At 41.5% G+C, this 288358-nt stretch overlaps 9 protein-coding genes and 1 pseudogene across 34 annotated transcripts; 7 read left to right on the plus strand and 3 right to left on the minus strand.

Moving 5' to 3' along the window:
• The first annotated feature begins 4692 nt into the window (after positions 1 to 4692).
• On the plus strand, positions 4693 to 154854 carry ank3b (ankyrin 3b). 21 transcript variants are annotated; one of them, XM_070545746.1, is made up of 53 exons: positions 4693 to 4958; positions 41631 to 41732; positions 43125 to 43223; positions 50035 to 50133; positions 55235 to 55333; positions 63039 to 63224; positions 64041 to 64064; positions 65496 to 65594; positions 67037 to 67135; positions 67523 to 67621; positions 67709 to 67906; positions 68602 to 68700; positions 69696 to 69794; positions 71358 to 71456; positions 73757 to 73954; positions 76370 to 76468; positions 76580 to 76678; positions 78403 to 78600; positions 78895 to 78993; positions 79211 to 79309; positions 79398 to 79496; positions 79581 to 79676; positions 83018 to 83090; positions 83498 to 83557; positions 87213 to 87248; positions 91451 to 91574; positions 95356 to 95367; positions 99315 to 99402; positions 100152 to 100196; positions 103081 to 103184; positions 103858 to 103890; positions 104634 to 104858; positions 106594 to 106692; positions 113051 to 113205; positions 114008 to 114219; positions 114316 to 114523; positions 117946 to 118042; positions 118123 to 118351; positions 118846 to 118971; positions 121770 to 121892; positions 122412 to 122438; positions 122972 to 123053; positions 124227 to 131906; positions 136112 to 136186; positions 138087 to 138218; positions 138570 to 138713; positions 143638 to 144286; positions 144374 to 144542; positions 144724 to 144807; positions 147487 to 147570; positions 147688 to 147924; positions 148762 to 148821; positions 154700 to 154854. In XM_070545746.1, exons 1-52 carry the CDS (start codon positions 4836 to 4838, stop codon positions 148807 to 148809), a joined length of 13971 nt encoding a protein of 4656 aa, XP_070401847.1. In that variant the 5' UTR covers positions 4693 to 4835; the 3' UTR covers positions 148810 to 148821; positions 154700 to 154854. The 21 variants fall into 21 exon arrangements, with proteins under 21 accessions (XP_070401847.1, XP_070401853.1, XP_070401848.1 ...); XM_070545752.1 differs by lacking the exons at positions 95356 to 95367; positions 147688 to 147924 and having other exon boundaries at positions 99300 to 99402; XM_070545747.1 differs by lacking the exons at positions 95356 to 95367; positions 106594 to 106692 and having other exon boundaries at positions 99300 to 99402.
• On the minus strand, positions 26602 to 27988 carry LOC107387639 (microfibril-associated glycoprotein 4-like; annotated as a pseudogene).
• An 8382-nt stretch (positions 154855 to 163236) lies between the features above and the next one.
• Positions 163237 to 166144, minus strand: g6pc1a.2 (glucose-6-phosphatase catalytic subunit 1a, tandem duplicate 2). Its single transcript, XM_015962681.3, has 5 exons — positions 165818 to 166144; positions 165621 to 165730; positions 164610 to 164715; positions 164186 to 164301; positions 163237 to 164114 (listed from the first exon to the last, which is right to left on the minus strand). The coding sequence occupies exons 1-5, from the start codon at positions 166048 to 166050 to the stop codon at positions 163612 to 163614; spliced, it is 1068 nt and encodes a 355-aa protein (XP_015818167.3). The 5' UTR covers positions 166051 to 166144; the 3' UTR covers positions 163237 to 163611.
• A 754-nt stretch (positions 166145 to 166898) lies between these two features.
• On the plus strand, positions 166899 to 169182 carry g6pc1a.1 (glucose-6-phosphatase catalytic subunit 1a, tandem duplicate 1). Its single transcript, XM_015962680.3, has 5 exons — positions 166899 to 167241; positions 167332 to 167441; positions 168159 to 168264; positions 168355 to 168470; positions 168542 to 169182. Exons 1-5 carry the CDS (start codon positions 167024 to 167026, stop codon positions 169048 to 169050), a joined length of 1059 nt encoding a protein of 352 aa, XP_015818166.3. The 5' UTR covers positions 166899 to 167023; the 3' UTR covers positions 169051 to 169182.
• An 8618-nt stretch (positions 169183 to 177800) lies between these two features.
• Positions 177801 to 183299, minus strand: psme3 (proteasome activator subunit 3). The gene is made up of 10 exons (XM_015962679.3): positions 183128 to 183299; positions 181275 to 181307; positions 181109 to 181171; positions 180483 to 180587; positions 180353 to 180401; positions 180153 to 180271; positions 179296 to 179432; positions 179136 to 179190; positions 178250 to 178336; positions 177801 to 178175 (listed from the first exon to the last, which is right to left on the minus strand). The coding sequence occupies exons 1-10, from the start codon at positions 183167 to 183169 to the stop codon at positions 178095 to 178097; spliced, it is 771 nt and encodes a 256-aa protein (XP_015818165.1). The 5' UTR covers positions 183170 to 183299; the 3' UTR covers positions 177801 to 178094.
• A 9-nt stretch (positions 183300 to 183308) lies between these two features.
• On the plus strand, positions 183309 to 200150 carry nbr1a (NBR1 autophagy cargo receptor a). Of its 4 annotated transcripts, none has more exons than XM_054749367.2 (22): positions 183309 to 183541; positions 183866 to 183928; positions 184417 to 184435; positions 184516 to 184538; positions 184711 to 184893; positions 185050 to 185127; positions 185598 to 185821; positions 185934 to 186053; positions 186298 to 186597; positions 186953 to 187112; positions 187487 to 187735; positions 189324 to 189443; positions 190082 to 190157; positions 190895 to 191008; positions 193284 to 193457; positions 193528 to 193698; positions 193780 to 193928; positions 194501 to 194928; positions 195026 to 195111; positions 195409 to 195496; positions 195671 to 195770; positions 199734 to 200150. In XM_054749367.2, the coding sequence occupies exons 1-22, from the start codon at positions 183440 to 183442 to the stop codon at positions 199920 to 199922; spliced, it is 3216 nt and encodes a 1071-aa protein (XP_054605342.1). In that variant the 5' UTR covers positions 183309 to 183439; the 3' UTR covers positions 199923 to 200150. The 4 variants fall into 4 exon arrangements, with proteins under 4 accessions (XP_054605342.1, XP_015818160.1, XP_015818164.1 ...); XM_015962674.3 differs by having other exon boundaries at positions 183310 to 183541; positions 193281 to 193457; XM_015962678.3 differs by lacking the exon at positions 186298 to 186597 and having other exon boundaries at positions 183310 to 183541; positions 193281 to 193457.
• A 1717-nt stretch (positions 200151 to 201867) lies between these two features.
• Positions 201868 to 204249, plus strand: LOC107387629 (tubulin alpha chain). The gene is made up of 4 exons (XM_015962672.3): positions 201868 to 202017; positions 202585 to 202807; positions 202883 to 203031; positions 203113 to 204249. Exons 1-4 carry the CDS (start codon positions 201883 to 201885, stop codon positions 204091 to 204093), a joined length of 1488 nt encoding a protein of 495 aa, XP_015818158.3. The 5' UTR covers positions 201868 to 201882; the 3' UTR covers positions 204094 to 204249.
• Positions 204250 to 206915: 2666 nt separating this feature from the next.
• tmem106a (transmembrane protein 106A) lies at positions 206916 to 217982 on the plus strand. Its single transcript, XM_015962673.3, has 8 exons — positions 206916 to 207051; positions 209403 to 209577; positions 209776 to 209839; positions 209935 to 210088; positions 212052 to 212192; positions 212267 to 212310; positions 212394 to 212447; positions 217543 to 217982. The coding sequence occupies exons 2-8, from the start codon at positions 209439 to 209441 to the stop codon at positions 217649 to 217651; spliced, it is 705 nt and encodes a 234-aa protein (XP_015818159.3). The 5' UTR covers positions 206916 to 207051; positions 209403 to 209438; the 3' UTR covers positions 217652 to 217982.
• Positions 217983 to 220449: 2467 nt separating this feature from the next.
• On the plus strand, positions 220450 to 222661 carry arl4d (ADP-ribosylation factor-like 4D). Of its 3 annotated transcripts, none has more exons than XM_015962671.3 (2): positions 220450 to 220550; positions 221308 to 222661. In XM_015962671.3, the coding sequence occupies exon 2, from the start codon at positions 221377 to 221379 to the stop codon at positions 221980 to 221982; it is 606 nt and encodes a 201-aa protein (XP_015818157.3). In that variant the 5' UTR covers positions 220450 to 220550; positions 221308 to 221376; the 3' UTR covers positions 221983 to 222661. The 3 variants fall into 3 exon arrangements, with proteins under 3 accessions (XP_015818157.3, XP_015818156.3, XP_015818155.3); XM_015962670.3 differs by having other exon boundaries at positions 220467 to 220581; XM_015962669.3 differs by lacking the exon at positions 220450 to 220550 and adding an exon at positions 220570 to 220730.
• A 43534-nt stretch (positions 222662 to 266195) lies between these two features.
• Positions 266196 to 285657, plus strand: dusp3a (dual specificity phosphatase 3a). The gene is made up of 3 exons (XM_015962668.3): positions 266196 to 266503; positions 279334 to 279566; positions 285234 to 285657. Exons 1-3 carry the CDS (start codon positions 266325 to 266327, stop codon positions 285461 to 285463), a joined length of 642 nt encoding a protein of 213 aa, XP_015818154.3. The 5' UTR covers positions 266196 to 266324; the 3' UTR covers positions 285464 to 285657.
• The last annotated feature ends 2701 nt before the right edge of the window (positions 285658 to 288358 follow it).

A 288358-nucleotide genomic window follows, 5' to 3' on the forward strand; every position in this document is an offset into this window, starting at 1 on the left:
GCTGTGAAGACGTAGTTCTCTGGTTTGTTTACTATGGCCCAAGCCTCGTACATAGCAGTCTTGTGTCCTTGTCTTTGGCTAGGAAGGACTTCTGCCTTCAAGACGCAAAACTCAGAGTCTATGTCGTGATATTTTACTTTCTGTACGTGGCCACAGACAACATAGTTGTATGCATCTAACGATTTGTATGCCCGTAGCTTCTCATGTGTGTACTTACTGGGCCTCTCCACTAAAAACGTATATATATCGGGCCACTGGATATCTGGCCACGCACCTACATCTTCCACCCATTCCGTAATGCCACAGGGATCCGGGAGTCTGTTCCCATTCGTTAAAGTGAGTTTAATAATATAACATTCAAAATTTGCCGGTGATAACCCCGCAGCGTAACTTGATAAAGCCTGACACAACGCCATTCTCTGTTGCCAAGCTGCGCGCGCATTCTCGCTGACGTCATATTGTTTACAAACAGTAAAAGGGTCTATAAGAGAAAATCCACGGAGTGGCACAGCATTGCTGAAGCCGTCAATGTTGAGTTCTTCAGATTTCAGACATCTGTGGCGGGTAAAAAAAAATGGTCCAATTGGGATTTGATCCCCAGACTCCCAGGTGAAAGTCACTCACGCTAACCAGTCAGCCAAACAGGGATCTCCGTTGTCCAAGCAGCCAGGGCGCATGATTAATCGGGTCACAGTGATAGGACACACACTGTCACAGAAGCATGACATTCTGTCTCAATCTGTCCCCCTGCTGTTATTCTGCGCTTCAGGCTGTGTGTGTGTTTGTACGTGTGTGTGTGTGTGTGTTTGTGTGTGTGTGTGTGTGTGTGTGTGCGCGCGCGCGCGCGTGTGTGGGGGGCAGTCTTGTTCTGTGTGAAAACGAAGCAGTACAAGTGATAATGCTGCAGGATTTCATGATTTTATCCTTCTCAGCAGCAGCACTGCAGGTGCTCTCCATTTCCAAAATGTGCGTAAGCCAGGTCCTTAGTCAACTTAATGTTGCACACATTTTTCCACGAAGTTTTCTTTCATAAATCCCAAAGTTTGCGTGGAAAGTTGCTTACACAGTTTTCCGACCCCGTTTTGTGCATAAGCAAGCTTTTTAAATGAGACCCCAGGTCTCTGCTTTTTGCAGCTGATATGTTCTTGTTGGCTTCATCGGACAGTGATCTCCAGCTTTTGCTGGAGCAGTTCGCAGCTGAGAGTGTGAAGCAGCTGGGATGAGAATCAGCTCCTCCAAATCTGAAACCATGATCTTAATCAGACATGGGTAGAATGCCTTCTCCAGGTCAGGGACGAGATCCTGCCTCAAGTGGAGGAGTTTAAGTATCTCTGTGTCTTGTTCACGAGTGAGGGAAAGATGGAGCATGAGATTGATAGGCAAACTGGTGCTGCTGCATCTGCATTGATGCTGGTGTTGTATCGATCTGTCGTGGTGAAGAGAGAGCTGAGCCGGAAGGCAAAGCTCTCGATCTACATTCCAACCCTCACCTATGGTCACAAGCGTTGTGAAGTGACCGAAAGACTGAGATCATGGATACAAGCGGCCGAAATGAGTTTTCTACACAGGGTGTCTGGGCTATCTCTTAGAGATTGGGTGAGAAGCTCGGTCATCTGGGAGGGGTTTGGAGTAGATCCGCTGCTCCTCCACGTTGAGAGGAGCCAGTTGAGGTGGCTTGGGCATCTGGTCAGGATGCTTCCTGGACGCCTCCCTGGTGAGGTTTTCCGAGCACGTACAACTGGGAGGAGGCCTAAAAGAAGACCCAGGGCACGCTGGAGGGACTATGTCTCTCGGCTTGCCAGGAAACGCCTTGGGATTCCTTCGGAAGAGCTGGCCCAAGTAACTAGGGTGAGGGAAGTCTGGGCGTCTCGGCTTAGGCTGCTGCCCCTTCGACCAGACTCTGAATAAGCAGCTGAAAAGGGATGGATGGATGGATGTTGCATTGTAGTAAATCGATGACAAGAAGACATCCATGAGCCTTTCTGAGTTATTTTTAAAACTTTGAGAATATTTGGCGTTTTCCAGGATTATTATTCTTCTTATTCAAAGCTTTTTTTTTTTTTTTTAGCTGTAATCAAGTTTAAATAACAATTCCAGAGCAAGCTATGAATGTACAGTGGGGCAAAAAAGTATTTAGTCAGCCACCGATTGTGCAAGTTCTCCCACTTAAAATCATGACAGAGGTCAGTAATTTTCATCATATGTACACTTCAATTGTGAGAGACAGAATGTGAAAAAAAAATCCATGAATTCACATGGCAGGATTTTTAAAGAATTTATTTGTAAACATCATATATATTTGTCTTGTACCACATAATTTTTAATCTGAAGCTACATATTTAGCATATTCAGGGCAGAGTATTGTTCCTGTTAGTGTTTAGTGTGAGATGATAGTAAATATTCCCTTTCTTTCTCCAACAACTTTACCTGATAGTAAGCTAACTTTAGGCAAACCAGCAGCACAACAAATATTTTCAAATAAGACCCACAAACCCGAGTCAACACCAGTCTCATCAAAGCTGGGATTCTGTCGCCGTACTTTTTGTCTAAAAAACGTCCTTATGTCCATCTTCACTCATGCGTTTCAGCCACAGACTGCTGAGGAAGCCGGCTGCTGAAGGGCTTCTTCTTCAGTGGTGGAGGCTCAGGCAGGCTGTATACAAACTACAGCCAGCTGCTCCCTCTCTGTTGGACTTTGGTACTGCATGTTACTTCCACGTTTTAGATCCGGGGCTTTTCATAAAACATCCGGGGCTTGAGCCCAAGTAGCCGGGCCTAACCCCGCCCCTGGGTTGAGCTACCTTCTGGGCTGTAACACTTTTAACGTGAGGTCGAGGCTGAGGCCTTCCCTGGAGCAAGTATGAGGGTAAACCGCTAGCACTAGCGCTGGTGGCTCTTCTGCTACCTGTCAATTAAATGGACACTACACTAATTACTCACCATTTCTAGCTTTAATTACATCTAAACGGGTACGTTTAAAAATAAATCACCCCCACAGAGTTGGCATGACATTAAGCTCGACCTACTAAACCTAAAAGGTTTTTGAACCAGGCTGTAAACATGTTTATTTCTGCTGTGAAGTTGGCATTTTTAACATGGGAGTCAACGGGAACTTGCTCCTTTCTGGAGCCAGCCCCTAGTGGATAAGGAAAGAACTGCAGTTTTTGTCATTTCCTCATTGGCTTCAGTTTTGGCAGGCAGAGATTGCCCCTTGGAATAAACATAGCCCAACCAGCTTCAGTACAAGAGTTGATTAATCTGTAAAGTTAAAATCTCAGGTGCATTATAATCATTTTGTTAGGAATCAACTGTACTTTCCATTTAACTGATTTAATGTATTTTTTTTTACAAATGTGTGTAACATAAAACATAAAATCTCAGTATTTTCCAAAGACAATCTTGCGTTCAAAAACTACAACCCATTAACAAAAATGATCCAATTGTCAACATGACTGGTTTAATCGGTGATCAGCTAATCTGAAAAATTAAAACACTAATTAATCTTTTACTTTATTTTGGTCTGTGTACCAAACTACTGTGAAACTTCTGACATGTTTCTCAGTCTGTGAACTCAACATTGCTCAACTCTTGTAGCAATGATGCAAAAGATTGTACTTCCATTCAGGAGTTTTGAAAAAAGTCTTCTAATAAATATTCCATTGCGATCCACTAATATTTACGATCATTACATCTGATCAGTCATCAGTATGGCTACAACTTTGTCTCATAATTAAATTGTTATAATAACTAACACCATCAATATAAACAACAACCCAGCAATAATTTTATATGATTTGTCCAGAACCCTTTGTTTCTGTGCTGATTTATATTTATATTTTTTCTGCTTATCTCTTTGGCCTAGCTGATCAGTGGGTAGAAAATGTAATAGCTAATTGAGCTAAATCTGTGGTTTGGACAAAACCAGTAGGACACAGTGGGATGAGGCTGAGCAGTACGTTTCCTAACAGGAGCATCACGGCTGCACATGCAGAGCGTGCTGAGACACACCGGACCCCCACCGTGTGCTTGTCCTGTATCCACCCCGTGTGAGGTCTCATCCTTCTATTCTTCCATCTTTATCTCCCAGCTAAAGCCAGCTGGAGCAAAGCAGAGATATTCATCCATTCCTCCTCCCTGTTTTTTTATTCCTGCTGTCCCAGCTGCTCTCTCTACCTCTCTCTGCCCCCTCCTTCCTCCTCCTCTTTTCCCCTCCTCCTCCTTTTATCTCAACCTCCTTTCCACTGTCATATCCCTGCCGTTCACGTGTCCCGGCAAGACATTGTTAACTGAGCCTGAGCATTAGTGCCTTCACAGAGGATGGCTCGGGTGCTCAGGTGCAGGTCGAAGACCCGGGGAACCAGTCGAATAAGCAGCAGGACCAGTTTGTTTACCCAGGCAGCAGAGAGCTTCATTGGGGTAGGGGCTGGAGCTTGAGCCCCCTCTTGGATCTACAACCCTGGATGTCTGTTAGTGCACCTGTAAATATTTTATACACGATTCTGTTACAAGAGGACTACTTCACTTTTATTTTGGAGCTGCTTTCTCAGTGTGGGATTTTGAGGAGGTGAAGCAGGAGTATGTTGTGTCTCTGTGTCCTCGTTCTGTCCCAGACTGGATCATAGCATCAGCTCAGCGCGGACAGCTGCAGATGAAGACAAGGAACATAAGGAGGGAAACCTATTTAAAAAACAAAGAAGAAAGGAGACAGTTTCTCTCCCTCTCACACACTTGTGACAGATCCTGCTCAGACAAAAGCTAAAGAAGACACTTTGGATCTGCACTCCGTCCCTCCTTTCTGACTTCCCACCTGTGTGGATTAATTGTTCTGGAGAAGCATGGCGCATGCCGCCTCGCAGCTGAAGAAAAAGGCGGATGAGAATCTCGCTGCAGAGGATGAGAAAGAGAAGGAGAAGGAGAGAAAGAGGGCGAGGAAGCGATCGCGGGAAGTGAAGAAAAAGGTAGAGAAATGAGGAGTTTGGAAAGGGGAAAAGAGAAAAAGTGACTGAAATACGAAGTAAAGAGATGTTTTGGTCTAGTGAGAGCTTCTCTTTTGTCGTGATGCAGCCTCATCTTTTACTCATCTTACATGCACAAGAGGGGGGGGGGTGTCCCAATGGGAATACTGGGGTGGGGGTGCGCGAAGGGTGGGTAAAAAAAGACAGAAAGATGGATGAGCGGGGAGCATGCTCATGGAGATAAAGAAGGAAAAATCAGGAATGAGCCACAGAGAACAGACTGGCGTTTTCAGCAGCAGTTATAAAACACCATCTGATGCGAAAAACCTTCTAGAAACACATTAATAAATTAGAAAAGGAGGAATGATGCTGCTAATTAAGGCTTCATTCATCCCAGGTCGTCTCAGACTTTTCCTCATTTCTTCTTTTGAGTCGTGTTCCTGTATGATGCAGTTGTGCATGATGTAGTGGGAAAGCTGAGCGTCAGCGCTCACGCCTTGCGGTTAGGTGTTGGCCACTCATGCCCAGACGGACGTCTGTGAGCAAGGATGGAGTTTAGACTTGATCTTTGATGCTCAATTGTCTACATGGCCATCAGTACATCTGACGTGAAGTCAGTAAAACCATCGCTGCAACGTTTGGCAGAGCTCAGGTTTAAATTAGTGACGGTTTCTTTTTGAATAACTTGACTTTTGTTTGTGTGAGTGAGTGGCTATTTACACAGCGTGTGTGTGTGTGTGTGTGTTTGCATGCTGAGATTTGGACCCATTTGTGCTGGGTGGCCGGCCCAAGACCATCATTTGTCTGTAGCCACCTGTTCTGATGAGCTGACCTCAGTAGCATCAAGGTTAAACCGGAGAGAGGGGAGGTTTATGTTTATGTTTATTTATTTAGCAGATGTTTTTATCCAAAGCGACTTACAATTTACAACCTATAGGACATGTTGTGATCTGTGGGGGAAACCGGAGTACCCGGAGGAGACCCACGCATGCATGGGGAGAACACGCAACTCCACGCTGAAAGGCCGCAGCCGAGCTGAGTTTCGAACCTGCAACCTTCGTGCTGCAAGGCAACAGTGCTAACCACTGCGCCACCATGCAGTATGTCTATGTCTTGTTAGCATAGGGAGTCAAAGTCGTGATGCAGCAGTGTTTTTATTTTCATCATTATTTGAGAAGATATTTTAACAATTATAAATATTAAGGATTGTTTAGGAAATGAGTAGCAGAGTCATCAGGGTCGCATCACACCTAAATATTCTTCACTTCCTCGATCTCTGGAGCTCAGTGTGACAGGATGTAGTTCAGGTCCAGGTATTTAGGCTTGTCAGGACCTTCCGTTTGTGATGATGAAAGCACATAAACTTAAACACGTTTGATCACAGTTTGGCGTTTTCACATTCAGGACAACAGGTGAGGCATGTGTTGTTTAGTAAAAAGCTGCTGTAGGTGAGTGACATCAGCAGTTTCCTGGTTTTTGTAGCGTAACATTGTAGCTCAGGTTTCAGCTATCCTTGGTTCAGTCAAGGTAAATCTATATCACTGTCTGCTCTGGGCCACTTCTTGGCACCGAGGTGCAAAAAATATCCTCTTCCTGCTCGGATCATTCCTCCTCAATTATGTTGTCTTTTCTTTACCTCACCTCGCCTTCACTCCCACACCTTCAGTCGTGTTTTTTTTCTGCCCAGCTCAATGTCAATTAAATAGATACAAGCTACAAATGTTCCTGCTTTGTTTCCAAAAGAGCTGAAATCACTTGAGATTTGTTTCTGCAAGAGTAATTTCTCTCACATAGGCACACAAATATACCAAGCATTTTGGGGAAGGGTTTAGGTGTTGGGGTGTTTTATTTTTTATCAAGAAAAATTGTTTTATTACTCGATGAGTTTATTCCAGTTATTTATTTAATTAGGATGTTTATGTCAGTATAAGAGGTTTTAAAAGTGGATTTTAATGTGTAAGTATTTTAAAAAGAAAAACTTAGAACGTTACTTATTTAGTGTTTTCTGTTCACTAGACAGAGGAACTGTTTCATATTTTTTCTAACATGACCCATTACAAGGTTACTTAAATGTCACTCAGGACCAAGCCCTATACACAGAATATTGCATTTGTAACTTTAGCCTAGCGGGCTGCCCTGTTGGGACTTAAAAATGCTGCTGACATACCTGACGCTGCAGTCTGGTTCCAGCATGTTTCCTGCATGTGTTAGATCACAAACACAGATGATTTGTTTAATTTTGTGATGACTCACTCCTTTAGAAACTAATGAACGCAGTGGAAAATGTTCAGCTATCAGATTAAGGTATTTAAAAAGACAAATGCACAGTGAGGAGATAGGGCTTGCTTTCAATTTGACCACAGGCAATTAATAACGGACACTAGGGTCCTAAAAGCAAGCAAAACTGCTAAGTGTGCCTTTAACACATATCTGCCAATGAAATGTTAGAGAGATGTATGAAAAGTCATTTTATTCTATTAGTTTTTCATTCAGTTAATTAATTACCTGGCTAGGGCTAATTAGCAAAATTGTTAAACATTTAAAGACAAGTACACTGTTAGGCAGCATTCAGAAATGCTGGATTCATGTTTATGTTTATGTATTTAGCAGACGCTTTTGTCCAAAGCGACTTACAAGTGATGATCGGCATGTTGCCCTTGAGGCTAACAACAACAATAACAACAACTTGACTTCAATAATGGAGAGGAGGGAACAACGGAGTGGACGGTAGAGGGGGGGGGACGGGTGCAGGGAGGGTGCTAGTTTAGAAGATGCTCTCTGAAGAGCAGGGTCTTCAGGAGTTTCTTGAAAATAGAAAAGGAAGCCGCAGTTCTGGTAGTGCTTGGAAGGTCATTCCACATTTGTGGAACGATGCATGAGAAGAGTCTGGATTGTCCCGAGCGTGGTGTAGGCGCTGCTAGCCCACGATCCTGTGATGACCGGAGTGGCCGGGCCGAGACGTAAGCCTTTGCAAGAGGATTCAGGTAGATGGGAGCCGTACCATCTCAGACTTTGTATGCTAGTGTTAGCAATTTGAATTTGATGCATGCATCTAGCGGTAGCCAGTGGAGCTCAATGAGCAGAGGGGTGACGTGTGCTCTTTTTGGCTGATTGAAGACCAGATGCCGCCGCTGCGTTCTGGACCATTTGAAGAGGTCTCACAGTACAGCCTGGAAGACCAGTTAGAAGGGCATTGCAGTAATCGAGGCGGGAGATGACAGTAGATTGCACCAGGAGCTAGGTGGCATGTTGTGTTAGGTACGGTCTGATTTTTCGTATGTTGTATAGCGCAAAGCGGCATGAACGAGCAACAGAGGCAACATGATCTTTAAAGGTCAGGTGTTCATCAATCACAACACCCAGATTTCGAACTGCCTTTGAAGGAGCCAGAGATAGGAAGTCATTTTGGATTGAGATATTGTGCTGTATGGATGGTTTTGCTGGGATGACAAGTAGTTCAGTTTTAGAGAGGTTGAGTTGGAGATGGTGGAATTTCATCCATTTTGATATGTCAGAGAGACAGTTTGATATTAGTGCAGAGACAGTGTGGTCGTCCGGTGGAAATGACAGATAGAGCTGGGTGTCATCTGCATAGCAGTGGTAGGAGAAGCCATGTGATCGAATGATCTCACCGAGTGAGGTGTTGTATATGGCAAAGAGAAGAGGCCCTGGAAGAGGTCATGTGAAGCTTATAATGTTTAGGTGGGATGTTTCCCCTATCTGCTAACTGAATTGTTATGAAAAAAAGCGTACAATTAAATGAGCTTTCGTTTTTGTTTTGTTTTTGTTTTTTGTTTGTGTTTGCAGTCTTTAGAGGATGGCGTAAAACTACAGACCTTGGCTTGTTCTCTGTTGCTAGCATAAAAATTATAACAGCCTACCATTGAAAATTGCTTGACATGTTTATGTTTATGTTATGTTTATGTATTTAGCAGACGCTTTTGTCCAAAGCGACTTACAAGTGATAATCGGCATTTTGCCCTTGAGGCTAACAACAACAATAACAACAACAACTTGACATCAGTCATGGAGAGGAGGGAACAAGGAGTAGACAGTAGAGAGGGGGGACGGGTGCAGACAAGGTGCTAGTTAAGAAGATGCTCTCTGAAGAGCAGGGTCTTCAGGAGTTTCTTGAAAATAGAAAAGGAAGCCGCAGTTCTGGTAGTGTTAGGAAGGTCATTCCACATTTGTGGAACGATGCATGAGAAAAATCTGGATTGTCCTGAGCGTGGTGTAGGCACTGCTAGCCGACAATCCTGTGATGACCGGAGCGGCCGGGCCGAGACGTAAGCCTTTGCAAGAGGATTCAGGTAGATGGGAGCCGTACCATCTCGGACTTTGTATGCTAGTGTTAGCAATTTGAATTTGATGCGTGCTGCTAGCGGTAGCCAGTGGAGCTCAATGAACAGAGGGGTGACGTGTGCTCTTTTAGGCTGATTGAAGACCAGATGCCGCTGCTGCGTTCTGGACCATTTGAAGAGGTTTCACAGTACAGCCTGGAAGACCAGTTAGAAGAGCATTGCAGTAGTCGAGGCGGGAGATGACAGTAGATTGCACCAGGAGCTGGGTGGCATGTTGTGTTAGGTATGGTCTGATCTTTCGTATGTTGTACAGCGCAAAGCGGCATGAACGAGCAACAGAGGCAACATGATCTTTAAAGGCCAGGTGTTCATCAATCACAACACCCAGATTTCGAACTGCCTTTGAAGGAGCCAGAGATAGGAAGTCATTCTGGATTGAGATATTGTGCTGTATGGATGGTTTTGCTGGGATGACAAGTAGTTCAGTTTTAGAGAGGTTGAGTTGGAGATGGTGGGATTTCATCCATTTTGAGATGTCAGAGAGACAGTTTGTCACGAACTCCTCCAGCTGACTGCATTCCATTCATTCCTGCCACTAACGTGGCGACTGACGTCATCACGCCGACACTACTTAAGGAAGTGCCGGCGTTTCATTCATTGCTCAGTCATCGTTCTCACCAGACTTTGTATCGAGTCTCCAGGCTTACCAGCCCTCAAAACCTTCCAAACTACACCTTCAGGAGATAACCACGCCGGTTATCTCCGTCTCTCCGCGTCTGGGCAACCGAACCCTCAGTCACGATTCTGATCTGCCAACGAACCTGACACAGTTAGATATTCGTGCTGATGACATATATGCCAACAAGATTCCTACCAGGGGGCATCCTTTGTATTTGGTTGTCATTTGCAAGTTTTACATTATGACCAATAAATAGTCATTTTTTTGTTTGGATTTAAGTGAAAATTTCAGCCATCTTGCTAAAAAGGTTACTGTCTTTCCTGTTTTCTGTATGAATACATTTACAGTGACTCTAAAAAAAGTTGTTTTCTGTTGTTTACGTCAGAAAGTGTCATTTTATTTTCAGATATGAGATCATCCCTTTTAAAAGTAACCCTAAACAGTTTCCTATTCCTCTACCCTACTGGTTGAAATTGGAATTACAACAGTCATAGACAACCCAGCAGCAGCCTGCTGTAGCTACCGCTAACAATGAGCTAACGCTAACGATGAGCTAACGCTACCATGAGCCAACTAATACAGAACATAAAACACTAAGTAAAAAGATCTGCATTGTTGGACAAAAATATTACTTATAATTTCAGTAGCAACAAAGCCAGGTCAGTTTCACTTCAGCAGTATGTGAGCCTTTAACTTGGATAAAAAGGATTAATCTTCTTCACCAATGCTGTGAACAGGATTTTTAGTTGTTAGAGGAAACAGGAAAACATGAGCAGTTGCCATTAAAGCTAATAGCTTTGTGCTCCAAACAGATAGAGTTAAATTGAACTTGAAGCCTTCCGACGCTTTTAGGCTGTGCATCATCTCCAGCAGCTCTGACAGGAAGGCACTCTTTTTGGATTGGCTGCCTGCTTCATAGAGCTTCTAGCTTACTTTGGGCAGGCTGATTGATTTTATTTAGAGGCTAATTAGATGTTGTTGTGTAAGTGACTTTATGTATGGATTGTAATCAGAGTTTGATTTCCTGACCAGGGTTGAAATTTCATAATAGGATTAAAAAAACACAAGAGAGCATTCTTGGGTTGTTTATTTATTTGGCTCAACAAAATGATCCCCATTTTATGAGACTATGCTCATAGTTCAAATGTATTCAGGTATTGGACATATTTTTACATTTTTGAAATTTCTATTTAGTTTTTAATGTTTTTAGGGGGTCCTGAATCTTAGATCAATTATTAAATTAGAACAAACAGGAGGTCATTTTGCCCAAATCTGCAGTAAAATATAAACATTTAGAATAAGTTTTATCTAAAAACCTGAAAACGTACAAACTATGTTTGATTTGTCTCAATTGACTTTAATTCTGTTGACAAATGAGGCCATCTTGTTGTGCCACTGTATTCTTCTTACACCATTTCTGCAATTTTTTATTTTTTTTTAGAAAACCTACAATTTGAATTTGTGCAGCACACACCTGCCATGGCCCAAAATCTGCTGAAACACCATTAACTCTGTTGCTGTCTCCGAATGAGAGGCTCCCCCTCCGAGGGTTGACTGAAATGTCATTTACTCCAGAGTGAGATGAGAGATGTACACCATGGTGGGAGGGAGATGGCAATGCTGCTGCTTCTGGGGGTTATTTTGGGGATGTACTCACTCTTTATCTGTTCTCTCCTCCTTTTCCTCAAGCGTCTATCGATGCCCCCCCCCCCCCCCAGGCTGCCGGCTGGCAGAAGGCTGTATTGTTCTGCCACATTTCTGCTTCTGGGCCTTTGGGGTGGGTGGAGGTGGTTGGAGCACCATCCACACAGATAATTTAAAAAGCTCCCCTGTGACCAGGCATTGTACCATATTAATCCCTAGACACTTATTCTGGCCCAGGATCATATGTGAAGCTTTCTCATTTTCTCCACTACCAGTGTCCCCCCACCTCTTTGTCTTTGTTTAATCCTGATATGTGATGGCGCTCTGTCTAATACCTCAAAATTTGACACAAGATATTTTTGCTTGGATACTTTCTTACACTTAATCTATTTCATGAATATTTTACATATATCTGTGTTGAAAGTCCACTGCTCGCTGGTTCTGAACACAGACAGAACTTCTGGGTCTTGATCATTATTGTAAGGGATTGTTACATCAATAAATAAACATTTGCATGAAGGAAGTATACTTTTCTCTTTCTATAGGCTGTAAGAGTGTTAGAAACATGAAAATATCATGTTACGGCACATTCATCTATGTGATTATTCCTAATTTTAAATTGTAATCAACTGACAGTGCAAATATAGATATGTACTCTATAAAGTGATTACAGCAGGAGGATCAGGGCATTTTACTTCATGTTGTTGTTCTATTTTACATTCTGTGCTAATTGCATCCCAGAAATGTTCACGAATGCTACTAAATACTACTCAACCACAAATTAAAACAGCATAACATTTCTGAATTTCTTGCAGTTTTTAGGTGTTTAAATAATTATTTCAGAAACACTCACGACACTCTTAAACATCCTGTTCAAAACTAATATCTTACAATCAGGATGGCGAGTGTTTCATGAAATGCACCGGAGGTCAGAAGCCGGTGATTCCTTCCTGCCCCAGTTTGGATAAAAGCAGACGGTCAGGAAGGGCATCTGAGTAAAAACTAAGCAGAATCAAATACACAAATCACAGACAAAATGGATGATGATAGATGGGTTGAGGAATGAGGACATAAGAGGGACAGCTCATGTTAGATGTTCTGGAGATCAGATCAGAGGACAGCGTGAGAAGGATGGTGAGGGTGTAGTCACCAGGCAGAAGGCTAAGAGGAAGACCAAAACAGTTAATGAGGACAAGAAGTTAGTTGGTGTGAGGGTAGAGGATGCAGAAGACTGGACTAAACAGAGACCGATGAATCGCTATGGCAATGCCTGAAGGGACAAGCAAAAGGAGATGAATGATGTGTTACATGTGTTATCTTCTGAAAGCAAATATTTAGCTTTGCTTCATGTCCTCTAAGAGAAAACATCTTAATTCAGATAGATGCTGTTGCTACATCACTAGTTTCATGTTGGGGTTGTGGGCTGGTTGTGCTGTGGCTAATATTAGAGCTGATTATGTGGTGATGGTGAGATCAATTTAGGCTGCCTCTATTCTTGTTTAAGGCCATTTTTGAGTTATAGCATAAATCAGCGCTTGTTGCAATGACATAACGGAGTACGGTTCTGTTCCAAACACCGTCCCCACCCTCCCGTACTCAATAGAACAGACTTTCTGCTGTACTTGCCAAGTACCCAATGTACTTGTGTACTTGTCAAGTACTTGCCAGCATCAAGCAAAAGCAATATTATCAGCTATTACATGAAATAATACATTTTAAAGGCTGTGAAAGTGTCAACTGTATTTATATTGGTGTGATTTTTGGATTTGTTATTTTTTTCTACCAAATTCCTAAAGCAGAAACAAATTTTCTCTTCTGGTGTCAGTACAAGTTTAGAGTTCCGCCCCTTCCATGTAAACTGGTCCTTTTTCTTATAAAGTAAAAAACACATCTAAGATACTGTTTAGTCTTTCTCCTGCTGCTCCATGTTCAAATATATAAATATATATATATATATATATATATATATATATATATATACATTTTTTTATGAAGTATCCTGGCTTCACGTGTCAGTACCAGAAGACAGAGCCCCTTGAGAATGGGAGAAGGGGCTTCTCGTTGCCCCTCTGGGACAGAGCCAGCTGGGCATATCATGGACTCCTCGTATCATGGACCCCTGGAAACAGTGGAACCTGATCTGCCTCTCTCAACTGTCTGTAGAGGATTCTGAAGACGTCTGGATATTTGTGGTGTTGGTGTCAGGTTTCATGCTGTTTGGCCTGAGCGGTTACCTGGCTTACCGGAAAATGAATGAGCTTTCGAGGAATATTGGCTCAATCCCAGAGCTCAGGGATGGATTACACCATGCTGTGAATGCACAAACTCATATAACTGTCGAGATGAGTCATAAGCTTGGAACTTTGGCTGAGATTCAGACTGGCACAGAAGGTTGATGCCATCGAGGATAGAGTTGACGGATCAGCACGGATTGGGATACATTAATCTATGCCATTATTGGATCAAGAGGGGTTGGAGATCAACAGAACTTTAAGACAGAGAGAAAATTATCTCTGTCTGGCCCCAAAACAAGTTCTTATCTGAATCTGGTGCCTGTGAGGCTGAAGAGATTACTCCCCCTCAGAAGAAATGTGAAATGCTGTCGTCGCCATGGCAACTCTGTCTCCCCATCCCAGCCTGGGCGGGACTGCGACCGGTGAAGGCCGTTGAATCGTTTCCAGGAGTCACTGTGCTCTCTAACCCAAATACCTTCTTCCCCTGTCCAAACGGAGGTGACGAGCGCTGCTTATCGTGGCTGCATGCACTGATGTGAGGATAGTCCCCAACCCTGCCTCCGCACCTAGTGGACACTTATGTTGTGTAATGTCTGAAGTCTGTTGCATTTCTGTCTGAGGTTTTTTTTGCATAGCAAAGCTGCCCCCCCCCCCTGTGGAGGCTAACTCTGAAGTGCCTTTTTGTTCCTCCACCTAACCCAATCCTCATGTAAACCCTCTGATCTCTATTAAGGTAGCGCGACTCGGGTTACGAATGACCACAGTCACCAATTCTTGTCATGTGTCTTTGCCTATGTATGTATGTCTGATCTCAGGATTGTGTACTGAAACTCTAATTTCCCTCTGGGATTAATAAAGTATCTTTGGATTGAATTGCTTTATCTTCATTAAAACTTGACCTTGCAGAAGCTTAAGCTCCAGATGTCAACAACATCTGACTGCCCTGTGCAATGACATTTGGGTCCCAAACTAGCAGAGCAGGTTCCTATTTCAACTTTTACCACATGCATCAGAATCTGATGAAATGTAATGAGTTTCTATTTCTTTTATGCATTGGTTTTCTTGAATTTTGCATGCAGGCAAAGAGCTTTTAGATTTCTGCTCTGTTTGCGCAGAAAAGTAAGTAACCAACCTGAGAAGAGAATTATAAAAAGACTTTGTTACTGGGTGGGGGAGTAAAGACAGCTGGAGCTTAGGGTGAATTGCAGGGAGGAGGTAGGGTCGGAGGAGTTAACGTAAGGTCTTCTGAAGAAAGCCGTTCATCAGATGGGAAAGCTCAGAGTAACAGAGGAGGATGCAGGGTTAGAGGATTGGTGCAGAGCCTGCCAAGGGCTGTGATTGGTGGACAGAGACGATGAGGAGGGGTTGATGCGGGGGAGAGGTAACGCTTTTTCAACACGCTGCAAAAAAGAGATTAAAGCCAAATAAAGCATGAAATCAAATTAAAATAAAAAGGAGTTTCAGCTAAAGCAGGAAGATTCAGCAGAGTGATTGATGAAGGGGAGCTGAGTGGTGGCAGAGAAAAATGTGGAGACTTGAGAATGGATGACAGAGAGGATGAGGATGTTAGTTTTATCCTTCTTACCACCGCCGTCCTGCAGCCTTATTCACTCTTCTCTCCTCCGCAGTGGAAGATCGACACTCAGAACTGGGACAGTTCATTCATTTATGCAGCACACACACACACACTAGGCATTTTTTTACTTCACACAACACTCCTGTGCTTTTGATTTTCACACACCAATTAGCGTTCAGCACATAAACATCGCAATATAGTGAACAGAATCAGTCTGACGAACACTCGCTACAGATGTTGTCTAGTTCCTTAAAGAGAATATGAATGTTTAATTCACATGAAACAAACTGCTCCATGTTTTACCTTAATGGCTCAAAAATCAACAGTGATTCATTCCTTTTGAGACTTCAAAGAAAAAAGATGATATAACCCCTTGATTCACTAGTACCCCAAACCATTACCAGTTGGAGATGGAGATCATCTGAGTTTACCTGCATCACGGTAAATGGTTCTATCACAATCACATCAGAACAAGGACAACTGGCTATGCAGATCATCGGTGTGGCAAACCAAACGTATGTTCTATGTTGTACTATAGAAGTACCTCAAATGAAGGTGTAAATCTGTGATTCCCAAACTTTTCTGCTTTATGCATTAATGGCAAGAACTTGTGGCCCAAATATGACTGGAACACATTAAAGACAAAGCAAACAGCTACTTATAAACTACATTTTTGATGGCTTATTTTAGCTTCTAACAACTATAGTGAAATTATAGAATTGAGAAATAGTTATTGGGGTCTGGACCCCAAATTTGGGAACCACGGTGTAAATGGAGTGTCGTTATTCAGAATGAAAATAGGGGCTGATATGCTGGAAAACTTTGTGATCACTTTGTTCAAGATCTGTTGATCCTTTCTGTTTTTACTTGTGTACGTTTATCATCATGGAGTGTAATTGATCGCGGTAGCTCCCCTCTTCTTTGTTTACACGTGACTCTTAACTCGTTTAAAACAATAGTTGGGCAAGAGGAACATTGTGATTTAATGAAGGATATTGGCCTCCAACAGTGAATAAATTGAGGTTTTCAAACCAGGAAATACTCTGAGGTGGTATTTTTGGACACCTTAAAGCCAGAAGAGGTTGGATGTGACATGAATTTTGTGTGTGTGTGTGTGTGTGTGTGTGTGTGTGTGTGTGTGTGTGTGTGTGTGTGTGTGTGTGTGTGTGTGTGTGTGTGTGTGTGTCTGACTGTAATTCTCATATAAAGTGGCCTTTTTGAATTTGAGAAGAAGACCTCTCTGGATCAGACAGACTCCGTCACTCAGCTTCGATGAGTTTTTGTATCCCAAGAAATCCAGAATTGTCAAGTTTGTCTGTTTTAAATTGGTTTACTTTTATATTTTGACCAAAAGCAAACCGTTTTAACAATGTTTAAAGGGATATTGCACCCAAAATTACAATTTTGCCTGCTGACATATTTCCCAGAGTTGGAAAAGTGGGAAACAACTATTTTTAACCAGCCCAGTCATTCTCCTGACCCAGCTGTACTCCTTTAGCTTAGCATAAAACAAAGTAAGTGATTGTATCCAACTAGCATTGTGAGTAAAAACATCTTTAAAATCACTCCGTAGTGATCCATATTCTGATTGTTGACCTAAATAATCAGACTAACTGCAAGTGAAAATAATTAGTAACATAAAGGAATCACAGGCACTGTTTAGACTTGGGACTACTTTATGACAAAGCACAGCCTTACACCTTTCAGCAGAGGCTTACAGCTGTCTGGTTGATCTATGTTCCTACCCTCACTTATAGTCACAATCTTTGGGTAGTGACCGAAGGATTGAGATCACGGATACAAGCGGCCAAAATGAGTTTTCTCCTCATGAGTGGCTGGGCTCTCCCTTGGAGATAGGGTAAGAAGCTCGGTCATCCGGGAGGGGCTTGGTGTAGATCCGCTGCTCCTCCACATCAAGAGGAGCCAGTTGAGGTGGCTCGGGCATCTGGTCCGGATGCCTCCTGGATGCCTCCCTAGTGAGGTTTTCCGGGCGCGTCCAACCGGGAGGGGGCCTAAAGGATGACCAAGGACACGTTGGAGGGACTATGTCTCTCACCTGGCCAGGTAATGCCTTAGGATTCCCCCGGAAGAGCTGGCCCAAGTGGCTGGGGAGAGGGATGTCTGGGCCTCTTGTTCGAGGCTGCTGCCCTCGTGACCCGACTCCAGGATGGATGGATGTATGGATGGATGATGTAGAACACTCCATTGGGTGTAATTAATAAAATGACAATAAAGTATCACTTGGTTGGATTTTCTTTGCTAGCATACACAAACCAGCAGATTAAAAACATCTGTGGGTGTCTTATAAAAGCTGTAAGCTTTGCAAAATCCTCCTTACTAGGATCATTCCTTACATAAAGCATGTCTCTTATCAGAGACATAAACAATAGCAACAAAAGAAGGTTTAAACAATGTAGAAGAAGTACGTTATCTGAGGTTTGTGAAGAATTTAAAATATTTTTCAGTGATTTATTTCAAGATGAATAAAAAAGAGCCAAAGGCCATCAAATTACCCACAATCCTTGTGTATTGGTTATGTTTTATCCTCCATTCTGCATAAAAGTGTTTCAGTTTTGTTTATTTATTTTTTTTTTCATTTTATTAGATAAAAAACTATAAGGAGATTTTTGAGTATCAGATCGGTCCATCATTGATTAGGTTGGTGACTCAGATAAAACATTTTGGTGAATCTCTAATGATTGGTCATATATTAGGGCTGGGCAATAAATTGAAAATGGATCGTTATCGAAATATCTGACTCTTATCGAGATATTTTTTCCCACCTCAGTAAATTTGATAATAAAAACAATGAAAAGGTGTGTGTAGGTTGGCAACATTCATGTCCCTTTAAGAAGCTGTACCACCTTGAGTCATGTAAAAATGTGACTCAAAGTAATACATGTTACTGCCCCATCTAGTGGGCAACTTTTGTTTCTGCACAAACCTGTAGTTATCGTTCATTTATCATTATCGAGGTGAAAACCTCAATAGAGCTCCGGGAGTTGACGTCACTTCTCCCGGCATGCAACAGTTCAAATCGAAACGGCGCCATATTGGCATGCAGAAGCCGGCAGCTGGACTATTTGTTATTGTCAGAAAACTCAATCAAACGGGAAATATGGTAGATTCCTGTTGTGCCCCAGGATGCAGAACAGACACGGACGACATAAGGAATGAGCCATCTACAGGATTCCCCAGATCCGGAGCGCCGCAAACGTTGGATCATTGTAATAAAACGCACTAGTGACCGGGATAAATGAAGCTGTGGGATCCCGAGAGTAAAGGTTTTCGCTTATGCAGCGACCGCTTCATATCAGGTACTTAAACCAACGTTTCCTCAACTGTGTGTGGTGTTTATTTTAAATGCTTTTATTATGATTCTTAGTGGGCTTCCTAAACTTATTTTGGCGTGGCTTTTTCTGTCTTATTACTCATAGCAACAAGTAAACATCACGTAAAACGTTTCCTCGTGAGTTCTGCGTGCTGCCGTTTCCGTGTCTTATGATCACAGCAATTAACCGGCTAAGCTGTGTTTCATTTTTAAGCAATGGTTGATCAATTGTCAGATCACACATAAAATAGACTTTGGATTGCTGTTATCTGTCTCACCGAGACTACTTACGTGTAAATCTGTTATTTGTCCGTCCATCCATCCATTTTCATCCGCGTATCCGGAGTCGGGTTGCGGGGGCAGTAGCGTGACTTCCCTCTCCCCAGCCGCCGGAGCCAGCTCCTCCGGGTAAATCCCAAGGGGTTCCCCGGTCAGGTCCGGTGTTGTGCCGGTAAGAAGCCCGCTCCGACAGCTTCTGGCGTCGGAGCGGGCAGTAGAGTCGAGAGTCCCAGACCTTCTCCCCAGCTCCTCCGGCCGGGGGAATCCTAAGGGGTTCCCCCGGCCAGGTCCGGTGTTGTGCCGCTCCGACAGCTTCTGGCGTTTTAAAAAAGTATCCCAGGGGTACGGTAAGGGTTGGAGATGTTTAGTCTATTTAATTTCTGACTATATAAAACGATTTCTTCTGTTTTAAAGTGTGAAGTAAACTCCGACGAAGTAAAATCCAAGCTGATCCCGTTCATGTTCATGGTTACATCCGTGTTTGTTTACCTTTTTTGCATGCCAAAATGGCGTCCACTAACTGAGAGTCACGTGGGGTCCGGAGCTCTATATATGGTGATATTGATTTTAGACCATATTGCATCAAATACATATATATATACATATATATATATATATAGAGAGAGAGAGAGAGAGAGAGAGACAGAGAGAGAGAGAGAGAGAGAGACAGAGAGAGAGAGAGAGAGAGAGAGAGAGAGAGAGAGAGAGAGAGAGAGAGAGAGAGAGAGAGAGAGAGAGAGAGAGAGAGAGATATTATGTGTGTGTTTAAGTTTATTTAGAAATGTGGTTATTAAAAAATCTGTTTATTATGGTCCAGTTGTAGCTATGTTTATGTTTTTACCCAAAGTTTACCTACAGGTACCTAACATGCATGTTTTTGGTGTGTAACAGGAGTACCCTGAGAAAACCCATGCATCGTATGTGAGGAGAACATACTAACTCCACTCAAAAATCTGTGTCAGTGAAAACACTTCCAACATTTGAATTCTCAGACACTTGAGTCATTTTTAGATTTATTTTTATTTTATTTGACACTTTCTTGGGTGTTTCTAAACAATTTAGGGCCGTGTTAGGCTTAAAGAATAATTAACAATCAGAGATACTAAAATGAGATCCCCTGCTCAGCGTTTGTGCCCAGTGGCGGCCCGAGGCCAGACAGTCAGCAGATAGTGGCGAGAGCCATGCTGATGTTGTACATACAGCTAAAGTGCTCTTATTGATTCACCAGACAATTCCTTAATTAGCTTTGGACTCCAAGAACTAAAGCCTTTTCTCATGCAGAGAAAGAAGTAACACTAGGAAATGACTACAATATCTAATGTGGTCAAGTGAGAACGGTTTTGAGCTTCATTACTTAAAATATTTTATTGTAAGGTCTCGTCTCGTCGTCTTCCACCTATCCGGGTTGCGGGGGCAGCATCCCAACTAGGGAGTTCCAGGCTGTCCTCTCCCGTCCACCTCCATCAGCTCCTCTGGCAGAACCCGAAGGCGTTCCTGGACCAGATTGGAGATGTACTTTCTCCAAAGTGTCCTGGGTCGACCTGAGAACCTCCTGCTGGCAGGACATGCCTGAAACACCTCCCTGGTGAGGCGTCTAGTTGGCATCCTAACAAGATGCCCAAACCACCTCAACTGACTCCTCTCGATATGGAGGAGCAGCGGCTATACTCTGAGTCTTTCCCTAATGTTCAAGCTCCTTACCCTATCCTTAAGGCTGAGCCCAGCCACCCCGCGTAGAAAACTCAATTCGGCCGCTTGTATCTGCAATCTCATTCTTTCAGTCATTACCCAAAGCTCATGACCATAGGTGAGGACTGGGCAGTAGATTGACTGGTAAATCGAGAGCCTGGCTTTCTGGCTCAGCTCCTTCTTCACCACAACAGACCGGATCAGTGTCCGCATCACCGCAGACGCTGACCCAATCCGCCTGTCGATCTCTTTATTGTTAGGTAAGAAATTAAACATGCAACCAAAATATTGTATTGACCCGAATATAAGACGAGGTTTTTTCATTGAAAAAAATTTAAAATTGTGGGGAAGTCTAATAATTGGGGTCTTAGCATGGGGGGTCATTACACACCAGTAACAGCAGGGGGCGCCAGGCTGTATGTTCTCAACAGGAGAAAAAAATGGAGATGAGAGGTCTGGAGCAGAGTGGACCGAAAGTGGGGCAAGTTAACAAGCTATAAGGCAGAGTTATGCAAATGTTAAGATGACGATGGTCAATTCAGCAGAGGCGTCAAACATTGCATGCATTGGATGGCAGTGAGGATGATGTTCTGGGAGGAGTCGGCAGGTGTAGCGATCTGATGGTACACCCCGCAGCAGAGGGCGTCTGAATAAAAGCCTCATTTGACTTTTGATTTCACATGTCAGCAAAGTTCTGATAGTTTGCAATAAAATAGTATTTTTGCTCAGTATTTGTTCTCAAAATTTCAATAAAAATAGTTTATTTAAAAAGTGATTTTTCTTGTCTTTTCCTGAAGATTAGTCTTATAACCTGGGTCGTCCTGTATTCGGGTCAATACGGTAATCATCTGGTAATCGGAATCAGTCATCTTCCATCTCAGGAACATTGCTAAGCTGAGTCCCATTCTGTCCTGCACTGAACTTGAGACTGTTATCAACCGTTAGCAACTCTCTTTTCACGTGTCTGAGCAGAACCTTCCTGAACCGTCTACAGGTGGTTCAGAATGCTGTTTCTACCAGTTCTGTCTTTTTGGGATCCTGGGATCACCTGTTTAATTTTTGTGTTCACATTTTTTATTCATATCTATTTTTCTTTTTATGATTTTTAAATACTTTTTATTAATATTTTGTTCTTATAAAGCACCTCATGATTTTTATCATAAGACGACGAGCTATAAAATATGTTTCTTCTTCAAAAATCTTTTTTGTGTGCGTGTGATTTTGCCATCAGTAAGGATAAAATCCTACATTTTTCTGTCTGTGATCTCACCATCACTAAGTGCTAATTCACGCCAAGGGGGCACCCCACGAATCCAGAACTGCTCCCAACACTGTGCCAAAAAGTGTAGTTATGTCTTTTTCTGCTAGGGGCTGGCACCAGAAGTGAGCAAATCTCACTGACTCCCATTTAAAAAATATCAACTTCACAGCAGAAATAAACATGTTTACAGCCTGGTTCAAAAAACACTTTTTAGGTTTGATCGATCTAGTTTACAGTCATGACAACTCTGAGGGGGGTGATCTTGAAATTATGAATAATTAGATTTGATAGACAGGCAGCATGAGCATCAGAGCTAGCGCTAGCGGCTAGCTCTGGGGAGGGCCTCAGCCTGTGACTAATGTTAATATAGTCAATGCTTGGTCACAGATGGGTTGAAATATAATGTGTTGGTTGGGCGGGCTGGGTACTGAAATGCTATCCATTTTTGGGCGCTTATCTGGGGTCAGGTTGTGGGGGCAGCAGCCTAAGCAGGGAGACCCAGACTTACCTCTCCCCAGCCACTTGGGCCAGCTCCTCTGGGGGAATCCAAAGGCATTCCCTGGCCAGCCAAGAGACTTATGGGCCATTCCCATCTGTACCTGGTCGGCCCGGGCCGGGTAGCCCCAGTCGGCCCCAGCCTGGCCCGGTTGATTCCACACATCCTTGCCTTAAGCCCATGTGGGCTGATTCTACCCACCAATCAGAGGCTTGCTCTAATGGAAGGTGTGAATTTGCTGTCAGCAGTGGGTGTGTTGGCCCTGGTCGGCCTGAAGCAGACCCCCTCGAGAAGAGGGCTGAGAATGAGCCTTGGTTGGCCCGGAAAAATACCAGGCCACCCAGATATGTAAACAACCTACGCTACCCGGCCCGGGCCGACCCGGTACAAATGGGAATGGCCCAATAGTCCCTCTAGCATGTCCTGGGTCTTCATTTAGATCGACCGGTAAATTGAGAGATTGCCTTCTGGCTCAGCTCTCTTTAGGATTTAGATGAGCTGATTCTCATCCTAGCTGCCCCAGCTGCCCATCACACTCGGCTGCAGACCGCTCCAGTGAGAGTCGGAGATCACGTTCTGATGAAGCCAACAAGGCCACATCATCAACAAAAAGCAGAGATCCGATCCTCAGGCCACCAAAACGAATCCCCTGAACACCTTGGCTGTGCCTAGAAATCCTGTCCATAAGAGTTATGAACAGAATCGGTGACAAAGGGCAGCCTCACTGGAAATGAGCCCGCCTTACTGCCGGCAATGTGGACTAAGCTCTGACACTGGTCATACAGTACATGGGACCTAACAGCCTGTATCAGAGGGCCTGCTACCCCATAATCTCGGAGTACCCCCCCCCCCCCCCCCCCCCCACACACACACACACACACACACACAGGCCTTCCAAGGGACGCAGTCAAACACCGTCTCCAGATCTACAAAACACATGTAGGTTGGTTGGGCAAATGCCCACACGCACCCTCCAGGACCCTCCTAATGGTATAGAGCTAGTCCAGTGTTCCACGGCCAGAACAAAAACATTTCTCCTCCTGAATCTGAGGTTGGACAATCCAATGGACCCTCCTCTCCAGAAACCCTGAGTAGACCTTTCCAAGGACGCTCAGGAGTGTGATCCCCCACCCTGCGGCCCCCCGTTTTAAATAGGGGGACCACCACCCCGGTCTGTCAATCCAGTGGAACTACCTCTAATGTCCACTGGATTGCAGAGAGAATACTCTGAATCTAGGTAAGCTGATCGAGGCCAGCTAGCAGAGGCTTCAGGGCTTCAGTAGTCTACCGCGGTCAAAGATCCATGAGGTCACCATTGCAGAGAGGTTTGCTAAGTTTTAATAACGTGCCTCGCCCTCTAACAGCAGCGGCCATGCAATCAGAGACCCCCGTATCTGCCATCTCATCCTTGCAGAGGCAGCTCAGAAAGGCAGGCACCAGACCTCTCCCGTCTCTCAGCCAGGAACAGCTGCTACACACAGTCAGCCACAAGCTACCATCTTCCGAGGGTTCTGAGATGTGCGTCTGCCTGGCTCCCATGCTAGGCTGTAGTTGTGCTGGTTGTCACTGCAAACTTTCTTGAACCTTAGCCAAAAATGTTTTACTTATTTTATTATTGGTTTGTAATTTATGCTGATTTATCCTCACCACAACCCACCCAAAGTCTCATATTTGTCCAACTCATGCAAACTAAATAAAAGCGAATTCCCAACACATTTGCTATGTGCCTCATGCCTTTATTCATGGAGAAAATGTAACTTGGAAGCGTAAGGAACTCTTCCTTGAAGAAATGAAAAAGTTTTACAAACATTTTGGGACGTTTTTGGAAGCTCATAGTTTGTCACCGTAATTCACAACCCAGTGAGATAGCCTTAGATTCATCATGCCACAACACCCGAGGAAGTACTTCAGTGTTTTGTGTTGGTTTCATTTGACTTGTTTGCAGCAGCAAATCAAAGTCTTGATGTCTGGTTACATCTTTAATGATGGATGATCAGATGTTTGTCCTATTAACTGTTGTCTCCCCTGATTTTCCTCCAGAGTCACAGAGAAGCTGACGTTCATTTATTTAATGTCCAGAGGATAAAAGCAGAATGTCCTATGACATTTTTGCAACTTGCAGACTTTTGATTCTTACCAAAAATCTGCAAAATTTATGAACAATCAGATGTGATTTTATTCTGATAGTCAAATGTTTACAGTTTATCATAGTTCTGTGGCCTTCTGCGGTGTCCAAGTGTAGCCTCATAAGGAGCTGTAGGGTCTCTAAACTCAAGTTGGTATTGGCTCAAACACCCAAAAACAATGAAGATGCATGAAAGCATTTTTATAGCATGCATGTTGTTCTTCACTCTATGCTCTTCTCTGTCTGTGCCCTGCATGTTGTGCATGCTTTTGCATCAGGGCAGATGGTAATTTATTCATGACCAGTGCTCTGTCTCTGTCAGAGAGGATCAGCAGGAAATGGTTTTACATTAGCTGGTTTTCATTTTACCCTGTTGTTTTTGCTGCGACACAATCTCAACACAGACAGGTCTGAAGTTTTGTGTTTTGGAAAAGCGTTTGCCTGCAGGTCTGAGCTCTGTCAAAAGGTGTTTGTGTCTAATTTAAATGCACTGCATGCTCTCATATGGATGTGCACTCCCATCAGACTGTGATCCAGCAGCAGAGCAACGTCATCTGCTTCCACACAGAGAGGAAGGAGCAGTTAGCCAATTGTGCTGAAGTCTCCCGTCTGTAGTTTGAACATCCTCTTAAAAAAAGATAAAAAGACCCTAAAAATACGGCCAACTGCTTTGTTGAGAGTATGCTGGAAATAAACCTGGCAGATCACAGATCAGGAGACTTGTTTGTTTGATGAAAGGAGAAAAGAGTGACAGGAAACGGGTCAATGAAGAGTTCGCTCGTGCTGTTTTTATCCCCCTCCATCTGTAACTCAAGTGCTGTGAGAACACAGAGACTGCGGTAGCCAAGCAGCCAATCAGAGTGCAGGAGTCAGCAGCGAATCAGAGGCAGCACAGCATACACACACACGCACAATAAAACTCACTTCATTTATCTATTCATTTTGTGTTGATTTCATAATAAATAACAACCTTTTCAGGGTTCTTTTCATAAGGTTCCTGCTCTTGTATAACCTGCCTTGTTTTACAGTATAACTCACATTATTGTTTATACTCTAAGAAGTCATGCAATGCTGTTTTATCCATCCACACAAGATTCTGATACATCTTAGGATTTTACATGATCACCGGCTGAGCTGGAGCTTCTCTTTACTGCAGCTCGTGTAGTACTGCAGAACAGCCAGCAGGGGGCTTTCATCTCCTTCAGACACCATCGAGCACCAAAAATGGATCATTAATCTCTGGATGTGCTGATGTAGGGGGGCATCTGTGATGTTGGACCAGACTTCCTTCCCATAAAGAGGGAACTCCTCTGCTTCTCCCTCTTAGATGACACACATAACCAGTCAGCTGTTAAACCACTAAAATAATTAACACCTGGGGCCATTTTAATTTGTGGGAAATATTTTTGTTAAGTTACAACAAAATAAAATTACAAGACAAGATTTTCTAGAATTTGATTAATTTTTTGATGGATTCACAGTTTTAGCAAAAACTTATGAGCTATGCCTGCCAGGACATTTTTAAACTACGTAGCGTGCTTCAGATTTGTATGTAATTAACATTGGGTATTGTGGAGACCTCTGACCTGTGCATATTTTTAATGTGACATGAATCTGTTTAAATAGTTAGAAAATCAATCTGATCAAATTAAATGTTTATTTATTAAAACATGTTTTTATTTATTTTTTTCTCAAAACAAAATTTTATATTTTTATAACCGCTGTGTTATATCCATGTGCCATGCTGCAACGTCTTAAAGCTGTGCTTTGTCGTAATGTAGTCCCAAGTCTAAATTCTTCGTGTTACTTCTTACTTTTTATTTCAACACTTTGGTACTGATTGAATGTCCGACGTGTTTTCGTAAACACTGGATTTTTGCATTTGTAAAAAATAATAAATGTACAGTAATTATTTTATAAATCTAGATTTTATTGCATAGCAAAACTATTGTACTTTTATTTATGCAGTTGTCTTTTAAATTTGTCTGACATGTCTGAGTTCATGCATTGCCTCGTGTTTTCTGCTAAGACGTGCTTTATTTGATTTGTTCCTTTGATATCCTTTTAATTTGTTCGTGTTACTTTGTTGCATTGAGTCTAAAGAAATATTTGCAGTGACGAAAAGTGAAATGCAACTTTTCTGTCCAGTCATCCATCTATATGAACAAATAGACAAATTATAAAAGATTTGATATTTGAGAAAATTAAATAAATAAATCATCTTTAAGCAGTGATGGGTCTAATCTTCATTATCATGGTTTTTAGAGAGTATTCCAAAGTGTTTACACCAGCTGCACGTGGTGAAGGACCCCAGGTGTAGATGCCATTTGGGTTGGCTCCAAAGCACGCTGTGTGCCAGAAAGCTCCGAAGGCCAGCCTGGTGCAGTTTGAGGAGTGTGTGTCTAGTCGAAAACATAAATCACTAACATTTTTTTAAGCTGTTTTACTTTCAGCTGAAATAAAAATAGATTTTAAGCCAAAATTAAGTAGATGCCACACCTGCTGCTCCCCTGGTGAAACTCCCCAGGTTCAGCTTGTATCCTTCAGACTCAGGCCCAACGGAGAAGGCGGAGTAACTGGCAAAGACCTTCTGACCCTCAAGTCCTCCATGTCCACCCTCAGTTCATAGCTCTTGGCCTGAGTCATCAGAGGCCTAAAATGGTCATAAACATGAAAAACCCAGATAGGGATTTCTGAACTCTGGATGTGCTAGAAACAATAACTTGAGTAATTAAAACTGGGCAACAGGAGCAGACTAAATTGAATAATTATGAAAAATACAAATTTGTATTGAGTACAAAGAACCGACAGAACAAGAATACCATCACTAATTTAAACCTCTTCTATTATCAAACTTTCATTTATGTATATTCGTTAAAAGTAGAAAAAGACTAATTTGTTGTTTTTAAACACAAAGCTGTCTTTATACCGAGCCAGTACTCTCCAGCAGCGCTCCCAAATCCTGTTTTGTAATGATCCCATTTCATGAAGAAGTTGACTGTGCCATCTTTTCTCCTCTGAATCACCTGTTTTCAGATCAGGTTAAAGGAAAAACATGCTTAAATGATGACGATCTTCAGCCTGAGTACATTTTTATTATAAAACACCTATTAACATCACTGCAAGTGCATAAGGGAGGAAATGAGGCCAGAACTGATATTTGGCAAGAAGAAATGCTGAGTCGTTGTTCGTTCACAGTGAACCTTGTTCCTTTATCCTCACCGTCCATTTCTCTGCAGAACGTCATCCTGGCTCATGTCACAGTAAACCTGCACAGGGGAGGTGGGTCCAGCCGGGTAGATGGTGTAGACTCCATCCAGGCCCCACCCAGTTCTGTAGACGTCACTGCAGTCCATTGGCTGAGGCGATACGCAGCCATGGGCAGGAGAACTGCTAGAACAGCTCTGAGCTGCAGCATGAAGAGTTACAGTGAGGTCATATGGTGGCCACACATGCTTTTTTAAACACTAAAATGTTTCATAACAAAATAAACCAAGAATGTGTTTTTATTTTAATTCTGTTAAGAACACTGCAGAGAGCTTTTTAAAGAAAATGAAAATAAAATAAAACGAGCTACTGACTGATGCACGCCCTCATAAAAGCTGTTAAGTTTGACAAAATAGTAAAGGTGAAAAATATTATTGCAAGCAAAAATATGGCTTAGCTACAAAATCAGTTTACATTGTTTTCTGTGTAGCTGGGATGTGGGTGCAGCAAACACATTAAGATTTTTTTAACAAATTGTATATTTCTGAAACCGAGGTGAACCAATTCTGTTTTTATGGTGTTCACTGATTTTCTATTTTTGTACAATTGTAACCTGCAGATATGGATGTTGAAAATCTCTCTTTAAACAGAGGCAATTCAGGAAGCTATTGGCAGAGAGATTTTTCTGGACAAACACACTTTAAAACAGCTTAAGAATCCATTTAAAATTAATAATTTGACTGTTTCTTTGCTTTTTTGTGAGCCATGACTACATTTTAGCATTATTTAGACTAGACTAGATAAGTCCGGGGTGAAAAGCTCCTTACTGGGATTCGTTCAAGCTGTGTCTACCTACCATTTCTTATCAGTCTGGTATTCTTAAAGACAAGTTTGTGTAACTTTCCTGAAATAAAAGCAAAGACAAGATTTGTGTGTTTTTTCAGTAAATAACAGTGAGTGTAGTATAAACTGACTCGGTATTTCTCTACTCACCTGTCTGGAACGAGCTGATTTTGAGATGTTTCCACCATTAGCAGATTCTGTTATATGACTGCTCCTGCAGCTCTTTTCCCAAAAGACCAGCAGGTTATTGTCTCCCTGTTTCATAACATGTTGTGTTTGGAAATCAGATACACAGGATATGTAACATTATTCCTTCTTGTTTGGTTTTGTGTAATCGGAAGGTAAACTTTGCATCTGGCAAACAAAACAAAATGACTGAGGCTAAACAGGGTTTATTTAGATTCCTGTCATCCAACTTTAAACCAGTGATTTACTGCATCCAGACTGTTTAATGCATTGGTTGGTTTCTGTAGTCACATCTAGGAAGCACTGTCTTAAATGGTGGTGTGATAATTGACTTAAGACAGTTGATAAATATATGTAGAGCGTAAGTTCAATCTGTGTGTTTTTTGTTTTCTTGAACTACTGGAAATGCAGGATAGGAGGATCTGGATTGAGGAACTGTGGTTTAAACGTCAACTTTTTCTCTTTTTTAATACATTTGCTATGGTCTCTAGTAGGAAGGAATGCCTTGTAAGTCACGCTCTGGGGGAGGGGGGGGGGGGGGGGGCTCCGGTGCGTCTGAGGAGGTAGAATTCAGCTGGAAAACAAAGTAGCATCAGACAGCAGGATTTAGAGTCTTATTTTCTGATATTGGGACATCTCACCTCTGATTGGATAACAGCAGCATGACTCGATGATTATGTTTGCTCTGCAATGTTGATGTTTTATCTCCAAAAATTAAACAAGCCTGAAGGAGCTCTGCTGAGTGGTGGAGTTTCTAATGCTAATGGTTAGCTTCTGCTAGTCAAGACATTCTCTGCTGTTTCCTGGACACTTAAATCAACAACAGCCTTCCCTGTCATGAATCAAGATGGGTGAATCCATAAATGTGAAAGTGTGATGTCATGCTGTCAGGCTTTTCAAATCCTAGATTTTCATCATCTATTTTCTATCAGAAGCTAAATCAGCAGATAGGTGTAGGAGACTATTTCAATGTTCAGCCTGCATGAAAAACTCAGAATGACTGATTATAATCAGAAATAAAAAATCATTTTAAATGTTTTTTTTTTTGTGAAGTTAACTTTTAAGTGTAAGCGTCACATACAACAGTTCAAAGTAAGTTGTTTTCCACATTGCCTGGCCTTGGGAAGCTGAAGAGATAACATGGAGACCTCGCCACTGGGCCTTGGGTAAGGGAGCTTATTTCCTCCCAGGTAGTGAAGACTTTGATCCAGCCTCAGTAACAGGCTTTAGTATGATAAGCTACAGGTCACAAGATAAAAATATTAATACTAAAGGGTCTGGGAAGTTACTACCCTGGTGTGTGTGTGTGTGTGTGTGTGTGTGTGTGTGTGTGTGTGTGTGTGTGTGTGTGTGTGTGTGTGTGTGTGTGTGTGTGTGTGTGTGTGTGTGTGTGTGTGTGTGTGTGTGTGCGTGTGTGTGGAGGCCTTGCTTGTTATAAATAAATAAGAGGAATTTGAATTTGCCTAAGAGACCCTAACTCCCCTAATTCACTGTAGTTTGTGAGACAGAATGCTTGAGATGTGATCAGCAGAACCCTATTATCTACACCAGTGGTCCTAAATTATAATGGTCTGCGGGGCCACTAACAAAAAAGACCCGGAAGCAAGACGGCCGGACGGGGGGGTGGGGGGGGGGGGGGGGGGTGACTTGAGTTTCCCTCACCATGTGACCCTCATGTCCATGCTGTCTCTGGGGGAGCAGATAGGAAACAAGTTCTCCTGTAACTTAAAATGAACCAAAGCTTCCTCCCCATTTCCCTGTAAGCTGAATTTAACATCAGTTTATCATCATGAAACAAAAGAATAAAGTGGAACAAGAACTTCTATCTTCTATTTCTCTCTCCTTTTAACTTCTCCGTGTCCCTAAATAAAAGAGACAGATGATTACGCTTCATCCGCCGTCATTGACCCCGCTCCCTCCCCAAGACCGGATCTCCCGACATCACAACACTCGGTCTGACTGAGCGCTTCCAGGAGAAATAATAATGAAATTATGAAAACAATAATGCGCGTTTGAAGGAGCGTCCTCCGATTCTCTCTCTCTCTCTCTCTCTCTCTCTCTCTCTCTCTCTCTCTTTCTCTCTCGCTCTCTGATTGAGCGAGCGGAGCGCGCCGCGTGACAACCCGCTCAATTAACATAATTCACGGCCCAAATCCAACAGAACCGATCGGGCTGATTCAGTTCGGGTTCGGTCTCAGGCAGTGGCGGTGCCAGGAGGGCGCTATAGCTACCCCTGGATAGCCCCATAGCGCACCCAAGTAAATATTAGATTTTTTTTTTTACAATTTAATTTTAATTTAACGTGTGGATGTGATAATATTTAACATACAAAACAAAAATTATCAGTAAATTATCATATAGATAGTGAAAACTTTAACCAAAACAGGAAATTGATGTTAACCTTTGACCTCATTTTCCACCTGCGAACGAGTGAAAGGTAGAGCTAGTGGTAAAATGGATCGGTTTTTGTTGCCCAAATTTCCACAGGTTCAGTCAGAAATGAATGAATCTTTGGAAGTGATCTCAGACCCACAAAAACCTACAGATCTGGATGAAGAGTCAGCCCTCAACCGCCGCAGCAGTTGAGGGTTTTGCCGCTGGAAATGCTAACACTAACGTTAGCTAAACTTGCAACACTATAGAAGGTTTTCTGTGTGGCTGTATGTGTTTATGATTTAATGGAAAAGTCAGCGATTGGTCATGTGTTTATGATGTATATTAATGATTGTTTCAGGTGTTGTTGAGGTTTTGTGCACGCATGTATCTGCTAGTGTTGAAGGTGTTTTAGAGAACAATAGGTATGCATGACCACTTCCTTCATAGTACCCTCAATACCCTCAATAAAAAGACTAGCGTCTTCATAGCACCTGCAGAAAAAAAATTCTGGAGCCGCCACTGGTCTCAGGTTACAACTCCAGCGCTCAGCCTTGCTGTACCACATAAAGGCGAACCAAAGTTTCCTACCCGGTAAATGTGGAGAACACCTGCTTTGATAGGTCTGGATGTTACGCTGGTGCCACCATTAAAATAACTAAACTACATTCCACTATAATTGATTATGGTACTCTTCTATGATGCAGAATTGTTTATGCCCGCATCTCGATGCATTGATTATTTGATTATTTTCCTCAGCTCTATCTATCCTACACCTCCCGGTCGGGGGTTGGGGTACATGGTAAATGGTAAATGACTTGTATTTGATATAGCGCCTTCTAGAGTCCTGGAACCCCTCAAGGCGCTTTACAACACAATCAGTCATTCACCCATTCACACACACATTCACACATTGGTGAGGATGAGCTACGATGTAGCCACAGCTGCCTTGGGGGCGCACTGACAGAGGCGAGGCTGCTGAGCACAGGCGCCACTAGTCCCTCCGACCACCACCAGCAGGCAACGTGGGTTAAGTGTCTTGCTCAAGGACACAACGACAGTGACAGACTGAGCGGGGCTCGAACCCTGCAACCTTCCGATTACGGGGCGAGCACTTAACTCCTGTGTCACCGTCGCCCGGTGGGTGGTGCGCGTGGGGTTTGGGGGCCACAAAGAGAGGACCCACGGGCCGCCATTTGAGTATCGCTGATCAACACTGTAATTGATGGAACCATGAATTCTGCTGTCTAGGAGATTATCTTAAACAGCAAATGTCTGACCTTTGACCTTCAACAGATCATTCATGCTGGAAAGCCAGCTTTTTTAAGAGAAGTAGGTCTTAGTGCTGTGATATACTTGCTGTTTAACGATGCATACACATGTTTAAAATGGCTGCCACACTTGCGTCTATTTGAAGCGTTGTTTGTGAGCTTCCCCTTGAAGTTAATGCGATGGATCCGAACACTGCAGTATACAAGTAACCAGTCAGTGGAGTTGACAAAGCGAGTGAGACACACTCAGAACCTCTGGTTTAGAGGAATTTCACACCATCTACGATACTGCTGCTGTGATCTCAAAATAAACCAGTTACTGAGCTCTTTTATTGACACCATGTTTGTTTTGGTTGTACCCACATACTCACTGGCTGTTTCTCAATATGCATACTAGTCCAAACTTGTGTACTCACGTCCTTGTGAAACATCATCAGCGATAGCCCAGGGACTGTTCAAATCCTTCACACAATAATGGCAAGTTCGCTCAAAGTTCCCGGATGTGCTCTTGCTCCGCCCATTGTATCAAGGATGCATCACTGCATTCTTCTGCGGAATTTCCCATAATGCATTGTGTCGCAAACTGTTAAACTCTGAACATCAGAGGAGAAAGCTAATAACTGTAATGGCTTTTTGCCAGGACACAGCAGAGTACGGTTCTGTTCCAAATGCCGTCCTCGTCCTCCCGTACTCGGTAGAACAGACTTTCAGGTGTCCTTAACAAGAACACAGGGGTTGACTGGCCTATCAGAGATTTTGGCACTGTCCCAACAGGCTGCTTAGCCAAGAGGACCACTTGGCCAGCTTGCGCCGACCCAAGTTGTGAAGCGCGTTCCATCCGCGAGCTGCATCACCAAGCGGAAAGTAAATACGGCGGCATTCACCTGTCACCGACAGAGCACGAAGTCACACGAGTGACTTCGTCAGTAAACACAACAACAAGCAGGAGAAAATTACAACATGGCTCCAAAAGGTTTGTGTTTTATGTTCTGTCCGTTTTATAATCGCCAATACGGACCTGATAAACAAAGGAGACCGCTAGCTAGGTGATAACTTCTCACGGGGCCGCACAGTTAGTAACTTTTTTTAAAGTAAAGCAACTGGAAGGCAGTACGTTTCTTTATTCTGAAAATCTCGGGAGCTTCGCTCCGTTTCCGCATCCGATTTCCTGTCTTTCCTTCCCCAAAAATGTCGAACTTGACCCATTTCAGAAGCGTCGCGCGTAGAAAATAGAACCGGCGCGTAAGGGCCGCGACATGCTGCTCCTGAGACGCGGCCAACTTGCGCTGCTGACGGCTCCGGTGGAAAATGTTCTGTTGACCACAGCGGTTCCTATCAGCAGCTATGACGTGCTGCTGCAGTAACGTGCTGCTGACGGCTCGGTGGAAAGAAGGGGTAAGAATTAATTGTTGGAGTCAACACGGTCTGTCTTTTAGCTAAATATCTAATAAATCTGTAGGTTTTTTTTTTACTCACAGAAAGTCATGGCATCACACACTCAGAGTGCTAACAGACCGCACAAGAACTTGTGATGTTGTTTGAGAAAGTAAAACTTTTTTCACATCTTAACCTTTGATGCATATAGTCAGAGGAGTAAATACCCCAGTCTTCATTTGGAATGTTAGAAAGTCTTAAACCACATAAACTCAAAACTAAACTAGTTGTCCGAACCTGCTGTTTTGAGACTATCTTTGCAGCTTTTCTTCTACACTCTGGACTTTCTCACTGGTAGCCAGGTATTATTAGCTGTGACATAATGCCCCTATCCCCCCCCCCCCCCCCCCCCATCCTACCCCCCACCCCCACCCCCACCCCTGTCCCTCCCTCCCTGGCTTCCAGGCCAGGGCTAGCTGCCACAGCAATTGAGTGCTCAGGTTTCACACATTCAGCTGCGTGCTGAGAAACATGGCAGTGGAGGAGGCAGCAGAATATTTGGCAGAAGTAAGTCCTTGCTGTACTTTACTGTAAAGTCACTGGCTGCTCTGTTTCCTGTTGCTTGGCTATGATAAGTAGGATTCAGGTAGGATTCGAGTGATGTCTCTGCTGGAACTGGTATGAAAATCAGGATGCTGTTATAGATCTAGAGCTGTGGATGGGACGGGTAGCTGTGACAATTCTGCTGCACCACTCTGCTGCAGTGCGTGCATGTGGATGTCTGCGTAGCTCAGTCTCTGTTTACTTCTCACTGATTGCACCTTATTAAATCTCAGCTACTTATGTGATCATACAGTTTCCTGCAGATGCGGCTCCATGGTGCATGCTGATGTGAACCCGACCTTGGACCGTGGCACAAGTGCTGTGTGTTTGTGGAAAAGGAGACAAAAAAAGAGCAGAGAGAAATGATGAAACTTAAAATATTTGGAAAAGAAAGAGCTGGAGCTGAATTCAGAAATATATGATTGGGCGGTGTTGTCATTAACTGAGAGGGCAGAAGGCTTCCTGAAGCTGGTGATATTTGATATGCACTATGCAGTAAAGGATTTTCAGTACAGCTTTGTTCCATTGTAATTCAGAAAAATCTTAACGACGCTAAAAGAAAAGCAACAAAATTAGACATTTTTCCCACATGTATCAATACTGTGGGTAAATCAAACAAAGGTGATGTAAATGATATTTTAAATGTTTATTTCATACTGAAACATGTTTGTGTTGCTGGGTAAAAGCTCCTGTGCTGTTCTAACTGTAAGAGGCTGGAGTGCTCTGGAGAAAGAGCATTCTTTGCATATCTCGGATGGATAAATAAAGCCAAACAGGAATGCCACTTGGCCACTGCTGAAAAATTATCCCCTCTGATGTCACCTAAAGTCATCAACAAGCTCAGGGGTCACAGCATTGTACACATTTATTTAAAGCTGAAATATGATTTACTGATATGATGAACTGAAGAACATTGTGTTATTTTGTAAACACGCTGCCAAATGATGAAGTTTGGGCCTTAGGGAATTGGGTTGTAGCTGCTTGGTCTCTTTATGTTAAGCCATTTTTTCAAGATCAATTAATAAGCAAGTGAGGTAAATACACTGATTTACACAAAATGGGGAACATTTCAGTTGTCCACAACATTTAATTATTTGTGTTTCAACATGTCAAAAATACCTTACGAGTTGTAGAAGTGTGTGTTTGAAGCAATACTTGTATTTCGAGATTTGGTTGGATCTAAAATAAATCATCCTTTTATATTCGATACATTTAGGACTTCATTCTAAGGAAGTTAATAATATAGATTAAATGTAAAAGACATAAAGTTACCATAATAATGAAACAACTATTTCAACATTTTTTGTTTCATTTAAAGTAAAGGAAATGATTTGCATAACATTTTTTTTATTTGTTTCACAAAATGTTTCCTTTGGTGCATCAAAAAAATTGATGCTTGTTTTCCGAAATGCATCAAACCAAAACAACCACTTTAAGCTGATGCTCCTGAATGTTTTTTGTAACATCGTGTGAAAAGTCAGACAAATGTAGGAGGAGTCTGTGATGGGTGGAAAACTAAACGAAGAATCCCTTTTGTTCCAAGTGCAACAACATTTTGGATAGAATGAGAATAAACTGCAAGCAAACAGGGACACAATCAGACTACATAAGACCTTAAAAAACAGTGCACAACAATGGCCCGAGTGTCACAAGAATGTGGGAGTTTACGTGCAGTTTTTACAAACAGAAGCTTTGTAAATAACCATCTGGTCTGGTTCCAACTGTAGATTTCTTTATTTCAGTTTTTGTCAAATTTCTGTAGCAATTTTGTGACATCTGCTGTAAACTTTTATTTAATTTTGTATTTGTCGTTTGGTAGAGTGACGTATAAACAGCCCATATTAAACACGTTTAAAGTGTTAAAAGGCAGCCTCAGGCTTGTTTCCCTGCCGTGCCCACCATCTTATTTAAACAAAGTGGGTTTTTTCTGAACGTATGGGCTTCATTCTTTTATGAGTTGGAGTTGGAAATCAAACAAATTGCTGCTGCGTTGGGACGCACTCTGAGAAGGGTGTATTTGCTTGCATGATCCATTTATCCCATTCACTTTCATTTTTAAAATAACAATAAGCCTTCAATAATACCATTAAATTTCCATCCATCCATTCATCAGTTGCGGGGTACTGGCCTATCTCCAGCATTCTTTGGCCATGCAGGAGGATACACCCTGGACACGTTGGCAGTCCATCGCAGGGCAACAGAGACTCACAGGGCATACAACAATGCACACACACTTACACCTAAGTACAATTTTTTGGATAGCCCAGTTAATGTGACAGTCATATTTTTGGACTGTGGGATGAAGCCGGGAACCCACGCATGCACAAGGAGAACATGCAAACTCCATTCGAACCCAGGACCTTCTTGCTGCAAGGCAACAGCAATAACCATTTCACCACTGTGCAGCCTCATTAAAGTTCCATTCATTTTAATTTATATTTAGTCCAAACAAGCTGAACAGAGTGCCCCAGTAACATAAACCAGGGATTCCCTAATTGTGGTGAGCGCACCCCTGGGGGTACACGAGCTGCCGCTAGGGGGTGCACAAGATGAAAAGTGTAATGGCTGCGGGAGCTTGGAGCAAGTCTGTCACATGTCATAGACACAATCCAGTGAAACTGCGGCCATTGGGTGCTGAAGAGCATGCTGGAGTGATTGATTTAAGAAATTTGGCTGAAATAGCACCTAACGAGAAGCCCTGACAAAAGCATGCTCTGCTCAGCCTTTCACGGAGCTGCGCCGCAGTGATTCCGACAGAGCGGCAACTCCTCTGCACCGTCCATGGTCGGCGCCAGGCGGTAGCTAGGGATTGCCAAAGCAACCCCAAAATTGGGCCGAGCAACGGCTTAGCAACCCCAACTCTTGAACGCACCCTCACCACCACCACCCCACGTGCGCACCGTGATGACATGCGCTGGCCTGGAGAGTAGCATGACCAGGCTCAGTCTCGCATATAAGACAGTCTCCTGTTTTGTGTTTAAATCTTCCATAAACTGAGTGGAGAAAGCCGGAGCTGACATCAAACCAGGAGGCCGTACATGTCCACTTTTCACTCTCTGTCTGGGTTGTCCGGGGGGGGGGGGGTGCCGTTGTACTTTTTGTCTAAAAAACGTCCTTATGTCCATCTTCACTCATGCGTTTCAGGCAGAGACTGTAGAAGAAGCTGGCTGCTGAAGGGCTTCTTCTTCAGTGGTGGAGGCTCAGGCAGGCTGTATACAAACTACTGCCAGCTGCTCCCTCTCTGTTGGACTGTGGTACTGCATGTTACTTCCACGTTTTAGATCTGGGGCTTTTCATAAAACATTCGGGGCTTGAGCCCAAGTAGCTGGGCCTAACGCCGCCCCTGCTTGTATTCATGATAATGTCCAGTTTTTCATCCAGAAACAGGGATCAAATTATGGGGGAGCGTTGGTGCGCTCCAGGCAGCTGCGTTCTGCGCACGGCACATTCTCAAAGTGACGCAACCAAAAAACTGTAAATAACACACGACCATTCATGTCCGTTTATATCCTCTGGTACAGTCTTTTAATCGTGCCTGACGCACTCGCTCATCATGTGCTGCGCTGATTTCACCTCACTGATGCAGCATCGACTCTGCGCTCCGCTTTGCGGTCAGAAGATCTCTTTGATCTGCTCAAAAGTAACTGATGAGGTAAAAAAGTAAGAATCCAGGCAACAATTTTTATGGAGAGTTTAGAGGAGATGCAGGAAGATGAGAGACAGACAGGACAGGAAAAAAGTTAAATAAAAACAAGAAAACAAAGAAAATTATAAAATGTAGGTAGATTTATCTCCACTAAACCTTTTGATCTGTATAAAACAATAAGTTATACACATGTAATATTTATACATGTGATACAATTCAGATCACCTTCAAAACTCTGTCACACACCCAGGGCCGTTTCAAGGCATTTTGGGGGCCAAGGCCAAACAGAATCCCCCTCACCCCTATAACTGGGCTCCCCCACAAGCCTCTGTGTAAAGCCTGATTCATGCTTCTCCGTCTGCATCAGTGCGGAGACACGCAACGCCATTGTCCGTCCTTGTGGGCCTGCTGGAGAGCCCCACAAGGACGTACGGAGTCGAGCTCTCTTTTCTAAAAATCCGTCCGTTGAGACGGAGAACGCAAGCTTGTGATTGGTCAGGGCACCGCTGTCGTCTACACCGCCGCCATTGTGTCCTCAAAAACAAAAAGAGAGCCAAGAATAACTAGCGGCAGACACGGAGAAGCTTGAAGAATACCTTGCGAAAAAACTCTAAAATATGAAAATTTAATTCCCCCGTGACTGGACGAGTGAAAAGATACGCAGCAAGCATTTTATTTGTGGACGGAAATGATGAGAAACGTGGGTTTAGAGGTGGCGAGCGCATGAAGAGGTGGAGGAGAATGAGAGACAAATTTTTCCGTGTTAAAAAGTCTCTTGTATACAAAAAAAAAAAACACAATATAAACACACTATCTTGGACCAGACACATGACAGGATACCACAGAACAGCGCTACGCCCTCTGTTGCCCTGGCGGGGGATTGCTTTGCAACCCTCCCCAGGAGACGGAGAAGTATGAGGGCAAAATGTCTCCGTCCATGTGTGCGTGTCTCTCCCTGTTGGAGCTGATGGGGAAGCATGAATCAGGCTTAATTCATACCCTGTCCAGGAGTATTAAGTATACATTGTTTGTAAAAACACCTCAGAGATTACGGACATGTTCTGATATTTTCAGATGAAAAACAAAATTGTCGGACACGCTGTCTCATCTGCTTCTTTTCTAAACTCACAAAAATATGCCACAAAACCAATTGAAAGCCACTTTTTGTGAATTCTCTTAACGTTTCCATGAAGTCCGTGACAAACGTTCTTTTTCATTGATCCCATCGACTAATCTCACAGCTGAAACAACGCATTCTTTATAATCTGAAGCTTTAACAACGCTGTAAAACACAAGGTAATAATTTATTATTAATACTACGTTGTTGCAGCACTGAAGCAGCAGAAAAATTAGATTTTGCAATAAATATGCAAAACATTTACATATGAATTGTTTTTGAGACGTTTTGTTGGCAGAATCTGATATTAATGTTAGCTACAAGCTAGGTGTTCTGATAGAACACCGGGAAAAATGGTTCCCAATGTGGTTTGTGTGTGTTGTCATGTAACAGTGATGATGAAAGGCAGGATCAAAATGTCACCTTTTTCTGTACTTCATTTTGTTGCCCTGGAATTTCATGTTGTGCCATATTTAGGGAGTTTGGGACTCCTCCCCCATTTTTCTTGTTCCCCATATATCAAACAAAACACAACATCAAGGCCTTCACATCATAGCCGAGTACCTGTTAATCTAGTCAACCTGTTTTTTTTATTTTGTTCAAACTTTCATAATTTAGCAAAACCATAGAGTAGAAATAGGAGCTGCTCAAAATATAGCATTTGTCTAGCATTTGCTGAAGTAATACAAATCCTCTGCCTCCTCTCATTCAGGACATTATTTACTCATTTAGGAGTTAGGCCTATTATGGTGAAATCTTGATAGAGTAATGCTCTAATGGAATATCACAAGAGCTTGTTCAATCTGCATGACTCTCCGCTTCTGCTGCTATATGTGACCGAGGTTAAACCTTTTTATGTTTACCCAAAATGTTGACGGTAGTAGCAGAGAGTAAGTTGTAGATACAGTTTTTTCTGAAAGTTTCATTAACATTTATGCAGTGATTCATGATCTATTTAGCTTTTACATTCACTAAAACACAGACAGGCAAAAACCCACTAACATTACTCCTTATTTGCAAAGGCAGCAATACTTTTATAATAGTGATGCAATTATTAATACTTGGTTGTGCTTTTACAGGATTCTAACACACTTGTGATTCAGACATCATGGTCACAGTCTGATGTCCAATAAGCTCTGTTATTTTTCTGTCCTACAGAAAATATGTTGGCACCAACGACACACGTTGTGTTTGTGCGATGATGAACCAAGATAAGATCCTTTCTCTGGGTAGGAAATGAGCTCAGCGGGCAGCTTTAGTCCATAAGCTATCCATAGTGATAGAGATTACTGCACAATGAGCATGAAAGCGCTGTCTGTGACATAAGGTGCTTCATCGAATCACACAAAGGAAGGTATTAGTCTCAGTCACATCTTGTTTTAAAAGTATGAAATTCTCCTAATTTAATAATCTTTTGCTTTTTCAGAATAACTTTCATGATTTACAAGCAGGAATTAAATAGCCATCAGAAGTGTGTTTTTTTCAATGGGATCATTTAGTCTCAACTAGAAAAGATGTATGAATAAACATTAAATTAAACCCAAATCATAGAGAAACAAAGTTTCTTGTTGGAAAGTTCTGAAGCTTAAAGAGCAAGTAACGCCTAAATTAACTTTTTTTTTGCTGATAACCTGTATAGATGAGTGTCTAATGGTGCTGTACACATGTGTAATCATTAGTGTGGCAGTTTAGTGCAACGTACTCTAAATTTAATATTTCAGCCCAAAACCATAATTATATCTCCATCTGCAGGTTAAAACTCTGCTCCGCATTCATGTAGAACCAGCTGTGGTTGATGGCTAAGCTGAAAAGCATGATGTCAACAAAGTACTACATGGCTGCACAAAACTATTTGAACGGTTTTGTACTTTTTAAAATAAGTTTTGAACGTTGAATGTTCTTTAAATGGCATTCCATCCATTTTTGAAGTATTTACAGATATACTGTCACACTTCTGTCATGTGAAGAAACATGGTGCAAATATTGTTCTCAGATCCAGTAAATCCTCTGGTTTTGGGATTGTTCTTGGCTCGATGTTGCTGTGGCATGTTTTGTTCCTGTCATTTAGCCTTAAAGCTACACTATAAACCATTTGGCTCAAGTCCATCTTCTATCATACCTCAAAGGGTTTACTGACCAAAACTTTCTGTACTTCTAAAGTGTAGGCGTTAAAGAGATAGAGTGAGCTTATCTCAAAAAGCAGGTGTATGAAGAAGCTCTAACTCATTTTTAATAGTTGTGGCCGAAACATTTGATGGTTTTAAGAAGTTCAGTGGCTCAGAAGTTGTTTTGTTATAATTTCACTGTTTCCCTGCCCAAGTGAATAACACCTTTTTAGAATTTTTTTGTCTTACAGAAAATCAGTTATACTCCACATGTTTGCACAGCTGTTTAACTAATAAAGTTAACGTGGTCTTCCTCTGTTTCTGTCCTTCTGCAGACAGATGTGAACGCATGTTATCTGCGTGCTGCTCGGGCTGGAAATCTAGAGAAAGCTTTGGAATACTTGAAGAATGGAGTTGACATCAATATTTGCAATCAGGTAATTTAATAATTTAATAAAATAATTCAGACCCCCCTTTTCTATTTACTGAGATGGTGTTGTGTTAAATTAGTTTGCTGTTCTATGACATTAAAGATGCTCTGCTCGAGATTTTTGATTACTCACACACACACACACACACACACACACACACACACACACACACACACACACACACATATATATATATATATATATATATATATATATATATATATATATATATATATATATAGATAGGGGTGTAACGTTTTGGTTTGGTCCACCTGCGTACCGTTTCAGTTTATTTTTTCTGTTAAATAATGAATTTTTCTTTGTGTGATTAAAGTGCAGCAGATAAAAGTTCCTAGGCGAGTTTCCGTACGGATGCTGTATAGCACGCGCCCAATCTCCTTTTAACAAATGTGATCTGCAAATTCTGATCAACACCTTTCAGAGTGGATCAAACCAGCTGGCCGTCGCTGCTACTGTGGAGCCTGTAGAGACACTGAACGGAGCATTGCGTCACCCCTCCCTCCCTTCTCTCAGACTGACAGCATGCAGCAGCAAAAATTTAAACAAAAACGTCTGCTGAACTTTTCCCCTGTGACAAATGGTGTAAAGTTTTTCTCCTACAATGAAAAATACGACGCGGAGGAAGCTAATTATTTAATACGAGTTTTAACCCTCCCACTACACTAATGGGTGTGACCCAGCGAGGAAAGTTGACCATTTAGCAGAGTTGATGGTTTATACCTTGGGTCCATGTGGCAGGGGTGAGGAGTGAGCACCACCTCATCCCTGCCACATGGACCTCAAGGGATAAACCATCAATCCTGCTCAATGGTCATCTTTCCTCACGGGGTAGGGGGAGGGTTAAAGAAGAAACTCTGAGCGATGTGAGGTGAGTTTTTAAGGCCCGCTGCAGAAACAAAAACAGGGAGCATCAACAGTCAAACACAACACTTGTCTGTAGGAGCGTGACACTCATAGCTGCGCAAGTAACCTGTGAAATAATTAAAGACATCATGTTAGATCAGCAGCCTGCGATGACACCTGGTTCTTCTCATTATAGGAGCCGCTTTAGATATTAAATAAATAAATGTAATAATAATATACTGAAAATTAATCGAACACAGCCCTCGTACCGTTACCCCCCCCCCCCCCCCCCCCCCCCCCAGTAAATTAACTCCATTCTATTTCCCCTTTCAAGTCCAACAAAAATTATAAAACAGAATAAATCCAGTAGGGCAAACACTTTTCACAACACTGTAGATGTGAGTGTTCTGGTTATTTGTTTGTATTAATATCAAATTGACTCACAACAAACTCTTAATTAGCTACAATATTCCATAGAATGCACGAACAGCCTTATTTTTCTTCACTTGTCTCATGCTCTTGACTTTTTCCCAGAATGGTCTCAATGCTCTCCATCTGGCTTCGAAAGAGGGACATGTTGAGGTGGTGGCTGAGCTCATCAAGCATGGCGCCAATGTGGATGCAGCCACTAAGGTGTGTATGGCCCCAGTAGTCACATAAACACACAATCAGTCACACTCTGTGGGTTCATAGATTCCCATCCACAGTCTGCTGAATTTGCACCTTCCCAAAGTCACATTGCTTAAACAGCAGGTTGAGGAAATGAATGATGACATGATGAGGATGAGATCTGATCTAGTTACAGTCTGTCTTTGAGTGTGTGTGGTCGTATGTCACCACTTGAATGTTGCTGGAAATTGTTAGATGGTAAATTGCTCGCAGGATGTAATAATAATGTGATAAATTGCAGTGCATTAATCCAACATGAGGAAAATTAATTAAATCTTGCAAGTCAGCAGATGTTCTAGTCACATTAAGATGCCATGTGAGATAGAAGGATCACACAGCTGCAGAGGTTTAGATCTCACATTTTAACAATAAAGATATTTTATGTCCTAAAATGCAAAGAAATTTGTAATAAAATGCTAATTTGGCTGTAGGTATAGGGATACACACACTCACTCACTCTCTCTCTCTGTCTATATACACGTATGTATATGTGTATATATATATATATAAAGGAAGGAGAGCAGCAATGACTTCAACCAAAAGTTTCCTGTAGTTGCAGACCAGACCTGCACAACGGTCAGGAGTAATCAGAATTTAACTAAATACGTATGTTTCTGCTGCCCACCATTTTAAAAAAGTTTTTATCCCCATAGTTTTTTTAACACTGCAACAGGTGAATTAACCTAAAAGATGACGTTTTTTTAATTAAATTTGGGATAACATATTTAATAACTAAAATGTATTTTTCTAAAACTTTTGTGTTTGTAAAATGTAAGTTAAATGTTTTGGTTACGTACTGTTATTTTAATAAAAACGAATAAAGGTGCAATGCAGTATCGCCACAGGCTAAATTCTCCCAGAGTTACCACAAGGACCAATTTGGTTTGCCACCCCAAAAATGTATTTGGCCCCATCTGGCCACCCCTATCAAAAATTTCTGGAGGCGCCCCTGCCGCTCCAGAGGGTGCATTTTCCTCTGTTTAAGCCTTTGCACATTATGCTTTGGATCGTTGTTCTGTTGCATCACCCAGCTTCTGTTGAGTTTCAGCTGGTGGATAGATGGCTTTAAGTTATCCTGAAAAATGTCTTCATAAACTTGAGAATTTATTTTTCCTTTGATGATAGAAATCCGTCCTGGCCCTGGCGCAGCAAAGCAGCCCCAAAACATGCCCCCACCACCGTTTCTGTAAAAGTTGTACCTAAGCTTAAGTGTGTGAAAATCTCAGAAGAAATATTTGAATTTCATACTTTAAGGAGGAACTGCACACCATCAGAAAATGTCACCCCACACCTAGTCAAGATTTGAATGCTATGAGAGTGGCGTGGCCAAGTGTGGGGAGTTTCCATCCCGGGAGGGAGGGGCCGTGGGAGGAGACTGTACTGATGATGTAAAATTGTGCCACCCTCAGTCAATCACAAATTTAAAATGCAGTAGCCACAGTTCAACCCACAGGGGGCAGCACTAAAACATTTTTAGACCTAGATTCTAGGTTTAATCAAGTTTTTATAAACATTTTTAAAAAATGCACAGAAACAGAAAGGTCGCATTTGTAAAGCCCCAACTATACAGTTTGTAAGCAAAAAAACAAAAGTTATTTTGGGCTTTAGTTGCTCTTTAATGAATATGTGCATGTGAAATGGAGCCAAGTCGGGTTGGGTGTCCTTTCAGATTTTAACGGTCATCAAATTTTCTGAAAGATCCCAAGTCGAACTTAAAACCTAACCTGTTATTTTAGAAAAATGATGAAAGATATCACAAAGCTGAGCCACACTGTAACAACTGTTTGTCTTGTGGCTGCTTTAACCTTTAAATGAAGTATCTAGGTTAAAGCTTGTCTAAGTAGTTAAAGTTCAAATAGCTGAAAGGATTCTGTGAAAAAGTGAAAGATCTGAAGGATTTGCCGTGTATTTCAATAGGCCAAAAACTCATGGAAAAAGCTGAATATATAAAAAAATATTAAACGTATCAATACCAAAAGTTATATATATTATTTGTTTTTTTTTATTTATGTTTTTCCCCCGTGTCCTGTCTGGCTGCGAAACAAACAGAATTAATGTCTGAATGCTGGTGACAAGCCTTACAGATTTACCCCTTCTTTCCACCGGAGCCGTCTACAGCACGTTACTGCAGCAGCACATCATAGCTGCTGATAGGAACCGCTGTGGTCAACAGAACCTTTTCCACTGGAGCCGTCAGCAGCGTGAGTCGGCCGCGTCTCAGGAGCAGCATGTCGTGGCCCTTACGCACCGGTTCTATTTTCTACTCGCAACGCCTCTGAAACGGGTCAAGTTCAACATTTTTGGGGAAGGAAAGACAGGAAATCGGACGCGGAAATGGAGCGAAGCTCCCGAGATCTTCAGAATAAAGAAACGTACTGCCTTCCAGTTGCTTTACTTAAAAAAAAGTTACTAACTGTGTGGCCCCGTGAGAAGTTATCACCTAGCTAGCAGTCTCCTTTGTTTTTCAGGTCCGTATTGGCGATTATAAAACAGACAGAACATAAAACACAAACCTTTTGGAGCCATGTTGTAGTTTTCTCCTGCTTGTTGTTGTGTTTACTGACGAAGTCACGCGTGTGACTTCGTGCTCTGTCGGTGACAGCTGCTCCCCTGCTGCTTCGCGTCTCGTGGGGAGGGCCAAACAGCAGCTTACGCGAGCAAGACGTGCTGCTGCAGTAACGTGCTGCTGACGGCTCCTGTGGAAAGAAGGGGTTACTCTCCGGTGGAGCATCAAAGCCTCTGCTTTAAAGTCACGCCTGATACTTAAAACTTTATTGTTTTTTTTTTTAATGCTTTATGATTCCAACCAGATACAGAGACAGATGTGAAAGAGAAAGGAAGAAAGGGGCGGGGGGGGGGGGGGGGGGGGGGGGGGGGGGTTGGGACAAAAATAAACAATCAATGATGAACAAGAGTCTGCTTCTAGACCTGCAGAAAGAGAAAAACAAACAAAAAAATGGGGACACACAACAATACAACAGGAGCAAGCTATCACTGCGTCAACCTGATGAGGAAATATAAAATCAACATTGTTTTACTGAACAATCACATGATAATAAATCACAGTGCATTTAGTGCCAACCACAGCCTTAAGACATGTGTTGAATGTGCCCAAGTCCATACTTATGAGAGCACCATGTGAGCACCTGTGTGTGTACACGAGCTTGCATATGTAAGGTTCCTCTATAGGAGCGTCCAATAGAGAGTGTGAGGGGCCACTGATCTGCCCCCCAAAGATGTGTAGGAGATGGAGGGAGCTCCAAGCCCCAGAGATCCAGGAGCTGCCCCAGAGCACAGGGACCCCAGGGAGACTGTAACCCGAAAAGTCCCTGCCCCTTTCGAGAGGCGCAGAGGACTGCCCAGGGGGGTCACAACCAGTAGCCGGCAGAGTCCTGGGAGATATCAGCGGCAAGCTCACAGGCCCGCCCGCAGCCTCCCACCCCAAAACCAGCCGAGCCCAGAACCCAGCGACCCGGGACCCAGGGGCGACCACCCCCGCCGGGGACCCAGCAGAACCCAGGGACCCAGATCCCACCAGGCAGCCGCTGGGATTGATCAGGCAGACGCCAGAAATCTTAAACCCCTTGACCAGGGAGCCGCAAACACTCAGGCAGACCAAGGCACCACACTCCACACCAGGTGTGGCGGGGGGGGGGGGGGGGGGGGGGGGGTTAGGCGAAGATGTGTAATAGCTCAAGAAGTCCCAGGAGAGGGAAGGAGTCCAAGACCCCACCTGACATATACAGCCATACACAGACACAGTCACACACTCCCTCCCTCATGCTCACACATACACATACAACCTAAGACTTACAAAAATGAATGCTAGACACCCACTCAAGCTCCCCATACACACCCAACAGTAATTTAGAGAATGAGCTGAACGTTTTGATACAAAATTTGTTGAAATGACTGAAAAGAAGAAGTAGTCCAATAAACATATAGAATCTGAAACAGGATCACTAAAGTTTCAATGCTGTAAACAGCATTGAAAAAAAAGGGTAGTATCCGTACATGTCGGCATTAAGTGCTCAGATGTACTAGTGGATGTTGTAGTGTGTGGATGTTGTAGTGTTGGCTACAGTGGAGAAAAAGCTGTTCTTGAAAGGTGATGTTTTTAATGCTATTGCTCTGTATCGCCTCAGAGAAGGAAGCAGCTGAAAGATAGTAAATGCAGGATGGGATGCTTCAGTAGAAATCCTGCGAGCTCTGCGTAATGCCCTACTGCAGTGGTGTGTCCTAGAGCGATTGTAGCAGTGCGCTGATAATAACTTCCGCTCTATTTGGGTGGTATTAGTTTAGGCAGACTATGATTGTCTAATGTTGTGACTTAGATGAAGATCAGATCACATTATATATCCAGTTTGTGCAGAAATCCATATAACTCCTGCAGCTGTAAGTTTTAGTTCATCACCCGTAACAAGAACAGGATCTTAAGGCCCATCCTAATGTGTCTACATGTGAAGGTTTTGCACATACTGTATTAAACTCAACATGGAGAACATGATTTTATGGTAATAGTGTGTGAAACCTACAAACATTCCCATGTGAACCCCTTGGGGAAAACATGTAGACCACACATGAAACACATTTTGGTAGCAGGTACCATACCATACCATACCACCTTGGTTTATATAGCACTTTAAAAGCACAGCCATACGGCTGACCAAAGTGCTGAACAGCCACTCAATAATAGAGATAAAAAAACATAAAACAGTACTATAAAATACAGCCAACAATAAAAGACAAGCCGACAAAAACGTACCAATAAAACAAATGAAACCTTACAATGGACGATAAAATAAGAGTAGTAAAAGCCAAACTAACAGCTAACTGTTAAAAGCAAGGGGTAAAATAGTGTGTCTTTAGTCTAGACTTAAAATCTGACAAGGTGGATGCCAGTTGAACTGTGACTGGAAGTTCGTTTCACAGTTTAGGACCGGCAACAGAGAAAGCTCTTAGTCCACATGATTTGTAACACGCTTTCGGGACCTCGAGGAGCAACAGGCTGGAGGACCTGAGTGTGCGACCGGGAGTATAAATTGAAAGAAGATCAGATAAGTACATGGGGGTAAGACCATGGAGGGATTTGAAAACAAAAAGTAGCAGTTTATATTGGACCCTGAAAGTGATGGGCAACCAATGAAGGGATTTGAGAACTGGTGTTATATGCTGGCACCTGTCAGTACGTGTTAGGAATCTAGCAGCTGCGTTTTGAACGAGCTGAAGTCGGACAAGGGTTAACTTATTGACACCCAGCAAAACTGCATTTGAGTAGTCGAGCCTAGATGTGGTGAAGGCATGAACAACTGATTCCAAATTTTTTCTAGATAAAACAGCTCTTAATTTGGACAGATGGCGGAGTTGGAAAAAACTAGATTTTACAGTGGCATTGACCTGGGCGTCCATCCTTTTAGATGAATCCATCTTCACACCCAGGTTTGTCACAACGGTTTTTAGATTTCGCGAAACAGATGAAAGATCTGGGGTTTGGAATGAGCTAGATCTGACCGGATTAAACAGGATCAGTTCAGTCTTGGAATCATTGAGATGCAGAAAATCTGTGGCCAGCAAACATTTCACATCACGTAGGCAGTCTAGAAGAGGCTGGATGGATTGCTGGAGTTTCACCGACTTTTAAATCTGACAGTCGTCAGCATATAAGTGATACTGAACAGAGGTACCACATGCGTAAACATGTCAACCCATGTTCTGTACATGGGATCTCATGTTATGAAGAGCATATTCAAGATGGGATTTTTCTGTAAGTTTACAAATGATGTGTTTGCATTGTAGCTGAAGTCTGTGAATGTTTGTGGTCTCATTTACATTTGTTTTATGCAGAGGGTAAATGACAGCTAAAGTAATCTAAACCTACATTTTCTTCTACATCGTCAGTGTAAGAACAAATCAGTATTCACACATGTTGGCCTCCTGTTATGGTATCCAGTTGGTCTCAGCTGCATAGTGTGTGCGCCAACATGCTAACAGCTGCAGCCTGCTGCAATAGACACACCAACACCTCAACAGGTGCATCAATAGAACGATCATGTGTCTTTGGATGTTGATTTTGTATTGGTAAATACAATAAATAAATACTCAGCTCTGCTGGACTAGAACATTTATTCCATGTGTATTGTAAAGTGCAGTGCCACTAATGGGACACCGTAATAAAACAAGATAATTTGCTTAAGACAGTATGTGCTGCACATAAGAAACTATGGAGCAGCCAAGGAGACTCTGGGGAATAAAAAGTGTGTCAAAGTTGTATCAGAATGGAATAGTGCCAGCAGTCTTACTGTTTTACTATTATTCCCAATTTAGCTACTCCTGATTTTCATGTTATTTTCATTATGACAGAGAAGGCATGGTATTTTTTTACTTATCTTAATATTAAAGTAATAGTAGTAGAAGGTAATATTTGATATTTTTCCCTTCAAACATTCCCAAATGTTTTAATATTTTAGCATAGTTTTTTTAATCGTCACTACCTTTAGCGAATACTTTGATAGAGACAAAAATATATTGTAACAAGTGGCTGACCTGCCAGTTTGAGGCTGAAAATAAACTATTTGAATAACATCAAATTTGAGTTCAACTTTGAAAACATTGACATAAACACCTCTGTTTTTACTCAAGCATCTTTTTTACAACTGGTAGCAAACCCTAGAGAGCTAAAATCTTTGTCACAGACAAACTATTTCACAACAGCAGATTTAATGAAAAGATATTTTAAAATATATAAAGTTCCTTTTATTTTTTTGTCATCAAACAGAAAGGAAACACTGCCCTCCACATCGCCTCCCTCGCCGGGCAGACAGATGTGGTGAAAGAGCTTGTCACAAACGGTGCAAACGTCAACGCACAATCTCAGGTAGGACACACACACACACACACACACACACTTGTATTTAAATGTTTTTGTGGACCCCATTGACTTCCAGTACTAAGTATAAGGGTGCTTAGCATTGTGTGGACCAACAAAATGTCCCCACAATGTGGACATGTCCACATGTTACAGGTTAAAGTAAACATGTTTCAACTTGAACATATAGACACACACACACACATTTTGCACAAATGTTGTACATTAATCTGCATGGATGCACAGATTGTGTGTGTGTGTGTGTGTGTGTGTGTGTGTGTGTGTGTGTGTGTGTGTGTGTGTGTGTGTGTGTGTGTGTGTGTGCGTGTGCGTTTAACTTTCAACCTGAAGTGAGTGGACATTTCCATATTGTGGGACATTTTGCTGGTCCACACAATGACAAAATACCCTAAAACATACAGGGAGTGCAGAATTATTAGGCAAGTTGTATTTTTGAGGAATAATTTTATTATTGAACAACAACCATCTTCTCAATGAACCCAAAAAGCTCATTAATATCAAAGCTGAATGTTTTTGGAAGTAGTTTTTAGTTTGTTTTTAGTTTTAGCTATTTTAGGGGATATCTGTGTGTGCAGGTGACTATTACTGTGTATAATTATTTGGCAACTTAACAAAGAACAAATATATACCCATTTCAATTATTTATTTTTACCAGTGAAACCAATATAACATCTCCACATTCCCAAGTATACATTTCTGACATTCAAAAACAATACAAAAACAAATCAGCGACCAATATAGCCACCTTTCTTTGCAAGGACACTCAAAAGCCTGCCATCCATGGATTCTGTCAGTGTTTTGATCTGTTCACCATCAACATTGCGTGCAGCAGCAACCACAGCCTCCCAGACACTGTTCAGAGAGGTGTACCGTTTTCCCTCCTTGTAAATCTCACATTTGATGATGGACCACAGGTTCTCAATGGGGTTCAGATCAGGTGAACAAGGTGGCCATGTCATTAGTTTTTCTTCTTTTATACCCCTTCTTGCCAGCCACGCTGTGGAGTACTTGGACGCATGTGATGGAGCATTGTCCTGCATGAAAATCATGTTTTTCTTGAAGGATGCAGACTTCTTCCTGTACCACTGCTTGAAGAAGGTGTCTTCCAGAAACTGGCAGTAGGACTGGGAGTTGAGCTTGACTCCATCCTCAACCCGAAAAGGCTCCACAAGCTCATCTTTGATGATACCAGCCCAAACTAGTACTCCACCTCCACCTTGCTGGCATCTGAGTCAGACTGGAGCTCTCTGCCCTTTACCAATCCAGCCACGGGCCCATCCATCTGGCCCATCAAGACTCACTCTCATTTCATCAGTCCATAAAACCTTAGAAAAATCAGTCTTGAGATTTCTTGGCCCAGTCTTGACGTTTCAGCTTGTGTGTCTTGTTCAGTGGTGGTCGTCTTTCAGCCTTTCTTACCTTGGCCATGTCTCTGAGTATTGCACACCTTGTGCTTTTGGGCACTCCAGTGATGTTGCAGCTCTGAAATATGGCCAAACTGGTGGCAAGTGGCATCTTGGCAGCTGCACGCTTGACTTTTCTCAGTTCATGGGCAGTTATTTTGCGTCTTGGTTTGTCCACACGCTTCTTGCGGCCCTGTTGACTATTTTGAATGAAACGCTTGATTGTTCGATGATCACGCTTCAGAAGCTTTGCAATTTTAAGACTGCTGCATCCCTCTGCAAGATATCTCACTATTTTTGACCTTTCTGAGCCTGTCAAGTCCTTCTTTTGACCCATTTTGCCAAAGTAAAGGAAGTTGCCTAATAAGTATGCACACCTGATATAGGGTGTTGATGTCATTAGACCACACCCCTTCTCATTACAGAGATGCACATCACCTAGTATGCTTAATTGGTAGTAGGCTTTCGAGTCTATACAGCTTGGAGTAAGACAACATGCATGAAGAGGATGATGTGGACAAAATACTCATTTGCCTAATAATTCTGCACTCCCTTTAGTTTAGAGGTATTGTATTAATGAACTTGGTTTAGATTAGGATTAGGAATAGATCAGCATTGGTTAGGGTTAGGGTATAGGTTAGGCTTCCTGTTTCAAACCATCCCTGATTTCACAGCTAGCTTTTAAGTGACTTGTGCTTTAGTAGTGATAAAACTGAAGTGGTGCACATTCAGATCAGGAAAATTGTATTCACTTCAAATGTCTTATAAAGAGAAATAAGTACTTGGTACAAACACTTTATCAGATTAATGTAAAATCAAAGATACTCAGACTTGGTTTAATGCACTTATTGACTCTCTGGACTGCCTGCAATGATCTAATGCAAGCAGATATATTGAATGGATCACCTGATTCATCACCTGATCTGCCTTTAAAATCAGTATGACTAACATCTGTTGTGTTTTAGTGCAGTAGCATGTAGGACAGGAAGCAATGTGATTGGCTGTGAGAAATTTTAATAAACCTCTTTTTTCCCCTTTGAATTAAAAAAAGGCTTGATTTTATGGTTAGATTCAAGCCAATTCAATAAGGTGTTATGTAAATGTACTTTCTTCAGCATACAGATCATTTGAAAATGACAGGTTGACATCCTTTCTTTTCTATTTTAAGATTACATTTCAGATTGATTATCACAGTTCATTTTATGTTAAAAAATAAAAATAAAAACTAAAACGTGTGAAACAAAAAAGTCTGGACTTCCATCCAAAGGATCACATGGAAGGTGGTCTCCAAGTGATTAAATCTACAAGAGTTGAATGGAAAAGTCACAATAAAGGAAATGAAGGCAAAATTCAAAAACTAGTCAACGGTATATTTCATAGGGTTAAATCTAAACAAAGATGGAAGACAATGTCAAGGGTTGTTTTCTATAGTTTATAATTCTGAGTGAAAATGTAACATTTTAAGAAAAAATCAGTTTTGATTCTCGGCACAATTATTCAAGCCAGTTTTAGTCAAACAGCATCCAGCTAATAAGCAATTTCTAGAGCCATCATAATTAAAGGTCACCTTCATTGGAAATAAAATTATTTATGATTATTTCTGATTTTTATCGGTCAAAGAGTTTTTCATGCAGGCTGAAGATGAAAATAGCCTCCTGCACCTATCTCCTGCATTAGCTTCTGATAGAAAATAGATGGTAAAACTCTAGAATGTGAAAATCCTCACAGATCTATGTCACACTGTCACGTGACTCATCCATCTTGACTCACGGCGGGGAAGGCTGTTGTTGGTTTAGCGTCCAGGAAACAGCAGAGTGTGTCTCAGCTAGCAGAGGCTAACCGTTAGTATTAGCAACTCCACCACATGGCAGAACTCCTCAAGGTCAAGGTCAAGGTAACTTTATTAGTACCCAAAGGTAAATTTGATTTGCCATGTGACATGAGAATTAGCGCCCAGTTACACACACACTCACAAAATATACACACATCCATAAAAATACAAAAAGTATAAAAACAATACATGAATAAATAGAGATAAAATCAAGTAAGGTAGCCACGCCAGACTCATTTCTTATTGAGAATTGTTACTGCCTCAGGAATAAAGCTCCTTTTATACCTCTTGGTCCTGCACTTAGGCACAATAAATCTCCGTCCTGATGGCAGGAGGGCAAACTGGGCATGCAGTGGGTGGCCCGTGTCCCTAACAATAGCGTTGGCAATTCAGTCTACCTGCCCACTGTACAGTTGTGCCACACTTTTCACTTGTTTTCCAAGCAGGCGACCCAACCACTTTACTATCCTGTTCAGTGTTTCCTTTTGTTTAAGATTTGCCTGTCCAAACCATGAGGCTAAGGAAAAGGATAAAACACTTTCAATAAAAGAACAATAAAACATGGACATTATAGTCCTGTCCACATGGAATGAGGCCAGTTTTCTAAGGCAGTACAAACGCTGCTGGCCTTTCTTACCCACAGCATCACAGTTTTCCTCAAAATTCAGTTCCCTATCCATAATTGTCCCCAGATATTTATATGATTTCACCTGCTCAATAGTTTGACCTTTAATTATGGAAAGATCATGCTGTTGTTGAGGCTTCCTTCTAAAATCAAAGATCATATCTTTTGTTTTAATTACATTAAGTTGTAGATATGATTCATCACACCAAGAGATAAAATCATCAAGAACAGGTCCATGGCTGTATTCCCCTTCTCTCAGGAGACTGACAACTACAGAATCATCAGCATATTTAATAATTGTCCTTCTCTCATGTTTGCTTTGGCACATGTTGGTGTATAAAATATACAACAACAGGGAAAAAACACAGCCCTGAGGAGATCCGGTAGACACAGTTCTCGTATCCGACAGGGTACTATTCACTCTGACCTTTTGTGTTCTGTTGATCATAAAAATCTAGTTTCCACCCAAGCATGCTTTTACTCAGGTGAAACTGTTCCTCTAGCCTATCAACCAAAACATGAGGCTGGATTGTATTGAAAGCGGACGAAAAGTCCACAAAGAGGAGTCGAGCATGAGTTCCTATAGGTCCAGATGATGAAAAAGCATATCTACCAGAGTGACCATTGCATCCTTATGTTAGGCTCCAGACTCCTCCGTGTTTGTGGAGATAAAACAGCAATGTTGCAAGTCAGAGGTAGAGTCATATTGCTGTTAGAAAAACAGAAGAGAGATGTCCAAATATCAGGATATAAGACTCCAAATCCTGCCGTCTGATGATGCTTTCTCCTCTAGCTGACTTCTACGTCCTCAAACAGGCGCACCAGAGCATTATTTTGCTAGAGAACAACTTACAAGGCATTCATTCCTTCTAGAGACCACTGCAGATGTATTGTAAATATGAGTGAAGTTGACTCTTAAGGCTCCAAAATGAGCCAATCACAAATCTGGAAATGTTTTTTTTAGACTCGGTTCATAAATTTGTTAAAAATGGGTGGAGATATTTTGAAAGCTGCATGCTCAGGGTTTATGAGTTAGCTGAGATTAGAGTACAACCCTTTTTTATTTTGCCCACCGATACACAGTATATTCTACGTTAAATGACTCTATTTTCCTTGCAGTTTATTTGATGTTCAGGTGTGTAGAATAAAGCAGAAATGTGATGTTTATTTCAAGAAGGTTTACATCAGAGTTCTCTAAAACACATCTTCTTGTTATTCTCTTTTTTCTAGAATGGCTTCACCCCGCTGTACATGGCGGCGCAGGAGAACCACTTGGACGTGGTGCAGTTTTTACTCGATAATGGCTCCAGTCAGAGCATCGCCACTGAGGTACAAACACGCACGAGCAGACAAATGGTTCCGTTTCTGTAATATGTGTTTGTACTTCCAACCTCATTACATTTCCTAACAGCTGCTTGTTGTGTCAGCTCTCTGTGATTATGCAGAAACATTATGGCCAAGAGTGCCTCTGTCTCACATAGCAGCCTGTCACCATTAAGGGTTAAAACTGTAATTATTTTCTTCAGATTAGTCTGTTTCTGGGAGAGAGTGAAGGAGATAGTCAGCTCTGGATGGTGTGTTCATTCAGAGTGACCTTGGCTCTGCAGCTGCCAACAGGGAGGGACCTGTGACGTCATATGAGTCTGGTGTGTGTGTGTGTGTGTGTGTGTGTCATCTGCAGCACGACAGATGGAAAACTGCCAACTTTACATGCTCAAAATACACGAAACACACTTTTATTATGGCTATACCTATTGGTTCATGTTTATTTTACACACCATTCTTGATTTAGCAGGTGTTGGTGATGAATTAGAGACACTACATAGCTAGAAATGCACAACATTTCCCTGGAAATGTCACAGAATTGGTGGGCTATGTTTTATTTAAGATCAGGTCACATGGGGCTTATGATGTCACAAGAAAAAAATCACAACATTTGCAAATAAATATTCATTTCAAATTGGCCAGTCTCTTCAATATGTGTGTTTGTTTGCAAATTTAAACACTGATCCCTTCCAATGTTGTAAAATACTGTTTGCAATTTGTCAACAAAAGTTGCAACTCAGTGAGATACTGTTGTCACGGTAACCGGTGTAGCGGTAAACCCCGGTAAAAAAGTTGACAATAATAATAACCATCTTGTTTTAAAAATATATATATTATCTCGGTGGATTACCATGGCTGTGGTGTAGGTGCGGTGACCCTTACCAGCCACCGTATCATCTGCTGAAGTTGTCGGCGGCACATGCCCGCTTTGTTGTTTACAACCAAAACTTTCTTGAAGCTAAAGCTGAAATAATGGTCAAAGGAGGAGACGGCAGCGTTCAGGACATTTTTTATCCCTCAAAGAAGACAAAGTGGGAAGTATGGGCATCTTTTGGATATTTGAAGAATGTCGAGGGACAGTTGATAGAAGACGGCTATCCTGTTTGCAGCACGTGCAGAAAAAGTGTCTGTGAAAGGCAGCAACGCTTCAAATCTCATGACACATCTGCGTGACCATCACCCACAACTCTACAGTCAACGCAAGGCAAGCTAACATTAGTGTTTTAGCTAAAATGCGTGATCCGAGGATTTGGGTTGAGGGAGAATGCAACGAGCCGCCACATAAAGCAGCCGCAGCGCCGCTACCTGCATATAAATCGTGTCGCGGACACCCCCATGTTGAAATGATGCTATGCATTACGGGGCTCCCAGAGGCAGATAAGAGTTGGTCTCTCTCCGAGAATAATTATAAATTTATGACATTTTCCCAAATCTGCAAAGCTCACTGGAAGGACACAAACCGAGGACAATATTTTCCTGATATAGGGTTTATTACTCAAGTAAGGGTAAAAAAAGTATCTGATTAGAAGGCTACTTGAGTACTGAGTGTCATCTGATCTAATATTTTTAAATGATGAAATAAGAAGTTATGGGCAAATATTGGTATTGTAAAGACTAAAGGGGAAAAATGTAAACAAATAAACAACATAATTACAAAATAACACATTTTAGACACAACTGAGAACAATATTTCCTGACATACAGGGTTTATTTAATTGTGTGAAAATGTAGCACGTTTAAAAAAAATACAGCGATAATACCGAAAACCGTGATAATTTTGGTCACAATAACCGTGAGGTTAAATTTTCACACCGTGACAACCCTGTAGCTTACCCATCGTCTTTAATCTAACATTTATTTTACTTTTGTGAGGTATATACATTTAAATCCTGATACTTATGTTTGAATAAAATGCTTTAATTTTTCTATTAAAGGACAAATATGCCACATTTTCAAAACACAAGCATTCATAGATGAAGAATTAAAGGGGAAAGTAGCAAATATTTAAAACACGCTTTGATTGGAAGTAAGAAGGAAAAAGCTTTTATTTTGAAAGAAATTGTCATAATTTCTCTCATAGATGAGCTTACAGTCTTTCTAAAGCATTTTTTGAAAGTGGAGTGAATTCTTGACCCCCTGAAGAACTATTTTCAGAGTTGAGTTGATATGCATTTGGTGCTCTTCAGTGTTTGTGATGCAAGAACAGAACAAAGGAGCTCCCAGACACTTCACAGGAGCTTTAATATAAAAATAACACACAGTTTGCTTCAGTCTTTCCAATAGAACTTTAGCTTTTTTTTTAAATGTATAATGGAGCTTTTATTTCGTTTTGTGGCTACCTTTTGCTCATAAAATAATTGCTGTCACAATTCGTTTGAATCTGTTGTTGTACTCTGCTCTTTGGTTTCCCATTTGGATTTGCTTGTGTCCCTGTTTGGAAACCTGTGTTGTGTTTTTAGAGCCTTGTCCTTGACATTTTCAAACAGCTGCATCTCACCTCATGCCTTCCCTCCTTTTTCTTTCCATCATTCCCTTTTTTGTCTGCATCTGTCTCCTCGTCTGCCTGTTTTCCACCACAGTTCTCCGTTCTCCTTCTTTCACCTTCCCTGCAGTTCCCACCTCTGGGACATAAATTGAATAATTCATGTAGGGAAACATATATCCATGCTGGAAGCATCTCTATGTCTTTAATAATTCAGGTATCACCAGTTTTACAGGGCTTAGTGCAGAAACAATCTAAAGCGTTTTTTTTGTATTGCATTTCATTTGTTCATTACATGTATTTGATCTAATTTAGCTGACTAACTGCTCATCTTGACTTGAGGATGAACATGGAATCATCTTGTTAAAGCTGTATGGTTGCAGTCCAGTAGGAGAAAATGTGCTGCATCACTGCAAGTTTGTAAGGATTAAAAAGTGTTCTGTTGTTCAGTTGTTTGTTTCTTGTTGTATTTTTAGGGCGTCAAGCTGCCTTCATGTTTTTTTTATGAATTCTTAATGAAGCAGATGAAACAGGAGAGCTTTTATCCAGGGTGTCTCTCCTCGTTTCTGATCTTTAAAAGGAGAAACGTATGCATCTGAATAAGTTTGTGTTCATTTGGGCGTGACCCTGTGTGTGTGCGTGTGTGCGTGTGTGTGGAGGTGACATTATGTGCAACCCAAGAGCTCCTAGAAGTCCTTTCTGTGCGGGGGGGGGGGGGGTTGAGTTAGTGTTATCCAGATGGTTGTTGCACAGCTGTGCATGCAAACGTGTGTTGTTTTCTTTTCCATGCCAAGGATTCAGGCTGCTGTTGCCTTTTCATTTATCAAACTGCCGCAGAGAATCGTCATGCATCGATGTACGTGTCTGTGTCTTGCGTAATGCCCATCAGCAGCTAAATTTCTTTTTGATTGGACCTAGAGTCACACACTAAACTACCGTTAAACCATACAATACCAACTTTATTTATAAAGCACATTTAAAAAACGGCATGGCAGCCGACCAAAGTGCTATACAGAATAAAAAGTAAAAACACAATATAAAACAATACACGGTCAACAATAAAATGCACAACAAGGCAGATAAGCACGGTCAATAAAAGACACATGGTAAAATCATAAAAGTCAGGGATTTAAAAATGCCTGGTCGTAAAAGTGAGCCTTAAGTAACAACTTGAACCGGAGGAGTTCATTTGTGTTGTGTGTTCTCTAAAGAAGGAGCATCTGTAAATAATGTGGTGGTGTTTAAAAAATCACTCTGCAGTTCTTAATATGAGAACAGAATACCAACATATTCTGGAGGCACCGCCCTTTTGCTGACCCTCAGCTACTTAACTTGCAGACAGCAAAGGCATGTGTCTGATTGATAAGATGGGCCATTACTCAGCAAGGCAACAGCTGTAGATAAAGAGAGCGAGAGAGAGAGAGAGAGAGAGAGAGAGAGAGAGAGAGAGAGCAGTTTGTCACTTTAAAGGGTTGTGATTTTCTTTGGTATTGCATCTGTTTCATCCAGACAGAAAAGTTTCAAATCCAATCAGGAGTGAACCAGGGGATGTCTCTGTGCAGCACCAATGCAGAAAAATTGAGCGCTTGTGGAAGAAACCCTGTCTCCACGTCGATCTGCTGCACCTAAAGGATCTTCTGACATCTTTTAACTCTGCAGTCAGAGACGCTAGGGTTTCCTGTTTTTCCAACCTGGTGTCCCAGAGCAAAGGGAACCCTAAGGTGCTGTTTAACACCATCAGCAGCATCGTCTCTCCTGCCTCTCCTACAGCCTCCATCCACTCTGTTACAGACTGAGAACTTTCTGTCTTTCTTTGTGGACAAAGTCAATAAGGTCAGGTCTAGCATCTCTCCTTCAGCCTTATCGCTGCCTCTCCTGACTCCAACCAGGCCCATCATCCTAGATAGCTTTGCTCCTGTTTCTTTGCCTGAGTTAACCAAACTAGTTAACTCTATGAAGACCTCTGCATGCCCCCTCGACATCTTACCCTCATCTTTGTTTAAAAGTGCTTTTCTGTCCATCGGTCCCAGCGTGCTCTCCATTATTAATGCTTCTCTGGTTTCTGGCCAGGTCCCTGCTTACTTTAAGAATGCTGTAATCCACCCGCTTCTTAAAAAATCGAGTCTTGACCTCTCTCTCCATAGCAGCTTCAGACCCATCTCTAAACTTCTGTTCATCTCCAAGATCTTGGAAAAGGTTGTGGCTAAACAACTCACAGCTGCTCTTGATGAACATAACATCTATGATAGCTTCCAGTCAGGTTTTCGTAGAGCTCATTCTACTGAAACAGCTCTTCTTAGGATCTCTAATGACCTTCTGACTCACAGTGATGCAGGGGACTGTTCTGTTCTGGTCCTGCTGGACCTGACTGCAGCCTTTGACACTGTTGACCATCACCTGCTACTGGAGAGACTGATAGACTGGGTAGGCCTATCAGGAACTGCTCTGGAGTGGTTCTCCTCTTATCTTTCTGAGCGCTCCTTTTCTGTGGCCATCTCCAAGTTTAGGTCCTCCACCACCTCCCTTACCCATGGTGTCCCACAAGGTTCTGTGCTGGGGCCTCTGCTCTACCTCCTCTATTTGCTTCCTCTTCAGCACATCCTGAGCTCCTTCAAAGGAATCTCCTACCATCTTTATGCAGATGACATCCAACTGTACATCTCCTTTAAGCCCCATGAGATGTCTAAGCTGCAGCTGTTACACACCTGCTTAGACTCTATTAAAACTTGGATGGCTGGGAGCTTTCTTCAGCTGAATGAAGATGAGACTGAGATCCTCATCTGTGCCCCAGACAAGCTGGTTCCCAAAGTCAGAGACTCTCTTGGTCAGCTTGCTTCTCACACCAAACCCTCTGTCTGGAATCTTGGCGTGACCTTTGACCCAGCTCTCACCCTGGATTCTCATGTCAGTTCTCTTGTTCGCTCTTCCTTCTTCCATCTCAGGAACATTGCTAGGCTGAGTCCCATTCTGTCCCGCTCTGAACTTGAGACAGTTATCCACACCTTCATCTCCTCACACTTAGACTACTGTAACTCTCTTTTCACGTGTCTGAGCAAAACCTCCCTGAACCGTCTACAGGTGGTTCAGAATGCCTGTGCTCGGCTTCTGACCAAGTCCTCCAAACACACCCACATCACCCCGCTTCTCCTCCAGCTTCACTGGCTGCCAGTCAACTTCAGGGTTCATTTCAAGATTCTGGTTCTGGTCTATAGGGCCTTACATGAACAAGCACCATCTTACATTGGTGATCTTCTTAGTCCCTACACCCCCAGCAGGTCACTGAGGTCCAGAGATCAAAGCCTACTGGTTGTGCAGCGCACCAGGCTAAAGACCAAAGGTGACAGATCATTTGCTGCTGTGGCCCCCAGACTCTGGAACTCTCTCCCCCTGCGCCTGAGATTGGTGGACTCAGTGGTCTCCTTTAAAAAGCAGCTGAAGACTCACTTGTTCAAAGTGGCTTTTGTATGACCTTCTTCACCACTCTCTCTTTATTCTGCTCTCCCCACCTATTCCACCTTCCTCGGGATCCACTGATTTCCCTCTTTCCTACTCACTCACTCTCTCTCTTTCTTAACATTTTTAATCACAATTCTCTATTTTTTTTGCTCATTTTAAATACATGTTTAACCATTTTCTAAATTAGTTTTTATGTTTTTACTTTTTTTGTTTTTGTGAAGCGCCTCGTGATTTTTACATTGCGAGGCGCTATAGAAATGATATTTTCTTCTTCTTCTGTGATTCAAGCACTGCCGGGCCAGACTCTGGGGTTTTCTAATCCGATCATCCCCGATGGTGATGGAACTTTCCCGTGGGGCGCCGGCTTAGCAATCCGGTGTTTGGGTGTGATGACCGCACCCCAAAGCCCTTGGTTGTAGCAATCTTCGTCACTTGTTGACTGGTGTTCTGACAGGCGGGAAAAGGACCCAGATTTCTGTCTGACCCAGTTGTTGTACTCTGAGACTGTAGATGAGACTGCTTTTCTTGTGAAGCCAGCTATTTCCATCAGCTGACTCTTGTCAAGCCCTGCAGCCGCTCTCCATGGCAACAGAGTCCTGTTTCATGCTCAGCCATCGGTCCCAGAGTAAAACCACACACTTCCTGTCTTTATCCTCACTTCAACATCAACAGCCAAATCACAGTTACAGATTAATACACTCGTAGGATCTTGGTACAATATGTATAAACACTCAGGGTTACTTCATAACATTTTCAATATCAATACATTTGTTACTTCACACACATAAAGTATTAACGACTCGTTCATTTTCTCTTACACACACTAATTTCACTTCTCCTTTTCCATCAAGTCACCGTTAGGCAGCCTTGCAGCCATTTCCTGTAGCCATCTCCAAAACCTTTGCCCTAGCAAACATGGTCATATGATTCTGAATCAACACTTTTAAAACGCTAGCAGAACATCTTTATTCAAACCAAATTATTTAGATCTTTGCTTAGTTATGATCAACGTTACATTCCTCTCCTGTTTTTAACGATTCACGGTTACCCCACACCAGTCATGAGACTGTGTGTGTGTGTGTGTGTGTGTGTGTGTGTGTGTGTGTGTGTGTGTGTGTGTGTGTGTGTGTGTGTGTGTGTGTGTGTGTGTGTGTGTGTGTGTGGCTACACCTTGCCAATCTTTCAGCAGAGGTTTCTCTCTTCAGCGACAGAGAAGTTGTGACTCATTTTGACCCATAAGAACTTTATACCAGCACCGCCTGCCTGCAATCAGATTAAATCACTAGAGATTAGTCTTTCATAATTTCTTTTGTGAATCACACTTGATGTATACTCGTCACACCTAAATCACTTTGATAAAAATATATTCATAAAGTCACAAACACATTATCCAGCACAATACACACAAAGCGATTACTGATGAGCTGCTCATGAAGGGGATAAGGGCAAGACAGACTTCAGATTTCACGACAGTTTGTACAGCACAAGTGATAAAGCTTAACAAGATGAAAAATGTGTCAATTTGCATTATTATTTTATTCATAATATACAGTAATATATAATTTATAACAAGGAGATGTGAGGATATAATTTAGTTGACTTTGATAGCATTTCCAAATACTGGTTTAATTATGCACTTAAATGTATTTCACAAACACCTAATAAGCCATTTTTGCTCAAAATTAAAAAAAGGTTGTTTTTTCTTTTAGATAAAATGTTGGATCTAAATTGAGGGGAAGGCCATCCATGATGCTCTTTGTTGATTTACAGGATGGTTTTACTCCTCTGGCGGTGGCGCTACAGCAGGGCCATGATCAGGTGGTTTCCCTACTTCTGGAAAACGATACCAAGGGAAAGGTTCGCCTCCCAGCACTGCACATCGCTGCACGGAAGGATGACACCAAGGCCGCTGCCCTCCTCCTCCAGAATGACCACAACGCAGACGTAGAGTCAAAGGTAGGACGTTCTGCCTCCACCAGGAGTACAGTTCCATTCGTGACTGAGATGTCAGAGAAGCTGTTTTGTTTTTGGTTTCAGATCTAACATCCTTTTTCTTTTTAAAATGTATCCATCCTTAAATGATTTCAGCAAATGGGCTTACATTAGTGACTTGTGAGCATATGCAGATATTAAAATATCTAGTTGATTATTGTCTAAAAGTGGTCCCTTGTCTCTTTGTGTCATAGAAAATGTAAATGAAACAGCTATTTACTTATTCTCTCTTGAATCTTTGATAACTGATTTGTTTTCCAGAGGTTGAGAATGGATTATTTTCCTTGTTTTCTTTAGTTTAGAAACTCTAACTTTGATCTATTTCTGACTGAAAGTACAGCATCTGCTCCATGCTAACTCTTAAAGAATGCTCCAGCGTAAACATAAGTATCATCAGCGTACAGTCATAGTTTATTTATCGTTTCTTGTAACTTTTTTAGTTGACAATTTTTTTGAAATCATGAACACAACAGACAAAATTTCACCAAACATTTAAATATTTATTAAAAGGCAATTATTTTAATCAAACTAAAATACAAATGCAGGTATGTTGTTATGGGTTGTGTGAACATCTGTGTTGTTTCCTTTGAGTTCTTTTCATTATCTTTGACCTCATTGTCACATATTCATTAGGCAGCTTGGTGCAGCCATGTTGGTGTTGCTGTAGTTCCTGTTGTGGTGCACTAATCGCCCCATTCTCTCCTCCTCTGCAACCTTTCCTCCCTTGACTTGTTCCGCCTTTTTTACCCCTCGACCCGCTCCCTCCCTTACCCCTCCTAGATGATGGTGAATAGGACAACAGAGGTACATCTTCTCCTCTACTTTTCTTCCTTTCCTTTCCTCTTTTCTGTTCCTACTGTCCACTCATGGTCATCACTGCAAAGCTTTCTGTCTGCTAGCATGAACGCTAAATGCTAGCATGAATGCTTTTGCGTCTCACCTGAATGCCAATTTCCAAGCCTGCATCACCCTTGGATGTTGCTTTGTGTGAATGCACTGGCTTGCTACTGAAATAGTTTAAATTTTAGTTATGGGTCCTTTTTTGGGCTCCACCTTTGTGCATCAGCTGAAGGCTTCTGGGGGAGCCCATTGCTATTTTGGGGGAGCTGGGCTCCCCCTAGCTCCCCTGTAATTCAAACCCAGGTGTCTGTTTTGTGATCATACATGAGTTTGAGACAGTTAGTTTAAAACAATGTCCTTGCTTAACCCACTGTTTGTTTTAATACAGGTACATGAAAAATTGTTGAATATCTGTCATAAAAGTTGAAACGATCTTGGTAAATGAAATTGTTTCCTTGTGGATCAATGCTTTTAAAACCATGCTGGTTCAGTGAAACACTTGGATGTCCTGGGCTGGAGACCTGCCCAGGGTGTCCCTCGCTTCTTGCCCGATGATTGCTGGAGTTAGACACCAGCTTCTTGTTCATCATACTAACGAATGACTGAATGAATTTGGTGTCCAAAAGGTGTCACCTTGACTCTTGTGCTTGTTTCTTTTTATTCAAAACAGCTTTATTAACAGCCACATTGGTCTTTTATACAGATGCATGTTGAGCTGCACATGACAGCCTGTCAAAGTTAAACGGTCAAGAAAATCCCAAATGATCCACAGTAAAAGCATTGTCACCGAGCTGTGTGTAGTCTTGTGGTTTAAATTAGTTCTATTAATTTTTCAAAATGGGCCTTTATCTAATTATTTGTTTAATGGTGTCATCGTTACTCCACATGCGTGCTCCACAAACAAGACACATGTCTGCTGAATTCCCCATCTACAGAACACCTATATCCATGTATTGTCATTAATTCACTTGTAGTTTACAAAAAGTTTGTTCTGGACCTTCTAAAAGGGTAAAATAACACAATAAGCAAAGATTTGATGAAATTCTTGGAAAACAGTGTAATTTAAATACGTAGTAGAGAAAAACTATTTTGCACATAGATGAACAATGTTCTATAATATTCTTATGTTTTGATTATTTTATGTAGGACCAGCTTAGCTAAATGATTATAATTCCTGTTATAAAAGTGTAATTTAACTGTTTATTTATTTATTTTTGTCAAGTTTTGGTGACATGTCTGACTTCTGCTCACTCTGCTTCTGGCAAGCTACTGTTCTATGTTATGTCTCATCATGCTTTGCTCAGCTCATAATGAGGTTTTCTTCTTTATCTTATCCTTTTTTGAAAAGTTATGTCCTTCCTTCCTTCCTGTGTGTGTCCGTCTTGTCCATCTCAGAGCGGCTTCACTCCTCTCCATATTGCGGCTCACTACGGCAACATCAACGTAGCGACACTGCTGCTTAACCGAGGGGCAGCTGTGGACTTTAAGGCGAGGGTAGGTACTTTGCTTGCTGTGCTGCTCTGTCGTTTTCCACCACTCGTGTCTTTCTGTTGCTGAAAACTGCAGGAAAAAAAGCTGGATCTGCAGGGTGGAATCTGCATGTTTGGGTGATTTTTCACTGTGAAGGTGTTTGTTTTCTTCTGCATGTAGGGATTACTCATACCTGCTGATAATAAAACCTGTTTCATGCTGAGCAAAGTTCCAAAAACGGATCCTGGAGGATTGTGTGTCCACATATTTGTTCCATGCTACGCATTTGTGTCTTAGACCAGAATTTTTTTACCACGTTTTTTATTGTTGTAATTCTAAACGTTGTAGTCTATCTATAAATAGTGACAAAGCATTGAAGTTATAGCCTACTTTTAATGATGAAAAGTGAACAAATGGTGGGTTTACCATTTACAAATAGAGACGCTCATCACCTTTAGCTTGTTTTCATAAATCATTTACAAAACTAAGACAACAGAAGCAGTTTACCAGAAAACCAGCAATGATGCAACTGATGATGCACTTCCAGAGGGGGATTTTGAGCCATTTTCCTTTAACAATAGACTTGTTCAAGATGAGCAGCGCCTCGCCTGGAAAACAGACGAGAGCAGACGGACGCAGCAGGGGAGTGGCTGAAAGACGGCGTTAAGTCAGACAGATTTCCCTGCATGTGTAGCTCGCAGGTGACGATGGATGAAGATATCGCGTTAGAGTTCATACTTGTTTAATTATTTATTTTAATTCTGGTGCCTGTTAGCAACCGAAACACATCCTCACGTGCTTGTGGATTTAATATAATGCATATGGAGACCTGACTGTAATAATAAGTAAAGGTTATCAGCTGTAGCTTTAGTGTGTTCATGGGAAACGTGACTAAAGAACACAAAACACATTTCACCTTATGGCCCATATAGTTGACATCTACAGCGTTACATGATTTAAAGAATACATGTGACCAACTAACATTTTATATTCTACCACTGGATGTTTGGATCAGAAAGTGAACCAATCAGATCTTAGATCAGGTGAGAGCCTGGCGTTTCCCGCCATGCCCTAGGTTTAGCAGCCGGTGGAGAGCAACTGCAGCGCCTTGCTCCAACATCTGCGGCCGCCTTGATCTCACGAGGATATCGTTGCCTACATTTGCATGACGTCAGAGCAAGACGACGTCAAGTCGGACACAAATCTAACCGGCAAGCACTGCGCGCCGATCACCGGTCATCTACTCTGCGCAGAACTGGCTCATCTCGAACAAGGCTATTGTCAAAAACAGTTCATTGTTTTCCTCTTTTACCTTCAGTTTTTTTTTTTACTTTTATCATTTATCAAGACAGTATGTCACCTAGACACAGTCTTCACAGTTTTGTGTATCTGATTAGATGATAAAAGTTGTAAGTTTTCCTACTTTGTGCAGCTGAGTGAACCAGTGTTGCTTCTTTTCTCTGCAGAATGACATAACACCTCTGCACGTAGCATCCAAACGAGGAAACACCAACATGGTGAGACTGCTGCTGGAGCGAGGAGCCAAAATAGATGCTCGGACCAAGGTACAAACACATGCTCATACCAGTCATATTAATCCATGTTTTAATGCTCCTTAGATCCTTAGGGAAGAAAATCATGGACGGTCCTTGTCAAATTGTTGTAAATCATATTATGGGCTTCAACCATCGATGTATATGTTCAACATGATGTGGAGACTGATAGTGTTTGGAATTTTATCTTAGGGTTAGTTAATATTAAACATCCCTAACTTTTATTTAATGCGACATAAATCAGTTCTGTTTGAAGTATTTTCCTTAATGACACTTAGTAAAAGATTTTCATAACTTCCAAATCCTCCTCCAGTTGTGAGTTGATAAACTGCTGAGTTCCTGGGTGGTTTAATTTGTTTTTTGTGTTTAAGTCGGAACATTAGCTGGTTCTTTTCACAGGATGGCCTAACTCCGCTCCACTGTGGAGCTAGAAGTGGCCATGAGCAGGTGGTGGAGATGTTACTGAACAGAGGAGCTCCAATACTGTCAAAAACCAAGGTGCACCTTCTGCCTTAATTCTTCTTTATTTTTTAACAAACTGCAGCTAAATTAAACACATTCTTTTACTCGTTATTTTCTGTCCAGAATGGATTATCTCCTCTTCACATGGCAACACAAGGCGACCACCTGAACTGTGTCCAGCTGCTGCTGCACCATGAGGTGCCCGTGGACGACGTGACCAATGACTACCTGACGGCGCTGCATGTGGCCGCCCACTGTGGTCACTACAAAGTGGCAAAGGTCATTTTGGACAAGAAGGCCAATCCCAACGCTAAGGCGCTGGTGAGAACAAAGACATCCTACAGTAAAAACATGCTGCTGTAGACTCCTGAGTTACTTTTCATGCTGGAAAAGATGGATGACATTGCAAGAAGATATTTTTTTATCCCTACTTCTAATTTATGGAACTGTAGAGTAAAAGGTACATAAGGCAAAAGATCCAAACGTTGAGAAAGAGAGGATAACTGAAAAAGAAGAGACAGGACATTGTGGGGAGTAAAAGGAAGAAAACAGAATAAAGAGAAACTTTATACCTCCAGCCAGTGTTCTGACGTAAGGCTGGGATCTGTGCTCTATAATTGGAAAAGTCTGGGTGTGGTTGGAGCACTGGGACTTTATAGCTGGAGAGAATAAGAAGGGAAAAGGGTCGGAAAATGAAGTCATACAACTGAGGCAGAAACCTCAAACTAAAAGAAGGAGGGATGACTGGAGGAAGGGGAGAGGCGAGGGGAGTGTGTGCAAGTTGGCAGGAGGATTAAGTTGTAAGAAAACATCTATATGAGTGCAGAGTAGCTTTTATAGCTCAGAGTGAACTTGATTACTCCCTCAGCTGTCGGAGAGGCAGAGGAGGGAAGAAGAGAAAAAGTTTCTCTTTGTTCTCTACTTCCTGTCTGATGCTCCAAATTATTTATCAGGACGTACAAAGCCACACGTGGTTTTCGTTTTTATCATACTTATTTTTGTTTTTCACATCTTAGAATGGTTTCACTCCCCTGCACATTGCCTGTAAGAAGAACAGACACAAAGTGATGGAGCTACTTCTGAAGCACGGGGCATCTATACAGGCGGTCACAGAGGTAAGGGTGTGTGTGTGTGTGTGTGTGTGTGTGTGTGTGTGTGTGTGTGTGTGTGTGTGTGTGTGTGTGTGTGTGTGTGTGTGTGTGTGTGTGTGTGTGTGCGTGTGTGCGTGTGTGCGTGCGTGCGTGCCAGTTCCTGGTTAATACCCTGCATCTATGACTCAGCAAACAACACATTGCAACAGAATACTCCATCAGAGTGTCTCTGATGCAGAAATGATAAAAGAACGAACGGCTGAAGTGATGGAAAGCATGTTTAAAAGCAAACAAAGAAGAGGAAACAACAGCTCTAATTAATCAAATCCCTCTCTCTGACTCTACAGCTGCAAGACCAACACAAATACTTGCCGGTGGTCTGACTAAACAGCTTTATGGCAGAATAATAAATGCAGAATGCCTTTCCTTATCTGTGGATGAATTTATTACAGGGTTTTATTTGTAGATTTATTTAAATGTTCATTTGAATTTATTACTAAATGGAAATTGCATGTTATGCTTGTTGCTGCTTTGATTGAAGAAGACAAGTTATGTTCAAGCTAATTTTATTAGGGCACGTTGACTCATTGAACATTTTTTATTGTTGCCCTTTGAGACTTGTATCTGAGTACCCCGATCTAGAAAAGCAGGCAACGTGTCAAGTTTTAATCAGTGCCTAGCATTCAGTGAGGGTATGTATCAGTTTAGGTCACAACGCATTATAGTCTATTTCTACTATTGTAGTATAAACTACTTTTATTGGATCACATGGTGAGTGGCCTATACCAAAACGTATATATGAAGCTACTAAGTGGTATTATCTGTTATAGTTCTTGAGCGTTTGACATTCAAATGCTGTTCACAGCTTGTTTTTCTGTGGAAATCTCGTAGTTTATTGAGTAAATTTTACTGTAGACAGCTGACCAATAATATAATTTTAGTGTCTGTGTGTGCCGATTAAAACAAGAAGGTTTTCAAACATTTATCTTCTCGTTATGCTTGTGTGCTTAACTCGTCAGTCTGGCCTGACGCCGATCCATGTGGCTGCGTTTATGGGGCATGAAAACATCGTCCACCAGCTGATCAACCACGGAGCTTCACCAAACACAAGCAATGTGGTGAGAGGTTCTTGTTTATTCTACTTTGTTGTTCTGCATCTGGTGTCCTTCCTCCAAAGCCATTCCCTCTGAAAAAGAGAGGAGAAAAAAAACTGTAACAACAAGATGGTTTTTGTGCCAGCTCAAACCTAGCTTTCTATTTCCTCTAAACCTTTTCAATAACTTAAAGCTGCAATCTGCATTTGTCCCCCTTTCAGGAATGATGATATATTTTTTAGAAATCCTTGAAATGATTGTCTTATCATGTACTGTGATATAATTTAGGCAATAATTATATATATATATATATATATATATATATATATATATATATATATATATATATATATATATATATATATAATTTTTTTTGCTAAGCCCCCCCTCCGTCTCGTAGAGCCTCACACAATTTAACCTGAGCACCATTCAGCTTTAGCCAATAGCATTAGACATCAGCTTACACACAGATGCCAATCACAGAGCGTGGATGCGCGTTTGAGGACGTACCTAGAAGAACTCATACATGAATAAGCAACAAAACATGAAAATAATAACTGTAAAACGTGTTTTTACTCTGTTTGCCGGCTAGAGGTGCAAGTTCACAAACAAGAGGCGTTGCTCTTGGTCATAAATACAGAAGTGAAAACGTCTTGAAGGTATTCGTCAGCCACTAAATGATGACATCAGATAAAAATTACTCCAGATTGTAGCTTTAATTAGAATAATTTAGACAACAGTAACAAAAACAATGTAAAATTTAAACTCCACAAGGTTCTGTTTATTCTGTCTTCTGTATATTCTGTCTGGATGTCCAGTAAGAGGAAGGTCGCAGGTTCGATCCCAGCTCTGACCAGAGAATGCTGCTGTTGTGTCCTTGGGCAAGACACTTAACCCGCCTTGCCTGCTGGTGGTCCGAGGGATCGGTGGCACCAGTGTACGGCAGACAGCCTCTGTCAGTGCACCCCAGGACAGCTGTGGCTGCATCGTAGCTCATCCCCACCAGCATGTGAATGTGTGTGTGAATGGGTGAATGACTGATTGTATGAAGCACCTTGGGGGTTGTAGTACCCTAAGAAGCCACTATACAAATTTTTGAAACACTGATGTAATTAATTCATCTTTCCCAGAATTGTGGTCATTTGTGCTGACAGCAGAGAGACTGTTTAAAACGAAACTCCATTGGTGGAATAAACCTTTAAAGAACTGCTTTGGAGCGCCAGCGTCTTTTACTAACTGCTTTAACGCCTGAAGACTGAGAGGAAGATGTATAAACTTCAGAAAAGAAGGAGAAGTGATGGGAAAGAGTACGGCACAGTCAGCTCATGAACCCTAACTATTTGGTCGCCCACGCTGTGTTTGCGGCCAGGTTACTGTGGAAACGGGAAATTATGGGGCATCTCTGTAGTGTGTGGAAAGTAAAGGGGTTCAGTCCACTCTCCTTCTGGTTGGAATTTCAGCTAAGAGAGAATCTGAGTGTTTGCCCAGAACTTTGATTTACAGTTTATGTTTCGTGTGTGTGTGTGTGTGTGCATGTGTGTGTGTGTGTGTGTGTGTGTGTGTGTGTGTGTGTGTGTGTGTGTTTAGAGGGGAGAGACAGCACTCCACATGGCAGCAAGAGCTGGACAGTCAGATGTGGTCCAATATTTGGTTCAGAACGGAGCACGAGTTGATGCCAAGGCCAAGGTAGGCTGCTGCTGTAAACTATAACTTCACTCATTCTGTGTGTGTGTGTGTGTGTGTGTGTGTGTGTGTGTGTGTGTGTGTGTGTGTGTGTGTGTGTGTGTGTGTGTGTGTCAGTCAATACATCAAAGTGGGGACCAAATCAAAAATTTTTTACCTGCTAACTGAGGACATTGTTAGCAAAGTGAGGACATTTTGCTGGTCCTCACTTTGGGACAGTAGTTGCATAGCTCTACTCGTGTTTTAGAGGTATGGTGTGAATTACGTTTTAGTTAAGGTTAGGGTTAGGAGTAGACTGGTTATGGGTAGAGTTAGGGTTAGGCACAATCCAGTCACTAAAATGAATGGAAGTTAATGACGGTCTTCACAATGAATGACTAGAGTGTGTGTGTGTGCGTTTGTGTTTGTGTGTGTTGTTCCTTTGAGCATTTCTTACTGAAATGCAGAAACATTCCTCATATTTTTTTGTTAATTAAATACAGTGTAGATAGCTGATTCCTCTATATGAAAACATATGGTGCTCATTAACAGATTTAATTCTGTTTTTGTTTTGTTTAGAAGGCATGTTTGTTGTTTTCTAAGCAGCTCAGCCTAGGGCTGAACGATCTATTGTTTTTGGACCGAAATTGCGATTTCAAACAGCACGATCACGTGACCGTCAAAACTGCCGTTTTAGCGGTTTAGACTGATCCAGGATCAGTTATGGAACTTTTTTTTTTTTTTACATCCGGGTTTTTCCCCCTGTGTTATGGCGGCGACAAAGGCCAGCGCGGGGGAGGGGGGTGGGGTGTACCGTCCAGAGCCGAGCCCAACACCACATCTGACAGAGCTGCATGTTCAGGTTATTTTCCCTGTTTTATGTTCCCACACACAGCGCTGCTAGAGCCCATAATAGTGGCACTGTAGGTGAACCTGGGACAGAGAGAGAGAATGTAGTTGAGTAAGGGAGAGACAGACACCTCCCACATCGGAGCAGGTTCAGGCTGATTTCTAAAGCTTGGTTTATGCTTCATCAGCGCGAGTGCGGAGTCGCGCACTTTAGTAGACCTGAAAGCTCAACTTCTCTTTTAAAAATGGTTTGAATGTTTCTGATGGCACATGTTAGTTTAAACAAGCTAAGGTGTCAGAATGCGTGCGTCTCTCTCATGGAACCAACGTTTTAGTGAGGAAAAACTATCAGACGGCTTCGAAAAACGTGCAGCCAGCCTGCCTTGGTAATGCAGGGAAAACTGTGTGCATTTTTCAATTCAATTCAATTTTATTTATATAGCGCCAAATCACGACAAGACTCTGTTTATGACTGGAGTTACCTAAACCTTGATTTAGTGTTCATGGCTTCAGTAGCATTGATTATGATCAGTTACTTCTATATGAGGATGCTAAATTAACTGCATATTTGAAGAATCTAGTTCTTTACTAGTTATGAATTCAGTTCAATTCAATTTGTTATTTAACACATTTAAAAGCTATTTCTACCTACAGATTTCCTCCATGCATTTTTTTAGTAGAACGTGTTTTTAGAAAGCTCCTCTCTACATAAAAATCACAAGCACAAGTTGCTTCACAAACACATAAAAAAAATTTAAAATAGATAATAATGGGAGAAAATATTCATAGCTTTAACTGTTTTTATTGTATGAATAAATAGTAAATATAAATGTGAATGATTTGTTGTACTAGAATCTAGACCATCTTTTCACTTAATCTACAGGATGGCTTGGCAGGCTAGTGTTGGACCTTTGTTTGCAGAAAATCAAGAATTGAACCGAAATCGCAATTTCTGCTAGAAAAATTGTAATTCAATCTTTTCCTAAAATCGTTCAGCCCTAGTTCAGCCTTTATCAGATTCATTGAAGAACTGATTTGCACAGCCTTTACATTCACAACAAGACATTTAACATAATGGGGAATAAACAAAGAAGTCTGAGTAATTTCATATTACCAAAGAATTGTTGCACAAAGGTAAATTAACATATTTTGGCCCAAACTAACCTCGGCCGTGTGTAAACAATGTCACTGGACAGTTTTTCAAACGTGTAGATGTTTTGAGTTTTACATTGATTGCTGCTTTGTTGTTCACGCAGTGAATTATTTTCCATTCACTTCACAAATTTGATGCCTTTATTACTGCCAGATGTGTAAGCAAACCCAAAACACCAGAAACCGTGCTTAAGCATTAGACTTTTGCTTTTTTGCCCCTCACAATGATAGTCGATGTTGCTTTATGCCAAAATCGGAATGTGTTGTCTTTGCATCTTCAAAATAATGCCCTTGCTTGTTTTTATTACATTGTTTTTCATCAGGATGACCAGACGCCACTGCATATCTCAAGTCGTCTTGGCAAACACGACATAGTGCAGCAGTTGCTAGCAAATGGAGCATGCCCAGATGCCATGACCAACTCTGGATACACACCTTTACACCTGGCAGCCAGAGAAGGCCACAGAGACATTGCAGCAGCTTTGCTGGATCGAGGGGCCTGTCTGGGTGCTACCACAAAGGTGTGTGCCTCACATACATACAGATAGTGTTGGTCCAAGTACAAAAGCTGTTGTAGTTAGAATGTTGATGCAAATTTTGGACCTGTTCCAGACAGATGTTTAGGGAATTCCAAAGATTGACTAAGAATGGAAGAGTTGGGTCATCAAGTTTAGACAAAATCAGAGTCAAAACACTTGATAGAAGAGTTGTTAGTCCTGCTTTGGCACAGTTTCCTGATTTATTTATTTATTTTTGAGAAAAGTCTGTTGTGACTGTATGGATGCATGTTATGGTGAGATTTATAATACTTTATTGAGATAAAGATAATAACATCACCCTTTTTGAAAGTGTGTTCAAAATAATGTTATGAAACACTATTATGCACATGGTGTAGAGAGCTCATTGAAAAAGCTTTAGCTTGGAGGAATGGATTTGTGAGGTGAGGGCAAAATTCTGTTGCTCTGGAGCATTTCCATGTGTCCAAAAATACCTAAACCTGAGTAATGTTTATAATAAGTGTGCAGTTTTTAAATGTGTTCAGAATGTGAGTAGTTTCCACAGCAAAATGACACTGTTAAAGGTGGAATATGGAACATGAGCACTAAAGCGGCATCTAGTGTGTGGAGGTTGTAGTTACAACAATAGAGCAAGGTTCACTGCCGATAGGTGAATTTTTTTATTTGGGTCCATCTGTTGTAGGCTTCATCTAAAGTCACTCTGGTTTTAGATCTTTTATAATCGCTCCTCTTCTGAGAATGATAACGACATCTTCTGGGCTCAGAAGCAGCTGCTGGACTTACAGAGTCCGTTTTCCACAGGGCCAGCCTCGCTGTGCTGAGCGGACAGTTTGGCAACCTGAAATGATGCCCTCTAGTGGCTGGTGGATGTAAACATAAACTCAGTGTCGTACACATCAAAGTAAATATTTGATCATTTTATAATTAAATATAGCTTTTAACTATTTTATAGTTAAATATAACTTTTAAAGCAAATACCTTCATTCTGCATACCACTGAATGCCATGTGGAGATATCATTTAAAAATATAGCTTTTTATTCAATTGTTTCATATTCAACCTTTAATACAAGTGTGTGCTAAATTAATTAAAATCACTAAATTTAGTCAGTTTCTTTACTTTTTAAAGTGGCTTAATCCTATTTGTGTTGATAAGTGATTTTGACACAATTTAATAAATCAAATCTAATTTAATTTGCAAACTAAGTATATTTTCAGTAGACATCATCAGTTGAACAATAACAGTAACTGTGTAGCCTCTTTTAGTTTGCATGCACACACTGATTTTGTCCCACATTAACACTGCAGTTGTGGTGTTACTTCACTGCAAAAGAATCAGCTCTTGTTTCTCCACCCTGAACATTTTATCATTTGTAATCAGTGACTAAAATAATGTTGTAGAAGACTGATTTGACACATATTTCTGTTGTATCATCATTTGAAGAATACATTAAAAGAGCAATTTGTAAGAATTATATGATGGAATATTCACAAAACAGTCTAATGTCACAGTCATGTTGAAGAGAAAGTTATACTGAAACAGATTTCATCCACGGTGGGATTATAGGTTTTTCTACTTGAAAAAAGAGAGGGGTGTAGTTCCTGTTTCTATCAGTGAGTTTGCGAGATTGCCAAATCTGCAGTGACAGCATTTATAATCCAACACCAGCAGGCAAAAATCTCCAGAGTTGTTTAAAGATAACAGTAAACAAGAGCGACCCAGAAGTTGTTTCTTGTACCCCTAAGAAGCCACAACATCTTTTTGTTTTATTCTATTATCAGGTAAATTATGCTGGAGGCTAACATTGAGCTAATAATGCTGTAACGTGAATAATGCTGTAATGATGAATTAGAAGCAAAAAGTCATCTTTAAAAATATTCCAAGCTACTTTTCCAATTACCAATAACTATATATCAGTGATAATGTAATTGTGGAGTGGGTAATGATTCAATCGTGCTGGTTTACTTTCTTTATTGAGTCGTTCAGAACTACCACATCAGGCTAACAGCCATACTGCAAACAACTGTACTTCCTGTAATGCTGGAGACAAACTACCATAATAAGTGTAGTGAGCGGTAGCGTACCAAGATTAAGCAACACACCCAAGATTGCTAGCAAAACACCCAAGATTGCTAGCAGCAGACATGACAATGTATTTATCTACTTATCAACTTACTGTGTATGACTCGCCTTCACTTGTCATGTAGAATCTTCTGGTGCTGATCTATAACTGGCAACAGCCATTAAACTCTTGGAACGGTAATGAGAGTAACCTTTCTGCTTAAAAAATGGACTGTAGTAACCACATTTGACCACAGGATGACATTCCTACAAATTGCACCTTCAATGTATGGAATGAGTAACATTAATGCTAAAATGCTTGAATTATATTTTTTGTTATGTCATGTTTTTTTTTCAGAAGGGCTTTAACCCTTTGCATGTTGCAGCCAAATATGGGAAGATAGAGGTAGCTAACTTGCTGCTGCAGAAAAACGCTCTGCCTGATGCTGCTGGGAAGGTGACAAGTGTTTAAAACATGTGTTCTTTGTTCCTAAAGCTGAATCACCTCTGCTCACCCCACCTGAATGTCAATGTCTTAACAGTCGCTGATATTTGTGTGTGTGTTCAGAGTGGACTAACTCCACTGCATGTGGCAGCACACTATGATAACCAGAAGGTGGCGCTGCTCTTGCTCAAACAAGGAGCTTCACCTCACGCTTCTGCGAAGGTAAGAGTCTATTGAATGTTCCTACATGCATTTATGTACCAGAGCCTGACCCAGTTAGAGTCACTCATGTCCATTAAAACACGGCTGCCCTAACAGGATTGAATATTGACTGAACTAGTGTTTCAGGATATGATTAATGCTTACCCCATTAATGATCATGTCCAGCCTCTGTAGTCTACATCTTGTTCCCACTGTGGAATAAACATGACTTCAACAACTGTTCTTGTTAAGTCTAATTTATATATATAGCAAATTTTATGCAACAAACCTAAGCACAATCCCAAATTTAACAAATGATCGTTGTCCTTGTGGGAGCTCAAATTTCGATTTTGAACATCAGATTTCTCTTGAAACCCTAATAAATGAGGCTGCACATCCGTCCAAACCCCATCTCATCATTATTTTAGTTTGCTCACATTTAGATAAGGTGTAATGCATGCATCTGAGATAGAATTTGATAGATATAAATATATATATATATATATATATATATATATATATATATATATATATATATATATATATATATATATATATATATATATATATATATATATATATATCTGTCAAAGAGAACAACTAAAAGCCAGGAAAGTAAGGAGAAAAAAAACTAATAAAACCTGCTAAAATTGACACTAATAAAACTGAAAAGGCTAAGAAATATCACAAGGTGCAACTAAGAGAGTAACTAATTCATAGTAAACTAATCGAGAAAAGGAAAACAGCACTAGGACGCACAGATAGGAGAGACATGGCCTCCGAGATTTATGCAATTTTAAGTGTAAAGGATCATGGAGGGAAGTAGATCGGCCTGCCAGACTCGTCCTCTGTTTAGTTGTACACAGAGATTATAAGGAAGCATGGGGTTGGCTAGGCTAGGGCATGAAGCATGCCACCAAAGTGCTGTACAATAATACTCTAAACAGATAAAACCAGCAAAGTATAATCATTTAAAATATCAGCAACAGCTGACCCACAGAGGTAAAAGCCAGGTCATAAATGTGGGTCTTCAGCCCCATTTTAAAAACTGCGACTGATGAAGAGAGCCTAACAGATAAGGGAGGTGTGTTCTATAGTTTTGGTCTTGCTACCAAGGACGCCCTATCCCCTCTCGTCTTCAGCCGAGCTCTGGGAGCCAAAAGCAGCAAGTGGTTCTCGGAGCGGAGCACCTGAGCAGGGACATGTGGCTGCAACAGCTCAGTCAAATGGGTCAGAGCCAACCCATTCAGCACCTTAGTCACCAGTAAAAGAAGTTTAAAACTAATGCTAAAGTTGACAGGAAGCCAATGCAGAGTATCCAGAATTGGTGTCCATATGTTTGCATCTCGGAGATGATCTCAGAAGCTTAAAGAACCAGGATTACCTGTTTGTTTGTTTTTTGTTTTGTGAATCTGACCAAAAATATGCATTACTGTAATCCTATCTACAAGAAATAATATAAAGTGTAAATCACAGTTTCTAACTCAAGTTGGGTTTTGAAGGAAACTATCAACTCTGCTTCTGTAATTTGAAGTTTAAATAATCTTTCCCAGATGACCTCCTTCGTTAGATTATAACAGTTCAAAATGAATGACAGTCATCATACTACCTAGGTTTGCATTTCTCTTCTTTGAGATTCAAATAACTTGCAAGTTTCTTTGAAATTCACTTTTTTGTCATTTGTAGTAAAGAGATTTTCTCTCACAAGTCATCACTTGGTTGTTCTCTCTGTTCCTTTTATCCAGAATGGCTACACTCCCCTTCACATTGCAGCCAAGAAGAACCAGATGGAGATAACCACCACGTTACTGGAGTATGGCGCCTCTACCAGTGCGGTAACGAGACAGGGAATTACCCCTCTTCACCTTGCCGCCCAGGAAGGCAACGTGGACATAGTGACGCTGCTGCTGGCTCGAGATGCCCCCGTTAACATGGGCAATAAGGTGAAACACCCATGTGGGAAACCTGCCTTTGCCACTTCTTTCTCTCCAAATGCAAACAGGGTATAATGGTAGCGTGTGTTTAGTGTAAACGTGTTCATCAGCCAAAGTTGTCATTAAATTCAGAGAAATAACGGTCTTTACCAAAGACTGTTATTTTGACAGTCCTAGCATTCTGTTTTGCTGATTTCTATCCTCAACAACCTGGTCTGCAAACCTGTCATCTTGTTTCTGACTGAACCGTATCATCCTGACGGTCTTGTCCGTCTAACTGTTTGTTTGTTTTTGTGTCCTCAGTCTGGTCTGACTCCACTTCACCTGGCTGCCCAGGAGGATAAAGTCAATGTTGCTGAGGTTTTAGTCAACCATGAAGCAGTTATAGACCCAGAGACCAAGGTATGACAAATGATGAAGTCTTTTTTGGAATCAAAATGGCTAAAATCCTCTTACCGGAGGTTAGGATTCACTTACTTATTCATTTGTACTTAATTATAAACTGAATATCGTTGTGTTTTTCATGGTGGATGCCTCCCTGTTTGAGTTTAATGAGGCACTTTGTGTTTATTTATCATAAATATTGAGAAAAAGCATTAAAATGCTATTTTTTTGTCAGCTGGGATACACCCCTCTCCATGTGGCCTGTCACTATGGCAACGTGAAGATGGTCAACTTCCTGCTGAAGAATCAAGCAAAAGTCAACGCTAAGACCAAGGTAATCTCTGAGCATAAAACCTGAAGTAGTTAGAGTAACATCTGTATTGTTGTGTGTTCATATTTTGTTCTTCATCTGTCCTCCACAGAACGGTTACACACCTCTGCATCAGGCCGCACAGCAGGGACACACACACATCATCAACCTTCTGCTGCACCACGGAGCATCGCCCAACGAGCTCACTGCTGTCAGTGAACTCAGAGACGTGACACCTGATAGCTCTGGTCTAATTTTTCCTCCACCAATTTCTGATTTCATTTTTGTTTTTTAGAACGGGAACAGCGCGCTGTCAATCGCCAGGAGGCTCGGCTACATCTCTGTGGTCGACACGCTCAAGGTGGTCACAGAGGAAACGATTACCACTAAGGTTTGTGTTCTACTTCTTCAGATCTTCTTTAATCCAGTTGACAGGAATGTAGAGTTCCTCCAACTATTGCGTCAGGATTAAAAATAATGTCCTAAATCAAATATTTTAATCAAAGGTAAAAAATAAAAAATGCTACTGCTCAGAAATACTGACAGAGTTCACAAAAAGGAGCTCCATTTACACTTATCAAGAACACAGGTATGATTTTTTTTTCCTAAAGACCTCCCTGATTTAAGGTTTGTGTTGTTTTGCCTCTAATGAGAATGTGTACACCTCTGCTTTGTTTTTGCTTCATTTATTAAGTATTTATTATTTAAAATGTTATAGTGTCTTTTTATTAAATGAAGAAATTATTGGATATTTTACTCTCACCACATCACATTGGGATTTAAATTCTACAGTTTTTGATTTATATAGATATTATTGTGCTTTAGAAGATTTCCAAGAATATTTAGCTCCCAGATTTGTTCACAACAGAACCTCACTGGTTAAATGGGAAAAAATGTAATTTGTCAACATATTTTACACCAAAACATCAAATTGTTGTGTCTTATGTTTCTGAACAAACAGTTCCTAAACGTTCTTAGACTTTCTGTTTCTGCTTAAAGTGACAGTGTGTATATTTCTTGGTGATAGGGGGCAGTGGATACCTAAATCATTGCAAGCAAGCACTATTTTTGTGTTACCAACTGATGCCCATTAGGGTCAAAAAGCCCTGGGGAGTGCAAACTTTAGCAAAATAACAAGCACCTCAGATTCCCTTTCATCACTGGCAACAAGTGAAGAGGTACATGTGTAAAAGAACAACATTTAAGAATGACAAAGGTTTTGTAACCGTTTGTTACAATTCAGTAAATGCATTATGTCCTCATTGGCTCCCGTAGAAGGAAACATGGCATCCAGTAAGGCATCACCCAGAGACTTAGACCCGCTCCCATTTTGTTTTTTAGCCCAGATTGTTATAGTTATACGTTATGAAGCCACCAATATTTTTCAACAACTGGGCATCATTTCATTCATTTTCAACAACACTTCGATGAATATTTCCAGAAATTAATGGTAAAAACTACACGTTGTCTCTTTAAATACAGAAACATCACTAATGAACCATTTAGCAACGATCCTCACCAACAATCACATTATTTTTATCCTCTTATGGCTGTTTTGGGTATAACAGTTAAGACTAGGTCGGTCATTGTCTGTCAGATTATAATTATTTGATTTATGTAGATTTGCTCTAGACTTTAATCTGGTGAGTTATGACCCAAAGTACGGCCCCAACCCCAACATTAAGAACCAGTGCTGTAAGGTGCCTCATCATCAAGAACTCTTGTGCTCTGCACTGATAACAACTTGAACGAACCTTCTTCCTTTGTTTAATAGTTTTGCCCATTAAAGACAGCCATGTTTCTGCTTCTCTTTTCATATATGTATATATATATATATATATATATATATATATATATATATATATATATATATATATATGTATATATATATATGTATATATATATATATATATATATATATATATATATATATATATATATATATATATATATATACAGGTGCTGGCCAGTAAATTAGAATATCATCAAAAGGTTGAAAATATTTCAGTAATTCCATTCAAAACGTGAAACTTGTACATTATATTCATGCAATGCACACAGACCAATGTATTTCCGATGTTTATTACGTTTAATTCTGATATTTATAGGTGACAACCAATGAAAACATCAAATCTGGTATCTCAGAAAATTAGAATATTCTAAAGGCCAATGAAAAAATGTTTGTTTCTCTAATGTTGGCCAACTGAAAAGAATGAACATGAAAAGAATGTGCATGTATAGCACTCAATACTTAGTCGGGGCTCCTTTTGCCTCAATAACTGCAGTAATGCGGCGTGGCATGGACTCGATCAGTCTGTGGCACTGCTCAGGTGTTATGAGAGCCCAGGTTGCTCTGATAGTCGTCTTCAGCTCCTCTGCATTGTTGGGTCTAGCGTATTGCATCCTCCGCTTCACAATACCCCATAGATTTTCTATGGGGTTAAGGTCAGGCGAGTTTGCTGGCCAATCAAGGACAGGGATACCATGGTCCTTGAACCAGGTGCTGGTGGTTTTGGCACTGTGTGCAGGTGCCAAGTCCTGTTGAAAGGTGAAGTCTGCATCCCCATAAAGTTGGTCAGCAGCAGGAAGCATGAAGTGCTCTAAAACTTCCTGGTAGACGGCTGCATTGACCCTGGACCTCAGGAAACAGAGTGGGCCAACACCGGCAGATGACATGGCACCCCACACCATCACTGACGGTGGAAACTTTACACTGGACCTCATGCAACGTGGATTATGTGCTTCTCCGCTCTTCCTCCAGACTCTGGGTCCTTGATTTCCAAAGGAAATGCAGAACTTGCTTTCATCAGAAAACATAACTTTGGACCACTCAGCATCAGTCCAGTCCTTTTTGTCCTTGGCCCAGGCGAGACGCTTCTTGCGCTGTTTCTTGTTCAAGAGTGGCTTGACACACGGAATGCGACACCTGAATCCCATGTCTTTCATGAGTCTCCTCGTGGTGGTTCTTGAAGCGCTGACTCCAGCTGCAGTCCACTCTTTGTGGATCTCCCCCACATTTTTGAATGGGTTTGTCGTCACAATTCTCTGCAGGGTGCGGTTATCCCTAGAGCTTGTACACTTTTTTCTACCACATTTTTTCCGTCCCTTCGCCTGTCTGTTAATGTGCTTGGACACAGAGCTCTGCGAACAGCCAGCTTCTTTAGCAATCACCTTTTGTGTATTGCCCTCCTTGTGCAAGGTGTCAATGATTGTCTTTTGGACAGCTGTTAAGTCAGAAGTCTTCCCCATGATTGTGGTGCCTTCAAAACAAGACTGAGGGACCTTTTAAAGGCCTTTGCAGGTGTTTTGAGTAAATCAGCTGATTAGAGTGGCAGCAGGTGTCTTCTATATTCAGCCTTTTCAGAATATTCTAATTTTTTGAGATACCAAATTTGGAGTTTTCATTAGTTGTCACTTATGAATATCAAATTTAAATGTAATGAACATTGGAAATACATTGGTCTGTGTGCATTGCATGAATATAATGTACAAGTTTCACGTTTTGAATGGAATTACTGAAATATTTTCAACCTTTTGATGATATTCTAATTTACTGGCCAGCACCTGTATATGTAATGTGTGTGTGTGTGTGTGTGTGTGTAAACTAAACACAAATGTGTTTCTACATCTGCGGTTTAGCTTAGTCTGATGATTCGTCTTAGTTTTTATTGTGTACTGTAGTGACTATGAATCAACAGCATGGTAACCGGGTTTTCTTTTATTATTGAACAGACCGTGGTAGAGAAGCATAAGATGAACGTTCCAGAGACCATGAACGAGGTGCTGGACATGTCTGATGATGACGGTAAGGCCCAGCTTCAGTTCACTGATCCAACGTTTAACCATGTTCTCTTCAAACCAGCTGAGTTTAGTGATAAAATCATTAAAGAAGAACCAAACCAAACTCCAGTGTGATTTGGCTCAGGGTATTTTCTGATCTTCTGGTTTAACAAAGTTTCTCTTTATTTATGTAAAGAAAGCAACATTCATTAATTGTAGACCTTATGATGCCATCCATCATTGAATCTTTTTGTTACAATCACTGATTCTGTGATTTAACCGTTTTAAACCGACCTATCCAGCTTTTCTGATTGTCCAGTAATCATCTTTGATTTTTTTTGCATGGTATATTTTATTGTGATTATGATTTATCCAGATTCTTTTGCTTCTTTTTCTTGTTTTACTCAACTTTTCTCCTCCATCCAATCCCAGTCTATAAAGCCAATGTTCCTGAAATGATCACAGACGACTATTTTTCTGATGAGGAAGAAGGTATTTTTCATTTCTCTAAATTTGTTTTGTTGGATCTTCTTGCATGTCATTGTTCTGTTTCTCAAATTACTCATCTCATTTTGCTCTTTTGCTTTCATTTTTTACTTGATCACCATTTAAATAAAAAGTGCTACTGTTCTGTCTTTCATTATCAAGTTGAACAGTTATAACATTTTATATTGATCAGTTTGTCCAACAGACGAATATAGAGCATTTAAAAACAACTGAAGTTGCTTTTCAGTTAATTCAATCAATATTATTACCTCACCTCACCTTCCTCCGCTTATCCGGGTCGGGGGGGGCAGCATCCCAAGTAGAGCCTCCCAGGCAATCCTTTCCCCGGCCACATCCGCCAGCCCCTCAGCTGGGACACCCAGGCGTTCCCTAGCCAACCTAGAGATGTATTTCCTCCAGGTAGTCCTGGGCCGACCTGGGGGCTTACAAAATACATATTTTAAAGCAGTAAAACATGTCGTGTTTCTCTTGCTCTCTACATGTTCTGCAGCTGCATCACTAATACTTTAGCTTTCAGTCATGTACAGTATGTGTTCTGCAATCCTGCTTTTTCTAACTTTTTCCCTCTGAGTTCTGTGAACTTTCAACCATTATAGTGCATGGAAAATGGCTTTCCTTTGGTTGCCATGTCAACTGTCTGCACATTGTGGACTGTATAACAGATTTGTTTTCATGACGTTGAGTAGATGGCGCACACACCCGCTCCTTTGTCCTCCTGGTCTTGTCAGTGATGCTTCCATTGTTGTGTGAGACAGTGGAGCCAAAGCAAACGCTGATACAGCTGCTGCAGAGGGGACTGTTTACTCTAGACGTCCTTTTCCCCCTACAGTCTGTTGTGTGGCTTTAAACACTCGTGAACTTCACCAACATTACTAGAAATCACTCAGACTAAATATTTTCCTTCACTTTGTCTCATTCAGTCATTTGAATGCTTTGACATGTAGATGTTAGAAACTTTTATATTGTATCTACTTTTATAATGTTAGCAGGGCCAGAAATGTGCCCAACAGCTCAATTTTGCTGCTAAATCAGAGAAATGTGTGAGTTGTGTGCCCTTGCTTTTGGTGTCACAGGAAATTCGAACCTGCTTCAGTATTTTGCCCTACAAATTTCCTCTCAGCATATTCACAGAATTGGGTCTAAAACTCTTCTCAGTCACTTCTCAGTTTGGTTTCTGTGAGTCAGAATCTCAGAATGTGAGAATGTCCTAATTGGTGCAGATTAAAGTGAAATACTTTATTATGTAGTTAATGGGAAAAAAGGAAATGGCAAGGCAATCACAAACAATTGAGATCTTAAAAAAACCAACACATTCTCACACTCAAAGCGTCAAAATATGACGCGTGACCAAGCCTCAATATATGACGATTTGGGATGCCCCAGTGCGTCAGGAGAGGATGCATTAGGGACGCACTGTCCAAGAGCGTCGGTGTCCGACGCCCGCGGTGAGACGGACATTAGCCAGACTTGTGAACTACTTAACCTTCCCCTCACCCCCATTCTAACCTTAACTCAGCTGAATTACAGAGTTAAGGTTAGGATTGGGGTGAGGGGAAGGTTACATCGTGGAATAATGTCCGTGTGACTGCGACTGTCAAATACGGACGCCAGCGGTGCCACGTGTCCCTGATCGTCCTGTCCTGACGCGCTGGGGCATCTCGAATCATCATTTTGTTAGCAGATAATGTACGCAGTAGAAATAACTTTCTCACAAACACCGAGATGAGCTGTTGTTTTGAGTTTGGCGTCTGCAGTAGCGGTAGCATATCACCAAAGCTCTGCATTTATTGGTGGATGGGAGAGTTCAGAGTTCATTACAAACAATTCTTATTGGCACATAACACAACACATGACAACACACGTCAAATCCTCTAACCGTGTTTTCCAAAATAAAAGTCCCATGTAGTACATTAGCCTGATCTCTCAGGATCGCCAGGGCTTTCCGCCCATCATCTGCTGCATTCCGCATCACCAATAACAGGCTTTTGTCATCCAAAAACTGTATTGGCTCTGCATAAGCCTCTGCATTTTTCGATACGTCATCTTCATCCTCGATTTTCAGGACCACGTCTTTTAATCCCTGGAGGTGGAGGTGACCGAGAAACTTTGTCTCCCACAATTCATACTTCTCTTCGTCTCCATCAAACATTAGCCTCAACCAGCGGGTACTGGAATCCATGGTTCTCCGACTCATGACTCGTGTAGCTTAACAGGCTACAAACACTGGACAGGCATCTCGTCTTTCAACTGGTGCGTCTCTGCTCGTCTGTCATCGAGCGATTTGGGTAATCCTAGGGCTTCCGAAGACTCTGGGCTCATAACCTGTTAGCAGATAACGTACGCAGTAGAAATGACTTTCTCACAAACACTGAGATGAGCTGTTGTTTTGAGCTTGGCGTCTGCAGTAGCGGCAGCATATCACCAAAGCTCTGTATTTATTGGTGGATGGGAGAGTTCAGAGTTCATTACAATTCTTATTGGCACATAACACAACACATGACAACACACGTCATATCCTTTAACCGTGTTTTCCAAAATAAAAGTCCCATGTAGTACATCAGAGCACATATCTCAACACATGTATTGAGGCTTGGTCACACGCGTCATTTTGATGCTTTGGGTGTGAGAATGTGTTGAAAAAACAGACAGGGCAAACACCACAATCAAAACCGAGTGGTGAATTTCTCTTCATACAGGAAGAAGTGATTAGTGGAATGAGATGTAACTTGTGCTGGTGACGGTTCTCAGTCATCCAGGTCATGGTAACCCAAAGGGGTTCTAGTGAAGGCAACTGGACTTCTGCGGCTTCTTGAAGACGTGTTGCTTCTCATCCGAGGAGCTTTGTCAATTCTGACTGGAATATGGGAGGGTCAAGCTTACAAGCTGTAGCTGTCTGTTGCTGCTTAGCAAGCTGAAACTTCATATGAATACCCCTCCTCCCTTACCCTTGATTCATCAGTGTCGTTATATCCTATTGTGCTGGAATGGTTGTTTCCATTAGCAGGGTGTTAACTAGACTGAAACTGTCCCATATTCCAGTTTGAATTGACAAAGATCCTCAGATGAGAAGCAAAACACCTTCAAGAAACCAAAGAAGTCCAGTTGCTTTCAGTCAAACCCATTTGGAAATGTAGCTTGATAATTAGAAGGTAAAGGACAGGTTTGCAAAGGTGCTGAATAGCTTGTGAGATGATAAAACATAACAAGAAATAGATGAGATGGGTTGTAAAATGAAACCTGACACTAAAGAAAACCAACTATAAATGAATAACAAAAATACAAATAAAAGATCATCCATAGCATAACATGGTAAAGTATACGAGAAGAAACCCCAAATCAGGATAACAGGTACCAATTCAGTATGACTCCAACAAAAGCATCCTCTGATTTTTGTCTCCAGCTAGTTGCCATCATAGCTGTCTCTGAACGTATCTGCTGCTGTCAGTTAAAGTATATGTAATAAAACATACAAAACCCAGCTCTGTTCCAGTAAGTGAGTTTCTCTGTTTACAGGTGATGTCACAGTGGATCTGTTTCTTTAAGCGTGCACAAAAAGATTAAAACTGGACCGTTCACACAGGCTCTTTTTAAGTTCAAGAGGACAAAAGGTTAATAAATGTTTCTGTTTGCTTCTGAACAGAAATGGATGTTGAAAATATCTGCATCAACTATGCTTGTAAGTCATAAAACAGAATCTGACTGAAACTAACTCACAGTGTGAGCTGATGCAGCATGTGTAGTTAGTGAATAGCTCTGTGCATATTTGCCTTCATACATAATGTGTTTCCAAGTTGTTGTTGTCCATCTTGGTCTATAAATAAACCCAGTGTAACTGTAGTCACATTCACATGCTCACATACCAGCAGCAGCAGTAGCACTGTTAGACACACACAGTCCAAACGGCCAACAGAACTTGTTTAGTATTTCCTGATCCGTCTCGGTCATGGAGCCTTTCCAAAGCTAATTGATGTAGTTTGTCATATTGGACGTGAAATCTGAAGAACTTTGACATTTATTTATAGACTCATAATGTAATGAATGTTTTCTACCTCTAATCTTCTCATTTCAATGCCGTTTTTCATTTTTGACTATTTATTATGGAGTCCAACTTTGGCATTTTTATTTCTATAGAGTAATTAGTCATTTGGACTTGGTAACCCTTTTACGTTATCTAATTGAAGCAGATCAGTGTATAAACAGGAAGCAATATGTCATAGTCTGATGGCGACATGAAAAATAATGTGAGGAAATTTACATCCAAAGCCTACAATTATAACAAAGTACATCAGTACTTCCTGAATGAGTCACAATAATAATAAACACGTAAAAATCAAAGTCTTGTTACAATATGGCTTTCAGATTAATCTATGTTAACAAATGTTCAATATTAAAAATCTGCTGTTGACCAACAGAATTATACTTAAGCCTGACAGTGAGTGAGTTAGAGTAGGAGTTAAAGGCCCAGCGTTTGCTAGCATTTAGCTCTCTGAGTTTATGTTGGGGTTGTCTTTCAGCTACTAACATGGGAATGTTTAGCTCAGCATCTGTAAAATTGGCCAACTTCTGACTGTTTGTGTTTGCTATGGTGAAAACAGAATTGATTGTTAATGCAAAGTTTTAAAGGGATTCTGTGCAGTTTTGGCTTGCATTTACACCCCATAGTCCTCGCTGTGTGTTCATCTTTTTAACACCTTACCCCAAAATTCCACTATCTCCGCTCCGCCCCCGCTTTCCGCTGCCGCTCGCTTCCGAACTGAAATTATACTATACCTGCTCTACAACGGCTCCGCTCCAGTGCGGAGACCTGATGTGCGCAAACAAGCATGCGCGGGATTTTCGAGATCTTGCGATACAGTCCGAGCAATAAACGCGGAAGTTAGATCCAAACACCCGTTGTGTGGGAGAATCATCGAAATGAACTGTTTAATCTGCCCATCATTTGTGTTGAGAGATCAGCAGTGTTTGGCTCAACAAAGTGTGACCACTTTGATAGTAGAAACTGTATTTATGGCTTATTTTTGTGCATTTAAAGTTCAGCCGCCATTGATAGTTGTTAAAAGTTGTTAAACCTGTGCACATGAAACAAAAAAACGCTTTTTGTTATCGATTTATTGTGAAATAACGGAAGTTGTGCTTGCTCTCTTTCCTGTTGGGCGGTTGTGATTTCTGTCCATTGACTGCGGAGGTGCTCCGGCGTCCGGCAAAAATAGAATCGATCCTATTTTTGCCGGATGGCGGAACGGCGGGCGGCGCACTGTGCCGCACGGGCGCAGTAGTGGAACAGCTCTGATTGACTACAACGGGACCGTTTTTGCTGCGGAGTTCGTGCCGGAGTGGAGCGGAGATAGTGGAATTTTGGGGTTAATCTAACAGCTGAAATGTCTCCTCAGCCTTCATTGGGCTCTAGAGGAGTAATTCATCACTAAGTCAACCAAACCAGCTGTGTTCATGATCTAAAACATGCAAGAAATGTGCTGGAAGCAGACTGCAGCTCAGGCATGTCAGTTCCACTTACAATTCAATTCAATTCAAAAATACTTTATTAATCCCAGAGGGAAATTGATTATTATACTAAGGCTAAGGTGGAAACTAACAAGGACCGCACTGGCACTCTGAAGTTGCAAGTGCGATAATCTGGCCACAAAGGGCAGTGGGGTCTGAGTGACCTTTCATTAACCCTTTAAAGGATCATTTTAGCACATACTGGCTCGAAAATTATTTTAAATGATGAAAGAATTGCATAGTATGGCAAGGTTCAGGATGGCAAGGATCTGGTGTCTGTCTCCTGGACAGGTCTCCAGCCTCACAGGACACACAGAAACAAACACACTCACTCACACCTATAGGGAAAATTTAGTGTCATCATTTATCCTAACATGCATGTTTTTGGTCAGTGTGAGAAAGCTCAGATGTGCATGGGGAGAACATGCTAAATCATGCAGAAAGGCATAGGATTCAAACCTGCAACCATGTTGCTGTGAGGCATCAGTGCTACCACCTGCACCATGACTCAAGCTCCTAATAAAAACTGACTTTAAATCAAAACACCATTTGACATAAACTGGACTTAAATGTTATTCAGTCCACTATAATAGATAAAAAAAAGATATAATCTTTAATTTACTACTAAGGTAACCCACCTTTACCTTTATTGGTTCAGATTTGCTCTGTTGAAGTCGTGCCTTCATGGTGTTTATTAGAAAGATCAGGTTGCAGAGTCTAATATGTCACGGTGAGCACCATGCATCTTTGTGGGAACTTGTAGCAAAGTATACAGAAGTGTTTACTCTGAGAAGACAGACAGACATTGCTTGCAAGTGGATGGGATGCCAAAAGGAACAAAAATGGATGAGAAGTCAGATAAAGCAGACTGATGGGGACGAGGAGTGAATAGGAGGAAAGGATAAAGGCTCATAAAAAAAGCAGATAAAACATAAATGCTGGCTTTTTGCATACACTCCCCTAGCCATGTTATATTTTCGTATACATAAGAAAACTATAATCTATTTCTTGATGCATCATGCATCAAATATTTCCAAATAATTAATAATGTTCCAAAACAGCCTTATTAGTGCCTGAGCTTTGACAGCTCATGATCCCAGAGTAAAAGTGCAGTTTGAAGTTTTTTGTTAGAGGCAAACTGGTTGGATGTGTTAAAACTATCAGATTTGGTGGAAACATTTACTTGTTTTATCTGTTTTCTTTTACTGCTCATTTATACAGATTAAGTCATGAACTGAGAGAATGTATAAACTGAAAAACTTTGATGGATCCAGGAAAGTGGTTAGAAGTTAGGCAACAGTCTGAGTCGTAAACCCAATTACTATTTCTGTGCTGTGTGTGTGTGTGTGTGTGTGTGTGTGTGTGTGTGTGTGTGTGTGTGTGTGTGTGTGTGTGTGTGTGTGTGTGTGTGTGTGTGTGTGTGTGTGTGTGTGTGTGTGTATTTTGGCACTCACACACACACACGCTCACACAGTCTGGATAATCCCGGAGCGGAGTTGGGAGGCGGGAGAAAGACGATCTGTTTGTGAGCGTGCACGGATCTAAAACACAGACCGTTAATGCCAGAGAGCTCCGAGGTTGAAAGTCGAGGAAAAGTTAGTTGCTCTGTGAAATTCTCTGAACGGGACTGAATGAAGTGCTTTAAGGCTGGAGGTGAGTTTTGGCTCCCTGAGGAGGAGACCGCTCTAGTTGGAGCTGAACTCGGAGCGAGTCCTGGAGAATAGGTTGGAATGTGGCCAGATGGGGTCTGTGAAGTGTCCTGTGTGTGGGGAGGGAAAGCTTTAGGGGGAGGGGTGCTGCGGCAGCGGGGGGGTGAAGGGACACAGAGAAACATGGAGGGGAAGGGGAGGCTCTGCAGCTTTGTGGTAGCTGGAATGCTGTCCTCTTTCTTTTCATTTCTCCGCCTGCATGCACTTGCTCTCCTCACTCTGTCAGCTCCATCAGGTTTGGATCTGCTGTGCCTTTGAGGAGTTAACATTCTGCTAACTGGTTTCCTGCTACACCTGTGATGTAGGTTTAACTCCCAAACTGGCTTCACTCTACTTGAACTGTTCTGGGTGTTTTATTTGTTCTTGTGGGACATGATACCTCAGTGACTGTGTGTGTGTGTGTGTGTGTGTGTGTGTGTGTGTGTGTGTGTGTGTGTGTGTGTGTGTGTGTGTGTGTGTGTGTGTGTGTGACTACAGAACAGCTTCTGGATTGAGGATGCATTGATTTCTTTGTCTAAGAGTGTGAGTGTGTTCATGAATGATTGAGAAAACAGAAAAGAAGTAGAATTTCCTACTTTTGCTTTAGGCTGCATGTTGGGATCTGCAAAATCCTGGACTGCAAATATTAGTAATTCTAATTTCTACAACTGTGTGTTTTCTTTAACAGGTGAGGATGCAATGACGGGGGACACGGACAAATATCTGGCCCCCAACGACCTTCGGGAGCTGGGGGATGACTCGCTCCCTCAGGAGGGCTACATGGGCTTCAGCGTTGGTGCACGGTCACAGAGGTAACCCCCATACGCACGCTTTGATCAGTTTCTAACGTGTGTGGTAATTTGAAATGAATGGCTGAAGGAAAAGTTTTGACATCTTGAATAAACAGGAAGTGAAACTGTCATAGCGAAGCATGCTGGGTTGAGTTTCAACTATCAATCGGACCCTCCTCTCCAGTACCTTGGAGTAGACCTTTCCAGGGAGGCTGAGGAGTGTGATCCTCCTATAGTTGGAACACACCCTCAGGTCACCCTTCTTAAAGATGGGGACCACCACCCCGGTCTGCCACTCCACAGGAACTGCCCCCGATGACCACACAATGTTGCAGAGACTTAACAACTATGACAGCCCTACAACATCCATAGCCTTGAGATACCCAGGATGAATCTCATCCACCCCCGGGGCTCCGTCGCTGTGTAGTTGTTTGACTACCTCAGCAACTTCTGCCCCCGAGATTGGACAGTCCATCCCCAGGTCTCCCGGCTCTGGTTCCTCCTCGGAATGCACGTAGGTGGGATTGAGGAGCTCCTCAAAGTATTCCTTCCACCTTCCATCTATAGCCCCAGTTGATGTCAGCAGCTCCCCATCCACACTGTAAACAGTGTGAGCGAGTTGCTGCCTTCCTCTCCTGAGGCGCAAGACAGTTTGCCAGAACCTCTTTGGGGCCGATCGATAGTCTTTCTCCATGGCCTCACCAAACTCCTCCCACGCCCGAGATTTTGCCTTGGCAACTGCCACTGCTGCACCCCGCGTGGCTATCCGGTATCTGTCTGCTGCCTCTGGAGACCCACAGACCAGCCACGCCCTGTAGGCCTCCTTCTTCAGCCTGACGGCTCCCCGAACCTCTGGTGTCCACCAGCGGGTACGGGGGTTGCCACCACGACTGACACCGGCCAACCTTGCCACTACAGCTAGCAACAGCCGCCTCAACAATCGCAGAGTAGGAATGAAGCCCACTCGGAGTCAATGGCCCCCACTGCTCTCGGGACGCGGTCAAAGCTCTGCCGGAGGTGGGAGTTGAAGACCATCTTGACAGTTTCTTCTGCCAGGCATTCCCAGCAGACCCTCACTATGCGTTTGGGTCTGCCAGGTCTACGCAGCATCTTCCCCTGCCATCTGATCCAACTCACCACCAGGTGGTGATCAGTTGACAGCTCCACTCCTCTCTTCACCCTGGTGTCCAAAACATATGGCCGCAGGTCAGATGATACGACTACAAAGTCCATCATCGACTTGCGACCTAGGCTGCCCTGGTACCAAGTGTACCGATGGGCATCCTTATGTTCGAACATGGTGTTCGTTATGGCCAAGCTGCAGCTTGCACAGAAGTCCAATAACGAAACACCACTCGAATTCGGATCAGGCGGGCCGTTCCTCCCAATCACACCCCTCCAGGTCATGCTGTCATTGCCCACGTGAGCATTGAAGTCCCCCAGCAGGACAATGGAGTCCGCTGATGGAGCACTATCTAGCACTCGTCCCATGGACTCCAAAAAGGGTGGTTACTCTGAACTGATATTTGGCCCATAAGCGCAAGCAACAGTCAGGACCCGTTCCCCGACCCGAAGGCGCATGGAAGCTACCCTCTCGTCCTCCGGGGTCAACCCCAACACACAGGCAGAGAGTCTTGGGCTAGCAAAAAGCCAACCCCAGCCCTCCGCCTCTCACCCGGAGCAACTCCAGCAAAGGAGAGTGTCCAACCCCTCTCAAGAACTTGGGTTCCAGAGCCAATGCTATGTGTCGAGGTGAGTCCGACTATATCTAGCCGGCACCGCTCAACCTCTGCCACAAGCTCCTGCTCCTTCCCCGCCAGAGAGGTGACGTTCCATGTCCCAAAAACCAGTTTCCTTGTCTGGGGATCGGACTGACAAGGCTCCCGCCTTGGTCTGCCACCCGATCCACACTGCACCAGACCCTTCATGTTCCTCCTGCGGGTGGTGGGTTCACAGTTGGATGAGCCCATGTATCCGGTTCGGGCTGTGCCTGGCCGGGCCCCAGGGGTGAAAGCCCGGCCACCAGGCACTCCCCCATGGGCCCCAACCCCAGGCCTGGCTCCAGGGTGGGACCCCAGTAACTCTCCGGGCCGGGTACTCCGACTGTTCGATTGTACCTCCATGAAAGATCCTCTGAACCGTTCTTTGTCTCACCCTTCACCTAAGACCAATTTGTCATGGGAGACCCTACCAGGGGCACAAAGTGCCCCAGACAACCTAGCTCCTAGGACACTCAAACTCCTACACCATGATAAGGTGACTGTTCAAGATCCTTCCAAAGTAAACTCATGTTCAAAGCTGCAGAAGTTAGAGAAAAGATGAGTCATTTTGCAGAAAACACTGTTTCCTGTTCTCCCTCTCCCCAGCAATAAATTGACAGAATATAGATTTTTATAGCAGGATAAGTAAATGGATACTGATAAATGCTACATGCATATGTCCTTTTGGCATAAGTTATGTCACCTGATAGAGGCTTTTTTGTGGATGCTAAATGTTAAAAAAGAAGTAATCAGCTGAGAAACTAAAAGATCAAAGTCCTAGCTTGTTAACATTTTGCAGATTAGCTGCAACAAATCACCTCAGAAGCAATCCTAAAGGCTGATGATTCCAGCCTGGATCTCTGCATTTGTGTGGCAGCATGTCCTCCTGGTTCTACCCAGAGTCATGCAGTACAGGTGGCCTGTACTCATGCCTGGCACAATGCTCCAGGACTTGAAATTTTTAGAGAACCAGGTCGGGGAGCGGGAAATCCTCAGAGAGCAATCTGAATTTGGCTCTCGGATAACTTTCTGTGATTGCAAACCAATTTCCCTGTTTCAGCTCTCTCTTACTAACCCACCGACTATCATCAACCTCTCCTTCCAGTGCTTCCCATGACAGTATTTTCTGTTAATTGAGTTTAAGGTTGTAGTAAACAATAATAAATAAACAGTTAAATAATGAGCTAAATAACAATAAATGGGTTTGAACATCACGGGAGTGTGTATTTTGCTGACAGCAGTTGTTGTGCTCTCTGCAGCATCCCTCTGCAAACTACACAGCAGCTTTAATCAAGTATCATCTATTTTTTTATTTTTTAGATATTATGGCTTTGCAACATATTTATAAATCAGCATCCTGTGCTCAGACCTCCATCTGGTGACAGCGTTTTGGGAAAAATGTGTTTTTCATTGTTGCAGGCCTTAACTTAGGTCTTTATTACTTATATTTAGCAATTATTTCAGATTAACTAGTTTATATGTGGTTATTTCTTGATAATTAATAGCCCAACAGGGTTTCACAAAAGTGAAATGACAGACTCACAGCAGCAGCACTTCCCTCATGGGGGGGAGGTTACAGTGCACACCATGTGGGTGTTGAACTTTATTCTCTTTAGAAAATATTGACACTTGTGCAACGTGCTGCAGAGGGAAGGGGCTTATTGAATATCTGAGGGGTGACATAAACGAACACTGAGCCACAGGAAATTAGAAACACGTTCGATTCCATGACCCGGAGCGCTGGGTTGGCTCAGCAAACACTGAGTAAGAGGGACGTGGGTGGGTGTTTAATCGACCCGTTTTACAAATGCGGTCCGCTTTAGTCACGTCTGTGGGCAGATAACTTTGAAAATGTTAATAAAGGCAACAACTTTAACAGATTTTTTTCATAAAGTTCTTTTTTTACTTCATCAGCTGTTAATATCTGAACTGATTCTCCAATTTTCAGTCAGTCAGTATCATTCTGCCTCCCTGCATCACTCCTTCCACTCCTGTTTGTTCATGATGTTTTATTCTCTCCTCATGTCCGTTCTTAATGTTAGTACCAAGGCCAGGTAAGACTCAAGGCATGAAGAGGTCTTTTCTCCATTTTCTTTTCTCACCTATCCTTCCCCCTCCACCCCTAGACCCCTGTTGCTGTCAGTTTATAGTCTTGTGTAATAAAGTTCCTCTGCATATTTCTCTACTAACATAATGGTTTTGCCTGGTTGTTTGTTTACTGTGGGATGTAAATGTGTGATATGTGGTCCAGTTTCTTTCAGCTTCTTGTAACAAACAGCCACTTTTGTTTCCTTTTCTGTATTTAATTTGGTTCTCTGTGGGTTTGCACAAAGTTGAAGCATTGCATCAAACTGGTTTGTTGTGGAGTTTTTCTTTATCAAGCTTCCAGGGACTTGAGCTGTTATAAAGGATGTGCAGATAACAAGTACATTCTTTCTTTAGTGGTTTTAGTTTTGTGTTTGTTGTGAGAAGGAAAAGTTACATTCTATTTACAGATGTTATTGGTCTACCGATATCATCGGCCAATATCGGCCTTAAAATGTAGTATTAGAAAATATCGGTATCGGTTTTTACTCCTTAGCGACCCAACTTTTACATACCATGCTCATATTACCCATCAAACTCTTCGGCTTCATCTCCTCTCTCTCAAAATGTAAAAATGTAACAGATCTGAGGTTTAGTGTTTGAGATATTTTTGTTTTAGGTGGCACAACTTGTGAATAATTAGGAAATTGCCGTGTGTAGTCAGGATCTGCTGTCCTTAGACATAGCTGTGTGTAGCTAGCCAGCCAGCAAAACAACTAAAATAAGCACCAGAATCTTCACCCAAGTCTTACTTTTCTTAAATGAAGATCTTTGTAAATGACCGTAACTACAATATACAGAAAGAGAAAAATACATTACTATTACACACATCTTAGCAATCAGCCTAGCTTAGCCTGTATATGCTCACACTGCTTACATTTGATCAACTAAGTAACTTTAACACACGCCCAAACACCCTAAACACATTGATGCTTACAAAGGTAAACGTTCTCCAAGGCAGTAATCTATAAAGCACAATTGCTGTGTTTTTTGCATCATACGCTTAATTATCTTTGGCCTAAAGGCGTCAAAGAGTGTTGGTCAGGATTTTCTCAAGGAGAATGTCGTTCAGCTGCTGTTGGAGACAAATTAAACATGACATTTCTTTTCTATTACTAACGTAAATTGAAGTAGTTGCAATTTTGCACGGGTAACGTTTAAAGCTTAAGCATTTGTGATAGAAGATACGTGATGTTAGTAACCTAAATTATATTTTTTTTTCTTTTTTTATTATTGGTATCGGGAATTAAGAGTTAGACAAAATCAGGTATCGGTAAAAAAAAGCCAATGTAGAGCATCCCTATTTACATTGAAACCATGACTGAGAAGAAAAAAGTAGTAAAACATGCATATGTCAGAAACTGAACAACAGTTTATCTTGTGTCATTTGTGAGGTTTTTGAATGTCCTCAGGTGAGTTGCAGGGCTTTGCTCTCATTTTGCTTGATTTTGGAAGAAATCCTCTAAAAGATTTCTAGAGGTGTTAGATGTTTATGGAACCTTTTAGATTTTGTCATGGTGACAGCTGTCAGCAAAGGCAGACATGAATAAAACACAGAGTAAAAGGACATTTGCACGACTGCTGTTTGAAACCGCATCAAATGCAACAAATATTTTTGCATATTTTCTTGCGCTGTAGTCATATAAACATGTTGAGTCACTGCAGTTAGATTTCTGTCCCTGTCTTTCAAATGTTAAAGGTTTGGCTTTTGATTTAATTGATTTTGATGGAATGCAGAGCGAGCCCACGATTTTGCACTCATTATTATTTATTTGGCTTAGTCTGAAATGCTCAGATTTCCATCCCTAGTTCAGATTCCTGAAGCCTCACTAAGAGGACTTCCTCCACCGTGTCCGGTTTTCCCCTGTAATTATTTATTAGTGTAATCGCTGCTGAGATGTTGCAGGCAAACATTCATCACGTCACTGCTCGGGAATGCTTTTTATTTGCCTCATAAAATTCATTGCAAAGCACAGTCTAAACATCGCAGCTTGCAGGTGCTGACAGGAACTCGAAAAGCCTGCCAATGAGTTTGATCACAATTTCAAAAGTGTCTGCCCCCAGATGTGTAAAACCAACACCATCTTTCATTTATGGGCCATTCCCATCTGTACCGGGTCGGCCCGGGCCGGGTAGCCCCAGTCAGCCCCAGCCTGGCCCGGTTGATTCCACACATCATTGTCTTAAGCCCATGTGGGCTGATTCTACCCACCAATCAGAGGCTTGCTCTAATGGAAGGTGTGAATTTGCTGTCAGCAGTGGGTGTGTTGGCCCTGGTCGGCCTGAAGCAGACCCCCTCGAGAAGAGGGCTGAGAATGAGCCTTGGTTGGCCCAGAAAAATACCAGGCCACCCAGATATGTAAACAACCTACGCTACCCGGCCCGGGCCGACCCGGTACAGATGGGAATGGCCCATTAGTGTTTCTTACTTGTCTTTCTCTCGGTGAGAGAATTTAGGAAAATAATTTTGTGAATCAAAACTCGAGCTTGGTGTGGATCTGCTTTGGGTTTGCCTTGACCAAAGCAACTTAGGGCAGTTTGGTGCAGCCGTAGCCAGTCAGAGCAAAATTTTCCCGCCTCGTTTGTGAGGGCAGCGCAAATAAAAGCTGCACTTTTTATGTCAGGGACACAAAAAGTAGAGCTAAAAGAAAAGCTCACACTAGCAGACTCTGTCCAAAAACTCAAGCATTGAGCAGTAGGAGGTTCTGGTGGTCAGTCATGTGAAACTTTAGGCTTATTTGCCATTTATGTGGGTGATTTGGTAAGTTAAAGCAACTTTCACATCCTTTTTTGAAGCGAAAGTGTGACTTGGTAAATGTCTGTTAGAGCTTACATTGTCCACCTTCGGGGAAAGATTAGACAGGTAACTGAAATGTGTACAGCAATGAAGGGCACTTTAGGTGAAGGAAGAAACAAAATACCCTCACTGTAATATGTTATCGATGTGTTGTAAAAGATGTGGTAGTGTCACCACTTTGTTCCTCGGGGTTCCATGAATCTGTCACATGGTTTCAAACTGTCTCAAAATTGTTACATTTAAACTGTTATATCACATTTGTAAGAAAACGAACACCAGTCCATGTGGGGATAGTACAGCTTTGGCCTTTACACTGTTTGAATGGTGTTTCTAGCTAAAAGTCTTTTGATGTAGTTAAAACTTTCTAATATCAGATTGTAATTCTAATGAGTCTCCAGTGTTGAGTGTTTTTAAAGGGTGGTATTTGAAAAAAGAAAATCAAAAATGTCTCTCAACCAGCTGCTCTGTGGAAAAATATGAGGTGTATCCTTAAAAGCACAATAAGGAAGATGGAAGAAAAATTATATATATATGTATAGATAGATAGATAGATAGATAGATAGATAGATAGATAGATAGATAGATAGATAGATAGATAGATAGATAGATAGATAGATAGATAAGATAGATGGATAAGAAACTAATTTGAAGATAATGTCTGAAAGTTTTGCTCATTGTCCAACTGTCAGAAAGTCGTCAGACTCAAAGTGGAAATCTTCTTTCCAGAGGGGAATGTGGAAGCAGGTCAATATGCTGTAGACTAAAACCAGTTTATTGCATTCATCCAGAAATCTCTTTTAAAGAATCAGCAAAGTCTCAAATACTTGTGGATTTATTTATAGCATTTAGCTTTATTTACTATTACTTCATATAAATAAACAGCAACAAGTCATAATTAACTGCTCCATTAGGTTTCTTCTTTTTAGTGTGTATCACTAGCTGGGTACAGTCAAGTTCCTGGAAGCTGCATGCATTTAATGGTTATTTTTTTGTTTGTTTTTTTCTGTTTACTTTCGTACCCTCCCCCCCTTACCAACTACTCCTCCCTTCATCACTGTGACTTTTGCCTTGGTAATCCGTGACTGCTTCGGCAACCACACCAAGCCTCCGTTCCTTCAGTTCTGATAGGTCCAACACGCTGAACCGGAGCTCATTCACGCGGGACAGCATGATGATCGAGGAGATGCTGGCCCCCACCAAGGAAATGGTACGTACACCATGAGAAGTTCAATGGTGCTTTATGTCTCTCACTGGTTTCCGTCTGCTTCTATGAGTTTATAACCTTCAGGTCATTCACCTCACTAGTGAGTGACACACTTCTGGATCCAAATGTGCCAAGCTGTCTTGGCTGTGAGCCAAAATGAAGGCAGTTTGCCAATCCTCTTACAGCTGAGGTGGTGCTGACATAAAGACGAGCAAGTCCTGTTACATTTCACTGAAACAGGACATCAGATTACCTCTCAGTGTATCTGTCGATGAGAGATCAACGAGATGGCCTACTTTCTGTCCGGAACCGAATAAAAAGCTCTTTACTCTCACTGATAAAGCTGTAAAAAGTTTGAACAACATTTTAAAGTGCAGATGTTTCAAATATGTACTCACATATATGGAAAGTTTCCTAATTTATACATTCAGACCTTTGACTTTCAGTGATTCCGTTTCACATATTTGTTGTCTAAATTATGGTTTAACTCTACAAAGCTGGACATATTGTATATTTAGTCGAATCAAAGTTTAACAATACATGCATACTCTATAAAAATGCCCCAAAACTCTAAAAGTGATCATAATTAATTAAGATTGCATGTACACTGAGCATTTGCATTTGTGTGCATATGTCATAAATAAATAAATAATAAATAAATAAATAAATAAAGGATTTTGCAGTAAATGCAACTTTTTTTGTGGTTGTGCACGTTGCTGATTAACAGCATGTTTCCTCCCATGCTGCTCCAGATGCTCTGTAAGGAAAGGTCTTTCATTGTAGAACAACACAACAAGGTAGATGAACATGGCCCCATGCACGCCTTCAGCCAGTGCATGTTACAGGATATTTCTGCATCATGTCTTTATTTATGATCACATAAAATTATTATTTTATGTTGCTAATAAATTAGGAAAATCTGGGGAGAGAGTTAAAACTCTGAGGAAATACCTGAAAAACTCTTAATGTACAAAATCATTCTCTGTGATGAAACAGTTATATATATATTCATCCACGAGGATTGAGAGAAACAGACAAACTGAAAAAGAAAAAGTTCTACACGGTGTCTACTGACTATTAAATTTCCCAATATAGTTTGCTTCTGGAACTAAGTAATGTCACTATTATTATATTTACACAATGCTTTACACAAATATTGATTTAAAGCATATATGTTCCAGATTAAGGGTCTGACCCACACGATGAAGCTATTGAACAAAAAGAAATTGGCCTTTAATCTCGTTATGTTAATTTAAATAGAGAATGTTCTCAGATTATTAAATCTCTCCCTAAAATGGCGCTAAAGCTGCATCCTGTTTATTGTCTATGGGATTGCAAAGGATTGTTTTTCAGTCAATAAGTTTCATTTTATGTATTATATTAAATAAATGTTTAAATCATATAAGTTTAATATACTCAATAGTTTTGCTTTCATCAAATTCTGTTCCAGAAAATAAGTTACATTTCTCTCAAAAACTGAATATGTTCATGTTCTCCTCATTAAAGGTGCAGCGTGTAAGATTAAAGGAAGATTTCCACAGTGAAATAATCCCAAAACAGTCTAATGTCTAACAGCCACTCTTTGTTTCATTCTGTTATCAGGTGAAGAAGGCTGGAGGCTAACGTTGAGATAACAGTGCTAATGGTGAATTAAAAGTAAATAGTGGGCTCTAGAAATATCTAAAGCTACTTTTTCAATTACCAACAACTTGATATGACATTGAAATGTATGTGTATAGTGAATAATGAGTTAAATGTGGCATTTTACTTCCTTAAATGAGTCACTAGACTGCAAACTCTCATGCAATGAACATGAGACACACACAACACCACATGACCAACTACCGATCAGCAATCGCAAGCTCGCACGAATTTCTGGCGAGTTTGACACTTTACTCATTCCTCGTGAGAGTATTGCACTGTAGAAGCGGTGCTGCAACCCAAAAAGTAGCAGAACCGCTCACAGCACATGCGTCAACACGGCTCGTCAGCTTTTTTCCTATTAACACACGTCAGTGGTTTTTATGTATACACTTTTTTTCACACACAATGACATGGATTGTCAAGCGTGTTTATGTCCAAATAAACTGATAAAATGTTGATTTACTTTCTTTCGTCTTCGTCATCCAACCGCCATAATTCCCTGTGTTTCCTCCTACAGCAATCCAGAAGGACAACAGACATCAATAACAACGCAAAAAAAAGTCTGACGTGTTGTGTAAAAACTATTTTTAGCATTTTGGGTCCAACGTGTTGCTACCAGACGTACGGTGTGAGCAGTCAGGTTGCGTCCGAGAACTGGAACATACAGTGTGAGAACTTGATTTGTGAGATTTGCTCTGCGGGGAAGTCGTACAGTTTGAGCTGAAGCTGAATGCTACTAGTGAAAAAGTCACACAGTGTCCGCCTGGCTTTGAGGAGGGGAAACGATCCGCGTGCAACAACCCCGCCCCCGCTCTCACGCATAGAAAAGTTGTTATTCAGAGCAATAAAGCAAGACGGTAAAAACCACACTTCCTCCATGCCAGAGGCACTTTACTGTAATAAGCATAGTAAGTGCTCCCTACTCTAAAGCACCCATAAGTGCTAGCACCAGCTATGAAAATATATGTTTCTACTTATCAGCATACTGTGCATGACTCGCCTGTGTTATCTAGAATCCTCTGGTGCTGAAACGTAACTGGCAGCAGCCATGAAACTCACAGAACAAGTGAGAGAGTGATTGCAGTAAACAAATTTGACCACAGGGTGTCATCTTACTTTATAATTACACACTGCACCTTTAAAGATTAAGTTGGTATTAAATGATTCACTTGTTGCTTTGCAAGATATCAAAATAATTTAATACTGTCCTTTTTTAAGTTATTCTTAGAAATACTACAGTAATATTTGCACCAACTACCATATGAGAGGGTTCAGACAACTTGCTTGATTTATCATCCATTAGAATACCTCTAATGATGTTTTAATGTTGCATTATGCTATGCTATTTGAACATTAACTAGATGTTTTGAAAGCCAGAATTTCACTGGACTTTGTTTGCAAAACGACAAGAAAATCTGCACATTTTTGCACGATTAGTGCAAACCAAAATTCTAAATTTGTCTGTTTTGCTTGGAACTTTGTCATGAACAGAATGGCAGATTATTTTATTTTTAATTCTCTTGATTAAATCATCACAGCACAGGTTCTTCAGTTGTCTGGTTGCACTGAAGTTGTTTCAGTGAATCACAAAAACTAAACCGAGAACAGTTCCAGACAGATTCCCGACACCTCCCTGACGGAAACTAGCCCCATGTTTAAAATTCCATCAGCATGATGTGGATTTCTGAAAACGTAAGATATTTGAGAGTGTTCGTAACTGCTGAGATGTTTTGGAGTCTCTTTCATGTTCACAGTGCTGTTCGCAATTAGTCCCCAACAGTCGTAGCCCAGTTAAATACTGATTGAACAAGTGGTGTCCAAATGAAACTGCATCCTTGAATTGATTTTTGTTGTTCAACTCTAAACATCTGATGACCATACCTCTAAGATACCTCTTTTCCACTGATGTCTGCCACACAAAGGGTTCAATAATTAAAATTATTTGGATATCAAATAAATGAAAGCAACAAAATCTTAGAGTGGAAAGTGTTAAAGTCCAACACCGTGCTTCAAAGTGTCCTTTCTGTCTCCTCGAAGCATTTATCTGTGGCGAAAGATGCTGACGACTCTGTGAGGAGATACAGCTGGACAGCAGACCCGCTGGATAACGTCAACCTTGTCTCCTCGCCTATTCACTCTGGGTGAGTACACTTGAAAGGATGAATGGATGAAGAATGGAGGAGATGTCTCCGCTAAATGTAATGATGGGGTGTAGTGGCGAGAACAGAAGTTAGCCTTGTAGAGGAAGATATAAGGTAGAAGTGTTCTCTTTTCCTGATATTTTGTATTATTTGTCCATCTTTTGGATTCTCCTTTCTTTGAGAAAACAGTTCCTATGTGCAGCTTTTACCGTGTCTGATTGGGTTTTACTTTTTAAATGTTAAAGCTGATGTGTTCAGTTCAGTTTTAAAGAGACAATAACTGAATCAAGAACTGCATGGTGAGCAGAAAGAACAAGAAATGGATCAAAGGTGTAAAATAAATGAAAACATGACTCTTAACTTCTCTTTCTTTGAATTTCATAAATATGATGCAAAGCTTTGGATAAGCTACTGTACTGTTGGTATTTGCTCCAGTGAGGACGCTGCACAAAGGAACTATCAACAAAAACTGAAGTTTGATATTTTGGGGAATGTACTTCAGTATTAATACATACTAGGTTTTTGTGTTCAGTCTTTGACCGTAGGAGGAAGTCATCCTCGTTGTAGATTTTTAAACAATAACAAAACAGCATTTCCCAAAGTTACAAACCTCTCTTTGATGCTTTTCTGGGTAGTTTGTCTCTGTTGTTGATCTGTTCCTCCTGCATTGCAGTTTTTCCTCTCCGCTCCCGCAGTACGACAGCAGGTGATTTGACTGTGATTGGTTACCAATCAGCACCGCGATCACACCTTCCCCTCTCTTGACTCATAAACATCCGTGTTTGCTTCTCTCACCCATGTAACGATTTTACACACTTGGCTAAATTACAGATTTTGTTACTTTTTTTTTTTTTGTGAGTCTAACAGATTTGAATTAAAATGTGCTGAAAAGATCTGGCTGAATGTGAAAATTACGAAAACTATTTTTTAAGGATTATCTTACAAATTATGCCTATTTTATGTTTAAACATTCAGTAATTCATAACTAATGACATAATACGTGCAACTGGTAAATCAAAGGGACAGTTCAGGGACCATTTTGCATGGTGTGGGTTTGTGTGGTTTATAATTTGTATTTTTTAAATGAGCGAGTTACGGTCAGAATGAATTAACTTCCTTTTGTGGGTAAAACACAGAAACATCAGAGGCTCCTGTGTTGGCATCTTCAGCAGAGAAAATCATATAATTTACTAAACATATTTGTTTCAGTCACTCCTGTTTTTGTTGAAGTCACAGCCAACATAGAATCCTGCTCACCTTGTTTCTCTTCTTTCTCACACTTGTCGGTGTTTTATGACATTGCAGCATGGGATTTCACCTTGACTAAAACTACTCTCTCCATCAGCACCACAGCTAAACCAACACGTGTTGCACCACTTTTTCCTTCCTCCTTCTACTCTCTGCTTGACTGCTTCTCTATGTGTTTCTCTTCCTTTTCACATCAATCAGGTTTCTTGTCAGCTTCATGGTCGATGCCAGGGGTGGCTCTATGAGAGGAAGTCGTCACAACGGCATGCGAATTATCATCCCACCCAGAAAGTGCACGGCGCCCACCAGGATTACCTGCAGGCTGGTTAAGAGGCACAAACTGGCCTCTCCTCCTCCGATGGTGGAAGGAGAAGGCCTGGCAAGCAGACTGGTGGAGGTCGGTCCAGCAGGAGCTCAGTTCCTCGGGTAAGACTCCTTTTCTCTAACCTTGTTGTGTTTCTTTCTTGAACATCTACTTCCCTCTGCTTCATGCCATCATCATCTCCAGTCGTCTATGTGCTCTGAATGTGAGTATGTGCACGTGGAGGTGGACTACAGTGGTGTTTGCTCACTTTTCAAACAACTCTTCAAACTGAAGGCAGCGTCACTAATGGTTGTAACAAAATGAAGGCTTTATGATAAATCCATTCTCTTAGTTTGGTGTTAAACAATTTTTCCAGGTGTTTTAAGACTTTCGGGGTATAAATAATAAATAAGGACACAATGTTTGAGTTGTAATTGTTTTTTTAACATAAACTGATTTCAAAATAACTAAAGCTAATGAGAAAAATAACAGAGACAGTATTTGTTTTAGGAGAATTATCATAGTTATTCATTATTTTATAATTTCTTCTCCTTTTAAAGGGTCAGTTGTTGGTTAAAAAGGCTTTGTAAAATGTTTGTAGTGATTCAGCAAGTCTTTCTCCATTTTAGGCAGTTTGTGAAACCCTTTTGCAGAGTGTGGAAGATTTCTTTGTTACAGTTTTGTTTTAAAATTTCAAACACCAACTGATTTTGTTCATTTGAATAATTCATTTATTTGCTTTTTTATTATCATTCAAGGCTTTCTGTGCAGTATTACGTCCTTTTTCTTCCAGAGTAACTCTTTTTGCGGTTGTATGTGTGGAAGATTAATCTCATCCACATTTAAATGTAGTTTGTTAGATGTTGCACACTACCTGGAGGGATCTCATCACATCATTTTGGACATGTTGGTGGGAAAAGTTGCATTTTGACAAAAGTGAAGGCAATTTTACTGATGAGTGTTTGCAAAAATAGGCATGACATTTATAAAAATATTACTAAATTTGGCCAGATCAGAACCTACAAGACTAAAAAAAATAGACCTCCAACTCCATCCCTAACACAACAAATTTTTTAAAACTTTCTGCAATTTAGGATTTTATGTCAAAGAAATAATCTTACAAATCATCAAGACTGCTATTATCCATGGCTTTTATTAGAATCTAGAAAAAGAAATCCTAATACTGTTCTCAATAAGCCCAGAGCAACCATGTAATTACAAAAGAATATGGGACCGAGAACTCCTCCCTGTGGTACACCTGAACTAAATTAACAGTGAAATGATAAAATAATAAACCACCTTTTAGTGTGTAAAGAGCAGTTTTCATTTGAGAAGTTGTGTTCAAAATTTTGGACCAAAAAAGCATAGAATTTTCTATTACAAAAATAAATTACCTAAATATATATATTTTTTTCTTTTTCAACCAACAACTCTGATACTCTGAGTCATTTTTTATGTCACCTAGAGTGTCTTGAAGTAGACAGTAGCAAGATAACAGGATACATTATTGTTTAAATTGACAACCCCCCCCCCCACCACCACCACCACCACCACCCCCCACCCCACCCCACCCCCCCACCCCCCGATTGTAAGATAACTGTATAACCATTATGACCCTTTTGTCAAAAAAAATTGTTGCTTTGGTTAAAATTATAGGCAAATACATGAAACCGAACATAAAGAAACACAAAATAAGTAAAATGATATAAAGCAAATAAAACAGCTTTATATTAAAACTGGTACAAACAACCAAAAAATAGCCTACTATACATTTTATATTACTGATACACAAGTAGTGTATGTCAATGCGAGTGTGTGTTTTGTATAAATGTGTGTTTCATCATCTTGTGGACACAGTAAACTACATCTTCCCAGAAAGCTGCCAGCCCTTAATGAAGGCGAGAGCCTGGTTTGTCCCGTGCTACAGCTGGGACCCAGAGGAACTAAATTTATTGGGTAGGAACCAAACAAACCATAGCTCCCGCTCTGTTCAACCCCTCTTCCTTCCACCCTCCCTTGGAAACAAAAAACATGGCTGAGGCTGATTCATGCTGATGAATTATTTTGCCCATCTCTGTAGACTTTAATTTGTGAGGTTACAGCTTTGATATGGTTGCTTTGTAGTTTTGGGAAGAAATCCAGGTCTAAGTTGGGTCTAACACAGCAATTAAGATTTTTTTACAACCTCAGTAGAATCACAGGGAGATGCTTAGGATTTGTAGATTTCACGAGTAAAATTCTTCCTAAAACTATGCATTGTAGCTCAGAACCCATTAAAGTTCCTTTTCAACCACTTCATTGTATTTTTGACTTCAGAAGCTCGGTTGGCTTTGCTGAATGTAACAGTTCAGATTGGCTGTTTGGACTGGACTGCGCTTGATGAGCATGAGCAGTTTCCTCCTTTAGCCGAGCATCTTCTTGTTTTTCATGATTGCTGTTTGCTCATTTCCAAGAATCGTGTCATCTCATAATATATATTTTATTGATAATAAATTCCCAGATATTAAAGTGCCTACTGATTGTGACAAATTTATGAGGAAAAATTATGACATTTTCTTTCTTTGTTGGGATATTTTAGTGTGATGTTCTGATTAAAGGTTATGAACAATTAATAATTGGACTGTTGGAGACAGAAAAATAAATCAGCTCCAGCGGTTTGAACAAGCTAATTTTACAGTGCATCTTACACCAAAGCAGATTGCTGCCATTTTAAAACAACATTTCTCAAAATTTGTAAATCAGTCCATGTAAAGATAGTTTTCTAAAGAGGTTTTACATTGCATTGTTATTAATACTGAATTTTAAACCACCAAATAGTCCCCGAGCATGGCCACAGCTGCAGCTCACTGCTCCACATGGCAAAGGGTCACATTGGAGATGAATTTACCAGTGTGTGTGATGACTAATGGGACTTTACCTTTAATTATCTGGTTATTTTAAGCAGAAATAGCAGGAACAGCTAGCTAATTAGCATTTCTATTGGATTTACAGTGTCAGGTAAAATATGAAGTGGTGTAAATATTTATAAAGCGTCGTTCACGAGAACGGTGATGAAGGGTTTGATGTTAGATTTGTTTAAAGGTATTGACCAGACTGCATGAAAATTGTAGAAATTCAGTTTAACTACACTTTACATCTATAAAAAAAATAAACTATGTTTTATTTTGTTAAGGAATTTTGTGATAAATAATTATAGAAAATTATCTTCTCTACACAGTTGTAGCGTGGTTAAACTACATACTAGGATCTAACACGGTTTGCTTCAGTTTGGTTAGATCCTGAGAAAAGATTGGACATTCGCCTATGAACTTATATTATGCACAAATATCTAGGATATTAATGCAATCGATAGATTGCATACACTAACTGTCTTGGTCTATATTTTAATCCAAAGATTAATGTTTAATTTAAGATAATTAAACTTAATAGCAAAAGTTTATTTATTGAATCAGAAGTTAGGAATCTTTGCTTATTCAATAACCAAATATATACACCATTCTGAGTTTCATTTCAAAGAAGAGTCAGGTTTTTAAAAAGTTAAGTATTACTAACACTTTTAAAAATGACAATTTGAAATGACAATTTGTAACTGACAATTTGAAACAGCTTGATATTAACTCGTTATTAAACAAACCTGTGTCTGAATGAAAAACTAAAATGGAATGTGAGGTTTGGATGCGTGAATGAATCTCAGAAGGTTTCTTTCAGAGAGATGTTACGTCCCCGACAGGTGTTGTTAAAAAGTGAAGGATGGGGGCAACAAGACTGGACAGTGGGTATTAAAAGGGTTTTATTGCAACAAAAAGGTTCCAAAAACATGCAGACAGATCTCTCTAAAAGGTTAACATCACAACAAATTATCAACTATAAAAACACCTGGTTAGAACTTTGTTAAAAGCTTAACCGAACAGGTGTTTTAAAATCCCGAAGTTGATAAAAGTTCCAAAACAATATACTGACTAAAACACCTGGTAAAAACTTATTTTAAAAAGCTTTACCACTACGAAGGTGTTTAAAACCGAGGTCAGTAAAATTGCCACAAACAAAGTTAACCTTAAAACCAAACTGCAAAAAAGATCCCACTGGATCATCCAAAAACTTCTTACGAGTTAAAAACCAAACCAAAGTTTAAAACTCATCCACATGAATCTAAACGAAAGGGGTTGAAACCAAACTTAAAACCAGGAAGACAGCAGAACCCCTGCACTGCTGCCTCCCAGACTGCCGAAGGCACAGCCTTTTTATGCAGGTGTTGGCAGTCAAGGAAGATGCAGCTCAGCTGTGCTCCTCAGCAGCCCGGGAGAGAGGTGGAGGAGGGGCGGTGTCAGGCTGTTTCACCAGAGCTGGGTGATCCTGGCTCCTGCTCTTCCCTGGCCAGACTGGCAACCGTAACAGAAAGAAGCACGTTCTGGGTGGAAAACGTTGTTTTGCAGCTAACTCAGTTGTTTCTTAGAGAAAACAGCATCTTACACAATCTGTGTGCTACCTCACCCATCAGACGACCCTCTGTGTGGATCCGGAGGTCAAAGGAGGATGTTGTCAGCCTCAGGGTACTCGGTCAGGTAGAGAAGACCCGAGTGAAACAGACTCTCTGGTCCAGAGTTGTCGCAGGGTACACAGTGTTGAGCTTGCGTCTGGCTTAACTCTGAAGGAGTTTTTGCGTCAGCTGGTTACAGGTGCGTTCATTCGAAGCAAGTCTATCGGCGTGACAGAATGCTTAGCAGAGACTTGGGCGGCCGTCCCTCGTCCTCTGGTGGGTTCAAGAAGTGAAGAACAGCTGCAGAGATTTGGTTTTAACAAAACCTCAGAACACGCCCTCTCAGCGTCAGAAAGCTTGATGTTATGGAGTAAAGACATGTGAGGTGTTTAACCTTTACCCTGGATACACCCTCTGCATGAGGTGGTTAACGTGCAAATGACCTTCTGGTTTACTGAACACACATGACTGATTATCATAAATAATGATTATTATTATTACCCAAATCATAATTAGCCATTCCAGTAATTAAATTCATTTATACTGAACCAAGATGATTATTTATGATTATTGTAATAAACAGTAATAAAGTCAAAGAGTTTATTAAAATTATTATTTAAAAATTATTATTTTAAAATCTTGAAGTGTCCTTCAGATAAAGATAAAGATGGTGTCTAGCAGACATCACAGCTCCTGGGTTAATCTGTGGGACAAAGTTACAGCTCGACCCAGCTGGGAAAGTGTGACCTTTGGTTCACAAATTAGAGGCCATTCATGACGCTACACAGTGAAGAGCTGTCTTTAGCATACCTTTCTCAAAGACACAGCAGGAGGCATTAGCGTTTGTCAACACTGATCCTATTTCGTGATTAGCTGTATTTTGTTTAACTTCATGGTCTCAGTGGTTTGGGATTATTGTGTTTACAGCAAAAAGTCTGAGCCATATGTCAGAGTCCTACACACATTTCTAACTAATGTAGCAACATTAAAGTCATGGAAACTGTAAGGAGGATCTTAGTGAGCTGACTGGAGCACGCTAACCGTGTTAGCTTCAGTAAGGAAAGAAGAAGTCAATTTTGAAAGCTACGACACGCTCAAAGGTTGGAAATAAAAGATTCCAACAATTTAAGGTTCTGAGACCGACTGAGCACCTGCGTCGGCTGGCTTTACTGCATTTTCCAGGTGTCAGCTTATTTGACCGGATTCTTGTCCTGAACAACAACAGCCAGCTAGAGGGTTACTCTGATCAGGAGAGATTAGGCTGGTAAGGCAGAGATTCCCAACCCTTTTTTCAGGAGGACCCCCTTTCCTTTGTCCAAGACAAGCCAGGGCCCCCCAACCCAAACTTCTATGCGCCTGAACACAATTAAAAGTGAATAATTACAAACTTTATACAGACGTATAAAGTTATGCCTCTTACATAGAGTTTTAATTGTACTATTGGGTGTGTTATCTGTATTTTTTAATGCAGTTTTTATAGCTATAATCTTGGTAACCTCACAAGCTCAGGACCTACAACATTGTAAGGACCCTCTTGGGGGGTCACGAATCCCAGGTTGGGCACCACTGTGGTAAACAATTGATTGATATTTTTCTGAAGTTATATCAATATGTACACGCAGCGATTAAAAATGGCAGCACATTGTTTAATTTTTCTATAGATTTTTGAAATATAGTGATGAAGCCTGAAGCAGCTAGCACTGCTAAGCTGCTATGTGCGAGCACAGAAATGAAACACACAATAAAAGTAAATATACAGTTCCAGTTTTGGTTATGAAGACATTCACCATCCTTCCACCTTGGATTTACCATTAGCGTTCCAATCAACTTTCATGTTTTCTGAGTCCAGCTGTGTGTTCACCTTATCGGCTAACCGGCTTGCAGCTAATGCAAGTTGGGTGACCCAGCTACACCCCTCCGGGGCTATCCAATATCCGTTCTCCTAGTCATGTCCCAGACAAAAAAAAATCGGCCCAACTAGCAGAGGTTTCAGAAGCTACATCTGCTATAATGCTAACACAGAAACACTGGAGATTCACTACTGTTTACATGAGTGTTTGAGCGTATTTACTGGCGTTATGCCATCAGCTGGTTCCGGCTCAGACTGGAAGCCATCTCCTGTTTTAAGAGCACTTTTCAAATCCGTGAAAATACCAAAACCTTTTTCAGCTGAGGTTTTGTTATTGTTACATGCCTTTTAAAGGAACGTTGCATCTGGTCTCCTTCTTTAAAGACGACAGCAGTCAACTTTGGACTTGGGAATTAGCTATTAGTTTTTCAATATGGTCCGAATTAAACTCTTATTCTCCAAACCGAGGTTTCAACAGATACGATAATAACTGTTCACAACCTTTCCACAGAAATCCACGGCAAAAGAGTAGAATTCTAATTTTATTGGTTAGTTGAGTTTAGTTGCTAAGAAAGCGATAAAGTGCAGCTTCCCAGGAAATGTTTACACATGAAGAAGCTCATTACATCATACTGGATCATTGTATAACTTTATGAAAAGAAGCCACAACGTCCTTTCCCTAATCTCTTTAGTCTGATGTTTAGGGTTTTGTCAGCTAATTACAGATAACTGTTAAAAATAACGCGTCCTTAAAATGCACTATTTATCTAAATCAAATAGTCAACCTAAAATCACCTTGAGGCCAATTAGCTAGTTAGTGGTTTCACTTAAATCTTTAATCCGTCAAAAATATTTAAAAACATCTTTTTTGGAGACGAATAAAAGTAAATCCCATGTGATTATTAAAGGGACGTTGGAAATTTTCTACTTTTGAGGTTTTTTTTTATTTTTTTTATAAGTTTACATTTACTGATCAGGAAAATCATACAACTTGAAATACATACTGTCAGGAGTAAAAATTAAATAAAATATTACTTAGTGTTGTTTTATTAGTGTTCCTGGATCATTAACTCATTAAGATTAACTGAATTTCTTTACTTGAATAAATCTGGATGTTTCCAGAGTTTACAAATATCTAATATTTTGTGTATCAATTCATTTTGTAGAATTCCCTAAATTGTAGCCTGGAAAAAAATGTATTTTTTAATAAGAGATTAATAAATGATGAATGTTAGTCTGACACTTCCATGTGAAGTTACAGTCAGCTCTCCTGTTTAATCTGAGGTTACTACATACATCCTGTTCTGCAGAACATGAGTGGGCATGCCTAAATCAAAGTATCTGTTCTCAAACCAGTGGATTTGATCAGGGAATCTGACAGTGACCATATTGGCTCTAGGTTGTAAAAGCTGACTGTTTAATGTAGTTTTTCTCGTTCGCGTTTAGGTTTGAGAAACACCCACATTGTTTTCTTCAGTGATTTCTTGTGTTGCCATCCTATCTTGTTTTAATAGGGCTGTGCAGCTTTTTCCTGCCATCTTTCACTGCATTAATCTGCTTAATCTACTCTGAATGTTACATGAGATCCTCAGATTTACAGCTGTAGCCGCCATTGTTGCACGTCATCAGCTGAACTGTCTCTTTGTGTTGCTGTGATCAGTGTGTTTTTGTGGCAGGTGATGGCAGCTTAGTTTAGATTTGTCTCAGCATTTATTGTTTGAAAACGTTGTTTGCTAATGTATACGCTGAACAAGCTGTGACTTCAATCTGTCATCATTATATTTGAGACTTCATTTACATTTAAGTTTTTCATCACTTCTGCACTTTGCTTTGAAGGAGATGAAATAGGATTTTCATGCAATAAGAGAAAAATGTGAAAACAAATTTTAGTGTAAATGTGTGTTTAGTACTTTAATTTCAGTCAAAAGTAAAAATATGATTAAATCATTATTAATTCATACGTCTGTCCCTGACATGTATTTTACCAGGCCTGTGATAGTGGAGATCCCACATTTTGGCTCGATGCGAGGTCAGGAGAGAGAGCTGATCCTGCTGCGCAGTGAGAACGGAGAAACCTGGAAAGAGCATCTGTACGACTGCAAGACTGAAAGCCTCAATCAGCTTCTTAATGGGATGGATGAAGGTGAAGCTCATGTTTTGTATTATTATACTAAAAGGCATCCACCTGCAGGGGGCCTACGTTTAAAATAAATTGGGAATCCATGAATTAGAGAATGTTGATATTATTTCACTTTTGTCAAAAGTTCTGCATCGTTTTTCAGCACTATTACGTTATTCCTGATATATCTGCTATCTGCATTAATAGAAAGGCAAAGTGTTAGCTTGGCAAGCCGTCCTATTTATGTAAATATATAGTCTGGCCACAAACCATTGAAACAGCTCACTCATAAGGGCGGAATCTACGGTTGTCTTTCAAATAGTCTCCGCACGCAGTTGAACAGCACTAGGACCAATCAAAGCAACAAACAACATGGCATATACATCTCTACAGAAATCAGTAAACTGGTTGAAGAAGCAAATGCATCCCTTTTTTAAATAAATGACTTAGGTACATCTAGGTCATTTCTCAAAGTACAGCTCAAGTCGAAATTATCCAAATTTGAAGCCAAAGCCTTTTCAAATGACCGCCATTCCTGATCCGATGCCATCTTTGTTGTTTTCCTCCATCGCAAATGGCTGATTTAAAGCCCACCCAACATATATAGAGCTCTGTGATTGGCTAGATGCAAAAGTGTTCAGGCCAATGGTAGACCTGCTTAGGCTACAATGGAACGTGGCTAGACCAACCTGCAGAGCAAAATCTGTTTCTGCTGCTGAGGCTTATCTAGATTTCTAAGCTACCAAAGTGTTTAATTACAGGTCAGATTAAAAAGTTATGTGCAAAAAATATAATTATTATTTGCAACATAATCATTTCCCTAAAGAACTGGACAGCCCTGAGGAGCTGGAGAAGAAGAGGATCTGCCGCATCATCACCAAGGACTTCCCTCAATACTTTGCTGTGGTATCCCGGATCAGACAGGAGACCCATCAGATGGGACCAGAGGGTGGGACTTTACGCAGCCGAAGCGTGCCATTGGTTCAGGCTTCCTTCCCAGAGGGAGCGCTAACAAAGAAAATCAAGGTTGGGTTGCAGGTGAGTGTAAAGGTGTACATTTCTATAGTATGATACATTTGAGTGGTATATGCACAAGAGAAACATCTCTCATTCATCCTTTCCTTTTCCCACCAGGCCCAGCCCATTCCTGAAGACACCGTAAAGAAAATCATTGGGAACCGCGCAACCTTCAGCCCCATCGTTACGGTGGAGCCCAGAAGGAGGAAATTCCACAAGCCCATTACCATGACAATCCCTGTCCCGCCTCTTTCAGGGGAGGGGCTTACAAATGGTTACAAAGGAGACAGCACCCCCTGCCTTCGCCTCCTCTGTAGCATTACAGGTGTGTGCTCATGTTTTACGCTCGTATCTTACGAGCTGCTCTGGTGACAAAGGGAACAAGACATAATTGCAACAGTTGTAAAAAATGTTGTGCACGTGCTCTTTCACAATTTAGACACAATTTGGTTGTTAAGCACTTTAAAGCTATCTCATGTTTCTTGCATTTTAGCCCCAAAACCAAACTAACAAGTTTTCATTAGAGGACACTTGTTTTGCTAATGTTTTGAAGATGTCCAAAGCTCCAGCAACTCAGTGGAAAGGCACTGTTACTTGAAACTTAGAACCATTGGGTGCATTTTGAGACATTTGGAAACTCCCTTTATTAACAACCCAATGTGATATAGTTATGAAGCATCAGTGAATTTATTAAATTAGATGAAAATTCATTATTAGGCCCAATGTGATACTGACTTTAGCCTTTATGTAGCCAGACTCCTCCTCCGTTTAATTCTGCACAGATAGTCTGGTTACACACAGGCAGAGGCACATGAGGGGCGGGGCTTGCCAGTTCAAAAATAATCATTCAGAAAGATGACGTAAATGCCGACTGTACCGAGCTACGCCGTAGTTTTTTAGCTGTAGTCAAAAAAGGTGTCTGGCTCTGGGGCAGCTCCTGGATCTCTGGGACCTGGAGCTCCCTCCATCTCCTACACATCTTTGGGGGACAGATCTGTGGCCCCTCACACTCTCTATAGAGAAACCTTACATATACAAGTGCGTGTACACACACAGGTGCTCACATGGTGCTCTCATAATTATGGACTTGGGCACTTTCAACACATGTCTTAAGGCTGTGGTTGGCACTAAATGCACTGTGATTTATTATCGTGTGATTGTTCAGTTAAACAATGTTGATTTCATATTTCTTCATCAAGTTGACGCAGGGATAGCTTGCTCCTGTTGTATTGTTGTGTGTCCCTTTTCTTTAGGTCCAGAAGCAGACTCTTGTTCATCATTGATTGTTTATTTTTGTTGAACACCCCCCCCCCCCCACACACACACACACACACACACACACACACCCCACACACACCTTTTGTCGCTTCCTTTCTCTTTCACCTCTGTCTCCGTGTCTGGTCGGAATTACAAAGCATTCAAAAACAATAACAATAAAGTTTTAAGTATCAGGCGTGACGTTAAAAGCGAGACGCTTTGATGCTCCACCTGAGAGTAAATCTGTAAGGCTTGTCACCAGCATTCAGACATTAATTCTGTTTGCTTCACAGCCAGACAGGACAAGGGGAAAAATTAAATAAATAAATAAAATGGCGTCTGGCAGCGGCGCAAACATCTTTTTTTTTAGATGAAAGGCTTTTAGCTCTTCTTCTTGTTGTGGTTTTAAAGACATTCAAGTCATTTAGAACAGAGGAAAGAGCCGCAGCGAACTCCTCTTCGGTCGCCATGTTTATGACGAACTCGGCATTATGGTGTGTGACGTAAGCTACTCAGCGCTGATTGGCTTGGTTAGAATTCTCAGGGGGTGGGGTTATTTGAGTAGGAGAGTTCCCAGACCCTTTCTCTGTGCAGAATTAAACAGAGGAGGAGTCTGGTAGGCCAAGCTAGTGTTTATGAGAAGTTTGCTTCTCAAAGCTTTCAGTTCTAAATTCTCTAGGTGTAATTGTAAGAAACAAAATGGAAAAATTAATTATAAACAATAATGGAATCCATCCAATCTGGGAATTAGGTTTGCTCTAAGACAAACATTTTGCCTTTGTTGATGGTTAAAGTAATTCTGGGTTCAAACAGAAGGAGGTTATCACCAATATATCTGATCTAAAACAGAGGTTTAATTACATCTCAATCAAAAACGTTTGAAAACAAATATGGTTAATTTATTTTACTTTGTATATCAGAGAAGAGGAAAATCCCCTTAATTATTCAGTTTAAATTTATTTTGTACCTATTTCTGTCATGTTCTGTGTCTCCCTCATGTGTCTCCTTGTGTTCTCCATCTCTCTCTAGGTTCCCCTTATGTGTCTCCTTGTGTTCCTCGTGTGTCTCCTTGTCTGTGTCCCCCTCATGCGCCTCCTTGTGTTCCCCAGCCCACTCCAGGTTTTTCCCTTAGGTGTTCCCCTTAGGTTTCTGTGTCCCTGTGGTCCCCCAGCCCCCCCCCCCCCCAGGTTCTCTCTAGGTTTCCCTCACGTTTCCCTTAAGCCTGGTTCATGCTTCTCCGTCAGCTCCGCAAGGGACAGACACGCGCGGATTGACGGAAGCGTTTTGCTCTCATACTTCTCCGTCTCCTGGAGAGTGTTGCAAAGCAATTGCCCGACAGGACAACAGAGGGCGTAGCGCTGTTCTGTGGTATCCTGTCATGTATCGGTCCAAGATAGTGTGTTTATATTATGTTTTTTTGTATATAAGAGACTTTTTAACACAGACAAATTTGTCTCTCATTCTCCTCCACCTCTTCATGCGCTCGCCACCTCTAAACCCACGTTTCTTGTCATTTCCGTCCACAAATAAAATGCTTGCTTTTTCACTCATCCAGTCACGGGAGAATTAAACGTTCATGTTTTTAGTTTTTTCGCGAGGCATTCTTCAAGCTTCTCCGTGTCTGCCGCTTGTTATCCTCGGCTCTCTTTATGTTTTTGAGGGCGCAATGGCGGCGCTGTAAACAACAGCGGCGTCCTGACCAATCACAAGCTTGCGTTGTCCATCTCGACTGACGGATGTTTAGAAAAGAGAGCTCGACTCCATCTGTCCTTGCGGAGCTCTCCGGCAGGCACACAAGGACGTTGCGTGTCTCCACACTGACGCAGATGGAGAAGCATGAATCAGGCTTTAGTCACTTCATTTATCTTTAGTTCTCCAGCGTCTTATTTCTACAGTGTTTTAAGTTCAGTAGCTTTGTTTAACAGGTTTTAGTTTGCGCCCTCCTCACCTGCCCTGTTCTGCTCCTCCTCTTGGTAATTTGTATCACCTGTGCCCAATTCCCTTAATCGCCCAGCCCCTGTGTATAAAACCCTGACTTGTCTCTCAGTGTGTGTCTGTCCATTGTTGTGTCAGCGTTGTTCTCGTTCCCCCCTCTCGGTCTCTAGGATTTATGCTTCTAGGTCTTTAGGGGTCTGTAGGTATTAGGTTTCTCTTGGTCTCTAGGTTTTTGCTACTAGGTCTCTAGGTTTTTGTGCTTTGGATATTTTTGGACTTTTTGGTTTTGTGGACATTTTATTCCTTAAATAAAGGATTTTACGTTCTTTTTCTACCTGCCTTGTGTCATTCTGGATTTTCTGCATCTTGGGTCCTAACCTCCTCCTGGCTCGCAACGTGACAACTTCCTGATTTAAGCTTCAGCTCATGTTGGTGTGGAGTCATGCAGAGCCCATTTTGGATTTTCTAATTTCTAAGTTTCTTCATTGTTTGTCCAGGTAAATTAGATTTTCAAAACTGAATTAAATAGAAAATGACATTTTATCTGTTTGGCAGGTGGGACTTCACCAGCTCAGTGGGAGGACATCACAGGGACGACCCCACTCACGTTTGTCAACGACTGTGTCTCTTTTACCACTAATGTCTCTGCCAGGTGAGACAGAACCTGCATGTCTTTATATTCACACATGCAATGTCTTAAATGTCCATCCCTTCCCTTGTTTTTCTCTCCAGGTTCTGGCTAGCCGACTGTCACCAGATCCCAGAGACGGTGAGCTTGGCCATGCAGCTTTACAGGGAGCTGATCTGTGTGCCCTACATGGCCAAGTTTGTTGTGTTTGCCAAGATGAATGATCCAGTAGAGTCCAGTCTGAGGTGCTTTTGCATGACGGATGACAAGGTGGACAAAACCCTGGAGCAGCAGGAGAACTTTGAGGAGGTGGCAAGGAGCAAAGACATAGAGGTACACAAACCGATCACGTGACATGATTCTTGCAGCATAATCAAGTGCAGGTCCGAGTTTAAAGCAGAAATAGACCTTTCACTTGGTCAGTTTTCATCAAAACATATCAACATAATACAAAGTAAGGCTTTGGTTTGAAATAGCTAATTATTTCCAAAGAAAGTTTTAATTTAAAACAGCTTTTTTTTTTGTCTGACGTGCTTGAAATCTGTGAAAAAGCTTGAATTCTATTCAGGTATTTTCAAGGTTTTAAAGGTGCCAACTTTTTTTTAATAAGGTGTCTGAAACTAATTTGGTTTTAGTACAGTACAATCTACTTTCATGAAGTAAGGAAGTGAAATAATCATTTAAGTAAGTGTACTGTTCATGTATTTGTAAATCTCCACCAAAAAGGTGCTGGAAAGTCTTAAAATTGTATTTAAAAATAAGTCAAACATCTTTGTCATTTTATTTATTTTATCTAATAATTAATCATTTTTATTTGTTTGTTACAGGTTCTGGAGGGAAGGCCCATCTATGTTGACTGCTATGGAAACTTGGCTGCTCTGACCAAAGCCGGTCAGCAGTTAGTTCTCAACTTCTACGCCTTTAAGGAAAACCGGTTGCCCTTTTGTGTCAAGGTACTTCATAATACCTCCCCCTTAGATAAGATGTGGAGCTGGGAGCAGGGGTAGACCAATATATCGCTCGGGCTGATATTTATCATTTTTTTATATGTAGGTATCAACCGATATTTGTCCTTAGTAAAGCCAGTTTAAAGTCTAGCATATCCTCGGGCAGCCCGGTGCTGCAGCAGAATTTAAGTTAAGCATAATTCTATGTTCACTAATAACATAAATTTACTTTATTTAGGTGTCTGACTTTAACACTGAGCAGTGTACAAAGTTCAGATTTAACAGTTAAACTCAGAGTTCAAAAACTGATTCAGACATTCAGTGCATCAATTGATGTTATTTGTGGCATTTTAACATAAAAATAAGGTGGAAAATGTCTAGATATCGGCCATGAAAATCAGCCTATGAAAATTTGGCACTACATATGGCTGACCATGTCTCCTACTTATTGGCATCTTTATCGGCAATAGAAAAACCAATATTGGTCAGCCTCTAGCTGGAAGTTCATCAAACCGCTAAAAAAGCTACTTTAGGTTTTTATGTAAAAATTGATAAAATGAGCCAAAAGTCAAAGAGTGACCTATCTTCTTAATGAAATATGCAAAAATAATGACTTAACGCACAGGCGCGTTGCAAGCTTTTCAAAAGTGTGGGGGATGTTTCTGTGCCCAAAATAATTTCATGTTATTCATCTTGTTAGTTTAATTTCCATAATAGCGGAGCAGGTGCGAATTTTAGACGCGTCACGCATGGCTCCGTTTTAAACATGTTTAAACTGTTCAGAATACAAATCCAGGCTCTGTCTCGTTAGATTGGTGTAACTAAAGTTTGTACTGAAGGAAACTTTACATTAAACCATGTTGAAAAGAAAAGGATCCGATTCGATCGTTTCCCCCTCATTTACAGTCACGGAGTACAGCACAGTGTGCGTGGCTCTGGGGTTAATCAAGTTTAGTTGTTTCTCTTTGCAACAATCTTCACAAGAAGGCAAAACAGTTAAATGGCAGGTTACAGATATTTCCATAGCGCAGACAGCCCATGCGGTAAGATTTCTTCCCACTGAAGCGGTCTGGAAACCCGGTCTCTCTGAGGGATGTGAAACATGTTCGCTGATTATGAAACTTTGGCTGAATAGCGCTTGTTCCCATCTCTAATATGGAGACGCATGACGCATCCAGTCAGAGGCAGAATAGCCTCTTCAGCTCAGAAAGCACCTGTAGAGACATTTGATCACGCACAAAGTTTATGTGGAGCAGAAGCGGTCGGGCCACGGCAGGTGAAATGTTCCTAGCCTACATGAATTGAAATTGTTTAATTGTAACATTAATATGTTACTGGACACGCTGGTCTGGTTAGTTAGGCCAGTGTTTGAAAAGGAAAACACACACACGCAAACACCAATTAAAATAATGCTGATAGCATGGACTAGAAGCCAGGTGATGGTTTACGTATTTCAATGATGATCAGGCTGTTGTAAAATGTAATCTCCATCCACATCCAGACAGAATTATCCTCTATTCTTTCTCTATTTTCTCTGCTCTTGTCTGGGCTGACGCAGCTGACAGTACATGCGGCGTGCCTAACTAGCGGCTGATGCACATTTTACGCATTTGGAGAGGTGGGCTGGATGCTTTGCTTTTACTGGAAGATGGATTTTTTTATTTTTTTCAAAAATGTGGGAGATTTTGCCCCATGAATAACCGTTAAAAACTACTGGTGTGCACGTACCCTTATGAAAGAGTCCTACGTTGAGAGGTAAATATTAGAAGTGCAGGTAATGCATTCTGGTGCCTATAAATGAAAAATGAGTGAAAATTAAATTGTGAGTTTTTACTTCATATTTTAGAAATAAAAATGACGGGGGGGAAATTTATGACGTCTTTTTTATACGAAATTTTCTAACGCGACCTGCATGCTTCACTTAAGTCACTGCTTATTAAGGTCCGTCCAAAATTACCATGGCCCACCCAAAAATGAAAACCTGGCGCCGCGCCATTTATAAACCTCTGCAAATAGTTGTTCTTCACTTTATCAAACTCCGACTTTGTACAGCTAATGTCAAGATGTAAAATTATGAATTCAGTCGAGCTCTTCCCTCCCTCCCTCTCCTGCTCTCCTTGAAACACGACATCGGCTGTCGGTTTTCAAGGAGAAACAGAAGAGGGAGGGGAAGAAGGAGATGAGGCAAACAGAGTGAGTGCGACGTAGAGAAACCAGACTGGTGTGGAGGTGAGCAAAACAGCTGTAAAAGTGTGTGTGTTGAATCCCCCACATCCCCCACGGGTGCGACGCCCATGTTAACGCATCAGATACTAAATGGGAAGTAAACGCCGTGTGAAATTGTTTTCCTCCTACATAAGAAATAAATGAATGTCAATAAAATGAATACTACTACTACTTGTACTAATAATAATTAGAGATTTCTATGTTTATTGTAGAAATAAAAATCGATTTACAGTTTTGGCCGTGTAGCATTTATGAGCTAATCCTTTGATCAAACTGCCAAATAACTCAGCCCTGTAGCAAAACATTTTAAATAGTTTTCATAAGGCATCTTAAAATGCATGTTTTTGTTTTTTCCTGCTACTCTAAAGGTAGAGCAGAACATTATCCCGGTAAAAATATGCATTTGGATATGGTTTAAAAGAGCTACAGATGGAATACCGTGCAATTGTGTGCTGAATAATAATTTTATTAAGTTTGTCAATAAATAACACTGAGGTTCACAATGTCAACTGAAATTCTTGCCTAAATCAGTCTGCCACCATAGTGATCAAGTACGATTGAGTTGTGTTTGCCTTCAGGTCAGAGATCCCAGTCAGGAGCCGTGTGGTCGCCTCACTTTCCTAAAAGAGAGTAAGCCCACAAAGGGCCTCCCACAAACTGCTGTATGCAACCTGAACATCACGCTTCCAGCGGTGAAGAAGGTAGGTCAGCGTGACCCCACCATTCTGTTTTCATGCCCATAAACATTTTCATCGTCAGGGTGTTTTTCTGCCCACGACACTGATAGATGAAAGACAGAGAAAGACTTTGGCAAACCTGCCGCCAACGTGTCTTTTATCTGTTTAAAGCTTCTCTGAGTATCTACAGTGAATTTGTATCATTGGCCGTTTCATTTTGATTCCTCCTGCCTAATGCTTTGGGTTACTTGCTTTTGGCTGAGGGCTTGTGTGCTTAAGAGTTTTGGTTGTTGGGCTGGCTTGACCTCATTTGCAGTTTTTTGCTTCTGAGTGTTGGTGCTTTCTATAGTTTTTGTTTGTTTCATTCATGTTTTTAATTTATTTTCTAGTTGAGTTGATTTTTTTCTTTTTGCTGAAGTGGCTTCACTTCTGAGTTGGAGCTTCTGTCAATCACTCCTTTTTCACTCCCTGGTTTTTCTTGCCCCCTCCCTGCTTTCCATTATGTTACTCCTCCCTGTTTCTGCAATGCATCTTGGGAACCAGGAAATGGAGTCAGATGCCGAAGATGAGGTAAACCACACCCTCCCCACCATGTGCTGTCTTCTGCACCAGACCTTAAGCGGCCCTGCTTTGCTCTTCGAAGTTTTATTTTTTAAACCACTTCTGCAAAGGGCTAAATCAGCTTTCCCTGCTTGTAACCACCTCTAGCTGCTCAACTTTGCATGATATGTGGTAGATTAGATATGACAAACCTCATGTCTAATGTCCATTCTGTATCCCTTACACCATACAAGTGGCTCCAGATTAAAAAAAAACATAAATAAAATCAAACATTTCTCTTGTACACGTTCAAGAATTGATATTTTCATCTATTGTGACTAACTCTATTTAAAATTACTAGTTGATAATACAAACTCCTAACCAATTATAGTCCAATGAAGTGCAGGAGTATTTAATGGTATCATTTGTAAATAAACCCTTCATAAATATAGACTAATAGACTAAAGGGTTTTCATTAATTTTATACAAAAATGTGCTGATTTTTGCAGCACTTTCAATTGTAGGGTGACCTAAAACTGATAGGAGTTTTGTGTTGTTTGCAGACTGAAAAGCCAGATCGACGTCATACCTTTGCATCCCTAGCCTTACGTAAGCGCTACAGCTATCTGACCGAGCCTGCACAGAGTGAGTTTGACATCATTACTAACCAAACCTTTGATAAGATTAAAAGAATGCAAAGATTAGTAGACACGTTAGACGTTAAATACATAATGAGTGTGTAGATGTGACTTTAATCATGTGACAAATGCATATTTCTCATTCCACATAACACGCACTGTCCATGTGCTTGTTTACCACATGGTGCATATTTTTTGCATGAGTCAGTGGTTGGTTTTTGAGTTTGTGTGCTATGCTTGCCCACATTGTGAGATTGTACTTCTTTCAACTTTGGTTGTGATTTACACGTGGATTTCAGCAAAATTTTACTTTAACTTTCTGAGATAAAACAATTATTTTGAAAGGGAAGTCAAAGTAAAGTTTCATTGTTATTTCATGTGTTCCCTTGGACTGAGAAGCTCCTTTTGGCTTTGTTGCAGCGTTACAGCTTTGTTTGGTATGAAAATGCATGTCAGAGGTCTTGAGTTTGGTTTCCGTTCAAGTTTTTTTTTTTGTTTTTCACAATTTTGAAGCTGCATGACAAAATGAGCTAAATTTTGGGTCTTGGACAGCACATTTTGTCATACTTTTGTTTGATCTTGAAAAAGAAAATGTGAACTTTTGCAGCCTTTTATTTCACCACAGTGTCTAAATTGTTTTTAAAATGTCCTCTTTGGGGCAAACAGATAAAAGGCACTACAAAAAAGCAGACTGAATTTTTAGCCAGAAATCCAGTGGTATTAGAACATTTAAAGTTCAAAGAGAGAATTAGTTTTTGTGTTTATCCTGGTGCATTTGTGTTGCCATTTTTCTGTGTTTCAGTTGTCAGTCTACACCATTGTCATGGGGATTTTACTTTGCTGCTGAATGTGCTGTGTTGAGCTCATTTCTTTTGTTGTCGCTGCTGTTTGAGAAATCTTGAAATTCTTAAACTCGTAAACACAAATGTTTTATTTTTTCATGAATCCATCTTGCGATTTGTTCAAATGTCTTATACCTAGCATATAAAACAAGTGCTTTTTTCCTCCTTAATACTGCAACTGCATCACTGACCAACTCTCCCTCCTCTGGTCTTCTCTTTTTGTCACTTTTTCCATTTATTTTCCTCCCCCAACATATTTTTCTGTTATCTTCACTGTTTTGCATTATTTTGGTTATTTCCATCCACTTGTCATAATTTCTCTGTAAATTCATTTGAAGAAGCAGCAGTTGAACGAAGTGCAACCGCAAGAGCACTGCCTGCTGGTTACCCTCACAAACCTGTCTTTCCAGCCAGACCTTACCCACCATGGTCGACTGCTCCTATTCCCGTCCCTGGCCAAACAAGGCCCATCGGAATGGGGGGTTCCCTCATCTCTACCGATTCACTGACCAGCTCACCAGCTGGTTCTCCATTGAAGTCTGCCTGGACCCTCTCAGCCCCTTCACCTGCAGGTTCCACAATTATAAAGACCAACCTGGGACCTTCACCCTCAGCACCTGCCTCATCATCACCGGTTAAATCAGTCAGTGACATACCGTCCTCATCTCCCATCAGGTCTTATAGGACCGTGCCTTCACCCATTAAAACAGTTGTCCAGCAAGGTCAGTACCCCAATAAGGGGCCTGCCAGTATTCAGACATCTGGAAGTAAAACCGCTACAGATCCAGCTTCAATCAAAAATTTTGCAGCAGCATACACATCAAGGACCAGTCCAATCCATTCAATACCAAATGGCTCCTTATCTGACAGATCTTCAGCCTCTATAACTTCTGCAGCATCACCCAAACATCTGTCCAACATATACAGTTCTAATCTACCTTTTAAAACAGCCCTTGGGTCTACAGTTGTGATGGATGCAGCAGCAGCCACCCTGTCATCTGTAAAAAGTATCTCTAGCCTGTCTTCGTTAAAAACCACAGTTGAATCAACACTCTCATCTCGAGGAGGGCGGACATCTGTCTCCTCTCTCTTGTCAACTGGTCAGACAACCATTGCTTCCTCAGATTTTTCCATGATGAACGGATCAGTTTCACCTGTTATATATCCGTCCCCCTCCTCAACACCAACTTCCCCTTCTTCACGTCTTCTCTCAGAGAGAAGCAGCCTTCAAGAGCGGATTCAAGCCACCACACAAGCAGCAACGTCTGGTGTCAGTGCAGCCATAAATGAAGCTATAGATTCATACTCTGTGTCAGGCTATGGCACACTTAGATCCCTCACCTCCCGTAGATCTGCCACAGCAAGCTCTGCTTCCGGTTCTTTGAGATCTGTAGCTGCTTCCCCCAGCCCAACAGTCTCAACTAATACAATGACTGTTCCTGTTTATTCACTGGTCAATGTCATCCCAGAGACCCCGATCAAACCTGGGCCTGGGTCTCTAAAAATGGCACGTCCTGATTCTTGTTGTGCTGTCCCCTCATCTTCTCCCTCTATGTCTTCCTGTGTTACCGGAACAAAAATGAAGTCCCAATTAAAATCCCCTCCATTTATCACGCCACCAATTATCCACCCAACTGCAGCTTCAAACCAGGAGATATTGAAAGATGTTGCAGATATGAAAGAGGATCTCATCAGAATGACCGCTATCCTTCAGACAGACACACAGACAGCAGCCAAAACGGTACAAACATTACATACTGGCACACCTAAAGAGTCCAAGTTAGAAGACGAGGAGCCATACTCTTTAGTTGAGAAGGTGAAGGAAGATTTAGTCAAAGTCAGTGAGATATTACAAAAAGATATCATGACTGAAGGTAAGGTCATTGCAGGCAAATCACAAAAAGAGAGAGTCTCAGAAGATGGATGGGAAGAATTCTCCAGAGATGAGATTGAAGAGGCACAAAGAAGTACCATCCCAGACTATTACCCTACTTTTGAAGAAGAGACAATTTTTAAGCACCAGACTATGTCAAACAAGCTAGAGTTAGCTAAGGTTGTAGATTTCCTAACAAATGATATTGGTGCTAGCTCTCTGTCAAAAATGGCCGAACTGAAAAGTATGAAGGAGGAAGAGTTGAGAAAGCAGGGGGAGGAAAAACAAAAGCGTGTCCTCAAACCATCTATGTCCATACAAGAAAATAAACTGAAAATGCCTCCACCAGTCTCGGGCATGCTCAGGTCTCCCTCAGAAAAGGACCTAAGCAAGCTTGCTGAGTCATATCAGGGTTCAGACACAATACTAGAGTCTCCTGAGGACCTCTCTCATGAGCAGGATAAGAGTCCCTTATCAGACAGCGGGTTTGAGACAAGAAGTGAAAAGACGCCGTCTGCTCCTCAAAGTGCAGAGAGCACAGGACCTAAACCTTTATTTACAGACTCACCAATCCCCCCATGTGTATCTGAGACGAGAACTGAGGTTGTCCACATTAGGAGCTATGAGCATCCAGATGATCTTTGCGAGCCTGGACTCATGGCAGAAGCTGCAGCTACTCTACCTGCTGTCGAACCCGAAACAGCTTCTTCCAAAGACTTACAGATGAAAATACCAGAAGACAATGCTTTGATGAACAAAAGCATGTGTCTTAAAGAGGAAACTCATATTACTAAAACAACTAGAATGTTATATCACAAGCCTCAGCTGACAAATGGCACGGAGATGATAGAAGAAGCCATGTCTGTTAGAGATATCATGAAAGCTTTTCAGACAGGGCGGGACCCATCTCAAGACCTGGCTGGCCTTTTTGAACACAAGGCTAGCCAAGATTCAGTGAAAGGTGATGAGCTGACTCCTAGATTTCTTGACAGAGATATTAAGTCCAAACCTAAAGTAGAGCGGATCATTGAGGTTCATATTGAAAAGGGCCACTGCACAGCAGAACCAACCGAGGTCATTATTAGAGAATCAAAGAAACACCCTGAGCTTTACATCTACAAGGGGGACCGTGCAATAAAGGAGCTCACTGATTATGATGAGACCCAACAGGAAGAAGAGGAACTTACTGCCGAAGAATCCCTGCCTTCCTTCCTGGAAACGTCTCGCGTCAACACCCCAGTGTCACAAGAAGAGGACAGTCGACCAAGTTCTGCCCAACTAATAGCTGACGATTCATATAAAGCTCTAAAACTGCTAAGCCAACACTCCATAGAATACTGTGACGATGAGTTGTCAGAGGTTCGAGGAGAGTCATATAGGTTTGCTGAAAAAATGCTTCTCTCTGAGAAAATTGACCCGTCATTGCAGGGTTATTCAGATACGGAGGATTTTGCGACAGTAACCGACAAAAAATGTCACCTAGTTTCTGAGGACACTGTTAGCGATGCGATCCCTAATCTGCAGCAGGGAAGCCCTAAAAGAGAGTTTGTTTCCAGGTCAGCAAAAGATGGTTCCCCCAAATCAGGTAAAATACCACACAAGGATGAACCATCTCAGTTTGACAAAGTGACAGTGCTCCATTACTCCACAGAACCAGGCAGTCCAAAACATGCTGTTTGGATGAGATTTACTGAAGACAAGCATGATCGGAGCAGGGATAAGTTGCTTTATGAGGACCGGGTAGATCAGAGTGTCAAGGAAGCCGAAGAAAAACTCAGTGAGGTATCACAGTTCTTCCGTGACAAAACAGAGAAGCTTAACGATGAGCTGCAGTCACCTGAGAAAAAGCCTGTTAGACGAGGGCAAAAGGAGCCTAGATCCTGGCCTAGCTCGGTCTGCAGCAGCCCAGAGAAAACACAACAGAAACCTAAGACAGAAGACGAGAAGTTCAGTAAAAGTAAGCTTAGAGAGCCTTCAGTTGGAAAAATCTTTGGCACTTCCACAGTAGCTGAAAAGAAAAGCTATAGTTTACCAAGCAGTCCTCAGAAAGTTCTTTCTAATGCCAGTGAAGATAAACTAAAACATGAACCAAAGACTAGTGCATCTGAACCCTCTTCTCCTGCTCACGTTAAATCAACGTCCAAAGTCAGTGCAGTGAGAATGAAGTTTGAATCTGTGGCTCAGAACATTAGTCAAAGTCAGTCTAGTCCTACCAAAATTCCTCCACCAGTGCAACCAAAACCCTCAATTAAAAAGTTACAGGAAAGCAAACTTCCTGTGTATCAGTTCTACACTGGAGGAAAAGCAGCAAAAGTTTCAGAAACATCAGGAGATGATAGTCAGAAAAAGAATGGTGAGAAAGCGACAGAAGGTACTAAACCCGATCCAGTACCAACATCTAAAACTTCTAATGTAGATAAGCTTCCAAACAAAAACATCATTGAAGCCACTGAAAAAGTTGGGGAAATGAAGACTGATAAAGTGGCAGCTAAAGGTAAAGAAAGTTCATGTGTAACACAGGAAATTAAAGAAAGCTATAAAAGTCAGACAGATAAGACACCTGCTGTTCATGATAGTGATGCTAAGAAATCCCATCAAACCAGAAAAGTTGTTTCGTCTCCCAAAGACACAAAAGCTGAACTCCCTAAAATGGAGGCTGAGGAACTGCCCAACAAGAACATCAGAAAAAAGCCTGAATTTCAGATTCCTGTAAGAGCAACATCCCTACATTTAGATAATGATCTTACAAAGAAACAAGCAATTACAAAACCCTCCCAGATACCTACAGCATCTAAAACCAAAAGTCCAGAGACACATCCAGTAAAAACAGATCTAACCTTTGAAATTCTAGACAATGCACCCAAGGATTCAAACTCTAATAACGTTCCCAGAGAAATACTGGAGAAAGTTATTACCCCTGCAGTTGCTGTAACAACCAAAGAAAACTTCAAGGGCATCAAAACATTACCTGTTTATGTGCAGGTTGGCAGGCAGGCAGAGAGGGAAACTAAAGGAGCACTGTACTCAGTCAAACAGAAATCAAACTCTGCACTTAGCCCCATAAGCCCAGATGATGATACTTTAGAGCAGGTGTCCTTCATAGACAGCTCAGGCAAAAGCCCTCTTACACCAGAAACTCCTAGTTCTGAGGAGGTCAGTTATGAGCTCATGTGCAAAACTCCTGATGGCTTTATGGGATTCCTGTCAGGACAACCAAGTCCCATCATGGAGGTCTCTGAGGAGTCAGAAGAAGATGGACATGTTAACACAGTTTTTTCGTTTAAAGAGACCACTATCGACAGTAAAACTAATGTCCACGAAGCCCAAGCAGATCTTGTTAATGCTAATAGAGAAACAAAAGTTCATGACAATCAGCAGGAGTTGACTGATAATTTAAACAAAGATTCTGCAGTAACTGGCATACACAATGGCACTAAAGGACAGGAGCAGCTTGAAGTTTCAAAAGATAAGGGTATTGCATATATTGAGTTTCCTCCCCCTCCTCCTCTAGACTCAGCCTCAGAAATTTCAGACACAGAGAGAAAAGATTCCTGTGCTTCTTCAGAAGCTGAGACAGAAATGATGGACGTGAACTTACAGGAGGAACACGCCAAGCATCTGCGGACCGAGCCAATTATACGCATTCAACCCCCTTCGCCAGTTCCCCCTGGCACAGATGACAGTCAGTCTAATGCAGAAGAAGAGGATGAAGAGTCAATTTTTCAACCAACTCCATGTAAGAAATTGACCTTAAAAAATTCTGAGGAGGAGGAGGAAAAGATTATGGAGAAAGGAAAATCTAAATCCAAAAGGCATGACAGAAATGGAAACAAGGAACCTGGTGGGACTAATGGTTCCAATGGTTCCAGCAATGGTTCTAAATGTTCTAACGGTAAAGCAGAGGACAATGAATGTGAACAAAATGGAAATGACCAATCCATAACTGACTGTTCAATAGCCACAACAGCTGAATTTTCTCATGACACAGATGCAACAGAGATAGACTCTCTGGATGGTTACGAACTTCAAGATGAAGATGATGGCCTGTGTGAGCAAGCAGATTCTCTTCGTCTATTTGGTCTCCCAGACAGCCGCAGAGATGTTTGGGCAACAGACACATTCAGGTCCTCCGACCGGGCGTTTCCACAGACTAAACTGGAAGTCATTGAGGAGGAGAAAATCCCAGAGGAATGCCAGAAGGAGATTTTGAAAAATTATACTTCCTCAAATGATGGGAAAGCTGACTTTGTTAGTAACGATGGAGCTAAAAGCCTGGAACAAAAACATTCTGATAAAGAGGGAATTTCAGACAGTTACTTTAGTTATAAATTAGAGGACGAATTTAGCTCTCCTTTTAAGACCGTTGCCACCAAAGGACTGGACTTTGATCCGTGGCCCAGTAAAAGTGGTGAAGGAGAAGTCGTCGATATGGGAGGGACACGGGGAAACAATGTGGAGCCAAAGCCTTATGGACTAGCCGTCGAGGACCAGTCTCAGGCCACGACAGCAGAAACTACCCCAGCTCAAACTCCTACAGATGATAGCACACCAACGAGCGAACCAAACCCATTCCCCTTCCATGAAGGGAAGATGTTTGAGATGACACGCAGTGGTGCGATTGACATGAGCAAGAGGGACATGGTGGAGGAGAGGCTCCAGTTTTTTCAGATTGGTGAGCATTACTACTCAGCGGGCAGATATAGGGTGAGGGACTTAGAGGTAGATGCCTCCTCACAACACAAAGATCCACTTATTGCTCATTATACCACATCAGTCCCTCAAGTGTCCATTCAGACTACAACAGTAGAAATATCAAATGTGCCTACTTACAGCACATGCAGAGACTCGGCTTCCATGTCTGAGCCCAGATTCTCCACTTTTAGGACAGGACTCAAGCTATCCTCTGATAAAAGCTCTGATACTTCTAAACAGCAAACCCCTAGCACTTGTGACGATTATAGTGACAACGCCTCAGGAACAACTGTAGATAGTTTTTATCGTTTAACCTCAGACTATGCAGATGACTATAATTTTATGACGTCAAACATAACAGAAAACTATTTTGGTAAACAACCATTTGTCATGCATTATAATCCAAATGACACCCTTTGTTCAGACACACAGAAACAGTCCTTGGAGAGTCAAAACACACATTATCAAAGCACAACTTATTTTTCTGCAACTTCACAACATGGTAGCAGTTTGCAAACACTGAGCAGCAACACTAGTAAAGCTTTCCCTGACCCCCTTTCAAACATATCTCAGACTGGTAGCATTACATTCAACCCATTATCATCTTTAGGAGTTTCTCAGCAAGAGATCAGCAAGAAAGAAACTTCCTTTAGCCAAGTAGAAGAAAACTCCAATGAGGACAGGGCTGTTTTAGCAATAGTAAATGCAAAAGCCAAAGGAATCAAAGACCATATGTTCAAATCAAAGTTACCTTTGAGAGTGCCTAGCTACAAACTATGCAGTCACAGGCAACCAGCAGTGAAAGACAAGGCACAAGAAAATGCTGATAAATTACCCATCCAAAAACGGGAGATTCCGCATAAAGTCAGAAAAAGATTGGATCATTTTGAAGGTTTATTTCCTAAATCTCAAATCCCAATGATAAAAGCCATGCAACGTCATTCTTGTTCACAGCAGCAAAAGGTTAAAAACAACTCTGCAAATAATGAAAAGACCAATAAGTCAGCAAGTCCAGTACAAATCCCTAGGAGAAGTGAAACAGGGAGAAATAACAGAGTGCTGGTCCAAAGGAACATTAAAACAAGGCCTGCTAATAGTCACATAGCCTATCCCAGAGAGGCCAAAGTAAAGTTAAGGGGGAGAGCACTGCCCACTGAGGTGAAGGACAGCTGCAGCCTCATCACAACCAGCAACACTTCCCTGTCAGACCCATCTAGAGCTTCTAGGAGTTTCCGTCCTTCTTGCACCTCTACGTCCACCAGCACCACCACCACCACATCAACACCATCCGCTAGCGATGTGAAAGCTGAGGTTGAGCAGGCCAGCAGTGAGAGGATGAGGACGAGCAAGAGGAAGAGTAGGAGGACACTTGGAAGGAAGGAGCGTGAGCAGAAGGAGGAAGGGAGTCAGGTTGATCAACCAATCACGACTCCTGTGATGGAGAACGAGACTAGTTTGTAAACTCTTTCTAAACCCTTTAAACACTTTATCTTTCTCTAGAAGATGCATGCAGCTGTTGTGGGTGCTCTGTAATGTGACGTGAGTGTAGCTGTCATTTCTTCTTCCTGTCGGTCTTGTTATTTGTGTTTTGTGCTGTCTGATGTAGGCAGATAAAGACATCAAAGGATCCACTTTCATAGACATTGAGATATAACCAGATTTTATTTCGACTGTTCGAGCTTTTTAAAGATTTTCTTTTGAGAGAAAAAAATCCTAACACCACTTGTTAAAATAGCACAGAAAATAAGATGTAGAAGGTGTAGACATGTTGAAAAGGCGGCAGCTAGTTTCAGTTTGTAAAGCATGAAAGAGGCTGAAATAGGTGTGAGTATGAATTGCTTCATTCTACTGGACAGCTGCACACCTCTCTGTTTCACTGCACAGCCACAGTAGACCAATAGTGTTGCATTTCACCAAAAGACACAGCACTCGCCTCCATCTGAACATGATCTAGAGTTAGAGGTTTATTTATAGGGTGGGGGGTGAACATGTTTCTGTTTTCAGTTTGTCTGGTTTGTAAATCTCCTTTGGTGATGCTCTCTTAAATCACTGGGAAAACAAAAGTTTGGCTCAACTTGAAAGCAACACGTATGTCAGTTGGACATCGTGTTGAGGTAGTCAGTCGTTGGTGGGAACCTGAGAGCTGCTGGACTACTTCTGATTTCAAGTTAAAGCTCAAATTTGTTTTCATCAGTGAGTTGCCTGATGGTAGACTGTCTGTGCTTAGTGACCTGATGCTAAACCTTTCTACTTTAAAACTTTCATCACTAAAATGACTGAACATCTGACATTTCAGTGTGAATGTGTGAATTATTTTCTGGCCTAACAAATCCTCAAGCTCTTAACATATCTCTCATAACATAAACGTAAATGCTACAGTGATCAAGTTACACTGAACAAAAACATAAACGCAACACCTTTGTTTCTGCTCTGATTTTTCATGAGATGGACTTAAAGATCTAAAATTCATTCCAGTTACACAATAATACCATTTCTCTCAAACATTGTTCACAAATCAGTATAAATGTGTGATAGTGAGCACCTGTGCTTTGCTGAGATAATCCACCCCACCTCACAGGTGTGCCACATCAAGATGCTGATCTGACATCATGAGTAGTGCACAGGTGTACCTTAGACTGCCCACAATAAAAGGCCACCCTGGAATGTGCAGTTTTGTCTCACAGCAAAATGCCACAGATGCCACAAGCATTGAGGGAGCGTGCAATTGGCATGCTGACAGCAGGAATGTCAACCAGATCTGTTGATCTTGCATTGAATGTTCATTTCTCCACCATAAGCCGTCACCCAAAGGGGTTTCAAAGAATATGGCAGTACATCCAACCGGCCTCACAACCGCAGATGACGTGTAACCACACCAGCCCAGGACCTCCACATCCAGCAGGTTCACCTCCAAGATTGTCTGAGACCAGCCACTCAGACAGCTGCTGAAACAATTGGTTTGCATAACCAAACAATTTCTGCACAAACTGTCAGTAACCATCTCAGGTAAGCTCAACTGCATGCTCGCCGTCCTCATCGGGGTCTTGACCTGACTCCAGCTCGTCGCCGTAACAGACTTGAGTGGGCAAATGCTCACATTCAATGGCGTCTGGCACGTTGGAGAGGTGTTCTCTTCACGGATGAATCTCGGTTTACATTGTTCAGGGCAGATGGCAGACAGCGTGTGTGGCGTCGTGTGGGTGAGCGCTTTGCTGATGTCAGTGTTGTGGATCGAGTGGCCCATGGTGGTGGTGGGGTTATGGTATGGGCAGGCATCTGTTTTGGACCAAGAACACAGGTGCATTTTATTCAGTGGCGCAAAAAGTGGGTATGCAGTGTATGCAACGCATAGGGGCACCTAGCTGGAGGGGGGCGCCTAAGCAGTGATGGGGGAAAGGGCATTTTTGTGTTTCATAGCTTTTTTGCATTTGTAAATTAAATAATTATTAACAGAAGCAAGCGATTGGGTGCCCCTCCGCAGCCCTGCTCCACGCCCCCGCCCCACACTCACAGACACACACACACACACACAGAACGTGAACACTCTTGACGAGTCCAGCGCGTGCGCCCGCGAATATGCACTGGGGCACGAGTGTTTTCATTTGAATGATATCTATTGTCATCTGATCAGCTTGCTAGGCTAGCTGGAGATGGAAAGACTGAATAAAAGCTCTCTGGGGCACAAAACAGAAAATGGAAGAGGGAAAAGGAAATTATGTGGTCGCATACCCCTCATAAAGTAGGTACCCACGCCCTTGATTTTATTCATGGCATTTTGAATGCACAGAGATACCGTGATGAGATCCTGAGGCCCATTGTTGTGCCGTACATCCATGAACATCAACTTATGTTTCAGCAAGATAATGCACGGCCCCATGTTGCAAGGATCTGTACACAATTCTTGGAAGCTGAAAATGTCCCAGTTCTTGCATGGCCAGCATACTCACTGGACATGTCACCCATTGAGCATGTTTGGGATGTGCTTGACCGGTGTATATGACAGCGTGTACCAGTTCTCACTAATATCCAACAACTTTGCACAGCCATTGAAGAGGAGTGGACCAACATTCCACAGGCCACAATTGACAATCTGATAAACTCTATGCGAAGAAGATGTGTTGCACTGCATGAGGCAAAGGTGGTCACACCAGATACTGACCGTTTCTGAGTCCCCAGACCCCCAATAAAGCAAAAATAACTGCACATTCCAGGGTGGCCTTTTATTGTGGGCAGTCTAAGGTACACCTGTGCACTACTCATGATGTGAGATCAGCATCTTGATGTGGCACACATGCGAGGTGGGGTGGATCATCTCAGCAAAGCACAGGTGCTCACTATCACACATTTAGACTGATTTGTGAACAATGTTTGAGAGAAATGGTAATATTGTGTAACTGAAATGAATTTTAGATCTTTAAGTCCATCTCATGAAAAATGGGAGCAAAAACAAACGTGTTGCGTTTATATTTTTGTTCAGTGTAGATACTTAGAGGTACCGATGTACATGAAAAATATTATTTTATTTGTTCACTCATTTCCATTTGCACTTTGCTTTTAAACAACACAGACTGAAGAATGCAGGGAATTCAACCAACATATGTAGGTTTTTAACCCTTAATTTGGCAGGTCAAGTACTTAGTGGAGCAAATTTTAATGTATTAATATTATATGCAATAAACTTGACTGGGGAGAAACACAGACAATGTTTGAATGAGAAAATAAAACATTGTTCTTTTCCATTGTTATTGCTTTTTATATTTTTGACAATTATAATTGTCATAGCTCCAAATACATACTGTAATATTTCTGAAACAATGTCTTTGTGTGAAAGTTTAGGGGTTAAAAGGTTGTTTTTCACATCTTTTTATGTTTTAAAGTAATAAAAATTTAGATCAAACCTACTAGGGCATAATAGATAGCAATAGATTACGCATCTGCCTTTAAGGTATGAAATGTTTGAAAGTAGTGCTTTTTTATCATATTTAGCATATTTAGTTCAGCGCCTTGGGCTTCCTGACAGGGTTGCGGAAGGCACTTTATAAATAAAGCTTTGATTTCGTTTGATTTGATTTATGCTAAAGTTGTAAATCTTAATCACCATATCAGTCCCCCCCCAAATATATTATTGTATCTTACATTAGAAATAACTAATTATAAAATACTCAACGTTTAAAACAACACAAGCGTACTTGTTATTTTTGTCTAACGATCCCAGATTTATGTAAAATTAAATAAATACTGTTTTTAAGTTATTCTTTTAGATGTAATGAGAGATTTTCTTCTCAGCCTGCTATGGTAACATTTGGCTTTTGAGCAGTCAAATGAACTAACTAGTAATTCTAGACAAAATAGCCTTTGGTAGGTTCGAGGAGAGTCTGGCCAGAAAAGCTGTGAGACCTGGGACAGTGAATACCTTTCATTTCAATATTTCATCACAATTTTCTTAGACAAACCGTGTTAATTGATCAAGTCTTTTTAGGTCTAAATTACAAAAACACAAACAAATGTAGTTCACTATCCCAGTCTGTTCCTTTCGTTGAATATTGATCCCTTTGGGAACCATTGGTATGTCTGAACCACACCTAAATCACCTGAGGACTGCTGTCATTATGTCACATTAATGGTTTGTATCCCACCCACCCTTGCTTCCTCGCTCAGGCCCTCAGAGTCCCTGTGAGAGAACGGACGTCCGCATGGCGATCGTAGCCGACCACCTGGGCCTCAGCTGGACTGGTAAGTAAAGTGTGTGTAAAATGCATCCAAACAACAGTGTGATGACGTAGTTTAGCAGAGAATCGTTCATCTGAACTGAAGTGATAATTACACACAGTCATTTAACGGTGTTTGCTTCCATCTAGTGGATAGTTAGCATGAGAAAAGTTTTGCCGTACTGCAGTGGCATTACATCAATGGGTCGTACTGCTGTGGCCACTAATACAGAGGTGTGTGCCTTTTATTTCCACCAAAGTAGCAAATCATTGTGGAAGATCCTGTGGTGTCTGTTTGGTACTAGTGTAACAAAAGGAAGTCCTTGGACTTTGTGGGGGTGGGGTCTCAGCAGTTAAGTTTCATAGATCTGTTGTTTGTGAGCTACTCCTTATCCTGCCGAAGAGATGCTACTGAAGACTGTGATCTTATGCTGTTCACATGTAGGTGGGTGTTGAATATTGTCCATGTGAACTCCTGCAGTCAGGTTTTTTCAACATAGAAATCTTAAAACAAGATGAACAGCAACATGTTTTAATCCCTCAGAAGTCATAATGTTATGGCTAATCAGTGTATAGTCAAATATATCTTTATATATATCAAATATATCTTTATATATCAAATATATCTTTATATATATCAAATATATCTTTTATAACAACCATAACATATTTAGTTCACATTTCTGAACATTCAAGGATAAATATGACATGAAGAGTTGAAATGTTAAACATACAGAGATGTACATGAATTAGTAATACAAGCTTATGCAGTGTGTAGTTATGCTTCTGAGCATGTTTAAGAGGCACAGCGAGTGTATTTGTCATCATCGTGGTAGGGGCGTGGCCTCTGCAGCTCAGTTGAAGGCTGCACTGCAGCACTGCCCCACGCCTGCCTGCATGTTTCCACCTGGGTGTGACCGTGTGTGTGTGTGTGTGTGTGTGTGTGTGTGTGTGTGTGTGTGTGTGTGTGTGTGTGTGTGTGTGTGTGTGTGTGTGTGTGTGTGTGTGTGTGTACACAGTTTAGATGTTTATGTGTTTTAGTTTGTGCAGCGTAGCAGTGAGGACAGTGATTCATATTTCATTTCTGTGCTCTGCTGCAGTGAACGAGATGTTCCTCATAATTTTACATTTACAGCTTCCTGCTGCTTTGTTTGCTTACACAGAGTTTTTCCAGAGTGAACGCTTGATTACCTTCTAATGCAATGATGGACCATATGTAATATCATTTAAGTGAAACAATACTCTTACAGGTGTGGTTGACTGAAAATCCCTTTTCTAAATGTTTTATCTGATTATAATCAGTCACTCTGAGTTTTTCATGCAGTCTGAACATGAAACAGTCTCCTACACCTATCTCCTGCATTAGCTTCTGATAGAAAATAGACAGTGAAACTCTAGGATTAGAGAATCCTGACAGATCTACGTGACTCACCCATCTTGACTCACTACGGGGAAGGCTTTTGTTGGTTTAGCATCCAGGAAAGAGCAGAGAACGTCTTGGCTAGTAGAAGCTAATTGTTAGCATTAGCAACTCCACCACACGACAAAACTCCTCCAGGCTTGTGTTATTTGTGAAGATAAAACATCAGTGTTGCAAGTCAGATGTAGAGTCACATTTCTGTTATCCAATTCAAAGTGAGATGTCCAAACATTAGGAAATAAGATTCCAAAGCCTGCCGTCTGAAGCTCAGCTGTGATGTGGGCAACTTTTAGATCCTAGAAATGGTGCACCAGTATATTTTTCCCCCTGAGACTGGCATAAAAGGCAGAGACCTAGAGACCATTGCAAATAGATTGATTAAACAAGTAACCCACTCCTTTAACATGCGAGTTTTCTGTGTACATCTTGGGTATTTGGTGTTAAACTTAACTTTTTGTTATTTTAAAGGAATGGATCTGATTTGTGGTGTTTGCTGTTTTTACAGAGCTGGCCAGGGAGCTGGATTTCTCTGTGGAGGAGATCAACTTCATCAGAGTGGAAAATCCTAATTCCCTGACCGCACAGAGCTTCATGCTCCTAAAGAAATGGGTGCACAGGGATGGTAAAAATGCCACAAGTAAGCAGTGTGTGGGCCTGATTTACATGCATGCATAACTATGGCCCTTGAAGCTTCCATTTATATCAGGAAACATACTTTGAATTTTTGCTTATGTGACCATTCTCACATCTCTGGTGGACAGCAACCAAATATGATCCCAATCTCAGACAATCATAGGGTTGTGCTAAGGGAATGTGCTATTCTAAGCTAAGCTAAAGTCTTTCTCTTTAAATTTCGATAGTGACCCTCATGTGATTAGAAATCATGAATCAGTAAAAACGTGACTTAAATAACCTCTCTCTCTCTCTCTCTCTCTCTCTCTCTCTCTCTCTCTCTCTCTCCCTCTGTGTGTCCCTATCTTCTCTCCAGCGGATGCTTTAACTGCAGTGCTGACTAAGATCAATCGCTTGGATATTGTGACTTTGCTGGAAGGGCCCATATTTGACTACGGTAACATATCAGGCACACGCTGCTTTGCCGATGATAACGCAGTATTCCCGGATCAGTCCGATGGTAAAGTGTAGCCCACCCTAGCTGACTTATCTCTCAGTCTATCCCTTCACCCTCCTTCCCCTCCTCTCTTAGACAGTCAGACCCTACTGCAAACAAACGCTTACACCCGACCGAGTGCTTCGAGGTTAGGCATACATTACTTTATGCTCCTGTAGATTTAGATGTAGATTGTTGCCTGTCCCATCTGATAAATGTAACAGTAAGCTTTATGAATCTCCTTTCTCAGATGAGGCAGGACACTGGTTTGGAATCGTTTTTAATAGTTATGCTTTTGTGTGTACGTGAAAAGATTAACTTTGATTTAATACATTTCCTCCCAGATATTTATCTTAAGTGCTATTAAAATACATAAAAACATAATTATAACTCCCGATATCTAACACTGGCATGTTTGCTTCAAGCAGTTTGGTGAGTTTTCCCCTCTACCTCTGTATTTCTCTCTTTCCTCTAAAATGTAATGTTGCAGTAACATCTGGTTATGTTGAACCCACTGAGGACCTTTGCACATTTCTTTATTCAAATGCGTCTTTTTTCCAGTTATCTAACCTCTTCTTTTACTTTATCAGCTTGACATTTTTACACCCATTGCTTTCATTAGGCAGCTATTGTTTGCTCAGCATTTGCTTCCTTTCCAATGATTTTAGCCACTTACACCCCAAATCTGAAGAATCGTCTTACAGGCAGGTTTTAAAACCCAAAGTCTGCAGCGGGTCTCACTGCCAGTCTGCTTAGTGGGGTTTCTTGAAGTCATCTCAGATCATTTTTTGGGGCATCTTAAAGTGTATTTCTGTGTGAAAGTTAAAACTAATTATTACAATTTAAATTGTTGTACATAACCTTCTGAACAGCCTCAGTTCAGGAAAATAGATTTGACTGACTGTTGTGGTAACAGCTGGACAAGACCAACGTGTATTAAAACAGCTTTGTACTCTAAAAGAGTCACGCAGAAGTTAATTTACCTGTACTAAGCTGTTAGTTTTGCCTTACACACTTGGTCAGAGATTATCCTGTTATTGTTTACAATATTGCACGACCGGTGCATCCAGGGGTCAAATTAGAAATTCAGAGCTGCACCTTAAGATGTTCCTCCCTGCCTCTATAATTTTGACTGGAAGCAACGCCTCTTATTCGTGAACGTGCACCTTTAACTGGCCAGCAGAGCTAAACACATTGTTTTACAATTATTATTCTCACATTGTTGTTTATTCACACACACACACACACACACACACACACACACATATATATATATATGAAAGGTTGCCAGCTCTGCATCATCCCAGGTACATCTGCAAACATGCTCGTTTGCTCTTTGACTGATGTCTGTACATAGGCAGACGTCTAATGCTATTGGCTAATGCTAAGCAGCACTCAATTCAAATTACAATAGAGCTCTATGGGATGGGGTGCTTAGCAACAACAAATGACATATTGCCTACATTCATTATATCACAGAGCAGGGTAAGACTTTCATGGATTTCTAAAAAGTCCAGCAGAAATTTCTAAATATTCATGCAGCGATGACCATATACTAAAAAAAACTGATGCCAATAGAAATGATTGTTAGGAAAATAAAAATACAGTTTAAGGTTTAGAGCCTTTTTAAGACAGCAGCAGTCCTCCTGGGTTGTGGCTGAGCTCAAACTGGGACATAAACTTTTGTTATTCCAAAATAGAGGACATTCAGGAAGTTATAACAGCTAAACTAGAAAATGTCTGTAACCTTTATACGGAAATACTCATAAAAATGCCTGCAAAATCTCTCACCACAACAATGTTTTTACACAGGAACAAAAGATGATTTCAAGTCAAACTTTAAACGGATGCAATGGAATCAACACAATGCATGGCTGATGCTTTGTGAAAGTCTGCCTGCCCTAGTGGATTTCTTTGTAATACTTTTTAAACTAGTGAAGCCTTTTCAACACATCAGAGCCTGATGGCACTCACACGTGTTGAAACTGCATTCTCTTAAAGTGTGCCATGTTTTAATTCTGCTTCATTCACTGCTGTTAGCTGTACTGTTCCTGCCATCTCCTGGTTTCCTCCAAGCCTCCCTTCCTCCACCGTAGCAGACTCCCCACCTGCTCCTCCTCTTCCTCCTCTGAGTGACTAACGTCTGCAGCGGTTTTTAATGTTAGTGCCGAGCAGCGCTAATCAGCTAATTCTCGTTATTAATTGCTTTTGCTAACCTCAGCAGCTCCAGGATGGAATTGAGGCTTATGCAGAAATGTGTGATACTGATTATCCTCTTTGCTTATGGTTTGGCAGCCATTGAAGCTCCTGTGACTATTGTGTTGCTGCCATGTTAAAAGGCGCTTGTACTGCTGACTGAAGGAGACACATTGTTTATCTGCCCAGATAAGCAACCCGCTGTTTCTGATGCCTTCGTCTCTGCAGCTTTTTTCTTTTTGACCAAGCCTTCATTATTCACACACTCACTGTCTCTTCTACATGCTGTGTGTCTTCTCATCCACCTCCCAACGGTTTTCCTGTGGTTCCCATTTTGTCGTTTGTGTATTGATAATAGCTGAAGCTCCTAAAGGTCCCAAAAGTCTTATGCTTCCTCTGTGTCCTCAAATGCCTCAGCCATCCGCCCTTAGCGCTCCCTCGGTTTCAATCTCCTCCTCTCCACTTCCTTTTTCTAGTCAACTCGCCCCTTTCTCACCTCCCTCCCCTATCTTTCACTTCCCTACTCCTCCTCCCACACCTCATGTTTACTTTCTCCCTGTTGCTCCGGTTCTCCCACATTTACTCACCCTGCCTTACTCCCCTCCCTCCTCTCCTCGAAGTCCTTTCAGCTGCTCCTCGTTTTTTTTTCCTCCTAATTTCTCCCCATCTGCACTTGATTTCTCTTTGTCTCCTCTTTCTCCTTCTCTCTCTTCTCCTGTTCTTAGCCCAGCTAACCATTCTGCGTCTGCGACAGCCCTTTTTTCTCCTTCATCGTGTTCTTCCATCCTCCTACCACCTCCCTCCACCTTTAAGTCCTCTCCTACATTAACATGTCCTCTTGTGGTTGTCCCTCTCTCTCCCACATTAATCTACACCTCTGGTCCACCTCCAAAGACTTCTGAGCTTCACCCATCACCCTCTCCTCCACCTGCAGATCATGCCTCCCCTCCAACTTCCCCCCTCCCTCCTGGTGTCCCCCTGTACTTCAGGCGTGACCGTTCAGTTCCTGAGGTTTACATTTAGATCTGCACCGTGATCCCAAAGTTATAAAGTTGTACTACATCAGCATGTAGATGTTGAAAATGAAGTGCTTCTACTACAGAAATGCCTGATTTGAGAGGCAGATTATTTTAATCCAAGTAAATTTAACATAAATAGGTAGTTTAGATTTTAGTGTGTCTGTCTGTGATACCTTTATTTCTGTGTCTCCATCTCTTTTTTTGACCGTGTCCACAAGGCTGTTTTAGAAGTCACACACAAGTCCACTCAAACCAAAGTATTCTGTAGTACTTGGATGCAGCAGAAAACCTGTAAACATATCAAGGCATTTAAACATGATTTAAATGGAACGGTGGCACAGGAGTTAAGTGCTCGCCCCATAATCGGAAGGTTGCAGGTTCGAGCCCCGCTCAGTCTGTCGTTTTGTCCTTGGGCAAGACACTTAACCCACGTTGCCTGCTGGTGGTGGTCGGAGGGACCGGTGGCGCCAGTGCTCAGCAGCCTCGCCTCTGTCAGTGCACCCCAGGGCAGCTGTGGCTACATTGTAGCTCATCCCCACCAGTGTGTGAATGTGTGTGTGAATGGGTGAATGACTGATTGTGTTGTAAAGTGCTTTGAAGGGTTCCATGACTCTAGAAGGCGCTATATCAAATACATTTACCATTTAAACTCATTTAGAGACTTTCTGATGAAGTAATCTGACTCTTAAGCTGCTAAATAATCAGTGACAGTGTGAAGTTTCCCTGGTGATGGGGGCAGTACGAACCTAAATCATTCCAAGCAAGCTGTATTTTTTTGTTCGAGTAAGACCTTACCAACGGATGGCCATTAGGGTCAAAACTCTGCGGGGGCACAACCTCCAGCAAAATGAAAAGCACATCAGACTCTCTTTCCTCACTGACAACAAGTGAAGAGGTAAATGTGTAAAACAACGTTCATGAATGGTGAAACTTTTGTAACCGTTTGTGACAAACCAGTAAATGCATTTTGTCCTCACGTGCTCCTGTAGAAGGAAACATGGCGTCTAATATGGCGTCGCCCAGAGACCTAGGAGACCAGGTATTTTAGACCTGATTTTTATGGTTATATTTTATGAAGCCGCCAGTATTTTTCAACAGCTGGGCATCTTTTCAGTCATTTTCAACAAATTTTCCATAAATATTGCCAGAGATTAACAGTAAAAACTAAACACCGTCTCTTTAATTGGAGTCTTTGTCACAGAATCAACCAATCTTTATTTGAGAAACCAAAGGGAGCCACATAAAGGAACTCAGATAAAACATTCAACTGCATTAGACTCTAAACAGACAGTTTCTCTGGTGCCTCCAAAAACAAGAGGTGTATCTAGGTCTGCTCTTATTATTATTTTATTAGCAGAAACCTCAACATAAACGACCTTCCTACGCAGCACCAGAATAAAGGTTACGTCCACCGGTAAATAGAACATTTGTTGCCATCACTTTATTAAAACAGATAGAGGTGAAAACTAAAGGTGAAGGGACAGTAATTTATCTGTTCAAACGTTCGGCTCAGTAAGGCTTTACAGTTTGTTCTGCTGCCTGTTTTGGATTAACGCTGTATTTGTGGTCTACTTGTGACTTTTGAATGACAGCGTTGTTTAAATGTTACACAAGTGTTTCTCATCTCATCACCTCCCTGACTTTACCTCTCCCTCCCTCCCCACCTGCCCTTCCTCCTTCACCTCCCCCTCCCTCATCGATCCTCTAATCCTTTACTCCTGCCATACATCCAGGGTACCACAATATAGAGCTGGAGCTGAAAACCCCATCAGACCTCAACTACGTCCCTCCTACCCCACTGCGCTCCGATGAGTTCTTTAGTGAGGGTGATGCTAGCGTAGAGTCCCCTACCAAGACCATGCTTACTAGACCTAGTGACCTCACCCTCACTCAGACAACCAGCACCTCCAGTGGCGATCCCTCCATGGTGGTCCCACTCTCTGTCTCAAAGCCTCCTATTGTTGGGCCAGAAGATACGGCCTTGATTGGTGGAGAAAGAGGGATGTCTGTGGAGATGCCAGATAATGATAGAAGGGCCTTAGAGCAGTTTGTACAGAAGGAAGAAGTGATTGTGGAGCAGCGCAACTCCTTGGAAAATCGGTCAGCTAAGCTAAAAGAGAATGTCGCTTTACACACCGGCTCTGGAAATGGAAGAGGTAAAGAAGAGGAGATGACCCAGGAGAAGCTGCGGAGTCTGCTGGAGGAACTAAAGCTGGAGGGAGGCATGGAGGAAGAGGAGATGACCGAAGAGAAAGTCAACGCAATCCTTGAACAAGTACGGCAAGCAGAAAAAGACATGTCTTCAGTTCCAGGCTGGAGAAGTGAGATGTCCAGTGGCGCCGTGGATTCAGCAGCTGCTCAAGATACCATCAAGGAGAGCAGGTAGGATCAAATCCATTCCGCTGCTCAGTGAATGGTTCAACATCAGCGCTGAAGTTACATCAAGATATGTCTCTATCTACATTTCAGCTCTGACAGCCCAAGTGACTCACTGGAGCAGCGGCCGGCTCAGAACGGAGGTCAGAGCGAGGCGAGGGAAAAGGAGTCCAAGAGGAAAATAGCTCAGGACGACAGCAGCACACCAGGACAAAGCAGAAGACAAGAGGAGGGCGAAGACAAGACCCAGCACAAAGTCCAGGTGAGCATCACACTTAAATAGAAACCATTAAATTAATTTGATTGTTTTGTTAAGCCGTAACCCGAGACTTCAGTGTATCAGACATAAATCAGAGTCCAGAAATCCCTGGTTTCAGTGGGAATAATGGTTTAGTGTGAAATCAGTTTACACTGGGGTTATTAACGAGGGCTGCCTTCATCAGGAGAGTATCAGAGCTGAGGAGGCTGGCTCTGATGAGGAAACCACCGTCACCACCAGGGTGTTTCGTCGGAGGGTCGTACTGAAGGTGTGTGAGGCCTGGTGTGTGAGCAAGAGTGTTGCACATGGGTAGTTAGCTCAGTGCAACTAATTAAGTGTGTCCTAGTGGCTTGGAAAGAGTGACAGCAGACTTGTTTTGGCTTTTTAGAGTGTGCTCTGCTGTTTGTGGACTGAATCAGAGTCTTTTTCCCAGAATTCAAATAAGATTTAGACAGATAATAAAAACTGTATGACTTATGAAAATGTTTGCAATTTGGGAAAACAGGAAGTTATTTTAGTTGAAACAAACTGGAAGATATGGACCAGAAGGAAAAAAAGGCACTTAGATTTCATACAAAACAAGGTGGAGATGTGATGTGGCTCAAATTATCTGGAATTATAGTAAAAAATCTTAACTTTAGCTGTGTGATCAGCTTTGCTTATACTCACCGTCTGCTGGTGTGAGCTACTACTATGTGTGTTTGGTTGGTGTGAGTTTTGCAGCCTGCATTTTTGTTGAAAATCACATTTAATATAATTTCATGAAAATTTTCTTGCTTTGGTTCATAGATGTTCTATATATGTATTCAATTCAATTCAAAAATGCTTTATTAATCCCAGAGGGAAATTGAGTATGGAACGTTTCAGAAGTCTCTTGTCTGGCTTATGCTCGTTGAGCCTCAAAGTAATCAATTTAAGTTTAAATGTATTCATTTAAAGGTACAAAAAGTAAGAATTTTAAAGTTAAATAATTACAAAACAGTCTAATGCCTTAACTATGTTGGAAGGAAGGTTACATTGTAACAGATTTCCTTCTCATCCAGCTGGAGGGTTGACAGTTTTTCTCCTTTAAAAAAAGCCAAAGGACGCAGTCTTTGTTTACAACCTGTGAGCATGAAGGAATGCCGAGTTGGTGCTGCTGCACCGACACTTGTAATTTGATACCAGATAGCAAAACAAGGCAGAATTTTGTAAAATATCTAAACTCAGTAACAGGAACAACTCAGTAGTTACTTCTTGAAACCCTTTTGTTTCATTCTAACACCGAGTGAAGAAGCCTAGAGGATAGCGTTGAGCTAACAATGCTAACGGAGAATTAGAAGCAAACAGGTCTAAAATATCTCAAGCTACTCGATATTATAGTTAAATGTATTTATGTACTTATCAACTTACCGTGCATTATTCGTCCATCTTTAATATTCTGGTGAGGTGAGCCGTAGCTGGTAACAGTCGTGAAGCTCACGGACGGGAATGAGATAGTAACTTTTGTTTTTGGAAAATGGGCTGCAGTAACCAAATGTGACCACAGGATGTCATTCTTACTTCATGCTTATACAGTGCACCTTTAAAAATGTTTGTATTTTGTCGTAAGTGAACCTAACAAGGAAGTGAAAGAAATTGCAGTTCTCCCCCCCATCCACTAGGGCTGGCTTCAGAAAAGAGCAAGTTCCCATTGACTCCCATGTTAAAGAATAAAAACTGAAGTCACATTAATTGTTGCACACACTGGTGTGTGGTGAAATTATTTCTCTGCATTTGACACATCCCCTGGGGGAGTGGTGAGCTGCAGACACGGCCACGCTCAGGAACTATTTGGTGGTTTAATCCCCCAATCGAACCTCTTAATGCTGAGTGTCAAGCGGCAGGCTTCAGTCCCATTTTTAAAATGTTTGGTATGACCCGACTGTGGATCTGAACCCTGATATCCCGGTCTCAGGGTGGTCACATACCACTAGGCCACTGAGCTGGTGTTAAAAATGTCAACTTCACATCAGAAATGAACATGTTTCCCTGGTTCAAAAAACATTTTAGGTTTAATAAGTCAAGTTTGCTGTCACGACAATGTAATGTAATTAAATCATGTAACTCAATCATGTAATTAAAGCTTGAAATTCTGAATAATTAGGGGCGTTTCCCATTGATTGACAGGTAGCAGATGAGCTATCAGTGTTAGCGCTAGCGTCTTCCTTCCTGCTTGCTCCAGGGAAGGCCTCAGCTTCGACCTCAGGTTAAAAGTATTGCAGCCTAGAAGGAAGAGAGTAACTGAATTGCTCAACCACGGTTTGTTAGCTGTGGTTAGCTCAGTTAGCTCATAGCCACATCGACTCCAAATCTGATGGGTGTCAATCATCTGCCCCCACCCTCACAACCCCACTCTCAGCCCCAGTTTTGTATTTTCTGGGAGCGACGAGACACAGGACATGGCCAAGATGGCGGTGGTGAGAATCTACTGGGCTTCAGTTCAGCTCTTCAAAAACCTACGAAACACAAGCGAAGTTAAGTGAGCTATATATGGAAAAAACTATACATGTATTGTGACAGGAGGAAATTCTGTATAAGATTTAATAATCACTTATAGTTGTTCTGGTTTCAGACAAATTAGTAAAAGAATCATTTCTGATCTGTGGAGTTTAGAGCTGATTATTACAAGCACATGTGTGTTCTGCTGCAGCGCTGTGGAGTGGAATGTTTCCAAAAGGAAGGTTTGAAGCAATCAGAGTTGCTTTGAAATTTAAACGTTTGTTGAAGTGTTTTAAATTTTCAAACAGCAAATAAAACAGTGTTAAAAACAGACCACACCCTTTGGCCACCTAGAAATGCTGCTTATTCTGACAAGCAGAAGTTTAACACTCATGCAGATAACCTGACCTTTGCCCTCCTTAGCATCTCCATCCATCTCTATCTCTTAACTTTCACTCATTCTTTCATATCTAAACTTCCATTGCAGGGAGAGGAGGCCAGAAACATTCCTGGACAGTCTGTGACAGAGGAGCAGTTCACAGATGAAGATGGGAATCTGGTCACCAGAAAAGTAACCTTCCTCATCCTCTTTTTCCACCTCTCCATTCCTTGTGTCACAGCTTAAACACAATTTCTCCTCTAAAAACACCCCCACCTGTTTTTCCTGACATGTTTCTGGCCCCTGCAGGTGATCAGAAAGGTGGTGCGCCGAGTTTACAACTCGGAGGAAAGAGAGGGGTGTGAAGGTCAAAATATAGCAGGGGAGGGCACTCCTGATGGTGGTGGTGGTGGAGTAGAGAAAGGTGAAGTGGCTTCTGCTGCTTCTGCAGGATCTGCAGCAGGAAACAAGAGTGGGAAGGGCAAGAAAAGAGGGAAGCGCTCCCGACATGGCAACAAGGAGGAAACCCAGAGAGAGAAGACGGAGGTTGGAGTGTGAATCGGGCGCCTCCCTTTGTCAGCTTCCTGCATGGCTCTTTAATTACAAAAACCATGAATCCTTCTTAGAACTGGTGAACTAAAAGGAACCAGTTGGTTTGTTCTTTATACTAATGGGGGTTTTGTTTCATTCTTTAGCTAAATTTGTAAAAAGGAAAAAAGTTGGCACCTGGGATTCCTACAACAGACTAAAGTCGGTCTTTTATGACAGGCGTAGTATCAGCTGAGGCTAAATCATTTTAATTTGACTGCCCTTAATGTTAATATTACTGTTTCAATTAACACTTCCATTAGAACCAATATTATTTACTGGTGCAAAGCAATTCCAGAGTTTGGATGAAACTTTGACTAATTTTAAAAAGTAGCTTTGCTCGCTGAGGAAGCCACAAGGAGAGAGCTTTAATGCTCTTCTCAGGTTTGAGGCTCCTGCATTTTAGTCCGTCACCCCTAAATGATGTTTCTGAGTTGTGTTCAGTGTGTTGAGTGCTTGTGTCCTACTAAAGCAGGGCTGTTAGAGTCGCCTTGTTTTCTCCATAGATTGTGCCGTGTGCAGTGGTTTTCATGTGTGCCTCTCAGACTAGAAACAAAAGAAATATTACCATCTCTTTGTGCATGTGTAATTAATCTTGTGAAAATGTAGAAATGTGTACATCTTTTTCCACTTCACTAATTTTTCTTCCAGCATGCTGACTGCTGTAGTAGCCAAGTAGCTCTCTGCTTTAATAACACATTTCAACTGTAGCTTGGACGCAGAAGTGACATCGTCTCTTCATTGTTTTTGCTCTGATGTAAACCTCACTGATTCCCTTCACCTCTCTGTGTGCAGCCTGCAGACACGCCCAACAAAAAACATGGGAAGAAGAGTCAGTCGTAACAACTAAACTTGGTAAGAGGATATGCTGTGACAAATTTGTATCATGATTGTGTCTAAAATGTGCTAAATGTACTCCTACAATCTGGAATGACTGCACAAACTGTGCAGCATGAGTTTTACAGCTGTCGGTTTTATTGGCGTTACTGTTTAATCGTAATACTTTTCTCTGACTGCATTTAAATCCTCACATTTTTGCTATTTCAAATCTTTAGCAAGGAGTTCAGCATCTGTATGTCAAATGAAAACATGCAACAAGGTGACAGGAAAATAAACATGATGCACTAAGCAGGAACCTTTGACCAGAGCTCTTATTGTGAAGGGTCAGAAGGAAGTCTCACTGTGTAATTTTTAAATACTTGTGTAGAAAATAAGCATTTGGTCAATCACAAAAGTTCACTTCCATACTTGGTTATGTAACTTTTGATGGCAATGAAAGAGGTCAAACTTTCCTGTAGGTCAGGGGTTGACCCCTCCTTTCCTAAAGGGCCGATATCCTGCATGTTTTTGTAGTTTTCCTACACCAACACACTAGATTCACCTGTTCAGCAGCTCATCAAGCCCTGCAACAGCCTGTTAATCACCTGGGGCCTCATTTATCAAGCTTGCTTACGCACAAAACGGGGTCAGAAAACTTTCCACACAAACTTTGGGATTTATGATAGAAAACTTAGCGGAAAAATGTGTGCAACTTTAAATTGGCTAAGGACCTGGCTTACGCACATTTTGGACATGGAGAGCACCTGCAGTGCTGCTGCTGAGAAGGATAAAATTGTGAAATCCTGCAGCATTATCACTTGTACTGCTTCGTTTTCACACAGAACAAGACCCCCCACACGCGCACGCGCGCGCGCACACACAGCCTGAAGCACAGAATACGGAATGCAGAAAATCAGCAGGGGGACAGTTTGAGACAGAATGTCATGCGTCTGTGACAGTGTGTGTGTCCTGTCACTGTGACCCGATTGATCATGCGCCCTGGCTGCTTGAGCAAAGGAGATCTCCAATTGGCTGAATGGTTAGCGCACGTGACTATCACCCTTGAGTCTGGGGATGGAATCCTGATTGGATCATTTTTTTATATCCGCCACAGCTCTCTCTGAAGAACTCAGCATTGACGGCTTCAGCAACGCCGTGCCACTCCGTGGATTTTCTCTTATTTGTTTTGCAAAAGCACTTCCTTTCATTTCTCCACCTCACCCACAAGTACCTCAATTTCTGCTTGTGAAATAGCGCTTCCTTGATCTGCGGTCGTGATCGAAATGCTGCAACAAGCCAGCATGAGATCCACAAGACACTTTGCATTGACAATTTATGGCAGTAAGTGGGCGTGGTGAGGGTGGGATGTGACTTAAAAAGCAGCTGAGAACATTTGTAGATAGTTTCTGATTTATGAAGCGGAGATTGCGTGCTGCTGTGCGTACGCCATGTTTGATAGCTCACAAACCTACTTAGCGTAAGTACTTTTATTTTTATTTATTCATTTATTTATTTATTTGCTGAGCTTAAATACGGGTTTGGGAAAGATTAAATGCAATGTTTGATAAATGAGACCCCTGCTGATTAAAATCAGGTCTGTTGAAGCAGGGAACACAGTAAAACAACCTGGATACTGGCCCTCAAGAAAGGGAGTTGGGTCACACTGTAGGTCTTCACCAGGTTTGCACACACTGTAGCTGGTATTGTCCCATTCTTTCATGCAGATCTAGAGCTGTAATGTTTTGGTTCCGTTGCTGGGCAACACGGCTGCACAGTGGAACAGTGCTTAGCGCTGTTGCCTAAGAAGGTCCTGGATTCACACCCCAGCCTGGGGTCTTTCTGCATTGACTTTGCATGTTCTCCCTCTGCATGTGTGGATTCTCTTTGTGTACTCGAGCTTCCTCCCACAGTCCAAAAACATGACAGTTTGTGGTCTCTCAAAAATTGTCCTTAGGTGTGAGTGTTTGTGTGCATGGTTGATTGCCCCGTGTGTGTCTATGTTGCCCTGCGATGGCCTGGCAACCTGTCCAGTATGTACACTGCCTGCTTGCCCAGAGACTGCTGGAGATGGGCACCAGCTCCCCATGACCCTGCATGGAGAAGAAAATGGATGGATGCTGGACAACACAGACTTTCAACTTTTCAAAGATTTGAGGTCTGGGGACTGGCTAGGCCGCTCTAGAACCTTGGAATGATTTTTACATAGCCACTCTTTTTATTTCTGGGTTCTGGGTTTGGGATTATCGACATGTTGGAAGTTCCAGCCATGATTCATCTTAAACGCTCTCACTGATAGGAGATTTCCCCCAAAACCTCACAATGCATAGCCCCATTTATCCATTCCTTAATACAAATCAGTCATCCTGAATGACTTAAGATCATTCGTCCTGTCCCCTTTGCAGTGAAGTCTGCTCCAGAGCATTATGTTTCCACCTCCATGCTTCACATTGGGTTTGATGTTTTTGGGATGCAACTCAGTACACGGCATGTTGTGCTTATACTAAAGGATTTTATTACAGTGTCATCTGCCCACAAGACTATCGCAGTTCTTCTCTGGATCATCCAGATGGTTATTGGCGAACTTCAGACGGGTCTGGACATGTGCTGGCTTAAGCAGGCGAACCTTTGGAGTGCTGCAGGATTTTAACCCATGACAATGTAGTGTGTTAATAATAGTAAATTTTGTTACTTTGAGCCCAGCTCTCTTCAGGTCCTTGTCAAGTTCCCCTCATGTAGTTCCAAAATGTTTCCTCACCATTATCTAGATCATTTGTACCCCAAGAGGGGAGATTTTGCATGGAGCCTTGGGTCGAGGGAGGTTGTCAGTTGCTCCATTAGCTGATCTCTTCTCTTGTTAAAGGTAGAAACGGGATGTTTTTTTGGGTTCCCCCTAGGTGTGTACATTGAGGTCTTGTAGGGGGGCTTGTCACCCATTCACCTTAGCTCCTCTTCAATTCGAACCCTGAATTTAATCCATCTGGAGGATAAGAGCAGCTGTGTGATATAAAATGTGGCATTCAATGACCAGAAGACGCATCATTTTTCATGATGCACTGTGAGATAACAAAACCCGATGAATTATGTCGTTGTGAACGAATTCCGCTCTGTTTTTTGGTGTTAGGAGTTTTGAAGAGCATTGTGATTTAATCTTGAGGTGCTATAGAAAAGATTGTGTTCTTTCTTTCTTTCTTTCTCTCTAGTAACGGCAATTTTAAAGAAGTGCAGTCAGTGCTTATTTTCTTGTTTCAATTCTGCTTCACAAGCAGCTCTTCTAAGGCTGATTGTTTTGGATGACATCTGTTGATGTCATTTCCTACTGAGTTACAACCAATCAGCGTGAGTTAACCAAATGTTCTGCTTAGCTACTCAAACCAGCCCTTCTGAGTACCCCCTCCTGTTCAGGTACTTCAAAAATTCCTGAAAATGATAAGGAAAATGGCTGTTCGGCCAGCCCAGTTAAGTGGAGACACGCACATGCCTGGAAGATCCGGTAAAATAACCCCTAAGTACTGGTTCAATTCAATTAATTTCAATTAAAGTTTATTTATATAGCGCCAAATCACGACAAGAGTCGTCTCAAGGCACTTCACATAATAAACATTCCAATTCACAGTTCATTAAGCCAATCAGAAATAATGTTTCCTATATAAGGAACCCAGCAAATTGCATCAAGTCACTGACTAGTGTCAGTGACTATACAGCAATCCTCATACTAAGCAAGCATGCAGCGACAGTGGAGAGGAAAACTCCCTTTTAACAGGAAGAAACCTCCAGAGAATCCTGGCTCAGTATAAGCAGCCATCCTCCACGACTCACTGGGGATCGAGAAGACAGAGCAAGCAGAGACACACACACACACACACACACACACACACACACACACACACACACACACACACACACACACACACACACACACACACACACACACACACACACAGACAAGTAATGTGTCTATAGTTATATTGTGATGTCTTAGTAAATATTGTATTTGGTGAAAGATAAACTTTATTGTATTTATCCTAGTGGATAATTAAACGGATAAACTAGTATTAGCACATCAAAAGTCAATTAAAACAAAAAGTTATTATCAGGAGAGAGAGAATGTATTAGTGGTTAGCAGCAGTGTGCTAGTCGATGGCCCCCTCCATGAGGCCACCACAGCTGAGCAGAACGTCATTGTAGCTTCTTCTGGGGAGAAAAACACTTACAGAGAAAATAAAGTTAACAGCTGAAATTGCACAAAATAGTACAGTTAAAGAGCAGACTGTAGAAGAAAGCAGTAGAGTGTGAAAAAAGGTCAGTGTGTCCTCCAGCAGTCTAAGCCTATAGCAGCATAACTACAGAGTTAACTCTGGATAACCTATCCTATTTAGATGTAGGCATGTTGGAGGCAGGGCAAGGGAGAACCGTCTTTACCGACTGTACACTCCACCTCCCTGTAATCCCCCACTTGTCCAGATTTAGGCTAACATCAGATTTTAACTATAAGCCCTATCAAATAAAAATGTTTTAAGCCTATTCTTAAAATTAGACAAAGTGTCTGCCTCACGGACTAAAGCTGGGAGCTGGTTCCACAGGAGAGGAGCCTGATAACTAAAAGATCTGCCTCCCATCCTAAGTTTAGATATTCTTGGAACCACCAGTAGACCTGCAGTCTGAGAGCGAAGTGCTCGGTTAGGAACATATGGAACAATCAGATTACTGATGTATGATGGACCTTGATTATTAAGAGCTTTATATGTGAGAAGGAGGATCTTAAAATCTATTCTGAATTTAACAGGTAGCCAATGTAGGGAAGCTAAGACAGGAGAGATATGATCTCTCTTTTTAATTCTCATCAGAACTCTAGCTGCAGCATTTTGGACAAGCTGAAGACTTTTAACTACATTCTGTGGACTTCCTGAGAGTAATGAATTACAGTAATCCAGTCTTGATGTAATAAATGCATGAACTAGTTTTTCAGCATCACGCCTGGAAAGTTTGCTTCTAATCTTAGCAAAATTCCGAAGGTGGAAAAAGGAAATCCGACAAACTTGTGAAACCTGGGATTTGAATGACATGTCCTGGTCAAAGATAACACCAAGGTTCCTTGCTTTGTTCTCGGAGATTAATGTAATGCCATTAAGGTCAGGCGATTGGCTAAGCAATTTCCTTTTCTGGATTTCTGGTCCAAAGATGAGAACTTCCGTCTTGTCTTGATTTAAAAGCAAAACGTTTAGAGTCATCCAATTTTTTATGTCCTCAAGACAAGCCTGTAATCTACCCAACCGATTGGTTCATCAGGGTTAATTATGTCGTTGTGAACGAATTCCGCTGTGTTTTTTGGTGTTAGGAGTTTTGAAGAGCATTGTGATTTAATCTTGAGGTGCTATAGAAAAGATTGTGTTCTTTCTTTCTTTCTTTCTTTCTAGTAACAGCAATTTTAAAGAAGTGCAGTCAGTGCTTATTTTCTTGTTTCAATTCTGCTTCACAAGCAGCTCTTCTAAGGCTGATTATTTTGGATGATGTCTGTTGATGTCATTTCCTACTGAGTTACAACCAATCAGCGTGAGTTAACCAAATGTTCTGCTTAGCTACTCAAACCAGCCCTTCTGAGTACCCCCTCCTGTTCAGGTACTTCAAAAATTCCTGAAAATGATAAGGAAAATGGCTGTTCGGCCAGCCCAGTTAAGTGGAGACACGCACATGCCTGGAAGATCCGGTAAAATTACCCCTAAGTTCTGGTTCAATTCAATTCAAGTTTATTTATATAGCGCCAAATCACGACAAATTCTGGTAGTGGAAACATGCCTAATCCCCAACATCAACCTCTGGACTATTAACTGCTCATGTGCTAAAGTTGCACCTGTAATGTATTCAAAATGAAAAAAATAGCCAGTGTCTAAAATTTGAAATGTTTTTTCTGTTACAGGTTTTTGAAGTCCACCTTCGACCCAACACACACACATACACACTTCAGGATGAAAAACAAACTGGAGCCCACAAAGAACGGGGCTGTGTCAGTCAGCCAAGTCGTGTTTGAAGCTTTCACCCACAGCGCATGGTTTTCACCAAGACTATATTTTCTTGATTTCGCATGAGCATGTCCCAAACTCACAGTCAGGAGGACACGCATGGACGTGAGCTGGAAGATCTCATCTTCGACACACAGACTGCATCAGCAGCTGAAGAAAAGCCAACTGCTGACAGAACTAACGTCACTCTCAGACACTTGCCTTTTAGGGGCTATTTTATCCCTCCTGAACCTACAGCACTGGGGCGCACCATGTGGTTCTTTTATAAAAAAAATGTATAAATATAACAGTGAATGGGTGATTTTGTTGTATATAAAACCACACTGTTTAAATCCTAAAAAAGTAGCTTCATGGATTGTTTATGCACTGATCTGAGTTGAAGAAGCTTTACAGAGTTGGTGCGTTGGTTTTAGGGGTCGACACTGTTTGAGCGGCCTTGAGTGTGTGACCTGATTTGCTCTTCCTACACAAATAATAAAAAGGAACAAAACAGCTGTATGAGAACAGGGATAGACTGGAGGAAAAGCAGAATCTACTGTGGAATATTCTTCAGAGAAACAACATTTTGCTGCATGTGATGTCACTTTATTTTTAATGCTTTTGTTTGGTTTTATTTAGATTCAAAGCACTGTAATACGAGTAGAGAGGATCTGACGGTACTTGTGTGTGTACTTATAACAGAAACATGGCTGCCTTCGAGTAGGGTTTTTACAATGGAAAACTCGCACTCCACAATCGAGTGGTGAGACAGTGAAGCTTTTCTCTTATGAAAAATACTGATATTGTCCCCAAATGTAACCTGCTAATTGGCATAGCAAACTGCTAGCAGCCCCGTGTGTGTGTGCAACATCATAAAACCGTGTAACTGTACAACCCCCCCCCCCCCCCCCCCCCCCCCATGCATACTAGAAGTTAAAGCTCTTAGGTCTACTGGTGGGTTTTTTTTACGGGGGGAGGGGGGGGGCTGTTTTTAGCTTTACGACTTTCATCTTAATTGTTATTTACATGAAAGAGAATCTAATTTTTAACCTAAATCTAATTGTACCAACAGCTGCAATCACACAAATCACTCGTGATCACACGTTGGTAAATGTCATTTTCTTTTTCTGTAAATCGTATTTCTTTATTTTTGTTTTCATACAAATCCACCCTATGCATCCACTGATGATGATGAATTTAGTACCAACGTGTGCAAACCAACATAGCCTACACTGGATGATCCAAGTAATTATTTAAGCAAAAAAAATAAATAAAATTGTGTTTTAACTGAACAAACGAGTCTGTAGTTTTCCTGCCAAACCCACGTCTCTGCAGAACCTAAGACGTTCATTTAAATCAGATTAAGCTAATTTAAAATAGAAGAATTATTAAATGTGTTGCTGGGTCACAAAAAAAAGATCAAGCTGTTACTGTTTATGGATTATATGATTACATATTTAATGATCTAAAGTTCTCTAGCTTTGGAGTAACTGAATAAGTCTTTATGAACTTGATCTGTGGTATATCTGGTCCACTTTTAATTTGTTCTCATTATCTGAAGAACAGATGGTATTGAAAGAAGAAAAAGAAAGTTGTTTTGTAAAGCATGTTTCTAGATAAAAATCACAATATGCATTGGTTATTAAAGGTGCAGTATGTAAGAATATAGTGAGAATTTTACAGTGAGAAAATCCTCAAAAGAGCCTAATGTTTCAGTCATTTTGGAAGGAAGCTTATACTGAAACATTTCATATCCAGCTGTTGCGGGATTGTCAGCTTTTCTCCTTTCAGAACAAAGGAAGGAGGGACATAATTGCTGTTTACCATCAGTGAGTGTGGGGTTGCCATGTCTCCTATGAGCTAATATCAGTGCCCACAATTGTAATTTGATGATGGCTGGCAAAAAGCTTCAGAGTTGTTTAAAGTGGTTGCAGGAACCAAATTTTACCACAGGATGTCATTTTTACATAATGCACCTTTAAGTATTTTAAAATGTTAAATTTTTGCTCTATTTTATGTCCTAAGAAAGCAAACTTTCATTGTAACTCAGCTCATTCAAGGAGTCTAGTTATTTTTAGATTGATGTGAATTTCATATCAACCACACAGACCTGGTGTTCTTGTGGCAAGGTGGAGAAACGAGGGCCCGGGCGGGACTCCCGGGTGAGAGTCATGTGCGCTAACCAGTCAGCCAAAGGGACATCCCCTTGGCCAAGTAGCCAGGGCGCATGATCAATCGGGACACAGTGACAGGACGCACACACTGCCACATTCTCACCTAGCCTAGCAACAGAAGCTGCAGCGTGTCGTACGCTCTGCTGAGAAGGTCGTTGGCTGCAAACTCCCCTCCATACAGGACCTGTGCACCTCCAGGACACTGAGGCGTGCAGGTTGGATCACAGCTGACTCGTCTCACCCTACGACACTTTGACTCGCTCCCATCTGGCAGGAGGCTCTAATCCATTCGGACCAGAACCTCTCACAGGAACAGTTTCTTCCCCTCTGTGGTTGGACTCGTGAATGACAATCCTAGGACTACTCACTCCAGTCATTTTGTTCCAGTCACCTGACCCTGTGTTGTGTTTGCACCTGACTGTTCAGCTCTGATCAGCACCTGCACTGCCTTGTATATAGTAGCCATTTTTTTTATTTTTGTTGCTCAATATTCTGCTTTATTTGTTTCATGGTGTTTTAATTTGCTTTAGTGGGCACCTATAAGTGCGTTTGTCTAATTTTAGCACCAAGTACTGCAGCAATTTCCTAATGTTGTGATCTGTTCACACACATGGCAATAAAACCCTTCGATTCTGATCATCTTAAACACTTTACTCTGCTGCTCTGTAGCTGAAAAACCTGTGGCACACTTTGCAGACACTTCAAATAAGAAAAAGTCTCGTTTTCTGTATCCTTTGAGTTTAGTTTTTACCTCTCACACCAGTGGTGTTCTGTCATTAAATAAGTGAGTGTGTATATAAGGAATGGAGCACCCAGGGAAGTGCGGGGCTTCAGCAAGACTGACAACCGGATGGTCCAATGGTTGCTTTTGGTCTGAAACGTGTTATTAGAGGAAGTTTTAGACAAATGCAAGATAACCACTTTATTAAAAAATTGTTTTGTTTTTTATCTCCACAATATATTTATAGATAGACAATGTTAGAACATAGTTGACAGGCAAGAAAACATTTTTTAAAGCTATAGAAGCCAAAGCAGCTTTAACCCCTGTTATAGTTTTTTTAAATAATTTGTCACCAGGTGTATTCTGCAGTCTTCACACACATCTGTACCCTGTAGGTGCATCAGTGTATGGTTTGAAACTGAAACCTGTCCACAGACTCAGCAGCCCCTGTGTCTGGTTCTTTTATTTCAGTTTGAACACAAATTTTATTTGGATGCTTTTGAATTTTTCTTCCAAATTTCTCTGCAAATGGTTCCTTTTTCATTTGAGCTCTTGTTTTGTTTCTGTTTTCATCACTGTTCAGGTTCCCGTTCTTATTTGTTTTGTTAGAAATTGTGATGCCTTACTGCAGTTAAACTCAGAGTCTGTCAAACTTTTGCCACCGAAGTTTCTGCTCTTCTCCCATTTCTGCTCCTCAGAACGTATGTCCATTTCAAATTGAGACAGTTTGCCTAAAATATAAATATTTGGCATGAAAATAAATTAAAAATGGCTTCTTTAAGATCACAAACTATTCAAACATTATACAACTGTTCTTTCAAAGTTTCTCTTTAATGAAAATATCCACCAGCATGCACTGACCTTCATCCTTCTGGTGGAAACAAGGCACCTCTTCCTCACACTGTCCCATCATCGTCTCATAAAATCCTGACTAACACCAGCAGGAAACTGGAATATTCTGTTATTCCAGACACAGCAGGAGATGCTGAACACAAGTACCATCATCTCAGTATGGTTAGCCTGCTGCTGGCTGGCATGTCCAAAGTGTTTGACAGGAGGAACCGCGTCCTGCAGCATCTGACCAATGGGGTGTGACCTCAACTTTTAGCCTGGTTTAGCAAGTGTTTCTCAGGAAAAGGGCAGCTGGTGACAGAAAACAGAGTCCATGATTCAATTCAATTCAAGTTTATTTATATAGCTCCAAATCACGACAAGAGTTGTCTCAAGGCACTTCACATAATAAACATTCCAATTCAGGTCAGTTCATTAAGCCAATCAGAAATAATGTTTCCTATATAAGGAACCCAGCAAATTGCATCAAGTCACTGACTAGTGTCAGTGACTTTACAGCAATCCTCATACTAGGCAAGCATAAAGCGACAGTGGAGAGGAAAACTCCCTTTTAACAGGAAGAAACCTCCAGAGGATCCTGGCTCAGTATAAGCAGCCATCCACCACGACTCACTGGGGATCGAGAAGACAGAGCAGGCAGACACCCTCCCTCCAGGAGGGCAGCTTTGCTCTGCAAAAAAACACCTCAGACAGAGATATTTAACAAACTTCAGCCAACACAACATAAGTGTCTGTTAGGAGGGGTGGTGGGTTGGGACTATCCCAACTTCAGTTCCTGCAGCCACGATGAAGCAGCGCATGTCACCTCAGTGTGGATCGGGGGAGAAGCATTGAGGTTTGGAGGGTTGCAGTGACCCTGGATGCTTCGCCAGCCTTCCCGCTGTCCCACCCAGGCAGGGGAAGGAGACAGAGTTGAGTTGCCATAGCAACGGCACATTCCACATATCTCCTGAGGGGGGAGTTTTCGTTGGAGCCTTGCAGGCTCAAGGACGCCAGATTCAGATTAGAAATTGTTTTGGGGCCAGACAGAGATAATTTCTTGTCTGTCTTACAGTTTGTTGGTCCTCAACCTCTCAGAATCCCAATAATAATGGAGGTTAATCTATCCCAATCCGTGCTGATTCGTCCACTATCTCCTTGATGGCATCCATCTTTTGTGCCAAAGAATTAATCTCCGCCAAAGTCCCAAGCTTACGATTCATCTCGACAATTATTTGAGTCTGTGAATTCACAGCACGGTGCAAACCATCTCTGATCTCCGGGATCAGGCCAATATTCCTTGACAGCTCGTTAATTTTCCGGTAAGTCAGGTAGCCTCCAAGGCCAATGAGCAGGAAACCTGACACCAACACAACGAATATCCACACGTCTTCAGAGTCCTCCACGGACAGCTGAGAGAGACAGATCAAGTTCCACTGTTTCCAGGAATCCATGATGTGTCCAACTGAGTCTGTACCGGCAGGACATCCGGGAGCCCCTTCTCTCGTTCTCATCGTTGAAAAAATTGTATCAGTCGCGTTGAGAGACCAGCTGACGAGATCCATTTAAATGTAATTCAGTTTCCAGTTTCCAGAAAAATGCAGAAGCAGCCGTGCACCCAGCACACAGAGACAGACAAAGGACTTGAGGATAAGATATGGAGGAGAGGAGGAAAAAAGCGTCTGCACCCGCCAGCAGCCGGAAGAAGAAGTGGAACAGTAAGGAAAAATCCAAGCAATTCCCTCATATAAAATGTCTGGATTTTCCCTGATTAAGGGCTTTTGTTGCCTAGATATCAAATCTAATTTAAATGTCATCAAGGTACAGCAAGCACAGGTGGTCTGAGTTTGAAAAATTTCTTGATAAGAAACTCAAACTGAACAGCTTTTGAACATTTTAGGTCAGAAACGGTTGCAACACAAATGTTTGTAACACTGCAGAGTTCTGCAGAAATGTCAAGCCTGGACTCTGCATAACGCAAATATTGAATGTTCTACTTCCTCCATTAGTCGTATTTGTACTAACTGGTGTGCAGACACAGGTATGACGTGTGAATCTACGTTGTTGATGCAACTGAAGCTAAAGGCCAAGACTGCGGTGCTCATGTACTGATTAATATATTGTTCCAATGGCATCTTTATCATCTGATGTTGAGCAAAAATCAAAATAGGACATGATGTCTTCTGGAGGGGTTGTTTGTGTTCATGTTTGTGTTTTCACAGGATTAAAATGAGAAGCTTCAGTTTAGAACAGGTCAGATGGGATTTTCCAGAGCAGAGAAATATCCAAATCCCAAATATTAGTGCGATAACTATAAATGAGTTAACGTGAACAACACTGAACAGAGGCTGTGCCTCCTAATTACACCCCTCCAGCCAGGTGACTTTACCCCTGAATGATGTCTTTCAGCAGAATTGTAGAATTTCTACATTGCCAATCCTTCAAGAACTCCATCCACAGACTCCAAGAATGTCTAGAAACTGAATTACTGTTGGGTGGAAAACGATCTTTCCTGCAGCTTTATATGATAGAATTCCAACAAAAGGTGCTTAGCTGGGGGTTTCCTGTATAGTCCGAATTCTACCAGCTGGTTCTCTTTCTGGGTAACACTGGAGCTGAGCTCTGGCCTCCTCAGTGCCAAAGACACACCCACCTCCTGCACTCTCCCTGCACCATAGAGAGAAAAGGCCTGCTGCAGGCTGCACCAGCTGCAGCTAATCTACAATTAGCACTGGTGCCTTCTTCAGGAGGAGCTTTCCAAACACGCAGGGGAACTCTGAATTAGGCCCAGTCTCAATACACGCTCTTCCACCCTTGCGCCCTTCAAATGCACAATCCCGACCAGGGTTGCGAGTGCATAGGGTGTCCCAGTTCTCAAGTGCGGAAGTTGATCACTCCCCTTTTGCACCCTTGATCCGCACTTCACTGTATTACCCACAATCCATTGCTGTGGGAGAAACGGCTCATGTTCTTTTTCTGAAATATGTTTATGTTTATGTAAATATGTGTTTTCTAATGAAATTAGTTCATTTTAGGGTGATTAGTTGATGCTCTGAATATTTTAGACAAAGCAGCAATAAATGTAAATGTGTTTCAAATAATTGTTTGGTTGTTTGTCTGAAAGTTGTTGATAAAGGTTTTTTTTAAAAGTATCACAGCGACCAGCATCCCGGCATGCTTTGTGGTCGATGACGCAATGCTCACCGTCTCAATTCGGCAATTATTTGCACACTTGTGTATCACGCACTCGAAGCCTTACAGTACACTTTCTCCAAGTGCACTTTGCTGAAGACTACAGGGCGCAGTGCAAGCACTGAGATTGGGCCTTAGTCTGTGGTTCTCCCAGGCACTGTAGACTCGGTTTTGGTGTGCTCTTATGCTGAACCTAAACAGTTGTGTAGTTTTTGGACTCAGTTTTGTTCCCAGTCCTCTTTAGAGGTTTTGGGCCTTGAGGATCAGTGTTATCGTTCTGCTTTAACCAGAGGACTTTTAGTGTGGACTTGGTGGTGACTCTTGTGTTTTAAACCTCCTGAGAGCTATTTTTTTGCTATTTTAGTTGATAGTCTTGTCACTCCTTTTGTTCTCCTCTTAGCGTTTATAAATTGACCCTCTCCTATGTTAATAAAGAGGTGCCCTTTGTTTATATTTATGTAAATAACCACCCCCTTATATTAGTAGGATCATTTTACTTAGAATAAAACTTCTTTAGTTTTTTTTTTAATTATTTTATTTCTGAACCACTTCTTATATATTGTGTTACTCCCTCCTGGACCTCCTAGACAGGAGGGGCGTAACACACACACACAAGCTCTGGTTCTTTTCCCACCAGTATGGTGACATTCCATGCACTAAAAGCCAGTTTTTAATGCTGAGAATGAGCTCATAACTTTATTTAGGCTAGAGCCAGCTCATGGATCTGAGGCTCAACTCCACCTCAGACCCATCTCCACGAGGGCACCTCTGGTTCCTGCATTAAGGATGTTGTCCTCTCTAATTAAAGTATTTGAGTCATATCTTGTCCGACTCCTCCTCTGAGGCCAATTTGCACCAGTTCATCTGTCATGGGGTCATCAGTCTTCAGTCTCGCAGCTTCCAGGATCCACTCCACTTTTTTTTGTTTTTTGTTTGTTGGTTGGTTTCTAGTATTCTAGTATTTTCTTATTATAAATCATTTGTTTTCTATTTTAAGGAAACATGACCTGCACTTGTACAGTGCTTTTCTGAGTCAGATGACTCCAGTGATTTACATTACAGTCAATAATTCACACACTGGTGGCGATGAGCTACAGTGTAGCCACAGCAGCCGTGAGACACACTGACAGAGACGAGGCAGCACAGGCACCACTGGTCCCTCTCACCACCACCCGCAGGCAAAGAGAGTGAAGAGTCTTGCCCAAGGACTACAACGACTACAGACCGTGTGCGGTGCAGACCTGGCAACCCTCTGGTTACGGGGTGGTCTGCCAGCCCTGATTTCATTATTAGTTATTTTTGTATTTTCTTTATGATATTTTTAATCATGTCTTTTTCATTAGTAAGTTTTAGTTTTTTTTATTGTATTTCTTGTTTTATGTTTCTCTTTCTGCTGGACTACCTGTCACAAACACCACATGTTGCTCTGCATCCGTGCAGAACTTTTACCTAAAGAGAAAAGTTTTTATACTTTAATCAAAGATCATTATGGGAATGAAACACTAAAGGCGAACAACAACTGGTGCTGCAACATTGGTGCTTTTTCACAGGTTTTATTTAAAAAATATTCCAAAGCTTTTCAAAAATACTTCCAAAAATACATTAAATTGACAATTGAAATAACCTATCAAAGCTCAGGCACAAGCAGTCACTTTTACACTCGTGCATGTTCCTCCAGAACAACGATTGTTGTCATCTCTGACTCAAGTCACAATCATCCTGGACAGTGGTTTCACTCAGTGTTCAGAGTCCCGTGTCTAAATGACACAACCGACAGTCTCTGGTTCACCTCAAGGCTTTTCTTAAGAGCCAGGCCGTCTCCTAAATGCATTAAGCACCAAAATAAAGTGTTTTTATCATCAAAACAAGGAAGAGTCTGTGCAGTTAGAATGTTTCTGTCCATACAGGCTGCTCACACTCCCTTTTTGTTCTGCAGGCTCAGAGCTCTGTTAACACAGTATGGGATGATGCTGACAGTGACCAGAGGCACAGTGGCACTCTTGCAGAAGGACAGCAGGTAGAAAAGGGCAGCGGTGTGAGTGGGCGGCTTGAAGGAGTCAAACAGGTGCAGCAGGACCAGAGAGCTGGCGATGCATCCTGCCCGCACCAATGGGCTGCTACTCTTTTTGGTCTCGGTGTAGAGCGGCGAGTGCAGGCCCAGACCCAGACCAAATAGGGTGCCCATGTTACGCAGCAGGCTGGCAAATGGTGTGGTGTCCAGGTGGACCCATTCAGGTCTGATGCACCATTTCTGAGCCTTCTCCAGGGTCCACAGTAGGTCCACACCCAGAGCTTTGAGCAGCAGGTAGAAACCAACAGCAAAGGAGGTTAAAAAGAGAGTCATGTAGAAGTAGGTCTTCATGTTGGCACCGTAGATCCACTTGGTTCTGTTGAAGACCTCGGCCACAATCATACCTGGATACAATAAAGAAGATTAGAAAATCCACCACAGCCTAAACCACCTCCCAAAATTAGTCCACACTGACCTGTAAGAACTCCAGCGATGACCTGATGAGGGAAGTGAGCTGCAATAAAGACCCTGGATAGACAGACGCACACCTGGACCCCCCAGAACAGGGACCAAAGCAGAGTCTTCAGATACCTGGCAGGGAAAAACCAAACAGACTCAGCACTCCAGATTCTCTCACTCACACACCTTTTAGTTCAATAAAACCATCATCACTGATATTTTTTTACTTATCACGAGTAATTCGTCTGCCTGAATATCAAAATAACCTCTCCATTCAACAACTACTTCTCAGGAGTCAATGATCAACCTCGGTACAGAACAGATAGCGTGTCCCGAGTGATAAGCGCCGGGCAAAAGAGAGTGGTAAACAGAGCTGATGTCAGCAAAGATCCAGAAGTAAAAACTAAAACTCTGGGTGGCTGGTTTGATTTCCGACTCACCAGTTACTGTTGGAGGGTTTGTTGCTGCTGATCAGGATGGTGAGGATGGAGGTCACCAGGGTGTAGTAAACCCCCGCAGCTCCCATAGCGTGGCCAGAAGGGCTGCCTAGGTTACAGAACAGAGTCACATAAAAGTCTGATTTAATCAACTTCAGCTTTAACTCAAAAAAGTGCAGTTTGATTATAATTTTAAAAATTATAAAATATCTGCTGCAGGATTTTTTAATCAATGCTAAATAAATACAGCTTGTGAACTAGAATGACATGTTTTTACTTTTGATTGAATGTTAGTCAGTTAGTAATAATAAACAAAGAATCCCTTTATTAACTGTACCAGTACTGTTAACTACTACGAGTCATTAGGGTTAAGACAAACGGCCAGGGGTGGGGTCTGCGTAGTAATGCTTTACTCAATATGGTTAAGCAGTTGTAAAGACTTTATTTCATCGTTTACTGATGCTTAATAATGCACTAAGCAATGTTAATAAAGGGACACTTATTGTAAAGTGTTATCCAGATTTCAAATGTAAATCATGGAATGTGACACTGTAAAAACTTACTAAAACAAACAACAACAAAAAAATGAAGAAAGAGGTAAAAATAGACTCAAGCAATTAAAAAAAGAATGCCAAATACAAAACCGTTATTAAAGAATGTCACAGAACAACTGAGTTGGAACGATAAGTAAAATATAAAAATCACAAAATCAGACTAACATTCCTTCTCTTGGCATGTTTTGTTCTGTCAATTTTCATTATGGTTATTATATTTTTGCTACTTTAATTAAATATGATGCCAGTAAACACTACAAATAACGAAAATTCCAAAATCTTCTAATTCAGGGTTCAAATGACTTTTAAAATGTCATTAAATTGACATGATGCATTAACTATGAGGGCTAACTTAAGTCAGGAGGTTTAAATTTGAGACAGCTATTTTGTTTTGTTTGGATTAGCATTTAGATTTGAGCTAATTTTGGTTAATGCTAGCATGTGTGGTAGCACCCCTCACCTGGTCCGGTCTCACAGGTCATTGGGTACTGGTCGATGTGAGGGCGAGCAGCATCTGTGTAATGAGCCGTCTCATGGACCCACCAGTACGGCCTCTCCCCAAACAGAATCCTGTAAAAGACTCCGGTTACTCACCTGTGATCCAACAAAAATCACCTGAGAGAGATTTGGTTTCAGTTAAAGACATGTTCAGCTCACCATTTAAACACCAGGTTCAGCCAGTCTCCAATCACAGCCACCCAGATGAGTTTGATGCCCACTGAGGGCCGCAGGTGGAACCAAAGTGGGAAGAAGATGAAGAAGGTGTTCCTGAGGTCCGCCGCCCAGGAGACCCAGAGAAACAAGCCCTGAGCATCCTTATAGTTAATCTGCAGGTAGCGGGTGCTGCTCACCCCAAAGCCCTGCACGGCGTCCATCACAGCGTCGATCATCTTAAGTCTGAAGAGGTCAAACAAACGCTCCTTCTGATGATGTGTGAGAGAGGAGGTTAAAAAAAGAACTGCTGCTGCCGTTGACACAGCTGGTTGGTTTTATACCGGGGGACCCACTACTCGAACGCATGCTCACTCTGATCTTTGGACCTGACATGTGTAATAAAACACCCGCAGTTTGGGAGGTTTTGTCGCACAAACAAGGTGAAAAGATAAATGTGCGTGTGTGTGTGTGTGTGGGGGGGGGGGGGGGGGGGGATTTCCTCCAGGTCAGAACTCAGAGCTCACTCCAAAATATTTCACATTTTTATTGATCAAAGCTGACAAGGAGATCTTGTTCCCATTTTTTCCCATGCTGCCATCGACTAGTAATTTATAAGTTATGCAATTATTCTTTTGATGGGTTTAGTGAATGCATCCCTCTGTAATAGAGCCAGCAGTTTGCAGATTACATAAGGAGAACAAAGATTAAATGATTATCTTTGGAGCTGAGCAGGACCTGAGGAGATAGGAGGTGGTAAAATCTGGAAAACTGACATGTAGGTCAGGCAAGGAAGTCAGGAGAAATGATGGAAATCTGCAGAGAATAGAGGAGATTAAACCTATTGTTGTTTGGTGGGTGTGCAGCAAACTCATTAAGGTTCAAGCTACAGTCAGGAGGTTTGGGTTTAAAAAGAAAGCTCCATGATTTTACTTTAAGAGAATGGAAGATTTCCTGTTAATATGGATTTGTCACAGGGACGGCTGCTGCTTTCTGTATTGACGGGTTTCAGCAGACAGGGCCTCAGAGGTGTAAAGGTTAAGAACTCATCTGTACTATCCTGAAGGCAAACAAATTTGCTAGCCTTGAGTAAAGTCCAACGGAACCGCAGAGAAAAAGCAGATTGGACTGTTTCAGAGAGCTTTGCAGAAAAACATCCCCCTCAAAACACCTTTGATTCCACCTGTCCTGCTCAGACTGAGCTCTGGCATCATGGATCTTCTCCACAGTTGGGGGGTTGACCTAGCGCTTCATCTGCAGACCACATACAGCAGGTATGAGGGCTTATTCAACCTGGCATCTACAGTGGCCGATCTGCACACCACGTTCTTCTACCTGTTCCCATTCTGGTTCCACACACGAAGGGACACGGCACTGCGACTGATCTGGGTGGCTGTCATTGGAGATTGGCTCAACCTAGTGCTGAAATGGTGATGAGGTGAAACTTTCCAGTAGATAAGAAAAGGGGAGATAACGAGCAGGTTTACTTCTCAGGTTTTGCTTTTTTTTTTTATTTCCAGGGTTCTTTCAGGGGAGAGGCCTTACTGGTGGGTTCATGAGACCCAGTTTTACGGAGCAGCAGAGGCCCCGCCGCTGCAGCAGTTTCCCATCACGTGTGAGACGGGACCAGGTGGGTTCATGGAACAGTCTTAGATCACATGATGTCTTTTCCTTAAGAACTGACTAGTGATTGATGAGGTTTATCATCAACTGTTAGTCTGGTTAATATGTAATAGCATCATTGACAGAGACTACTGTTTAGCCTTCTATGAATGAGTATTTTTACATGTTATGAATGAGTTATAAAGTCCATCTGAAGTGTTTTGATTGTCGCTTCAGTGATTGCAACAGTGTTCATGTGTTCATAGTGTGTGTGCTTCCACTGAAACCGGAACAATAAATGTTTTTTTTTTAAATCAATGTAAATGTCAAAAATAATGTAAACGGACAGCGTTACACGAAAGAAGCAAGTTTCTGGTGTCTTCAATGCAAAAAATCTGAATTTACCATCAGCTTCAGGGAATGAGCTATAGCACAGCAGAGAGGGAGGGGAGGGGCCTGCACAATGTGTTTGAACTGTTGTTGAAAATAAATGATATACTATTTATGAAGGTCTTTTTAATGTGAACAGTTAAAACACTTATTTTGAAAATCAGAAAATAAGCAGTAAAATTCTCAAATAATGTACAGTTCCTATGAAATACATGTCCAGACACTTACCATAAGTGAGATAAATTATTTAAATTTTGATTTCATTTAGTGAAAATCTGAAAAGTTTTTCATGTTTCAAGAGTTCATTAATCAACAGCTTTAACTAGACTCAGACGAAGTCTTCATCTCCTTGTAGGAAGTCCTTCAGGTCATGCAATGGGTGCAGCTGGTGTCTGGTATGTGATGGTAACTGCGCTTCTTTCCATTGCAAAACAAAAACAATGCCCCCCTCCACTATACAAGTGAGTTTTGGGTAAAATCGTCATTTATACCTGGAGCTGGTTCTTGAAAGCCATGAAGAATATGCTCAAGTTTAATGTTGAATGTGTCAGGTTGTTGCAGGTTGGACTGTGGCTATTAATGGTCCTGGTGATCCTAGTGGTCTGCATGTCCAGAGTCTACATGGCAGCTCATTTCCCCCACCAGGTTATTGCAGGAGTCATAACAGGTTGGTTCATTTGTAGAATTAGAAATTCAAACTGATTGTGAATTTCCTTAAAAGTTGATGTTATATTTCAGGCGTACTTGTCGCTGAGACCGTTTCCAAGAAGAAATGGATCTACAGTGCCAGCATGAGCCAGTACCTCATTGTCACATCTTTCTTGACCTGCTTTGCAATTGGCTTCTACCTCCTCCTTAAAACTGTGGGAGTGGACCTGCTCTGGACTCTGGACAAAGCCCAGAAATGGTGTATCAAATCAGAGTGGGTCCGCCTGGACAGCACACCGTTTGCGAGCCTCCTACGCAACATGGGCAGCCTTTTTGGCCTGGGACTAGGCCTGCACTTACCTCTCTACAATGGCACCACGGACAAGAACACAAGTGCAGTTTTTAAAGTAGGGTGCATTGCCATCTCTTTGGTCCTGCTTTACCTCTTGGATGGATGGACCTTTTCATCTGAAAACCATATGAGTTTCTATGTTTTATCTTTTGCTAAGAGTGCAGTTGCTCTTTTGATCTCAACCACTCTGGTTCCTTGGGCTCTTTGCAAGATTTGCAACAAAAAGAGGGATGAAAAGAGCTCATGAGATACCGTGTGATGTTTAAAGTCAAATACCACTTTAAATGTTTTGTGTTTGTTTTTATTATAGGATTGTTTCTTCTGATGTCAGAAAAGTGGGTCCAAATTCAATAAACTAGCAAATTGGCATCAACAAGGATATCCTATGAAGTGGGTGAGTTGGTTAGAGCAGGCTCACTGACAATTTTTTACTTATTAATTTCGAAAATAGCCATGAAGGCTGAACGTGAAAATAGTCTTCTACACCTATCTCCGACATTTGCTTGTGATAGAAAATAGACGGAAACACTGTCACTTAACATTCATGGACTCACCCATCATAACTCATGACAGGGAAGGCTGTTGTTGGTTTAGTGTTCAGGAAACAGCAGAGAACGTCTCTGCTAGTAGAAGCTAACAGTTAGCATTAGCAACTCCACCACATAGCAGAACTCCTTCGGACTTCTGTTATTTGTGGAGATAAAACATTCTTGTTGCAGAGTAAATGGAATCAGTGGTAGAATCATGTTGCTGTTAGCCAATGAGATGCAAGATGTTCAAATATCAGGAAATAAGACTCCAAATCATGCTTTCTCCTCCAGCTGAATTTTACATCCTCAGACAGGCACACCGGAGCTTTTCTATCCCAGAGAACGACCTACAAGGCATGTATTCCTATAAGAGACCACTGCAAATGTCTCAAAAATATGAGTAAAGTTTACCTGTTGACTGTAAGGTCAACAAATAAGTGCAACCAACTTCTAACAATGACCAAAGTAATCCACCAAAAGTGTGATAAATCAGTGTGCACTCTACATTTTAAAGAACAAACAATGAAAGGTTGGAAAACGGCTGTGAAACACGACTACCTCAAGTAAAATATGATACAAGAAAAAAAAAGTAGAAATCTGTTTTGACTTCCAAATAACTGAACAGAACTTAGCACAGAATCTAGCCTCTTGCTTTCATAACTCACTGAATAAATCATCTGTCTACATAAATAATTTATGTCTGACTCAGGTTTTACTACTAGGAAGTGAACCACTATAAGCATGTGTGACAAATTATACAAAGTGCAGAAATCCCATAGGGTGCTATACTACAGCTATGGTACAAAAACAAGACAAGCAGCTGAGGTTAAATACTATTAATTCTGGGCTTGAAAAGTTTGAGTTTAAGCAGAATTTGACTTAAGTCATAGTGTTGTAAAGTCCTGGGAAATCACCTCTTTACCTAAAGTTGAAGCTACTATTTGTAGCAAGATGTTAGCTTGAGCTAATAAGCTTGTGATGAGAACCAGGAAAATAAAAATAAAAATGTGACTGTAGAATTCACAAAATAACAAAAAGATTAACCACACAAGGATAATTAAGTAACTTTCTTCTAAAAGCTGTTAGTTCAAGCTGGCATCCATTTGTAGAAGAAATCAGGTTCTAATGGTAGTAATTAGCCACCCGCTAACATCTGTGAAAGGATCCGTTTCAAATATTATAAAGCATTTGTTTAATTTGTTCACAGATGAAGAAAACAGTAATTTGTTTCTTTTTGTATGCTTTCTCTATTCTAGACTCTTATCTACTAGGTCAGTAGTTTAGATTTAAACTCCTGAAAGTTTCTGTTAGGTGAACATTATTTACAGTTTTTTTTTGTACAAATTTAACAAAAACATGATTTAGATGCTTTTATGGAAACATTTACAATAACTGAAAGAGTATTGTAATCATTTATTTTATATAAAATGTCATTGTGTCTGTTTTTTCAGTAAATAAAACACCATTACAACCATCAACCTAAGAGTTGAGCTTTTTTTAGAGAGGACTGCCCAGGTTGTTTTCTCAGAGCATTTCAGACTAACAGTGAATAAACCCCTGATTGGAACAACTATTAAACATTAACCAGAACATGCTCCCTTCACTCAGCAGTCCCGCATAGTGACGCTGCCTTTCAGCATGGCCACGCTCCTTAAAGAAACCCGAGGGTCAAGGGACAGAAAGCAATGCAGACAACACGTGTGTTCCTCAACGCTCCAGACTCAGTAGCCCACATTGTTCAGAACAGACATGTTGACGCAGCTTTGGATTCACTGTACTGAGATCAGCAGAGGGACACAGGCCACTCCCACATACCTTTTACCTGGAATATGGATGTTCACATTTTCTCTCATTTATTTCAGATTTTTCATCCTTTTTTTCGTGCACGGTTGATTTTACAATTTCAGTAAGTGTTTCATATTTGTTGTGATTCTCTGAGTGAAATGATTCCTTGTGTATTGATTGTATAATTCTGTTCTGATGTGAATAAATACTGATTGTATATGCATTTTTAGGTTTGTGATCGTAATATTGCCCTATTTTTTTATCCACTATGTCTTTTTAATAAGTTCATAATTGTGAAAACACAGATAGTATTTAATAACTGTTGAAACATATTTATATTTTATTTTCCCATCCATAACCGACAACTGGAAACAGCGAATGGTTGCAGTAACCAAATTTGACCACAGGATGTCACTATTACCCCATTTTTACACATTGCACCTTTAAGCAATCTGCAGCTAAAAATTAGACTGTTATGATTATACTCATGAGTATACACTAAAATACATGTATCTTAACACTTGTGGAAATGAAATAAAGTTTTGTACTGGCAGGCCATAAACCAAGATGTCTTTTATAATTAATCAAAACAAAAACATTTTATTTACTTCCTCAATAAGACAATGAACAGGCAACACCCAGAATAGGAACAAATAATTAAAGTTTATTTACTAAACTAGTAAAACAGGAATAATAAAAGGATTGGTGTGATGAAACTTGTCTTGACTCAGCTTGACTGGATTGAATTGGACTGGAGAACAGTAGAGTAGGCCCTGTGTCTGGGCTGCATGAGGCATGTGAATGACCTGGCTCTGAGTTGTGGCTGCATGGTTAACACGAGTGGAAATAATGAAGCAGTCCCAGGTGAGCATGGCTGGGTGATTAGGTGAGTGCAGAGAGGCCTGGAATCATGATACTCTTCTCATGTTTACCCCACACTTGGAGACTGGACAATGTGAATCTAAATACAAAAAATAAAATGGGAAATCATAAACAACAGTTAATTCAAACACAAACCCAACCCAACTCAAACACCATGAATGTATGCCTCATTAAGACCATTTGAAACATAAAAATTATTATTTTTACAGGACATTATAATACTTAAGTACTTGTTAATTACTAATTATATGAGTGCTTGAGTGTACTTGAATGGTATTTTTTTCTCTTCATTGAGCCGTGTTCAAGTTTATGTTTTAAAGCAAATGTGGAACAAACAGCTGACACTGGTAATCTTCCACAGAGTTTGTGCACACAGTTTGCACTCCTGAGGTAGTCGATCAATTATTAATCATTACATGAAAGGCTGTGCACACACACACACACACACACACACACACACACACACACACACACACACACACACACACACACACACACACACACACACACACACACACACACACACACACACACACACACACACACACACACACACACACACAATCAGAGAAAACCCAAACTAACCTGCTCATAATTTTGTTTCTTGACTTTAATATTTTGAATTATTGCGTATCATTTTATTAGCACTGCAATGGCAAACTTGGAAAACAAAAACATTTTTTCATGCCTTTTAACAACATTCTGACGTAGTATGAAAATAATGCAGAGATTAAAATACAACAATAATAAACAGCTTCTCTCACATTTGTCTAAAAAGCTCCACCAATAACACTTTACAAATCAAAAGTAACATTGGACCATTGGGTTGTCTGCCTCACCGAACCGCAGCACACACACATCCCAGGGTCCTCCACTCATTACACACTCACGTATTTAGCAACAAAACACCACTGGTGAGAGAGGTTCTCTACTCAGTCACATCATAGAAGGAGAAACAGTCGGCTGCTACCACTTCAACTTTAGGACAAACTACCAGAGTCCCAAAAAGAAAAACACCATTTGAAGTCACGGACAACAAAAGATATTTGGACCTAGAAAACATGGGGACTGATGTTTAATGCTAACTCGTTTCATCTGGCATCATGGGTCTCTGGTTCATGGAAGATATTCGTGCATTACCAAGTGCATTGTAATGCAGCTCATGCTTCCAATTTTAGATTATGTTGACATAAGTTATCAAAACTCCCTGGTTGCACGTCTTCATTCTCTCAATGTTAATTACAATAGCTTATTTTGCTCATTTAGAAACTCTGTCTATGAGCATGTGATGCTAACCTGTAATCGCTTTGCTTCAACAAACTAATATTGTATGTGCCTGTTTTACACATGTGTGTATACATTTACTGCATGTACGTGTGTACATTTTTACCTTGTTTTTGTTGATGTTTCGACTATCACTGTAGCCTCCTCAGAGTTTTACCGCTGTTGGCGGCGTCACTTTTTCCTCTGTTTATCAGTGGAGCAGAGGGCGTCATCGATTATATTATTATTTGGTCTTTCCTTGTGCAGTGCTCTGTTACGGCTGATTTCTTTATTGTACTTTCTGCTAGTTGCTTCACTGCTCTTGTGTCTGTTTGGCTTGTTTCTTTCTCACACACTTTTGTTCTATTGTTTGTATGTTGAGTTGGCATCCAGTTTCTCCTGTGTAGGTTTTATTGCAGAGTGTGCATGGGATTTCATAAATGACTCCACACTCATGTCCTGCTGATGTCTTGTCCTTTGGGTGGACTGGTCCCTTTCTAACTATCATGTATGGCTTTGTTGGCATATTTATGTTGTGTTTTTTCATTGTTGCTATTATTTTTTCAGTTTTATGTGTGGAAGGGTTATCACTGTCGAAGACACACAAGAGCAGCTAAACAAGAAAAATAAAGTACAATAAAGAAATCAGCCATGACGGACCACAAAACATGGATCATAAACACCAAACAACAAAAATAATTAATTAATCAATCTAATTAGGAAAGCTATAAAAATAAGGAAGCGTAGACACAACCATGAACAGGTACGATAGGGTCTACACACTGGATCATGCATGGGACTGTGTCATCAGCAAGGAGATGGGGCTGCAGAGACATGTCGTCCTCTGCTGCCCGCTGACAAACGGAGAAGGAAGTGACGCTGCCAATAGCGGTAAAACTCAGAGGAAGGCTGCAGTGATAGTCGAAACGTCAGCAAAAACAAGGGAAAAATAACACTTCTGCTGTGTTAAAAAGAACTGTAATGCAGTAGGAATGGTAAATGGCCTGTTTTTGATATAGCGCCTTCTTGGGTTTTACAACCTGGTCTGGTCTTCAATCAGCCTAAAAGAGCACACGTCACCCCTCTGTTAATTGAGCTCCACTGGCTACCGCTAGCAGCATGCATCAAATTCAAACTGCTAACACTAGCATACAAAGTCCGAGACGGTATGGCTCCCATCTACCTGAATCCTCTTGCAAAGGCTTACGTCTCGGCCCGGCCTCACCGGTCATCACAGGATCGTCGGCTAGTAGTGCCTACACCACGCTCTGGACAATCCAGACTCTTCTCATGCATCGTTCCACAAATGTGGAATGACCTTCCAAGCACTACCAGAACTGCGGCTTCCTTTTCAATTTTCAAGAAACTCCTGAAGACTCTGCTCTTCAGAGAGCATCTTCTTAACTAGCACCCTTCCTGCACCTGTCCCCCCTCTCTACTGTCCACTCCTTGTTCCCTCCTCTCCATGACTGATGTCAATGTTGTTGTTGTTATTGTTGTTGTTAGCCTCAAGGGCAAAATGCCGATTATCACTTGTAAGTCGCTTTGGACAAAAGCGTCTGCTAAATACATAAACATAAACAACCCCCAAGGTTCTTTACAACACGACCAATCATTCACACATTCACACGCTGGTGGTGATAAGCTGTACTGCAGCCATAGCTGCCCTGAAGCACACTGACAGAGGCGAGGCCCCTCCCGGACACCACCAGCAAGTAAGACGGATTGAGTGTCTCGCCCAAGGACACAAGGACTGCAACAGACGAGGCTCAAACCTTCCAGGCAGGCTCTTAACTCATTTTCCTGTTGCCAAGCAATTAAAGTTTGTTAGATAATTCAAAATAATATTATTGTATGCAATTGGCCTTTTGAGTTCTTTTATTACTGTGGTTTAACTCATTTCTTCATCATCACACATAATATATCCACACCTTATGAAAATCTCTCTGATAAGGTTCAAGTGAAAGGGAAGGATTTTTTTATTCTTTATGTGCAGGGAAGATTTTCTTTATGATCACTTAATCTCAGTGTTATCTCATCTTGTTACTTCCTGTGCTTATCAGTTCTATCTATACGATGTTTTGCTGAACATGATGCCTGCGTTGCATGTAGGGTTGAGAGGAGGTTACCAAGAACAGACATCACAACTGTGAACGGGACATTGGGTAACTGTTTATATTGGTTGCATTTGAATCGGTCGACTCATTTTTTTCTCCTTTTGGTTACCATGTACACACCTTATCTTATCAAGTCAGTTGAGAGAAGACAACAAACATCAGCTCCAGCTGGGAAGCCCACTTAGAGAGCAGTGTTTCTGTGAAGTTTCCGCTGATTGATAGCTGAGCCAAGAGGCATTTTTGAAGTTTATACAAACATATTTTGAAGTTTTTTTCCAATTACAGTCATGGTCAAAGGTTTGGAGAATTGCACAAGTGCTGATAGAAACAGGAGGTGCTACTGTGGAGTCTAATGACTAAAAGAAGACACATTCCTACAAAAGTACAGCCCCAATAGTTAAAACTGTTAGGATATTAAAATGAAAAGAACAAAATACACACAATTGTATATTTAATACAGTCACCTCAGCTCATGCACACTGTGGTTTAGAAAATAATGTGTTTATTTCTCATATTTTCTGAACATTTAGATTAAACGAATCACTTTTGTGGTTGTTAGCTTTTCCACAGGCTTGTTTCTTTTCTTCTTGGAGTTACATAGAAAAACTAAAACTATTGCCATCTACATACCATTCAATGCCGATTAAATGAGATTAAGAATAAACATTCAACATGTTTGACACAACTGATCAAATATAAACTTCACTCCTGTTACTCATAACTCATTCTTTAGAGTCTGTGCTAAGCAGCTTTAACAGGTCTGCCATTGATTCATCTGAAGATTTTTAATACAAAAAAAAAGGGTTCTCGTATTAGATTCTGATTTAACCCTTCTGTTGTGTTAGGGTCCAAATTGACCCGTTTTCAAGTTTAACTGTGTAAAAAGTACCCTTTCCTTTTTTGTCCTGGAATGAGGCTTCATCTAATCCTCAGACACACCTATTTAAATGCAGCAAATCATTTTTCAGAATTTTAATAAATTCTAAAGGTTTCCAGAAAAAAAAAAAAAACATTACATCTGTAGTGTTACGGGTCCAAAATGACCCAGCAGAGAAAACTGGTGTTTGTATGGATCACTTAAAAGCTATGGGTTGCTCTGAGGATCAGTTATGGCCCACATCACCAGCACACACTTCAAATTATGGTTTGTTTCCATTGTTTAGATTATGGTTAATTCAGAACAACATTCCTGCGCTAACACCATATTATTTTCAATGTTCGGTTTATGGTCAATGCAGGTGCATGCACACGCACACAACCACACACACACAGTGTTTTTTTTTTTTAATCATTGTTCATTTTATGGTTAAATTGTTTGGTTAATTGGTCTGGTTAAATAAAAGTTGGTTTTATGGAGAAAAAAATGTGACTTGTGTTCTTTATCCTACCATTTATCTATGCGGGTCCGCCTTGACCCGAAACACCAAAGATGCCACTATTGTTAATAATTTTAAACAGTAAAAAATAATTTTTTTTGGTAGGTGTACTTTAATATTAGTTTATAGCACATTTTTAGTTTATTATTACTCATTCTATAAGAAAAAGAAATATATTTAGTGAATTTAAAGTTTTTGCAATCAAAAACGAGTGGTATATTTTAAAATATGGTGTCTGTGGAGCCAACTAAAACAATTCACACAGTTTCCATTCATATGAATACATACTAAACCAGCAATTAGCTGAAAAACAACATTTGAAGAAAACTGGTGATTTTAAGCAGTTTCAAGCATTTTTAAATCATGGGTCCAAATGGACCCACTAACACCACCGGTGTGAACAGCTTTCTAACACAAGGGTTAAACTCATAAAATGTAGTTTTAATATCAGCTAGAAGGGGGGAGGGTTGACATGAAATCTATCTCAAACTTCAGAAAACTTGGCACAAGATTTTAGGAGACACCAATTTCTCCCTCACTCACACACAACTAAAGGCATTCAAACATCCCGTGTTTGTGGGGGGAAAACATGACTGTGTGAACCATATTCTTGTAGAAAAAAATGAAAGATAAAGGTTAGTTTTACAAATGTGATGTAGTCCAGGAAGAGGCGGAGCTATAACCCTCTGATAGGTGGCTGTATAATTAGTAAAAATAATTTATTATAACTACTTGTCATCCTATGATCAGATGTCTGTCTGGTAAGCAACAGATAAAAACCGTTGTATCAAAAATGGTTTTATTCAATAGAACCAATGCTGACTTATGCATTTTCACTGAAAACCGTTAAGCCCACAAATCTAAAACGTCTGACCTGACACCTACACAATGTAATAATGTACAACATTCAGAGAACAACAGGTTTTTGTTTACCGGTAATTTCATGTCAAACTTACCAGCATCATCCAGATCCAGAAAAGGTTCAATGAGACCAATTCATATTCCACAAAATATCAGCTACAAAAGAAGAAATGTCACAAAGGATCTGGAGACAAGATGTTTAATTAAAATTAAAAAATACATCGTGCTTTATGTTGCCTATAGTTTACTGTCCCATTTTCTGAGAGAACTTTAACGTTTTTGAAGGAATTAAAACAAAAACACATTTACAATTAAAACAAAAAGGTGTCCATCTATGAAGCTATGTTTTCATACTGGGCTGAGTCGACTGTGTTGAAGTGTGTTGAAGTGTGTGAATGTCTAGTTTTCCTGCAGATGGGGGTGAGGCTGCTGCCAGCATGTAAGAGCAGGGAGATGACAGGGAAGGAGAGACCGACATCAGTACAATGCATCAGTATTACTGCTTCGAGGCCTCTTGATCTTCTCAATGTTCTTCAGTATCATGTCGTGTAACGTTACCTTCATGAGAGAAAAAGCAGGTTTAAGGACAACAAAGATACACGATGACTAGACTGTTATTGAAGACAACGCACATATTGGTTTCTGAGCTCCGAAACTATGATCTTCAGACTGATGTACTCCTTCTCGTCAATTTCTGTTACCGTGCGCCGATAGTCCTCCTGATTACAAGGAGAAAAACGGTTTGTAAACACAATGAAAGATAGATAATGGTCAGAAATCTTGATATGTAAATATGAAAAGTATAAATAGCCAAATTTTTCATTCATCCCAAAAACAGCTTGGAAAGAAAACATGTTGCACACACGTAAGCATCTTGGAACAAGATAAGCAGACTTTCAGGTTATTCTCAATCTTGTAATTTTCACATCATTTATAAACATTGCTGTTAAATCAGCATTAAATGTAGCACTTCCAGCACACACGGGGTTGGGTCTGGCGGATATTTTTTAATTAATGCCAAAATAACAAAGTAGCCCAAAACAGATGACAGTATGGGAATTAGTAAAATAACATTTGCATGAACTGCTGTAACATGAGTAGTTTTAGGACTATTGGCATAAACCTTATTAGTCATATAGCCTGTTTAGCAATAAGATTGTTCTGAAAGCTATCTAAAGGGTTTAATTAATAACGATAATAATTTCACACAAAAATAACCTTTATGAGTTGCACTTACTTCAGCAACACACAACACCACTGAGGTAAACATATTTAATACATTAACTACCTTATAGGTGGTCCAAAGGCACATAACTAATTTGAACCACTTTGTTAGGAAAGGCGCAGCAGTTTGACTAAAAAATGCTTAAATCACATCAAGCCTTCAACGACAGTCAGACATGGACCCAAAATCACGTAAATGATGTGAGAAATGTTTAGGACATTTAAACATTCTAGCATTAATTCTATTTCCAATACTTGGAATAAAACTGAATCCATTCTAAGATAACTACTTACCACATGTGGATATTTGGCTATTTTAGAAACCAGCTTTGCCCTTGTGATGTAGTATCTAGGATTAAAAGAGGAATCAAACAACGTTTGGACACTGTAAAAATACACAACACCATTTTGCTTTGTTTAGAAATAAATCCATATGTTTGGAGCCTCTGCAGACCTTGAAATCTGATCGAGGTAAGACGCAGCCTCTCCTTCGACTGTTCTGAGTTCAGCTACCGTCTCCTCCTGGATTGAAACGCCAAAGTTGTTGCCATCCTCTATCCTGGGGATGAGGAGCTGAACCCACATTTTAACCTGCGGGGAAAAAAGAAACAATTTGAGTGACAAAGCATCAGTGATACGTGAGGTGTGGCTAGTCAGGATGTAAAACCAACACATATACAAATGATCAACTTAACTCATATTTTAATACATCTGCGGTGGTCTCTAGTAGGCAGGAATGCCTTGTAAATTGTGCTCTGAAGAAAAAAAAGCTCCAGTGTGCCTGTTTCAGGATCTAGAAGTGAGCCAGATCAAAGCGGAGCTGAACACAGCAGGATTTGGAGTCTTTTTTCCAAATACTTGGACATCTCGTATCTCTTTGGCTAACAGCAATGCGATTCTACCAGTGACTCTGTTTAGCAACACTGATGTTTCATCTCCACAAATAACACAAGCCTGGAGGAGTTCTGGAATGTGGTGGAGTTACTAATGCTAACAGTTAGCTTCTACTAGCGAAGCCATTCTCTGCCCTTTCCTGGACTCTAAAACAACAGCCTTCCCCGTCGTGAGTCCATGAATGTTAAGTGACAGGGTGACGTAGATCTGTCAGGATTTTCTAATCCTAGAGTTTCACCGTCTATTTTCTATCAGAAGCTAATGCAGGAGATAGGTGTAGGAGACCATTTTCATGTTTCGCCTGCATAAAAATCTCAGAGTGACCAATTATAATAAGAATTATCATTAAAAAATGTTTTTCCAGTAAGGTTGACATTTAAGGACACACATTGAAAGAGACAGACACGGATGACTTACTGTGTTACATTTCTCTATGAGTGTCCTGATCTCTGGCTTGACCTTTTCAATAAGCTCCACAAGGTTTGTGTTGCACTTCATCATCCCACCAGGCATGACGAAGACCTTTGTGCCCGTCACTGGAAGATAATTAAATAACTGTTAGGCCTCAGACATAACATCCAGAAAGATGAGCATCTGACCATTCACACAGTACTGACCAATGTCTTCACGACTTCCATCCTCAAGCTTTCTCTTTTTGGCATTTTGCTGTGAAACAAATCCAGCAAGATTAGATGTTCAGCTTATTTATTTTTTTTATCTGTAACTAGTGTGGAAAGTAAAGCTCACCCCTTCCAATCCGTCATTAAGGTTTGAAAGCAAGATGGGGTCTGGCACCGTCAGGTTAATCTCTGAGTGGATCTCCTTCAGCTCGGTGATGTTTATGCAGGGATCCTGAAAGGTAAAGACCAGATTTGTTTTCCATTATAGAATTCAGTGTCTGGAACATAATGTGCAGCCTTTTGGCAGTTTTGTTACAAAATCAACTCATGAAATGAAATGTTTGTTAAAGAGCAAGTCACTCCAAATTAACATATTTTTTTCTGATAAACTACTTAAATGAGTGTCTGATCGTGCTGTAGACACGTGTAGTCAATAATTCGGCATTTTAGTTCATCTTGGTTAAAATTTTAATATTCAGCCTAAAACTGTCAGTGATGCACCATCGTCAGGTAAAAACTCAGCACTGAATTTGAATTTAAATCTGCCATCGCTATTGGCTAAGAGGTACACTATGATGTTAGATGGTACATTATGATGTCACAATGTCGTGAGTGTGTGTATTTGTTAGTGGCTCCGCCCTCTCGGTCTGCTAGGCAACAGCATTTTTTGCATTTTCCAAACAGAAAGTGGGAGTTGAGTAAGAATCTGGTCGGGGTGACTTGCTCTTTAACAAGTAAAAACTACCAGTTTACCTTGAGAAAGTGATCAAGTTCCAGCAACTTCTTTGGAAAAAAATTTGCTACTAGATCCTCCGCCTGGAAAAAACAAATGTACATTTTTTTGCAGATGTTCTACAACCAACCCCTCAAGATGAGTCGGTCAAACTCTCCCCACAAATAAACAAGTTTTCCCACTTACTTCTGCTGAGATTCGCTCCCTGAAAGCATCAACCTGCAAACACAAAAATGACAAACTGAAAAAACGTACAGTTAAAAAACAAACATTTGACAGTTGGTTAAATTAAAACTCACAAGTTATGTGTGAGATTAAACGATCAAATAGAATAGAATGTATTAGTTGAGCACTATGTTTAGCTATTAAGGACCAATTAATAAAACCTTTTAAAACATATTGCAGCTCTCACGGGCCCTTTTAAAGTTCTGAACTTTCTCAACCACTGACATGTGAGAACTCTGTTGTAAATGATAAATGACCCGCACTTGTATAGTGCCTTTCATAGTAAGGACTCCAAAGCGCTTTACACTACAGTGTATCATTCATCCATTCAAACACTGACGGTAATGAGCTACTATGTAGCCACAGCTGCTCTGGGGCACACTGACAGAGGTTGTTGTGGTGTTACACGATAAAGGTTTGTCTCACATTTTCAAATGACACACACACACACACACACACACACACACACACACACACACACACACACACACACACACACACACGAGGAAATCGCCATTTATATTCTGTTGCATAAAAAAATGTTCCTTTTTTGATTAACCGAGTAAAAAATTACATTTCAGAAGATATTAAGATTGTGTTTTGGTTTCGTCAATGCAGTAAATGATGCAGAAGTCATTCCATTTTTTTAATCAAATACAGAGCCCACGAAACTGATGTGAAATAGTTTTTTTTTAACATTTGAACTGCTAAAGCAGAGCTGATAAAACTCGAAAGTGACAGACGGAGGGTGTAGCAGACACTGACAGTGGAAAGATAAAAGAACTCAGTGTCAACGTCACAATATGTTACCAAAATGACCTATGTTGTGTATTGTTGTGTATTAGGGTAGCTGGATTATTGGGCAGTGGGTGATTGTGGCCAATACTGAAATCACATTTAACATTACAATTACTAATTGAGGTGGGAAACATTAGACATAGATGACATTTTAAGAATGAAAGTACAGATTGATGTCAGCAGGTGGCAGAATTGACAAGTAGACTAAATCATATGACACTTTAAATGAAAAAAGCTAAATTAAATGTATCACTATATATATATATATATATATATATATATATATATATATATATATTGTATATACATATATATACATACATACACACATATATATATATACCATACCATACCATACCATACCATTTTATTTATAAAGCGCATTCAACATGGCATTACAACCAGACAAGGCGCTGTAAATATATATATATATATATATATGGAAAAGCAGTTTATTTTACATATAAAGAAAAGTCTACTCTTGGTTTGTTAGAACTTGGAGTACAGGTGTCTAACAGAAAAAAATAAACATTTTTAAAAATTGTATATAAAATAAGATATATAAGATAAGATTAGACAAGAATACTCGTTTCCAACCTGGACTTAAAACAAGCGAGTTACGTGCAATTCGAAGCAAAGTATCCAATGAATTCTGATGTTTAGATTTTATCAAGGTTTAACAAGAACTTCGATTGGTCTGTTAAACGTTGAGTTAGCCCAGTGGTAGCTAAGGCCTTCGGCGCATGTGGGTCTAGCGGTGCAATATTTGGTTTCTAGTGAGAAAATTAAAATGGAACCTCACATCGTCCATCAGAAAAACGTATCATCTATCTCTTCCAGCACCTGCCTAAAATGTTTCCCAGACGTATGGTAGCAGGCGGGAAACAAGCACGTTAGCAATCGTTAATTGTTAGCAAACTGGCGCATATCATGCTACAAATGTGGCTAACATGCTACCAATCAACAATAACATATAGTAAAGCCTTCACTGGAGCTTTCGCTCGCGCTAGTCTCACCTTGGTTTTGATTTCATTGTCCACCTTGAGGAGTGAAGACATCTTCCGTGATCAAATACGTAAGTAAAGATTGTCCCACCGGCATATGCAGTAAACGTGTGGCTCCTTGCTTTTCAGCCACACTCACGTCAGCTTACAAATGACGACAACAGCACGCGACAGATGCTCGAGTGCGCCTGCGCGAGACGCCACTGTTATTTTCTCGACGCAGCTGACGATGTAAACAAGAAACGGCAGTCTAGAGCTAAACAGGGATCATACTGTCCGCTATCGTCGCAAATGGTTTCAGTTAAAAAAGCGTAGAAGGCTGTCATGGGGCTCCCAGTCACTATCAAGGTCAACTTCCGCGGGAATGTAAAGAGGTTTTTGGCTCAGGATTTGGACAAATTGGAGTGGGAGTCCGTCGAAGCCTGGGTAAGCGGCTGCTGGCTAAAAGCTGGCGCAGTTTGGTGAAAAGCAGGCCCAGACACGGCCTAGATGCGCGAGCAGCAGCGCACCTGAAGGACAATCGATACTGTCAACGGGATATGCGGAAATACCCGATTTTTCCAAGAGCTGCGGGAAATAATACGTTTAGTTTGGGCTTCTACGTTTATTTTTACACATATATTTCTATTTTCGATGTATTTTTTTTCCTGTGAAGGCCTTCTATTATTGATGTCACAGTCCGTCTGATGAATGATCGATTTAATACCATATAGGTAAATCTGACCCGAACTCTTCGACATTATATTTCAGATCAAAGCATCGTTTGGGATCAACTACTTTCAAGTCAAATACTTTGATGAAGATAATGAAGAGGTGAGATGCTTTTAAAATACAGTATGACCACTAGTCAGGAAGTATTAGACTTTATTTTTAAATAAATTGTTACAAATATTTATTTAAAATGTGTTTTAATTTTCAAATAATTAACAATTCTTTTATATCTTATTAGATTGCTATTACTCGTTTCTTAACTTAAAACAATGTGTTTTAATTGGGTTTAAGTTTGTTTATAAAATAGTTTGAAAACTAATTCTGACAGAAGAGCTTTGAATGCCAATTATTCACTCAAATCAATCAGCAGTGTTTACCTAATCAGTTGTGCTTTGTCAGTCTCAATTCGTAAAGAAACTTGTGACCATAGCTGTCCAAAAAAGATTGTGACATTTATAAAGCAATTTATTTTTGAATGTAAGAAATGGAAACGGCAATGATAAGACAAAAATGGGCCAGTGGCGAAAGTTTTGCATTTAAAAAGATGACATAATTAATTAATCATGATTTTATTTATCTTCTTGCTTCAGATTTGCATAAACAGTCAAGGTAAGAAAACATAGTTTGGGATTATTTTGGCATGTCCTACAGAATATGTAGGTTTTCATTTGTTTTTGTTTGCTTTTCAGATGAATATGAAGAAGCCATCAAGGTAAGGTGACCCTAGTGTCATTTAGTTGGTTGCCATGCAACTAATTTGTCATTAGTGACTCAAAAGACAAAGGAGCATGCTTATCGAGATGTAGCCAAATCTAAACAACACGTTCCTCTCTTGTGTGTTTTTCCTTTTATAACTTTTATGTGATGTTATTGCATCTCCACAGAGCGCAGAGAAGCAGGGGAACCAGTTACACATGAACGTGTATAAGATGAAAGGACAGGCCTGTGGAGGTCCTCTGAAGACAGAAGTGAAGGAGCTTAAAGGAGACCTCCGCCCTGCTCCCCCTTACCCATCAAGAGTCAAAACTGTGGAAAAAGGCACTCAAGTCACCCCAGAGCGTGAAACTGTAAGGAAACAACACATTTTAGTTATTTGTTGCTTTGTGTGCAATTTTTAAATTTTATTTAATAGTATTTTTACTTCTAAGTAGGACAAATCGTCTTGGCAATTTCTGTCTCGGCGTGTTGTTTCATTGACATACGTATGATGTATTTATGTACAGGTAGCGGTAAAAGACAACAAAGGGAACAGGCCCGAAGATGAGCCTCCTCCTATGTGGTTCAGGTCGTACATGGAAAAGGTTAGAGCACACTGAAAGAGCAAGTCAACCCCTACCAGAGTCTTACTCCACTCCCACTTCATGTTTGAAAAATGCAACAAATGCTGTTGCCTGGCAGACCGAGAGGGCGGAGCTGCTAACAAATACACAGGCTCACGACAGCATTGTGACATCATAACGTACCAGTTTACATCATAGCATACCTCTTAGCCAATAGCGGTGGCAGATTTAAATTAGAATACAGTGCAGAGTTTTTACCTGACAACGGCACAACACTGCCAGTTTTAGGCAGAACATTTAAATTTTAACTAAGATGCGCTGAAGTGCCAAATTATTGACGACACGTGTCTGCAGCACGATTAGACACTCGTTTATTTAGTTTATCAGCAAAAAATGTTTATTTGGGGGTGACTTGCTCTTTAAATAAAACAGTTCCTGTGAGTTAATGTGTTTAGCTTCTGCTAAAGCTAACAAGTCTTTTGTTATGGTAGTTTAAGGATGAAGTTGTAAAGGAGGTAGTGGAGAAGATGTGCAACGACTTCTCCGGGCAGTGCTGTACCCACAAATCCTCAGATGGACTCCATGAGGTTGGCGGTGCTTGCGGAGGTCTTGTGGAACCCGGATTGGGCCCCTCTGCTTCGAATGGATCGCTTGGCTACACCCCAAACTGCAGCACCTGCAACAAACTGACCTCTGAAGGGGCTTATAAATGCAGGTAGGCATGAAAGACTTCCAAGAAAACAACATGATGTAGCATTTTGTATTATAAGGGGTAGATTTTTATTAGCATGCATCATGTTTTCATACATTCTGTCTTTTCCTGGCAGTGTGTGTCCTTCCTGCATCCTCTGTGAGATGTGCAGACACAGCCACGACCCCAGTCACAGCCTCGTAAGAACCAAGACACCTCTCTCCATTCCTGAGCATGGAATGTCAGGAGAGTTTAGGTAAACTTTAAACTGAGGATCATCTGTCTACTTCTTGTTGTAATTTAAAGTTGTTGCCTTTTGGTTGTCACATCTTCACTAATAAAGAAAAACATGATTATAAATCAAGTCAAGGCAGGATTGCAATTTATTCTAGCAGCTAGATTACTGAGTGGGGATGTGGTTTTTTTTTTTGTGTTTTTGTTTTGAAAAATAAACTTTTGATAGTCAACAAATAGGTGTTCCTGATGACATTTCAAACCAGGTTCCCGAGGCGAGGAGACAGGACTGTGCGCAAGGCCGAGCGACAGCGCCTCAAAGCTGAAAGAAGGCAGCTGAGAGCAGAAGTGAAGGAAATCAAGAAGAAGCTAAGACTGGAGAAGAGGGGGCTGCAGTGGAGTGGACCCTCTACCTCAGGCACAGCCACCTTGACAAACATGGCCTCAGCCTCCATCCAGGTCCCAGCCATGTCACCTGCTGCTGCCTCAGAAACAGCCTCAGGGCCCTCCACAGTCCCAGGTCCCATCTCAGCCCCGGTCCCTGACCCCCAGGCCTCCAGTCCAGAGTAAGCGCCACCTTGGAAGGGCGTCCGACAGTGCTGGGTACTTCTAACCCAGCATGGATGCAAAGTTTTTTTTTCCCCAAGAAAACTAATCAGAATCTTTGTAATCTAGTTTGTATGAGTATCGCTGGCTGCTCTGGGGTGGTGGCAAATTTTGGAACTACCTCAATGTGAAAACTGCTGCTGCTGCATAGATTTTCTTTAAAAACAAAAAATGAAAAAATTCTTTTGAGCTGCAAAAAAAAAAAAGAAAAATCTGGGGGTCCTGCTTTTTTTTTATTCATAGAGAAACAAAAGAGATGCGTGTAATAAGAAGCCAGGGCTTTTTTTCAACAATGCTCTGTACACTTGAAACTAGGGGTCCCGGGGTCTCGCACTCGTCCTTGGTGCCCACTATGGCTGCCTTGTTTCTGGATGAAAATCTGCCTGATGGCACCCGTCTGGAGCCTGGTACCAAGTTCATCAAATACTGGAAGATGAAGAACTCGGGCACAATCAGCTGGACCTCAGAGACCAAGGTACCCCTCCCACTCATCGAGAGGCCAGGCTCCACTCTATCCCCCCCACCCCACCCCCCCGCTTTACCTCCACTCAGTCTCCAACCAACTTATTTCCTTTTCTTATCCACTAACAGCTAAGATTACGTTTCCAACCTTATACTTCTAATGCCCTTTGTGTCAGATATCTTTGTGACTGAATTCAGTTAAACCAGTTCTGTTATTTGAGTTTCAAAGTCTTTGTCATTGTCTGGGTGGACACATGAGTGTGGCCTCCTCACTCGATTTATTTATTTTTTCCAGTTGTGTGATCCTGGTTGCATGCTCTCTGTCTTTGTGCCTTTTTCGCATGTGTATTCCTATTTTGTGTTTTGTGTATGTGTGCGTGCACACAGCTAGTGTTCATGTGGGGGAACCTCAGCCTGGCGTCAGAGGAGAGGAGGGAGGTGCCGGTGCCCCTGCTGCTTCCTGGACAAGTGGGAGTGGTCAGTGTGGCCTTTGTTGCACCTGTGATGGAGGGAACGTACACCTCCCACTGGCGGCTGGCGCACTGTGGGTGTCAGTTCGGCCCCCGGGTCTGGTGCAGCATTGTGGTCGATCCTGGGAACAACCGCGCCACTCTCAGGCACCAAAGCAAACGATTGGCAAGTCCAGTGACACCAACTACAGCTACAAGTATTCATGTCTAGATAGATACATATATAGTTATAAATGAGCTACATATGATCTTTTCTGTGTTAACTGTTCTCTTTACATGTGTTTTTTGACACACTTTAATTTTGTTTAAATCAGGGATGCACCGATGTGAAAACGTAGGCCGATATCTGATATAAAAATCACTGTTCTACCCGATAACCATCATCTAAATAAGAATTATCGCAAACATTTGTGTTCAGATATTGAACCAATGTATAAAAGCAGTGTATAGAATTTTTTATTGCAGTTTTGCATGCAAACCTTTACTTATTCTTTTGTGTGGTGCAATTAAAAGTCCAACTGCTAGCTGGCAGCAGCTCAGACGGAACAACTCATGGTTACACCGGGTGTGTCGCAGAAGAGTTTTTCAATTAAGATCAGTCTAAACAAGTGCAAATATTGTCTATTAGTATTGCAATATATTGTATCCTCTCTTACTCATTTACATATATATATATATATATATATGTGTACATGTATATATATGAGTGTATATACTCGTATATAATGCCATCACTGCGTCATAACCCCTCACCCTCAGGAACAGATACACAAATGGCAATGGGATGAAAGAAGAAATCTGTTGTTATAATGGGGTCGGTTTTACTTAGACTGATACTGATGTTTAAAAAATTTACTAACATCAGTCGATATTGATGATAATGTTGGTATATCGTGCATCCCTACTTTAAATTAGTCTTTAATCATTTTAATTTTAGGGAAATTTTCAAACAAAAGCAAAATCTGCTTTGTGCTTCTGTGATATACATTTCCTTCTCCACAATGTATGTCACAAAAGGCTAAAGTGTAATTGTAGCCCTCAGATAACTTTCTATTTGAATGAATAATTAACAGCACCGATGCGGCAATTAGGATTTAAGAGCTAAAGGAAATAAACATCATTTAAGGTAGTGTATGTTCTTATTTTGTTTTCTGCATCTCTCTAGTATCTGCACAAGAGTCTCTGTACTTAGATCTCAACATGAATTAGAACAGGGCTTCCTACACTGGTATCTCACTGGGCTGCAACAGAGGCACAAAACTGCCAGACCATATCAGATTTTTAATTTGGAATCACAACAGTTGTTTGTATGGCACTTCTGCAAAAGGTTTTCTATGCTCAGGTCCCACGAGGCCCAACTACAAACAAATAACAACTTTGGTAACATTTAATTTATTTTTGATGTCAAACTTGCTTTGCAGAAGCATCCCAAACCCTCCCATCTTTGTTTCACTTTCAGACTGAGAAGCTGAATTAAAATGGTTCAAGTGAACTTTTTTAAGAGGATATTTTTCTTGATCAACATTTCAGTGACTCAAGCAGGAGGAGGTCGAGAGCCCTGGTGAAGATTTGATGCGTTTTGGGAACTCCCTCGTGTTTATTTGTTGCCCAGTGAGATTCTGGGAAGTTAAAAATCTCTTTAAAATAAGAGTAATTGAAACTCTTTGGTATTTTGAGGATGCTAGAATGTAAGTGGGAATGTTTGATTGGACTTTGTAGTGACGCTACTGACGCCCTTCCTGTTTGTGCTTTAGAAGGAGGAAGTGAAGCCAGTGGAGAAGGAGGTAAGAACCAGGGACAGTGGCTGTGCCTTCACTGTAGACCTCCCCCATGAAGACTACTACTTTCCATCAGTCGACCTGCTGACTGCACAGGTGCACACTCGGAGAGCCCAGACACCTTTTAACATCAGATTTTAGTCTTGTTTTATTCCACCGTTTAAGAAAGAATGTGCACCTCAGTTGGAGGCACACAGTTTAGCTATGCAGCACATGTAAGTGGTGCAGTTTCCCTCTCCAAACTGGTTGTCACAAGCCTTTTATTATATTTCTAAATTTCACAAATGTGGATAAAGTTGAGTTTTATTTCAAAACAAGCAGCCGCATGTTCTACTCCTCTTTGTTGCACTCAAAAGCTAGTGTTTGTGTTGTTTCTGACTTTCTTCCTGGCTCATGGTGGCATTCAGATCACCATGAGCAGGAACACGTCATTCTGTGTCCTAACACCATCTGTTGTTTTTAGCCCCACAGTCATGAACACGTGACTTTTAATGTTGTGTTTGCCCAACAGGTTCAGATTTTTGATCATGTGAGAAAAGACTGAAATCAATTGTCCAACCAGACTTGTCTTCAACACTCTTGATCCTTGAACTGTTCCTCCAGCTACAGATTTGCTAATTTTTTCAGTTTAATATTGGATTACTTCTTTTTCTATTGCAGTACTGTGAAAAATTAGTTTTACGTTTGAATATCAGATTAATATTAAGTGTCTCTTTTCTGTTTTATCATCTTAGGATCTACTGTCTTTTGAACTGCTGGACATTAATATTGTACAAGAGTTGGAAAAGGTTCCCAACAACACTCCTGTGGGTGAGTCACGCCTGATGCTTCAAACTTTAGTGGCATGAGATTTCACCTGAGCCGCTGGTTTATTATTATTATTATTATTTTTATTACTACCGTAATTTCCGGACAATAGAGCGCACCTCAATATAAACCGCACCGGGCTAAAAGCCGCAGATATCTACTGAATTGAAACGTAGTTTAACTGAACGTAACTGAACTGATCAGTAGCAAACAAAACAGAAAAGTTATTGATTAGTTTATTCATCGTCCTCCTGCGCACTGAAACCACTGAAGTCATCTTCATCAGTGTCGGAGTTGAACAGCCTCAGAAGAGCTTCGTCACATACCTTTTCTGTGGCGGTGTCAGTGTCGCTCTCCGTGTTGCTGTCATCATCCCGGGGTGAAGCTGGGAAAACAAGCAGCGCCGTTTTACTGTGAATAAAATCCTCCTGGGCGCTTTCCGTAGCACTCCTTCAACCATTCCTTCATTAGACTTTCCAGCATCCATCCTTTCTGGTTGACTAAAGCCGCACCTCATTATAAGCCGCGTGGTTCAAAGCGTGGGAAAAAGTAGCGGCTTATAGTCCGGAAAATACGGTATTATTATTATTTAGTTTGCTGCCTCCTTCCCTCTAAATCTCTTAAGAGCCAAATAGGAGAAGCTGGTGCTGTGCTTCATCTTTTCCAACGTTATTCTCACCTGTAGAGATCATTTTCACATGTTGGCACATAAAGCGAGTCGTGCTGGTGTTTATTTCTAGACTTGACTCCCTGCATATCGCCTCTTCCCCACGATGCACCGGTGTTGGAGAAGTCCGTTGTTACACCAATGAAAGAAGACCCCCCTGAGACCACGGGAGTCAGAAAACTTTTTGGTGAGTCTTGCAGCACAACTCAGGAGTGTTTCTTTGAATAGTTGAAATAAGATCCTTGAAGGGGAGCTGACCCCATTTCTTACCAAGATCATCTGAGAAAAAACTGATTTAAAATAGTTTTGGTCAAATGAATATAACGGGCAAAAGGTAAGTAAATTGTATTTATATAGATAGCACTTAACACAGACAGAGAATCATAAAGTGCTTCACATAGATTCAAACAAAGTCATAAAATCAAAATGATCTCAAAACAGAAATAGATTAACATAAGACAAAATAAAGTCATAAAATGTCATAAACAGATGAAAGATGATTTCAAATTTGAGTTAAAAATAGGAAAATAAAAAGATTTAGGTAAAAGCTGCTATAATAAAAGGGTCTGTTATTTTAAGTGTCCAGTATGTAAATCCTTGTAAGGATAAAGAAAGTTCATTCCAAAGTCAGGGTGCAACAATCTGGAAGCAGTGATCACCTCGACTTTTATATCTGGTCTTTGGAACTTCTAGAACACGTGTCAGACACAAGGCCACATCTGGCCCGCGGAGCATTTTTATGTGGCCCGCGAGAAAAATGTCAAAAATATATTAAAATTGACCCGCCGGCTGATTTTACCGCAAATACTACAACTCCCACGATGCTTTGAGGCATTAGCACAGAGACGAAGCGCCCCCTCCTTTGTGTTTTTTCCAGCGTCTGCTGCCGGTGTCTGCAGCTCCGCTGTCTCTGACAAACTAAACACTCCTCTCACTCAGCGCCGAGTTCACTCAGCTACTTGCCGACGTTGAAGCCCAGAAACGGAGATTTTAACTGCTCAGTAATGTGTTCACGACTGAAACAGAAAGTTTTCCAACTAACTTCCAGACAGAGCTGATCTAACTCCAGCGAGCAGCGACACGCTCAAACCAGCATGACTCTGTGGCTGCTGTCGTTTTTATTTTTCCTCCCCGACACACAACAACGTGGTCAAGCTGCTCAGTCTCCATGTTCATCAGCACAAACCTATGTGAGCACCTGTTGTCATCTAATGTTGTCATTATTATGATGAAGATGAACAAAGCAACAGGAGTCTCCTCCTCAGCTCAGATCAACCCCATGATGCAGGTATCTGGCTGGAACAGGTGAGCATCACAGTAAACCAGTGGAGCAAACTGAGCTTTACATATGTTGGTTTTATGCTCTTTTTCTGCTCCAAAACATGAAAGTTAACAGGTGACATATTGCATTTTCATTTAAGATAAAGTTATATTTTTATTTTGTTGTTGGCCCGTGAGAAAAGATTTAACCTACAGTAAACAGGAAGTGGAAAGGCTGCAGATAGAAGAATAGAATAGAAAATCCCTTTATTGTTCCTCAGTGGGGAAAGCTAGATGTCACAGCAGCGATGACACTTATTACAGGAGAAAAAAAGGAGAATAAAAATAAGAAAAATGAATAAACAAGAAAACATAAATCCTGAATAGATTTAAAAAATGTACCACAAGTAATGAATACCACTGATGCATTTTATTTAAAATTGACTTGCTCGTGTGTAATTTGGTTATTCCACATTCAGTGTTAATGCAAAAATAAGTTTGTTTCCAAATTAAAAGGTTCAAAATTGCATATATTTATGTTTATTTATTTGGCAGACGCTTTTATCCAAAACGACGTACAATTTTTTTAACCTATAGGGCATATGATCTGTAGGGGAAACCGGAGAACCCAGAGGAAACCCACACATGCATGGGAAGAACACGCAACTCCACGCAGAAAGGCTGCAACCAAGTTTCGAACCTGCAACCTTCGTGCTGCGAGGCAACAGTGCTAACAACTGTGCCACCATGCATATATGTTGATACGTAAAGAAAATGTGCAAATTTGCCATCACTTTTTCAAAAAATATTAAGTTTGGCCCGCGACTCCGTCCCAGATTTTCATTTCAGCCCAGTGTGAATTTGATTTTGACACCCATGTTCTAGAAGGTTCTGGCGGGTGGACCTGAGGGCTCTGGTTGGAGCATAAGGCTTTAACTGTTCAGTAATATAGGGAGGATTCTAAAACGAACTCTAAAGTTAATGGGCAACCAGTGCAGAGACATTAGAATAGGAGTGAAAAACACTATCAGCTCCCTTTCACACTGTTTTATCTGCAGATATGTGCTGGTGATGGGATATTAAAGTTGGGGCAGGTTTGAGGATTTGTTAAGTGAATGAATAAAGAGTAATTACTGTTTTACGTGTTAGTTTTTGTTCTGATAGGAAACTGAATCTGTGTCCTGCTTTATTTCTCTGAGGAGTGAAACTGAGGCAGCAGGAGGTGTTGGAGTCTGTGACCCAAGAGGACGAGAAGGAGGAGGAGATCAGCGGAGCTCAGTTCCTGTGTGAGACGGTCATCCGCTCCCTCACTCTGGAGGAAGCCCCCGACCACAGACCGCTACGCAGAGCCCAACATGGCAGCCACAAACAGAAAAGTGAGGCGCCATCATGACTCGGCCTTTGTGGCTAAAATATTCCATGTTTACATTTTCCATCTATTTGCAGGCGTGTCCCGCGACCCAAGCTTCTGTTCAGAGAAAACGGCTGATTCGGAGGACGCTGAGAAGGAAAAAGTGAGACAGGAGGAGATGAATGCCGATCGAGTTGAGAGTTTAGCGCCACCTATGAACAGAAGCCCCAGCCAAAACATGGAGGAAGAGGACGAACCCACGCCAGGTTAGCGAAGAGCGTACAGATCCACGGTGGGTCTGTGGTGGTTCTGCTCCACTGCATTTACATTCTGCTCATTTCTGCCAGTTGTTCTGCTGGAACCAGAGAAACAGAACCTGAACGCCGGTTTGCAGCACGACAACAAGGACAAAGAAGTTTTGCGTACGATGCAAAACATGAAGCCAACTAATGAGCAGAAGCAGGAGGGAGGAGCTAGAGGAGAAGACTGGGACGAGGTTAGTTTGCACCTTACAGGAAGCTCCCGAGAGTTCAGCTGTAACAAAAATAATGTTTGCATCTGCAGACAGATTCACATTTTTACAAATGACCTTTAAAGTAAGTGGATGAACACAAAGTACAATTTTGCTGAATCTTTCATAGATAGTAGCAGGACGTTTGGACCAAAGCTGAGAGGAGATCAGTTGGACTGAAGGGGGAGGAGGTGGTTATTTCCCAGTAATGAAACAGGCTTAACCTTTGTTGTCTCTTTGCAAAAAAACCGGAAAAGCAAGTGGTGTCACTTATTTACATTTCACTTTTCACAAAGCCAAGATACGACCCAGACAACTCCCATCATTTCTCAACATGAGACTGGTTTGAATATCTGGCATGAACGGCAGTAGGTGGAAAGCCTTCCTTCATGGAGTTGTAGACCTTTAGCATTTTTTAGGATTATATCGAATTTGTCAAAATAATAGATGTTTTTTGTTTGGGAAAAATTCAGTTAAGTGATTATGGGATGATGTTCTCAACTCATGAAAGACAGCATAGTCCTATAATAAAGTCCACGCCCCTGCTTGTGTTTCAGGTCAGCAGCCAGACGTCCTCGGTCTCCTCCGGCGATGATTACATCATTGTCCTCCCAGACTGCTTTGACACCAGCCGACCTCTGGGGGAGTCCATGTACAGCTCTGCCATGTCGCAGCCTGAGACTGTTGCTGCCGGGACCTCGACCGACCCTGACCCGGAGCAGGAGAAGGAGAAGGAGGAGACTTGCGACTCTGAGCCGTGCAGGGAAGCGCCGCTGACGGAGAGGAAAGAGGAGACGGAGACCATTGCTGTGGAGGAGTCACTGGAGAACACCTGGCCCCCGCACGTCTCTCTCATCCACAGCAGTGTGAACCAAATGCTGTGCGCTTCCCAAACACTCGATGCTGTGACTCTTACCCCTGAAGTGGTGTCCCTGCCTGTCGTACCTCAGCCCCTGCACCCCCCACCCACCCTCTACTCACCTAGGTTAGACAGGATTCTTCCAGATTTGAGTGGTTTCTCCTTTTTTATCCTCTCCTTTCAAAATTAGTTCTACAACATTTAATGTTGTAATTCTCTCCAGGTCTGAGGCCCTGTACCTGGCGGAGGATCCCAGTCCTCCTGCCTGTGAATCTTACGAGCCGCACCAACCCAGAGTTCATCTAAACGGTGGGTTTAACCGTCTCTGACCTCGTTACAGAAGTATGGGATGTCCTGGTGTAGTCCCAGATGTAAAATCAACGTTTGAACTTCAGCGTTGATGCAGATTTTACACTAGCCTCACTGTCTTTATGTGGCTTAACAGTTCCCTACTTTTAGAGCCATCAGCTCGATTGAGAAAACAATTTTTTTTTTCATTTTAGGAAAAGAGGCTGCCTCAGGATTTGTTCCTTCAGCATAAAATCCACCGTTCTCACCTAATGTGATATTTTTGTGTGTTATTCCCTTTTTCTGTCTGCTCTGCAGTATCGTCTGGTCTGTCGAGATCAGCAGGCTCAGCATCCAGTGCCTTTGAGACCTACAATCCCAGACCGAGCAAAGCGCTGCAGCCAAGGTGCAAAACAGCAGAGTAACGCCCTTCTGTGCTTCTCTTCAGTCCTTTTCTGTGCTGTAGCTTCCCTCTAATGTGTTGTGCTGCTTTCAGTATCACTTTTCTGGCCTCACAACTTGATCTGATAACTTCAGGTTTAACTAGTATAATCAGTGAGCATGACTCTGTTTGCAACAGAGGCCAAGGAGGCATCACAGAGGGATTTGTCAAAGGGGCCCTTTCTGTAGCTGCATCTGCTTACAAGGCTCTCTTCACTGGACCAAACTGTTCCATACAGGTACATGATGCAGCAGTGCAGCAGCATATTAAACATAAACCCCACATTTGTTTTGATTGTGTCGAAGCACCCCCTCCCAATAATGTGCAGTTAATGGAGAAATGCAGCAGCAAAACATTCACCCACACAGGGCAAAACATTTCAGCAGGAGGGCATGTGAAATATGAACAATTTTTGACATTTTGTTTAATTATTTGCACAAGCTTATGTACTAAAATGCACAGATGTTTCATATTTAGTGTAGTTTGATAGGAGCTTTTCTATGGAGGTTTTCACTTTTACATCATGCATGTTAAGAGTAGGAAAGTTCTGCTGATTCTAAAGTTTGTGTGTCTGTTTTTCGCTCGGTGCCATGGGCGCGTAACGGCAAACATCTGGGATTTTTAAATCCACCTTTACCCGCTTACGTGTGAAATCCAACACTATAACCTAACGGCTCTCAAACACGGACTCTCCTAACACCAGTTCCCTAAAGATTAATAGCAAAACTTGTAACTTTCCCTTGAATGTTCAGTCCAGCAGCACGATTTATGAAGAGAAGTGTAACGTGAACGTATTTACTAAACCTTTTTATGTGTGAGAAAGCAGCAGGTCTTCTGAGTGATGGTCACACTGTGACATCTCTGCTCTAACAAGCACACACACCAAAACACTGACATGCCAACAAAAGACCAGACTCAGCACAACTCTGTTCAGTGATTTAAACAGCAAAAATTAAATGCATGTCATCATACTCTACTTGGATTTGCAACAAAACAGATTTGGATCAGATTTTCTTCGATACGTACAAGGCAGTCGTGGAATCTGTATCTTCAGTACCCGTTTTGGTTGCTCCATATCAAAATTCTTGCATCAGCTCGTCATGCATTGCTGGGAACTGGGTCTTGTGGAAATGCAACGACTGGTTCTGCTGGTTCTACTGGCTCCAGGCTCGAGTTAATGATTCATTTTGCTGTAGAAGCCGGGGAGGGACTTAGAAGAAATATGAATTATGAACGATTACCTACTTTATATCATAGAACAGGATCAGATGGTCACATTTATGGATTTGGAGGTTATTTAAAGAGCAAGTAACCCTCTACTGGAGTCTTACTCCACCCACACTTCCTCTTTGAGCGCCTGCAGGAGGTGTTGTCTGGCGGACCAAGAGAGGCACTGAGGCAGTGACTGACAGCAGCTCTTGGCTGTATTGTTTTTTGTCGCCTTGCGAGTTTTCGAGCCAGCTGAAGGCATGGCCGTGATCTGGCAGCAGCAAAGTTCAGTGCAGCCACGTAGTACGGTACAGGCAATGTCACTGGGCACATCGTAGCTATTAGCAATGACTGATTCAGTGTAGAGCAGAGTTTCAATCTGAAGAGATGGTTTTAGGTTTCATTTTAAAATTTTAAATAAGAAGCACTAAAATGCTAATATAGTGACTACACATGTCTACAGCAATATTAAACACGCATTTATACAGTTCATCAGCAACAAAAGTTGATTTTGGGGTGACTCGCACTTTAAACTATGTACCCCAGCTGCTGAGACATCCATCAGTCATCTCAGATCAACACAATATCAGAACTGCTCCTGGGTACAAGATCCATCCATCCATCCATTTTCAACCGCTTATCCGGAGTCGGGTCGCAGGGTCAGTAGCCTAGGTCGAGAGGCCCGGACTTCCCTCTCCCCAGCTACGTAGACCAGCTCCTCCGAAGGAATACAGAGTCGTTCCCTGGCCAGCGGAAAGACAAGGTCCCTCCAACGTGTCCTGGGTCTTCCTTTAGGTCTCAGCTGGACGTATCCGGAAAACCTCATCCTAACCAGATGCCCGTGCCACCTCAACTGGCTCCTCTCGATGTGGGGGAGCAGCGGGTCTACTCCGAGCCTTTCCCGGATTACCAAGTTTCTCACCCTATCTCTAAGGGAGAGCCCAGACGCCCTGCGGAGAAAACTAATTTCAGCCGCTCGTGTCTGTGATCTCGTTTTTTCAGTCACTACCCAAAGCTCGTGACTTAGGAGAGGGTTGGAACGTAGATCGGCCGGTAAATCGAGCACTTTGCCTTCTGGCTCAGCTCTCTCTTCACCATGACAGATCGGTACAACACCCGCATCACTGCAGACAAAGCACCAATCCGCCTATCGATCCTGTGCTCCATCTTTCCCTCACTCGTGAACAAGACCCTGACATACTTAAACTCCTCCTTTTGGGGCAGGACCTCATCCCTGACCTGGAGAAGGCATTCTACCCTTTTCTGAGACAAGACCATGGACTCAGATTTAGAGGAGCTGATTTTTATCCCAGCTACTTCACACTCGGCTGAGAACTGCTCTAGCAAAAGCCGGAGATCATGTTCTGATGAAGCCAACAGGACCACATCATCTGCAAAAAGCAGAGACCTGATCCTTAGACCCCTCAACACTTTGGCTGCACCTAGAAATCCTGTCATAAAAGTAATGAACAGTATAAGATCCAGTGCTGTTTAATCTCAGAGGCAAGTCGTTCATATTTTGATTTGGTGTCTCTGAACTCTTGTTAATTTCTTTTAAAAAGGTGCAGTTCACTAGCCTGGCCTGCCAGACTCCTCCTCTGTTTAATTCTGCACAGAGAAAGGGTCTGGGAACTCTTCTATTCAAATAACCCCACCCCCTCTGAATTCTAACCGAGCCAATCAGCGCTGAGTAGCGTTCATCACACACCATTACGTCAAGTTGGTCATAAACATGGCGACTGAAGCAGAGTTTCCTGCGGCTCTTTCCTTTGTTCTAAATGACTCGGATACGTCTTTAAAACAACAAGTAGAAGCACTAAAAGCCTTGTTTCTAAAGAAAAATGTTTGTGCTGTCGCCAGACACCATTTTTGATTACAGCTAAAAAACTACAGCGTCGCGGACGTCACACAGCGACGTTCAGTTTCTCATAAACAACGAAGACAGCGGCGGAGTTCGCTGCAGCTCTTTCCTCTGTTCTAAATGACTTGAATGTCATTAAAACCACAAGTAGAAGTGCCAAAAGCATTTCTTCTATATATATATATATATATATATATATATATATATATATATATATATATATATATATATATATATATATATATATATATAAACGTTTGCACCATTGCCAGATGCCTTTTTTTTTTTTTTTTTACTACAGCTAAAAAACTACAGCATCACGCGATACAGTCGGCATTTCCGTCTTTTTTCTGATTGGTTACTTTTGAGCTGCCAAGTCCCGCCCCTCATGTGCCTCTCTGCCTGTGAGTTACCAGACTCTTTCTCTGTGAGTCTGGCAGGCCAGGCTAGCAGTTCTCCACCATTGTCCCTCTCCTGATAAACTAAACTCCTCATAACTAGATATAAATGGATGAGAGAGGGCTGTTAAAATTAATATTTGATAGTAAAGAAATAGACCTTTAACTTGACTGGCCACCCATCCCTATGTCCAACAGATGCTTTAGCAACCAGCAAGTAAATGTGGTTAAAGTGCAGAAGCAGATCTTGTAGAGAAGCTGACCTCAAACTTCTGTTTGTTTCAGTTCTGCAGAGGTGACACAACAACCTTTATTACACTTTTCAGAACTGCATTCAAGCTCTAAAAGCCAAACATGCATTGTTCTGTGTGATGACTTTCACAATGTCTGGTATTTTCCCACCTGACAGGAACGTTGTGTCATTATCAGGACTTTGGCTGTCGTGCTGTGATGTCATGGAAATATTTATCTTGAAGCTCTAAATTTAATCCACGTTTGCTCTGGTGAGCATCCATGGACATGACTTGCTGTTCATTTTCAGTCAAAGCCAATCACAGCATCAGGGCGGGCACAAATTCTTAATACGTTATCTTACATTGAAAAGGCAACGAGAGAAGAAACAAAGGACTAAGTGCAATAAAATTACTCAGATTACAACAAACTTCTAATTATTTTAAAACTATTCTCCCCATTTTTCACTTGTATCTTCTCCCGTTTTGTATTTCTGTTCCAGCGAGGCATCGACCCAGCCACCCGGCAGGACCCTTCCATGATGGCCGTCCTGATGGAGATGGGCTTTAAAGATCAGCGGCTCAACCTGCAGCTGCTGAGGAAGCACAACTACAGCCTGCTGCACACCGTCAACGAGCTGGTGCAGATGGCGGAGGAGAGCCAGAACGAAGCCGTTGATGCTCTGAACTGAAACGAGCGAAAACGCCTCACATGAAGGATCTAAAACTTGATTTTTAAATAATATTAGAGTTTAACTTTTAGTTCGATGTTTTTCCTCCAAAGCATAGATGGGAAATTGGGATCAACACTACAGCTATATATCTCCAAACTACAGAACAAAAATGTAAAAATAGCATAGATTTCAGAGGAAAAGAGTATTAACGAAAGGCTTCTCTTGCCTTTTAGCTCTTTGTTAAAGTTAACCATATATTAAACTACGACTTGTAGATTATTGTAGATAGTGGTTACTTTGTTTACATCAGCCCCGGCGCTTTACGTTTTGGTTCGTCGATCAGAAACGGACATATCAGAGAGACAAAAGTGCATCTGAGCTCCTCATCTCTGTGTTTGTACAGCTGTTGTTGCTGCTTCCTCTGCGCTGTGAAATGATTTATTTACACACAAGTGAGAAGGAAAGTTGCTGAATGTCTTAAAGAGCCAGCTCTGATGTACAGTGATGATGTTGAAGTTGCATGATTATTCTGAGTGTTATGGAACAGAGTGCAGTAATGAGAAAAGCAGATACTTAGGACTTTTTTTTTTTCTCCTTTTAATTATCGTAGTGAAATTTGCCTAACAATGCAATCGATTTCTGTATCAGAGTACTGTTATTTTAGACGTTTTGACATGTGGAATGTAAACCAAACTGTCCAAAGAACGGATCACTACTCAGACTCGGATGTTTTCTACTGTGTTTTCTGAAGACACCTGCATGCCAGGTAGAGGCTTTAGGGGAGTCGGAGTGGAGAGGGGTAAAAAAAAAATCAGCTTTGCCTCATCTTTTATTCTGCTTGCCTGCATTTTCTCATTAAACCACCAACTCTCATTTAGCCTAAGCTAGAGCAAAAATCTGTTTTTCACATTCCTCAACCACATGGTGGAACCAAGTATACTTTTAAGATGATTCTTAGTTTACTGAAACATTCACATAATGTTATAACTGTCTATTTAGCTTTATGTTGATGTACACTGTGTGTGTGTGTGTGTGTGTGCGTGTGTGGGTGGGTGAGGCTGTTTGATCTCTTACGTTTATGATTGTTCATGTTAAAAAGAAGAAAAAACTACTCAACAGAATAATTCTGAATATATCTACATGGCTTGTCAAATTATTCTTCTGCTACAGAGTGTACACTTTAAATTGTCTTCTCCCAATCTGCCAATAAATTATTTGCACATCTGCTTCTTGTCTCTTCATCCTTCCTTTGATGAAATTCTATAAAGAAAGTTGCAAATCATTCCTTTAAATGTGAATTCTGTTATTGTAGAGAGTTGGTGATTAAACCATCGACATACATACTGATATTAGTTTATTATAGTTGGATTAAACTCAACAACGGTAAGAGTCTTACCAGTGAAAGGCTGAAGTAGAAAGAAGCTCATCTTTGCTTGTTGCAGTCATTGTGTCAATGTCATTGAATTCACTGTGTAAATATATAAGCACCACATACTAAATGAAAGCTTTAAAATTATCTGGAATTAGCTGTGAAGATGCAGCTAATAGGCTTACCACCGAGCTGTCGGTAATCACAGTAACGTCACTGTCAGGTGACAGATCCTTACTTAGGAATCCTTGTTAAGGTTGATCAAAAACCAACTCAACTTTGTTAAAATACGTTATAAATGGATATTTCATCTATAAGTGAAATAAATCTGTTGCCACATTCCCCAGAGTTGGATAAGTGGGAAAAAGCATTTTGTATCCAGACCATTCTCCTAATCTGATAGTATTCTGTTAGCTTTAGTTAAGCGCATAAAGAATAATAGTATTAAAAAAAACATTAAGGCCTAAAAAGAACCCAAACTTAATGAAATCACAAAAACACTGAAAATAGAACGCTTTACAATAGGTTAAATATTCATACCTTTTTCTAATTTTGAATCGTTAACAAACAGGAAGTATTTAGAATTTGTCTTGTGGCTTCTTCCCGCCAATGAACCACGTAACGTCTCTGTTCTGTTGGCCCCGCCCCTTCACGCCCTTGTCTATAAAAGCCGCAGCTCGTCGTTTTCCTGCACTTCTTCTGTCTGAATCCTCAAGGCTGTTCGTAGGACAAGCAGACAAAATGGTGAGTTTATTTATTATTAAACCTTTAACAAATTACAGCAAATAGCAGATACATAATCATCAGACGTGTTCAAGTAGTAAACGCTAGGGGAAGTAACCGTAAAGATAAAGTAAAACTGTGGCTGTTTCGTGGTTTTAAAGTGTCTGGGTCTCTTTAAAGCTCCACTAGTTCCGCTGCTTGAACGGTTACCAACACGAAACCGACTCTAGTCATAGAAAATAAAGTTATCTGGAGTCTGAGCTTAAAAAAAACTTTTTGGTTTGTTTGAAAATAACGGTAAAATGAAAGTTGAACTGTTTTAGAGCGGTTGGATTAAATAGGTCAGATAACCAGATGCTGGAAATGTTTGAAGTATAGAAACTATTTAGATATGTTCCGACCGATGGGTGTGGGTCATTGTTATCGTGGCAGTGGGGAATAGGGGGAGGGAGAGTAGCTGTTAGGCCTGAATAGTTAAAATGGCAGCCATTTGTTTGAGTATTCTCCATAAAATGTCAATAAGTGAGGATAAAGAGGGAAGACTCCATGCCTTCCTGTTTGCCACATACCCATTTTCTTTTTCTCCAGCGTGAGTGTATTTCTATGCATGTGGGCCAAGCTGGAGCCCAAATGGGCAATGCATGCTGGGAGCTGTATTGTCTGGAGCATGGAATCCAGCCTGATGGACAGATGCCCTCCGACAAAACAGTTGGAGGTGGAGATGACTCATTCAACACCTTCTTCAGTGAGACTGGAGCAGGAAAGCATGTTCCCCGGGCCATCTTTGTTGACCTGGAACCCACTGTCATAGGTTAGTGGTTAAAAGAGGAAATTTGCTGTTGTATTAAACATGAGATATTAAAGCAAACATTTTTGTCTTAAACAGATGAGGTGCGTACAGGAACTTACCGTCAGCTGTTCCATCCTGAGCAGCTGATCACAGGAAAAGAAGATGCTGCAAACAACTACGCCCGTGGACACTACACCATAGGAAAGGAGATCATAGATCTGGTTCTTGACAGGACGCGTAAACTGGTGAGAATAGAACTCGTACAAAGCAGTATATAAAATTAGCTTTAACTTGTATATTTAAATTGACCATTTGATTTCTTTCAGGCTGATCAGTGCACTGGCCTGCAGGGTTTCCTTATTTTCCACTCCTTCGGTGGAGGCACTGGCTCTGGATTCACCTCCCTGTTGATGGAGAGACTCTCTGTTGATTATGGGAAAAAGTCAAAGCTTGAGTTTGCCGTTTACCCAGCTCCTCAGGTTTCTACAGCAGTAGTTGAACCCTACAACTCCATCTTGACCACCCACACCACCTTGGAGCACTCCGACTGTGCCTTCATGGTGGATAATGAGGCCATCTACGATATCTGCCGTAGGAACCTGGATATTGAGAGGCCGACCTACACCAACCTGAACAGGCTGATTGGCCAGATCGTCTCTTCAATCACTGCTTCACTTCGCTTTGATGGAGCTCTGAATGTTGACCTGACGGAGTTCCAGACCAACTTGGTGCCTTATCCTCGTATCCACTTCCCTCTGACCACCTATGCTCCAGTTATCTCAGCTGAGAAGGCCTACCATGAGCAGCTGTCTGTGGCTGACATCACCAATGCTTGCTTTGAACCAGCCAATCAGATGGTTAAGTGTGATCCTCGCCATGGTAAATACATGGCCTGCTGTATGCTGTATCGTGGTGATGTCGTTCCCAAAGATGTCAACTCGGCTATTGCTGCCATCAAGACCAAACGCAGCATCCAGTTTGTGGACTGGTGTCCCACAGGCTTCAAGGTAGGCATCAACTACCAGCCTCCAACTGTGGTTCCTGGTGGAGATCTGGCCAAAGTACAGAGAGCTGTGTGCATGTTGAGCAACACAACAGCCATCGCTGAGGCCTGGGCCCGCCTCGATCACAAATTTGATCTGATGTATGCCAAGAGGGCCTTTGTCCACTGGTATGTTGGAGAGGGAATGGAAGAAGGAGAGTTCTCAGAGGCCAGAGAAGATATGGCTGCCCTTGAGAAGGATTATGAAGAGGTTGGCACTGACAGCATTGGAGAGGAGGAGGATGAAGAGGGAGAAGAATACTGAGCAGTTTAGCATTGCCACAATTAAAGTTCAACTTTACACATTCTTGAATGTTTATGAAGTCCGTTTTCTGCAGCACTTAGAACCTTTTGGCAATTTCATAAGCCTTTTGAAACTAAGTTTTGCTGTTTCCTTAAATAAAGTGAATTAAGTTTGAAACTGAATACTATCATCTTTATATAAAAGCCATTATTTGACTTTAGATTAAAAACTAAACTTGACTAAAACAGTAGTTTAAAAGCTCAAACTAAAATTCTCAAGAGTTGTATGACAAGATCATCAGATATAAAACTGAAGTCAAAATGTGCTTTTGAGATGCCCAAAGCTGTAGCTGCTAAGTAAGATGGCAGACATGACGCGCTACCCAACTTAAACATGTGCGGCGACTCAACACCCTGAAACTGGGGCTGGGAAGCGTGTTCCTAGGGCAATTTGGCAGGCCTGCCAGACTCATTCTGTGCAATTCTGCACAGAATGAGTCTGGTAACTCGGGCAGAGAAGCACTTGATGGGTGGGACTAGGCAGCTCAAAAGACCAATCAGAAAAAAGATGGAAATCATGACTGTACTGCACAACGCTGTAGTTTTCTAGTTGTAAACGGAAAAATGTGTCTGGCAACGTCTGAAGCTCTGCTACTGCGGAGCTTATCACCTGTGCTGCAGTGATTTCACCTCACTGACTGCATCGAAACGCGCTCTCCACTTTGCGGTCAGGAGATCCCTTTGATCTGCTCAAAAGTAACTGAGGTGAAAAAGTGAGAATGCAGGCAGCAGATTTTGTAGAGAATTTAGAGGTGATGCAGGATCAGAGACAGGCCAGGAAAATAGTCGTGTAAAATCAAGAAAAAATGTAGGTATCTCCACTACACGTTTTTATACACATGTAATATTTATACATTTGATACAATTCAGATCACCTGCAAAACTAAGTCACACACCCAGTGCCGTTTCAAGGCATTTTGGGGGCCAAGGCAAAAAAGAACCCCACCCCCCACAACTGGGCTCCCCAGAAGCCTCTGTGTAATTCAGCTAAAGCTAACAGAATACTGCCAGATAGGAAATGACTGGGCTGGTTAAATGCTTTTTCCCACTTATCTAACCATGGAGAATATAGCAACACATTAAGTTTCACTTGGGGGTGGAATTTGGCTTTGAAGTTAGACAAATGACCACGGTGGAGATGCATAAATGTCATGCTGCAGACTAATTTTAATAAAAACTAATCATACCCCAAATTAGTGGGTTATCGTCATAAAAGTAACCAGGGGGATCTGCAAAAGCACAAACCATTTCACGTGTCTGATCCATTAGTGATAATTCTGTTCTTTTGGGAACAGAATTAAACTGTGCTACATTTTGACGTGGTTCTGTTCAAAGGAACAGTCAAAACAGACACAGAGACAAGAGGACAAGGGAGTGGACAGCTAAAGTTAAATTAAATCAGTCGAGGCATCATCCTTCTTTCCATCAGTCCATGCTCAGAGGCCATGTACAGGGCCAAGGTGTTTTTATTTTTGCACTTCAACAAATAAAATGAGCTTTTTGCTAATTTATTTATTTTTAAGTGTTTTCTCATTTTAGATGGCACAGATTTGATGCACTCATCGAAGAATCATGAGAGGGTTGAATGTTGGGCTCCATAAGATCTGACCTACAAATATAAACATTGTAATAATAATGACATTGATGTTTGTTTATTTTGCTGACATTAGTCAGTGGCTTACAGTTTTATAATCACAATTTGGGACAATTTTGAATCTCAAAATAATCTAAGCATATGTTTCTAGTCAGTCGGAGATAACTGGAGCACCCAGTACTACATGCTGACTTTATACATAATTTTAACAGTAGTTGCACAGTATTATTTGCTTTTCTTTATTTATGCAGGTTTGATTTATGTAGAAATTTGAGCAGGAAGGCAGAAATATAAAATACAATGGGCTGTAATTATAATAAATAGGCTGTGACTGATTAATGTGGAATTGTACTTTTGAAAAGCTTGATTCACTCCATCATCAATTCTTAAATGATAACATTGTGTAGATATTTGTAATGAATGCTTGTCACTATGGCTGAAATTTCTGTCATTGCACGAATCCTGGGTATTATTTGTGGAAATAAAAAAATTGATTTAGCACAAAAGCAAACACTACAAAAAAAAAGAAGTGTGTTGCTGTCACCCTTTCAAGATACATCTGTTGAAATGTTAAATGTTTGTTAGAACATTTAGTTTTAACGTTAAATTATCTTGTTCTATATATTTTTTAAGTAACTTGATAATTGCAACAAGAGGAATTTTATATACTTTTTATGTGTTTCTAGGGGGAACTGTTTAGAAGTAACACAAAAAGCCAGAAACAGGCTGGGTTTATGTGTTATACCTGGATTAAGCACATTTAATAATAAAGTTTCAAGAGTAAGCAACGATACTGCTTTAGCCGTCCATTCCGTAAAGTTGAGCAACAGAACAGAATGAAACAATAATGTGAAAAATATGTTCAAACAACAGCTTTTCACGATCTTAGGTAAGGTTGCTGGATTTTATTTCGAAAGGGTCACCGCGTGACGTTTCCTCTTAAATGCTGCGTCATTATACATCTGACCACTAGGTGGCGGTAAAGATTTATGTTTAAAAATCTGAGTCATCACTGCTTCCTGTCACAGTCTGGCAGTCAGATCAAGCCCAAATTAATAAAAATACGTAAAAACAGTAGTTAATAAAAATGTAACAACCTTTAATACGTTTGCGCAACTGCTTCATCTAAACAGCTTTACAAGAGAAAGAATAAAAGTTAATGAAAACCTAAACATGTGATCGTTAGCTGTAGGAAGAACTGACCTAAGGGAATAGGAAGCGTTTCTCTTAGATAAGCGCTGTTGTGTTGCCTTTGTGAGCAGATGTCTCCATGTCTTCACTCTGGATAAAGGCTGGGGTTCAAACACGAGTCGAGCTGCTGTAAAGGTGAGGATCAGCGCTTTGTTTGCGTTTAACAACTGTTCCACATGTTTTAAAGGGGTCGGCCATGTCTTCGGGTCTATTCATCATTTAATGTTTTAGTAAACGTGTTATGATTTATTATGGAGGCTTGTCCCTTCGAACATTTTGACAATATATTTTAAATAAAAAGGAATAATTTACAATGTCTAAAAAAGCACAATTAAAAGAATATTGCGTCACCGCTGTTTCTGATTGTCACCGTGTGTTTTACATGAAAAATAATGAAACTAAAGCGGGTATTTCAGCTCTTATAGAACATAGAGAGTATTTATATCTGCTTAATTACACACAGCAAAACCACAACTAGAATTTATGTGTGAAATGTCAAAGTGTGTGAAAAGCACAAACACCCTTAAAATACTTTTTCTGAATTATTCTGCCATTGATATATATACTGGATTTGAAGGTTTTCTTAAAGTCATTACTCTAGAATAAGCCAAATGTATTTAAGTGTGTGGTAACATTTGTGTTTGCAGTGCTTTTTCTAAAACTAAAACTTCCTGGTTGATTATTTGTTATAGTCAGCCTCTGAAAGGTTCGTGTGCAAATACCTCATGGCCCATTAGATTGAACCGATGATCGGAACTGAAACAGCTCTAAATCTGTCAGTTTTACAGATACTGAGCTAAAGTCCGGTGTGCTGGTAGAGTCACTCAAAATGCTGATAGATTGTGCGGGATCTTTTGATGCCGCCCTCAAAAGTATTTTAAATTTTTGACAATTTAAAACTGCTCACTACTCGGTATGGTAATCTGGTGTCTCCAGCAGTTAGGTGGGGGACAACCTGGACATGTCCATTCACAGGGACAAACAAGCAGTCACGCAGTCCTTCGCACCCAGCGACATGTCAGAGTCTAATCAGCCTAATTTGCATGAGTAACTGGAGAAAACTCACACATGCATGTGGAAAACATGCAAACTCTTTATAAGAAGGCTGCAGCCAGGATTCAAACCTACAACCATCAGTTGCTACTAACTGTGCCATCACTCAGCCCTAAATTTGACCCAAATGGCCATAACTGCATCATTCATCAGCATGATGATCTTAGTTCAAAGCTCTGGTATGACAGGTGTGAGATGTTTGCTCTAGAATAGCTTCTCAGCACAACCAAACATCTTCTGTATTAAATGCATGGCTGATTTCCTAATTCATTGTATGATCTCAGCTTTCAAAACTATATAGGTTGGATCAAATGTCAAGTACAAGTTGGCACAAAATAACCAATAAAAAGTCTTTGTGTCATTTTTATTAGCCATTGATCAAACCGAAATTGCTTCTTCCTATTAACTGATTTTTATCTTTCTAATTAGTTTTGCTGTAGCTGGTTAATTTAGTTTTATATAAGAGTAGACATTGTGTGACTGGATGCTGCATTTGTTCCCTTTCTTCAGCAGGAGATGTGAAAATTAAAGTTTTTTTTATTTAAAGTTAAAGTAACACAGAGCAGTTTCCTGCTCCTCCGCCCTACTGGTTGAAAGTGGAATTACAATTGTCGTAAACAACCCTGCTGTAGCTAGCACTAACAACGAGCTAAAACCATCATGAGCCAACTAGTACTAAAATAAACCACAGAGTAAAAAGATCCACAGTGTTGAACAACAATTATTATTACTTAGAATTCCAGTAGCAACAAAACCAGGTCGCCATATGCTTATAGCCTCCTTTAGCTTCCTGAAACTGGTCTGGTCCACGCCAGTGATCACTCTGGTTTTAGCTCGGTGCTTCACCTCCAAAGACATTACTCTCTTACTTCTACTTCCAGGCTCTGCCATGATGCCCACAGAAAAAGCAAACTTCCTTATTTTGTTTTGTGTTTTTTATTTATCGATCAGCAAACTGAAAATGCTAACCGCTAGCATTAGAGCTAACGGCCATAAAGCAGGTAAAGAGCGCCCCCTAGGACACCTACCCACTCCACAAAACTATCAAGTGCAGTTTTTGGTCATTAGACGGCAGCTGAGTGGTGTCAGTTATGAAACTGGGCAAGTTTCTAACCCAACAATCCCTGAGATCAATGTTAAAGCTCTAGTTTAAACTTTAAAAACTAGTTAGTGTTACTTTAAAGCCTGACTTTCTCCAGAAGGCTGTCAGTGTCAGCTGCTTTTTCTGTTTTGAAGTTGTCGGCAAACCATAAAGACAACATTTCTTCTCTCTTTCCGATACTTTGGACTCTGTTAACATTCTCACATGTTGTGCAGGAATGAGCTTTTATTGATGCTTAAGTTTTGTGAGGACACCTAAAGGAGAGGGAGGACTGATGCAGCTTCTTTAGTGTCTTTAGTTTTCACATCTAATCTGGATTTTTTTCTTTCAGTCAAGTGTTAGGAATCCATCCAGGAAAAACAGCAGCATGGCTCTGGACCCACGGCTCGCAGAGGGGATAGAGAATGATAAAGTACTCAAGCAATTTCCTCCCTACGGGAGCATTGATGGCAGCTCAGCGAGTGACACCTGTCCTACCTGTCGGGGAACGGGACGCATTCCCAGAGGTTTGTTTTGTGTCATGAAAAATCACATTTGAAATCTCTTCATAGTTCTTTATTTTCTTCCTTTGCAACTCATGCTTTCATTTCCTATTCAGTAACAGTGCAAAAAAAAAAATACAGGATTTCATGTGTCCTTCATTAAAGTGTTTGCACATCACTTTTGTGGTAGAAACAATCCTGTTTTTCCCTTTTTTCTCTCAGGCCATGAAAACCAGCTAGTTGCAGTAATACCATGCAATGATGTCAGGCTGAAACCCAGACGCACGTAAGGAAAGATTTAACGGACCACATTAGATTTGTGTTTTTAGTTTGGAGTTGGATATTGTAGTATTTCTAAAAACTCTTCTTTGTGCCTTTCAGGAAGCTGTACGTGTTCATCTCCATGGTTATCTGTCTACTTATTTGCTGCCTGATCCTCTTTTTCCTTTTCCCTCGGAGTGTCTCCATCACACCGGTGTCCGTTCTGTCAGTTACGGTCTATTTCACCCCAGATTCTGTTGATATGGAGGTCAAAGTAAGTCACTGCTTCAGATGCTAAATGCTAAAGCTTTGCCGTCAGAAAAGCATTCTACATGTTTACTTTATGGGAAAATCTGATTTCTAGAGAAAATATTGAGTCACTTGGCCTGGCATATGTGAGTGTATAGTCTGGTCATGACCCATAGACAGAGCTCAATTGTGGGGCGGGATCTACGGTTGTCTTTCAAACTGTCTCCACATTCTATTGGACAACAATCAACATGACATACTCACTGTTACGGATGTTAGTCAGCGAGGCAGTCCGCCTCACACTGTTGAATAAGATGCAAATACCTCCTTTTTCTAAATAAAGGGCGTAAGTACCTCTCTCTGCTCTTGACTCAAATGTCACTTCTACATCTGGCCTTGGTGCCTTCTTAAGGTTGGTTTATGCTTGACGCGTCCGCACGGCTCCGCGCGGAAAAGTTGCATCATTTTGCGTCATTTTAACAACCGCGCCCCTCCACCGCGCCTCAGCACGACCCAAACTTTCCACACTGTGCACCTAGGAAATTTTCTAACCACGCGGACGGTCGGACGCGGAAAAACATGGCGGACCGGCAAGAACTAGTATGGCAGAGGTTCGTAAATACAGACATTTGTATGATTCAGCTCTCAAAGATCACCGTGATCAACATGTTGTTAATAATTCTTGGAGAGAAATAGCTCGCACTGTCGGAAAAGACGAGGACGCTGTTAAAAATGCTAGAATGCCATGTTGTAAACAGTAATTTCTACTTCTACTATGGTGTAGTGTTGGATGCATGCTGTAGAGCTCCATGCTGCCCCCTACAGTTTGGGAGAATATTGGCTCACCGCAGACGAGCCACATGAACCATAAAAGCTGCGAGTTGTGAAGCGCGTTCCAGCCGCGAGCCGCATCACCAAGCGGAAAGTGAATGCGTCAAGCATAAACCAAGCTTTAGGGTTCTACAATCCCCCAAGGCGCTTCATAACACCCAGTCATTCACCCATTCACACACACACATTCACATGCTGGTGATGATGAGCTACAATAGCCACAGCTGCCCTGGGGCACACATGACGCAAGTGAGACTGCCGAACACAGGCGCCGCCGGTCCCTCTGATCACCACCAGGAGGCAAGGCGAGTTAAGTGTCTTGCCCAAGGACACAACAGCAGCATTCTCTGGTGGGAGCTGGGGTCAAACCTACAACTTTTCGATTAATGGACAACTCGCTCTTCCTCCTGGGCTACTGCTGTCCCTAGAATCTTAACCAACAAGTCGCAGAACCACCTTTTCAGTGATAACTTCATAGTTTTTTGTTCGTCTGATTGTATCGGTCCCTTCTGCCCCACTCTTGTTTAGAACATTGAGGTTTGCAGACATTTTCCTCAGTGTGTCTCCCACAGGTGGAGGTCTGCTCTCTGACTGGACCATCACAGCTTCTTAATTCTTTACTTTTTCAGCTGCTCTGCTGGAGAGTTGTTGCTGAGCTGGAGATCATTGTGTGGCCTAATTCCAGATGGATTCACATTAGTCGAGGAGTGCACACATTGTTTCACTGTGTGAGCTACTTTTACAATGGAATGCTGAAAATGATCTCTCTCTCTTTCTCTCTCTTTCTCTCTCTCCCTCTCTCTCTCTCTCTCCCCCTCCTCCATCCACATACACAAACTAACAAGGTATAACCTGTTGTGCGTGATTTAGATAACAATAGAGTCTGGATTCTTTGGGTCATTTTTTATAAAGCCTTTCTGTTTCATTTTTACTGCAATTACTTCCAAAAGTACACAACATCTTTAACCCCTCATCTTTTCCCACTATTGCACATAATTATTGAGCAATTCCAGGTTTATGGTGTGTGTCACAACTGCGTGCAGAATGTTCTGACAGCCATTCACATGACAGCGGCTGTTATATGGCAGTCAAGTGCCCTGAGATGTTTTAATGGTGGAAAAGCTGCTTGAATGTTTGCATGTTTCCTTTTATTGCAGAATCTCCTCAACATCACCAACGACAACTTTGTCCCAGTTCAGATCAGAGACTTTAACATGCAGGGTCTCGTTGCGAAGACGGTGATGGGGAAGACGAAGATGACCAACCTGACTGCCATAAAGTCCCGATCTAAGCAGTCGGTGAGCTTCACTCAGACTTAAGTGTTGCACTGAGATATTCACACATCCTTACATCTTTTTTTTTTTCTGTGCAGTACACAACTCAGATCAACCTACTGATCAAAGACAAAGGCTTAACGTAAGAAGCAATAATTGAATCTGAATCCGTCCCTGGTATTTGAACTCAGCAGATATTTAACCGCTGTGTTTAATGTCTTTCAGAGATTACTGCCAGTCAGAGAAATTCAAGATCCACACGTTATTTCTGGAGCTGCAGTAAGTGTTAATGTCAGTGTGAAGATGAATAGCAGCTTATCTCAAAGACACAGTGTTGAAGGCAACATGCAAATACAAAACAGAACCACAAACCACAGCTACAGAAAAAACAAAAGGCACTAAATGTTCAGACTTCTGCTTTAAAATGCCCTCTTTAGACTACAGTGACAGAAAACTTAATGAACAGGAGAGGGTCTAAACGAGACAATGCCGAAAACTTTCAGTTTTCATCTGGTGTTTGTGTTGTCCCTGCGAAAAAAAGCACTTCTGCTTTTTTTTGCAGCTTCCTCTCTGCATGCACCTGATTGGCTCGGGGTATAAAACAGGATGTGACTACTTTAGCACTTAGCAGTCAGTTTTGAACACAAGGGATTTTTTTTCCACTCCTTCATTAGTTTGTATGAAGCAGCTTTGGTGTCAAAAAGGTTGACTTAGACTTGTGCTTTCAGTTTCAGGCTGAATTATCATTTCTCTATTTTAGACGGACGGATGTGGTAAAGAATACATTTTTCTTGGCGAATAATATTACACCCTCTTATTTTCCTTTCCTCCTCTGTTTGTTACAGAGAATAAAATAAAAAAAAGTTCACTTGAAGAAAAAGTCAGATTTTTTTTACACAGAGTGCACCATCTAGAGGCGGAAAAATGTACTGCACTGTTAAGTGCTTCTCCTTGCTTCAGTAACTACGGATCCTGGAAGCAACACCTTTCATTCGTTAATGCTCACCTCTAGTTGGGCAACAGAGCTAAAAGATGTTGTTTTAAAATTAATATTCTCATACATCATCTTTTTAAAGACTTAATTGTTCAATAGGAATGTTGCTAGCTTTGCATCCGTTTAAATACGTAAGCAGATGCTAACGCTATTAGCTAATGCTGAGCGGGGCTCAATTCAAATTACTGGGGTGGGGGTGGGGTTAGCAAAAAGAAAATTGAGGTATTGCCTAGAACAGGGGTGTCAAACTCAAACTCACACGGGGCCGAAATGAAACTCTGGGACGGAGTCGAGGGCCAAACTTAATATTTTTTGAAAAAGTGACGGCAAATTTGCACATTTTCTTTATCAACATATATGCAATTTTGAACCTTTTAATTTGGAAACAAACTTATTTTTGCATTAACGCTGAATGTGGAATAACCAAATTACACACGAGCAAGTCAATTTTAAATAAAATGCATCAGTGGTATTCATTACTTGTGGTATATTCAGCATTTTTGAAATCTATTCAGGATTTATGTTTTTTTTTTGTTTTTTATTCATTTTTCTTATTTTTATTCTCCTTTTTTTCTCCTGTAATAAGTGTCATCGCTGCTGTGACATCTAGCTTTCCCCACTGAGGAACAATAAAGGGATTTTCTATTCTATTCATCTATCTGCAGCCTTTCCACTTCCTGTTTACTGTAGGTTAAATTTTTTCTCACGGGCCAACAACAAAATAAAAAAATAACTATCTTAAATGAAAACGCAATATGTCACCTGTTAACTTTCATGTTTTGGAGCAGAAAAAGAGCATAAAACCTAAATATTTAAAGCTCAGTTTGCTCCACTGGTTTACTGTGATGCTCACCTGTTCCAGCCAGATACCTGCATCATGGGGATGAGCTCTGAGCTGAGGAGGAGACTCATGTTGTTTTGTTCATCTTCATCATAATAATGACAACATTAGATGACAGCAGGTGCTCACATAGGTTTGTGCTGCTGAACATGGAGACTGAGCAGCTTGACCACGTTGTTGTGTGTCGGCGGAGGAAAAATAAAAACTACAGCAGCCACAGAGTCATGCTGATTTGAGCGTGTCGCTGCTCGCTGGAGTTTGATCAACTCTGTCTGGAAGTTGGTTGGAAAACTTTGGCCTTGTTCGAGTTGAGCAACGCCTCGCCTGGAAAACAGACGAGAGCAGACGGACGCAGCAGGAGGAGTGGCTGAAAGCCGGCATTTAAGTCGGACTGATTTCCCTACATGTAGCTCACGGGTGACGAAGGATGAAGATATCGCGTTAGCGTTCATACATGTTTAATTATTTATTTTAATTCTGGTGCCTGTTAGCAACCGAAACACATCCTCACGTGCTTGTGGATATCTTATATTGTACATGGAGACATGACTGTAATAATAAGTAAAGGTTATCAGCCGTAGCTTAGGTGTGCTCATAGGAAACGTGGCAAAAGAACACAAAACACATTCCTCTTTATGGCCCATATAGTTGTCATCGTCAACATTACATGATTTACAGAATACATGTGACCAACTAAAATTTTGCATTCAGCCACCGGATGTTTGGATCAGAATGTGAGCCAATCAGATCTTAGATCAGGTGAGAGCCAGGCGTTTCCCGTCATCCCCTAACTTTTGCAGCCGGTGGAGAGCAAGTGCAGCGCCTTTCTCCAAAATCTGCGGCCGCCTTGATCTCACGAGGTTATCGTTGCCTACGTTTGCATGACGTCGGAGCAAGTCGACATCAAGTCAGACACAAAGCTAACCGGTAAGCACTGCGCGCCGATCACCGGTGATCAAATCTGCGCAGAACTGGCTCATCTCGAACACGGCCTTTCTCTTTCAGTCGTGAACACGTTACTGAGCGGTTAAAATCTGTTTCTGGGCTTCAACGTCGGCAAATAGCTGAGTAAACTTGGCGCTGAGTGAGAGGAGTGTTTAGTTTGTCCGAGACAGCGAGCTGCAGACACCGGCAGCAGACGCTGGAAAAAACACAAAAGGGGGGGGCGCTTTGGCTCCGCGCTAACGCCGCAAAGCATCATGGGAGTTGTAGTCTTTGCGATAAAATCAGCCGATATTTATCTCACAGGCCACATAAAATTGCTCAGCGGGCCACATCAGGCCTACGGGCCTTGTGTCCAGGGGGGCTGCCAGAGATTTTGGGCCACATGAAAAAATATCAAGTTGGGCCCCCTGGGGGCTCGTCCATAGCTGGAGCTGGGGTTCCACCCTCCCAGATTCGAAGGGAGAAAAAAATACAATATATATACTTCATATTAGTGTTTCAGTTTTACTTAATTATGTAGGTCTACATGCATTCTTACTTATTTACATATCATCTTCACCAGCTGTCTCTCATTAAACAGTGAATTTCCTTCAACAGAATTAGCAATATCACTGCTGGAAAAAGCAGGAAATGCACATGCTGAAAGGTGTTAATCTCCTTTTCCCTTTTACTCCCTTAAAATATGTTTATTTATTCTAAAATTTTATTTGATGATAAAATTCAAATTTGGAAATCGAATTAAATTTCCATGTTGTGTCAAAGCTTTACATAACTACATTTTCAGCTGTCTTTCCTCTTGAAATCAAGTATTTCTGTATGACTGACAAAAATTAAGGATTCACTGCTCACAAGTTGACTTCTTTATTAAGTCTCCATGGCTTCATCATAGACACAAAATGAATAAGCACACAGTTCAAACCGGAGTCAGTTAGGGTTACATAAAATTTTAAAGTTGGACAACTTTGAATGAATACGTATATAAGTCTCTAGACACCCATTTTTCTCAACAACAAAACAACAGCTAAAAATATATTCAGCCTTGATTGTACACAACAAGATTTATTATGTACAGTGATATAATTAATAATGCTCCTGGATGACATATCTTGTTTTTGATTTGTTCAAAGCTGTCACCATTATTTTTGCAGCAGTATAAATAGCTTGGTTATTTTACAGTTACTACTGGTCCTTGCTTAGTCTGTTCCACCAAGAGCCTAGCGGCGAGCCTTCTTTTGAGCAAAGTCATCTATCAAGTCTTTGAAATCCATCTTTCTAGCCAACTGACTTTCAATGGATAACATGGCAAGACTGCAAAGTCTGTTCTGGGACATAGTGGACCTCAAATAGTTTTTTTTTAATCAGTTTTAGCTTACTGAAAGCTCTCTCACCTCCAGAAACGGTCACAGGCGATGTGCAAAATATTCGCAAAGCTTTGGCTGTATCTAACCCAGTCTCCCATTGGCTGCCTTTGTATACTTGAGGTACTCAGGAAACAACTTTGCCTCTGAATCATTTGGCATGTCCTGATCTTCATCTCTCTTGGCCAAATTTCTTACAATCCTCTCAATTTCATTATCCTTAAAATTTGGTGGCCACAAATCTGGGTCATTGGACAAAAACACTGCTTTGGTGGAATCCCTGTCACATTTATTCAGCTGACTTTGGGTCTCTCCATCTTCTGAGCTATTACACTCTCTCCCTTCTTCCTTCACTTCCACTCTTTGTCCTGACCAAACCTGACATTGGGAAGGTCCAGGCTCTGTACTTAATGAAATTGATATATGTGTTACAATATAGGCCATCATTTGTGACAAAATCTTTATCCAAGTTAGAACAGTCTTTAAATTTAATGCACAACAGGGAAAATGCAGCACAGACTCCTGCAGGATATTAGCTGTAGTTCTCCATCATCAATACTAGATTTCATATTTTATTGTGTTCAATGTTATATTAAGTAAATTTATTACAATTGTTAATAGCTTTTGTTTCATTTTTGCTCTCTGATGAATTATTTTGAAATGATTGATTTTTGGTTTGTGTTCTAAAAGCCACATAAACAAATTACATCTTGTAAAACCTCCCATAATTCAGTCAGATTCAAAACATTTCATTTCAAGGTGTTTAGTAGATGAAGAGGTTTCTTTTTTCTTGTATGGTGCCTTCAAAAAGGTGCTTCACAGTAATAATCTCACAGTAATTTATGTTACATTAACAGACTAAATAACAATGCTTCAACCTGCCCGGCAGCATCCAAAACCATTTATACATTTTTACTGATTGATATCAAATTAATTAGTCAAAATAAAGTAGGGACCTCTGAATAAATATACATTTCACAAAGACTAAAAAAAATATTGCAAAGTAAAGTACTTGTGATTTTTAAACTTTATTTTTTATTATTCAACTTTTGAAACTTATTTTGGGCCCCTGACAGCTGTGGGCCCTTAGAATCTTCCTAATCTTTCACCGCTTTACGGCGCCCCTGCTTGTGTCTGACACATGTGGCCTAGATGATATCACAGAGGTCATAAAAAACAGCTGTCTGAGATGAAAACATCATATCCATGTTTGTTTTGGGTTATTTTTCCACTCAGGTTGACGATGAACATTTCCTACTTCTCTCACACGGAGCAGCTCTCTCTGGACACCTTTGAGTATATTGACTGTGGGACCAACTCAACCACCCCGCACCCCGTAAGATGATGAAATCCAGACCAACACCACCACTTTATCACTCCAATAAATGTGATTTTATTTCCTTTATTTTGTGTCGTTTTAAATTTACCCAGTGGCTTTAATCCGTCACTACAAAGACGATGAAGTGTATGGTTTAATGAAATTTCTGTAAAATTCTGCAGTTTTGTCACTTGTTTACATTTAAGTGTAAATATGTTTGGTGGAAAATCTAGTGGTATTGTATAAAAGTGTATTTTATGTCATAATGATTTGGCTTTTTTTAAAGCTTTGTTTTGGTGTAAGAGAGTTGACCTCTGGTAGTGTTTGCACTTTAATAAACTGTGACATTGAAACTTCATGCGGCTTTGCTGGTACTGTGGTAGGGTTTTATGGAAGCCCATCAATGCCATAATGTTTATCATTTTAAAACTCAACAGTTTGAATGTTTTAAAATAACAAAATCATTTTTAGTTTCCACTCTAATGAAGATTAAATTTATAATTGTGAAATTCAAAGTCAGTGTGAGTTTCTTTTTCATAGTCACACTTCCATAGTGGTAACAGTATAGTGTTTGACAGCCTTTTATCCATTTCTTGTGGTTTTATTAGACCAATGATTTTTCACATTTTGGAGCTTGACCATTTTTTCTGATGGCGGAGACTACTTCTGGCTCAGTGGGGACCCCTGCTGATCAAATAGATGCCTGGTCAGTAGTGTTATCAGCATGAATGTTTGGCGCTGAGTTTCTATCCTTTCATGTAATCTGTACAAGACTTTTCCGTAAAAATCTAATATGTGTCTGTTTCTAAATTTCAAAAACTCAAGACTCTTTAACAAGATCAGCATGCTCCTCAAAAACCAGCTTCATCAATTCTTATACAGGATCATGTATTCTGTCTTCTGTGGGAGGATTTAAGTACTGTTGCTGCTGCTTTATTTTATATTGTTGCTCTAAAAATGTATGTTAGTGGAAAAAATACCTTTAGAATAATCCAAAAGGGTTCAAATGAAAATAACTAGACTTCTTTGGTTTCTTGAAGATGTTTCACTTCTCAATCCGAAGAGCTTTGTAAATTCTGACTGGAATATGGGAGGGTTGAGCTTTATTGTTGCTTAACAAGCAGAAACTCACTCTGAACCCCACACACACACACACACACACACACACACACACTTCCTGATAAGCCGTTAGCCTTTCTATTGGGAGGGAGTCGCGTGATTAAATGCATGAGGGTAGACCTTGGAGTAGACTGAAAATACACAAGAACTCAGGATTAGACTGAGTTGACCTATGTTTAGCCTTGACTGATTTTTTCTGTCATAATAGCAGAAATTTTGAGATTTCCAAAGGTGACGCATGAAAAGTTTGAAACTAATTACTCTTGAGCCTTTTACAAAACCTTGTTCTTTGGTCAACTGGCCACAAGGTGGAGCGAGATAACCATCTTGGCCAGGAACCCTGTATATGAGATGTTTCCACTCATTAATCTACCTGGTTACATGAAATAAAAACTGAAAACAGTGTTTCATCTTTGGGTGGTATCTTTGCCTCTTTTTCTACTATCCACTGCTACCTGATCAACCTGGGATTAGATTTTCTCTTGTGTTTACAACCTGGGAAGGTGGCTACAGACCCAAGGACCTTAAACTTCTTAGTAATCTGTAGTCAGATGCACACCAGGCTGCTGAGATGTGGTCTTCTGGCCTTCAGCTGCCTGGAGATCATCCTTTAGGCCAAGGGTTCTCAATCCTTGTCTTGGATGGCCAGTTTCCAGCATATTTTCCTTGTTTCTATGCTTCAACACACTTGATTCAGTGGTTGAGTCACCTGATCAGAAGCTCATTGGGCTCTGCTGAAGCCTGCTGGTTAAAATCGGGGCGTTGAAGCAGGGAAACATTTAAAGCGTGCTGGATACCAGCCCCCCAGGACTGAGAACTCCTGATCTAGCCTTTACCTTCTAGATGCTCCTCTGTCTCTGCTGAGATAATTCTGTCCTCGCTGTTCTGTGTCCCACTTTCCCTGTGGGACAATATTATACTGTTTAGTAGTGTGATTTCTTTTCACTCTAAAAAGGCAGGGGGACTGACGAAAAGATTGAAGACACCTATGATGCTGATTACAGGACACACCCTATCCGAGTTAGTCAATTCTGCTCCTTCATGACTGGTATCCAGCATGTTTTAGTGGTTTCTCTGCTCCACCACACTTGCTTCAGTTGTTTATTCACCTGTACAGCAGCTCACCAGGCTCTGCAGAAGCCTGTTAGTTACCTGCTGATTGAAATCAGGTGTGTTGAAGCAGAATTAAAACTAAAACGTGCTGGATACTGGCTCTCCAGGACTGGAATTGAGCACATGTCCCTGTGGGGCTTCAGTGTTGTCTCTGAGTAGCATCATTTTAGTCCAGGCCAGTGGTGTTAGTTTGTTTTTGAAAAATGTTCTGATGACCCACAAATCAAAAGCAACATATCATTTTCACAAGTTGATTTTCACTTATTAAAAAAAAAACTTGTTTTTACTGTGGTAAATTTCAAGAATTTTTTTGTTTCGTTTTCGTGCACCAAGTTTCATCTAATGTTGTCTGATTTAAAAACAAGCCCAAAAACGGAAGTTATGTGTTACAAAACAAGAATTACATGCTACAAAACAAAAGTTACAATTACAAAACATGTTACAGGTTACAGAGCTTGGTACAAGTTACATGTAGTATTGTCCCAATCCTAGTTCCATACAAAGTGGCTTTCAGACGCAGCAGGCCCTGTAGTTTCGTATATTTACCTGCAGGAGGCGCGGAGCAGCTCCCTTCAGGTGGCCGTGACGTAACTCGTGCGTAGCTCGAGCGTCTCTATAAATCCTGTCAGTCAGCCCGCTGGAGGAGATCAAGAGAGGAGCAGAACACCTTCCGTTATGGATGTTTTAATCGCTTGTGGGTGATTATTCCTCCTTACATATCAGAGGTATGAGGGCTTTTGTTGTTGTTCTGGGACGAAGGCAGCTTGGTGTTTCATTTAATGTTCGGATTCGCGTTTATTATGGAGTCGTTATGGCTTTCCAGTCCATTTCAAGCTCAGTCGAGAGAAGACGCCCAAGTTGCCTAGTTTACCAGGTAACGATCTAAACAAAACAAGCACAGGAGAAGGTAGTGAACTAAAGTGATGTATGTGAATAGTGAGAAACGTGGCACCGCGTTTTACCCCAGCTTCTCACCTCGCTGGAGGATTTCCTTCATGTATGTGAAGCCTTATCAGAAGGAATGAGTCCCTGTCCTGTGGTAGCTGTGGGCAGATGATTGATGGTATCAGGATATCAACAACAGCCGGATTATAGCTGCTGCTGCAAAAACAGCCTCCAGAGCCAGAATACATATTGCATCTGCAGCACCGATCTGCCTCAGGAAAAGCCCTTCCACCTTAACCGTCTTAAGGGGATTAGGCTGAACCTAATACTACCTCAGACTCCTGGTTCATTCTTCATTCAACTCTTCTGTGTGGCACTTAGTATTTCACATAACTAAAGCCAATCCGGGAATTGCTGATCCAGGTCAGGGTGAGAACTTCCACGCTAGTTGGGTCAAACAACACCAAGTAGTTTAAGGTGTGAATGTGAAATGACTCTTAGTTTGCAAATGAGCCTTACTGATCTTCTCATTCAGTGCTAACGGGAGTTCTCTGTGTTTTGATAAGGTGCTGGTCTTCAGAGAGAGGATTAAACCAGGAATCTGTTCCCTCGACTCCCAGTCGTTGCCTGGAATCATGGGCAATCAGCTGACTGATATGGCTCCCAACACCTCGTTCCTGCCAAACTTCCAGAATCTGCACGTGGTGGTCATTGGCCTCGATTCAGCTGGCAAGACATCCCTGCTCTACAGGCTGAAGCTTAAGGAGTTTGTCAAAACAATCCCCACCAAGGGGTTCAACATGGAGAAGATCAAAGTGTCCGTGGGAGCATCCCGGGCCATAAACTTCCAGGTGTGGGATGTGGGTGGGCAGGAGAAGCTGCGCCCTCTGTGGAAGTCATACACGAGGAGAACAGATGGGATTGTGTTTGTGGTGGACTCTACTGAGCTGGAACGCATGGAGGAGGCCAAAGTGGAGCTGCATAAGATCACCCGCACCTCAGAGAACCAGGGGGTTCCTGTTCTCATCCTGGCTAACAAGCAGGACCAAGACTCAGCCTTGTCCGTCAGCGAGGTGGAGAAGCTGCTCTCCGTACATGAACTGAGCATGTACACGCTGTACCACGTGCAGGGCTGCAGCGCCGTGGACGGTCAGGGGCTGCAGGCGGGCCTGGAAAAACTCTACGAGATGATCGTGAAGAGGAAGAAGACGGTGAAACACAATCGGAACAGAAAGAGATGAACTCTCAGCGTAACCCGAGGAGTTTTGCTCGATGTTGGGACACTTCCACGATTTAATGGTCCTCTTTTTTTTTTACGGGAGAGTGATTTGTGCCAACAATTACAAACTGCCTTGGGGTCAGCGGAAATGGATTTGCTCACAATACGGAGGCAGCATTGACGGTCTTTGCGGTGCAGTCCTGTGGCTGCACTTTGGAAGCTGAACTTAAAGATTCAAGAAGGAAATGGACAGCAGTTAGTCATCACTAAGTGCTTTCTTAGTCTTGATTTAAAGGTTTCTAACTAGATTTACTATAGAAGCACATTTATATCCTTCTAGCGAACCTTTAGAGAAGTAACACATCTACAAACACTGTTGCTAGACTGCACAGCTTTTCCCTTGAATGGCTATTTTTATTCCACATTTTCATCCCCAAATGTTTATGGAATGCTTCATAATGTTTGTGCTGAACAGAGCAGGAGATTTTATTTCATGTTCCTAATAATGTGAACTTAAACAGTGTTCAGTGGTTACAGAGAACCAATAACTTTCTTCCTGTCGTAAGCACAGTTTTCATCCCAGTGTTAGCGAGAGTTGTACATTTTTGTAAATCTGCAGACCTAACAAATGTGTACAGAATTTAACTGCTATGTTGTATTTTTAGGTATAATAAATAAGTGATTAAACACCTTTAATTCTGGAGCAGCAGTGTTTGTTGTGTCTTTAAGACATTTTTGGGTCCACAAAGACATTTCAGAACAAAAAGAGGACTTGGTTTTAGTGAAAGGACAGCATCACAGCTTTATTTCTGGAGGTTAATCTATTAGTTTTACGGCCGGTGACTCGACTGCTTCGATTCTCTGTGGCGCTGCAGTCCATGGCCTGCTGGGCACTAAAGGCCTGCACACATATGAGCTAATGATAGATATGTCCCTTAGGAGTTAACTGAAACCAAGGAGATTTCAAGAAGACTCACTCTTCTGCTGAAAGCACCCAAAGCTGTTTGCATCTACTGAGGAGGCAAATGTTAGTGATTCAGTGATTCTATTCAAAACCAACGATGACCATTCACAGTCCTTTCTATGCACGATCAGATCAGCAAACAGGGTTGTCGGGGGTGGGGGTGCTCTCCCCCTCCCCCGTGTAAGACAAAACAATCCTGCTCACGCTAAAGCAGTGGGGATTTTGTTGTTTTGGCTCTGCAGAAGTTATCCTCATTTTTTGTGCAAATTATATTTTGGACTTTTACAACCATGTTTCTGTCTAAAAGGTTATAAACAGTCTCATCCAATCGCTTCCTGAACAGCCTCTGTTAGGAAAATACAGTGCTTATCTGTAGAAAGACTGATGGGCTAAATGCTAGTCTGTATGCAGCTCCACTCTCTTAAATAAACTTTTTCCTCACTTAAATGAAATTATGTGGTTGATTAAGCATAAATATAATTAAAAGCAGCAAAATATAGCATTTCTTGTAAAAAGGGCTACAGTAAATGCCCCCCGTTTGTGATGTCACAAATAGGGTCTTTTTGAAACAATTTGTTTTAGGCACATAATTCCTAAAACCAAACACTGACAGAAAACAAATGGGTGGATTTTTTCATGTTTGGAGTGTTTTTAGATGCAGTGAAGACCCACATAGCAGCAAAAAAGTGAGTTTTGCACAATTTGTCCACCTTCACCAGATTCCCCCTTAGTCAGGAAGTGTGTCCTCACTAATAACTGGAGTGAGTGATAATCACAACAACAGGTTCAAGCAGGGTCAAACCAGTTTCCCTTTCATCTCTCACTGGTTATTTTTTATGATGGAAATTTTCATTCTTCTTGTGAGACTTTTGACTCATCCAGAATTTTAATGCTAATATAACTGATCACAAATGCTATGAGTCACCAAAAGGCCAAATTAAAGTCCATTATTGTACCACGTTGTGCTAGTATCAGTGGTGTTTGAGGATCATTAGCGATGTTGGAGTTGAGTGAAACAAGGTGGAGAAAACTAAAGTGGTGGTCATTCCAGTTTTACATGCTGGTTTGGTTTGAAACCATCTCAGATTTGCTCCTAGATTACTCGTCTAGAATAAGTTTGAAGAAGACACAACGTGACATATCATTCTCCTGTTAAAAAATGTGTTATAAAACACTCTTTGCAAGAGGAAAGAGAAAAACACAGTGACCTTCAGTGACTGTTTTTCTGCACTGCTGCTCGAGTCTATTTGTGTTTTGCACTCAAATTGATTTATAACTCAAAATTTCTCATGCAAATACCATCAAAGATATGTGTGTGGAGGATATGTTACTGGAAATACTCTTCACACCATTTCTATTATTGTGCAGGAAAGCCAAGGCTATGTTGGACGTGTGCAGGTGTGTGTGTGCCACTGTTTTGTCTTCTCTGACACAATACAATAACAACCTGTTAGGCACTCGTAGGCCTCCTGCCGGGTGTCCTTCTACACTGAATATAAAGGTGGCTGTTTTTACATAAATGCACGCATGCACGCACGCACGCACGCACACACACACACACACACACACACACACACACAAAACATCTTGACTTGTGTGACCTCACTGTCTACATAATTCACACCGGCGAGCTCATTAGAACTTTCAAGGGTGCCTTTTGCCGAATCATCTTGACACAGCAGCTGGTCCCTGAATAATTTGCATCCCGATGTTGTGCTTTCCACAGCCAAGACACACTACTGTGGACATTTGGAGGCATCAGTCAACTGATGCTAAACACCCAAAATATTCTGTGACTGCAATTTTCTGTCCAGAATAAAAAGGTGTGAAAGGCAACAAAAAGGTGCTGCAGCATCCTGCAGTGTCCTGAATATTGGATCGCTTTGAGTGGGTGGAAAACTTCTGCAGGTCTGTTTTACATTCTTGGAATGGTTGTAACACATGCTGTGCAGATTTTTCCATTGCTTCAAGGGCACTGAAGTAGCTGACATGAAAAAGTTGGGAGTGAGAAGCTTTTGGGATTATGTGTGTGGAGGAAATAAATCAGGGAAAGTCACACTACTGGGTTTGATGAAACATATCAAACACTAACTTCAGAGAACTTGAACTCAAGAAAACCCAAAGAATACTCCGAAAAACTAAAAGTACTCTGCATTACAAACAGACACCATGAATCACTAAAGGCTCAGAAACACCTAATTAAGAAACAAAAACATTTTCCTGCATCAGTTTAGTAATGCATTTCTACTTCTAACTTTATCCTTATCCAAAGTCTCTGCCTTTTGCAGATGATGTGATTCTGTTGTTGTCTTAAAGCCAAACCTTTACTGAAAACTCCCCAGCTGAGCCTGAAACAACAAGACTCAGCTCCAAGTCTGAGGGCCCTGTCATTGATCAGAGACAGGTGGAATGCTCCCTCTTGGTTGGAAGCAAATCTTTGCCTAAAGCAGAGGAGTTCAAGGTGGTGTCCTGCAGGATTGGGCAAAAGAAAGTCGTTATCCAAGGCATTGCTCCAGTCTGTTTTGGTAAAGGAGGAGCTGAAATTAAAGGAGAAATTTTAGATTTCCTGATGGATCTGATTCCCAACTGGTCCTGTTACCTCTTAGCCTAGAATCAAGACCATCAGTTTGCAGAAGCAAAATGATGGTCCTGCCATGCTCCATCAGAACTTCCGCAGTCCCATTGTTTACATTCTCCAAACACTACTTTAACTACAATCAAAGCAGTTTAGATGGAAAACAAAGCCATTTTAATTGTTAATAAATTAAGATACAATAATACTTTCACTTTATTTTAGAAGAGGATCTGGCCCTCACGATGTCTACTGGAAAAAAACTCAGGCCCTTGAACAAATTGAATTAAGGACCCCTGCTCTATTGGTTTGGTGGGCCAATCACAGCAGTCTGTTGGTGGGCGGGATGTTACTGAAAAAACAAAGCTGGCATGGCTCATTTGAAATGGATTTGGCATCAACTTTGGACTATTATGACTTGGGCTTTTCTTTCAGTCAAGAGCAGATAGACATACATAAGCCCTTTATTCAGAAATAGGATGTTTGCTTCATCTTTGATGGAGTATGGTGGACTGCCCACTGCCAGTTCCCTCTGTGACCTCATTATTGATAGGTTAAAGAGGATGGATGGATAAGCTAAAATTGAAGTTATTTGAAAGCAAATACCAAAAACTATTAGGATTACTCTAAGAATTTAAAATGACAGTTATTGTCCATTAAGCTCACCAAAACAAATCAAAAGGCTCATTTTCATGTACTTGAATGGGATGTTGGAGTCATATGAATCTGGATAGGAATGAGGGCAGAACCACCCAGAATGAAATTCCATGGCTGCATAAACAAGCTTGAAAAGCCTTTAAGATAAAAACATTAATCTTAAGAAAACCTGCCCTGTCTGAAGTGGGGAGGTAGTGATTGCACTGAGGTAACAGGGCCGCATGGGCCATTCCCATCTGTACCTGGTCGGCCTGGCCCGGATAGCATAGCTTGCTTACATATCTTGGTGGCTAGGGTGCAACGATACTGTTTTTCAGCCTTCTCTCTGAGGCGGTTTGCTTCAGGCTGACCAGGGCCAACACACACACACACACCCACTGCTGACTGATAAGCCGGCTTATTAGTCAGCAAATTCACACCTTCCATTAGAGCAAGCCTCTGATTGGTGGGTAGAATCAGCCCACATGGGCTTTAGGCATGCTCAATTCATCATCATTCATTATCATGCTGATTACTTAGAAGCTGAAAATGTCACTGACTGCATTCCTTACATACCTAAGCAAGGTTGTGTGGAATCAACCGGGCCAGGCTGGGGCCGACTGGAGCTATCCGGGCAGGGCCGACCAGGTACAGATGGGAATGAGATATAAGTGCTTTGAGACAAGCATTAAGAACAACATGTGGTTTCACATCTGTCTCCAAACATCTACAATAACACCAGAAAAAGTCACAAGATCTATTGCTAGTCCTTTTCTAAATAAGAGATGTCCCAAAACTCTAAAATCACTAAGTAGGCAGCACTAGAATCCTGATTGCATTAGTACATTAACAGGTACCAAGAGACCATGATCTGAGGTAAAGTTTTAGGTTTCAGTCCCATTTGTTGACATGTAGGTGTGGGACCTAAACCATGTACTGCAGCCAGCCACTAGGGGGCTCTTGGTTTCTTTTGGCCCCATCATATTTCTCTATTAAACATGCTGATAGATGAAACTAGAGCTGAAGTAAGTTTTTGCTGTTTATTCAGGGAGAAATACGTTTTCAGCATTAAAATGTATTGAAATATTTTATAGTTAAGACACCAATACTTCTAAGACAAAATTTATTTTCAGTCTGGCCTTGAATCTTCCAAATTTTATGAGAGAATTGCTTGTTAGATGTTTCTCAGAATAACCGATTGGGTAACAGGAACACTAACAAACCCAATGGAACCTGATAAAAGTCATGATCATCAAGGCACCCTGTGGGTGACGAAATCCAGAAATCATGACTGGAATATTGAAAAGCAAAGGGGACCAACTAACCAGCCAACCAACGCTGAAACAAATAAACACACCAACAGCGTGTGACGGCAGTTTTCTTTATGAAGAAACACCATCAGGGAGCCAGGCACAAATCCAACCTCTTTCAACATGCCCACCCAGGTTTTACATTTAATTTTCAGTCACCATGGCAACCCAAAGTCAGCAGTCACTAAAGGATGACCCGCGAGGGCAACAATGGGGGTCAAATGACTTCTTGCAGCTTGATGTCCAATCCAGCTGGGGTTACAGAGGGGGCAGGGAGGAAAAATAAACCCAGATCAATATTCTGAGATCACCAGGCCATATCTTCTGTCCTGCTCTCAGCTTTCTTCTTTATCTGTCTGCACTCACCTTGCTTCAGTTTAGATGTTTATTTTTCTCTTTCAATCATCATTGCTCTATAGTATTCAGTCATCCAGAAGATAGCCCCGGTTTCATGCCTCCATGAGCCAGAGGGACTGTTGTGTTCCAGATGGAGGCTGTGACAGGAAAAAGTAGAGGTCTTTAGATGGTTCAGAAGGAGACATGTTTGTAGGAGGGCTGGATTAGTTGCTCCATCCTTTATTGAGAGGTCGTAAAGCTGCCACTTGGCCTTCTTTTAGAGTCAAGCCTTTAGGATAGAATAGATTGCAAAGGAAGCTTAGGCTTCAATTCTTCAATGCTTTGGGTCGTAAACGGGGAGAGAAATAACATCAATGCTCTATTTCTTGGCTGTGAAAAACCAATGAGACAGTGGGATGGGCTTCTGTGTTTGTGGTCTTTATCTTAGACGGGGACCTTTATATCCAATCATTTGCTGCATAAAATGAATTTCTATTGGCTTAAGGCCAAAAGATCCATTTTATTTTATCTTGAGCAAGCTAGGTCAGATGTATGGTCTACAAGCCTGTACTGAAATTTACATGAGTTTGCTTTGCAGATTTAGTGGGATTAATGATTTATTTTTCATAGGTCTAAAGGTCATACACTTGCTGTGACCAAACCTCCCCATGATTTGTTTAGTTCCTGGAGCAATAAAACATGTGTCACATAGGATTTCAAGAGTTCACAAAGAATCAAGATTCAATACTTTAGGAGCAAATCTCCTTTAATCAAATTGCTATTTCATGTTGGACTTTATCACACAGACCTGATTCCTGTTATTACTGGCAAGAAGCAGTAATGTGTGTGTGTGTGTGTGTGTGTGTGTGTGTGTGTGTGGTGTTGTGGGCAAGGTGCTTAACCCAGGACAAGAACCACACGTGAAAACTAGGTAAGAAAAAGAGTAAAATATTTTATTAAATGAAGCCAAGGGAAACCTAAGGGTGCTGCTCCAGAAATGCAGGAACAGGAATGGACCGGAAATCTAAAACGAAAAAAATAAACAATCGTGAATAAGAGGCAGAACCAGAGAACCAAGAGAACAACAAGTTTGGTGTTTGAATTGTTCTTACGGTCTTAAACCAGTTCTTAGCGGTGGTGGACTGGGTGAAGTTCAGTGGAGGACAGGCTGCAGGTCCGATGGTTGTAGAGGAGGTGGACAAGAGAAGGTTGAGTGAGTCCAGGGTGTAGGTTGGCAGGCACGCAGGCACGCAGAGTGATGGTTGAGTAGAGGCCAGAGGATCCTGAGCGACGGGACGAGGAAAACAACTGCAGGCGTGGTTAGAGGATGCAAGGCGTGATACTAGAAACAAGAGCATACAGGATCTCATAGAACAAGTTTGTTTGAATATCAGGTAATGTACTGGGCTAGAAGCTACCCTGGTGAGAGTATCAACTGGCACTGGAGTTGTGTCACACCGCTCCTTAAATCCCCTGGCCCTCTGATTAGCGGAATCAGGATCAGTTGGAGCTCGTGCCACGCCCACCTGCAACACAAACAGCTGACTGCCAGGTTTACCTCACCTGCTGATAGAGGCAGACCGTGACAGTGTGTGTGTGTGTGTGTGTGTGTGTGTGTGCGTGTGCGTGTGCGCGCGCGTGTGTGTGTGTGTGTGTGTGTGTGTGTGTGTGTGTGTGTGTGTGTGTGTATCAAAGAATATCTACAACTGATACATTTTTGTAGTCATCCATGTCCCGATGGCTGTCACGGCCAACTGCCTTAAGAAATAATAATAATGCTCATTCTACTTTTCAGATTAAGCGCTAAAGCTTGGTGTTGTAGCGGCTGAGAATCGTCCCCAGTACACTTTCTGAGTGCTGACGGCTCATTCCAAAGTTTTGCCTAAAGCTTTGCCGTTTAATGTTGGGATGAGTTTGTCTGCCAGCTAACGGTTTAATTGTAATGATCCTCTTCTAAAGTCTTCATCTGGCCAACACCTACAACTGATGATCCTGTGGAATCAAGGCTACTCAAAATGTTCATTAGAAAACATGATAATTACTATTTTCAGTCAATTGTATTAATACTAGTTTTACCTGATGCACTAGTCACCTAATCTGAGCACTGACAGGTCACACATCAATTAGTCACAATCTGACCAAAATACCAATGCCATAATTTCTTTACATAGGATGATCTCAGTTTAAAACCCTGGAATAAAAAGCACGTATTTATTTTTTCTCTTTGTGTGTCACCAGTTTCAACTCCTTCACCAACTACCCCTGATCCTGTGCTAGGATTACCCAGAATCCCATCTGTTGTATGCTGTCTAACTGGTTGTACTGAACCCAGTAAACACCAGGTCCCGTTAATCCCAGACAGACCTCTAAGCTGCACCCCAGACCGACGGGGAACAAACACGCTGAGAGTTGATCGAAGCTGTTTATTTGTGTAACAGAGGCAGTGGGTGCATCTGAAATGTGCTGATGTGGGAAGTATCTGACTTGATTTAATGGCCCAGGGTGATTTAATTCGACAGAGGAGACATAATTGTCACCATTAAGATTTACTCATTTCAGTTCATAGTTGTGACTCAGTGCAGGAGAAGGACGAGCAGTCACAGCACAGGCCGCTAAAGGCAGAGGCTTTAATGGTCTGCTTATTTTCTGTTAATAATGGCGTAAAGTAAATCATGTAAACAGTATTAGAGATAAACCAGTAATGTCATGGTCCAGTCGTGCCACTTTTAGCCATCTGACCTTGCTGTTGTGGTGCAGGAAGCTCCACAGCAGTTGTTTTGTCTGCAGAGACCAGTTGTTTTTGTATTTCCAGAACATCAAATCAGAAGAGCAATGTGGTGAAAGGTCAGAGGTTAGATAGTAACGCTGAGACATGTTCACTAGAAACTCCATGCAACAAGGACTGTACTATAGCAGCTTCAAAAGTCAACACAAAACCAGTGTGTTTACATCTTTTGTACACAGAGAAACAACAGCTTTTGTTCATCGTCAGACAACCCAGATGTCCACTTTCTGAGAGAGTCTGACAAACTGTTTACCTTCTGTCTTTGCACAAGCCATATTTAAGGGAGCCAACGCCGCTAATGCCCAAACTAGATCATCAACTTTGTAAAATCTAAACTAATGATAAAAAATACCAAAATGTATTGATGTTTAAAACAGCGTGAAGTGTAAAGAGATGAAAAGAAACATTAAATCGACTGCCAGTGCCTCATTGAGGTCACCATGGTAACCCCACACCTGTGTCTTTCTCCATCTGACAGCAACCTCAAAGAGAAGCAGGCTCCAGAATTAAAGGTAAACCTGAGACAAACAGCTGATGCGTGAAAACTAAAAGTCATGCTGAAAAAGAAAAGCTTAAACTGGGAGCAGCTGAAGGCTCTGATGTGTTTCTCCTGTGTTTTTGTTTTGGGCGATGTGACAATGGGGCTGGATTTAGGAGAAAACCACCATTCATCAGTGGATGAAAAAAAACAACCGCAGACGTTTTGTGATTTGATTTGTGTATGTACTTGTTTTTGACAAAAGTGTGACATCACGTTATCAACCCTTAGTTTAACTTTCAATGGAAAAATCATCAAAAACCACAGGGGTTGTGTGAAAACCATAGGAAATTACACCAGTTTCCATTCTCCACTGAAACACAATTACGTTTAAAGTGAGAGTAACACCATGGGAGGAGACTTATTCCAACCAGACTTCCTGTTAGAAAAATACTTTGAAAAGAGGTGTTGCCTGGAGGACCGAGAGAACGACACTGAGGCAAGGATTAACAGCACCCTCCTCAACCCCCTGCGTGCGCTCTTGAGCTTTCTCAGTCCAGAATATGAGTCGTTAAGATGCGTGTGCACCATGGACGTAATTTTGGGGGGGACAGGGGGGACATGTCCCCCCCCCACTTTTTCCAAAGTCAAGTTTTGACCCCTGCACTTTTTACCATCCAAAAACAATATTAGGCTATATTAAATTGACACTGGTTGAGCTCCAGGACCATGCGGAAAACAACCATTTGTGTTGAAGCCTGTTTCCCATTAGAGCATACTGTAAAGATAATTCCCCCCCATCTAAGCCCCCCCCCCCCGTGTCCCCCCCACTTCCAAAGTAAAAATTACGTCCATGGTGTGCACACTTGCATGTACACACACACAAATAAGACCGTGTTGCGCCTGCGTGCCGTCATTTTAAATAGAAGCCATTACAGTTAATGGGAGTGGCTACATGGGGAGTGCCACGCCGCATCCCAGAAACGACACATCGAGGCGCTGAAGATAGGTGCCAGTTCTATTTTAAGTGTTTACAACTTTACAACAGACATTACAACGTGGAAATACTTTACGGCACAAACCCAAATACAGTTTTGATAACTTTAAAGTACTATTGATTTAACAATATCCTAATAAACAGCGTGCTTACCCAGTTTAAATGAAATAGAGTCTCACAAAACACGACAGCAAGTCTGATCACGTACAAAAAATAGTCTCTTCCCGCTTCTTGTTCTCAAGTCCCGCGTGGTGTTGTGACTATCACTTGATTTTCCTAGAAGCGCTCATCGGCGCATCCTGTGTGACCATTTAACTTCCCAAAACCGTGGTGCTTCCACGGCGCTTCTGTCTCTGGTGTGCCCCTACCTTAAGAGAGAGGGGAGGATGATGGTTTTTTAAGAAGGCAAGCCGCTCCGAGCGCCAACATGTCATATCAGCAGGTGAGTGGTTGAGCCAGGTGGAGGTGCGGCCGCATATACGACACAGACAACGTCACCCTGCAGCTCTACAGCAATCAGCTGTGGCTGATTCTAAATCAACATGGAGCAGAGTTTTACCCTCAAGATATGATCTCAAGACAAATACCAATGGAAGCGGTTTAGGCCAATCTTCTCAATATAGTTACAGATCATTGGATGCTTCGAGTAGGGTGATTTAAACCATGAGATACATTTTAAAAAAGCATTCACACAACAGCTTTCTTTCCCCTATTATAGTAATGGAGGCGGGGTTATCTGAAGCAATTGACAACAATATAAGATACGATCACAGTGTTAGGCTGAAATATTATATTTTAAGTAAGCTGCACTAAACTGCCAAAATAATGTTAACACATGTCTACAGCACTCTTAGACACCTATCTATACAGGTTATCAGCAAAAAAAGTTGATTTAGGTGTTACTCTTTGACTTGCATGTTTTAATTTTTGTGGAAGACAAATGAATGGATGCCTTTTTTTTCTACACTAGAACTACCATGGAAATCATTCTGACTGTTTTGTGATTTGCATGTTTAATTACATTATCAAATAAAAACAGACAGCCTCGTTGACTTTTCCTCAACCAGTATACATTTTCATTAAAAGTTCACTCGTTTAATCAATACATTTGCAGTGGTCTCTGGTAGGAGTTGCAGGCCATAATCGGGGCAAAAAATAAAAACCCAGAATTGCTCGCTTCAGCACGGATAAGTCTGCTGCCGCAGAGAGTGGCAGCAGACGGCAGGTATTTCCTGATATTTGAACATCTGGCCTCAGATTGGATAACAGCAACGCGACCACCACGGACTTGCAACATTGATGTTTTATCTCCACAAATAATACAAACCTGAAGGAGTTTTACTGTGTGGTGGAGTTGCTAATGCTAACAGTTAGCTTTTACCAGTTCAGACGTTCTCCTCTGTCTCTTGTACACCAAAACAACAACGTTCCCCGTCCTGAGTCCATGAATGTTAAGCAACAGTGTGATGAAGATCTGTCAGGATTTTCTAATCCTAGATTTTCACCATCTATTTTCTACCATAAGCTTGTACAGGAGATAGGTGTAGGAGACTATTTTCATGTTCAGCCTGCATGAAAAACTCAAAGTGATCAGAAATAATAATTAAAAAAATAGTTTTTTTGTGTTTCACGTCCTCAAAAATGGATTTCATGTTTATTGTGCAAAACACAGACTAATTATGATAATTTCTACCTACTTTGGTCCAAGTTAGATATTCTGACTTTTTAGGGTATATAGATAATTAATTAAATATCTGCAATGTGAAACTTATAAGGTGAATGAATTGACCTTTAAATGCAGCAGTCAAAACGATTGCTCAAGGCCGTTCATGTGTTATGGTGGTCAAAAAAGTAGTACCATGTGATAAGATGTTTTTACTTTAATGCGACTCGGGTACGACTATCATGAAATACAGTCTAATTGCCTTGAGGCTAGTCAATCAATCCCAGATGAACTGGCTAATCTCACAGTAATCAGTTTGCAAGCTTTCTTTGTGACAAATTATATCTGATAAATAAAGAATTTGACAATTTAGAGTCTTTAGTCACTGTTAGGTGATCCAGACAGCTGATGAAAAGAAGCTCAGCCGCATAACTATGCAGCTCTGAATCTTATCTTTCTGTTGGCAGACAGAAGGGTGAGCATTCCAAGGCCAGGGTGGGTGGAGCTTCTCATTTTGATAGAGGTTTTATTGATTCTCTCAGCAGCCCTGACAACTTTCTGCACAGACGTTATCTGTGGTGAAGCTGATAAATAAAATTGAGGTGCTTCTGGTCTGTATATGCCTCGTAAAGGGCCTCATTACAGTCTGAGGACAGGATGGGGGGAAGTCTGTGTTCCTCATCAGTGGCAGGAAGTGAAGATGCCACTGTCAGGGGAAGGGGGTGTTTGAAGTCCCTTCGTCAGCTCACTGGAAATGCAAATCCCCCAAACCAAGACTTCACAATGGTACGTGAGTCACAGTTAACGCATGAAAAACAGCACGTTGTCTTGTTTTTGATCTTCTGAATGAGTTTGAGACTGGAATTAACTCAGAACAGTAATTCATCACTGCTGGGGATTATTGAACACACATTTACTTTGCTGTTTTTTGCTAGGAAAAAAGATACATTTTTAATGAAGAAAAACAGGCTAGTCAACTAATTTACTTGCAGATTTTGCACTTTAAAAACCAATTGAATGAAAAACTCTTCATTTCACTTTGTACACTTTTCTTGACTTAATCCTGCCTGAGCAAGGATGATCAGACCTCTGAAGAATGTCCATAACGGGGGGAAAAAGGAAGTTAACAGACAAAGTTAGAGAATAAGAAAATAAAATGTGAGGGGAAAGACATGCGGATAGGATTGTTTGTTAACAAATTTTTCAGGGAAAGACAACTTTGCAAATGCTCAGTCTATTTAATCTGACTGAATGCTTGGTGCATGTAAACTCACGGTGTCGCACCCTGTCCTGTCTCCCCATTCTGTTCAGTCATGTGTCTTTGTTAATTGCTCCCACCTGCCTCTCGTTTTCCAATCACCCAAACTCCCAGCCCTCATGTATTTAGGACCTGTCCACACGTAGCCGGGGATCTGCCAAAACTTAGATATTTTTCTACGTTTTGGCCTGTCATCCACCTGAAAACGGAGTTTTTTAAAAACTCTGGCCAAAGTGAAGATCTGCGTTTTCTCCGTTTTGGGTGTCTGCGTGTGGACGGACAAAACCGGAGTTTTAAGGTCCGCAACGTCACTTTCCGCGACAAAAAATGCTGACATCACGTGTGCGACCTGTGTTTACACTAGCCGGCAGCATGGAAGCCCTCAGAGCTGCGCTCGCTTTATCAACTGTCCAAGCGCTTTTTGCTTGTTTGTTTTTGCAAGTGGAATTACTGCTCCTTGCGGAAGACCACAGATGAAGGACGAGGTTAAGAACGGGGAAAGTACTGCCGCCTACAGGTCTGGCATGTCCTTAACAACGTATTTATCCGGGTACGTGTGGACAGAGTTTTTTTAAACGAGGTGGTGTGGGTGCAAGTTTTTGGAGGGGCGGATATTCGTTTTTAAAAAAAACCGGCTACGTGTGGACTAGGCCTTAAACCCCTTCAGTTCTGTGTCTCTTGTTGGCTCATTGTTTCCATGTCGGCGTGTTCCTTATTAAAAGACTTTACCTGTCCAGGTTTGTCTGCCTGCCTGATTCCTCCCCAGCGTGTGGATCCTCACCTCCGCTCCACTCACCAGCGCGCCTGACACACGGCATGATCGGATCATTTCAGTCAGTGCCCATGTAAGCAGAGATTTGGGAGATCCGATCAACTAAGATTTGAATCGGATGGGGGAAATTTGGCGAATGTAAACACAGCTACTGACTTGCAATGTGGACGTTTTATCTCCACAAATAACACAAACCTGGAGGAGCTTCTGCCATGTGGTGAAGTTGCTAATGCTAGAACAACAATCTTCCCTGTGTTGAGTCCATGAAGGTCAAGATTTTCTGATCCTAAAGTTTTCTTGTCTATTTTCTATCAGAAGCTAATGCAGGAGATAGGTGTAGGAGACTTTTTTCATGTTCAGCCTGCATAAAAAAATCTGAGTGACGATTATAATCAGAAGAAATCATTAAAAATGTTTTTTCTTTCAATGAATTCACGCCGTTAAACTTAATTTCATCTCTACTTTTATGTGCAGGAGATAATATTAGCGACTTAGAAAGACGGTCCAAATTGAAATGTGCATCATTCAAGAGTGGTTTATTGAAAATAAGCTTACATTAAATATAGCAAAAACAAAATGTATGCTGCTGGTATGGCTAGTAAAACTGAGGTTAAGCTGCAAATAGATGGATGTGAAATTGAGCAAGTAACAGAACATAAGTTCCTTGGAATAATGTGGAAACCACAAATTAAACATGTATGTAATAAGGTTGCGAGTAGCATCTACATTATGAATAAAGCTCGACAGTACTTGGATTATAAATCACTCCATGTCCTTTATTATTCATTGATTTATCCCTATCTTATTTACTGTGTAGAGGTATGGGGTAACACTTATAAAACATTGTACCCTTGTCTGTCATACAGAAAAAAGCCCTGAGAGTCGTTCACAATGTTAGATTTAGAGAACACACTAATCCATTATTTATTTATTCAAAAATACTAAAATTTAAACAATTGCTTCAACTATATACAGCGACGTTCATGTATAAAGTGCATAGGAAATTATTACCAAACAAATTATTAATGCTATTTATAAAACCAGATAACGTATATAATTTCAGATACAAACTTAACTTTAGGCATACATATTTTAGAACAACATTAAAGTCATTTTGTATTTCTGTTACGGGTGTAAAAGTTTGGAATAAGCTAAGTGGGGATCTAAAGCAAAGTCCCTCATTGCACAAGTTTAAAGAGAAGTATAAAAAATACACTAATTAATTACATGGAGGAGGAGGAAAAGTTGTAAGGGTGTTGCATTTGATTGTAATTGTCTATTGTTGGTGAAGTGGGGGCTGTGACTATTGGAGGTGTGTGTGTGTGTGTGTGTGTGTGGGGGGGGGGGGGGTCACATAAAAAAATGTAAATTTTGTTTGTGTGATTGAGGACAAAACATGTTATAAGAAAATGGCTATGACACTCAGTGTAGGGGAAAGATTTTTTTTGTTTTGTTTTTATCTTCCTTGAAATTTGATTTGAGGGTGGGGGGATTATCTAAGCTACCAGAGCTTCTTTCCCTATATTGAACATGTTCTACGTATATATGCATATACATATGTATGGGTTTCTTTTTGAATACTATTTGAATATTTTAATTTGTCTATTGATTTACATGTTCAATAAAGAAAGAAATGAGAAATGCAATAAAACCATGTTTAGATACTTGATATTGACCTGAGTGAAGTTGGCCCCCCCACCTTCTTCAAATCCAACAAAAGTGGTATCAAACCATTGTGCTACGTTTGTGCTGGTCCAAGGTCTCTGTTGAGACGTTTATTGAGCCGTATCAGATCAGCATGGCAACATGCTGTCCCAAATCTCTAAAGCTGACCTGCTGTCTGATTTTACACCTGCCATGCACCACTTGCTGTAGAAACTCACAGGCAGTGATTTTTAACTTTAATGTGTCCATTACTGTCTGTAATTAGCAGTTTAGTGCTAAATAAAAATCAAGTATCAAATTAGGACTTGCTGGGTTTTAAATACACAACAAGCTAGTAGTGAGTATACAGCTGACTGAAAACCGAAGGGCTCTCGACCAGTGTGGTGAGAGGGAACCCATGCGGATCAGATCAGGTATTTGGGTCTTCCAAATGAGGCAAGTGAGGTCCTTTGTCCGCTCCACTAATGCTGCAGTTTTTAATAACCCATCACAGCATTCCCTTTGTTTCTTTCTTTATGTTGTTTCCTCAGAGACTTCACTGTTTGAGACTTTTGGACATCAGCTCACCATCCACGGGAAACCTTTTTTATCGCTGGCCACGACTTCACCAGACAGGATCATTGTTTATATAACAACAGAAGATGTTGTCACTGACAGAAATCAGCATCCATCTGAATCAAACATCTTTGTGCCAAACAGCTGGTCTGAAGAAAATTGAGCTCATGTTGCGACTTGATCTGAGTTTTGCTATTCCAGTTTGAAAGATTGATGCTCCAGTACTTTGGTAAATGTTAGAATGTTCCCATATTTTATTTGTGTTCGTTTAAATAAAAAAGTACTTTAAAAATTAGAAACTGTGCTGATTAAGGTGAAATGTTTGATTTAAACATTTTGTAACAGGCCTTCATGCTTTTAAACAAATACCACATTTCACCTTCCTCTAAGCAAAGAAAACTGCCTTTTCCAAAACTTACTGTTTCATTTAGTAATTTTTTTTATTGAACTTGAAAATACACAGAAATAATGCTGACAAAAATCACAAATCATAGTTCTGAGTCTGACTTACTGCAAAACAAAATATAGCTAATGTTTTACCACATTTGCTATATTTTGTTACATTTTGCTTTGAATAATAAATCAACATTTTAAAGTCTAATCTAAAAAAAAGTATCTAAATAATAAAATGTAAATTTTAAACCAAACAGTCAGCTTGTATGCACAAAAATCTGAAAATACCAAATGAAAAATAAATATTTAAAATAAGATCTAAATGTAAACATGGACTTTATTAGATATTACTGAAGAAGTGTCTTTAAAAAATTCTCCCCATGTTTTTATTGCTTTCAGGAGCTAAATGTGATGAAATGTTGCTGTTATTGTTTTAAGTACAAGATTTCAAATCAAGTTACCCAATTAACTACCATATTAAAACATCATGGTCTAAAAACTACAATTTGTATGTATTTATAGCAGCATGTTAGTTACTTTACAGTAAACAGGTTCGTGCCAAGCAATCCTTTATGGTTTTCCAGTCTTATGAAATGTTGGCCACATGCTAGTTTGTGCTTTTGACTAAGCTTTTAGTCAAGTAGCCTATCCAGTTTAGCCTGCTACTTTAAATTTATTATATTCTTATAAACATAATACATAGTCATTATTTTACACACTATTTTACCCCATTGGTGCTTGGAATAAAGGTGATAATTAGTACTTAGTTCTTTCTCCAGCACAATGGACCATGTCTGTACTTACAGATCAAAATGTCTAAAAACACCCTGTGCTTGTCACTGACAAAGACTAAGTCCTTCAGTGCAAATTAAATCCCATTTCTAAGGCCTTGAACTGGGAACGTGGCCAGGAATCACTGGTGGAATGAGACTACCAGGTCAGAAAACAGCATTAAATCCTGTCTAGACAGGAAACCCGATGGATGGTAAGACCATGCATGTGCAGATCTACGTCCTGGCAGGAATAAAAGAACAAAACGTTGATTCTGACCTCCTTTTCTTTAACATGTCAACACCAAACACATTCGTTCTACTGAATTTTAAACACTTTTAGGATTTATAATTGACATCTTTAAAAGCTTTTGTTTAATTTATTTAGCTTTTTCACCCACTGTCCATATGTGAATGATGGATGGATGGATGGATGGATGGATGGATGGATGGATAGATGGATAGATAGATGACTTGTTTCTGCTCCTTTTCCTTTGTCCTGCAGGGGAGATGTTTTCAGCCTGATGGGGAAATGTTCTGATAGAGGTGGGCTAGAACGGGCGATGTCCAGTTGTCTTTGATTGGTTTTGTCTTGCCTCATCTTCTTTAAGAAGAACATTGTATATAAAAAGTTTAAAACATGTTGCTTTCCTTTGTTATTCCAGTTTCTTCCAGATTTCATTCATCTCAAATGGTGCAACAGGCTGAAATTACAGCAAGTTGCCCCTTTCTTATTCAGTGTAGCTCAAAGCTTTCTTTATTTTACGACGACGTCACAGTGCACACTTGCTGTTTCCCTGAGAGGAGAAAGAGTCATAACCGTTGTGCTTTTTGTTGCCAATTGCCTCAGATAACCCCGCCTCCATTACTATAACAGGAGAAAAAAAGCTGTTGTGTGAATGCTTTTTAGAATGTTTAAATCGCCCTGCTTGAAGCGACCAACGATCTGTTACTATATTGAGGAGATTGGCCTAAACAGCTTCCATTGGTATTTGTCTTGAGAAAGATGTTAAACCAGATTACTGATGCAACATAAAAAAACAGACCTCAGATCATCAGTTGAATGAGACTATTTTTGGATAGAAACACTATTCTGTCATGGGAAAACTGAGTGTATGGCAATGCAGAGGATCTTAAACTGCAGCATTGCACTTGTTTTTTACTTTGATGAAGTGGAACCAGCAGAGACCACAATTTGGAATTCTGTTCATTATTCACCAGCTGTGTTTTATCCATGTTAGATCCCACATGCTGGGTCTCAGAACATAACAGCTGCATGAAAACCGCCAGGAGTTCAGCAGGAAAACCCACTGGATATCTGTGAAGGAGCAGAATAAACAGAAATATTATACATGTGATCAATGCCATGTCAAAAGAAGATAGCAGCTTTTCTGTTACTGTAGGGCAAAAATGGAAAGCTTCAAAAACAACACTTTCTCATTTGTGAAGTTCACAGCTGAAAGCATGTCCTGGGATGAGATAATAGTACGTGAACAACAGAAGAGATATAAAACCTAATGTGCAGCCCAGTGGCTTGTACAAAAGCAGAAACATGACATGTGGTTCACCCCCACCTGACAGTTTCAGACTCTGCAACACAGAAAAAGAGTGTGAAAGTGTTATGGAAAAACTTATGATCATGGACTCAATCAACTGAATGTAAATGTATTGCTCTATGCCTCTCTGCATGCCCACTTATTCACACACACACACACACACACACACACACACACACACACACACACACACACACACACACACACACACACACACACACACACACACACACACACACACACACACACACACACACACACACACACACACACACACACACACATTCTTGACTTCCCACACACAGAGACAATTTTCTCTCTCTCTCTCTCTCTCTCTCTCTCTCTCTCTCTCTCTCTCTCTCTCTCTCTTCCTCCACTCCCATCTCTCTATAAATAAAGTCTGTGACCGGATGTTCGGTGCATTTTGCCTCGTGCATCTGCCACAGTTATAACAGTTTGACTTGTTGTTCATTGTCTCCCTTTTCTCTCCGACTACAGGAAATTGGTTATTGATAAACATATTGATAAAATCCATGACAGAAAGAGAAAAAGGAAACAAATGCAGCTGTACGCTGACACCAGTGACTTTCATTCTGTGGTGTAAAATAACCACAATCAGACAATCTCACACTTGACACGGCTGAATGAGTATTCACAGGCATGAATAGGTGACTTCCAAATTCCTTTTCACTTGATTACAACTGAACATTCAGTATGATGATTAAAACAAACAAAGAAATGATTAATAATCTTTATTAGTGTTTTATTCTAAAGATGTTTGCTTTGTTTCTTCAAACATCTTTGACAAATGTAAAAAAAAAACATTTATGTTGTGTCCTGAAGTACCACTTGGTGCAATCTCTTCTGAACACGTCATCCTAAGGTCTTTGTAGCGGAGGAGAGTTTAGTCCAAGTCTGATATCAACTCAACATGAATCATTTTTGAACTGTGACATAACATTTAACCCAATCTAATGTATATTAACTGGGTAAAAATGAGAAACAATTACTATTTTTTCTATTAGCTTTCTTAATGGCCTCTGTTTAGAGAAATAGAGTTTACATCATTTAGGACTCATGGTCTACAGCTGCAGCACTGTGTACTGCTTGCATCTTAAAGGGAAACAATCAGCTTCGAACAGAAAATACATTACAGTGAGGAGCTAACTGCCTTAGACTCTGGTGCCGTAAAAAAGTCAAGTAATCTGTACAAGCTTGATCCTGTTGTTACTGATGGTGTGCTAAGATATTGAGTAAAGCAGCATTACCTGAAGAAATGAAACATCCTGTAATTTTGCCAAAAGAAAGTCATGTTTCAAAGCTCATTCTTCAGCACATCCATGAAATGGTTGGTCATAGAGGAAGAAATCACATGCTTTCAACCCTTCGTCACAGATACTGGATCCCTCGTGCTAATTCAGCTGCTAGGAAAATCATTCGCCAATGTATGAGGTGCCGGTAGAATCAGCCCACATGGCTTAAGGCATGCTCAATTCATTATCATTCATTATCATGCTGATTACCTAGAAGCTGAAAATGTCTCTGACTGTATTCCTTACATACCTAAGCAAGGATGTGTGGAATCAACCGGGCCAGGCTGGGGCTGACTGGAGCTATCCGGGCAGGGCAGACCAGATGGGAATGGCCCATATAGTCCCTCCAACGTGTCCTGGGTCTTCCATTAGGTCTCCTCCCGGTTGGACGTGCCCGGAAAACCTCACCAAGGAGGTGTCCAGGAGGCATCCTTAGCAGATACTCGAGCCACCTCAACTGGTTCCTCTCGATGTGGAGGAGCAGCGGGTCTACTCCAAGCCTCTCCTGGATGACTGAGCTTCTCACCCTATCTCTAAGGGAGAGCCCAGACACCCTGCATTTTGCCAGTAAATCGAGAGCTTTGCCCTCCGGCTCAGCTCTTTCTTCACCGCAACGGATCGGTACAACACCTGCATCACTTAAGACACAGCACCAATCCACCAGTCGATCTTGCGCTCCAGCTTTCCCTCACGCAAGAACAAGACCCCGAGATACTTAACCTTCTCCACTTGAGGCAAGACCTCATCCCTGACCTGGAGAAGGCATTATACCCTTTTCCGACTCAAGACCCTGGTCTCAGATTTAGAGGAGCTGACTCTCAATCCAGCTGCTGCTTCACGCTCAGCTGCGAACCGCTCTAGCGAGAGCCGGAGATCACGTTCTGAAGAAGCCAAAAGGACCACATCATCTGCAAAAATCAGAGACCTGATCCTTAGGCCACCAAAACAGATCCCTTGGCTGTGCCTAGAAATTCTGTCCATAAAAGTTATGAACAGAATCAGTGACAAAGGACAGCCTTGCAGAGTCCAACTCACTGGGAACAAGTCCGACTTACTGCCGGCAATACGGAACAAGCTCTGACACCGGTCATACAGGGACCAAACAGCCCTTATCAGAGGGCCTGGTACCCTCTACTCCCGGAATACCACCGACAGGGTCCCCCGAGTGATGCGGTCGAGCGCCTTTTCCAAATCCACAAAACACATAGATTAGTTGGGCAAACTCAAACAATTTTGTTTTTATGAATACTTTTATTGTTATGGGTTTCACATCACACAGAGACTCCTGTATTAACCAGCTCTGTGGCCCAGTGGTAGTGTCTGCCGGCCGGGTCATACCAAAGACTTTAAAAATGGGGCCCAGTGTCTCCCTGCTTGACACTCAGCTTTGTGGTTGAATTGGGGGGTTAAACCACCAAATAGTCCCCGAGCGCAGCCATTGCTGCAGCTCACCGCTCCCCATGGGGATGGGTCAAGCATGGAGGACAGTTTTCACCACACACCAGTGTGTATGACAATTATGGGACTTTAACTTAATGTAAGTAGTACCAGCAACAGCGGAATGTAGCACTCCTGGTGCCTCCATGGGTCACATCTGATGGGAATCTGAACATTTCTGCTGAAACAACTGATCGTGACATATTTTTACTGTGAAATTTAGGACATTGATGCTGATTTAGGAAGGAAGTATTCCACTTTGGAGTCAGATGAGCCATTTCTAACTCACTGACACGGTAGGATTGGGTTTTTCTTCACAGTATATTGCTGCATCTTAAAACAACTGCAGTTACATATCAGTTTAATAAAAACAATGAAGCGCCAAGGATATATAAACTCTGTTTCTCAATGAACTGATCCCTCTCAAGAAGCTACTGTAACAGTTAGGTTAGTAATTATTTAAAACATTTTCATAGACACTTTCCCAGAAAGCTGAAATAACCATTTAAAGGAGCTTTTAAATTAAATGGTTGCACCACACAATGAATTTATTTAGTTAAACTGTACCTCAGTTACGTTAGCCAACTTCACCCAGCCACAGGGAAATGTGATTGCATTTTGATGACTGATAGTACATTTTAGTTTCTTATTTTAAACATGACCACTCACCCATCTGCAGCTCACACTAAACTCTTAGATTAAATTAAATCAAAGAGTGTGTGTTTATGCAGAAATGTTGCAGCATTATTACACCATATTACTCAACTCTCAAGGGTTTCACTTGTTGTTTTTTGTACAAAGTTGAAGGGAATCAACAAGAGAAACCTAAAAAGGTAGAATGCATCAGGTGTACGTCAGAACATTCCACATGCACATAGTTTTAGTAGCTGTGATACGTTTATGCATTCCTCACATATGGAGTAAACCACGAGAATGAGGTTGTGTTTATAAATACTAAGGCCTCGTGGGAACTGGTTCATCAAGGCAAACGCCTCTGATTGGATTCTGTTAGGAATATTACTTGAAGCTGCATCCCTCTAGCCCCGATAAGCCAGCGGTTAATAATGTAAACAAGCTAATACTGCACCATTCTAGGACAAAACTGTTGTTTTGAATGTTCATTAGCTGCAAAAGGTTACTTTTAATTGACACTTTACCATCTGAGAGTGTGCTAGAGCCTGAGTTTATCACATTTCAGGTTAGAAGGAGCAAGAGTAAGAATCCAGTGATGCTCCCTGCCTGTGACTTGCCTCCAGGCAGGAATCAGAGCTGCTCAGGGACCAAGAGTCAGCCTTTCCCTCCACACTGAAAAATAAACATCAGTTTCATGTTTTTTCTCAGAACTAGGTTGCCTCCCCTAATCTGCCCAGTAACAGTTTGTCTGTGTGCAAGTTAGCGTTCGTGCATTGGTTTGATGGTTGCGTGCAAGCATGCATTAGTGTGCATGTTTGCATGTGCAGCCAACAGTGAGTAGGCAGTGGAGAAGGAGGAGGAGGAGGCGTGGGAGGAGGCCAGTGGTAAAAGCTTCAACAAAAGCTAAAGATAGCTCAGTGCTCACAGGCACTCAGCGAAGCTTAGCATTCCCCGTCAAGGTTATACCCGTAGATGCAGCAGGACAGCAGTGAGGGCCGGAGAGGATTCGAGAAGCTCTCATGCAACAGAAAATCACCACCCATTCAGGATAATGAGCAATATTATAATAAATTACAGAAATGTGCACACTCCATCTACTGGAACTGTTACAAATCAATGTGAACATATAAAAGTGGTGTGATATTCTGGTGTGGCTAATTTTTAAAAAACATGTCAATCATACAATTATCAGTGCTTCGTGGTCGCTTATTTCAAATGGAAAGAGAACATTTTTGACTCTTGTAGATGTCCTCTTATTTCTTTCCAACAAAATGTAATTTTAACCCATCGTGCTATTTGCTGGTATTAAAAATTAAACACCCATAGCGGTCTCTGTGCTTCGTTTCATCTAAAAAATTAATTTATTTTGGTCCCAATTACTACTTATGCAGTTCCTTCAAACTATGGTTGTATTCATTCCTTGTTTTTAAAACATAACAAAATGAATGACACCAGTTGGCTAAAAATGAAAATCTCCTTTCACCCTTCGCCCTTCTCCAACTAATTAAAACTGAAGCAACAAAAAGGAAACAAACTTTTGCAGAGTGACACCTTCACACAATGTGTGAAGCTTTTGCCTTGGTTCATTTGCCTCGTCTCGTCTCGTCTCGTCTTCCTCCGCTTATCCGGGTCCGGGTCGCGGGGGCAGCATCCCAACTAGGGAGCTCCAGGCCGTCCTCTCCCCGGCCTTGTCCACCAGCTCCTCCGGCAGGACCCCAAGGCGTTCCCGGACCAGATTGGAGATGTAACCTCTCCAACGTGTCCTGGGTCGACCCGGGGGCCTTCTGCCGGCAGGACATGCCCGAAACACCTCCCCGGGGAGGCGTCCAGGAGGCATCCTGACCAGATGCCCAAACCACCTCAACTGGCTCCTTTCGATCCGGAGGAGCAGCGGTTCTACTCCGAGTCCCTCCCGAATGTCCGAGCTCCTCACCCTATCTCTAAGGCTGAGCCCGGCCACCCTACGGAGGAAACTCATTTCGGCCGCTTGTATCCGCGATCTCGTTCTTTCGGTCATTACCCAAAGCTCATGACCATAGGTGAGGATTGGGACGTAGATCGACCGGTAAATCGAGAGCCTGGCTTTCTGGCTCAGCTCCCTCTTCCCCACGACAGATCGGCTCAGCGTCCGCATCACTGCAGACGCCGAACCAATCCGCCTGTCGATCTCCCGATCCCTCCTACCCTCACTCGTGAACAAGACCCCGAGATACTTAAACTCCTCCACTTGAGGTAGGACCTCTCCCCCGACCCGGAGGTGGCAAGCCACCCTTTTCCGGTCGAGAACCATGGTCTCAGATTTGGAGGTGCTGATCCTCATCCCAGCCGCTTCACATTCGGCCGCGAACCTACCCAGCAAGAGCTGAAGGTCAGAGCTGGATGAAGCTAGGAGGACCACATCATCCGCAAAAAGCAGAGACGAGATTCTCCTGCCACCAAACTCGACACACTCCACACCACGGCTGCGTCTAGAAATTCTGTCCATAAAAGTGATGAACAGAACCGGTGACAAAGGGCAGCCCTGGCGGAGTCCAACCCTCACTGGGAACAGGTCCGACTTACTACCGGCTATGCGGACCAAACTCACGCTCCTCTGGTAAAGGGACTGAATGGCCCTTAACAGAAAGCCACCCACCCCATACTCCTGGAGCGTCCCCCACAGGGTGCCCCTGGGGACACGGTCATAAGCCTTCTCCAAATCCACAAAACACATGTGGATTGGTTGGGCAAACTCCCATGCCCCCTCCATCACCCTTGCAAGGGTATAGAGCTGGTCCACAGTTCCACGGCCAGGACGAAAACCACATTGCTCCTCCTCTATCTGAGATTCAACTATCGATCGGACCCTCCTCTCCAGTACCTTGGCGTAGACCTTTCCAGGGAGGCTGAGGAGTGTGATCCCCCTATAGTTGGAACACACCCTCAGGTCACCCTTCTTAAAGATGGGGACCACCACCCCGGTCTGCCACTCCCTAGGAACAGCCCCCGATGACCACGCAATGTTGTAGAGACGTGTCAACCATGACAGCCCTACAACATCCATAGCCTTGAGATACCCAGGACGAACCTCATCCGCCCCCGGGGCTCCGCCGCTGTGTAGTTGTTTGACTACCTCAGCAACTTCTGCCCCCGAGATCGGACAGTCCATCCCCAGGCCTCCCAGCTCTGGTTCCTCCTCGGAATGCGCATTGGTGGGATTGAGGAGCTCCTCAAAGTATTCCTTCCACCGTCCGACTATAGCCTCAGTTGACGTCAGCAGCTCCCCATCCCCACTGTAAACAGTGTGAGCGAGTTGCTGCCTTCCTCTCCTGAGGCGCCGGACAGTTTGCCAGAACCTCTTTGGAGCCGATCGATAGTCTTTCTCCATGGCCTCACCAAACTCCTCCCACGCCCGAGATTTTGCCTCGGCAACTGCCACTGCTGCACCCCGCTTGGCTATCCGGTACCTGTCTGCTGCCTCCGGAGACCCACAGACCAGCCACGCCCTGTAGGCCTCCTTCTTCAGCCTGACGGCTCCCCGAACCTCTGGTGTCCACCAGCGGGTACGGGGGTTGCCACCACGACTGGCACCGGCCACCTTACGGCCACAGCTAGCAACAGCCGCCTCGACAATCGCAGAGTGGAACAAGGCCCACTCGGACTCAATGTCCCCCACTGCTCTCGGGACGTGGTCAAAGCTCTGCCGGAGGTGGGAGTTGAAGACCGTCTTGACAGGTTCTTCTGCCAGGCGTTCCCAGCAGACCCTCACTATGCGTTTGGGTCTGCCAGGTCTACGCGGCATGTTCCCTTGCCATCTGATCCAACTCACCACCAGGTGGTGATCAGTTGACAGCTCCGCCCCTCTCTTCACTCGGGTGTCCAAAACATACGGCCGCAGGTCAGATGATACGACTACAAAATCTATCATCGACCTGTGACCTAGGCTGCCCTGGTACCAAGTGTACCGGTGGGCATCCTTATGTTCGAACATGGTGTTCGTTATGGCCAAACTGCGGCTTGCACAGAAGTCCAATAACAAAACACCGCTCGAGTTCAGATTAGGTGGGCCGTTCCTCCCAATCACACCCCTCCAGGTCAAGCTGTCATTGCCCACGTGAGCATTGAAGTCCCCCAGCAGGACAATGGAGTCCCCTGATGGAGCACTATCTAGCACTCGTCCCAGGGACTCCAAAAAGGGTGGGTACTCTGAACTGATATTTGGCCCATAAGCACAAACAACAGTCAGGACCCGTTCCCCGACCCGAAGGCGCAAGGAAGCTACCCTCTTGTCCCCCGGGGTAAACCCCAACACACAGGCAGAGAGTCTCGGAGCTAACAAAAAGCCAACCCCAGCCCTCCGCCTCTCACCCGGAGCAACTCCAGCAAAGTAGAGTGTCCAACCCCTCTCCAGGTCTCGGGTTCCAGAGCCAATGCAATGTGTCGAGGTGAGTCCGACTATATCTAGCCGGTACCGCTCAACCTCTGCCACAAGCTCCGGCTCCTTCCCCGCCAGCGAGGTGACGTTCCATGTCCCAAAAACTAGTTTTCTTGTCCGGGGATTGGACCGCCAAGGCTCCCGCCTTGGTCTGCCACCCGATTCGCATTGCACCGGACCCTTCATGTTCCTCCTGCGGGTGGTGGGTCCACAGTTGGACGAGCCCATGTATCCGGTTCGGGCTGGGCCCGGCCGGGCCCCATGGGCGAAAGCCCGGCCACCAGGCGCTCGCTCACGGGCCCCAACCCCAGGCCTGGCTCCAGGGTGGGACCCCGGTAACCCTCCGGGCCGGGTACTCCGACTCTTCATTTTAACCGCCATGAAAGATCCTTCGAACCGTTCTTTGTCTCACCCTTCACCTAAGACCAATTTGTCATGGGAGACCCTACCAGGGGCACTAAGTGCCCCAGACAACATAGCTCCTAGGATCATTAGGGCACTCAAACTCCTCCACCACGATAAGGTGACGGTTCAAGGAGGAGTGGTTCATTTGCTGTAATCAAAATTATTATTTTCTTTAATTTGCACACCTGGTCTCAAAATGAATTATTCAGTAGCAATCACTGCAGTTAAAGTGTTTGAAGTTTCTTTTTTTTTGTACCATGCCAGTTAACAGGACATCTGTTTATCACAGGATTGAAACCCACATAAACGTGTAAAACAATATCTATAGTAGAGTTTGTGGACCGATACAGGTGGTCTCATGGATTATTTTCAGACGTAGCAGAGATTCTTCGAGGGTAGGACATTACGGATGTCCCAATCAAGGTTTTATGCCCCCAGTAATAAGTCAGTTAACTTTGTCTTTATAAAGTGGGCATACACTCAATGTGTCTACAGTGGTCTCTAGTATAAATTAAGGCCTTTTTGTAGAAAAAAGCTCTGGCTCTCCAGTTTCAGGAACTAAAAGTTTGGAGAAACCCACAGGATTTTGAGTCTTACTTATTAATATTCATGATTTTCAAATGTCTCACCTCTGACTGGCTAACAGCAATGCACCTCTTCAGTTTGCTTTGAAAAATCGATGTTTTATCTCCACAAATAACACAAGCCTGAAGTTCTGCCATGAGATGCAAATGCTAATGGTTAGCTTCTACTAGCCGAGACTCGCTCTGCTCTTTCCTGGCTGCAAAAATCAAGACAGTCTTCCCATGCATGAGCCAAGTGGGACGAAGCCGTGGGTGCTACTTTACTGTGTCGCTATTTCTGACTGGAGTGTTTTCCATCTGCGGCTAAATCAGGAAATAAGAGTAGAAGAATATTTTCACCTGCAGCCTGCGTGTGAAACTCGGAACAAGTATAACTCAGTGAACCTCAACTTCAAGTACATTCACACGACAAACCATAAATACATTAGAGTTATATAAATGACTCACTGTGAATTTCTGTAGAAGATCGCAGAGCAGGAAGTGGCCCAGAAAGTTCAGCTGGTCTTCCAGTAATTAACGGGTTGCCAGTTTGATCTTAACTCATTTCTAGTTATTCTGCCATTGTGCCCTTGGGCAAGACATGTCACCTGCCTCGCTGCTTCACACGTCTGTTCAAGTTGCTTTGGATAACAGCATCTGCCAAAAGCATGAATATAAACAACAAGTGTATCATTCATTGCCTTTAATAAACCCAGATAATGAGGTTGAAACTTGCTTGGCTTGTTCAGTTTTAGCCAAAAAGATGATGCTCAAACTCAGGCCTATTTTCTTTGGTCTCTTTTCCATAAAATGTTACGGTGATGATACATCAGGTTTTTCTTTTTATGTTACTCCCTTTTCTGTGAATGCTCAAACTTGTCGCAGCAACTACCCGAGGGCAGATTTATCATCCTCCAACATATGCAACACCAGAAGTAGAATTCTTAATCTGTGGGGGATAACCCTTATCTTTACAGAGAACACAACACAACCTTATTACACAAGGCAGGGATACCGGAATCCGCCTTATGTAATATGTTTTCCATACTTTGTGCAGACTGGATTCTGGTCACACTTCTCTCGAATGATGATGTCATCATTCGAGGCAGTTGGATTACTTTCCGTCAGACGCATGCTGCATTTTGAGTTGCAAGTAGTGTGAGTCCAAAGATAGGCTGAATGAATGGACACCACCCTACAAGCTGCTAATCTCAGGCGCAAGGTCAGTCACAGAGCTTGTTAAAGCCTCTGAGGAGTTCCCTTAAAGTGGATTTGATCTGATACTACAAATCATAAAGAACAGTTTGTTTTAAAAAGCCATGCGCTTCCCACAGACTTGTTTTGGTATGAATCGCATTTGTGTGCCAATTAGAAAATGTTTAAGGAAATTAATGAATCTAATGAGGATTTTGATTAGTTTTCACCCTGTAAGGGACGAAGAGCTGCAGAGGAGAAAACACCCTGTTAACAGGAAGAAACCTCCAGCAGAGCCAGACTCAGGAAGGATGACCGTCTGTGTCGTCCATCTGGGGGGTGGGAAAATAGGAAAAGGATACAAACAAGCACAAAAGCAGCAGGCCAGGAATATCTGCTGCAGGAAAGAAAAAGGAAAACAAACAAAAACTGTATAGATTACTAACCCCAACCCATTCTAAGTTTAATCCATAAGAGCCTCGAGTAATTCTGCAATGTGAGAACGAAAGGCTCTGCAGAAGATTGTGGTCTTTAAAAGATTTTGATGTATGAGGTATATTAAAGTCTAATTTGAATTTTAGAGCCAGATGAGGGAAAGCTGGAATTTGGAGAAACAAACAAGCAAAAATGCAGAAATAAGCTTTTTGTAGCATTTTGTGGACATTCAGAATTAAACGGCACAGAACAAATTCAGAGAAAGAGTCGTGCATCCCAGGAAACTCTCATTAATGCACAAAATAAATTTGATGAAACATTTAACCAAGTGTTTATTTTAGCAACTTAAATTTTCTCTGATTCAATTAAGACTTATTTCGTAAAACTTTTACACACAGAGGACTGAATTTTACTCTTGATATAAGTTTAATAACAAAAATAAGTGTTCCCTATAACATTACAAATACTTTAAAAAAACAATCATGTAACTGATCACTATTTATTTATCTTCATATTACCTCTTGCAATTTTATTCCTTTACCACACCACCGGCCCCCTGCCTCAGGGCCGGTGGTCTGCAGCAGCGGCCTCAGTGCTCTCCAGGTAGTGCTTGGGTGTAGGTGGGGGCCCTCGCCCTTCCTCCTCTGGCTGCTCGGTGTCTTGTCCTGGCTGCTGCCATGGTGGATCTGCTATTGTTGGGGCAGATGACTCCTTTGATGGCATATCCTTACGTACCTGACTCATCTGAGCCACAGTGTTTACTTATGTTATCAAGTGTGTGGTGTGTGCATGTGTGCAAGCAGCGTCTTGGTAAGACTGATGTGGTTTATCGTGCCTCGCTGAGGTTTATTACTAACTGTAGACCACTGACCCATCATTGTGAATTGTATTCTCTAGTGGGATAGCCTTCTTTACCCACCAGGTGGTTGGGACATAGGGACACTTTGATTTATAAGGTCATGCTTGGATTACTACTCACCTACATCTGTAACTTAACCTCACGGAGAAGTGTAACTTCTGTCAGTCTGCATGCAAATGATCAGTTGTTGCTTAGTGTTCCATTTGCTCCCACCGAACTGGGCAAAAGGGCTTGCGTTCACTCTGCTCCTTCTGCATGGACCAGGCTCAGGAAAACTGGAAAGTAACCGAGTTTATCTCCTGGAATACATTTAAATCCAGACTAAGAACCCTTGAGACAGATTCCCTGTGTTGTAACTGCCTTCTGTAATTTTCTACATAACATGAGCTGAAACTTTTGTAACTGTAACTTTTGCTGCCCCTTGGCCAGGACTCCCTTGAAAATGAGGTTTTTAATCTCAATGGGACCTTCTTGATTAAATTAAGAATAAATAAATAATAAAATGTGGGCATGTGTGTGTATGTGTGTGTCACTGGGTTGGGGGGGGGGGGGTAATTGTCAATGACGTTTGTGGGATATGTGGGGTCTTCTTTAATCTGTAAAGCACTTTGAGGTACATTTTCTGTTTGAAAAGCTCTTTATAAATGAAGTTTGATTGACTGATTGATTCTGTTTGGGTGTTTTGTCTTTCGGATGGACCAGTTTCTGTCCGAGGGAGTTGTTGGGTTTAAAGTTTACTAGGATGTTGTGATTGGAGAAAATTCTTCTAAGTTTCTCTGAGACTCCCGCCACAGTTGTCCTTTTCTTTACTATTTGCTGTTGTGGATGCTTTTCCAGACTTCTTAGTGGATTTCATAAAGACGTCCAGTTAGGGTATCTGCAGTTTTGGAGAGCTTTCTAGATGTGTTTCCCTTCCTTTTGCTTTCCTGCAGTCTTTGTGGGAATATTCTCAGCCCAATGGTGTAAAGTCGTAATTACTGACATTCTGTGCACCAGTGGGTGATGTGAGTGAAAATGGTGAATTAAGTCATATTTTGCACCCAACAAACAAATGTTCACAGGATCGTTCATGGCTGTAAATTCAAAGAGTTGGAGTACCCGGCCCAGAGGGTTACCGGGGTCCCACCCTGGAGTCAGGCCTGGGGTTGTGGCCCGTGAGCGAGCGCCTGGTGGCCGGGCCCAGCCTGAACCAGAAACATGGGCTCATCCAACTGTGGACCCACCACCCAGAGGAGGAACATGAAGGGTCCGGTGCAGTGTGGATCGGGTGGCAGACCGGGAGCCTTGGCGGTCCGATCCCCGGACAAGAAAACTACTTTTTGGGACATGGAACGTCACCTCGCTGGCGGGGAAGGAGCAAGAGCTTGTGGCAGAAGTTCATCGGTACCGGCTAGATATAGTCGGACTCACCTCGACACATAGCATTGGTTCGGGAACCCAAGTCCTTGAGAGGGGTTGGACACTCTCCTTTGCTGGAGTTGCTCCGGGTGAGAGGCGGAGGGCTGGGGTGGGCTTTTTGTTAGCCCCAAGACTCTGCCTGTGTGTTGGGGTTTACCCCGGAGGACGAGAGGGTAGCTTCCCTGCACCTTCGGGTTGAGGAACGGGTCCTGACTGTTGTTTGTGCTTATGGGCCAAATATCATTTCAGGGTACCCACCCTTTTTGGAGTCCCTGGGACGAGTGCTAGATAGTACTCCATCAGGGGACTCCATTGTCCTGCTGGGGGACTTCAATGCTCACGTGGGCAATGACAGCTTGACCTGGAGGGGTGTGATTGGGAGGAACGGCCCGCCTGATCTGAACTCGAGTGGTGTTTCATTATTGGACTTCTGTGCAAGCCGCAGTTTGGCCATAACGAACACCATGTTCGAACATAAGGATGCCCATCGGTGCACTTGGTACCAGGGCAGCCTAGCTCGCAGGTCGATGATGGACTTTGTAGTCGTACCATCTGACCTGAGAAAGACACCATCAGGTCTGAGTGTTTATCAGGGTTCCATGTAGTTGGATAAAAAAGTGCAAATGAGAGGAATCCCACTGAAGAGGCAGGTAAACTAAACATTATTTACTAAGTAAAAAAAATAACAGAACACTAGGAACAAACGGGGAACACTAGAAATAGTCTGAAGACTCCTGGAGGGCTAACAAACAAAACAGGATAATTCAATACGGGAGAATGAAACCAGGCAGCTTAAGTGCTGCGGGAAGTGAATGCTAGATAAGGAACAGGTGAGCTGAATGACTAAGAACAAGTATGCATGATTAACAGGGGAGTTGCGCGAAACAACAAAAATACTGGAACAGGCGACACAGACTGTGACCGTATTTATGTCTGTAGCAGTGGTCTGAACTTGCTGCAACCTGAAACAGGAGCAAGTCTTCTGTGTGAATACTAAATCACCAAGATAATCAGAGAGATCTACTGAAGCAGTTACAAAGCTTCTAAAATAGTTTTACAAATCTACAAAAAGGGGGGCAAGATGAACTCTAGAAGTGTAGAATGAGTAATGATGTTTTTGTGAAGATGTAATGTCTCCTGACTAAAAAATAAACTCCAAGAAATGTGTTTTATTTTCCAATTTAAGTTAAGGGTTTTCCAAATAGAGGAACAGAAGAAGTGCATTTTAAAAAGTCCAAAAACAGAAAACAGACATGCAAAGTCCCCCCAGGTTCTGATTTCTTAAAATTTGCTTAACTAGCCCATAAATATAGCCGAGTATGATCTGCGTAAACTCTTAACTTTGTTAGTGATCATTACACATTGAAAGATAATGTGTCCTTCACTTTTGGTGAGCCAGGGACAGAAAATAACTTGCTGACGGTCTGGGTGAGGCAGCTGGAATTTGCATTGGCCCTCAATCAGCCTCAAAAGAATGCCCTCTTTAGATAGACAGAATTTCAATAGACTGAGAAAAACATCAGAGGAAACTTTGGGAATGAAACCTTTCTGCCTCGACTGGAATGGGTGGGGACAGCACAGGAATGAATGTGATGTAAAACAGCAAAATAAGTTTCAGGAAATACCTCGAAGGCTGGTTGGGGGCGTGTCTGCAGGTCAAAATAGGGAGGAATAAAATAATTATACAGCCTGAGCTAGCAGCAAACAAGAGAGATGTTACTAAAACTCCTGAGTTAAATTTATCACTTTACTGAGGACATTTTCACTCATGTCTAAGAACATAATTAGGGTTAAATGTTAAAACCATATAGGTTTACAAAGAGGGTGCGTTTAAAATAAGAGGAAAGTCCTATTTTGAAACAAAACAGGAACTGCAATAAAGCATCACAAGACAATTTTCTCAAGTTATATCATGCTGCAAAGAGTAAAGGAATTGATTCATGTGGAAAACAGAAAAATCATTTTTTAATTTATGATTATAAACTGTCACTGTGAGTTTTTCATGCAGGCTGAACATAAAAATAGTCTCCTACACCTATCTCCTGCATTAGCTTCTGATAGAAAATAGACGGTGAAACATTTGAAAGCTTGACAGATCTACGTCACACTATGAATTAACATTCATGGACTCGCCCATCTTCACTCATGACGGGGAAGGCTAGCGCTCGGGAAACAGCAGAGCGCGTCTCGGCTAGTTGAAACTAACCGTTAGGATTAGCAACTTCACCACATGGCAGAACACCTTCAGGCTTGGTGGAGATATAACATCAATGTTGCAAGTCAGTGGTAGAGTTGTGTTGCTGTTGTCCAGTTAGAGGCGAGATGTCCAAACATCAGGAAATAAGACTCCAAAACTTGCCGTCTGAAGCTCAGCTGTGATGTGGGCAACCTTTAGGTCAGAGAAAAGGTGCACTGGTCAATTTTTCCCTTGAGAGTGACTTACAAGGCATTCATTCCTACTAGAGACTCTGCAAATGTACTGACTAAACAAGTCAACCACTGATTTAGAAAAAATTCCATTAAGATTAAATTACGTTGTGTCCTTCAACAGAATATTTGCAACAACGTCAAATAAAATGTGTTTCTCTAAAAAAAGTTATCCCCTAAAATCCAAACGTGGACAGACTCTCAAAGTGGAGAGGGTTCATGTGACTCACCGTCTCAGGAATGAAGCCCTTCCATACCCTTGCTGTCCAGGCTTGAGGCTGTTTGATAATCTGCCTCAGGGAGGGAGGGCGAATAGTTCAAATGGACAGGCGGTTTGTCTGTACGTTTTTTTTTTTTTTTTGCTCTAGTGCTGGGGTGAATATATCCTAGAAAGGGATGCAGTGGTTTGTTTGTGTTTGATCTGATCTATCTCAGAGCAGCTTCTAAACCAGAAACTGGAGATGCCAGAACCCTAACCAGCATTTTTCAGCCTTTTCATTAAAAGAGCTGTTGGCTAACCTTCTTAAATATCCTGGCTGTGATTTCTTGCAGTTTACATTGCCCTGCGTACTCCTTTCCTCTGAATATGACCCCAAATGGATAACCTGAGACAACACGGTGTGGTAATCAAGTCATCACTCCGTGGTTCAAATAACAGCGGGCTTAAATCTGGGCTTCACAAAGAGGCTTTTGTCGGCAAAACACAAACATGGAAGCCGTAAATCTCCGAGAAAAAGGGAGAGATCATCTCTTCAGACAGGTTGTTCTGTTTATGAGATGGTTTGTTTGAATTGGAAAGCCAGGATGAGATTTTTAGGGTTAGGAATGAGAATGTTATCAGTTTCCCCAGATGTTAGCAGGTTAGGACTCAGAGACGAGCCTGTTAGTCACTCTGAGAGGGATTCCTTTTATTTAGCGAACTGTGGAATGAAGGTAAGTGTGTAATAGAGAAGTAATCAGAAGGACTTTACCTAAAATCCATCTATGATTTATTGTGTCAATAATGAATGGATTCGGAGGGGAGTAAGACCGGAGGAGGTGTTGTTTTCTTTGCTCATCTTCAAAAAGAATTTATAAAAGAGAAAACCGCGAGAGAATAAAACATGAGAACTGCTGCCAAACGTGTTTCAAGCAAGCACGGTCAAATCTCTTTTATCTTTGCAAAACTGCAGAAGAAGAAAAGCTGTTGAAGCAAGAAGAACAACTCCTTATTTTTCCACAAGTTTATGTGTTTTCTGACCTCTGGTCAAATGGCAGGACCACACCTCTTTTCACTTTAACCTATTGAACACTTTTAATTTTTATAGATTATCTTTATATTTTATTGTTAAATTTGTTTCTTAATTGTCTGCACGGCAATTATTTTAATTGTCCATTGTTGGGCTGCTCCTAATATCCAGTTTGATGGAGTGGCGGGAGACCTCCAACAATCCCTTCTCTCTTCCTACAGCTTAGAGCTATACAATTTTAAATATGGATGCAAAAAGAAATATAGAAATACCCGATTCATCTGCAATTCATACACAAAAAGCACTAAACTGACCAAGCCAAGGATAATACTGCACTTTACAGAAATCCTCATAATGCATCAAATCAGGGCTCTCCTATCACCAGGCCAAACACCTTTGGCACCAGGCTGCATAGAAGGGACAGAAAACTCTATAAAGTCACATAAGTGTGTTTTATTTGGAAGAATTATAATAACTCATTACATGACTGTGACGATCATAGAAATGAACATAACAACATTTGTACTATAGGTGTAATAAACACATTTTATGTTGTGTATTTCATTATAACTACTTTGCATGTGGCTGGCTGTCAGAAATAGTCTGTGAAGCAAAAGTTCAACATAATGTTTTACATTTTCATCACTGTTGTAGATTTCTCTGTTTTTTTTAGTGTTATTGCTTTTAATCACAAAATTGAAAACTAATTTTGCAGTTTTTATTCACTATATTCAGCTGCATGATTTCATTGAGCTACTTAATTTTTTAACAAATAAATATTTATTTGTGTAACTAGAAAATGAGCAATGAAAGTCACCAGTGCTGAGTAAACCAAAACAAAGATTTAAGCAAAAGGGAGCAAAATTAGATCATGTGAGTACTTTTATTTTGTATCAAAAGAGGCTGCCGTTGGATTTTGGTGACTTTTCTCATTTGTGAGATTATTTAAAAAACACAGGGGCCTCAGATTTGTTACCAAGGCCAGACCAGCAAGTTTCGATGTGAAAAAGAAAACATTCATGTTATTTTGTTGACTTCTGTAGTGTGATCATGGTATGAGTCCCAGCGGCTGAACTTCTAGTTTAATCAAGGTAGAGAGGCAGATGGTTTTTATCAAACACAAACCTTTTCTTCCCCATTTTATACAAACGTCTATTGTTAGACATCCTCACACATAAGAAAAATAACCTTCTGACTCGACAAAAGCTAATGGGTAAAAGCGGACAGAACAGTGGTCACTGCACAGAAAAGGACCCCACATTGATTGAGATGCACAGACTCTGCTATGAAAGGAGCTCAGGGCTAAAGGCACCACGTGCAGATATGCATTACAATGGAGTGAGAATGTAGAGACAGCTCCAAATGATGGAGTACAGTACACGCAAGGACCATCTGGATAATTCAGCAAAAAGATGCTGCAGGCTACAAGCTTCCATCTTCAAGGATCTTTTATGCGTGGGGAAAGTAATGCTCAAATGTCTTTGCTTTTGTGAAGTGGAAGCAGTGTATTTATTCTCCAATGATAAATATTTCACAATTTTTTTTTTGCAAACCAGAAAATTTCCAGTTTGATGTGTTTCACCTTTTAACATTGGATAACGTGCAGCAGCGATGCACGTAGACCTCTGCTGGTTTCTCTAGGAATGTGATGGGAGTGATTTTAAAGTAGATACATAAAAACGAGTACTTATGAATGGATTTTATACCCACTCAGCAACAGAAAAGAATTTACGGACATGAAATTTTCCTATAGCCTTCTACCTTCCAGTTTTTTAAATATTACACTCTTTTGCAAGCCAAGATGCAAAACAGCATCTCTTTTCACAGTAAAACAAACAAAAAAAATCTCCCAGATTAGTATTAAGGGGTAAATCATTTATATGAATTGCAGTTATAAATACAAAAATATTTGATCACCTTTTGCAGTTACGTAGAATGAACCAGTCACTTTCATCAACCAATCTGAAATACATTGCTTTTGTAAAAACAGCCATTAAAATTTTTCTAAATCTAATTTGAGCACCCAGTTCAACTCCACCTCCTGTCACTTACTGCTGATTTGCAGGACTCAGGTGGTGGTCATACAATTAACTGGTCATGCAACATCAGGGGCACAATGAGGAGGGGGAACTGCCAATACAAATGCTACTAAATCAATATTAAATCCAGAACTCTCTAAAACACATGCATCAACTCACCCCACTCCACAGACACAGCGTTGCGTTAACCATAGCTGCTGCTAGTAACCATAAACCATACTGTAGCTGCTGCTGTCCTTAAAATTTGAACATTGAGACAAGAAACTGGAAGCAAAGCTTCACAGCTGCTAAAATTACAACGCAAGTGTGCAAAAGCTAAATAATTAATAAGCCCTGGACAATAATCTGAGAAAATGCCTCTCTTTCAATCATGCTCCATGCAGTAGCACCTGCTTTCAACATTTTCATGTTCATTTTCTGTGCAATGACAATAAATGATCTTGAATCTTGAAAATTTACTCAACAGAAGAGACATGAACCATATGGCAACATGTCTTCTGAACCACTGGTTTGACCCTAATGAAACCTAAAAATGTGCGTACAATTACAACTGATTCACTTTAGGATCCAACCCATGTCGAGATGCCATAAAATGTTTATGAATCAGTCAGTTGTTATGATACCAGGCTAAAATTTTGTGCCATGCTAGTTAAGAGTCATCCCCATCACACTCCAAGTGCTACACGCCACACGTGATCCTTGCTTTAAAATTTGGCAGTAACTGTTGAAGTCGACCCTGTTTGTTGCAGAATGATTTCATGGACCACTGGCAGGTTTAAATGAAACTCTCAGAAAGTAATCTTTGCTTGAATCGGGTGCAGCGGGAGATGCACGTTGCTTTAAGGATTGCTACACATTTCATTTAAAGGAAATCTAAAAAGTATTGTCTCAAAAATCTAAATTCTGGCATTCAACTAAATATTTAACATGCTTTTTTGAAAACTTGTGACAATGAATTAAGACAGCCCTATTCACTCCCGGTACAGGCCTGCTTTGTGGTCTTGAATGAAGGGTCAACCTATCTTCTCAGAAATGACTGAAAAGCCCAGAATGAACTTCAGATAATGCTCGAGCACTTTTCATTACATGTTTGTACGGACAGACACACAGGTGTGCACGCTATAGGGAGCTCCTGTGTGGTTGAACTAGATCTGTTGCTATGACACTGCACTGCACCTCCTTACATCGTCATGGAAACACAATAATGGTGACTGACATAGAGTTGTAAGTGAAGTGGGTCAAGAGCATCAGAGTAATGTCAAGTCAAACAACAAAATAGCACCTCTGAGACTTACAGACCGGTAACAGAAATCCTAACCCATACCTAAGCGGTGACAGCTGGAATAAACCTCTGGCTGAGTTAAGCTTAACTTGTGCAATCCGTCACAGAGTTCTCTGATTCTTGTGAACCCCTGCGAGCTGGAATGACGTGGTATGTTTTCTCTAGAACAACTGACACAGAACTATTTTTGTAAAAGTTACAGAAAAAAACACAACCTGGTTTAGATAATAATACAACAACCAAAATGAACGGTTTAGACTCTTTCAGCACAGCAACTCAAACTGAGTTCAGACGTCCCGCCCATGGGACATGACTACTATCAACTACATTAGTCATGTGACCCTGGGTGTTAATCATTTTATACAGTTTTAATCACTGGATAAGAACCATAGTTCCTGAATAGTGACATTCCCCTGGTCTCATCCACCTAAAAGCTACTGGGTCTTTGCTGAGCTGTAGGGCATGAATAGAGACAAGGCTCCATCTAGTGGTAACATGTGTAAACAACTTTAACGTTTAAAAGCTGTAAATAAACCTTTTTGTTACTGTTTCCAATGAAAGCATCTTGTTTTATGTGACATGGAGTTGGGTCTTTAGTACAGTTTAACGGATTCTGTGTACGTTTATCATAAAATTGTGTCAGGAAATGTAATTTTTTCTATACTCCAGAATAGAGCCGGAAAAAGACAGCTCTGAGCAGTAGCTACACCGTCTTGATATAGTAGCTGTTTCTCTAATTATTGCTTCATTTTATTGTGCTTATTTGTTATTTTTGTACCAAGTACAGCAGCAATTTCCGAATATTGTGAACCTGCTCACATATGGCAATAAAACCCTTCTGATTCTGACAAGTGTTGTCTGCTGCTTTTAGACGTTATTCTGATTGTGCAAAAACTCTGTGAAGCTATTTTTTATTAATAAACCAAATTCTAAATCTCTACATATGTGACTAGTCTGTAAAACATTTTAACTGTCCTGACTCAAGTTCAAATTCTCTACAGTAAAATTATATTTAATTTATTTTCAATGCGGTGAACAAACACAGCTGAGAGTAACATTGTTGCTCTCCTCCTTCAAAACCTATATTCAGGTGCAGAAATGTTTTTGATAAAACAAAGATCAAACACCTTTTAAAGGCAGTAATTTCAGAATGTTTGGTGATGCAAAGATAATCATTGTTTTGAGTGTCTTTTGTATTTGGTGGACCTTTTGTATATATATATATATATATATATATATATATATATATATATATATATATATATATATATATATATGTGTGTGTGTGTGTGTGTGTGTGTGTGTGTGTGTGTGTGTGTGTGTGTGCGTCCCAAGGCATCCCCTGGGCAGGAGAGAGACATAGTCCCTCCACCGTGTGCTGGTTTTACCTTTAGGCCTCCTCCCGGTTGGACGTGCCCGGAAAACCTCACCAGGGAGGCGTCCAGGAGGCATCCTGACCAGATGCCCAAGCCACCTAAACTAGCTCCTCTCGATGTGGAGGAGCAGCGGGTCTACTCCGAGCCCCTCCCGGATGACCGAGCTTCTCACCCTATCTCTAAGGAAGAGTAAAGCCGCTCTTAGGAGAAAACTCATGTCCGCGATCTGGTTCTTTCGGTCACTACCCAAAGCTCATGACCATAGGTGAGGGTAGGAACGTAGATCGACCGGTAAATCGAGAGCTTCACCTTCTGACTCAGCTTTCTCTTCACCACGATAGACCGGTACAATGCCCGCATCACTGCAGATGCAGCACCAATCCGCCTATCGATCTCATGCTCCAGTTTTCCCTCACTCGTGAACAAGACCCCAAGATACTTAAACTCCTCCACTTGGGGCAGGACCTCATCCCTGACCCGGAGAAGGCATTCTACCCTTTTCCAAATCATTAATTCATTTCTAAAAAATGATTAGATGTATTTTGTGGATGTTGCCCTGATGTTGCCTAGCAGCAGGGTCATGTGACCTATATCCTCTTAGATTATATCATCTTCATCATAGGGAACAGTCACATAACCTGTCTGTGATGACATCATCATCATCATCATTGGCCACCCTATAAATAGAGGCGGAACACACAACAGTCACAGTAGCTCATTGAGTGTGTGAGAGAGTCACACCTTCATGTGTACACTCACCTGACAACCAGTTACTGAACATTCTCATAAATATCAACTCATGCTTTTAAATGGCCTCAACCAGCTTTCTTTCAGAGTTTTCAGATATGGACGATTTCCAGAAGATTTCATGGGAATAGGATGCCACCTTTGTTTATGTAGCTAACAAACTGAGAGAACAGGACAAAATGAACTTTTGACTTGAGGTGTTACTGACACAAAAAGCAAGAAGAACTATTTCTACTCAGACAGAAAACATGGTTGGAGAAATCGCCACTCAGACTTCATCACTGGAAGCAGGAGACAACCAGACATCAGAAACTTCATCTGATTAAGGATTTACTGAAAAGGACGTCGCATCAGATCTTGAAGTTGGATTAGCTTTAACTTAAAATAAGGAATCAGAGGAAAATACATTTATTCCAACTGAGTTTAATGAAAGAAAGAATGAAGAAGCAGAACATGACTTGTTGCCTGATGCAGTTCAAGAAGGAGTTCTTGAAAATATCGAAGACGTTTTAATCCAGAATTCTCCTGAATCTGAGGCAGTTCAAATCCTTTCACGTTCAGAGATACAAGAGGCTTCGTTACCACTGACAGAGGAGCCTTCAGAGATCATAACAAGCTCTGAACTTTTAGAGCCAGTGGAGCCAAACGTTTCTCTGACTAAGTCTAAAAGAAAGAAGAAACGAGACAAGAGGAAAAACATCCCCAGTCCTCAAACGCCCTCAGATCTGGAAACACTTGAGAAATTATCGTTCCCTTTCAGTCGATTTGCTCGGTACAACGAAGGTACTATGGGACATCACGTCCTCGTGTGGCCTGGCTGCAGACACATTTAATTATGCCTGTAAGGCAAATGAAAGTGACGCTGCGTGGAGGCCCCGCCCTCCACTTATAAGCGACCGCGTCACTGTTATTCCTCAGTTCTTACACTCTTCACCTCGCTGATAACACATCTGACAACTAGCTGCGCTATTGAAAGATAGCTTAACCGCTCGCTGACTGGAATCTACTGCCTTCTGGCTAGCATTCCCACCCACCAAGCGCTATCTATTTTGGCTCTCCAGCTTCTCTGGAATTTCTGTCTTGCAATGAGCACCGTGTTGGACGTTGCTTCACGGAAAGCCGCTTCGCACCCCTATCCTCAGGGCTGTGGATTATCTCTTCACGAGAAGGACCTACATGAAGCGTGCCCAGTTTGTCTGGGAATTCGCCATGCCAGGAGAGCGCTTGTGGACCCGGAGGCATGCGAGTTCTGTCGCCAACTCCTCCGTCCCACGCTCGAACGGCAAGTGAAGCTCCTACAATGTCTGCTGGGAGATGCTGCAGTTTTGCAGCAGGACCCCATGCCTTCCCGTTCGGCCCCGGCTTCGCCCGGCTCTGACGTGGACAGATTAGTGATTGATGTCCCTGCTACTAGCTGGGCAGATCAGATGGAGATGGTGGACAATTTAACTGAACTAGACCTAGAGGCTTCACAGTTTCCTCCTCTGTCAGAGGATGAAAGAGACATTTTGGACATTTGCCCCGACGGTCATGACTTACTCGAGGATGAGGATGTCCTCTCAGCAGTGGAGTGTTCAGCTCCAGCTGCTACTTCAGCCTCCGAGCTGCAAGATGACACTTCTTTTCTCCCACTCTGCCGGCGTGCAGCAGGGAGGCTAGAAGTGGACTGGCCCGCTCCTCCACCTCAAAAGAGGCCCCTCTTTTCTGGATTTTACCTCCCCTCAGAACTAGTGGAGGTAAAGAACTTTCTGCCACTGTACCCGGATTTTGTGGCTGAGCTCACGGCATCCTGGGCCAAGCTGCTATCCACCCGCACCATGGTGCCGGCTTACGGTCAGTTTTTGGACCCCGACGGTGCAGGAATGGTGGGATTGGTTAACCTCCCTCCAATGGAGCCCTCTCTCGTGACTTACCTGGCCCCGACCTGCAATAATGGAGTTAATGGCCAAACTAATCTACCCTCCAAGCAATGCCGCTTCTCAGCACAACTGGACAGCCCTTAACCTGGTCTCAGGTGAGGGGCCAGACTAAGAGTGATTCTGTTTTAACCCTCTGGAGGCAGGCGTTGCAGATTTGCAACGTTAAAACCTACATACCTGGTTACTCCACATACGTATTTCATGAGCATTTTTTAACTCAGAAGTACCCCTGAAGGACTTAGTTGTTCATCCTTTTATCAAAACTTATTTAGAGCCTGAGAGGGTTAAAAGAAGACAGTAAGCAGGTTACACTTCACCAAAATCACAAGTCAGTATTTTCTAACGACCAGTCTGAATCACAAACATGCTTGATGCAGATTCTGCTTCATGTGTTTATGTCACAACCAAAAGCTGAAGCGCTGGTGATGGTACTCTCAGTAATGAGACAGGGTTCAACTCCCTGTGGTGCCTTGCTCGTTAACAATATGTTCTGTTCACCATCTCAGAATCCAACGCCATTCTGGCTACGGAAAGCTGTTTGGCTCAAACTTGTTGTGTCAGACTCATGTTCACATTATAAAAACTCTGTTGAGCAGGTTGTCCAGTAATCGGAAGGTTGCAGGTTTGATTCCGGCTCTGGACAGAGAATTCTGCTGTTGTGTCCTTGGGCGAGACACTTAACCCACCTTGCCTGCTGATGGTGGTCGGAGGGACCGGTGGCGCCTGCGCTCGGCAACCTCGCCTCTGTCAGTGCGCCCCAGGGCAGCTGTGGCTACATTGTAGCTCATCACCATCAGTGTGTGAATGTGTGTGAATGGATGAATGATACACTGTAGTGTAAAGCACTTTGGAGTCCTTACTCTGAGAGGCGCTATACAAGTGCAGGTCATTTATCATACTGTTTCTCTGTTTTCTGTTTGTTGTTTTAACACAAATCAGTTGCTGGTTTTTACTGCTCAGGGATGTGGATAACAGAGAGAGAAGGCTTGGAACAGAAGGAGAGACAGCTGAGTCATCGTTCAACCATGACAGAACTGCTGCTACTTGACCCTGTCCGGTACACGAGTCTCACTCCAGAACCTTAGAAACCCTGAAGTTGCTCATAAACAGGTCACACATTTCCCTTCATGTCTGTTTGGCAGAAAATGTAAAAACTTATGAGAAGTTCAAATGAGAAACTTAGGACACATCTGAGCTCCTAGGACTTGTGTGTGTGTGTGTGTGTGTTTTGTGTGTGTGTGTGTGTGTGTGCACTTGTCTTTATGGGTTTGTGTGGATCAACCCCTGACGGGAGACCAACATTGTGTGGACATTCACCATTGTGTGGACATTTACCCGTTCCACACAACCAAAATCCTAGAGGAAGCTTTCTTTGTCCCATCTAGAGTTAAACATAATTTTTGCACCATTCTGGCTATAGTGGAAGTCAGGGTCCACACAAACAACTCAGAAAACGTAGTCCACACACACCCATAAAAACGTGTGTGTGTGTGTGTGGGTGCGTGCGTGCGTGCGTGCGTGTGTGTGTGTGTGTGTGTGTGTGTGTGTGTGTGTGTGTGTGTGTGTGTGTGTGTGTGTGTGTGTGTGTGTGTGTGTGTGTGTGTGTGTGTCGTCCTCCCATGTCGCCAGAGTGTCGAACAGCCGGTGTCTGGCGGAGGCAGTGAGCTCTATCAAGCTGCCGTCAATGTGGCCAATCTGCAGAGGAAGTTGTCATTTAGTCCAGGACGTGGTCTGTGCTGTAGTGCTGAAGAAGTCTAATTCGTCTCTTACTTTGAAAGTACAACCGAAAAAACATAATCAAACTTCCACCAGCTTGACGCCGCTGGGATAACCTGAAGGTCTCCCGCCTCTTCAGGCACCTTCCAGATTAAGGAAGCGCGCGCACGACTCATGTGCAAAGGTAAAATGCGCTTGAGCAGCTGGAGGAGACTCACGAGTCATACGCTGGCGTTAATCTAACATTCATCTGTGAGCAAAAGGAGCCATGAAGAAACACCTGAGCCCCTCGAAACAACCTCACAGCCCGTGTCCGCCACCGCCGGTTCCGAGCGGTGAAATCACCGTCCACCAACTCAACGAGCTCCTGTCTGACGGAAGCGGCTTCTACAATCTACCGACCCAACACTTCAACGAGGTCTTCCCCAGAATTTATATCGGAAACGCGTGAGTTGTTTATCGCTTTAATCCTGAGATAGGCGAGTGAAAGATGGGGAGTGTGTGGTACATGGACCATTGCGTCTTTTTTCCTGTTTTTTCACGACACAATGACAACAGTGTCGAATGCTGGGCAGCACGCGAACAGGGCGGGCTTCTTGTTTTGGTGTTTCCGCTGTAACCAGAGGAGAAGCGACAGCCTGTTGTTGTCAACAAAACAACCGGTCTGTCCGCCAAGAACAGCCACCAGGTAGACTGATCTTGTGTAACACAAACACACTCTAGTGATTATATTAGTGTCATTGGCCGCGTTATAACCGAATCACAGCCCGTTTAAACAGCGACATTCATTAAATGACAACCACGTCTCCATCAAGCCGCTCCCCATTCCGCCCAGCTGGATTGCAGGCACACCGCAGTCATCGCAGCCAAATGGCCCTGTTTTCACCTCCATGCATAAAACATAAATAACAACACACTTCTTAAAATTAAGAAGAGGTGAAATGTAAACGTGTTAGACAAACTTATGGTGATTCCAGGTTTAACATCAGAAGCTTCATTCATCTCTATGATTTTTTAACATTTTTGATTTTCTAGATTATACATAATTGTTCTGGGATAGCTTGTTAAACATCCAACAATGTGATATGGCGTCACATAAACTGTGAAATTGGAAAGTGTTAAGTTGGCTATAATGCATTTTTAAAGTAACACTGAACAGTTGCAGCTTCTCTGCCCTACTGGTTGAAAATGGAATTACAACTATCATAAATGCTGGTCAAGGTTCTCATTCATCCAGGTCATGGTAATCAAAAGGGGTTCAAATAAGGCAACTGGACTTCTTTGGTTTCTTGAAGACGTTTTGCTTCTCAACTGAGGAGCTTTGTCAATTGTGACAATGCTGAAGCTGTGTATTGTTGCTTAAAGAGCAGAAACTGCCTAGGAATACCTCTCCTCTTTACATCTTAATGAGTCGTTGGGTTTGTTACTCTTTAATATGAGGGAATTGCTGTGTTGATTAGATGCAGGAGGGTGGGACCTAGAAGTGTTGGGGATTAAGCCTGTTTTATACTTCTCTGTCTGCGTCGGTGCGGAGACACGCAACGCCATTATGCGTCGGTGCAATAGCTGTCCGATGGTCTCCCACAGGGCGATGGAAACATGCCCAAAATTTTAAACATCCGTCAAAAGTGACGGATAACACAAGCTTGTGATTGGTCAGGATGCCGCTTCCTGTAAATTCCATACCAGTACCGCCATTGACCCGTTAAAAAGTAAAAAAATATTTAGCGGCAGACCCAAAATAGATTGAAGAACGCATCATGGAAAAAGTCCAAAAATATGAACATTTATTCACCCGTGGGTCAAGGAGTACAAAAGACTCCTCATTAGAATGAGCCAAAAACACCTGTCGAAGAAGATCACCAGGGACAATATGGCGGAGCAGGGGGAAAGAAAATAGTTAAAAGATTCACCAGCAAGTCCTAAAGTTTGGGCTCACTTTGGATTAGTTGTGTGGATGAAAACCATGCGGCATGCAAGAACTGCCTCCCAAAGGAACGCCATGAACTTTGACAGAAAAGGCTGTGCCTGTTAGCTCGCCTGCACAGCCCGACGCTACTTTTTTCAGATAATGCTCCCTTTTAATTCTACTGAAGCTACGTTGATAACACATGCCATCTCCGTGTACATCTATCTGTAAAACCTAGTTTATGCTTCTGTCATGCAGAAGCACATAAATAAACCAGAAACGTGAAGTCGCCATCTTAAAAAACAGAAGCTATTTGTGTGATATGCTTGTCAGCCACCAGATGGTGCCATCAGATAAAAGAAATACTCCGGAAAGAGACGACCACAATAAAAAGCAAGTTATGTCCAAGATAAACGGAAGTCTGTGTCAGCGCTGCTGAGATTACCCCTATCCCCGTTTTTACAGCCATTGCGTAATCTTTTGTAAAAAAAAAGTCACAATTGCACAAAAAGTCTTGACCACTTATAAGCAACCTTAGGCTCCCTGGTGCCGGCTCAGCGTTGTGGCACATTGTTTTCTAAAAGAGGCTATATAGCACCAGTGATTGCCATTGTTTTGGGTAAATTTCACTCTTGTCAGAAATCTTCCTGTGAGGAGCAAGTGCATATTTGACAGGAACCAAGTCGTCAAGGCAGCAGGTCACAAAACAGTGAGTGGCTTCAAATGTCCAATTTGTCACATATATTATCTTCCACATGTACTTGTTGTAAGGTCTTACAGAACAGCTTTAAGTGTCTGTAGCAGAGAACAGGGAGGTCTCTGAGGGGCTTGTTGTCTCGGTGCAGTCCATCATGTGGCTCAGTGCTGCCAGCAGAGTTGTGGAGGAAACTGAAGAGGACAAAATATTCCTGCATCTCAGCGCTACAGTAAAATCGATAGGAATGTGCCCATTTGCCGTGGCAGTGTCTCCAAAGAAAGGGCTGGCAGTCCTGCACTCAGCTGAGCCTCATCAGACAATACTGCAGATATGAGAGACACTTTGATATTCTTTCAGCTTTATAATTTCCTCTGAAGAAGATGGTTCAATGTCTGGTGAAGAAGAAGTTATGGTCGCTGATTATGAACAACAGTATATTTTCAGTAATCACCTCTTTTCAAAGCTTCTAGCATGCTCAGGAGTTGTTTTGTTTTTAACTTGGCCTCTTCAAACAGGTGGAAAACACTCTGTAATGTGATGTGAATTTGCAGAATTCTTAGGCAGAGAATGGGGATGTTGATTGTTTATCACAACCTGCACCATCTCCTCTGTTTACACCACCAGGACCCAGAAATCCCCTCCGCAGTGCTGATGCATCTTATTAGTTATACTCTGACACAAACTAGATTGTGTAATTGGCCCACAAATAAAATAAAAATAAACACAGTTTATGAATGTGGATATGGTGCACCTTTTAATAGTTTATAACTCAAATTAGAGAGAAAAAAACCTAGCATGTCCCAGAAAATATTCATTATAACAGCGTCTCGCAGGAATTTGTCCCATTTACTATTTCGGTCTTTGATGTATAGTTTGATTGTATCAGAAAGCAAATCAGTTTCTTTGGGCCATGACATAATTCATAAAAATTTGGTATTATAAATACATTTTAAGTCCAAAAAAGTTAAATTTTTCTTTGGGTTTTGAGGCAGTGATTTAACTAAAACCACAGTTTTCCTTTAGATGAAGAATATTTGTTTCATGTTTTGATGAATAATCAGAACATCCAGCATTCTTCATACATATGATATAGAACTATTTATACATCTTTAATAAAATGAACAAAACATTAAGGAAAGCACAGCATAGTTTTAGTATTTAGCATAAATGTTGAGAGAATTTTCAGAACTTGCAACTTATTATGAATTTCTTTCCACTTAAATTAATGAGTCAACTCTTCAGTCGAGTCGTTCAAAGAAATGTTGCTGCGACTAGACAAAATCTTTCAAAACTCAATCATATTGATATGATAGTAGTGAGAAATGTTATTGATGCCATTTCGAAACCTCTTACCTACATTTATAATACATCTTTTGAGTCTGGTACATTTCCTAATCAAATGAAAATAGCTAAGGTTATTCCACTTTATAAATCTGGGGATAAACATCAGTGTACAAATTATAGACCTGTTTCCCCGCTCCCACAATTTTCAAAAATTCTCGAAAAACTTTTTATCTCTTGTCTTGATTACTTTTTAGAAAAAAATAGTATACTCAATGAATGCCAGTATGGTTTTAGAGCAAAAAGAGCAGCATCTCTTGCATTGTTGGATTCTGTAGAAGAAATAACCAGCTCATTAGACAATAAAATGCACACTATTGGAATATTTCTCGATCTAAGGAAAGTGTTTGATACCATCAATCATGATATAGTATTAAGAAAATTAAAACGTTATGGTATTAGAGGAAAGGCTTTAGATTGGATTAAAAGTTATTTGACCAAGTGAAGGCAATTTGTGAAATTGGGAAATTATTGTTCTGATTGGAAATTTCTTGTGGTGTTCCACAGGGGGCAGTGTTGGCTCCAATATTGTTTCTTATTTATATTAATGATTTATGTAAAGTGTCAGTATCAGTAAAACTGGTGTTGTTTGCCGATGACACAAATATTTTCTGCTCAGGCAGTGATCTTCAGTTGTTGTTGCAGGAGATAAATAAGGAATTAGAAAAGATCAAATTATGGTTTGATGCAAACAAATTATCATTAAATTTAAAGAAAACAAAATTAATGATGTTTGGAAGTGGTCGAAACAATTTGAAAATTAAAGTTAAAATAGGCGGAGTGAATATTGAAAATGTTAAGGAAATAAAATTATTAGGCGCTCTAATTGATTGTGAACTGAACTGGAAACCTCACATTAGCCATGTAAGGAGCAAGGTGTCCAGGAGTATAGCAATAATCAGTAGAGCAAGGCAAGTTTTAAACCAGAAGTCTCTATGTATGCTCTGTTGTTCATTGGTCTTGCCATACTTCACATATTGTGCAGAAGTCTGGGGAAATAATTATGCAACATCAGTGCAGCCACTTGTTATTTTACAGAAGAGAGCTTTAAGGATTATTCATGGAGCGGGCTTTACAGCTCATACCAATACACTTTTTTTTGGAGTCCAAAATATTAAAATTTAAAGTGAATGCGCTTTATAAATAAAATTGGATTGGATTGGATTAAAGATCTAGTGGATCTACAGACTGTTCAAATTTCATTGAGGGCAAAGTGTAATAACTTACCTCTTAATGTTAAAAAACTTTACTCAGAGGGAAGGAGGGTATGTGTTAAGAGGAAAACAAAATTTTATATTACCAATGGCACATAGTAGGAAGAAGAGTTTTTGTGCTTCTGTACATGGGGTGAAATTGTGGAATAACTTAAATATAAAGCTTAAGAAATGTGTAAATATAAAACAATTCAGGGAGAGATTTAAAGAAACAATTTTTTTGCATTATAAAAATGAAGGGCAATGAAGTGGAAATGTAAAAACGAGGATGTATGACTGGGAGAAAGTTCTGTTAAAATTTTTTGTTCCTTATACTTTGGAAATGCTATTGCTGACTTATCACAATTTTGTATAAAGTAATATGTTTTTGGTTTTGTAAAATGTATGGATACAGTTAATGTACTGCAATTTTATATTAGACTTTGAAAGGGGTGTGGGAAGTAATAAGTGTTAAACTTCAGCCCACTCTATTTCAAGCAGCAGTGACTATAAAAATGTCGTATGTTTTCTTTTTTTTTTTCCTTTTACAAAATGTTGTCATCGAACCAGGCATGGAGAAAAACAGGGAAAATGGCTGTAAGTTCAGCAAACTTCAAATCCTTCCTTCAGGAGGAAAGAACCACCATAAATATGCCAATGTGTTAAGTAGCAGCTATGCTAGGGGAGAGGAGATCATGTGGTGGCATCATATATGTGATGTACCGATGTCTGATTTGTAGTCATGCTGATTACGAACTTTTACAAGCTGATTCCATGAAAAACGGACAGTTCCGGTTCCAAGCTGTGGAAATTATAGGCTTTATTAAGTGTTTGCAAATTTCTAGTGCTAGACAATGCATGCCTGATGGACTTGTGTTGTTGGGAGAACACGCAAGATTTCTGATATTCCAACGCACTTTGTGGTACAATCGCTGACACACCTTCTCATGCCATCTTCAAGATGCCAATTTGTGAATAATTTCAGTAAATGAGATTGTTTGTGACATGAGCAGCACTTGTCTGAACTATGTTCCTGTTGATAAATGGATTATGAGTGCACTTTGCAGGCTTTGCTCTGCTTTCAGATCGGTTGTAGTCAGCACTCTGACACTGCTGTGAGTAGCTCAGGGACAGACTTGAGGTGTGGTTGTTTGATGTGAGAAACACTTGTGCTCTTTGTGAAGCTGCTCTTTAATAATAGATGTGTTGGGACTGCAGATCCCAGGGTGAGGAGGCTGGGACACAAGTAGGAAGGAAACCATTGGTTGTGAGCCCAACTGAACCCTTCATGCCTCTGCATCAGATTGTGTAATAAGTGTGCACACTTTACTACTCCTTAAACATACAGATGGATGCATAATGCACGGTCTTCCTGCTTCACGTTGCATCTGAATGCTCAAACTGTAAACATTTATTATGAGCAGCAGCTCAATCATACTGCACACATGAGATTTGTGAGTGGAACTGAGTTAGATACTGTATTTGCTTTGCTTTATCACAAATTGCTGCCCTTTATTTGACTTGCAGGCAGATGGGCTGTTTCATCCCAGGGTTTTCATATGGTATTCAGGGTAGAGGATGGTGGGGGTGGCTTTGTTGTCATCCTCTCCAGGGAGCTGCTCGGGGTCACCCGGCCTCGTCTCACCAGCCTTATATTCTAATTTAAGCAGATACAGCAATAAAAGCACACAGAACTGAAATGGAATAAAAACAGAAAGAAGTTGCCTTGCTTGGTCTGATGCAGGATTTAGGAAACATGTCCGCCTCTTTTCTTAACTATGAAAAAAAAACTTCCAGACAACAACGGAGTCTGTGTCGCAGACATTTTTCAGAGATCGTCTCTGCTGCAGCTGCCCGGTAGTACCGGAAACTTTAAACTTTTCAAGCAAGGGAAGGGAATTATCTGAGCATGCAGGAAGACTGACCCATCTTAAACCTTTGTCGGCTGTGCTGAAGAGAAAGGTACAGACCCAAATTATTAAATTAATTAGCTGCGTGTTCTCCTGTCCTCTGTCCCCCCCCCCACAGGACTGTCTCAGCAGTTTTTTTCGTTAAAGGGACTTTACTGAGTTTTGAATGTCAACGACAGTGATGGCGGCGTGCGCAGGTGCAGTGGCTCTAAGCTCTCCAGTTTGGTGCTTGTTTTTATTGTTTTTATTGTTGCTATGTGAATCCACGAACTTTTGCAACGTCGTAGTCTCCTACAGTCGACAGGACCTAATTGATGTGGGTCTCAGATACAGTTTGTGTGTCTCGGACGACTATCATCGGAAACACAACATCCAGGAGGATATAGCAAGACCTGCGGGGTCTCCGTGGATTGTCTGTCCACCCTGTGGGCGAAGAAGGAGGCAGAGGGAGAGAAAGCAAAAGAGGAGATGCAGGGCTGGCTCATAAGCTAGGTACCTTAAACAACCGCATCGGCCAGCAGTACCAAGCCTCTTTCTGTCTAACGTAAGATCCATTATCCAGAAAATGGACGAGTTGGAGCTGCGGATTGCCACCACGAGTTTTACACGAAACTGCAGCATTATCTTTATTATGGAGTCATGGCTTCATCTGATGATCCCCAATGCTGCAGTCGAGCTGGCAGGCCGTACGCTGCACCGGCATGACTGTAACAGTGACTCAGGTAAGAGCAGGGGGGCGGGCTGTGTGTTTACGTGCACAAGGAGTGGTGCTGCAACAGCCGCACCATCTACACACAATGCTCTCCTGATGTGGAGTTTCTGTTGGTCTCATGCAGACCCTTTTACATCCCGAGGGAGTTTACAGTAGTGATTGTGGTGGCTGTGTATATACTGCCAGAGGCTGACGTGAGCACGGCCCTCAGCCTCCTGCTCAATACCATAAATAAACTACAGCTTACGCATCCTGACGGGGTCTTCATTGTTGCTGGAGATTTTAATAAAGCGTGCCTAAAAGCGGTGCTGCCCAAATTTGTCCAGTTTGTGGATTTTGCCACCAGAGAGAAAAATACCTTGGATCATGTTTATTCAAACATTAGAAGCGCCTATAAAGCGAAACCCCTCCCACATCTGGCTGGATCTGATCACTTTTGTCTGTCCCTCTCTCCCACTTACATCTCCCTGCTGAGGAAAAGTAAGCCCCAACCAAAGATAATCAAAATCTGGCCTGAAGGAGCCATCTCACAGCTACGTGACTGCGTCTCCTCAACTATTTGGGACTTGTTCTACAGCCAAAATCTACAGGAGCACACTGATACCGTACTTTCCTACATTAGGAACTGTGTGGAAACTGTCACCATAAACAAACGGATCAGAGTGTTCCCAAACCAAAAATCCTGGATGACTAGTAAGGTGAATTCTCTCCTAAGAAGCCGGGACACTGCCTTTAAGTTGGGTGATCAGGCAGCGTATAAGGCAGCGAGGGCAGAATTAAAGAAAGGCATCAGAGAAGCCAAAGCAGCCTACAAAAGGAAAATTGAGGATCACTTTGCAAACAACGATCCCAGGGCAATGTGGCAGGGAATAAACCACATTACTAATTACAGAGGCAGGAAACGGGAAACATCAAAGGACGACAGACTACTGGCCGAGGACTTAAACCATTTTTTTGCCCGTTTTGAGACAACCAGGCCTGCGGTGGCCATACCAACCCAACCCGCCCCAAACAACGGCACACTGACTCTGCAGGAGGACCAAGTGAGACGCGTTTTAAAGTCAGTTAATCCCAGGAAGGCGGCAGGCCCGGATGGAATCCAAGGGAAAGTTCTCAGTGCTTGTGCAGACCAACTGGCGAGGGTTTTTACTAACATTTTCAATAGGTCCTTGCCACTATGCGTCGTACCTCCCTGCCTCAAAACCCCCCTATCATTCCCATTGCTAAGAAGACAGCAGTGGATACTCTGAACGACTACAGGCCGATCGCACTCACTCCTATTGTGATGAAGTGCTTTGAAAAACTGGTCTGCCAGCACATCAGGGGTAGTTTGCCACCTACTCTAGATCCACATCAGTTCGCTTACAGGGCTAATCGATCTACAGATGATGCTATCAACATAGCACTTCACACTGCGCTGGACCATCTGGAGCACCAGGGAAGCTATGTGAGAATGCTTTTCTTAGACTTCAGCTCAGCATTTAACCACATCATTCCGGAGTTCCTGGTCCAGAAATTGGCTCATTTGGGATTTTCCAACTGTGTCTGTCCAGCAACAACACCCTCAGTACTGGTTCTCCTCAGGGATGTGTACTGAGTCCTCTCCTGCTCACACTTTATACATGGGACTGTGTTCGGACCCATCTCTCTAACACCTTCATAAAGTTTGCGGACGACACCACCGTGGTTGGGCTCATCTCTGGAGGGGATGAGTCAAACTACAGAGATAAAGTCAACAGACTGACTACCTGGTGTTCAGAAAATAACCTCCTTTTGAACACCAAAAAAACCAAAGAACTCATCTTGGATTTCAGAAGGAACAAAGCTGATTCAGACCCTCTCTACATCCAGGGGGACTGTGTGGAAAGAGTTCACTCCATGAGGTTTCTGGGTGTCGTGGTCTCTGATGACCTCTCCTGGTCTGCTAACACCACAGCAGTATCAAAAAAGTCTCAGCAGCGTCTCCACTTTCTGAGGGTGCTCAGGAGGAACAACCTGGAGGAGAGACTGCTGGTGACATTCTACATAGCCACTATTGAGAGCATCCTAGCATACGGGATAACTATTTGGTATGCAGGGTGCACTGCTGCAAACAGGAGAGTGCTTCAGAGGGTTATACATACCGCCCAGAGGATCATTGGCTGCTCGCTGCCCAGCCTGGAAGACTTAGCATACCCCCGTTATCTCAGCAGGGCTTCCAACATTATTAAGGACAAGTTCCATCCTGGGAACCACTTGTTTCAGCTGTTGCCATCAGGTCGTCGGTACAGATCCCAGAGGACCAGGACAAACCGCTTCAGAGACAGTTTTTTTCCCAGGGCTATCATGGCTTTTAACAACAAAAAGAACGTGCTAACTTGAAAGCACATGTTCTTATCTTATCTAATGTTTGCAGGTGTAGCCCTGATGGAACTACACATGCTGCATGGTTCTAATTTTATATAGTTTATGAAGGAAGGATTTGTCCAGACTGAATTTCAATTATTGTAGGGTTATGTATTTCTTTTAGGGAAGTATTTGTCCTGATTGAATTTTAATCGTTAAGTGTTATGTGTTTCTTTCAACTTGCACCCGGGAGTGGCTTCCACATTTCGTTGTACGAGTGTGTACATTGACAATAAAGGATATTCTATTCTATTCTATTCTGAATTTTTATGCTCGCGATTGCCCCCTCAGGCCAAAAGCGTAACGGCAGCATCAATAGTAGGCTCGTGCATGAGGCGCGCATGCTGTACTTTTCTCTTCAGCACAGCCGACAAAGGTTTAAGATGGGTCAGTTCTCCTGCATGCTCAGATAATTCCCTTCCCTTGCTTGAAAAATTGTTCCAAAATGAAAGTTGAACCCACATCTTTTTTTTATCTGTGAATTCAATGCCGTTAGGCGAGTCTAAAAAAAAAGGGCATCTTACTGTAAAAAAATACACCATTAATGTAAAAAATAAACTGTAAATAAATTATGTTCACATCCAGAATCGAACCCGGGTCTTCCGCACGGGAGTCCGCTGTCTTACTGGTTGTGCTATAGCACCAGTAACGAGTTTTGTATCTGTAATATTTATATTCCTGATGACAGCTGAAACAACGTTCAAAGAACGGTTCGGAGCTAAAACGGCTATTTTGTTGCTAATTTGCAGGAAATATCTAGAAGAAAGTAGCTAAGGGTCCTCAGAAATGTAGCTAGGTTCATCACTAGGCGTTAGGAACAGCGACAAAGTCGCTGAGTTGGCACTACCTCACTCTCTGCTGCTAAAGCTATTGATGGCAAATGCTACGGGCTATGCCTGAGCGTGAACGCGCATGAAGCAGCCTGCTCGACCCGAGCAGCTCTCTTTTTCTGTGATTTTACAGAAAAACAGGCAATCACAGTAAAAATGCCAGGGCTCATTCTACAGGACCAGGACATTGCAGAAGAATGTATGAAGAAGAAATGTATTATTTCTATACATGTTATGGCTGTCAAACTTCCATAATGCCCCTTTAAAGAGTGTGCACGTACAGCATGCGCGCCTCGTGCACAAGCCTACTATTGAAGCTGTCGTTACGCTTTTGGCCTGAGGGGGCAATCGCGAGCATAAAAATTAAAAACTCCGTAAAGTCCCCTTAATTATATTTATATTTTAATTTTCATGCCGTATCTTGTGTTTGATTTTGTGAAAAAGCTTGATAAAATTTGTTTTTTAGTTGGGTAAGCACCTTCCTCAGTAGAAATGAATGCACTGGGGTTAATCTATGTAAAATGGCGGTCAGCCATTAAAGCATCTCTAATTGACAGCGCCAGTCCATGGGGCATCTACGTATATATGTCTGTGGCGCAAATAACCTGTGAAATAATTAGAGACATCATGCTAGATTAGCAGCCTGTGATGTCACCTGGTTCTGCTCACTATAGGAGCCACGTCAGATATTAAATAAATAAATCTAATAATAATAATATACCGGAAATGAATCGAACCGAGCCCTTCAAAACACTGAACTGAACCGAACAGAAGTTTAGCATACCGTCACACCCCATACCTCCACGGGATGTTTAAAGGTGCACAGAATGAACAAAAAGTGAGTTTTGCACAGTATACCCCCTTTAATATTACTTAACAACATGGTTCTGTTTCTGTTAACCAAACATAGATATTGTGTAATTAGTGACGCTAAATGCTCCATAAAACACAGAGACAACTTGCAATGTTAATACACAAGGAGACATTTTATTTTCCAATCAATGGGCAGGGCCTTCAGCGAGATTGGATAGTAAAGAGGTTACAGGCACTGGGCCAAGCAGGAGTAGCCAGAATCCTGTGTTGCTCTTGTTTTAGTTTGTTAGCTGTATAGATCTGATGTACTGTATTGCTGCTCTTAAAGACGTTTTAGAGTTGGAGCTGAAGAGAAATGGATTTATTGTGTTCTGGAAGTGTAGAGGATGAAGATGGACCTGAAGCACCCACCAAGTGAAAATAAATGTGAAAATAGATTTGTTGTAGTTTTTTTTGAAAAATAAATTAAGCAAATGCTTGAAATAATGTATTTCTCTACTTCTTGATCCATATTTTTTTTTGTTTACTGCCTCATAATTCTTGCCTATTGGTATAGAGATGATTCTTTTCGTGAAACCAATTTGTTAAATGTCTCATTAAGGTCGCTAAACATTTAAGATTTTTAGGTTTGGATTTGGTGAAAAGAGCAGCTTCATTAGCATAAAACTCCCAAAAATCTCTCAGTGCAATAACTTGGTAAAAGATCCTCAGGTTTGTGGGCTTTAATAAAACAGTCAGCATAGTTGAAGGAAAATGGGTGCAAAGTAGGTAGAAATGTTGGCGATTTGTAGAAACAAAATTGAAATGTTGCAGTGAGGTCATATGGACAGAAATCCTTGAACTTGTGAGTGTTTTACATTTGTGGTCAGGCACTGAACTGATTACTGCAGAAAGTACAGCATTCTTCTATCATCCCTATCATGTAGTGTATTGTAACATAATGATACACTTACACACTCAGGTCTCCTCTTTCCTCTGAACTGTTAGAATTACAACAGTTTGCAGAGACAATTATCAGGTTACTGGCTGGAGGACGATGCAGAAAGAGGAAAGATGAGGAGGCAAATGTTGGATATATTAGACATTTACATCAAATAGTTAAGCGTGGAGCGCTTCCCTTCCGTCTCTCTCTCTCTCTCTCTGTGTGTGTGGGTGTGAGATCTCGTAGGCATGGCGCTGGGATTTCAGCCATGGCGGGCCGCAACGCCTATGTAAGGGAAACACTGAATTATTTTAGGCCATATCGCCCAGCCCTATCTTGAACATCATTATGGAACCATTTCTGATGAAATGCTTTGAAATGTTGCAGATTTCTACAATAACATAGAACCTAAGAATCTGGTCTTATTTTATCTTGAACTCTAAATCCCTGTAGGTGCTGACCTAGTTTAAGTTCTGCATGTTTGTCGTAGGTATAACAACATATCATGTCTATGTGATTGGTCCCTGTCTGTTTTTAGCTCTTATCATTGATCTTCTCCACTCAGGTTTGTAGCTCACAACACAATGCGTCTGCAGAAACTTGGAGTGACGCATGTCCTCAACGTGGCAGAAGGTACCTCCTTCATGCATGTCAACACTAGTACCGAGTTCTACGCCGGCACCGGCATCACGTACCATGGCATCTCGGCCAACGACACAGAAAAGTTCAACCTCAGTGCCTTCTTTGAGGAGGGAGCTGATTTTATTGACAAAGGACTAGCGCACAATAATGGCAAAGGTGAGTTTGTCTCTGTACCCACCTTGTTACGTTACATTTCGGTTTCAGGATGTTCTAGTGTAGACTTATAAACAAAAGGGATTAAAGGGGTAGTTCAAAACCTTATAGGAGTAGACATCAGCAGGATCTTTCTGGCTTCTGCTGCTTTTACCTGATTCACACCAACAAACTGAGGCAGAAACCAGCAGCTTGCTGCTGCTCAACTAACAAAAGCTTTGAGAATCTAAAGGGTCCTTTAATAACACAGATCATGAAGTGAAGACAGAAAAGAATAATGAGGTTAAAGCTGACACTCTTGAGCCCTGCTCTATATTCCAACATCAGTTCATGTCTCTGGTTGTCAAAAGGTCTCATGCTTTACACACCTGAAAATAATTTTAGCTAAACATGTTCTGTATTGCTTTTAGAGTTTGTACAATAAAAACTACTGCAGTAAATAAATAAAAAACAACAAAGAGGGAACTTGGCCTTAAGGTTGATGTTTTTACTGGGTCAGGTGTGCGATACTGCAACAAAGACTTTTTAAATATATTTTTTAAGTTGAACTGAAAAAACATTTAATCCCAGGAGAACTCAAACCTCCTTACTAGGAAAGAAAAAACAACTTTTAGCTTTTTTTCCCTCTATAGAGCTCCGGGAGTTGACTTCACTTCTCCCGGCATGCAACAGTTCAAATCGAAACAGCGCCATCTTGGCAGGCAGAAGCCCGCAGCTGGACTATTTTGTTATTGCTAGAAAACTCAATCAGACGGGAAATATGGTAGATTCCTGTTGTGCCCCAGGATGCAGAACAGACACAGACGACATAAGGGATGAGCCATCTACAGGATTCCCCAAGATCCGAAACGCCGCAAAACGTTGGATCGTTGCAATAAAACGCGCTAGTGACCGGGCTGAAATGAAACTGTGGGATCCCGAGAGTAAAGGTTTTCGCGTATGCAGCGACCACTTCATATCAGGTACTTAAACCAACGTTTCCTCAACTGTGTATGGTATTTATTTTAAATGCTTTTATTACGATTCTTAGTGGGCTTCCTAAACTTATTTTGGCGTGGCTTTTTCTGTCTTATTACTCATAGCAACAAGTAAACATCACGTAAAACATTGCCTCGTTATTTCTGCGTGCTGCCGTTTACGTGTTTTATGATCACAGCAATTAACCGGCTAAGCTGTATTTAATTTTTAAGCAATGGTTGATCAATTGTCAGATCACACATAAAAAGCACTTTGGATTGCTATTATCTGTCTCACCGAGACAGATCTCAGACAGATCCTGAGACGCTCCTGCCTGACATATTTATTTTATTCACGGAAAAAAATCAGACTAGTGATTTCTCTTGGAGTTCAGTTTATACATTCAAACAGCACAGCACTCTATTTAAACTTCTGACATGTAAATCTATGTTATTTGCCCATCCATCCATCCGTCCGTCCGTCCGTCCGTCCGCCCGCCCGCGGTGTTTTAAAAATGTATCCCAGGGGCACGGTAAGGGTCGGAGATGTTTAGTCTATTTAATTTCTGACTATATAAAACGATTTCTTCATTTTTAAAGTGTGAAGTAAACTCAGATGGAGTAAAATACAAGCCGATCCCATTAATTTTGTTTACTTTTGTTGCCTGCCAACATGGCGTCTACTCTCTGAGAGTCACGTGATGTCCGGAGCTCTATAGCTGCAAGAAAACTTAGTTACCACGTGTGAAGGACATGCTTCATCTTGTTTTTATTGTCATGGATTTATTTCCAGCTTTGGCAAAGGAAGGGATTTTGATTGCCTGGCAGTTTTGCATCAGTTTGGAAGTAAATCACGAGTGAAGAAGTTGTGGAGGGGAGAGGATGAAAGATGGTTGAATCCGTGTTTCTGTCTGGTGTTGCTGCAGTGAGATGATGTACTTTGTGCAATATTAGCTGTGGCATTTTGTGACTCGGCTGTAAGCTCTGAAAAGGTCACAACTGGGATTTTTTAATGAGGAACTGCACTAATGCTTTCTCCCTTAAAGGGAAGCTAGATTGTGTGAAGTGGATTTACTTTAGGGCTGCGGTTATTGTATATTTTACAACCGAATAATCTGCCACTGTAATCCAACTACTAATCAAATAATCTGATAAGTCTTTATTTTTAGTTCGCTATTAAAATGTGGTTACAATGTAATGGAGCAATACTAGTTAGTACTAGTTGTACAATCTAGTCAATAACCAGTATATTCCTATAACAGCATTTATTTTATTGAACTCCATTTTAGCTGCTGCCTGTTAACTCTGGTCCAGATTCAGCTGAGCAGGATGGATTTGCCCCACCCAAGCTGTTCATTGAAGCTGATTATTGAAACAAAGATAAGATATTTAATTAACAGCTAACTTTAATTTTAGGACAAACTACCAAAGTCCCAAAAAGAATAACATCATTTGAAGTCACAAACAACAAAAGACGTCTATACCCAGAAAATGGCAACCGCTGTTTAGTGCTTTCTTGTTCACTGTGGCGATGCTCTTCCCTTATCAGGCAGACATGGCCCAAGGATAATAGCCGACGGGAAGATTGAGAGTTATGCGGTCATGTTTGATTTTAAAAGCTTGCTTGTTTTGCAGATTTGGTAAAGCAGCTTTAACCCTCCCACTGTCCTAATGGGTGTGACCCCGCGAGGAAAGTTGACCATTGAGCAGGGTTGATGGTTTATCCCTTGGGTCCATGTGGCAGGGGTGAGGAGTGAACACCACCTCACCCCTGCTACGTGGACCTCAAGGGATAAACCATCCATCCTGCTCAATGGTCAACTTTCCTCGCGGGGTCACCCATAAAGACAGTGGGAGGGTTAAAGATGTTTTCTATAAGGAGCAGATTGTAAACATAGAGAAAAAACACAAATAAGTGTTTAATATATGAAATTATAATTTAGACTTCAACTCGACTTGGTCCTCAAATATCTTGAGATTTGATTTGGACCTTCAGTCTTTGACTTAATTTGCACTTGGCTCACACAGACTTTAGATTTGACTCTTGTAGACTTGACTTGGAAAAAGACTCGTCTCTAAAGAAAGCACATAAAAACAGAGACATCTGAAGTCAAAGGGTGAGAAAATGAGGGAGGTTTTCTGCCAAAGATCCAGTGTGTCAACAAGAAGATAGACTGAATTCAGCATTGATCTGTGGCAAGCGAGCGGATTTTGTATTGAGGAGGTCATGTCATTGGCAGGAGTTAATTCTCAATCAATGCAGAGAAGAGGAAATGAGACAAGATGGTATAAATAGAATCAAGCCGAAGACGGACTCACAGAGGGGTTGGGTTTCAAGGAAAGAGCCGAATCTGCAGATCTGACCTGAGCTCAGAGCCTCACCTGCTCTGTGAAAATCCCTCGTGGGCTTTTCATTTGTTCTGTAATGACAGTGTAACAGATTCATTAGTCTAAAGACACCCAAGTATATTCTGCTCCTCTCTCACTGGGCGTGACTTCGCTGTAGCATGTGACTGCAGTGAAGATGATTGACTCCGTAGAGTCTGCAGCAGAGGTCAGGTCTGATATTTGCATCTCCTGGCAGGAAAGCTGCTGCGCTCAGCAGCTTTAGGTGCTGCTTGTGTTTCCCAACTTTTAATTTCTTTTTTATTTCTTTGTACTGTCCTCGTTTCTCCTCAGCTTTTTCAGCAACCACATTTTAAAACAATACAATAAATGAAAAAATCATGCTTTGAAAGTGTTGTTTTCCATTTTAAGTTTCTTTAAAAGAGAAAGTTAATTTAAACATACTTTTATCAGAGCAATCATGTGTTGCTTGTAGGGATGTCCTGATACAACTTTTTTCACTTCCGATACGACACCGATATTGCATCCTTCAGTATTGACCGATACCCATATCAATCTGATATATCAGCACAAATCATACATACTTGTACCTATTTCATAGTTTGGAATGTATAAAAGGCTTAAGTGATATTACTCAAACAGAAAAAAGCCAGCAACAGTAAGTATAAAAAACTGACCAATTTTTGATTAACATTTGGTTGCATAAATGTAAACAGCTGAGGTTAGGGACATGAGGAAGAAAATAATTTTTCACTGACCAACTGCTACAAGTTGAGTGTCAAGTTTCAATTTCACACACAAGAGAAAATCCTCATGCAATGTTTTGTGAATCTGCTTCAAATGCACGATGAGTTTGGACGTGTTCATCTTCCCCGGTTCTGTTCTACTATGAGAAACTTGTGCATGACAAGTGCTGCACTGAGCCACAATGTCTTTTCAGACTTTAACGAAAAATACAACGACATGGCTGATATTGTTTCTTGCTACTTAGCTAGCACACACAGTTCTGATCACATGGACTTTGCATGCTGGATCTGGGCGCTGCTGGATAGAACTGCTGGAATGGAATTTTAATCAGAACAAAATGCTAATAACGAAGACTTTTGATGCAGTCCAATATAATTCGATAGTGTTTTTGGGCCGATATCAATATCGGAGCGGGACATCCCTAGTTGTTTGCTTTAACCCTCTGGAGGCAGGTGTTGCAGATCTGCAACGTTAAAACCTACTTACCTGGTTACTCCACATACGTATTTCATGAGCATTTCCTGAAGGACTTAGTTTTTCGTCCTTTTATCAAAACTTATTTTGCGCCTGAGAGGGTTAATTGCATATGTGTGTGTGTGTGTGTGTTTCATGATTTCCTGCATTGATTTTTGTGCAGAGGATGCAAACAAATCTTGTTTTGATTTTGCCAGACAGCCTGCAAAATAAAACCAGGGGTCCGATAGTCCTCAGCAGTAAAAAAGTCCCCCAATGGAAACATTTTAAGATTTCCTGATTTACATAAAATACAGACTGGGCGTCCACATTTCCACGACCACCAGCAGACTTTGTGGGAGTGACATTTGTGCAAAAAGCAGGAAGCAAAGAAAGTGAAAAATAAAGACAAAATAAAAAACCAACAATATAGAAGTACTTAAAAGATTCAAAATGTTGAATTTATTAACATTTTAAGAAATAAAATTAATGAAATATTATGTGGAAAAAGATAGCCGAATATTTACAGGGAATTGGAAAATGAATGGAAAACTGCAAATGCAATAATCAATGGTGTTATACTAGTAGTACTGACAACAGAAATGTGTAAAAGTCACAAAAGCTGCAGGGATTAATATCTGTTCTGGTGTTCCATAACATGGAGAAAGCCACAACTTCTCCTGCGTCCGAGGTCCAGGAGAAGCATTTTTTGCAGCTGCAGCTTCAATGCAACATTTATTTATTAAGTTGTTAAGAGAAAAGCTATGTTGTTACATTTACCTACAAGGAGGAGAAGGAGAAAAATAACAGAAAGTTGCAGTTTGTGTTCATCACAGCCTTGAGATTAGAGTCAATCAATAGCAGCACCTGTGCAAGAACATTATCTGTGTTGATCTCTCAGAACAGAGAGCAACGTATCAGCTGCCTGTGTGTTGGGACCTAGTCACTCTGAGATTCAAAGTAAACAAACAAATAATTCAAATATTTAAAAATATATTTTAATAGCAACAAATGGCATGATTAATTGGTCAATGGAAAGGTAAAACAAAACTGAGTCCCGATAGCAGCCAGTGAAGATGACTTGGTTACTAACTACCTCACCTGGGGTTTCCCTTCAAAAAACAACCTAACTATATTTTTGGATCTTATGTGTCTCTGTGCCCTCCAGGGAAGGTGTATGTACACTGCAGAGAAGGCTACAGCCGTTCTCCAACCATGGTGGTTGCTTACCTCATGCTGCGCCACAAAATGGATGTCCGGCAGGCACTGCGCACTGTGAGGCAGAAGAGGGAGATCGGTCCTAACGATGGCTTCCTCCGCCAACTGTGCCAACTGAATGAGAAGCTGGCGAAGGAAGGCAAGCTGAACAGGGAGGTGGGAAAAATAAAGACTAAATGAAAGCAGGAGAGGTGTGAAAATGAAAGGACCCTCTGTCTCCTCACATCAGGCCTTTCATGGGCTTTTAGAGGCCAGTCCCACCCCGACCAAACCAGCACCCATCCAACATATCAGGGGTATTCTGAGATCATTATTGGTCATAACAAACACATTTTACTTTCTTTCTTTTCACTGGTATGTAGAGTTTGATTTCAAAAACTAATAACACTATCTGTACCCTCTTTTACATTACACATGTCAGCAGAATATGCTGTACACCACTTGGAAAGCTCTAGCTAAGGTACTTTAAGCATTCCTTTATTTCCAACAAGTTAATAAAGTGAAAACTACAAATTTATACAGAACAGAAGAATATAGCACAATCATTCCATAGTTTTTCACTGCCGGAATGTCAGTGATGTCTCAGTGGGCAGGAGCGCTCCATTAATTCCAAACCAACTCCTAAATACTGGATGGCATGATGGAACTAAGAAAGACGTGAGTGGATGGAAGACAATTCCAAACATTCCATAAAAACTGTAGAAGATTCCCAGATTCAATCCAGTTAAGGTGTTCTGTTTCTGCTCTGATGTTTAATGCACAAAAACGAAAAGAATTTCTCACGTTCATCTGCATCCCAGCTCCGACTGTAGCTCTGTGTACCGTTTCAGTTTTTGCCTCTAGTTTGACAACGCTGACAGTGAACGTGACTGCTGGTACAAAGAGAGCGGCACCGAGGAACCGTGAGGGTCGAGCTAATTAAAAGTAAAGAGCTGCGTGGACTGCTCACGTTGTAACCGCATTTCGCTACGGATGTGATGAACGTTCCTTTTAGTTAGATTGTGGAACCAGTTAGCATCTACAATGAAAAGAGCCTAAATAAAAAAAAATTTAAACTAGAGAAATATTATCATTATTATTATTATTATTATCATTATTATTATTAATGTAAGAATAAAATCTAAATGCTGTTGCTTTTAGAGAGAAAAATTGAAGGATGAGTAATATTTAAAGTCAGGTTTTCTCTTTAGTTATGCATCTTTAAATAATTGGCATTATGGGTAAACCTAATTTTAAAAAAGGCTCTTCAAGTATCATCTTCAAATTACGTTATTCTGTTGATTTTAATGCATTAGTAAGACCTTAGTACAATAAATCATTCAAACAAAAGTTACATTTTCTTCACCACCGGTATCACCGCTATTAATTTATTATAAAAAGCACCTTAATGCTTTTAATTATTGTTATGATACAAGTGGAAAATTCAGGCTTTAATATACATTTTCACGTTTTCAGTTTGAGTTTGCTGGTTGTAAAGATGATTTGTTTTCTTTTTGAATTAAAGAAACTTGGATGGAGCGGGCTTGTAATGTTCAAAAGTGACTGAAAATGCATCTGACCACATCAACAGCAGTGCTTCTGTCTGAAAACTCCTAACTGTTTTCTTACCTTTTTTTTAAAGTTTGAAAATACTTTTTTGTGCGTCAAACTGTGTTTACACAGTGTACTTAAGTATTCCACACGCAACATATAAACACTGCTTTTTCTCAGCAACACAATTAAAGGACAAATTAACTTATTTTTTTCTTAAAGTGACAGTGTTCAGTTTCCCTGGCAGTAAGGGGCAGTAGATACCTAAATCATTGTAAGCAAGCATTGTTTTTGTGTTCAAGTACGACAATACCAACAGATGGCGCTTAGGGTCAAAAATCCTTGGGAGTGCAACCTCCAGCAAAACAACAAGAACATCAGATTCCCTTTCATCACTTGCAACAAGTGAAGAGCTAAATGTGTAAAAGAACAACGTTTATTAATGCTGAAAGTTTTGTAACCATTTGTTACACATCAGTAAATGCATTCTGTCCTCATGGGCTTCCATAGAAGGAAACATGGCATCAGTGGCGGTTTTACCATTAGGCATAGGTCGGTGGCCGCCTGGGGGCCCATTATGTTGGGGGGCCCCTAGTCCTGACTGCTGGCACCCCTCTATTAATGCCACAATGGACTATTCCTTTAAGACGCCGATGCACAAACAGGAAGTGATTGGTAGTCATTCCACTCCAATCCAGTTGGTGGCAGTAATTCACCAAATTGTTGTTTGCCAAGTGCCATGACACCACAAATAAGAAGAAGAAGAGAAAGCAGAAAAAAGAAGTGAGGCGGGAGCGTTCGTAACAAACTAAAAGCAGTAGTCAAAACATTAAGCATGACATGGAGTTATCCTAGTGGCTCCAATAAGAGAATGAAGCAGCTTGCTTTTAAAAAGCTTTTATCTTCACCTCCGAAAGTGACATTTTTTTTCTCAATGTAAACATCAAAAGGAAGCAGAAAGGAAAGACAATGGAAAATGTTTCAAGGGAGGAAAACGTAGACCAAAATGGAAAATAGAAGAAAAAAAAAGAAAGGCAAAAGCACAGGAGCACGGACAGGAAGAAGAAAGCAGAGCAAATATTGAAAGCACTCAAAGGGAGAGAAAGACAGGAAAAAAGAGGAGGACTAATAAAAAGTGAAGATAACTCATGTCAGAAGAGGGGAGAGTTTTGCAAATCCAGTTAAAGATAAGATTGTCGAAAATTTAGTGTAAGGGGGCCCCATGTCTGTGTTAGCCTTGGGCCCCCAAATTGCTAAATCCACCACTGCATGGCATCCAATATGGCGTCACCCAGAGACTTAGACCCGCTCCCATGTACTTAAGACCCAATGTTTATGGTTATATGTTATGAAACCGCCAATATTTTTCTAAACTGGGTATCTTTTAATTCATTTACAACATTTCAATGGATATTTCTAGAGATTAATGGTAAAAACTACACATTGTCACTTTAAGCCAACGTAGAGTCAACTCAATTCAACTCTACACAGTTCAGGTGGTTTTCCAATTGAGAAACAACTGCAGTGACTGGGCAGCCCCTAAAA

The sequence above is a fragment of the Nothobranchius furzeri genome, chromosome 16, assembly GCF_043380555.1.
Source record: "Nothobranchius furzeri strain GRZ-AD chromosome 16, NfurGRZ-RIMD1, whole genome shotgun sequence".
NCBI lineage: Eukaryota > Metazoa > Chordata > Actinopteri > Cyprinodontiformes > Nothobranchiidae > Nothobranchius > Nothobranchius furzeri.

What these genes read in the sequence shown, in the direction of transcription:
- psme3 (XM_015962679.3), bottom strand. Translation starts at nt 183,169, where the DNA reads ATGTCTTCACTCCTCAAGGTGGACAATGAAATCAAAACCAAG. An exon ending in ACAATGAAATCAAAACCAAG is followed by an intron (nt 181,308 to 183,127) that starts GTGAGACTAGCG and finishes TTGTGTTTGCAG; the next exon opens with GTTGATGCTTTCAGGGAGCG. An exon ending in GGGAGCGAATCTCAGCAGAA is followed by an intron (nt 181,172 to 181,274) that starts GTAAGTGGGAAA and finishes TGTTTTTTCCAG; the next exon opens with GCGGAGGATCTAGTAGCAAA.
- g6pc1a.1 (XM_015962680.3), top strand. Translation starts at nt 167,024, where the DNA reads ATGGATCTTCTCCACAGTTGGGGGGTTGACCTAGCGCTTCATCTGCAG. An exon ending in TGCCCCCCTCCACTATACAA is followed by an intron (nt 168,265 to 168,354) that starts GTGAGTTTTGGG and finishes TGAATGTGTCAG; the next exon opens with GTTGTTGCAGGTTGGACTGT. An exon ending in TATTGCAGGAGTCATAACAG is followed by an intron (nt 168,471 to 168,541) that starts GTTGGTTCATTT and finishes GTTATATTTCAG; the next exon opens with GCGTACTTGTCGCTGAGACC.
- LOC107387629 (XM_015962672.3), top strand. Translation starts at nt 201,883, where the DNA reads ATGAACCACGTAACGTCTCTGTTCTGTTGGCCCCGCCCCTTCACGCCC. An exon ending in TAGGACAAGCAGACAAAATG is followed by an intron (nt 202,018 to 202,584) that starts GTGAGTTTATTT and finishes CTTTTTCTCCAG; the next exon opens with CGTGAGTGTATTTCTATGCA. An exon ending in TTGACAGGACGCGTAAACTG is followed by an intron (nt 203,032 to 203,112) that starts GTGAGAATAGAA and finishes GATTTCTTTCAG; the next exon opens with GCTGATCAGTGCACTGGCCT.
- g6pc1a.2 (XM_015962681.3), bottom strand. Translation starts at nt 166,050, where the DNA reads ATGATCGACGCTGTGATGGACGCCGTGCAGGGCTTTGGGGTGAGCAGC. An exon ending in CTGAACCTGGTGTTTAAATG is followed by an intron (nt 165,731 to 165,817) that starts GTGAGCTGAACA and finishes AGTCTTTTACAG; the next exon opens with GATTCTGTTTGGGGAGAGGC. An exon ending in AAACCCTCCAACAGTAACTG is followed by an intron (nt 164,302 to 164,609) that starts GTGAGTCGGAAA and finishes TTTCCCTGCCAG; the next exon opens with GTATCTGAAGACTCTGCTTT.
- arl4d (XM_015962669.3), top strand. Translation starts at nt 220,584, where the DNA reads ATGAGGGCTTTTGTTGTTGTTCTGGGACGAAGGCAGCTTGGTGTTTCA. An exon ending in CAAGTTGCCTAGTTTACCAG is followed by an intron (nt 220,731 to 221,307) that starts GTAACGATCTAA and finishes TGTTTTGATAAG; the next exon opens with GTGCTGGTCTTCAGAGAGAG.
- nbr1a (XM_015962674.3), top strand. Translation starts at nt 183,440, where the DNA reads ATGGGGCTCCCAGTCACTATCAAGGTCAACTTCCGCGGGAATGTAAAG. An exon ending in GAAGGGGCTTATAAATGCAG is followed by an intron (nt 185,822 to 185,933) that starts GTAGGCATGAAA and finishes TTTTCCTGGCAG; the next exon opens with TGTGTGTCCTTCCTGCATCC. An exon ending in GAGGAGAAGACTGGGACGAG is followed by an intron (nt 193,929 to 194,500) that starts GTTAGTTTGCAC and finishes CTTGTGTTTCAG; the next exon opens with GTCAGCAGCCAGACGTCCTC.
- dusp3a (XM_015962668.3), top strand. Translation starts at nt 266,325, where the DNA reads ATGAAGAAACACCTGAGCCCCTCGAAACAACCTCACAGCCCGTGTCCG. An exon ending in AGAATTTATATCGGAAACGC is followed by an intron (nt 266,504 to 279,333) that starts GTGAGTTGTTTA and finishes TTCTCCACTCAG; the next exon opens with GTTTGTAGCTCACAACACAA. An exon ending in AGCGCACAATAATGGCAAAG is followed by an intron (nt 279,567 to 285,233) that starts GTGAGTTTGTCT and finishes TGTGCCCTCCAG; the next exon opens with GGAAGGTGTATGTACACTGC.
- tmem106a (XM_015962673.3), top strand. Translation starts at nt 209,439, where the DNA reads ATGGCTCTGGACCCACGGCTCGCAGAGGGGATAGAGAATGATAAAGTA. An exon ending in CTGTTGATATGGAGGTCAAA is followed by an intron (nt 210,089 to 212,051) that starts GTAAGTCACTGC and finishes CTTTTATTGCAG; the next exon opens with AATCTCCTCAACATCACCAA. An exon ending in AGTCCCGATCTAAGCAGTCG is followed by an intron (nt 212,193 to 212,266) that starts GTGAGCTTCACT and finishes TTTTCTGTGCAG; the next exon opens with TACACAACTCAGATCAACCT.
- ank3b (XM_070545746.1), top strand. Translation starts at nt 4,836, where the DNA reads ATGGCGCATGCCGCCTCGCAGCTGAAGAAAAAGGCGGATGAGAATCTC. An exon ending in TGCCTGATGCTGCTGGGAAG is followed by an intron (nt 76,469 to 76,579) that starts GTGACAAGTGTT and finishes GTGTGTGTTCAG; the next exon opens with AGTGGACTAACTCCACTGCA. An exon ending in GCAGGAGCTCAGTTCCTCGG is followed by an intron (nt 104,859 to 106,593) that starts GTAAGACTCCTT and finishes TTGTGGACACAG; the next exon opens with TAAACTACATCTTCCCAGAA.